General features: G+C 40.3%; 32 protein-coding genes and 1 non-coding gene across 58 annotated transcripts; 23 read left to right on the top strand and 10 right to left on the bottom strand.

The window, feature by feature from the left end:
- Positions 1-18,667: 18,667 nt before the first annotated feature.
- On the top strand, positions 18,668-20,643 carry LOC135642762 (NAC domain-containing protein 35-like). Of its 2 annotated transcripts, none has more exons than XM_065159173.1 (3): positions 18,668-19,043; positions 19,115-19,383; positions 19,910-20,643. In XM_065159173.1, the coding sequence occupies exons 1-3, from the start codon at positions 18,848-18,850 to the stop codon at positions 20,477-20,479; spliced, it is 1,035 nt and encodes a 344-aa protein (XP_065015245.1). In that variant the 5' UTR covers positions 18,668-18,847; the 3' UTR covers positions 20,480-20,643. The 2 variants fall into 2 exon arrangements, with proteins under 2 accessions (XP_065015245.1, XP_065015244.1); XM_065159172.1 differs by having other exon boundaries at positions 18,678-19,043; positions 19,898-20,643.
- Positions 20,644-23,447: 2,804 nt separating this feature from the next.
- Positions 23,448-30,516, top strand: LOC103992653 (MLO-like protein 1). Of its 2 annotated transcripts, none has more exons than XM_009412447.3 (14): positions 23,448-23,791; positions 23,861-23,918; positions 24,015-24,244; positions 25,714-25,830; positions 25,932-25,986; positions 26,103-26,194; positions 27,280-27,354; positions 27,522-27,610; positions 27,756-27,805; positions 28,701-28,741; positions 29,330-29,539; positions 29,711-29,778; positions 29,861-29,921; positions 29,999-30,516. In XM_009412447.3, the coding sequence occupies exons 1-14, from the start codon at positions 23,651-23,653 to the stop codon at positions 30,218-30,220; spliced, it is 1,509 nt and encodes a 502-aa protein (XP_009410722.2). In that variant the 5' UTR covers positions 23,448-23,650; the 3' UTR covers positions 30,221-30,516. The 2 variants fall into 2 exon arrangements, with proteins under 2 accessions (XP_009410722.2, XP_009410721.2); XM_009412446.3 differs by having other exon boundaries at positions 23,449-23,791; positions 26,097-26,194.
- Positions 30,517-30,925: 409 nt separating this feature from the next.
- Positions 30,926-38,377, bottom strand: LOC135643300 (guanosine nucleotide diphosphate dissociation inhibitor 2-like). The gene is made up of 13 exons (XM_065160091.1): positions 38,158-38,377; positions 36,243-36,305; positions 35,780-35,863; positions 35,122-35,229; positions 34,838-35,010; positions 33,355-33,466; positions 32,566-32,646; positions 32,426-32,488; positions 32,174-32,275; positions 31,756-31,880; positions 31,414-31,624; positions 31,264-31,338; positions 30,926-31,184 (listed from the first exon to the last, which is right to left on the bottom strand). The coding sequence occupies exons 1-13, from the start codon at positions 38,242-38,244 to the stop codon at positions 31,134-31,136; spliced, it is 1,335 nt and encodes a 444-aa protein (XP_065016163.1). The 5' UTR covers positions 38,245-38,377; the 3' UTR covers positions 30,926-31,133.
- A 5,166-nt stretch (positions 38,378-43,543) lies between these two features.
- LOC135642961 (uncharacterized) lies at positions 43,544-43,861 on the top strand. Its single transcript, XM_065159441.1, has one exon. It carries the CDS (start codon positions 43,544-43,546, stop codon positions 43,859-43,861), a length of 318 nt encoding a protein of 105 aa, XP_065015513.1.
- Positions 43,862-45,399: 1,538 nt separating this feature from the next.
- Positions 45,400-48,077, top strand: LOC103992649 (ras-related protein RABA2a). The gene is made up of 2 exons (XM_009412443.3): positions 45,400-45,676; positions 47,493-48,077. Exons 1-2 carry the CDS (start codon positions 45,506-45,508, stop codon positions 47,985-47,987), a joined length of 666 nt encoding a protein of 221 aa, XP_009410718.2. The 5' UTR covers positions 45,400-45,505; the 3' UTR covers positions 47,988-48,077.
- Positions 48,078-52,167: 4,090 nt separating this feature from the next.
- On the top strand, positions 52,168-58,267 carry LOC135642620 (leucine--tRNA ligase, cytoplasmic-like). The gene is made up of 3 exons (XM_065158914.1): positions 52,168-52,311; positions 53,426-56,774; positions 57,911-58,267. The coding sequence occupies exon 2, from the start codon at positions 53,430-53,432 to the stop codon at positions 56,730-56,732; it is 3,303 nt and encodes a 1,100-aa protein (XP_065014986.1). The 5' UTR covers positions 52,168-52,311; positions 53,426-53,429; the 3' UTR covers positions 56,733-56,774; positions 57,911-58,267.
- A 2,263-nt stretch (positions 58,268-60,530) lies between these two features.
- Positions 60,531-70,309, bottom strand: LOC135642546 (inorganic pyrophosphatase TTM2-like). The gene is made up of 12 exons (XM_065158783.1): positions 70,129-70,309; positions 69,207-69,568; positions 67,485-67,599; positions 67,161-67,356; positions 66,806-66,919; positions 66,497-66,670; positions 63,990-64,184; positions 62,594-62,716; positions 62,367-62,488; positions 61,743-61,860; positions 61,319-61,582; positions 60,531-60,923 (listed from the first exon to the last, which is right to left on the bottom strand). The coding sequence occupies exons 2-12, from the start codon at positions 69,541-69,543 to the stop codon at positions 60,714-60,716; spliced, it is 1,968 nt and encodes a 655-aa protein (XP_065014855.1). The 5' UTR covers positions 69,544-69,568; positions 70,129-70,309; the 3' UTR covers positions 60,531-60,713.
- Positions 70,310-77,289: 6,980 nt separating this feature from the next.
- Positions 77,290-88,143, top strand: LOC135643378 (protein WVD2-like 7). Of its 8 annotated transcripts, none has more exons than XM_065160234.1 (11): positions 77,290-77,584; positions 79,447-80,202; positions 82,923-83,066; positions 83,421-84,146; positions 84,593-84,931; positions 85,344-85,441; positions 85,507-85,605; positions 85,773-85,863; positions 87,356-87,445; positions 87,660-87,745; positions 87,846-88,143. In XM_065160234.1, the coding sequence occupies exons 3-11, from the start codon at positions 82,995-82,997 to the stop codon at positions 87,871-87,873; spliced, it is 1,629 nt and encodes a 542-aa protein (XP_065016306.1). In that variant the 5' UTR covers positions 77,290-77,584; positions 79,447-80,202; positions 82,923-82,994; the 3' UTR covers positions 87,874-88,143. The 8 variants fall into 8 exon arrangements, with proteins under 8 accessions (XP_065016306.1, XP_065016310.1, XP_065016311.1 ...); XM_065160233.1 differs by lacking the exon at positions 77,290-77,584 and having other exon boundaries at positions 79,233-79,581; positions 79,725-80,202; XM_065160232.1 differs by lacking the exon at positions 77,290-77,584 and having other exon boundaries at positions 79,200-80,202.
- Positions 88,144-88,778: 635 nt separating this feature from the next.
- LOC135643420 (uncharacterized) lies at positions 88,779-91,803 on the top strand. Its single transcript, XM_065160326.1, has 2 exons — positions 88,779-89,155; positions 90,203-91,803. The coding sequence occupies exon 2, from the start codon at positions 90,516-90,518 to the stop codon at positions 91,695-91,697; it is 1,182 nt and encodes a 393-aa protein (XP_065016398.1). The 5' UTR covers positions 88,779-89,155; positions 90,203-90,515; the 3' UTR covers positions 91,698-91,803.
- Positions 91,804-92,714: 911 nt separating this feature from the next.
- LOC135643421 (cytochrome c-like) lies at positions 92,715-94,865 on the top strand. Its single transcript, XM_065160327.1, has 3 exons — positions 92,715-92,935; positions 93,303-93,436; positions 94,577-94,865. The coding sequence occupies exons 1-3, from the start codon at positions 92,824-92,826 to the stop codon at positions 94,667-94,669; spliced, it is 339 nt and encodes a 112-aa protein (XP_065016399.1). The 5' UTR covers positions 92,715-92,823; the 3' UTR covers positions 94,670-94,865.
- A 1,311-nt stretch (positions 94,866-96,176) lies between these two features.
- LOC103992643 (uncharacterized) lies at positions 96,177-98,964 on the top strand. Its single transcript, XM_009412432.3, has 2 exons — positions 96,177-97,129; positions 98,679-98,964. Exons 1-2 carry the CDS (start codon positions 96,353-96,355, stop codon positions 98,808-98,810), a joined length of 909 nt encoding a protein of 302 aa, XP_009410707.2. The 5' UTR covers positions 96,177-96,352; the 3' UTR covers positions 98,811-98,964.
- A 541-nt stretch (positions 98,965-99,505) lies between these two features.
- On the top strand, positions 99,506-99,587 carry TRNAS-AGA (transfer RNA serine (anticodon AGA)). Its single transcript has one exon. It is a non-coding gene; the product is annotated as a tRNA-Ser (tRNA).
- Positions 99,588-100,254: 667 nt separating this feature from the next.
- On the bottom strand, positions 100,255-103,025 carry LOC135642342 (glycosyltransferase BC10-like). The gene is made up of 3 exons (XM_065158420.1): positions 102,884-103,025; positions 101,931-102,534; positions 100,255-101,227 (listed from the first exon to the last, which is right to left on the bottom strand). Exons 2-3 carry the CDS (start codon positions 102,462-102,464, stop codon positions 100,586-100,588), a joined length of 1,176 nt encoding a protein of 391 aa, XP_065014492.1. The 5' UTR covers positions 102,465-102,534; positions 102,884-103,025; the 3' UTR covers positions 100,255-100,585.
- A 10,012-nt stretch (positions 103,026-113,037) lies between these two features.
- On the top strand, positions 113,038-116,245 carry LOC103993002 (serine/threonine-protein kinase-like protein CCR4). Its single transcript, XM_009412933.3, has one exon. The coding sequence runs from the start codon at positions 113,504-113,506 to the stop codon at positions 116,243-116,245; it is 2,742 nt and encodes a 913-aa protein (XP_009411208.3). The 5' UTR covers positions 113,038-113,503.
- Positions 116,246-116,597: 352 nt separating this feature from the next.
- On the bottom strand, positions 116,598-126,214 carry LOC103992640 (uncharacterized). Of its 2 annotated transcripts, none has more exons than XM_009412430.3 (8): positions 126,079-126,214; positions 123,056-123,950; positions 122,870-122,947; positions 121,924-122,155; positions 119,789-119,885; positions 119,105-119,234; positions 117,209-117,571; positions 116,598-117,030 (listed from the first exon to the last, which is right to left on the bottom strand). In XM_009412430.3, the coding sequence occupies exons 2-8, from the start codon at positions 123,908-123,910 to the stop codon at positions 116,845-116,847; spliced, it is 1,941 nt and encodes a 646-aa protein (XP_009410705.2). In that variant the 5' UTR covers positions 123,911-123,950; positions 126,079-126,214; the 3' UTR covers positions 116,598-116,844. The 2 variants fall into 2 exon arrangements, with proteins under 2 accessions (XP_009410705.2, XP_018684819.2); XM_018829274.2 differs by having other exon boundaries at positions 116,788-117,015.
- Positions 126,215-130,433: 4,219 nt separating this feature from the next.
- On the top strand, positions 130,434-134,777 carry LOC103992639 (adenylate kinase, chloroplastic). Its single transcript, XM_009412429.3, has 7 exons — positions 130,434-130,823; positions 131,136-131,234; positions 131,793-131,921; positions 132,008-132,142; positions 132,810-132,956; positions 133,130-133,204; positions 134,472-134,777. The coding sequence occupies exons 1-7, from the start codon at positions 130,449-130,451 to the stop codon at positions 134,589-134,591; spliced, it is 1,080 nt and encodes a 359-aa protein (XP_009410704.2). The 5' UTR covers positions 130,434-130,448; the 3' UTR covers positions 134,592-134,777.
- Positions 134,778-135,486: 709 nt separating this feature from the next.
- LOC103992638 (MICOS complex subunit MIC10) lies at positions 135,487-137,950 on the top strand. Its single transcript, XM_065160288.1, has 3 exons — positions 135,487-135,738; positions 136,437-136,579; positions 137,773-137,950. The coding sequence occupies exons 1-3, from the start codon at positions 135,564-135,566 to the stop codon at positions 137,782-137,784; spliced, it is 330 nt and encodes a 109-aa protein (XP_065016360.1). The 5' UTR covers positions 135,487-135,563; the 3' UTR covers positions 137,785-137,950.
- Positions 137,951-143,133: 5,183 nt separating this feature from the next.
- On the top strand, positions 143,134-151,394 carry LOC135586535 (phospholipase D delta-like). 4 transcript variants are annotated; one of them, XM_065160287.1, is made up of 13 exons: positions 143,134-143,416; positions 143,898-143,928; positions 144,059-144,171; positions 144,260-145,241; positions 145,590-145,706; positions 146,783-146,977; positions 148,144-148,407; positions 148,481-148,549; positions 148,727-148,874; positions 149,629-149,777; positions 149,989-150,159; positions 150,302-150,499; positions 150,905-151,394. In XM_065160287.1, exons 4-13 carry the CDS (start codon positions 144,324-144,326, stop codon positions 151,196-151,198), a joined length of 2,523 nt encoding a protein of 840 aa, XP_065016359.1. In that variant the 5' UTR covers positions 143,134-143,416; positions 143,898-143,928; positions 144,059-144,171; positions 144,260-144,323; the 3' UTR covers positions 151,199-151,394. The 4 variants fall into 4 exon arrangements, with proteins under 4 accessions (XP_065016359.1, XP_065016358.1, XP_065016357.1 ...); XM_065160286.1 differs by having other exon boundaries at positions 143,898-143,960; XM_065160285.1 differs by having other exon boundaries at positions 143,134-143,523.
- A 3,541-nt stretch (positions 151,395-154,935) lies between these two features.
- On the bottom strand, positions 154,936-169,424 carry LOC135643524 (TOM1-like protein 5). 3 transcript variants are annotated; one of them, XM_065160575.1, is made up of 10 exons: positions 169,267-169,424; positions 168,626-168,733; positions 168,425-168,503; positions 168,218-168,316; positions 168,000-168,113; positions 161,773-161,927; positions 159,304-159,379; positions 158,942-159,027; positions 156,283-156,444; positions 154,936-155,592 (listed from the first exon to the last, which is right to left on the bottom strand). In XM_065160575.1, the coding sequence occupies exons 1-10, from the start codon at positions 169,281-169,283 to the stop codon at positions 155,217-155,219; spliced, it is 1,272 nt and encodes a 423-aa protein (XP_065016647.1). In that variant the 5' UTR covers positions 169,284-169,424; the 3' UTR covers positions 154,936-155,216. The 3 variants fall into 3 exon arrangements, with proteins under 3 accessions (XP_065016647.1, XP_065016648.1, XP_065016649.1); XM_065160576.1 differs by lacking the exon at positions 169,267-169,424 and adding an exon at positions 169,118-169,260; XM_065160577.1 differs by lacking the exon at positions 169,267-169,424 and adding an exon at positions 169,055-169,195.
- Positions 169,425-170,722: 1,298 nt separating this feature from the next.
- LOC103993001 (LRR receptor-like serine/threonine-protein kinase RGI2) lies at positions 170,723-174,489 on the top strand. 2 transcript variants are annotated; one of them, XM_065159115.1, is made up of 3 exons: positions 170,723-171,196; positions 171,293-173,733; positions 173,846-174,489. In XM_065159115.1, exons 1-3 carry the CDS (start codon positions 170,919-170,921, stop codon positions 174,304-174,306), a joined length of 3,180 nt encoding a protein of 1,059 aa, XP_065015187.1. In that variant the 5' UTR covers positions 170,723-170,918; the 3' UTR covers positions 174,307-174,489. The 2 variants fall into 2 exon arrangements, with proteins under 2 accessions (XP_065015187.1, XP_065015186.1); XM_065159114.1 differs by having other exon boundaries at positions 170,724-173,733.
- Positions 174,490-177,323: 2,834 nt separating this feature from the next.
- Positions 177,324-183,536, bottom strand: LOC103992627 (chitinase 2). Of its 3 annotated transcripts, none has more exons than XM_018828962.2 (6): positions 181,258-181,401; positions 180,117-180,577; positions 179,526-179,833; positions 178,703-179,032; positions 178,199-178,609; positions 177,324-178,080 (listed from the first exon to the last, which is right to left on the bottom strand). In XM_018828962.2, the coding sequence occupies exons 2-6, from the start codon at positions 180,271-180,273 to the stop codon at positions 178,042-178,044; spliced, it is 1,245 nt and encodes a 414-aa protein (XP_018684507.2). In that variant the 5' UTR covers positions 180,274-180,577; positions 181,258-181,401; the 3' UTR covers positions 177,324-178,041. The 3 variants fall into 3 exon arrangements, with proteins under 3 accessions (XP_018684507.2, XP_009410688.2, XP_065016176.1); XM_009412413.3 differs by having other exon boundaries at positions 179,556-179,833; XM_065160104.1 differs by lacking the exons at positions 177,324-178,080; positions 178,199-178,609; positions 178,703-179,032; positions 179,526-179,833 and adding an exon at positions 182,737-183,536 and having other exon boundaries at positions 180,200-180,577; positions 181,258-182,558.
- A 9-nt stretch (positions 183,537-183,545) lies between these two features.
- LOC135643304 (pentatricopeptide repeat-containing protein At3g29230-like) lies at positions 183,546-186,306 on the bottom strand. The gene is made up of 2 exons (XM_065160100.1): positions 184,043-186,306; positions 183,546-183,943 (listed from the first exon to the last, which is right to left on the bottom strand). Exon 1 carries the CDS (start codon positions 186,228-186,230, stop codon positions 184,218-184,220), a length of 2,013 nt encoding a protein of 670 aa, XP_065016172.1. The 5' UTR covers positions 186,231-186,306; the 3' UTR covers positions 183,546-183,943; positions 184,043-184,217.
- Positions 186,157-188,177, top strand: LOC135643305 (pentatricopeptide repeat-containing protein At3g21470-like). Its single transcript, XM_065160101.1, has 2 exons — positions 186,157-187,862; positions 188,046-188,177. The coding sequence occupies exon 1, from the start codon at positions 186,239-186,241 to the stop codon at positions 187,844-187,846; it is 1,608 nt and encodes a 535-aa protein (XP_065016173.1). The 5' UTR covers positions 186,157-186,238; the 3' UTR covers positions 187,847-187,862; positions 188,046-188,177.
- On the top strand, positions 188,068-193,861 carry LOC135643306 (probable glucuronosyltransferase GUT1). Its single transcript, XM_065160102.1, has 8 exons — positions 188,068-188,563; positions 188,760-188,906; positions 189,188-189,252; positions 189,353-189,422; positions 191,338-191,559; positions 192,232-192,375; positions 193,180-193,315; positions 193,393-193,861. Exons 1-8 carry the CDS (start codon positions 188,195-188,197, stop codon positions 193,620-193,622), a joined length of 1,383 nt encoding a protein of 460 aa, XP_065016174.1. The 5' UTR covers positions 188,068-188,194; the 3' UTR covers positions 193,623-193,861.
- A 742-nt stretch (positions 193,862-194,603) lies between these two features.
- LOC135585200 (transcription factor HEC3-like) lies at positions 194,604-201,027 on the top strand. Of its 3 annotated transcripts, XM_065159599.1 has the most exons (5): positions 194,604-194,936; positions 195,014-195,153; positions 196,396-196,467; positions 198,966-199,038; positions 199,697-201,027. In XM_065159599.1, exon 5 carries the CDS (start codon positions 200,154-200,156, stop codon positions 200,694-200,696), a length of 543 nt encoding a protein of 180 aa, XP_065015671.1. In that variant the 5' UTR covers positions 194,604-194,936; positions 195,014-195,153; positions 196,396-196,467; positions 198,966-199,038; positions 199,697-200,153; the 3' UTR covers positions 200,697-201,027. The 3 variants fall into 3 exon arrangements, with proteins under 3 accessions (XP_065015671.1, XP_065015672.1, XP_065015673.1); XM_065159600.1 differs by lacking the exon at positions 196,396-196,467; XM_065159601.1 differs by lacking the exons at positions 194,604-194,936; positions 195,014-195,153; positions 196,396-196,467 and adding an exon at positions 197,403-197,716.
- Positions 201,028-201,468: 441 nt separating this feature from the next.
- LOC135641986 (putative UDP-glucuronate:xylan alpha-glucuronosyltransferase 3) lies at positions 201,469-204,906 on the bottom strand. The gene is made up of 5 exons (XM_065157715.1): positions 204,836-204,906; positions 204,537-204,664; positions 203,614-203,814; positions 202,907-203,547; positions 201,469-202,805 (listed from the first exon to the last, which is right to left on the bottom strand). The coding sequence occupies exons 2-5, from the start codon at positions 204,662-204,664 to the stop codon at positions 201,805-201,807; spliced, it is 1,971 nt and encodes a 656-aa protein (XP_065013787.1). The 5' UTR covers positions 204,836-204,906; the 3' UTR covers positions 201,469-201,804.
- Positions 204,907-213,488: 8,582 nt separating this feature from the next.
- LOC103992635 (dirigent protein 1-like) lies at positions 213,489-214,265 on the top strand. Its single transcript, XM_009412419.3, has one exon. The coding sequence runs from the start codon at positions 213,514-213,516 to the stop codon at positions 214,042-214,044; it is 531 nt and encodes a 176-aa protein (XP_009410694.2). The 5' UTR covers positions 213,489-213,513; the 3' UTR covers positions 214,045-214,265.
- A 2,752-nt stretch (positions 214,266-217,017) lies between these two features.
- On the bottom strand, positions 217,018-220,234 carry LOC103992999 (U-box domain-containing protein 26). Its single transcript, XM_009412930.3, has 3 exons — positions 219,051-220,234; positions 218,444-218,893; positions 217,018-218,270 (listed from the first exon to the last, which is right to left on the bottom strand). The coding sequence occupies exon 3, from the start codon at positions 218,258-218,260 to the stop codon at positions 217,064-217,066; it is 1,197 nt and encodes a 398-aa protein (XP_009411205.3). The 5' UTR covers positions 218,261-218,270; positions 218,444-218,893; positions 219,051-220,234; the 3' UTR covers positions 217,018-217,063.
- A 146-nt stretch (positions 220,235-220,380) lies between these two features.
- On the bottom strand, positions 220,381-222,506 carry LOC135643209 (pentatricopeptide repeat-containing protein At1g52640, mitochondrial-like). Its single transcript, XM_065159910.1, has one exon. The coding sequence runs from the start codon at positions 222,351-222,353 to the stop codon at positions 220,842-220,844; it is 1,512 nt and encodes a 503-aa protein (XP_065015982.1). The 5' UTR covers positions 222,354-222,506; the 3' UTR covers positions 220,381-220,841.
- Positions 222,507-222,519: 13 nt separating this feature from the next.
- LOC135643210 (protein DMP3-like) lies at positions 222,520-223,405 on the top strand. Its single transcript, XM_065159911.1, has one exon. The coding sequence runs from the start codon at positions 222,640-222,642 to the stop codon at positions 223,294-223,296; it is 657 nt and encodes a 218-aa protein (XP_065015983.1). The 5' UTR covers positions 222,520-222,639; the 3' UTR covers positions 223,297-223,405.
- A 3,931-nt stretch (positions 223,406-227,336) lies between these two features.
- LOC103992622 (protein kinase STUNTED) lies at positions 227,337-231,212 on the top strand. Its single transcript, XM_009412409.3, has 10 exons — positions 227,337-227,957; positions 228,032-228,153; positions 228,240-228,346; positions 228,499-229,122; positions 229,204-229,452; positions 229,554-229,720; positions 229,809-229,885; positions 229,974-230,121; positions 230,268-230,417; positions 230,665-231,212. Exons 1-10 carry the CDS (start codon positions 227,592-227,594, stop codon positions 230,923-230,925), a joined length of 2,271 nt encoding a protein of 756 aa, XP_009410684.2. The 5' UTR covers positions 227,337-227,591; the 3' UTR covers positions 230,926-231,212.
- A 2,039-nt stretch (positions 231,213-233,251) lies between these two features.
- Positions 233,252-238,204, top strand: LOC103992621 (F-box protein At5g39450). Of its 5 annotated transcripts, XR_010498321.1 has the most exons (3): positions 233,256-235,478; positions 236,057-236,830; positions 236,933-237,437. XR_010498321.1 is itself a non-coding variant. In XM_065160799.1 (2 exons), exons 1-2 carry the CDS (start codon positions 233,651-233,653, stop codon positions 235,888-235,890), a joined length of 1,920 nt encoding a protein of 639 aa, XP_065016871.1. In that variant the 5' UTR covers positions 233,252-233,650; the 3' UTR covers positions 235,891-235,984. The 5 variants fall into 5 exon arrangements, 4 of the variants coding, with proteins under 4 accessions (XP_065016871.1, XP_065016872.1, XP_065016875.1 ...); XM_065160799.1 differs by lacking the exons at positions 236,057-236,830; positions 236,933-237,437 and adding an exon at positions 235,799-235,984 and having other exon boundaries at positions 233,252-235,478; XM_065160800.1 differs by lacking the exons at positions 236,057-236,830; positions 236,933-237,437 and adding an exon at positions 237,707-238,204 and having other exon boundaries at positions 233,255-235,478.
- Positions 238,205-238,707: 503 nt separating this feature from the next.
- On the top strand, positions 238,708-250,327 carry LOC103992620 (SNF2 domain-containing protein ENL1). 2 transcript variants are annotated; one of them, XM_009412405.3, is made up of 20 exons: positions 238,710-238,930; positions 239,008-239,714; positions 240,793-240,923; positions 241,029-241,083; positions 241,301-241,537; positions 241,642-241,697; positions 241,782-241,872; positions 242,193-242,330; positions 242,464-242,541; positions 243,487-243,696; positions 243,782-243,853; positions 245,205-245,285; positions 245,371-245,489; positions 247,075-247,186; positions 247,627-247,695; positions 247,827-247,921; positions 248,160-248,288; positions 249,503-249,553; positions 249,625-249,766; positions 249,845-250,327. In XM_009412405.3, exons 1-20 carry the CDS (start codon positions 238,846-238,848, stop codon positions 250,013-250,015), a joined length of 2,829 nt encoding a protein of 942 aa, XP_009410680.2. In that variant the 5' UTR covers positions 238,710-238,845; the 3' UTR covers positions 250,016-250,327. The 2 variants fall into 2 exon arrangements, 1 of the variants encoding a protein (XP_009410680.2); XR_010498320.1 differs by lacking the exons at positions 249,503-249,553; positions 249,625-249,766; positions 249,845-250,327 and having other exon boundaries at positions 238,708-238,930; positions 247,799-247,921.
- Positions 250,328-251,066: the final 739 nt, after the last annotated feature.

Below are 251,066 nucleotides of genomic sequence, written 5' to 3'. Positions count from 1 at the left end.
TGTATTTGGTCCTTAGACTTGAGACACCAAGGATGTCCTGTATGAGTGCTCCACTCTTTGATACCAGACTTATAGGTTTGACTGTTCTCAGATCTAGTACAGCTGGTCATTGGGAGTGGTAGTCGACCTTACGAGGGCTATTGAGTGTCGACAGAGGATCATCCACTCTCGGCGTCATGAGAGGAATATCCTATGTGTTCTTGCTCAGACAAATCCCTGGCCAGGGTCATTCGGGTTGAGAGAGAAAGAGTTCTCCGGGAGAATCCGATTAGAGCGAGACTCGAGTAGAAACCGTATGAGTCTGACAGCACCATGCTCGATATACGGTCTCTGGGATATTAGATGGATGAGGAACTATAGGTACATGGTAACTGAGGACAAACAGGTCCAATGGATTGGATTCCCCTGTATCGTCTGGGGACTACGGCGTAGTGGCCTAGTACTTCCGTAGTCGATGAGTCGAGTGAATTATTACAGAGATAATAATTCACTAAGTTAGAAGGAGTTCTGACAGGTATGACTCACGGCCAGCTCGATATTGGGCCTAGAGGGTCACACACATATGGTAGGCATTGCGATGAGTAGAGGTTCGGATATGAGATATCCGACGGAGCCCTTGTCTTATTGGATGCAGATCCAATACCCACTAGGGAAAGGACCCATTAGGGTTTTGACACGGGATCTCTATAAATAGGAGGGATTCACAGCCTCATAGGCTAGAGTCTTTGCTTGCCCTTCCTATTCTCCTCTCCCTCTCCACCTCAGAGTAGGCCTGGAGTTTTGAGGAGCGTCGTCGCAACCCTGCTGTGTGGATCACCGCTAGAGAGGAGGACGCTTAACCTCCTTCACCCTCTCCTAAGGATCTGCAAGGAAACAGGGATATACGATCTCCCTAGGTAACACAATCTCTATACGCAGTTTTGTGTTTTTGCGGATTTTTGCGCACCAATCTTCGCACGACGACGAACATCTTTTTGGAGAATCGGGGATTTTTGTTTTCTTGTTCTTCCGCTCCGCATATGATGTCGCCCCCAATGATTTCCCAACAGTGGTATCAGAGCCAGGTTGTTCGTGCGAATGATTGGTTTTGAACTGCGTGTATTGTGTTTAGGAAGAATATTGACGTCAAAATCGTTGACGCAAAAGCGAGGAAGGGCAGCAACAGTTGCTGCCCTCGATCTGCATGCCTGCAGCCACCTGCAGCGGCAGCCGCAGTCGCAGCCAGGCAGCACAGCGCCGGCGCATGCGCAAGCGCTGTGCCTGCAGCAGCCGGCCGGCGGCCTGCTTGCAGCAGGCTTGCGGCCGGCGGGGCTGGCAGCGAGGGCTGAGGCACCGCAGGGCAGCGGCGCCTGTGGCCGCTGCTCCCACGGGCAAAAACCCCGTAAGGGGCGGCCGCCAGCGAGGCAGCACCGCCTGCGGGCGCTGCCTCGCCGGCAGAACTGCCCGCGGAGGCGGCGACGCCCGCAGGCGAGGGCAGCGCCCCGCCCCTCGCCGCACAGGCCGCCGCCGGCTGGGTGGCGGCGGCGGCAGCAGCGAAAAGGGGAAAGGGCATTAGGGTTTTCTGGGAAAAAGACAGTTTTGCCCCTCGGAATTTGAGAAATTCCAGTTTCTGTCTTTTGTCCAAATTACGAAAATACCCTTAGGAATTGAGAAATTCCCTACATGTCCCTGATTTCAGAAAAATATTAATTAATTAAAAGGTTTAGTTGATTATTATTTTTTATTATCTAGTAGTCCTACATGATGATGATTATTTATACATGTGATGTATGATGTGTGGACGGATGATCATGGACCGTGTGATGTGTGTACTTGTGATTATTATTATTGAGGTCTGCGAACCTCCATTATATTTCTCGTTTATTGTCGGGCCTGCGTGCCCATGATTAAGTTGTAATCACATGAGGAGGCGCAGCGGGAGCGTGGATGCGACAGCAGGACCCACGAGACGGACGATCATGATGCATGGAGATGCATCAAGATGTCGACGAAACCGACGAGGACGAGATGGACGATCACAGGGCATGGAGATGCACCGTTGCACACATAGATCTTGATGTGAGTGATTAGGCCTACTGGCTCGGGCCTAATCATATTAGGTTGTGGTCCATGATCATCTGATGTGATTGCTTATACACATACTAGATAAGTATATATATTTGCATGCGATGTAGATATATATTAAATATGTATATGTGTGACATGTCATATTAGGAGACCAAATTATAGAAACATCTCTCGATAATATTAAGTCGGTAAACGTGAGGCAATTAGATTGACCCACGTGGCCTTCCATCGTTATGAGTAGGAACCGAATCCCGGTGTAGGTTGAGTTGGTCGAGTCCCTCGAGACTCACCTATATCGCGATTCGCTATCTTGCTTACGACATAGAGATGTCACCGGTGACCTGAGGACATGGTATGCTTGGTCGAGTCCCTCGAGGGTATATCATCAAATCAGACTCATCTTGTAACGAAGGTGTTGACTTAACCGAGCATCATGGTTGGTCGAGTCCCTCGAGGCCATGGTGATTCGGAGGCCGAACAGGACGGGAATCACAAGGAGTTGTGATCGGTAAGAGTTGCCTACCTTTTAGGCTTAGTGTGATTGGTCGAGTCCCTCGAGGTTACACTAAGACGCTGATTGGATCCTGATCCCCACTAGAAGTCTGCCAGAGATTTCCGTTTCACGTGCTGAGGGTGTCGCGTGACTCGTTAGTAAAATAGTGGGAGCATATTAAGATAGAAGTCCATATCTTGATAGTTTATTTCTTGCAAAATCTGCATGTTATTCATTTTGCTACATCTTTATTTTCAGAAAATGTCGCTTTCAAATCCCTTACGTGGCATACTTGATGTCAACCGCCTCACTGGTCCAAATTATACGGATTGGCTCCGTAACTTGAGAATTGTTCTCACAGCGGAAAAAATCGTGTACGTCCTTGATACAGTGATGCCTACGCCCGAAGAAGGGGCAAGCGAGGATGAGATCGCTCGCTACGTGAAGTACATTGATGACTCCACTCTTGCTCAGTGCTATATGTTGGGCTCTATGACTCCAGAGTTACAGAGACAACATGAAAAGATGGATGCCAGATCCATTCTCCTACATGTCCGTAAATTGTTTGAGGAACAGGGAAGGACTCAACGATATGAGATATCCAAGAGCCTTTTCCGCGCTAGGATGACTGAGGGGACACCGGTTCAGAACCATGTCCTAAAGATGATTGAGTGGATAGAGAAACTCACAGGTCTAGGAATGGTCCTAGAGGATAACTTGTGTGTGGACATTGTGCTTCAGTCCCTACCAGATTCCTTTTCACAGTTCATAATGAATTTTAATATGAACAAGCTTGAGGTGACTCTCCCAGAGCTCCTCAATATGTTGAGGGAGGCAGAGAGTACTATTAAGAAAGAGAAGCCAGTTCTCTATACTGGTGAGACCAGAAAGAAAAGGAAAGCAGAAAGGTCCCTTAAGAAGGGAAAGGGCAAGGGCAAACAAGGTAAAGCAAAGGTTGCTAAGAAAGACCCAACAAAGGACAAAGGCCAGTGCTTCCACTGTGGTAAAGATGGGCACTGGAAGAGAAACTGCAAAGAGTACCTTGCAGTGAGGGCGAAACAAAAGCTTGATGAAGCTTCAGGTACATTCATGATCAGTCTCCATTTGTCAGACTCTTATGATAACACATGGGTATTAGATACCGGTAGTGCTTATCATATATGCAATTCATTGCAGGTTCTGGCAAGGCCTAGGAGACTAGAGAGAGGCGAGATGGACCTAAAGATGGGTAATGGAGCAAAAGTTGCTGTATTAGCTGTTGGCGAGGTCGCTCTACATCTGCCTAGTGGAGCTTTTATTGCATTAGATGCATGTTATTTTGTTCCTTCTATTATCAAAAACATTATTTCCATTTCATGTTTAACAGTTAGTGGATATAAATTTGTTTTTGAGAACAATGGTTGTTCGATATTATTAGATGATAAGATCATCACGAAAGGAACATTGCATAATGGTTTATTTATGTTAGACACCACTCCACATATCATGAATGTAAATGTGTCTAAGAGGAAACGAGATGAGGTGAACAATGCATACCTGTGGCATTGTAGGCTAGGTCACATCCATGGAAAAAGGATTCAAAAGTTGCTAAATGATGGATATTTAGATCCATTCGACTATGTGTCATATGCAACTTGTGAGCCTTGCATTCGTGGAAAACTGACCAACTCTCCATTTAGTGGAACTGGAGAGAGAGCCACTGAGTTGTTGGAACTCATACATAGTGATGTATGTGGACCCATGTCAACTCATGCCATTGGAGGTTACTCCTACTTCATTACATTTACTGATGATTTCTCAAGGTATGGATATGTGTACTTAATGAAGTACAAGTCCGAGGCCTTTGAGAAATTCAGAGAGTATAAGAATGAGGTGGAGAACCAGACTGGAAAGAGTATCAAAACTCTTCGATCAGATCGAGGAGGTGAGTACTTAAGTACAGAGTTTACTCACTTCCTCAAGGACCATGGGATATTATCCCAATGGACACCTCCTTATACACCTCAGCTCAATGGTGTCTCTGAAAGGAGAAATCGTACATTATTAGATATGGTACGGTCCATGATGAGTTTCGCTGACCTACCCATCTCATTCTGGGGATATGCCCTAGAAACCGCAGCTTACCTTCTGAACAGAGTTCCAACTAAGTCGGTAGTGTCTACACCATATGAGATATGGAAAGGGAAGAAGCCTGATCTTAAGGTTGTTAAGATTTGGGGCTGTTCTGCCCATGTTAAAAGACACAACCCCGATAAGTTAGAATCAAGGACACAGCGATGCAAATTTGTGGGATACCCTAAGGAAACTTGTGGGTATTATTTCTATCATCTCGAGGACCAAAAGGTCTTTGTAGCTAAGAGAGCAGTGTTTCTTGAGAAGGAACACATTCTTGGCGGAGACAGTGGGAGAATGATAGAGTTGAGCGAAGTTAGGGAACCAAGCTCAAGCACCACTCTACAGCCCGAGTCTGTTCAGGTACCTAATACACAAGTATCAACTTTACGCAGGTCTGATAGAGTATCCCATCCTCCTGAGAGATATGTGGGACATATTAGAGCAGAGGATGTAGAGGATATTGATCCTCAGACCTACGAGGAGGCTATTATGAGTATAGACTCCGGGAAGTGGAAAGAAGCCATGAATTCTGAGATGGATTCTATGTACTCCAATAAGGTTTGGAACCTAGTTGATGCACCCGAAGGTATTGTACCCATCGGTTGCAAGTGGATCTTTAAGAAAAAGATCGGAGTAGATGGAAAGGTAGAGACCTATAAAGCAAGGCTAGTGGCTAAGGGGTATCGTCAAAGGCAAGATGTTGACTACGACGAAACTTTCTCACCCGTAGCAATGCTAAAATCCATCAGAATTCTATTGGCTATTGCAGCACACTATGATTATGAGATCTGGCAGATGGATGTGAAAACCACATTCCTCAACGGGAACCTGGAGGAGGAGGTGTATATGATGCAACCTGAGGGATTCGTGTCCAAGAACTGCCCAGATAAGGTGTGTAGGTTGCTTAGATCCATTTATGGACTAAAGCAAGCTTCCCGAAGTTGGAACATAAGATTTGATGAGGCAATCAGATCTTATGACTTCGTTAAGAACGAAGATGAGCCTTGTGTATACAGAAAGGTAAGAGGGAGCGCTATTAGCTTTTTGGTGTTATATGTGGATGACATCCTCATCATTGGGAATGATGTAGAAATGCAATCCACAGTAAAGACTTGGTTATCTAGACACTTCTCCATAAATGACTTAGGGGAAGCATCCTATATCTTGGGGATTAGAATCTATAGAGATAGATCCAAAAGGATGCTTGGCTTGTCCCAGTCCAGGTACATAGAAACCATTGTCAAAAGGTTTGGCATGGAAAATTCCAAAGGGCAAACATGAATATGATACCTTATGCCTCAGCAATAGGGTCTATCATGTATGCCATGCTATGTACTAGGCCTGATATAGCGCATGCTCTGAGTGTCACGAGCAGGTATCAGGCGGATCCAGGCTTAGAGCACTGGAAAGCAGTAAAGTGTATCCTTAAGTACTTGAGAAGGACTAAGGATCTTTTACTAGTATATGGAGGTAATAGCCTTAAGGTTGAAGGCTACACTGACTCAAGTTTTCAGTCTGATGTCGATGATAGCAAGTCGAATTCAGGGTATGTGTACACCTTGAATGGAGGAGCAGTGTAGAGTTCCAAGCAAGATACCACTGCTGACTCGACCACAGAGGCGGAGTATATTGCTGCATCGGATGCAGTAAAGGAGGGAGTCTGGATGAAGAAGTTCATCATAGATTTGGGAGTCGTGCCGAGTAACGAGGAGCCGACTTCCTTATATTGCGACAACTACGGGGCGATTACTCAAATAAGGGAACCCGGGTCTCATCAGAAGTGTTCTGAGGAGGTTCCACCTTATCAGAGAGATCGTGACCCGAGGAGATGTAGCAGTGGAAAGAGTTCCATCCGAAGATAACATTGCAGATCCACTGACAAAGCCGTTGTCTCAGATTGTCTTTGAGCGTCACAGGGGTCTGATGGGGATCAGACACATAGGTGATTGGCTTTAGGTCAAGTGGGAGATTGCTAGTCATAGGTGCCCAGCAAGCCAATCACGTGAGTGATGGCACGTGTGACTTGATACAGAATCTTTTTGCTTATTATATTTTGGCGTATATCACTTTATAACTATTGCATAAATGCATATATATTGTGATGTCCTTGGATTTGTGCAATGGGAATCGGATCGTGATGAGATCACGATAATGAGATCGATTCACCTTTAAATACATATCCTAAATAATCCCGGTCATAGGTTACTCGAGAGGGACATCGTGATAACCGGATAGACTGGTGTGCTGTATACCCGTCCATATGATGGATGTAGCTGGTCTCATAGCTGCTCGTGTAGGGACACTAGGGATACAGTACAGGTGCTCATTGGAGAATGAGTTCACTGATTGATCCGCTTACGGAATGCTGGATGGTTGATGATGCCTTATTGTCAGACAGCGATTCCATAGTCCTAGTGGTGTATCTGGTCCTTAGACTTGAGACACCAAGGATGTCCTGTATGAGTGCTCCACTCTTTGATACCAGACTTATAGGTTTGACTGTTCTCAGATCTAGTACAGCTGGTCATTGGGAGTGGTAGTCGACCTTACGAGGGCTATTGAGTGTCGACAGAGGATCATCCACTCTCGGCGTCATGAGAGGAATATCCTATGTGTTCTTGCTCAGACAAATCCCTGGCCAGGGTCATTCGGGTTGAGAGAGAAAGAGTTCTCCGGGAGAATCCGATTAGAGCGAGACTCGAGTAGAAACCGTATGAGTCTGACAGCACCATGCTCGATATACGGTCTCTGGGATATTAGATGGATGAGGAACTATAGGTACATGGTAACTGAGGACAAACAGGTCCAATGGATTGGATTCCCCTGTATCGTCTGGGGACTACGGCGTAGTGGCCTAGTACTTCCGTAGTCGATGAGTCGAGTGAATTATTACAGAGATAATAATTCACTAAGTTAGAAGGAGTTCTGACAGGTATGACTCACGGCCAGCTCGATATTGGGCCTAGAGGGTCACACACATATGGTAGGCATTGCGATGAGTAGAGGTTCGGATATGAGATATCCGACGGAGCCCTTGTCTTATTGGATGCAGATCCAATACCCACTAGGGAAAGGACCCATTAGGGTTTTGACACGGGATCTCTATAAATAGGAGGGATTCACAGCCTCATAGGCTAGAGTCTTTGCTTGCCCTTCCTATTCTCCTCTCCCTCTCCACCTCAGAGTAGGCCTGGAGTTTTGAGGAGCGTCGTCGCAACCCTGCTGTGTGGATCACCGCTAGAGAGGAGGACGCTTGACCTCCTTCACCCTCTCCTAAGGATCTGCAAGGAAACAGGGATATACGATCTCCCTAGGTAACACAATCTCTATACGCAGTTTTGTGTTTTTGCGGATTTTTGCGCACCAATCTTCGCACGACGACGAACATCTTTTTGGGGAATCGGGGATTTTTGTTTTCTTGTTCTTCCGCTGCGCATATGATGTCGCCCCCAATGATTTCCCAACAGAGCTCCACCGGCGCCTCGTTCGTGCCGATGCCCGGGCCGGTCAGACGCCGCGGGGATGTGGCCAACCAAGTATGCCCTTCGCGCACAGCTGTGAGGTTCACCATTTCTGCACGAAAACACCGACCTCGGTTAGAACACCAAAAAACAGGAAGGCCTGCCGCTACCTTCTTTAAGGCATACCTCGAGGTACCGGGCTCAGACCCGCTTCGACCAACCATGCCTCGGTCATCTTCTGGATGACTCGAGAGGCCGGGAGGATCTCCTTCAATCTTCGAAGGGCCTGGAGCTCCTCCTCATCCAGAATCGGGGCAGTATTATCGACGGCGCGCGCCGCCCATCGGAGCCCAAAAATCCAACCTTCCGGATGGCATATGTAGAAGAAATGCTCCTTCCACCCCTTGTTGCTGGAAGGAGCCCCGCTGACCTGGAAGCCCGGTCGGGCGAACAGTTAATAACCCCCCGACCCCCTGGATAGACGGAAGCAGAAGAGGAAAAGAGACCGGCTCGGGGGAATTTTAGCATAGTAGCATTCCCCTAGGAACGCCACCAGATAGCGCCAGGAATTTGGCGCCATCTGAGACGGGGAGATACGCCACCACGAGAAACCGGAGTTTATGACTAGATGGAGTGGGACGCGCAACCCGGCCTCGAAGGCGTCCAAGGTTAGGGCGAAACCCCTAGGTATAGGATCATACGCCCGCTGCCCCGGCTCGGGGGCAATGAGCGTGAATTCCGCCGGGATACCGTAACGATCCCGAAGGGAGCCAAGCAACGACTCGCTCACAGTTGAGTCGAGGTCATGTGGCCACATTAGCGATTCAAGGGCCTTGACAGCCCTTTCCTCGAACGACGAGCGAGGACTCGCCAGCAATGCCCCCTCTCCAACGATACCGGAAGCGGGAGGTGAGGAAGAAGAGGGCAGAGAAAGAGAAGCCATCCTTACCAAGTCTTGGAAAGGAGGGTAGGGCAACCGATGGGTATGAAACAAGGTCGCCCAAAGAGAGAGTTGAGCGAATGCAGGTACCAACGCGTGCAGGAAGCCGACGGTGCGCTATTTAAACAGCGACCCTTCCTCTCCGGAAGTACGCTGTGAGGACGCAAATGTCACCTCGCCATAAATATCGCCTGACGTGGTAGCTAACGGCAGCGCGGTGCAAAGTACGGAGGCGCTAATCATGTCAGCCTCGAAAGCTGGCGACTCCCAAAAGAGGCGGCCCTTTGACCTTCCCCAGGATAAAAGCAACCTAGCCGCCCGCGCCCACGCACGGTTGAACAATCAATCCCTGGCCAAAACAAAGTCGTTCCTCGGTCGCATAATACCCGAGGCCACATCCTCAGTCGCATAACGCCCGAGGCCACATCCTCGGCCGCATTACGCCCGAGGCCACCTCCTCGGCCGCATAACGCCCGAGGCCACATCCTCGGTCGCGTTACGCCTGAGGCCACCTCCTCGGCCGCATTACGCTCGAGGCCACATCCTCAGCCGTGTAACACACCTGCGCGGTCTGTCCGCCTGCGTCGCGCTCCTCGGCCACGTGATGTCCAAGGCCACACCTACGCGGTCTGTCTGCCTGCGTCATGCTACTCGGCCGCATGGCCCTCGCGACCACGCTTGCGCGGTCTGCCCACCTGCGTCGTGCTCCTCGGCCACATAATGCCCGAGAACACACCTGAGCGGCCAGCCCGCCTGCGCCATGCTCCTTGGCCCCGTGTTCCCGAGACACACCTGCGCGGCCAGCCCGCCTGCGTCGCGCTCCTTGGCCTCATGTTCCCGAGACACACCTGCGCGGCCAGCCCGCCTGCGTCGTCCCCCTCGGCTCTATACTCCTGCTTGCCCGCTCGAGATGAGCTCCACCTCATGTCGCCTGAGACTATTGCAAACACCAAGGGACAAAGCCATGCCTCGGACTCCCCCCAATGGCAAAAACCGACGCATAGCTTCTTCCGGGGGGGGAATATGATAGGGGTAATAATGGCGACATGACGTGTCACGACGTCGGCCTCACCTGGGCGCCACTCTATTCGAGGAGGGCAATAATGCTGACTCGACATGCGCTGACGTCACCCGCTCTTAGACAACGACTTCATCGTTGTCTGACCCCGCGCGCTTGACCGAGGCAAAGGAGGACTACGACCGACCCTCGCCCATACCCTGCGACACTTCGGTTCTCCATGCAACGTCAATAGCAATGTTAGACGACATCAGATGTACGATCCTGCCTCCCGCAGGCAGGCACATCAAGTAACGCTAAACTACTCTATAAATACCCCCGAGTTCTAAACGAAAAGAGGGGACACTTCTTCACTAGAAAAACTCCCTTCCACATCACGTGACTTGATCGTCGGAGGGGTCGGGCCGAGCTTCCGACCCGACCTGCGTGCAGGAACGAAGGCGAGGTCGCACCTCCCCGACGCCACATTCCATCCGAGCCACCGCGACCAGCCACCCCGGCTGCCCCGAGGAGCGTCGCGCCGAATCCCCGCGTATTCGGACCCGAACCAAACCGCGTCGGCCCCGAGGCCACGGCTTACAATTGTTTCCCGCAACAATGCTAACTTCTTAATCAAGAAGTCAATAAACTGAGAGAAAGTATATCATGAATTTAGGATTATTTTTTCTTGAATAATTAAATTTTAGATTATGGTAAAATTTGTTACTATAATAATAATATTTATTATTATTAGAAAAAACATGAACATATGTTTTTTTTTTTTGGCAAATTCTTAGTTCTTTTTGAAATATTTTTTTTTACTTAATACTAGTTGATGAGGGTAATAATGGCGATAAGACTCGAGTTGACGTCAGTTGCCCCAGATGACGCATCGGTTGACCTAACACCACCTAGTCAAACGGACCGGAACGCCGACCGAGGCGCATTAAACATCCTGCTCAAGCTCGGTCCTTCACGCCACGCCAACACCAATGTCAGACGCTACCAGGAGTACGAGCCTGCCCCCTGCAAGCAGGCACATCAGGAAACAGTAAGCTTCCCTATAAATACCCTCGCATTCTAGGGGGGGGAGGACAACACGTAAACACGAACAAACTCCCTGCGACCCTCAACTAACTTGATCGTCGAAGGGGTCGGGTCAAGCACCCCGACCCGACCCGTGTGTAGGAACGAAGACGAGGCGACTCTCATCGGATGCACCAGACGAGGAGCCCCTTCCCGGAGGAAACGGCGACCCACCTTCACGACCGAACCGATCGAGCCGGCGACCTCAGCAGTCCCGAGGAACCCCCTCATCCGGTGTTTACACTAACACTACCCCGAGCCGCGTCATCCGGACCCGAACCGAGCCGCGTCACCCCGAGGCGACGGCTTAAAGTTATTTACACTAACACTAGTAATTTCATATCATAAGGTTCTGAAATTGAATCATGCATTTACTGTTTACACTTTGTAAAAAATAATCTTATATCATTGATTTTTTTTTTTTGATTTGTTATTACTTCTCATTAAGATCAGTGGTGAAGGTACGATTGATCGTAATATTTTACTGTTCTAAACTAATTAAGATATCCTTCTTATAAATATATTATCAGAATCTAAGATTTCATTAGAATTTTGTAGAATTAGATGCAAACATCACTCCACTAAGTTATATGATGCATGCACACACATTGAGTCATTCATATTGAGCCGGACCGGACTGGGCCGGGCCGGGCCTTATTATTTATGGGTCGGACGGTCTTAATAGGAAGAGTTGACCAACAACTCATTTCTGCGAGTCAAAGACGGTCAACGGTGTCAAGGTTCTGTTTGGGTGGTGCTGTAGTCAACGTCCAGCTTGCTCGACCAGACAACCCCCAAACACACCAACCCACCCCCCCCCCCCCCCCCCCCCCCCCCCCCCCCAACCCCCTCTCTCTCTCTCTCTCTGTCTCTCTGAACCATTACGATGGGCGGCAGCCGCACCAACCCGACCGCCGGCTATAACTGCCGCCGCTGCTTCTGCTGCTGTTGCTACTGCCACGGTCACCTGGGTGGTAATGCAGACAGCGCGAAGCAAACCATCCCACCGCAGGCATTGAATGCCTCCAAGTAGTCCTACTACTTGCTTTCAATTCTCTCTCTCTCTCTCTCTCTCTCTCTCTCTCTTCTCATGAGGTCGGATTATTGATTGCAGACCTTGTGGTGTTGTACTACCACTTCAGACAATGCATTGATAAGCTCACAACCAAGCGTACGTCAACACATACGTGTATCTGCATGTAAATGTGAGATTACATGTAGAAAAGACTTTTAGGGTTACATTCTGTAGGCTGCAAAGTGAAGAACTGCACACTGGAGATATTTAATGAGTATTGCTCCTTGTTCTTATCAGGGACTGCATGCATATGTACATGAACTGACAAGAAGGAAAACAAATCAATGTGATTGCCAACACTGTAAACCATAAAAATCTTTCACCAACACCGATCGACAACCATCTTGATAAAAGTATACAACGGTCCTAATGGCGTGCCGTCCACGAAGTCCGAACGCGTTCTCGGAACACATTATATGAACATGTCATGTCGAAAACAACCTAATAGCGAGCGAAAGAATCCAATTAATTGATGATAGCTATCGGTGTACGACCCAAGTTTTGAGCCATTCACTGCATTATTCAACACTATTAACTCGAAAGAGAATTTTTGGTGCAATTATAGTGATACCACTTGATACAAGTCTGTCATGATTCTGAACGAAGAAAAAAAAAGAGAAGGTGTGCATCGATCACCAGCTAAGTGCATAACATGCATGGTAAATGATGTTATCTTGTGGATGCTGGACCAGTGCAAGCACACAGGCATGAACTGAGAGAGAGAGGGAGGGGGGGGAGAGAGAAGAGGGTTGGATGTTTGTGTGAAGTCCAAGCACACGAAAACAAATAAATGATCCATATGTATGTGAAGAAGACAGTGAGGAAACATGTATATGGCTCCTGGAGGCACAAGACTCCAGCGGAGTATGTGTCATTGACCTGTCAGTCTATTGATTGCTTGGCTTGGCTTCTCACTCAGCACAAAACGCGTGGGGTTTTGGTCCATTATTTCCAGTGGCTGAGCACTCAAAGGACTATGCCATCTTAAATATCTTAGAGAAGATGGTAGTCTCTCAGCTAGGGTTTGTTATATCACTCTCAGGTTCAGTGCACTCTACACCTTCACATGAGTGTTCTTCACATAGATGATCTTTTGTTTCTTATTGCAATGCTCCATCAGCAGACTGTTGAACTGAGATACAGCAAGTGAAAGAAAGAAAAGCCATGTCTGAAGGAAGTAACTTAATAGTGTTAAATCTTTGGCTACAGAACTTAGGATGGGTTGTTCATCCTCTGAACCCTGGCTTTTGGGAGTCTCTTTCCTAATCTTGTTTGACATCTGCATCCATCACTTGTTTTATCTGAATGACAAGTTAAAATGAAATGACATAGCTATAGTAGCTATTGTTTTCTTTGGAGCAAGTGGACATGAGATGTATGCTTTTTTCTTTTCTTCTTTCTGAGTAGACAGTTCAACAGATTTCAACTACAATGAATGCAATGGACAAAATGATGGGATAGAAATGAGAACTTACACTGTAGAAGGCACTACTGATCCAAAGTCCTCATCTTCTGCACTTACCCTCCAAAGACTGCTTGCTTATAGTTTGTGAAAGAGAGAGAGAGAGAGAAGCAAGACACAAACATAACATGGTAACATAACTTTGTGTTGCTCTAATTGAGGATCCTTAATTTGTTCTTTCTTTTAGCCTCTGTATGAGTGTTGATGCAACTATTTACACTTAGTGTTTCTTGTCCTGTTCATGAATTGCTTGTACAAAAATGCCTTCCTAAGGCCACCATGGCAATATCCAACTAGTTAAAATCTGATCAATAGCATGTGCATAGAAATTTCTACCAAGAGTGATGGTGACACCACTTGAAAAGCTAAAGAAATCAGGACTTTGGGTGGAGAGATCTAACTTGTCCTTCACCTAGGACAGATTCTTAGATAAGCCTTTAGTAGTTCTTATTAATTGCATCATGAGTCCAAGTAAAGACTATACATACATACATACATACATACATACATACATACATACATACATACATATATATATATATATATATATATATATATATATATATATCTACAGAGGTTACATATGAGTAATTATACAGTGGATTCATTGTTCTTTTCTACAGAAGCTAACATTTGACCAAAAAATGATTACATTTTAATCATGAGAGGATCTTAAAAGCTTGCCTTATGTGCATGTAGTTGTTCTATATACATAACCTGTTGAGCTGCCTTTTGCTGAAATCTTCCTCTTCTGTTTATTAAGCTAAAAATGCACCAAATATGTACGAGCAGTTCAATCGATTCTGATGTAGATATTACAGTACATGAATAGGAAAAGATCATTCCTATCGAAAATGGCCACATTTCAATCAATGGGACGATGCTAATCCGCATTGAATCCATCTTGCATTTCTCTTCATTTATGTTTCTGTCCACTGCATGAATCTGAAAGATGAATGACACCAAACCAACGGAAGAATAAAAGGAAGTGTGTCATAAGTCTACTGTTGCTTGACATTGCCTTCCTCTCCACGAATTATTCTCTCCCTCTAGAAAGGAAGAGAAGAGGCGAGGCTTTTGCGGTGGTCACCTCTGCACAAAAGAGAGATGCATGGACCTTGAGAGGACCACTGCTTCTCGAGAGCATTCAATGGTGGTGACCTCTCAATCCTTCATCTTTTGTCTCCCTCTTCCTCTTTACCCACTTAATGACACTGATATGGTGCACGCGCCGAAGCCACCGAAGTCACTAAATTAGCTTCTTCAACGTCTGTCATTCACCACCACTTCCATCTGTTCATTGCTCTGCCATAAATCATGCAGCAAACTTGATGAATGCAAAGGTTGTACACAAGTGGAATAGGAAAAGTGATCTCGTATTGCATGGAATCCAATGTAATTTGAAAGAAGCTGTCTTTGTGTTACATACAGGCCATAGATTAGTTTTGTGATCAATTGCCTCTTCCTGTAGGTGCTGACTTCTCCTATGTCCTATATGCTTACTTTGATCTAGGTCAAATTGACTGGTGTCCATATGAATCTTTGGTACCCAAAGAAAAAAGTCTTTCAGTCATTTTCGGTCGATGATGTTGGAGCAAAAACAATCCCTACAAGATCTTGTTCCTCTTTTGGAGTCAAATTGACTGATACCAACTACAAGCAATGAAGCTTTATGATCCTTAGTGAAGTATGTTCAAACTTCACAAAAGTTGTAGGGCCATATTGATTTGTGGTCTGTAAAGCTAGCTTTGCATCCATTATGGATCGAACCACCTAATACGAAAGCTCCAAGCTACCAAACATTTCAGGCCACAATCTCACTATCATTTGTCTTCATCTCAATGCTCCAAAAGTTGTAAAATCTTTTGCGAGAATCTTCTAACATTAGCACCACTATCACTCTAAATTGTGTTGCTTGTGACAGTATGAAGCACCATTTATGGCTGTTTGTGTTACAATTCAATGAGATTGTATTATCTTAATCCAGTGTGCACATCCCTTGATTAATCTCCACAATATGATGAAAGAAACCCACCCATCTGTTGTGCTTTGGCCACTTTTTTCCTAATAAAAAAGCCTGCCTTCACTTGGTTTATTTTCTTATTATTTTTGTGTCTTGAATAGGAAAGAAGAGAGAAGTTGGACAATCAAAATGAACACAGAGAGAGAGAGAGAGAGAGGATACAAGACAAGTATGCTTGTTGACAAAAGTGGGGTTTGACTTGGCATTATGTAATTATTACAGCATCTGCATTTTTCCAACAATATAAGGTTGAGGATACTAAAAGAAAAGAAGATGAATTTGCATTATTATTATTATCATCATCATCATCATCATGGTCCCATGACATGGGTTCTTGAAATCATGCTGCACAAGAATGGTATCTTTGTCTGCATGCTTTGATTATTTTCGGTCATGTGGCCGACATGAATGTCAATTAATGTCGAGGAGCTGAGCCATTGGGAAAATGATAAGAACCGAATCACTGCCTAATGTTTTGACTGCTTATTATCTTCATCTCTTACTACTAAATCATAGGCATATTCAAGGTTTTTTGTAGTCTAAATCTGCCACTTTATGCTTTCAGTGAACTTTAAGCTTTAAAAAGCAAGTCTTTGGATTTGATAGAGAGCAAACACTCAGAGGAAGTGATGAAAACTCATTTTTATTCCACATGATAGATATTGCATGATGATGAGACCAAATTACTTTAATTCCTTATGTGCAGTCACAAGACTCAAGTCTTTGGAGCATTGCCAGATAAAAGATTTATGATCACAAGGAACTTTGACTTACGGATTGCCAAAGTCTTGGAATGCAAATGACTCCTTTCAATATCTTCTTCTCCCAAATGCACACCAAGTCCTTTTCGTTGGAAAATCTTGTGAATTATGATGGCTATCCATTCTATGTTTGTGGAGAAGATTTGTGGAATTCTTGTTGCTTCTTCCCATTTCCTTCATTGAAAGGCCCAATCCAGCATGCTGTGACCTAGAAAAGACATCATCTCCTATATCATCACTAGAGTTCCTACTCCAAGGATAGAGTTCTCATGATGAGAACATATGATATGAGTTGGGATACCCCCATGGCTTGTTGTAGACCACATTTGCAGCTGCAGATCCTCTAAAAATTCCAAGATGCTTAGCCATCAAGTGATGGATGCATGTGTGGTGGCAGTAGAAGAAGGTAAGAAGAACATTCAAGGGAAAGCAATGCCTTGTGGTCATCTTCTATCAACTTGTTGGACCCATTTAATGCAAAAAGGGTTATTTGAGACCTCAGTGAATTTTTTTTCTTAGTCTTTTTTCTTGTATTATTTCATCATTCATGCTCACACCCACGTCATGAGATCAAATAAAGGGAGAAAAATTAGGACTTAATTTTTCTTTATTTAAAGAAAAATCCGGTTTGATAAGAACAAAAGGTTTCGATAGATTGTTAAGAGGCAAAATATAGTAGTAAAGAATTGAGCGAATTCTTAAAAGAAAAATCTCTCTTTTAATTTTTTTTCTCATTTTCATAATTTTATAATTGCTTCTTTTTTTTTTCATAATATCCGAAATCTCCTCGACCACTATTTCTTTTCTTTTTTATTGGTTATAGAAGAATCCATTGGTCCAATTACAATATGTTCACACTGTATTTAGTATTTTTAGCAATACTAAAAAAATATTATAATGTAGTTATAGTGTTTTTTTTAGTATCGCTTAAAATATTATAATATTATTTTTATAAAATTTGTATAAAATATTATGTTATAGTGTTTTCTTGAAAACAACATAATTATACCACTTTAGAGAGGAAAAAAAAGATGGCTGACTGATTGTTAAGTTAGTCTGTATACAACTGAATACTGTGAATCAAAGAGAATTGTAACACATATTATGATTCAACATATATACATTCAATATAGTGACTCTTTTCATGGATGTGCCTCATCGTCAGCAAGGTCAAGAGGTTATCGACACTCTTTATGCCTTTATACCTCATCGTCACTCTTTTCATGGATGTGCTAGAATTGATATTGTTGCTTGGGGCCACTGCACTCTGATCCTTGATTCTCGTTGGTATTGTACCCAACAAGGTTCAAGAGGTTATCGACCTTAGTGAATAATGAGAGCACTATGATAGAAGTGAAGATATAGTGACGGGGCAACTATCATCAGCCAAGGTAGGGATGATGGGGCGACGGGAGAGTAGTGCAGGTATGGGGGTCGAGTAGTGTAGGAGCGACAACAATCAAGTGGGTCTAGTGTGACTGTGGCTAGCAATGCAGGAAGGGCAGTGACCAGGTGGTGCAAGAGCGACGATAATCAAGTGATGTAGGAGCGGTGGCAGTTGAGTGGTGCAGGAGCGGTGATGATTGAGTGGTTCGGTGTGACAGGATTGAGTAGTGCAGGAGTGACAATGGCAAGCCGTGTAGGTACAATGACAACGAATGTTGCAGGTGTGACGGCAGTCGAGCGATTCAAGAGCAGTGGCAATCGAGCAAATTTGATGGGTGAGCGGTGAGTAAGTAGGTCAGAAAGAGGAGAGGGAGAGAAATCGATCAAGGTGAGAAGTAGATATAATTATCCTTTTTATTTGTTTTTTTTTTTCACATGACACCACGTGCGATTATTTTCATCAACTAAGTTAATGACATGAGAAGAATCAGGATTAAATGTTTCACTTTGATAAGTATAGGGACCCTAATACTATTTTTTAAAGTATAAGAATCGATATGCTTTCTCAGATAATCCTAAAAAGAGAAGCTTTTCTCGATAATTCGCCCTAAAAAAATGCATAGTAGTAAAGAGAATGAATCTGTAAAAGTCCAATGAAGAATGGTGCGTACATGCAGCTGCGAAAGGGTTACTTCTCTCACGAGTCCTGTGATGAGAGACAGAGACAAGACTGGTGATCTCGAAGACCAGGAAGGCATAACAGTGGGCGTGACATTAACCAGGCAGCAGTTTTCCCACTCCACAATCAGTAACACTGTTATACTATCCATTTGTGTTGTGAGAGTTCTGCCTGTTGTTATCGTCTTCCTCCCACTTGCACCGCGGCGAGGGTACGATTCACTTGTAACCACGTATTTATAGGATAGAGGATAGAGACGACGGGGGAGGTCAAGGCATGTATCACAACAGGTTCACCGGTGCATGGTAATCGTTGCATCGGCCATGGGCGCAGGCGACGGTCACGAGCACGACCTTCTCATGCCTGGATTCCGCTTCCACCCGACCGAGGAGGAGCTGATCGAGTTCTATCTCCGCCGGAAGGTGGAAGGCAAACGCTTCAATGTGGAGCTCATAACGTTCCTCGATCTCTACCGCTACGATCCCTGGGAGCTTCCAGGTTTGAGACCTCCGACCCGATCTGCATGGCTGTGTCTCGAACTGCAGCTCGCTGATGGATTCTGGACACAGCGTACGCGGCGATCGGGGAGAAGGAGTGGTTCTTCTATGTTCCTAGAGATCGGAAGTACAGGAACGGTGATCGGCCCAACCGCGTGACCACCTCGGGCTACTGGAAGGCCACGGGAGCCGACCGTGTGATCCGGAACGAGAACAACCGGTCGATCGGGCTGAAGAAGACCCTCGTCTTCTACTCCGGCAAAGCTCCCAAAGGCCTCCGAACCAGTTGGATCATGAACGAGTACCGGTTGCCGCAGAGCGAGACGGATCAGTACCGCAAGGTAATTAGGGGAAGAACAGAGGTCACTGCTCTCGGGAACATTCACGCATGGCTTTGCTTCATGTTCGCTGCAACACAACTGAATTAGGGTTTCCTTCGTTCCACTGCTTCCATCAATTGTCAACTGCTACTCTCTCTCTCTCTCTCTCTCTCTCTCTCTCTCTCTCTCTCTCTCTCTCTCTCTCTCTCGTTCTTCATGCTTCCCCCTTAAGCTACGACTTCTTGTTGATCAAAGAAAGCAAATTGAATGTGGACTATGCAGTAATTCTTGTCCTGTTCAATTCTCCTGCATAGGAAAGAAGAAGAACAACAATCTCCTGCACTCATATCAAACCTAATAATTCCTCCTCATGTGGACTAGCCTTCTGTTTCCTTCATTCTTCTCACCAATATCACAAGTATGCAATAAGGTTGTATGCTACTATCTTTTCCTTCTACGATTTGTCGTGAACTGTCTTGTGTTCTCCAACCATTGTTCTTTCACAGAAGAAAGGAACTGAAGGATAAAAGATCAGATTTTTTTGCAGGTCGAGATCTCAATCTGCCGCGTCTACAAAAGGCCCGGAGTTGAAGACCGTCCCCGACTCCCCGGCACGCTTGGTTCGAAGCCGTCATCGTCTCGAGGGACTGGAATGAACAGGAAGCACAACACTTCTCATCATCAGATTGGAGGAGACTCGCAAGAAGTTCGAGATGGAAGCAGCACTAGTCTGCCGTCATCCTCCTTACAACCTAAACCTACCGTCCATGGTTCCACGACAGCTTCGGTGGCTTCACTGAGCTCAACCACGTCCACCGAAGAAGATGGAACTTCGTTCCTCCAATCCAACAACATGAGTGGTGTAACCCCGACATGCTCACTCCTTCCTCACACCAGTCCGTCCATGGCCACTCAGATGATCGATGAACTCAACAGGTTAGTAGGTTTCAACCAGAATCGCATGAACAACCCCAGCCAGTTCCTCCATCCGCCTTCCCAAACCCAACTCCAGCTTCCCTTCAATGCTTTGCCTATGTCACTGACAACCGCCTCAGACAAGCTTTGGGAGTGGAGTGCCCTTCAAGAGACTGGTAGGGAATACACCGACTTCGAGTGATCATTCGTGACAGGCCAAAATTATTCGCATTATAGATCGATTTCTATACCAATATATGTGAAACTGTAGCATGTACTATTGTGGGTGAGACCTTACTGTAGGAGGTTAGACATGTAACTGAACCAAACCTTTGTAAGCTCATAAAGCTATGTGGTGTGTTTTAAGTTTCTTCTTCTTTTGGATCTTCCATAATGTCTGTCTGTCACAGCTTCCGGAGGAAGAAGAGTAAGATGGGATTCGATGAATGAGCTCAAATCTAGATCACCAATGTTTGTGTTTTGCCCATGAAATAATGATGCCATGGTTGGTACAAGACTTGCAGAGAGTTGTCCTCAGAGCGGGACATGCAACTGCAGGCATGTGATTGCAGCATTGTCTTCTTGGTTTCAGAAAATGGACGCGACCTACTGACATGCTAAGTGGTGGTAGCCAAAGTTGTGGGGATGAGACAATGCATGCAGCTTAATTCAGGTAGCTGCAGGTGTCTCAACCCTAACGCAATGCTAGTTCATATATACTACTGTATATTATTCTCAGTTTGGAACCTCTTGCTTTCAGGGATTGAGTATAGGGTTTTGTGATGGTTTGGTTTGTTCATACCGATCATTTGTTCTTAAAACTTTCCTTAAGCTGTCTTAGAAATACATCTGCATATTTAGAGCTTATCATTATCTTCTGCTGGAAAGCATTTTAGAAAGAACAATAATGAAACAAAACTAGAGGGGATGAAGTAGGAAATTATTTTGTTGAGACTTTGCTTGCCTGACATTAGAAGCAGGAGAAAGAAATGCCGAAGGATAGAACTCATTGTGCTTTGATGTTTTTATAGATTTTGGAAACATGAATTGTATCATATGCTGTGTACTTGTTGTTGGAATTTATCTATATTTGAAGAACAGAAGACATATCTGAAGAGCTTGTTTCTAGGAACTTTAGTCTGAGACTCTATCATTCCTGATCACAAAAAAAGATAGGAAGTAATGATGCTAGGAGACGAAAGATGAGGAATGCCAGGGCTGAGGGTCATGGATTCTTGAAACATCCAACTCACAAGTATATTATGTACACTGATCTCTGACAGGTCTTTCACTGACTGCAGTTTGGAACTTCTCCAATGTCAGCACAAGGCAACAAGGCCAGGTGGTTGGACCAACTCAGGTTCCCACCTGGCACTTCCTGCCAGGTCAGACTCAATCTGAGAGTGTCAGATCCCCTGTCTGAAACTTCAATTCCCAGGATCAGATCTTCCTGCATGGTCCAAATGTCCTTTATTAGCAAACTCAATCTTCTTTGGATCTCCATATACTTCCTTCCTTCTTTTATCGCTATTGAACTACGTAAAAAGTTAATAAAAAATTTTATTTATAGTTTCTAGTAAAATATTTTGAGGTTTTTTTCTATATCTTTTATTTCATATCGTATGTCTCCTTAACTTATCTTTATATCATCATAAATGATTTTTTCTTATCTTATTTTGAACGTCGACACATTGAACCGCAACATACCAAATCTCCAAAGATTGGCCCGAGATGGGACAAGAACAGGCCTAAGCCCAAGAGGACATGTTGATGCATTGATGACGCGGGCTTGCCATGTCTGCCTACTTGAGGTTCAACGTTAGGTTCGATTCAATTGGCAACATTATGATGCCAATTGTGGTGGTGAAACTTAAAATATTGTTTCATCTCTGTGATCGACTTAGATAATTTGGCTAGTCAATCAAAAGAAAAGATGGTTGGATGAGTTGCATTTGGATTACCGTATCTCATTGAATTTGGTGTTTGGCACATCAGCCATCGCGGAGGTCGCCATTGCTTTGAGATCCACGAATGGCGTTGATGATCACTAAAACCATATCTGACCACTAAAATTTCGCCTTTTTGAGCTATTAGCAGTCTCAAGATGCGGGTGACGTCACTGTGCGTGGCGTAGCGTAGCGTATACTCGTTATAACGATCGAGGACGACATATACGACACGTTACGTTGCGTCGAGTAGCGTGTACTCATTGTAACGGGTATCGTTTCGGGCACGGGAAACCCCGCGCCGTGGGATTGAGGGGGCCCCCCACCCCGCCCGGCGGGACCCACTCGGACGTCATGGTCGGCGTGAAGGGGTCATCGCCCCCGTACGCTCACGGAACGAACCCGCGTCGCGTCTCCTCACGTCTTGTCTTCGTACGCTTACTCAAATCAAACAGCGACGGTCACGGGATCCACGCTTTCGATCGAAACAGGACTCGTCGTGTCCTTCACGTGTTACCCCCCGGTATACACGGCCGACGATTACGTTCCCGGTGGAGGGACCCACATCACGCGTCGTGCGTACGCGTTAGGTGCGTAGGCGCAGGATATGGTGGACAGCTGGGTGCGCCGAACCAACGTTCTAGAGAAGTGGGTTTGTCTCTCAAACGAATTATTGCACAATTAAATCGATATTTTTATTCGTTAAATTATATTTATATCAGTCACCTTCTATTTTATTTTTTTGACTTAGTGCTTTGAATTTAAGAAATATTTAAATTATTCCTAAAATTGTTTAAATAATCTAAACAAACTTTTAACCTCAACTAAACTAATTATGTATAAAAATATAACATTATAATGATAAGTAATAACAATAAAATAGGTGTGATATAATATCATTTATAATATTTATTGTGTTTTCAATCTATCAACAAAATATTACAAATATTATTAAAAATATCATAAATGAGTTAAATAAAAATACTATAACATTTAAAAATGATAAACGAAAGGGTGAAAAAAATTTCAGTGATATTTTGAATATTTTTTGAATTAGGGATATTAAAAGAAAGCATCTTTTGAAAAATATGCAGAATATAAATATTTTCTTTAAAAAGTTACCATATATATATATATATATATATATATATATATATATATATATATATATATATATATATAAGTAGAGCATTTTTAAGTAAATTAATTTGCGAGTTCTTTTCGCTGCTTTTCGGCGAGAAAATGAAAGGCGAGTTCTTTTCCCAACCAAATAATAAACCCCAACGTCTCTTCTCGCTCCGTCGCTGATTCGGGTAGCGTTTGGCTTCGTAAATTTTGGTCTCTTGTCAAGATCATCTCTGGAAACAGCTTTGGATCCTCTCGTCCAACTTGCTTCGATCGAGTGAGGAGTCTCAGGAAGCGTGGGAATGGCGGAGGAAGGTGCAGCAGCAGCTGCGGGGGTCGAGATGAAACTGGAGTTCACTCCCACGTGGATTGTGGCCGCCGTTTGCTCCCTCATCGTCGTCATCTCCCTCGTCGCCGAGCGCCTCCTCCATCGCCTCGGAAAGGTCCTTCCTTTCTCTCGACTCTGACCGCTTCTTGAACTCCCTGCATTGCTTAATTGGCTGATCTCTCAGGTTCTCAAGAGGAAAAACCAGAAGCCGCTCTTCGACGCTCTCCAGAAGGTGAAAGAAGGTGCCTCTCGCCTCCATCTCCCTTCGTTTCTCCCTCTTTTGTCGATTTATGGGTTGTCGTTTATGAAAGCTGGGATCTTGGGGGTTACATGAGCAGAATTAATGCTTTTGGGGTTCATTTCGCTGCTGCTGACGGTGTTCCAAGGAGTCATTCAAGGGATCTGCATCCCCGAAGGGTGGAGCCTTCACATGCTCCCCTGCAAGAAAGAAGAAAGGATCACCAAGGCCCACTTCCAGACCGCCTTTTCTGCTGGCCATTTTGGAGGCGTCGGTCGGCGGCTGCTCGCAGGAGGTGGTTCTGGCGCCGCCGCTCATTGCTTGAGCAAGGTTTGTTTGAAGCAATCCACGTTTATTCCTGTACATACTGTTTCGCTGCTCTGCATAATTATATTTCAGATATGGGATAAAGAAAATTTAATGAGTTCTTGAACAAATTCACAAAAGCCCCGCAATGGGGGCTTTGTTATTTCTCGAAAGATTGATCAAGGTTCTTGGTATTAAACTTAAGCTAGTTTCAGTGTCTCCTAATGTTGTTTTTGTGCAAAATCATAGTTTGTGAAGTCAATTGTGAAAGTCGGTTCTTTTTGCATCAGTAATGGTAATTTCATAAATAGTGACATGAAAAGACATGAAGATGTGGTTTAAAGAGATGGTTAATATATTTCGTTGTGAGAAAATGACGTTATGGTATCTTTAGATCTGTGATCAGGATGAAGGAATGTTGGGGACGGCTCATAGTATGATGTTTGGCAGGCAACTTTTATGTACCACAGGATGCTTGGTTATGCTTGTGTTGAATTTGGGGAAAACATATATAATAACTTGGAGAAACCATATTGACTGGGAACCTAATGTTGATATAAAGTTAGGGTAATCTGTGCATGCATTTGTCAAATTTTAAGATAGCAGATGTTAGAGTAAAATGAGTAACTCAATTTGTAGTGCTTTGGTCGTATTCAGAAAAGATATGTTTGTACAACAAATCATTTCAGACTAGAAGTCTCATGGCATGTAAAAGAAAATTAAAACAAAATGTTTTGGTTAGGAAGAGCAAGAAAGGCTATAGAAGTTATAATGTGGTAATATTTGCCTCAATGGACCAGCCTCATATTGTTGGGATTTACAGCTTAAATGCTGCCACCGTCGAAGCTTAAGACTTTGTGGAACACGTGATCCTACCGTTTGATGTGCTTTCTCTAAAAAAAACAAATGCTAGAAGCAACCTGAGGCAAGTTACATACAGGTATATGATGTACAATAAAGCTTTTTGTGTGTTTTTCATGAAACCTATACTAAGAAATTTTGAGTATGTGAATGGCAAAAGAAATTGTAATTCTTAGCCCTTGGTTCATGAGTAGAGGGTCTAGAGAAAAGAAACTAAGAAAGAACACTCACCTTCATATTCAGGTGAAGATTATATGCACCCATTTTATCTGTAACAGTTATGAAACATTCTTATTGATGAAAAAGAACTCCACTAGTGTTGTATGGTAGTGAATTGGATGCATGGATAACTCAATAGAAGTATATGCACCACTCTCCCTTTTAAAGATAGTAATTGTACTATGCCAAAAAGAATAAACGAAAACCTTTTAGGTTCTTCACTGGTACATATAACCAGATACTGAACATACTTTGGTGGTGGCTGACATAGCCTACCATTCAGATTATTCTATAATCACAAATTGCATGACATATCTTACTTCATATTATCCTTCTCCACCTTCAAAGTGACTCTTCAATTATGAACTATTTTGCAGTAGCACGTTTTTCCTGATCTCTTCTTTCTTTTTCAGGGAAAAGTCCCACTCTTGTCTCTTGAGGCAATTCATCAATTGCATATCTTTATTTTCGTCCTCGCGGTCACTCATGTTGCTTTTAGTGCCCTAACTATGCTTTTAGGAGGAGCAAAGGTATATTCTTTCATCAATTTACTTGTCAGTTATTTTATGGATATGCTATGAAGATTTAAATTGAAGTATGCTAAGTATTAAGCCTTCTGTTTGTTTATCAGATACGTCAGTGGAAACAGTGGGAGGATTCAATCCAGAAAGAAATCACGGGAGATGGTATGGTTGGACTTTTTAGCTCAATGTTGGATTATTGAAGTATTTTACCTAGTGATCTTGGATTGGTATCTGAGACCAAACTTTAGTCGCTGACATTAGTAAGCTACTAGGTGCAGCTCCCAAACAGGTCACCCATGTAAATCAGTTTCAATTTATCAGAGACCGCTTCAATGGCATTGGTGCAGATTCAGTGTTCACAAGTTGGTTGGTAAGTAATACATGATATATACAAGTGTTGACTCATCATAACTGTCTTGATACTGGTTCATCATGCTTAAAATATTTTCCTAAATTTGGACTAACTTTATTATTTCTCCATGGTCAAATAAGAAAAAAATGAATTTGGAACGCGAATGTTGCATATTAACAAATGTGAAACAGTCTTGTCTATGATTTTAAGTACTCAGCTTGAATGCCTGTTTGAGGTATCAAATTATGTATGTCATAAATAAAATGTATCATTGACCCAACTAACTTCACCGAACCTCTGGCTTTGTGCATTCTATTATATTCCCTGTTCACAGGAGCAATACATATTTGGTAGAAATTTATGAGACTGACGAAAAGTTTATCCATCTTTGAGTTACACTCATACAGTCACCAAACAAGAACAGGCAAGCCATCAAATTGTCTTTAAGACATAATTAATGCATCTTTTCTTGTTTTCAAGTCTCTGACACTTTTGTCAGAGTTCTACATGTATACTAGGAGTTAAATTTTCGTATCATCTTTGAACAGTACATCCATGTTAACCTTCCTCACTCCATCATCCTTATAAATCTCCTTGCACATTGAAGCCGTCTTTCATTCCTTTATGAGGCTTTGAAATTTTACAAGTATCTTCTAGAACAAGTGAGTGTCATACTCTCAGAATAAACTGCAACAACTTGAAGCTGGTGTTCACCAAAGTTTTCAATTTATTTATCTTTTCATGAATCATCGCTAAATTTAGAAATACCAAGATCTCTTTCTGTATAGAGATTTAGTTTTTTGGTGCATTTTTACATGTAGTTATCATCAATTTTCAGGAAAATTTACAAAAGTTACAATTCAGAATGATGCTATTTAGTCAGGTCCAATGCCCCAAATTTCTGCAGCAATTTTTTGTTTTCTGATATTAAATTCTATTTATGCATATAAGCTAATTTATTCTTGTCAAAGATCCAGCTTACAACTACAATATTGCTTGGATGAAGTTGTTCTTGATGTATTTGTTAATCATAAGATTTGTTCCAATTAACTGGACAAGAGACTCGAGAATAACCTTACTAATATATTTTGTTTTGCTTTCAGCATTCTTTTGTCAAACAGTTCTATGGATCTGTGACTAAATCAGATTACACCACAATGAGACTTGGCTTCATCATGGTAAGAAATTGTCTTGAATGCCAAAATATATTATCTACCCTTTTTTTTTTATGGTCCTTAAATTCACATTAAGTTGAATTGCTAACTGAAACTTTTCAAGTACATGCAAAGCTAATTTTGAAGTCTTGTATATCTTTTACTTAAACTTGAAATCCTTCTGCTCTTAGACTCATTGCCAAGGAAATCCAAAATTTAACTTCCACAAGTACATGATCCGGACACTTGAAGCTGATTTCAAGAAAGTTGTTGGTATAAGGTAATTATAATTATAGAATACTTGTTCTTGCTTAAACCTGTAATGCTGATTAGATTGAATTAAATCATTAGCATTTTAAATGACAATCTGATGCTGTTCAAGAATTTTTATCATCCTGGTTCTTATGTTTTTCCTTTCATTTCAGTTGGTATCTGTGGGTGTTTGTCTTCATTTTCTTGTTGCTGAATGTCAATGGTAAGTTACCACCATCTCATACCTTTCTTTCTGCTGGCCATTGCAGTACATAGTTCCTTCTTGTTTCCCGCTTTATTAAACTTGTAAATTGAATTCAAGATCATACAAATTCATATAATTTTTGTTTCTTACAATTATAAACTTCAGGTCCTCTCTAATTAATCAATGTTATTTGGTATAGATAAGAGAAAGAGGTTGGCTTTCTTTGTGCCAAAATGATATTGTCTTGTTTACATATTCTTTTTCTTTTCCAACATGAACATTTTTGTTCTGTTAAATAAGCATGTGATGATATATAGGACTAACGGAATCGCTGTCTGAATCAGCTTAACCATAAGAAATAGATAACGTGTTTTTTCAATTTCCAGATAAAAGAAATGGGTTTTCTTACTGCATTTTGATCTGTCTAATTCCGTATGTAATTTTTTGACTTTCTACTTTTCAGAAGTCTTGTGCAAGAGATATCAAGCATTTGTTGCATTTTTTTTAGCATAAATTTGTCTTTGTCTTATTGTAGCTAAAGAGAGAAATGATTTGATGCTCGTTATGATTGAATGGATCAACTTCATTGGAAGTACAATTGCATCTACTCTTTGACCTTCCAAAGAATATCAAATGATTAGTTGTCTGCATTTGCTGATCAAGTCAAGTCTATTATAAGATAGATTCCATGTAGGAAGCCTAATAGTAGGTATTTTGTTGTTTTGCAAACCGAGGACACCCTGTTGCCTTTATTGCTCTAGGCTAGGAAGTCAAAGATATTTATGTAGTGCTGCTCGAAGGGGATTTCAATTCAACTGGCGATTTGTCTTTTGCCTATTATGTTCATGAAAACGATTTTACTTCTGATTAATGCACATAAATGGCATCTAATGCATCTGTTTTGCCTGTGCAGGTTGGCACACATATTTTTGGATATCATTTATTCCTTTGATTGTAAGTATTCTTTTACAATAGCTTATAGATGTGGTATGCTCCATGTGATTAGTTTTACTCTGAATATGTGGAGTTTGGATATTCTTCAGAACAAGGTTTTAGATGCCACTAGGAGAACCATGTTGGTTGGTGCTGTATGGTATGATATTTAAAAGCATGTTTTAATAGTATGAGTTGCCTTGATAGAACTTGAGGCATTGAAATCATTAATTAAGGAACGTTCAGGATCATGTGCCTGTAGAGCACCAAACACAATGCCCTTTTCGATGAACATCTCATGCGTCGATTGGTACTGGAAATAATAGTAATCACTGGAAGCAGAGTTGTCTACTATTTCTAGGCAGCATGTATAAACTATATTTTTTAGCACAACTTCAGGTTTGATCTGATTTTCATTACTTATTTGTTCTGAGGAAATTGTATGAATAATCTGATCTGACAATTGGCTTTGAGAGCCGTTATGAGGCTTTCTTGATAATGCTTTATAATCGAGAGCCGCCCACCATGATTAGAGGTTGCTTGTTGGTGTTCTCACCAAATATTGCTAAGCAACTTATTAATCTCGTCTTGTTTGCTTGACTTTTGCAGCTTCTGCTTGCTGTTGGGACTAAATTGGAGCATATCATCACTCAGTTGGCTCATGAGGTTGCTGAAAAACATTCTGCAATTCAAGGCGATTTGGTGGTTAAGCCCTCAGATGATCACTTCTGGTTCCGCCGGCCCCGAATTGTCCTTAACTTGATTCACTTTATCCTGTTTCAGAATGCCTTTGAGATCGCATTTTTCTTCTGGATATTAGTAAGCAGCTTAGAAACGATTCACTTTTCTTTAAGCAAATCAGTATCATACTTCTCATCATAGATGATCAAATCCTCTATGAATTTGCACTGTGGTTTAGCATTTGGCTTCTGTACTTCTCTCTGCAATAATTAGAAAGAAAGAAACTAATGGATTCCTCTTTCTGTGCAGACCACATTTGGCTTTGATTCCTGCATCATGGATCAAATTAGTTTTATCGTCCCCAGGCTTGTGATCGGGTAGCTTGCAGCTTCTCACCTTCTTGCTTTGAATATACTGGCTCTGTTATTGTTCTAAACCACATCTTTCCGTCCTTTGTAGGGTTGTGATTCAGCTCCTCTGCAGCTACAGCACTCTGCCGCTCTATGCTATCGTCACCCAGGTAACAACACCACCAGTTAGCTGTTACTTTAATCGCCTCGAATGATGCCGGCGCTGATCTTTTTCTTTGTAACAAAGATGGGGAGTTACTTCAAGAAAGCTATATTTGATGAGCATGTGCAAGAGGGGCTAATGGACTGGGCTCAAAAGGTAAAGAGGCGAAAGGGCAACGGGCTCGTCAGATCGAGCCAAGGACAGGATGAACCTTCGAGGAAGATTGAGCTGCAGAAGCTGGTTCAGCAGACAGAATCCGACTTGGAAGAGGGAAGATCTGCGACCACCAGTGCAAATGTGTCCTGAACCGTTCCCTCTCTAGCTAGCAAGTTGCCTGGAGTTACATGCCCAGATATCATACTTGTACTCTTGTATATTTGTCATGACACAACATATGAGAGAAGTCATATATATCATGAGTTAGATTTCCAAGTTTGAGAAAGTTATACATGGGCATCACTTTTGTGATGGAGGTGATGGGAGGATGCCTCAAGTTGTTGCCCAACTCTTTTTGTCAAAGAACCAAAGAAGATGCTTATAAATGCAAGTACAGGAGATATGCCTATGTGAATATTCCAGTTGGAGCTGTTCTATTAGTATCAGTACCAAAATCCCTTTTTCTTCCAATTGCATCTTATGCCATGCTTGTAAATGCAGCAAAGACTGCATTGACTTTTTCTTCTCTTGTATTTCTTCGAGTTTGACAATCTTTTGTGTGTTTTCTGAACAGACGCTAGAGTTTGCGTACATCATACACATACATATATACATACACGTACACATGTTCGAAGAGTCTTGGAAGACTTATTTTGAAATGACTTTCTTATGATCCATCACCATCCAAGAAGTTGCTCAAATACATGCCGAACTTGATGATAATTTTATCAGCTTGCTCCTCAAATTTCAGATAGGAAAAGAGAATGTTTGGCATATACCATAGTAACTGGAGACGAGAAGAATATGTTCTCAAAAGGGCATGGAATCAGAGCACCACAGGAACATGAATCAATATGAGATGGTAGCAAAGGTCCATTGTTAAGTACTTCAAATGATTCAACATATCACTATTTAGAAAAGCATTTGTAAGTCCCCATGATAAAATGATTCAACATATCGCTTGTTTTTACTTTTTTTGAGTGCCACAGGTCGTCAAATTGTCTTGTGAAATAACATAGTGAGAGCTCGATCAAGAAAAATTATCATGCACAAGTTGCGGCCCTCATTCCTCGGCAGCACTAGCAGCACTCAGATCCACGCTGAGATCAACAGTCTGTGGCGAAATGAAGGGCGTAAGAACTTGTTCAAATTCAATAGAAATTTAAATCAATAGAACCTTGCAAAAGTGGTACCTTTCCAGTGATCATCGTATACATTGAAAGGACGTCGGTGACAGTTGATTCAAAGTGGGTTGTTGCATCATAACTCTGCATTATTAGACTTGTTAAACCGTCACCAATTTAAATTAAAAAATGTAACAAAGAAATATCATGGGAACTTACGGCTGAGATGAAGCAATGATCCAGTGAAGGTTCATTGACAGGTTCATATCGATCATAAGTCTCAAAAAATAACTCATCTACTGGTCCAAGTAGGTCAATCCCGGGCTTCAGCTCCACCTCTGGCCTATCAGTCTCAGCTTCTGTGGAGACAAAGGCAATAAACTTCCCTTTGGGGGCAACATTATGAGAGTAAGAACAACAGAATAGATACCTGTCAAACCAAAAGAAATGGAATCATGAAATATAATGAACTGAAAAATTAAATAATAAAAAGGAAGATGTATCGCAGAAAGAATTTGATTGCATATAAAAAGAGAAATGATTTGCTCTGGGAAGGCTCACATGTCAGACTTGCGTCCAAGTTGCTTCTGTGGCAATATAACCTGCACTGAATGAGACTCATCTGTATTTGGGATCGGATGGCTCATAATGGCGATTGCCCTTGCAACCTTTCCCACCTTCCTAACCTATCAATCAAAAGCCGCTTAGCAATATGTTTAACAACTTTGAATCTTATATTAGCAAATTTGACATCACACTAGTCCGTTACAGCAGTCTCAGTAGCAATTATTCACCAAAGCAGGTACTTTGCAACTATACCACAATTATCCTCCTACCACCAACTATTAAACTACATTTCAATATAAACTGAAGATGATTTACCTTGTTTGTACCTTGCAACTATACCACCGCTATCCCAGTGGATCTACCACCTACTATTAAACTAACTTCATTTAAATGTAAACTGAAGATGCTTTACCTTGTTTGGTAAGTAGGAAGGATCACATACAACTTTCTTGCATCGAGCTGTTTCCCCTTCTGATGTCACACCACAAGCTTTTCCTTCCATATCAAATTCAACCTGGATTGGTCAAAAAAATATTAGCTATGACAATGCAAAAACTAAATTAACCAGAGCATGGGTACTGTAGCAATAAAGATGACAATCTGGTGCTTTTTGCCTCCATAATATGTGAAGCAATGATAAGCATAAAGTGACACCAACAGATACCTTGCATTCTGGCTTGTTCAACATGTATGTCCCACCATAAACAGCACTAAGGCGAGCAAAAGCCTGTAAGTCCAGTGAGAACACAAGAAAATCAGAAGAATATTTTCTCATAATGCAGATTGTGAAATTGAATGACAAACCTGCGGTAACTCTCCTAGTCCATATAAAGGATATATGTACGGTGAGCCTCCTTGAAAACGAGCTAAGGATTCTGAATAGAGCTATTACATGTAGCGATACCAACATTAGTACCAGCAACACACCACAACGAGCAACAAATCAAGTCAGTCTCATTAAGAATTATCAGCAGTTCTCACTTAGAAAAACAACACGAAATATGCAGATGTGCATTAATTTGAATATAAAGCAGATAACTACAAAACAAACTAATAGACATACAGACACCAGACAAGAAGGACAAATCACTGAGTGCAAATGAAATTGACAAGGAAAAAATCTAAATAAGCACATAGTAACAGCTACAGAGCAATTTTTATGCATATCTGTGTAGTACCATAAGAAGGACTGTTTTCAAGTAAACAAAGAATCAGAACAGGATTTACATTGTTTAAGCTACTTGGAGTATTCAACTCTCTTACCAAAATTATGTATATAGCTATTGTTAATTGTTGGTGATGCTTGTACATTTTCCAACCCACTTAGCAGTCTCATCTGTGAGTTAAGATAATGCCACTTTCTGTTGACTGGTTTGTGTTTGAATCCGAATAATGAAAGGAATCAAGATTGGTAGCACAAAGATTTTGACAAATATAGTGTACTTCTTTTACTAATACATTCAGTATTTTTTTCTAAATGTTTGAAAAACAAATAAGTAATGAACCCATTGTTCAACAGAAATTGACAGGAACGATGATATGATAGTAATTGAATCCTAAATAACTTTGTATCATGGACTTGGCAATAAGTACCTTCATCCTTTTCACAGTATCAAGTGCAGGTTCATACAGATATCTATCATCTCTATGAAGGGCCAAGGCGTGTCCAATGAAATCAATTGTGTTGTCATCCAAACCATATTTTCTGGCCAACAAAGAAACGTCACATTTAGTTGCTAGCGCAAGGAACTAGGTACATTGTTATGACAGAAATGGTTAAGTGAACTGATGATTTCTAATGAAACAGATCAACAGTATACAAGTGATAATTCTCTGTCAAAAAGCAATGAAGAAAAAATTTTCAACAATCAAAAACCATAATCGATATAGCAAATCTCAATTTATTGCTGCAAAGATAGAGAATCTCATTTTAATTTAAGGTTCTGAAAAATTAAAAAAATGTCCCAAACCAAGGAGATTTTTAAATCCTAGACCCAAGTTGCAAGTATATAGAATTATTAAAAAAATATTATTGTTATTTATCATCCTTTCTGACGAAAAATTCAACATGCAAGGAAACCACTGATCAACTAAAATGTAACAGAAATTTCACAATGATAAACTAAATAGCAGTTACTGAAAGGATTAAGTGAATGGTAACAGATTTAACTACTATCACGTAGACAGTACAAACTGTCCTTGCCAAGAAATTGACAACTACACAAAATTAACTCCTGGAGGAAGATTTAGTCATTAGTAGTAACCACATAATTTTTTCTTGTATTTCTTTTCATATTAAAAGTCATCTTCATAGTCTAACATTACGTAGAAAAAGATATTGCTAAGAATCTAAATAGCGGACAACCAACTTCAGAGTGTTTACCTCCCAAAGTCACTAAAGGGACAAACCCCCTCTGATTAAACAAAACTCTTAGTATCAAATCGAGAAAAAGAAGATATTCTATTTGCTGTATGGCAAAACCCAACATCCAATTCCTTCTTTAGTAAAAGTGATCCATCAAGTTATGAGCAAAGCCTAAGAAGCTTATGATTTTATAATGTTAAATGTTATCTTCTTCTCCATTACTAGCAAGCTTCTTTCCTCACAAAAAACACTCCCACTTATGGTGTCTGATACTGTACAATCTATCATTCATTTAGAAGAAAATTTATCCTAAAGAATTACTCTCCATATGAGTTTAATTTGCCCTTTGCCAAATCATTTGAGAGCATAATAGGTTATATACATTACTCTTTGCTTCTTTTTTCTGGCATGTATATGCATTGTTTAAAAAAGATCTTTGTCAATATCAAAGACTTATCCGAAACAAACAGAAAACCTCTTACATTTCTACTTGTTCGCTAGAGGTGTCTTATAATTACAACTCTTTTGATAAAACAATTATACCTTATATAGGAAGGTAAAACATAAAGGATGTTGAAGAATAAAACAGCATGTGAAGCTGCAGATAAACTTTCATTTACCAGAACTGCATCAATTAATCCTATTTATGCAAAGACAAGAACTTCCTGCGATTGTACTAATAAATGCAATCAATGATTAAAGGATACCCACGAGATAAGTTCTTTTGTTGTCACTCTTGTAAGGTCCAAACCTTCATGTGTCTTAGGGTCATTTTCATCATAATCTTGGACATAGATGAAGAATTTTCGAGCTCGACGCTTCTCAAACAAGCCCATTAAAGGAGATCTCAATGCCTCCATGTCAGTGGCAGGAACCTTGTGGATCTATACCAATAGAAAAAGGAGCAGATATTATATGTAAGCATTTTGAGAAGCCAGCAAGTGTGACAAATAACAACTTAATGATGACAGAAAAAGAACAAAGATCAATAATACCTTTCCTTTATTGAAGACGTAGCTACCATCCACAGCTTTGAAAGATAGATATTTTGTGACATCAGTATGTATAAGTGTGCGAACCAAAATACCATTGGCCATCATAAACTAGCAACAGAATGATTAATATGTTACTTTCAAAATCACAATTCACAACAGAACATGCAGACATGAAAAAACATAGTATAAGCCCCAAAATTGATTTCATTGCTTCAATTGATTATTTCCACTAACTGTGAGAAAAAACTGTAGAGTTTAAAGACTGAACCAAACAGTGACATCAAGAGGCACTCCAGCACTTCGCCTAGGTGTTCAAACAAGTGAGGGACGTAAGGCAAGGCCCAAGCACCTCATATGGCCCTGAGGGAGGCACCTTCGGCTAGCCCTGGTGGAGCCACCCTCAATTGAGGCTCTAGACATCCCAGGCACCCACTTGAAGTAGCCCAAGCAACCCAAATCACCAAACCCAATCCAAACACAATTCCCTCACCTAGCCCCCAATCCAATCAAAACCGAGACCAATTCCCACACCCTCCCCCAACCAAATCCAAATCTACTCTAACACCTCATTTTGATGTAATATTTTACCAAAGAGCATGTAAGACAATGTTAATCTATGTGATAATCATGCTTAGAGAAATGAAACAAAGGAACAAACCTTTGGAATCATATCAACATTGTAATCTCTACTAGATCCCAGATGTGCTGGAGGCTTATCACTACCTCTGAACCTTTTCCAGAGCTGCCAAAGAAAGGAACAGTATAGGAAGTTCAGAAAAATGTAAGATAATTAATAATCAATTGATTGTCACTTCAAGTGTAACTCTAGATGAAAACAATATTGTAGAGAATAATTACGTAATCCAATCTCCTTTTCTTAATGATCTCAGTACAAACAACTACTAACTCATAGTAATCCCTTTTCTTCTTTAAAAGCACTGGAGAACCACCATCCTTTTTCATCTTAGGGTGAAATGGCTTCTCTTTTTATCAATTAAAAAATTCGATCTAGCATAGTTATGTAAGATCAGAGTGTTTGACATTGACATCTAGGCAGGTCCAATCATTGCACATGTATATGATCAATAACATCCAATGAGATCCAGAATTAAGTTGCATGCCTGGACAAGATTGAGTGAGGTTGACTCTCCTCCATAGTAATCATTTCTATCCATGTGTAGAACCTGTAACACATGCAAGTAAATATGTTTTAGCAAATTAAAAAAGAAACTGCTAAGAAGAAGAATATGCACATTTAAGATAATTCTCGTGATTTCTCAGCAGAATATCTACATGTTTTTCCCCATACAAAAGTAACCAGCATGCCTTAATAGTATGATATAAATCCAGTAAATAGAAGTTCAATAACAACATATATCCTCCTTTTTTTATCTTAAACACTAGGAAAGCTGCTCTTCTTACTGGAAGATGAGGGCAAAAAGTATATCTTACATCAGTTAAGAGCCAACAAAATAGCAAAATATTAAGAACAAAGTTAGAACTAATAATTTCCTCATGACAAACTTTCTGTACCTATATCATACTTTGACAAGGAAAAGGATGCTATACAGCTGCGATCTTATAATAGCAAAAGATCACCAGATTTGGAGTAAAAGATTCCACAGAAACCAAGAAAGCATTTACACCTATTTGCATACTGGCATCAAAAGTTCATCATTCATGATATGAAATGCAACCAGCAAAAGGAATTAGAAGTTTGCAAGTATTTGATTGAATTAAAGAGTAGTTACTGGAACTTGAAATAAAAGCATACTTCCTTTGAGGCAGAACCTAAAACAATGGATACTAATTTTGACTCTGCAGCATGAAGTTGGATTGTTTGTATGTATGTATGTATGCAGAAAATTTATATTCTATATGTTTGCAGAAAATGTCAAAAAAAAAAGTTTGCAGAAAATGTCAAAAAAAAAAGTTCAACAACCTTTTTGTCAATATGTTTGGAAGTTCAGCAAATTTATATTCTATAAACAACAAGAACAATAAAAATGGACCCAGAAACAATTCAATATACTAAGAAAATAATAAGACAGCTTGGTTAACAATTTAAGACCAAGCAAGGGTAAGATGTTAACTCATATTTAAGAGTACAGCAAATCTGCTGCAGTAGCTTCAAAAATAAATTAAAAAATGGAAACTAAATAGAAACTGCAAATGCCTAATTGTTGGTGAAGCCATGGAATCTTTTCAGTGGGGGTAACAATTGAGTTGACTGTAAGTTCAAATGAAAACAAGTTGCGATAAAATGTAAGTTTTATGAAGTCTACATAAAAATCAAACAAGCACCAAACTAAAGGAACATATTAATTGAAACAACACGACGAGCAGTTCTGTTCCTACTTCTCAAGCTTAACGATGACTGCCATTGTTGAAGCTGCACCAAACAGAAGGATCGATACAATCATAATTGCATTTATAATGCATAACAATCAACTTCGGGTTGAAATCAACTCAAGTGATCAAGCACTTGTCAGAAGCAGCCATAAAGAACATCGTACTTCCACAGCTTTTGCTATAAATTTCTCGCCAGATCGATCCAACAACGCATTTCTAAACCCTTGCATCTAAAGGACATGTTGACCCCAAGTATCGCCTAGAATCCCGCTTCAAAATGAAGTCAAACAAGCAACATGAAGTCCAGATGAAGCAGAGAAGAGGCCCGCTTGGCAGAACATATCAAGATCCAATCATTCGAGGTAAATTCAGCGACGTAACATCAAGATCCGATCTGTGAAGGTAACTTCAGCGGCTTAACATCAAGATCCGATCTTCCAAGGTGAATTCAGCGACTCAACGAAACAACACCGGAACAAGCAGAAAGTGCCACCAACTATCTGTGAGAAACAAACAATTCCAGAACACGACACCTAGACCAACACCAAGAAAACAGGGAACCCAGGAAAGAATCTTGGTCGTTGAAAAGGGGTCCTAGCCGGCGGACGAGCGTGACCATGGCCGAATCCAAACAACAGATTGAAACCCTAAAGAAAAGAAATCAGATCAAGAGAGGGGCGGGACCTTGAGGCCATCGACGGAGAGGAGGCCGCTGAGGATGCACTCCTTGAGCCCGGTCCCGAGGACGATCACGTCGTACTCCTCATCCATGGCGAGAACGAGAGAGCGATTCACACGGCAAGGAGATCTCTCTGCTAGAGACTAAACGGAGAAGACGAAGGGGAGGCGACAGAACACAAGATGCCTGCTTTGCTCCGAGAGCAGGAATGACGACTCCTCCACGAAGGAAGAGACTCTTCTTCTTTATTACGGGCCCCTTTTGGGCTAAATTACGCATATATCCCCACCATATATTTCCGTATTATCTCTTTAGTTGAAACTCTAATTGATATAAATATGATGAAAAAATAAAAAATAGTTCATTCATTTTAATTATCTTACATTAAAATTAATTTTTTATATTAATGATTAGTAGTGACTGATGTGAGTATAGATCTTAATATTTGAAGAGAATATATGATATATCCCTATGTTCTAAGGGTAAATAGGTCATTTTGGAGACGAGTAAGGAGACAGGAAAAAAGGAAGGAAGCGAAGGAAGCGGCGTTTAAAAGGATGGGAATGGGGAAACGGATTGGCCTAAAGAGAGGTGACAGGGAAACGGATTCCAATAGCCCATTAGGCAAATGGGTTGGGCTGGGCCTTTTTAAGTCTTTTAACATATCATTTAATAATAACTTAAATTCTGATGTAGTTAATACAACCTAAAATATATTGAGGTAAATATGATCTCTGTAAAATAAAATATTAATTTACCCTCCAAAATTTGAACTTGGCAATATTTTTGGATGGTGTGGCATATATATTGAAAATAAGTTTTCATGGTTGAATCATCCCCTACTATGTACCATTCATTATTATATTTAATTTAAATCTAATTCATCATAATTTTATATCTAAAAAAATCAACTTCTATCTATGTGAGAGTATATCTTTCATATAAAAATATGTATATTGTCATTCAAAATGATTTATGCAAACTTATTCCGTTATAACCTAACCGGATAATTGACTTATTAATTTGTTATATTTAAATTATTAATTTAAAATATTTAAATCTAGATATTATACTCATCAAATTCTTATGAACTTATTTTAGACCAGTAATATCAGGTTTTATCTCTATCTTAATAGAGTATACCTTTTCATGTAAAAATATATATACTATCTTTCAAGATGATTCAAATCTATCACAATCCGAATTGATGGGATAATCAACTCATTAATTTGTTAAAAATAAATTAATTCAATTCTTCTTTCATTTTTTATATTGGATTAAATTGGGATGTTAAACCAGGAAAGACTTGTCCCCCCATCTTGATCATTTTCTTTTGATGAAGATAAGTAGAAATAGTTCATGCCAAACTGAGGAACAGTGGAAACACCCAACCTGATTCTTTCCTCTTGATGCCTAATTCCTCCTTGCGGGGACATTAGGTTGCATGCAGTGGACCAATTTGGGATGGATGGTGGGTTTGGGGCATTGGATACATATAGGAGAACTATTCCAGCTGAGAACAAGGACCTTTTTGATCTGAGAGGTGGAGTGGCACCACTTCATAGAATTCTGACACTAATAGTCAAATGATTCTTTTCCCTTCAAAAATATAATTATATGAATTCAGTAAATACTTCATTCATCATACAAACTCATGATAGAGTCCAATCTTCCTTGAATGCTATGTTCATGATGTCAACAAAGAAGACTTCTGGTTGATCCCCTTGACATCTCCATGACACTCAAAAAGTTTGCCTTCCCTGATGCAGGTCAAGTCAGGACCACTAATTGTTGAGGAGAGAGAGGCTGAGATTGGTGAAGTGCATGACAGAGGCATGCTATCAGCACTATGACTTCTTCCTTTTGCAGACATCAAAATGTGCTTGAGGTGATTTCTGAGGGCATAATTATGTGGAAAGTGTCACAGTGTGGTAGGATGTCTCTGTTCTTCTCACACACCTAGAATCATTGTACAACAATCATCAGCTGGCAATACTGAGATGACAAACCATACTGTAATGGTCTTGTAAGAAATCACAAATGTCAACTTTGTCATCATCATAAATCTTGATTAGCCTCATACATACTATACAGAGAAACACAAATTACAATCTGAGACAAGATCTATGACTTGTCCATAATAATTAAGAATTACTAAGAAGAATAAACTCGTCAAGGTCTTCACTTGTCTGAGAAAGCCATTGCAGAAGGTTCATTGCCTACACATGCACCAGAGCCTGAAGCTTCCAACCATTGTCGACAATGGAAGGACCGATCACATGCATCTACAAAGCAATCAGGAGATCAAGGAGGACCTACTGGTGCTTGAAATTCATCCCCTTCAAGTGCCACGCATTGGTTCAGCAGAAACAACAGCTTCAAGATCATGCGACCACCACCGATCAAGGTTGGAAGCTTCAAGGGAGATCACAAGAGCCACCGGAGTCGCAACTCGTCAGAAGACATCTCCCTGGAGCTCTACTCGCCGCAGGCCAAGGCCGGAAAGTATGGAAACCCCCGTTTCGTTGCATGCATTAATGGTACTCGGTGATCTGCATTGTGCTGCTGCCTGCCATTTGTGTCATAAGTTTATCTCCTCTTTCAGCACCAAGAAAAAAGAAAGATAGGCTGCATATCAAATCTTCCACTTGTTTTCTTGTTCTTTTTTGTGCAGGAAAGAAGTTATTCTTTTCTCAACTGCAAAAGAAGAAGCCTTTTCCTGTTACTAAATCCAATTGTTTCATGGTCTTTACAGTGATACACATGGCTTTCATTTTGATTTTACAACAGCATACAATATTTGTGATCATATATGCATGATTTGTCCTGATCCTTGACAACAAGCCTGTGAATTCATGAATGACTGTAACTCGTGAGAAAGTTCTGTGTCTATTAGTAGCAATATACTTCGTTATTAAAAATTAAAAAGCAATAAACATGTAAATACACACTTGATTTCCATAATCTTTTGCTTAATTTTATCGTTGGAGAGAATTTGGGAACTTTGCAAGATCAGGTAGAAGAAAATGGAAAACACAAAATTAGCTGACTCGGAAATGTAAACAACTGTATTATGTTAAATAAAAGGAATCCAAGAAGTTGTGTGTCACTAAGATTTGTCAGAGTTTTATCAAAGAAGAGAAGATTTATCAGAGTTGTTTAACAGTGAAAGAGTGGCAACAGTTGGGAGACTTTGGAACGTGAAGGCATTTCAGATAAACACTAATGAAGGGTTGAGGGAAAAAAGACAATTGCACATGACAAGAGCAAAAAAACTTTAGCATATAACAAACTCTTAATTGGAGGATAATGGTTGAGGAAGAAAAGACAATTGTAAATTAGCCAAATAATTCTCAAATGGGCATCCATTATCTGTGGCATTTTACGAGTTCTTAATCGGAGGGTCACAGGAACATACATTTCTGAGAGATAGAATCAATTTATCAGATTGCCATCTAAATACATAGTAGTCTTTAGTGTGTCTTCGTGTTTGTGTGTATTATATATATCTTCGCATGTATAATATCAGTGCACAATCAGTACTTGTGAATGCCAAAAAGGAAAAATTGTTCTGAACTTCATGGCAATATGGCAATCACAACATGATGTGATAAGATTTCGAACTCACCTTTAACATGGAAAAATTCCAGAATTGATCTGACTATAAAAGTATCTCATATTTTTTTGTTTTTTTAGGTGCAGATGCAGATCTTTGTTCTCCAAGAATCAGTTTGATGTTGAGTACACCAGTCAATAACATATTTAAATGGACAAGAAAAGGAAGAACAATCAACTCCTACAAATTTCTCACTAACAACCATATGCAATGACTTAAATTTCACAAATCTTTTAAAGGATAAATTAATTAAAGGTAACTATAGAAAGGAGTAGAGGTCTTAAAAGGGCTTATATCTACTGAAGCACTGAGACTTAACAATAGACAGGAAGGTGTGATTGCATGAAGAGGTTGAACTGAAGGTCATAGACTAAGCAGGGAGAGATTTGAAGGGAACTAATACTAAGTAACCTCTTTGGTGTCAATGAGGATGGAGGAAGACCACCAGAGCTGGTATGTTGCCCTCTAAGTTGTGTTTCTTCCCTAAGATTCAGAGACTGGTGTGCATCCACCAATCAATTTAGTTCACAATCACTTCTCATCCAAACTCCATCCTAATTCTTCCTTCTTTATCAGATAAATTGCATGTCCAGTCCATTCTATCCAGCATGGAATGGGGTCCCAATGACTCATCCAGCATGCTTCATTGATGAAACAACAACATCCGCAGGACAAAGCAGGATCCTTTCAGGCATTTGCTACGTAAAAGGACATGTCAAACAGTTCCAGTTCTAGATTTCTTCTACTTACTTTCCACCGACCATGGAGTCTGCTTGCGTCTCGTCAACATCATCGAGTTTCTTTCTTGTTTCCTTTGTATGTTTTCCTTCTGTGCACATTCTCCCTTTGGTTCTTCAGTAAATCTTTGACTGGGTTAATTCGTCCCCACCTTTCAGTCGACGAATCTCTGATCCTTGCACACCCCATCCTAGTCCGTCCTCCTTCATACATTCCCTAGCCAGATCGATCCGTTGAACATCGACTCTTTTGAAGCATGCCATGGTTCTCAGGCTATATATACAGCACCCGGAAAGCCACACCAAACCTTGCGCCAAAGGAAGCCTTCCCCTGTAGCGAAGTTGTCGAGATGATCTTGAGAGAGCTCTCAGGAATCTCGCCGATGGCGAACAATGGCTGGGGTTGGGGCTGTGCTCCGTGGCAATAAAGAAGGGAAAGTGTCCACTATAACGTTCAGCTCTGCAGAGTTAGTACAACGCATGGTGACACCGACCATTAGGACAATCCCTTGCCGTCGGATAGGACACGCGTCGAGCGCGTAGTCCATCTGGGTCGAGCTCCAGCCAGTCCTGGATCACGGCTAAAGCCTTCTTCTCTTGCAGGCAAGCTTGCAGAAACCCCACCTTTTCGCCAAAAGCCGCTCATTTCCCCTCTTCTTTGCCTCTGAAATCCGGATATTGCTACCGAATCTCCATTGAAGGGTCTTAGGGATTGATTTGGCGAGGGTTGCAGTGGGGTTACGGTAGTTCTTTGGAGTTCGAGGAGCTCAGTTTGAGCTCCAAAGAAGCCAAAAAGGAAAAAAGATCTCGTTTTGCCAACAGGTTTCTTTTCAATCTTCCTCAAAATCCAGAATTCGTTTTGTCGCCTTTACCAGGCCTTGTTTGCGCCGGGAATCTGTTCAAAGTCTGATTTTTTTCGGCCTATTTGGATCAAGATACCATTTTTTTTGTGGTTTGCCAATCCAAAGATCCGTTCTTTTTGTGCCATTACACTACGTGGCTGCGAAAGATCGAGTTTTCAGGGTTCTTTTTCTTCGGATGTCGCTCCCATTCCAGCAGTTGCAGCCGCCTCCGCCGCCGCTGTACGTGGAGACCTACAGATCCCACGGCGGGTCCGTTGGGCCGGTGATCGCCGTGCTGGCGGTGATCATGGTGCTGGGGGTGATCGCGGGGATCGTGGGGCGGCTGTGCTCCGGCCGGACCATCATGGGGTACGGGCACTACGACCTGGAGGGGTGGTTCGAGCGGAGATGCGCCCCTTGCATCGACGGTAGGCTGGAGGCGCCCACGCCGCGGCCGAGGGCTCCCGGGACCGGTGGCGGTGCAGCAGCCGAAGCAGGCGGAGCGGCGGCCTGAGACCCCAGCTGAGGGCCGTGGAATCGTGAACTAAGACAGTGGCAGTCTACTAAAGCTTTCCATGTTCAAAAAAGTCACCTTTTCCCCCTTTTTTTTCTCTTTACTATTTTTTTTCTGTGCTATTTTCTTCAGTATTCTTATCAATAGTTTCTCTCTCTCTCTCTCTCTCTCTCTCTCTCTCTCTCTCTCTCAGTATGGAAATCATGGAATGAAAAACCAAAAAATTGAGTTCTTTTAATGGATGTTTAGTTGGAAACTTAGAACAGTGATCTTTTTTCTACTCAACTCACTCATCAATCTCACTCTTATCATTTTTTTTCTTTCAATTTACTCCTTTAATTCAAATAATACATAATACTTGCATTCTTTTGTGGTTGTGAACCATATAAATTCTTGGTGTCAATGTATACAGCTAAACAATATTTCCTTGTTTGTGGTGTTTCTTTTATCAGCTCTGCTATATTTAAATGAAAGAAGCATTTACCATTACAGTACTATTAATTATGTTGCATTATTCTCTCTCTCTCTCTCTCTCTCTCTCTCCTCTTTTCCAATGTGTAAACTTTTTGTACTTTGATGCCTTGTTTTGCTTCCATTCAAGTTTAGTTTGAAAAATAACCTCATGAAAGAATGATATTAAAAAATTAGTGAGACTTTCTTTTTTTCTTTATTTTGCCCTAATTTTGAGATCATTAATCTGAAAAAATTTTGCACACTCATTTATATCTTATGGGCTCATAATCTGCCAACTTATCTCTCAACACTTGTCTTATTTATTTATGATAGGAAAGAAATAAATTCTTTGTCTTACAAATTTGTATGGGAGATTGCCAATTTCATCCTCATTTTCTCAATCATTTCATGTAAGACTTTGTATTATATCTCTATTACATAAATAGATTTTGATCAATTTAAACTCAACATTTAATCATAGTTGTCATATAAATATATAAGAATGCATTTCAAAATATTTTTATTTATTAAACATTCTCTTCATCACCTATATAATTTTTTTAAGATATTCATCTTACTTATTAACAAATTAATTTTTAATAAAAATAAATGATGAAGATAAGATTTGAATTCAAAATATTATCAAAATTTTTACCAATTAAATTAATTAGTATCTTCATCTTATTATTTTGCCATACTAATTTAATGGAAATCACATAATTCAGTGTTTTCCAAACAAATTACAGCTCAGTAACAAACTTATCTATTTGTTCATTGAACTCTTAACAGCAAATTGATGCAAAAAATATATATCCTCAAACTGATGGCAACAAACAAACAATAAAAAGACAAAAATAGGCTCATGCACGTCCTAGACTTCTAAACTTAACCGCTTTGGTATCCGAGACATGACTGGCGGAGTAGTTCGGGACCCGCATGGGTCCCAATGGACAATCCAATCATCACGCGTGTAAGGCGAATGCTTGGAAGGCAGCGAGTGGGGACGGATATTTTTGGAGCTCCATGCGAACTCGTTGATGCCATTGTCGGCGATGTATTTATCGGAGGAAGATGGCAATGGGGGGATACGATTTCGAACACGAGGCCTCTCTCATCCGACCCGAACCGATCCGAGTCTCGCGACCTTGACGACGAGGAGGAGCGATACGGAGGAGGAGAGACGGGAGAGCGATGGCGACGCGAGGGGAATCGGAGGATGAGTTCGATTACCTGTTCAAGGTGGTGTTGATTGGCGACTCCGGCGTCGGCAAATCCAACCTCCTCTACCGCTTCACTCGCAACCACTTCTCCCTCGACTCCAAGTCCACCATCGGCGTCGAATTCGCCACTCGCACCCTCCAGGTCGGATCCCTCCCCCCCCCTAATTTCGTCTACCAGCTTCTCAATGCGGTTCCTATTTGATCTCTCGTAGCATTTCGTGCTTCTCTCGTTTAATTCCTATGCGTTTTTTCGAGCCTAATCGAGTTTCCATATCAATGTCGATATAAAGATTGGTTCTTTATATGATTTTACTGATTCTTGAATCCAGAAACTCGTTTTTTGATAGGTATCTCTAGTAGATGTGATTGAATTTGAAGTTTTTTCGTTTGATTTGTTACCTGACTATCCTGTCTTCTTTCTTTCTTATCGAATGGAGCTTCATGGATAAGATTTGTGGCATCATAATTGAGTAACGAAACATGAGCCCTAGATTTTTGTAAACCAAAAGGCCACAGGATGGTATGTCTCAAACATGAAATTTACCTTTTTTGTCAACAAACATAATACTTGGTTCAGTGTTTTGCTTCCTTCGGGATGTTGCCTTCAAAGAATAATTGCTGTGGAATTTATCTCTAGCAACTCTTCTGAGGCCTTACAAACTAAGATGTCCAAACAAGTGGCTGGGGCTGTGTCCACAATATAAATGCATTACTTCTCCTTTTTTTCTTGGCCAATTATTGTGTTGCTTACACAGAGTCATTCTGTTGTTGCACATACTTTATGTACTGAATGTTGCCTATTAGTTTGTTCAGACCCAAGACCAAAAGAACCTTTACCTTCCATGAGTGTTTGGCTGAAATGTATAGTGTGATTCTAGAAATGTCCTGGAGTTCAGATTATCTACCTAGAAAATACAACTGTATCAAGAAATGAATTAAAAGGTGTAATGGTCATTCAAAATCTACAGATACAAGTGACATTCTTCGATGGTATGTGTTTGGGGGATGAGATCCAGGAGAAACATCAAGAATAACAATGCTAGAGCTAATAAGGAATCAAAACGATATTGGTCCATATATGCATACTAAACTCTGAGCCATGATGGTTTAAGTTTTATGTATCTATATCAAGCTGAATCACAATAAAAAAAATGAAATTTGATTGACATTATCTTTCTTATTCTGTAAACATGTTAGATGTTTGACCCATATGCATACTGAGAATACTGTTGCATGTAATGGAGGTTGCGGAACTGATTAGACAGTTTATCAAATTCTTGTTTCTTCATCTAGCTTTTTGTACTTAAATTTGGAAAATGGAACTGTCGGCATAAAGCTTGTAACTTCTTTTTCTGCAGGGCATGTATCTGTGTATAAGCATATTGCTTGCTTTTTCCCTCAGAATGTGCTACGTTCAAGACAGCAAAAATTTCTTTTTAATTTATAACATTAACCAGCAAAAAGAAAATTCATGAGCATCACATATAATTAATTGTTGAAGAGAATCCACTAGGAAATATGACACAAATTCACCATCTTGTGCACTTGCTTTATTTAAGGCCATAGTGAACATATGAATCTCCTTTGAATCTAATATCTAAATGCTAAGAAAAGCTTTTCTAATTCTAACATTTGTTTGGTTATATTCATGGAGGTGTTTATTGTGGCTCAGTTGGTTGTATGTATCTTCTTGAACTGCTAGATTGTCATTTTTATGCCCATTGTAGAAATATTTTTTCTCCAAATACTCCTGCTCTCTTGCCTCCTACACCTTCCAAATGCCCTCACTGGACTTTGCATGCGCAGTTTATTTCATCAAATAAGTAAAAATTAATACTATTAGCTGCTTTGTTGTGTTTGCATGTTGAAGGTTTCATAATTACTATTAGCAGTTTTGTTGTATTTGCATGTGAAATTTAATACTATTAGCAACATATCTGTATTCGTGTCTTTCTCAGGTGGAAGGCAGGATGGTGAAAGCACAAATATGGGACACAACAGGCCAAGAACGATATCGAGCAATTACTAGTGCTTACTATCGTGGTGCCCTTGGGGCACTCCTCGTCTATGATGTAACCAAACCCAAGTCCTTTGAGAATGTCAATCAGTGGCTCAAGGAGCTACGTGATCATGCAGACTCCAACATCGTCATCATGCTTATCGGTAACAAAACTGATCTCAAGCACCTTCGTGCGATCGCCTCAGAGGATGCACAAAGCTTTGCTGAGAAGGAAGGCATCTCCTTCCTCGAGACCTCTGCCCTCGAGGCCATAAATGTGGAGAAGGCTTTTCAGATCATTCTTGCAGAGATATATCGAATCATCAGTAAGAAGCCCTTGTCCTCTTCTACAAACCTCAGGCCACGATCTATTGAAAGCATCAAAGAGGGTAACACGATTGTGGTTTCAGGGTCTAATGTTAACAATTCACAATCTCGATGTTGCTCCATATAGATGCACTACATCTTATGACTCAAAAATCAAATCTAACAGACAAATCTAAGAATGATGCTAAAGAGTCTCTCTTTTATCTTCTAATTTCTCATGAGTTGTAGAGATGTCAATGTAAGCATAAAACTATAATCATATTATAGTTATGCAAAAAAAAAATTAATATCAAAAGTCTGAAAGTAAATAATAATATATTAAATTTAGAATACATATCTCTTGATGGCATTCAGAATATATTTTTTCTGTGTAAATGTGTTATTGTGTTCTAATGTTTCATTTATGGGTAATTTTATATTTACCAATATTTTTTTATTACAAAATTGATATCTAATTTAGTATATACTTAAGCATATAATAGACTTTTAATTATATATAAAATATTAGGGCATTGACTTTGATTAAAATTTTTATCTATAGTAATAGGTGTATTATTAATTAAATAAAAATTATATATTAAATCTTTCAATGACTTATTCATATTGAGATGCTCTTAACAATCTTTGAAATCTATTCATAAATATCTTAATACTAATGACTTTCAATATAATACACTTATTCTCACCGACTTTCAAATATAAATATTGATCAATAGTATTTTCTTTAAATATGAAGAAAGTAATAATATCATATAATTTTATATACCAGAAGTTTGTTTAAATTCATAATTAAAATTTTTAATTTTATAAATTAAGATTTTCTTTTATATTTGCTTATCTTTTAGATTATTTAATATAAATTTTCTCATCTACATCTTCATTCATAAAATTTATTTTTACATCTATATAAAATAACTTAAAATCATAATAAGTTACTAATATCATGATGATTTTTAATAAGTCCATTTTAAAACTAAAAAAATATCTTTGATATCTTTTTTATTAGTAAAATCTTTAACTATAAATCTAACTTTATTATTCAATATTATTCTTTACTTTTTTTAAAGATCAATTGATAATTGACTCTTTTATAATTTTAACTCTTCTTTTATTACATCACTTTTTAAAATCTTCATTTTTCATAACTTACTAAAATAATTAGATAAACTTTTGATTCTTGATTTACTAATATTTTATATCAGAAAAATATAAAATAAATTTATATTTTATATTTTTTTAATACTATATAGAATCCTAAATTAGGTTAATTAACCATATTTAATTGAACAAACTCATGATTGACTTATCGAAATTGGTCTTATAGATTTATGCCAAACATCAACCCAATTAAGCTAATCAAGATTAGAGATAAATAAGATCAAAATTAGGGTTTAATTAAAAAAAAAAGTTGATCAAGATCAAAATTAGTCAAAAACTTAAATTATAACCAAATTAAGTCTAAATCAGGCTATAGTTATAATAACAAATTCAGTCATAAATTAGGATTGACCATGGTCAAAATTTAAATTTCTAACTTATGTCACAATTAGGGTTGATCAAGTCAAAATCCATATGATTGATTAATTAGGGTTGATCAAGTCAAAATCCATATGATTGATTTGAGGTTCAAACTAAATTTTGACTAAGTCAAAATTAAGATAAGGTCAAAATCAAATTTTAGGTAAGATTTGGTTAAAATTGATCTTAACCATAATCCCGTAGGTAGCCTAGTTCCCAACGACTAATTCTTCTGCACGGCTTCTCCGTGGCATAGATTGCATCATCATCCATCAAATAGCGAACCATCCAAATATTATCTCATCCATCGCAATACAATAATCCATTGTCTATCCTATGTGTTGGTGCCAGTCATAGATGTCCTGTAAGTCAATTACGTGAATGATGACACATGTGACATGAAACGTACTCTTATTATTATTATTATTATTATTATTATTTATTTTATGTTGCTTATTGTATATATTATGATGTTCATGAATCTGTACAATATGAATCAAATCATGATGAGATCATGATAATAAGACCAATTCACCTTTAAATATAAATCCTAAATAATCTCGATCATAGGTTACTCAATAGGGACATCGAGATAATTGGATAAACTAATGTGTTGTATACTCGTCCATATGATGGAGGCAACTAGTCTTATAGCTACTTATATTGGGATACTAGGGATATAGTATATGTGCTTATTGTATAATGAGTTCATTGATTGAGTCACTCATGGAATGTTGGATGGTTGATGATACCTCATTATTAGACAATAATTTTATCGTTCCAATTATGTATATGGTCCTTAGACTTGAGACACCAAGAATGTCTTATATGAGTACTTCACTCTTTAATATCGAACTTATATGTTTGAAAGTTTCAATTCTAGCATAATCGAATATCAAGAAAATACAATCAACCTTACGAGGACAATTGAGTATCAATAAAAGATCATCCATTATTTGTGTCATGAGAAAAATATTATATGTGTTCTTACTCAAGCAAATCCTTAGCCAAGGTTATTCGGATTAAGAAATAAAGAATTATTCGGGAGAATCCAAGTAGAGCAATACTTGAGTAGAAACTATATATGCTTGATAGCATCATGCCCGGTCTATGATCTTTTGGATATTAGATGGATGAGGGAGACTATATATATAGTAATTGATGATAGACAAGTTCAATGAATTGGATTCTCCTGTATCATTTGGGGATTACAACGTAGTGGCATAGTACGTTCGTAATCGATAAGTCGAGTGAATTATTATAAAGATAATAATTCATTAAGCCAGAAGGAGTTCTAATAAGTATGACTCATAGCCAGCTCAATATTGGGTCTAGAGAGTCACACATGTATGATATTATTACAATAAGTAGAGATACGAATATTAAATATCTACTAAAGTCCCATTTTTATTGGATATCCAATATGTTTTTGAATTAATGGATCCTATGGATGAGATCCAATAAGAGTCAATAAGATCCACTAATCCAAGAGGCTTGGGTATTAGATGGAGATCCAAAGAGTAGAATCCATTAGAGTTATGTTGACATGAGACCTTTATAAATAGGAGGGAACCAAATGGCCATAGGCTAGACCCTTTTTGGCTGCTACCTCCTGTACTCCTCTCTCCCTCTTCTTCTTAGTTGATAACTCCAATTAGAGGGCGTGTGTATAGTAAGAAGGGTCAACCCTTTCTCGATCATATAGTATACGTGGAAAGGAGGATTGTATAGTAATTTGAGGAGCAACTTCACAGCGCCTATCGTGTGGATCGCCACTAAGAGGACAATTAACCTCCTTCATTCTCTCTCACAGATCTGCAAGTTTTCATAGATATACGATCTACCTAGTAATGCATCTTATATATGTATATATATATATATATATATGTATATATATATATACATATATATATATACCTCTCGATATTATTCATAAAATTTTTCTTTTGATATGTAAACATATCATCATCACACGAAATAACTCGTATTCGCTTTCTTTTCTATCAAAGATCGTTATCTATTCTTTATAGAATCATTATAAGAGATGGAGTAGGAACTAAGAAAAAATAAAAATAATTTATAATTTCTATTATGCATATAATCCTATCGATTTACAACCAAGAGCAAATGATCTATTATAAATAATTAAAAGAGTTTCTTCCATTAAAATGATTCTAAATCGATAACATTCTTTTTATTTATCGACAATCCTTGTCAAAATTCAACCAAATTTTAATATATCTTATTCAATTAAATAGATGACTACGTAATCTAATAATAAATCATTACATATATTGTTAATATCTTGTGAGTTTTTACTATGATTCATTGTTAACTCGTTGGATTCTGTCTCATTGACGAGAGTACATCATCTACAGCAACAAGAAGGTCGTAAAATCTAAATTATACATCATCTATCATGTCCATCTATTACGTCCCGATTAGATAAAGAAGAATGATATTTTAACCATTGTTAGATTAGATGTTTCTCTTTCTACTTTATTAGGGTTGGGAAATGAAGTCAATTTAGCTTATTTTCATACCTTATTTTAATTCCACGGCGGTGACTCGATGTCACGATCAAATCTGACCTCATCGGATAACACTATTGGTTACTGTCTTGTCGAAGAGAACAGATTTAAGATCCAATTGCGGGCTTTGGTTACAGATCGATTCGGTTTGGATCGAGCGAAAGCCCCAGATCGGCCCGGTCCGAGACTTGATATTAAACGGTTCGGTTCGATAAGCCGAGTCAAGCTCCGGTCCAACCGCTCTCCGTTCGCTGGGCCGGAAACGCTCGTCATATCCCCTCCGCAAACCCTAAGTCAAAACGCCACCCCACTCGTCTCTCTCCTGGCGCCGTCTCACCTCCGCTGGGGAATCCTCCGGAGACCCGTCGCTTTGCTCAGATTCTCGAATCGGATTCATTCTCGGTGCGAAAATTGTTCTCCTCTCTGTCTTTGGATTCTCTTCGCGTTAGTCGGTCGCCTCGCGTAGCATAACTGAGATGTTTTTTTTACTTTGATTTATGCTGTGATGTTAGATCTTCCTGCTTATTTTGTCGTTCTGCTCTTCTTCTAGCTGTTGTTGGTGAGAAGGGAAAGCAAGTACGTGCTGTTGTGCAATCGGTTGCAATATATGTGATGATATTATGTACTTTTATGACTACGGTGTTGTTTGTGTGGAAAACCTGTCTGAGTTCGTGTTGGTTTTAAGTGTTGTTTCCAATTGTGGATTGGATCGAGTCATACGCATAGTTGGTGAGCAAACACAGTTTCCGGATCATTCTTGGTTTGTGTTGCCGTTTTGCTTATAAATGAGATAGAATAGCACTGCGGCCTAAAAGCCAAATGAAACTAGCAATAATTGAGTGGACGAATTTTTATTGACCATCCATTTCTTTGAGGTTGGTTTCATCCAATTTACTTTGTTGATGTTATTGCTGCCATTTCCTGTACTCTGATTTTGCAACCCGGTGATTAGAACTTATATTCTTTAAGATGATGAGAAACAACCCAAACTTATCGTTTGCTTGTACTTGTTATCCGTCTGTGGAGATATTGCAATTGAGCATTGCTTGATGAAACAAAAGTTGTCTGAAGAAAAATTTTTTCTTCACTATAGTTTAGATCTTTTTTGTTTGTTGGAGATCAGAAGTAGACCCTAACAATAGCTTTTTTTTTTTTTTGCACTGTTATTGGAATTGTAGTTATTATGATCTTGTGTCTTTAATAGGTTAGGTTTCTTAAACAAAGCGGTTCACTTTCATTCTGTTACCTTTCCTCTTGTAACAGAGCTGCTTATTGGAGTTTTAAATTGGATGTTCTTGGTAGAAACTAGAAAGTGTGAACAAAGTTGGAAGAGATTTATATAGCCTTAGTTGTCTTGATCTTTCACATTTTGTGGTTTTTTTCTCTGTGGCGCTTTGTTACTTGTTTCTCTCAGAAAGGTCCTGTGTTTTACGTTGAGTTGAGAAAGACCTTTAGAGTGATAATTATTATGTATCTCCACATGCTAATTTGTCTAAACTCACACCGTTGTATTTAGAGAAATGACCTCGAATGCTGAGGAAGGTAGGAGCTATGCCAGGAGAGACCAACTGCTTAAGATACAGTCAGAGGTCCAAAAAAGATGGGAAGCCCACAAGATTTTTGAGGCTGATGCTGGAAGTAAGCCTCCCAAGAAGGGTGAGAAGTTCTTTGGGAACTTCCCATACCCTTACATGAATGGCCTGCTGCATCTGGGACATGCCTTTACTGTTTCCAAGCTTGAATTTGGTGCTGCCTACCACAGGCTACGTGGTTGTAATGTACTCTTGCCTTTTGCTTTCCATTGCACTGGAATGCCTATCAAGGCATCTGCTGACAAGCTTGCACGAGAGGTTGAATTATATGGGAATCCTCCTTTGTTTCCTTCTGTAGAGGAGGATTCTAAAACGGAAGGTCCTGATGGGAACAAATCTGAAGAGGGTAACGTGGTTGCCCCTGATAAATTCAAAAGCAAGAGGTCTAAGGCTGCTGCAAAATCTGGTGGATACAAGTCTCAGTGGGATATTATGAGGAGTTTTGGTCTTTCAGATGATGAGATTGCTAAATTCCAAGATCCATGTCACTGGCTAAGCTATTTTCCACCTCTAGCAAAAGAAGATCTTAAGGATTTTGGATTGGGCTGTGATTGGAGGCGTTCTTTCATAACTACAGACATGAACCCATTTTATGATTCCTTTGTTAGATGGCAGATGAAGAAGCTAAAAGACATGGGAAAGATTGTGAAGGATATGAGATACACAATATACTCTCCATTGGATGGCCAACCATGTGCAGATCATGACCGAGCTTCGGGTGAGGGTGTTCAACCGCAGGATTATGTTCTGATCAAGATGGAAGTACTCCCTCCTTTCAGAACAAAGTTGAAAGTTTTGGAAGGTAGAAGAGTATACTTAGCAGCTGCAACATTAAGACCTGAGACGATGTATGGGCAAACAAATGCATGGGTACTGCCAGATGGTGAGTATGGTGCCTTTGAGATCAATGAAACCGATGTTTTTATTGTAACATACCGAGCTGCTTTGAACCTTGCATATCAGAATCTGTCACGGATTCCGGAGAAGCCAACTTGTCTGCTCGAGCTGTCTGGTCATGATCTTATTGGTTTGCCCTTGAGGTCTCCTCTCGCCTTTAATGAAGTCATTTACTCACTTCCGATGCTTACAATTTTGACAGATAAGGGTACGGGCATTGTCACCAGTGTGCCCAGTGATTCACCGGATGATTACATGGCATTGAATGATTTGAAACTGAAACCTGCTCTGAGATCAAAGTTTGGAGTCAAAGATGAGTGGGTTCTTCCATTTGAGGTTATACCAATCATTAATATTCCAGAATTTGGAGACAAATCTGCAGAGAAGGTGTGTGTTGATCTTAAGATCAAGAGTCAGAACGACAAAGAGAAGCTAGCAGAGGCAAAAAAGCTAACCTACTTGAAAGGATTTACTGATGGTACAATGCTGGTAGGGGATTTTAAAGGAGTGAAAGTTCAGGAAGCAAAGCCATTGATAAGGAACAAACTTTTAGAAACAGGAGATGGAGTGATGTACAGCGAGCCCGAAAAGAAAGTTATGTCTAGGTCAGGTGATGAGTGTGTTGTGGCTCTAACGGATCAGTGGTACATTACTTATGGTGAGGCTGAGTGGAAGAAGGAGGCAGAGGATTGTTTAGCCCACATGAATCTCTACTGTAAAGAAACAAGAAACGGTTTTGAGCATACACTAAGCTGGCTGAATCAGTGGGCATGTTCACGGTCTTTTGGACTTGGTACCCGTCTTCCCTGGGACGAGCAATTCCTAGTTGAATCACTTTCTGATTCAACTCTCTACATGGCCTTCTATACCATTGCTCATCTTTTGCAAGGTCCTGATATGTATGGCTCTGATCATTCTTCTGTGAAGCCTGAGCAAATGACTGATGATGTCTGGGATTATGTCTTTTGTGGTGGTCCGCTTCCAAAAACTGACATCCCTGTGTCTCTTCTTAACAAGATGAAGCTAGAATTTGAGTATTGGTACCCATTTGATTTACGTGTATCTGGTAAAGATCTTATACAAAACCACCTCACTTTTTGCATTTATAACCATACAGCACTTTTGCCGGAACATCATTGGCCTCGTGGTTTCCGGTGCAATGGTCACCTTATGCTGAATTCTGAGAAGATGTCAAAATCAACTGGAAATTTCAGGACCCTTCGTCAGGCCATAGAGGAATTCTCCTCTGATGCCACTAGATTTTCCCTTGCAGATGCTGGTGATGGAATGGATGATGCAAATTTTGTTTTTGAAACAGCGAATGCTGCAATTTTGAGGCTCACTAAGGAAATTGCCTGGATGGAAGAAGTGTTGGCTGCTGAGTCAACTTTGCGAGTTGAACCCCCTACTACTTATGCTGATTTTGTATTTGCCAATGAAATAAATATTGCAGTCAAGTCAACTGAACAACACTACAATGATTTCATGTTCAGGGATGCTTTGAAGTCAGGTTTTTACGACCTTCAGGCTGCCAGAGATGAATACAGGTTCTCTTGTGGAGCAGGAGGTATGAACCATGACCTGTTATGGCGGTTCATGGATGTTCAGACTAGGCTCATTACTCCAATTTGTCCACACTATTCTGAGCATGTTTGGATGAATATTCTGAAAAAGGATGGCTTTGTAGTAAATGCTGGTTGGCCCCTGTATGATGCTCCTGATCTTACCCTTAAGATTGCTAACAAGTATTTGCAGGATTCAATAGTGTTAATGAGGAAGTTGCTCCAGAAGCAAGCATCCGGTCCTAAGAAGGCTAAAAAAGGGATTGCAGTTCCTATAGCAGAAGAAAACAAATTGACAATAGGCCTTATATATGTAAACGAGCAATTTGATGGTTGGAAAGAAGAATGCTTGAGGATACTTCAAAGCAAGTTTGATGGAGATCGACGTGCATTTGCACCTGATCAGGAAATACTGGAAGCATTAAAACAGAGTGCTGTTGGACAGGCTGCAAACTTTAAGCAGATCCAGAAACTCTGCATGCCTTTTCTAAAGTTCAAGAAGGATGAAGCATTGTCTGTTGGTCCACAGGCCCTGGAATTGAAACTGCCTTTTGGTGAAATACAGGTTCTTCAGGAGAATTCTGACTTGATAAAGAGGCAACTGGGTCTTGAACAGGTTGAAATCCTGTCTGCATCAGACGAGGTTGCACGAAGCAAAGCAGGTCCACATGTATCATTGCTGACTCAGAATCCCCCTTCACCTGGCAACCCTATTGCCATATATATGAGCAAGTTGGAGTATTCTACGGCGGAACTTCACATTGTCTCCTAAAGAAGCATTCCGGGAAATTTTTGCTACGAAAGACTGCTAGAGGTTTGCATATCATTTCTGTATTTGTTTTCCAGATTGAAATTCATGGCTTTTATAGTCTGGAGCTTTCATGTTATGACTACTGATATTGTTTGTTTTCTCATATTAATAACATGGTTGCTGAATTTTTATGTGTATCTTTTATTGTAAAAGTACATTATAGATGCTGTCTTATGGTATGAATATCATCTACATTTCAGCAACACTTGTTATGATTACTTAACCACAAATGTGGAAGCATATGCCCAATTACTCTCTGCTGTTTCTGATTTGTACAAGCTAAATATACTGCATATTTGGATTATATTTCGTAACTTATTCTTATTCCTGTTATTGTTTACTGTTACATTTATAGAAATGCTACATTGGTATTTCTAATCAGTATCCATCTCTTATCGAGTATCACTTCAGTAGGTTCTTAAATGATTATAAACATTTTGTCATACTTGATAAAACTCTGAATATGGCCAAAGCTTAATTGAACCTCTTTTAATTCTAAATGCTTTTTGCTTTTAGATGATAGGCTATTGTGTGAATGTCTCATTATGAATGACTACTTTATGGCCGGTACCTGTACCATTCATTACAATTACTTTCTGGAACATTATTAATGACACTTGATTTTGAAGTACACCATTCTCAAAATATTACCTAGATTCAAGCCAACTTTAGCAGACACTGTGACTAAAAATATAAAATGTTAGTTTCACGATTTTGGAAATATTTGTACTCGGATAAATTAGTCATACTAAGAGGTATAAACTTCCAAAATTAGTTTTTCGATTTTGGAAATAACACGAGCTGCCAACCAAAATTAGTCATATTAAGAGCTATCTTGTTTACATTTCTATGCATATAATCAAATTGTACCGCACTAACATTTTGAACAGACTTAAAAACATCAGCTATAATGAACCTTAGGCACTAGGAAACTCTGCTGGTATCATTAATAGAGTAGTTCCTCCAATCCTTGATTCACTCTACTCAATCACTGTATGATGATGCATTGTGCCAATAAAGAATGCAAAAGAAAGCTATTATGGTGATGCATCTCTACCTGCATCTAGTTCTAAAGATTGTAATTTAACTTCCCGAATTGTAGTCCTATGTTAATTCTCTGCTTATGTCTTTTTTATCAGTGCATGAAAAAGAATTTTGATCAATCCAGAATTGGATGGATTGTTGGTAATACCTGCGTGAAATTTGGTTCCTGCATGCTGGCTTCACCTATTTATCCCTACACCCGACCAGCCATATCCATGTTCTCTGGATCTATTAAAATGCACAATGGATTTGTTTTGATCTTTGCAACTATGGAGCTTTGGGGTATGTTTTTGTGTTGGCAGCGTAAGTATTGGTTAAAGATTGGCTCTTGTAAATTAGAGCTTACTGCAGTGGGTGTGTATTTAGGGCTAACAATTAAGCTTTTATAAGTTCGGAGTTTTTTTTATAAATATAATTGTGTTATGGATCCAAATAAAATCCTTTTTGTGTTATTATCCGATTTATGAGTTGTAAAGTTTCTTGCATTCAAATGCTTGTGATGCAGAACATAACCTACGTTTTTACGCGTAACCGACTGATATTATCATTATTATGTGATCCGATGATTATGTTAACCTTCACTAGAAAAATCGGAACATTTTCGAGGGAGATTAACTCTTTCTCCTTACTAAATCCATTATATATGCATACATTTTGAAAAGAAAGAAGTGTGTATATGTACTGGATTTTTTTTAGAGTGATAAATGTGTATCATTATATATGTATGAATGTTCCATCGAGTTTGGAACTCTGAACAGATTATTGGTGATAAAGCTGGAGAAAGATAACGATGACATCAAGTTATCATGCCCCCTTATGACTTGGGCGACACACGTGTTATGATTACAGGTTGGTCTAAACCCAACAATTCATCCTCGGTTTGGATTAGAGGTTGCAACTTGCCTGTGTGAAATCGGAATTGTTAATAATCATCGATCAATCATACGATGATATCTTTTATTAGAAAGATTTTTAATATTTTTTTCTCAAACAACGCTCTAATTTAAAAAGTATTTAAATTCTCTTAAAAAATTATTTATACTTTGGTGCCCATTATAATATATTTTACTTGTAATATTGTTTCAATCATCATGAGAAAAATCTAATTAAAAATATTATAAATAAATCAAATAAAATTAAAACACACCAAACAAATATTTGATATTAAGATTTAAATAGATATTTATAATAATTTAAAAATAATATTTAATGTTTGAGTCACATATATTGAATTACAACTAATATGTCAATAAAAGTATAAATAATATGTATATGTTACCCTCACTTCATAATTTGTGATGTCTATGATTTACGAATATGATAAATTACATGTTTATGTTTTCGATTTTTAAGATTGAAATATTTTTTTAAAATATTATTATATAAAAATATAATAATTATGATGAAAATAGCTTATATACATGCATACGATGATGTGCGATGTAGAAGTACACATGCATAGATATATTATTATGTGAAATGCACGTATATTTTACGATGATATAAGAGTACACATTCTATTCTATGTGGAGAGCATATACATATTATGACATGTAATATAAGAGTGCACATATATATTATGACATGTAATATAATAGTACATCTATATTTCATAACGTGAAGTATAAGTGTGCATATATGACACGTTATGACGTACAATATGAAATTATTTATTATGACGTAAGATATGAGAATGCACATATATATGCTATGATATAAGATGTAAAAATTCATAAATTTGTTATATTTTCTACATGTATATATAAATATTTTAAATTATTTTAATATTAAATTATACACTTATTTTACATATATATTGTGTTATAGAATTACACTTACTAAAGTTATAAAATAAAGTGTTGATTATTAATTATTTTATAATAATAATTTTAAAATATATTATACATGACATAATGCATGCTCAAATGAATAAAATCATAAAAGCTAATACTTACTAAGTAATTACTCAATATAAACCATATTTTATAGGTATAGATATTAATACCTCATTCAAGTAATTTGATAAAAAATTAAACACATAAAAGCCCATGCCAATATAGATATAAACAATGACATAACATTAGGTGTGCATGTTATGTTTATATTTTTCTTTTGGTTAAATGATACAAATATGTATATGTATCAAAAACACTACATACAAAAAAAAAAAAAAAAAAAAAAACCTAATCATTTTATTTAATAATTAAAATATATTAATTTTAAGATTATCTATTTTTTATTATATTTAATAATATCAACAAAAAATATAACATCCTTTGTCATGATTGAAACTAAAGACTAAGACTGTGTTACACAACATCACTAGACTTGCAGGAAACAAGAAATCTGTAAACATTATGGTCCGATGTGAGATCCCAATACAACCGATGAAGAATCATAGGTTGTGAAAAATCATTCAATCCATGGAAGCTGATTACCAGTGCATTTATTAAAAATTTAACAGCAGTAAGCTCCATTCTCAGCTCAGGAAACTACTACGGTGCTCAAGAATATGCTCAGGAAACTAATATGGTGCTCAAGAATATGCATGGAAGAGAAAAGGAACAGTAGTCAGCATAGGATCCTTTATCAAATGTATAGCAGTAATTGTCCCTGCAGACTTTCTTAACCATCAGTCATATATATATATATATATATATATATATATATATATATGTGAGTGAGAGAGAGGAAAATATACTTCTACATCCGAAATGTACAAATTGTAGTTGAAGCTCTTCATAAAAGAAAATAACTCCTACAAAATTTTATCATCTGTTTGTTCACTCTGGACCTTCAAGCTGAGATATTATACCTTATAAAAGTAATGAATTAAGACTTCAATGGGAAATTCTCAAGAGTATCTGGTGAGACTGAAGTGGTGCTTGAGGCTCCAATTTAATTCCTGTTCAGATTTTTGAACAGGAAAATGCCAATGCCACCGATTGCCAGTATGAGAACGGGAGTCCCAATCTTCATATCAAGCAATCTATTTCCATTATCAGTTCTGCCTTGCAGGGTTAGTACAGCCAAACGGTCATGAACTAAGTTAGAGAGGTTATCCAACTGATGCATAATTTGACGTTGTCCTCGGGTGATGAGCATTAGCTGCAAATGGCAAGAAATGACAACATCAGGTCAAATATTGATAGCATATCCAATCAACAAACAAAAATTTTAACACAGCATGATTACTTCAAGTCTCTACCCCATAAATTCGGTTACTATTATGGTTACTGTAATTCTGCAACCATATGCCCCATTGCAAACACAGGATTGGTGAATGTGTAGGATTCAGTTGTTCTCTTCAAGACAAAGCAATTCCATTTTATCTAAGGGTGTCCAAAATGGGTTAACAAACACCATCAAATGTCAAGATTTGGGTAATCTTGGAATTAAGTACAATACTTGTAACGTAGCCTAAAAGAGGATTATTATCAAATACCAGAGTGCAGCTATGGCAATTCATTTCTGAAGCAAAAACTGATCAAACTTGTCCTTACCTCCTCCATGAGGGGAGAATCCTTATTCAGTTGGGTGTAAGATGATGAACTGGGCAAAAGGGTACCATTGCCCAGGTTAGACACAAACAACGATGTTGGGCCAGAGCCATTACAAGCTTCAGTTTGGAGCGCCAGGTTCTGTTGGCTCATGGAATTACTTTGTGAACTAACTATTGTATTAAAATCTTCAATTTGTGAGCTCAAATCATCCATCCTTTCATTTAAAGTTGATAACTGCTCTGAGAGTTGGTTAACGGCAGCATCCTGCATAGGATTGATTGGTAAAAATACAAGAAGCACAATACATCATTAAAGAATTTGCAGTATTAAGTATAAACTGTTGCAAAATAATCCAAATTTAACTTGTATCAGTAAAGTTGGAATTTTGAATCTCTCCTAGATGCCTGATCAAGGACAAGCGCACCTGGTTGATTGCAGGTGAATCTGGAGTTTGTCTATCAAACCTTCTACTGTTGACTGCAAGTCTAGTGAGTTTGGCAATATCCTTGTCCCTTTGCGTTGAATAGGAGTGGGACATTCCACTGAAAACATCACAAATGTTAAAATAATGACAAGCATTACAACTACGAGAATTTTGACACAATCATAGAAACAATCATGACTAGTGACACCAGATATGGAAGAAATATCTAACGGAATTTTAATTTGGTCAGATCTCTTCTGCAGCATCATTCTATCAAGATGTTTCTTGTACTATGTCCACAATGACCAGACCATACAATAATTTTGGCAAGACTAAATGCATGATTAATCCCAGACATTGTAAGAGATATTAATATACAGGGCCAGATGAGACTATTACCAACATGCACTTAAGTATTCAAAGTCCATGTTATTAGATCATAGGTCTAGACTATATCAAGAATTATTTGATCTGGAAGTTACTTGAAGTATAATTCTACAGAACATATGAATTCAGAATTATTTTCAAGTGTACATCTTAATAAGTAAGGTAGTGCTTTGATCAAGTTACTTGTATTCGAAGCTAGGTAATGCTTTAATCAAGTTAACTAAAATTGAAATGAACCTTTTAAGATGTTTAGTTCTCATAGCAACCCTATCAGCAGATGCCCGCGAAAGTGCTTCTCTTGGACTGGAAACCAGATCATCATCTATACTGAGCTTTGTCCTCAAATCATCTGGCAATGCCTGCACATTAAGAAAAAACCAATATGTGCATAACTAGAATTAAAAAAAAAACTAAAATATCATTGAAACTTAATCCAGAATGAACTTTACTGAAAGAAATAATACCATGACTTCATTCACAAGCTTTTCTAATTGAATCTGCTCTATGTAAGTACGTGGAATGTAAGCGCCTTCCAAACCCAGTTGCTCTGCTACTTGCCCAACTAACAGACGCTCTTTTCCTTGCACCTTCTCATAAATATAACAAAGTTATAATTGAAAGAATAACTAGTTTATGACAAACAAAATGGATGTTAAGCTAAAAAATATTAGTCGATAGGTAATGTAATTGGGCCAAAATGCTAGTAGAAAGGCTATGTAAATTAGAAAATATAAATGATATTAATAACAACATATAAACAAGGTAAGTCTTCTTTTCTTCAGAAAGATGAACCTGACCATGAAAAATGGTCATGAAAAACATAAGACATGCTCTGCAATACTTCGGATTGGTGGATCATGAAAAATGGCTAAAATTCATATGAAGCACCAAATTCTTGCATGAGGCATCACAGGGTATAGAATTCCTTTGCTATAATGCAACAGAAAATATAAGACATGCTCTGCAATTCTCTATAAATAATTTATGTAAAATACTTTTAAAAAGCAATCAAGTTATAACAAAAGACCGAGCAACAATTTCTCCAAGAACTGGAGCTTAACCCACAAAACAATTATACAATGAATGTCATAAATGAAAAGAAGTTCAATTTAAACATAAACTACATTTTTTAAAATAAATATTGCAAGACTTATACTATTGCAGGATACTGCTTTAAATGTCACATATATTTAAAAAGGTTTCCTTCAAATGATGAAATATCTCACTACTTTCCTTCACATGATCAAAAAATTTTAGGCATCCACAGGTAATATTTCAAGCTGTCTTAATTTCTTCTCGAGCTGAATAGGATATATTTGTCCACTTCATCATCTAGAACAAAGGATTACAATAATTTATTATTTTACTTATAAAAATGATTGGATATGTTCTTAAAGACATGATGTGACACTTGGCTGATTATGGCATCTGCCAAAAGTTCCATGAAATAACAAGAGTCCATTATTTTCACCAAGTCCAATTAACAGAGATTTGTTTTCATCAAATATTGCTGAAATTTGCATTAATACTTAGATTAATATAGGCTCGTTCTATAATGATGTCATCACTTAATATTGAAACTGAAGAATACAATACAGTTTGACACACAGAGGTTCCTACTATAAGATCACATCAAGAAATTATTGAATAGCGAATTAGTAAAAGTTACATCATGGTCAGTAAACTAAACTACAGAATGGTAGATTTGGTAAATACCAATTACTAGAACATATTAATGCATCTTCCGTTTATATCATAGTCAATGCATCTTATATACACAAAAACAAGTTATGCATGAGCATGATTTTAAGTGGCTCAAAAAATATAGCATAATTCACAATAAATGCAAGATCTAGTTACCTGTATGTAAGTACGTTTAAGTTGTTCTAACCAATCAATTTTCACGATCACCCTGTCGTCAGAGAACACATGGCTGCTTCTTTTCAGAATGGCTGCAATGGTATAGCCTAGTGCCATTAACCCACCAAGAAGTCGCACACTTACTTCAAAAGTGATTCTTGGTGATATAATGAAGGGCCTGTCCGTTACCCATTCCTGAAAAAGGTCCAAGAGTCAAATTAATTAACTGATTTTATCAGAATGGATACAGTGAAAAGGTCTAGTGATCAATCAAAACACATACAAATAACAGGCATGTGAAATGTATAAATTTCCTAAAATGTGACACTGCTATATATAAAATCATTCATCAAGGCCAGAATCCAGATGATATCCCATCGGGCATCAGCACATGGGAATGCCGAATACATGTTGATTGAATAAAAAAGCAATAAGTAATTATTTCTAGACAACATGAATTTACATGATTCACAGTGGCTTCTCTTAGAAATTAGGAGCTGCTATTAATAAAACTTCAAAAAGAACCAAACACACTGAACAAAAAGGTGTAATATGAAGTCTAAGGCATGACAAAGGGGATCAAGATAATCTTAATGTCTTGCAGTAACCTTTACGGAGTGTTACCCTTCAAATATCAAGAGACGAGATAAGCATGATCAACAAGAATACAAACCTGAAAGCTGCCATTTTTAAGAATATTGGCTCAAAAGGCATGTATGGCATACTAAACCTGCTGGATTGCAGGTGGTATCACTGAACCTTGGGGCAATCAGCATATTTTCTCACCATCTTAAACCATGTGTGTTATCTAGAGTCATCAGCAGATCTTTCTCAATGCACATCAGTAGGGCAGGCATATCAAACAATTTTTATGTCAAAACAAACAAAATAATAAATAGATACTCAGATTATAAAGAACACTGATATGGATTGTCACAACTCACAAGAGTATTTCAAACTAAATGCTTATTATTCAATCAATTAAGAGGAGAAAATCTTGGGAACAGGGATCTGGAACATATGTTGTCTGTGCAGTTTGTCAAACTTGAAAAACAAAATTGATCTAAACCGGACTGAAGGATGGCCTTTGGTGCAGTTATAAGCATGATAGCCAGCAACACCAACAATGTTACTCTGAAGAAAATTATGGAATTTATATGATTTAAATTCAACCTAGATGAAAGAATTACAAAAATTATTCACCCAATAATTAACATAGCTCATGTGCCCCTAGGAAATTAGAGTAAATGATAATTCAACTTCATTCTTGTGCATTAAAATTCCACCACAATCCTCGAGATACAATCTTTCCAGCTATGTGGAGGACAAAACAGGTTGACTGTGAGCAGCTCACAGAAGATGCCAATCTTACAGGATCATAAACTGATTGATAAATTTGTCATCTCATCAATGGAATACATATTTTGGTGAAAGTTTCGATCAATTTACAATATTTTTCAAAAGAAAAAATTGTTACAGCACAAAATTACATTACATGCCTACAGTACATCAGATAAAACTCATGCAAAAACACAATTGAGTTTTGTTGGTTGCGTATCAGATTGAACTACAGTCAATAACTAATTTTCAAGACCCCAACGGCACATACTAGTATCAGGCTTCAAATGCTGCCAAGCATTTGTGGACTCTATATTTCAAAATCAAGCATACAATCTCTTCCCACATTAGTTGCAAGTGTTTATTTTCGTGTGAAGAAATGATAGAAATCCACATCTTATATCATGTAATATGCTGCAATTGCAGCCTACAACTAGAACAGTCAGTCCTCTAAAACAGGAGGGAAATTGCATCCTATGAAAAGTAACTAGAGATGCACACACTCAATTCTGTTGAAATATAATTTTAATTTGTAGTAAATCACAAAAGTAACCACAAGATTTCCATGATATATGTGTATCTCAAGTGCATGCATAAAGTATTATTCATATGAGATTCCCATAATTGCAGCATTACACCATTAGTTGTTATCCGTAGGAGACCAAGAACCCAACCATGAATGCACCAAGTTTTACATGAAGCTGAGAGCCGATATATGACCTCATGGATGATCACAGAGATGTAATTTTCACGGTTACCTAATTAATTAAAATAGAGGTTAGAAAGGAAAAGTGGAAGAGTGTGATCCATGTGATCCATTCACTTCTTGATGAAGCTATTGCACCTATCTCCAAGCTGAACTCCATTTGGTGAAGCAGGACCAAGTTTATCTAACAACTATTGCAACTACAACTTGAGACCATCTTAGGGTCGACAGTTCTAGAAGCTTACAAAGTTGAACAAAACAAGACACAAACAGCTCGAATATCTAGGTTAGTCAGAATTAGTAAAAATGCACAAAAAATTCAAGTCCACCTAAAAATCACAGAATTTTGATATCCATGATCAAAAGCAAATTTAAATTTATAGATATTCTAAAACAATGACATTATTTCAGGTCTCAAATTTAAACTCAGCATAGGAAATAATATATCAATTAAACAACAAACCTCAAACATAAGATTGTACTTCCCATCCCTGTTTCTCATTCTGAGATAAGATTGGCATGCTTCAGGATCTTCGCCTGGTGGCAATAGATACATGTCGTATGTTTCCTCTGTACCTTCATTGTGTTCTTTGGAAAGCACAGCCTTGATCTGGTCCACCGAAACAGTCCTTGATGACTACAATAATAGAAACCAGAAAGCACTTAGTGCTACAAGAAAAAATAAAAAAATACATCAGTATAATGCACAGTTTATTAATTCATTTGTAACATTAGCAACCAAATTTGCAACAAAACAAAAATAAAAAATAACCTTTAAAATATAAGTTGGGTTCTGGAAGCCTGTGAAAGGATTGAACTTGTTGGAGATTTTTATATGCGCTGTTCGCAAGTCTGGCTCAATGAATGCCTTGTACATTGGATAAACCTGCATAAATTATAAAGTAATCAAGATACTAGATATGGGTAACTTCAATACTTAATTAAAGATAGAACAGAAACAAAGAAGATTTAGCAATAAACTAGGAATTCCATTGAAATTAATGCTCCAAGAATAAGGGATTCAAGAACATGCAATTCTATCAGTGTCATAGCTACTTCGTTCCAGCAGAAGCATCAGCTATAATTTAAATTTTATATTAATGAAAACAAAAATGAAGATAAATAACCGTTTCTGAAATTTGATGAATTATTTCTTCGGGTTCTTGTCCAGCTCGCTGTATGTCCCTCAGAACCCTTTTAACAAGATCAAAATGTACACCACCAGTCACGGAAACACGCAGATCAAGCAAAGGGCGCAACTTCTCACTCAGAGCATAGATACCTTCGAGAATGACAATTCGAGAGCTAGGGACATCAACGGTCCTGTCAGGAAGACAATCAAAGGCCACATACATTTATCCCAAGAAGAGATATCTGACAGCCCTGATGTACTAAAAGATTCACTATGATGATTTAATAAAAAGGAGCAACTGACTGTCTAAAATGGTTACCTGTATCCAATGCGACTGCTCAACTTGAAATCATATATTGGCACCTGAACAGATTTCCCCTCTTTTAGTCCATGAATGTTTTCCAGTAAAGTGTCATAATCTGTGAGCCGCGGGTCTGCTCAAAAATTACATGTATTAGAATTTTTTATTACTTAAATATAAATTATTTGATAAACCTAACAGGTGCAAAATGAATATCAATTTTAAGGATATTTTAAATGTCTTCACATACGGTTAACGTCAGGTTATTAAACAAATAAATAATGCATAAAAGTCTCCCATGAACTGATAAAACAAGAAGAATAAATCATTAATTAATTAACACACAAGAAATTATGTACAAAACTGAATGAGTGTTCAGTTAAAAAAAACTCAATAAACTAGCCATAAGTACCGAATTCAGATGATTGCATGTAATATTCAAGGTCTACAGGCAACAGATGGGGCATTCGTAAGGTACAACTCCCATCTTGTATGCAATATATCAATAAGTAAATAGATTTGACATCAGAAACCAAAATAAAACCACATTTAAACAGCAGATATTATCCCCATAACCTGTGCGCAAGTTCCAATTTCCACCACCTTAGTTGTCCATCGACATCATGTACAATTAGACAAAATTAGAATTCAAATTCATTTTTTTTACAAGTTCTTGATAATATAAACTTCAACGGACTACTTCAGAACTTCTTAAGCAACCAGATTTTGCCAAATGTCACCAGTTAAAGACTATACAGCTTTCAACCTCTTAAAGATCAAGATACATAAAAAGATGAACATCAGCAAGCATTTTGTTGCTTAAGCATTCAGTGCAAGGAACACTTAACTGAATAGAAGTGAAAAACTTTTTTTTTTTAAATCTGCTCCTACCCTCAAAAGTACATAGGTTGCACCATTTTTCGTATTGTTAAAAAAAAAACACCTATGCTTGTTAACTACTTTCAAATATCCTGCCTAGCTCGAGCATCAAAGGAAACTGAGACTGCACTCTCAAGTCTATTGCGTTCCTTGCATTTAATTACCATGGTGTACTGAACTCTTTTTCTCAATGTCCAATAAACTAAGAAGGAGCTGCACAACTTCCTCCTAAATGAGCAACACTTTTTTCCATACTTACAAAGATGTTTTAACCCCTACAACTACATTACTTTTGTAATATGTGTCTGCCAAACGAAGCATCAGAGTCAAACTGCCACTGAGTAGAACTCACTAATGTCCACATCTAGTCCCTAATAAAAACATAATAAACATGATATGACAGTTAAATTCCCTATTCAAAAGGTACAGCATATTAGAGAAGTTCTAAAGCGATCAACATGGAATATATGCTTTACTTAAAGAATAGCCACAAAAATTTAGGTCAAAGCATCAGAATAGAACATCTTATATAATCATGATTTACAATAATTTTAAAGTAAAAGACAGCAAATTATGAAACTTCCATTCTTCTAATCAAGCCTGTGACCAGAAAATAGCTACATGAGTGTCTAATTTACATAATTGGATCAAAAATCAATAAGAATGCATCAGTAAATAATCGACGACAATCAATCAAATTTCCATGTTTAAAGAATTAAGCAATAGATATCCAAAAATATGGTGGTCCATATCATCAAGAGAATTCAATATGTTCAACTGGTATATAGGAAAAAAAAAATGTAATATAGCAAAATGCAAAATGATCCAAAGAAATATGATTTCTTAGAGAGCAGGAGTCACCATCAAAATTTCCATCAATGATACGACTTGAGTCATTGTAGTTGTCCATGGATATGATAGCAATGTTTGGCATGAAATTGAGAACCTTCTCTGTGAAAACAGTCTTTCCAGCCCCAGAAGGGCCAGCTATGCCCACAAAAATGATTCCATCATTTTTCTGGGCCAACAACTGGCACGCACGAATTACAATAAAGAAACCTTTTTCGAAAGATAATGGCTCTTGAATCGGAACGATTTCATAACGACCAGAGTCCTTTCTCTTTACCAACTGAACTTGGTCCCGTAAGAGACCTTGCCTTCGCCGAGGTGAATCAATGGAAGCATCGCCATCAGCCATTTACAGAAACAAATGTGGAATATTTCTGCAATGAAAATAAACCAAGCATCAACATAAGTAAAATGTAATGAAACAGCCGTATGGAAAACTAATTATAGAATATGAACAGCATTCCATAACCCACCACTACTATATACCAATCTCAGTAAAAGCCATTAACAGATGGCAATCTGATCGTATAAAGGCCACGGTTGATTCCACACATGAATGAAATATTACCCAAAAAAAAACATTTCTCTGTCTATGCAATTATCTATTCGAAATACAAGAACTACAAACCGTTAAAAGGGGAAAATAGACATAGAAATATATACACACATCGCCCATCAAATCCATAAGACCGAGGAGGGGTGCACAGACAAATAAAAGGTTTGAGCACGCGAGAATCCACCGAATAGAACGAACACGTCTCTCGAATCAGAGACCGCCGCCAATGATTATCGCACGGAAATCATATAAGCGATAAAACCAACAAAAGACCTTCGTAACCTAATTTAACGGACGATCCGACTGCTGCGAAAATTCTCCCCCATTGTCCAAAAAATCAGGAACAGATAATTGATCAAACACGAGTAATCATCTTACAGCCGCTGATACGAGGATCGCCACCGGAACCCGGAGAAGTTACTCTACACCGTTCCCTAGAAGCGGCGCAAGCGACGAGGCGAAGGCGGTGGGCAGGATATTTTAGGGGCGGGCGTAGGCGGAGGCGGCGGTCGGGTGGGATCGGCACAGCAGTAAAGAGCGGGGGGATCGCGAGGAGATTCCGAACCCTCTCAATCGCTTGGCGTTACGAACCCATGGTGGCCCTTTAAAGAGCCCTTCTTGGTCAAAAAGTTCGTTTTCGTACCCACTTACTTACCCGCTTAATGGGGTATGCGTAATGATTGCATAGCAAGATGGGACCCCGCTTAGTAGACGTACAAGCATGGACCGTGGGTCCGATTCTTCAAATACTCCCGAACTAACGGGATAAGTGATCAAAATATACACTGGTGCATTTATTGCCCCAATGTCCATACCAAGAAGTTTCGCGCCCCACGTGGCGCTAGCATCGAGCTGGATTGTGGGACCCTTAAGTTGGATTTGTGAGAGCCGAGAAAGTTCGTGGGAGGAATCATTGGTGGGTAAGGTGGCTCGAGAATAGGAGTTGGGTCGGATCAAACCGGAAAGACGCGGTCCGGTTTGGACTCGCACAAAGGTGACTAACTCCCAAAATATCTTACGTCCAAAAAAAGTAATGCCAATTATAATATGAAATTGACCTCCTTTGTTTTTGTTCCTCGGACGCCACGCGATACACGCCATCCAAGAAGTCAAGTCAACCTGACCATCGTCTATCATTAAAGCCGCAGCTTATCGATGTTGATTTGACTGGAAATTTCAACCATATTAGGTGGGGCTTTGTCATAATTATCATATCACATGGAAGACGATGTATCAACATCAACCGACTACCATGGTAGACATACTGTTATTTCTCAATTATCCATGTTTATATCATATTTATCTTAGACATAGGAAGAACTTCACGAGAAGTGTCTTCGATGTAATTTTATATAGTTCTTTTTGGATCTATTAGTCTAACATCACTTGATTCAAAAGCAAACACATAGTAATATATGACGATATGATCGATAGGTCAATCACCCAAGGCCAAGATGATTATGTATGTTCAACAAATAGCAATCGAACTCAGAGACATATTGTCACCATGTTATCACGAACGTTCGTCGCGCACCCGTAACAACTCCGTTCAACGAACCGTTCGTCGCTATCATCTATATGTATAGTTAATTAACAGCCTGTTTTGCCTTGGTTTTGAGTCATTTTGCTTGTAAAAATATAAGTTCGAACAAGCTGTAGCGTTACAAAGCGACTGCTCACCGAACCGAGCAAAACAATTCCAAAACAACTCCGTTTTCGTGTGCCGCAGGCTGATTTCTGGAATCTGCCTCCGCTCACCAAAACGTCAACCATCTCAGTCCCTTGGAACCCCTCGGGTGGCACAGGGTTGGATGGGGCTTCGGTATAGTACCGGGCTGTCACGGACAAACTTCTAAACAAGGTGTTTGATGTAATGCTTATGTATGTCCGTGTCGTTTGGCATGTTCATGCCTTGTACAGAATGTAAAGGGGCAGCCGAAGGCTTATAAGTCCCATTTTAGTTGGGTTGGTGGCCTCTTTAGGCTTGTAAATAAAGGTTGTGTCATGTGGACACGTGCGAGAGCTTTTCGGTCTGTAATGGACCATTTTACCCTTTGTTGTGCCACTGTTCAGAGCTTGTAAAGTCTGTTTGTAATTTGCTTTGTCTATGAAGTGTTTTTCGGACATGTTTGCTTGTGGATCCCGTTTGAGGCGTTCTCTTTAACCCGTTCTCTCTTTTGTTGGTCCTAAGGGACAATGGGAGGCTTCGGGGAGGCTGACCTTTGCGGACGGACGCGCAAGGGTGCCGCACGACTTAGGCAAAACCAGCTAAGTCCGTGTCATATGGTATCAGAGCGGGACAAGCACTCATAGAAACACTTGACATGCAAACGTGGGGGACCTAGCGGGGCTGCGTTGAGGGCAGTCAGCAACGCGCGACCGTTTGAGGGAAAACGGGCATGGAGATGTAGGGAAAAGAGTCGCTCAGAGGAGCGGGCATCTGAAATTGGCATTCAGAGGAATGACCAACCCTTCGCGCAAGAGGCACCACGAGAACAGGCAAGCTTGGAAGAATTTGGAGCGCACAAAGGTTGGGATGGCTGAGTTTGAGCTACGGCTCAACGTTGACAACTATACTTGATGGTGCTCTAGGCAAGCGAGGCGCTTGGCAAGAATGAGACCATGCAAGGTGGAATGAGTTGCGCAACGACCAAAAGAGTTATGCAAAGCTCACAGAGGTGAGGGGAATTGCTAACTCGAAGAATTTGGTACTCATGCATGGGCTTGTATGCGGACGACGGAATGTTCGTGGCCATCCCAAGGCGACCGAGACTCGGCGCCATGGAGCATTGAAACTTTCTCTTTGGCAAGCGTAGGATACGTCCGTAGGAGGCTGAAGTGTGCAATGAGTTCAGCATGTTGCTAGGCCTTGAGGGGTGCAGTGGGGGCTGTATTGACGTGGAGTCGCAATCTAGCAAGTGCGTTTGCAGGAGGCAGAACAATGCACAGTTTGTTCAGCAGATCGGAGTAGTCCAAGGGGATGGTGGTCTCCGAAATGAAGAGAGCTGTTGCTCCAACGGGATAGTTATCCAGGAGGGATAAGTCCCGGCTCTCCAGAGGGAGAATCATGTGAGACGGACCTCACATGTTGAGGAGGAGTACCTCACAAACAACAACTCCACGAAGCTCGATGGACTGAGCAAGCGGCGAGGAGTTGTCGCATGATCTCGCTCGAGAGAATGCATTGGTGGATGCATTGCGAGATCAAGTGGGGGAGCGACCTGAAGCAACTTAAATGAAGGCACACTTAGAGTCGATGTGGAGATCGGACTCAAGGGAGGGCTGACCTGTGGAATGGTGGGCACGAGGGCCACCATCGACTCAATGCGAAAACGAGGAGTGGAGCAACTTGGGCGTAACTTGGTGAAGTACCCAAGCCGCATGAAGGGAGCCAGCAGAGAAGTTGGAACATGGAGCAGAAGCATAGTGCTTTCCTTAGACAGAGGTCAAAGACATGAACTCTTGCAGAGGCAAGAGTAGGATCATGTTGTTCCATGGGTCCTTTATTCTGACGGAGCGGACTCATCTTGCATGGTGCCAAAGACGAAGGGAGCTTCGGGGCACATGCACCTAATCTCGGAGGAGCATTTGATGGAGAAACTAAGGCGACTCAATTTGCAGAGGCGAAGTTGAGTTCAGAAGGCCTTAGCACGGGGCAAGAGGACGTAGAGGCGTGTACTCTTGAAGAATATGCCATAGTGTTGTCATTCAAGTTGCCATGAAGGAAGCGGTGCGCAGCGGAGATTGTGCTGGTAGGGGCAGAGGCCCAGGATCCAGACAATGGTGCACAAATTACAGTGAAGTCGGTGGACTTCGGGAGCTACTAGGCGACGGACTGTCCTAGAGCGGTGCTTCATCTAGGTGTGACCCAAGAGTGGGTGGATGAAGGTCGATTGCCAAAGGAGCGAACAAAATCGAAGGTGGAGGAGACCCTGCGATGTATTGGCAGAGGCCACACATGGAGGGTTCACAATTCGAGTTTATTCCACAAGGATCAGAATGCAATGGAGATGTCACCAGGAGGCGACATGGTGCAGCAGATCGTGGTGGGACAGTTCGTGGCAATGCGATACACACGACAGAGTCCCGGGAGGGACTAGATCATATGGAGGTATGATCGGGAGCTACTGGGAGCTCCACTTCGGTGAACAACACGACGGCAAGAAGGGCTATGGATTCAAGGAGTGAAGGCCATGGTACCGCAGAGGCGGGTCTTCCGTGCGTGCATCGAATTTTGCATCGGACGAAAACCTTGGTCATCAGCATATGGGGGCTGTGTTCCACTAAGGGAAAAGTTCGAATGCAAGTACCAGTGAGTTCCATGGGAGGGACTTGATCATGCAGAGGTATGATCGAAGCAGCTGGAGAGTTGGACTGCTCCAGAGCTCATATTCGCTTAAGGGAGCCCGACAAGTCAGAGGACAAGGTCGAGTAAGCGAACGTTGCTACCAAGGAAGCTAAGGAGAACAGAATCGGTGCAAACTCTACAACGTGATGGCAGAGGCCATGCATGGGAGTTGCAGTCTGTCTTTCCATCGACAAAACGGACTGCTTGGAAAACACAGAGGTGTTGAAGCAGGGGGTCGAAAGGGGCGAGGAAGCGACGACGAGTCCAGAGGGACTTAGCTACCCAAAATCAAGCATCAGTTAGAATGGAGGTGGACTCAGATGAGTGTCACAGAGACATATCTACTGATTGTGAAGAACAGGGATTCAGAGGCGAGGCGACGGATAGTAGCGCTATGGGAATGGCAGCGCCATAGTACCGCAGAGGCGGGACTTTCGTGAAAGTCATTGATCCCTTGCTCTCACGGAGGGAGAGCGCTTGGTCGTGAAAGGGGCCGAGGAGGTGGAGCATGCAGAGGCAATCTCCAAGTACCGAGACAAGGCTGAAGGGCAGAGGCCAAGAAACTTCATAAGACCGGTGTCAACAAGTTTCTCATCAAGATAGCCGTATGTGAAGGACTTCGGGTCATGCAAGAGTGCACGACCAAGGAACGAAGCAAGCAGTACGCGGTGCTGTACCTTTGCTACTCAGTGTAGTAGGCGGCAGGGTTGATGGAGAAGACGGTACAATCCCAGAGGCGACCTCATCTATCAGAGAATTACTCCAAGTTGGGGTGAAAACTTCCTGCATTCCAGAAGTTCAATGGTATTGAGAAGGTGAATCACAGTAGCTAACTCAACGCAAGGAGTGCAAACACTTCAAGTGCTTCAGAAGTGTGAGCAAAGAGCAGGCGAAGACTAGTAACCAGCTCGATGCATGAAGTACAACCTCGAGGAGGCGGGCGAAGTCAAGTAACCTTTGCCTTCTCAACTCTTAAGAGAATGGGCGAAATCGAGTACCCCAGTTCTCTTATCTATCTAACAGAGGAGCTCTGCACAAGTTCAAAGACCCTTCGAAGATAATGGAAGACAATAGTTGTCAAATCCTCACCAACGGTGATCAGTGCTACTAAGAGTAGATTGTCCGCCTCATTTCCCAACGAAATACCAATCGAAAGCGGAAGTGATGCGAACCTACTTGGATGTGACAACTAACTGAAAGAAGAGTCAATGAGCAGATTTTGTGGAGGAAGGACCCAAAACTTCAGAAGTTTGCGAGGCGATGCTCGTTAAAGCTCCAACAAGCATCCACCCAGTTCAAGCAGCATGTGGAAATTTTGAGAGACTGGCGCAGTAAGGATGGTCTTTTTCCTTCATTTGGGGGATCCGTAATAATCAACAATGATCAACACAACTCAGCCAACCCCACACCAGAGTCAAGAGTCATTGGTGAGTTGAAGCAGTATGGCGGATCAAAGGTTCGACTACTCAGAAACAGCAGCGGAGAGCAGCTGGGAGCCAGGAGGCGCATTGCAGCTAGAGCAGAAGATTGAAGACTCAGCAAAGGTGAAGAGTTGCAGTGTTCACAAAGGCTTCGACGAGGACGTCGAAGGGGTAAGTGGGGGAGAATGTCACGGACAAACTTCTAAACAAGGTGTTTGATGTAATGCTTATGTATGTCCGTGTCGTTTGGCATGTTCATGCCTTGTACAGAATGTAAAGGGGCAGCCGAAGGCTTATAAGTCCCATTTTAGTTGGGTTGGTGGCCTCTTTAGGCTTGTAAATAAAGGTTGTGTCATGTGGACACGTGCGAGAGCTTTTCGGTCTGTAATGGACCATTTTACCCTTTGTTGTGCCACTGTTCAGAGCTTGTAAAGTCTGTTTGTAATTTGCTTTGTCTATGAAGTGTTTTTCGGACATGTTTGCTTGTGGATCCCGTTTGAGGCGTTCTCTTTAACCCGTTCTCTCTTTTGTTGGTCCTAAGGGACAATGGGAGGCTTCGGGGAGGCTGACCTTTGCGGACGGATGCGCAAGGGTGCCGCACGACTTAGGCAAAACCAGCTAAGTCCGTGTCAGGGCGTTGAACACTCATTCACAAGTTCGTACGTTGCCTTGACGGGAACTTGTTGTCGCGCCCGGGACTTGGTGAACAGTTGTTTGTGGGCTTGCAGCTATTCGTTCAACCTTCTAAAGCCCTTGTTTTCCCCCTCTCCCTCTTTTCTCTTGTGCGCGCAAGGTGCTCGATGAATTATTTGTAAAGCTTCTTCTCTTTTCGCGAGACGTCGGGACTTATTCGTCGCTCGTTCTTTCGAACTAATCAACTTTCTCTTTTACAGGTCCTTCGGGACCTGTGAGAGGTTGCAAGTGGGCTGATTTTTGCGGAGCAATATCACAAGAGCGAAGCGTGATTTAGGCAACGCAAGCTAAGTTCGCGTTTTGGCTGCAAGGATACCTCATGCCTTAGGCAATTCCAACTAAGGCCGTGATAATGTGATGATATATGATTGGCCCGTCAACCTTTCGAATCTCATGATTAATGCATAAGACTTTAAGAATACGTCCACAATTTAGGTTGGACCAATTATTATGAGCATCGAATGCGATGAACACATCATCATGATTAAACTCAAAAATACTATATGTTTCCTTCTAACTACTAACAATCCTAAACATAATGATTTCTGGAATCACATATATAAAATGGGCCTAAAATGATGTCAAACATAGTATAGATCAATAATGATTTATTGAGTGGGATCCTTTTTTATTACTTTAGACATCTCAATCGACGATCATAGGATATTTTTCTATATCGGGCCGATTAGATGAACATCTTTCATTATGATTTGATGGTAACATGACAAGCGAGTTGGTCAACGTTCAACAGTATTTGATTGAGGTCAAACACTCCTTTATTCAACTTTGATACCAAAGTCAAATTATATGTTTCAATTTGATCGTGGAAGGTGAGGAACGGTTCTTAGAAGATGAACCGAACCGGACAATTACGCCGGTTCATAGAAGAACTGGTTCGGTTCATCAAAAGCAACGATTGTATGAAGTGTGATTCTTCTGAATTAATCGTCATACAAATCTACTAATTAATGTATAATTATTTTAATGTTATCTTTATTTAAGAAAAGAACTATCTAATTGTGCACGAGAGGAGTGGAAAGGACGGCTGTGCCCTCCCGCTGAGAGAGGCTCCTGGAACCCTGTGGAAGAGGCCTTCGCCGGTTTCTACTCTCTCCGCCTCCGTTTCCTGTTCCTCAATGTGTCCACAGCCTAATCTTCACGCTCTCGACGTCTTCCTCGGCTTCGAAAACCACATATTTTCTCTTTCCCAGGCTCATCTCCTCCTAGTCCGCTGCCAATCTTCTCACCAACGCCCGTTGCATACCCGAAAGCTGGAGCAAGAACATACCTCTAGTTCGGGACCTCCTCCAATCTGTGCCTGCCCTCCCTGGCTGGCTCTGCAAAGACGCGATTTTTTTTCTACAAAATAAAGGTGAGTACTCGTCTGTTCTGCGAGCTTGCGAGCTAGACGGGTGATTTGGGTTAGGATGGGTGAAATCATGCTTTTTATATATGCGCGCCGAATTGCACTTCGATTTGTATGTTTGGATTTCTTGGGTGAAGTTTCACGAGGACGGTGTTTGATGGAATGCCGGTGAGAGATGAGGTTGGTGAATTTGCAGGCCCAGGAGCAGAGGAAGGGTGGGGACAACGATGAGGACTTGGGGGGGGGTCAGGAAAGCGCCCAGTTTGGCTTGGGCTGACTTGGGCAATGGATTTCGTCCGTTCCTAGTGGGGGATATGAGTGTGTCGAACGTACGTATTGGCACCTGAGATCTAGAAATGTGGATTTACTTTTAGGATCTGATGGTAGGAGAGAAACAAGGCTGAGATGAATTCTTGGTTCCCAGCTTCTTCAAATGGTGTCTCTGGAGAATGTGATTGAAGAATATTCTTAGACCATCTTTTGCTGAAAATTTTAGACGCATGCATGTCGAGCTTGATTTGGATTGTCAACAGAGGCATTATACTACGTGGAGATTTCCACATGGAGCCAAATTAATACATTTGTTAGTATTATTCATCTGCATACTGATGACTGATGCATCGTCTACTGTGTTCTTCAGGAGTCGTGTGTTGCAGATTCACAAGCAGTGCAACGAAAATGACTACTGCCTCATTGTGATTGAGTAGATTGATCTTCTTTTTTTAGAGAAAGCAGCTGGGCACTGTTTAGTGGCTGATCTGAGAGTCTTTATGGTGGGGATACAACAATAGTTACTCCCTCATACACTGATTCTAGTGCTGTAAAAAAGAAAAAGCAAATGGACAATGTTTGTAGGACCTATGGTGACCATGCCCTATTTTAGAAAAGATGATGACAATATTCCATGAACTTAAGGAATTATGATCAGTATGTGGATCTAGATGCCCAATTGATACTGCTATGACCAATGCTTGCACCCCAGACTTGGGAAGTAGCAAACAAGAAGATGATAGATGAAGTCACTGCTTTGTTTATATCTGAGAATAGGACACAATCCAACCACTCCATAGTTTAAGTGGGTTATGAATCTTTTACAATATTCCAGTAGATGCTGATATTTTTATGTGGATAATAAAATTAAAAGCATCTCAGATATTAATTACTTGAGATGTTCCTCTCTCAAGCAGAGGCAAGCATTGATTTGAAGACTGTACTGCTGTCTATAAATCTAAAATGCAAGTGCTCTCACTCTGGATCATCATGTGATTACTTGTTTTATTAGTTGTACTTCTAATTGATCAAGTTGTTTAATGCAGTCTCAAATCCTCATCTATAGGTTCCTCATTCATTTTTCAATGTAGCAAGATTCTTACATCTCAACTGAAGCATATTATTCAAGATTGTCTTATGTTCCACACTGTAACTTCAAGCACTTGAAAAATCCTCCTCTTGCTATGATTAGATTAAGCATGGATATTAACTGTATGTTTTTGGGAATTGCATGATTGTGTGTGCATTTGGAACTTGGTCAAAATCACTCATTAAGAATAGAATGTGCATCATCTTACAGATCCAACTTATGAGCCACACATGAACTGATGTCATGTTTACCAAAGTTGGTGGTTAAACTGGTTTTCTGCAGTAATTAGATGTCTTACCTGAGAAATATATTTCCCTTGCAGCAACAAGTTCCAAAAGCTCAGGTAGGTTATTCTTAACTCAAGATGTTTTATATTTAGAACATGAGTTGGATATGTAATTTCATGTTTCCAGTCATTCTGCCTGGTTGCAAAACAGTATACATTCAGGTGAATCCTACCAATCATGGTGGTGGCTTAAAAGGTTGCTGTTGTGATGGGCCATGACAGGAAACGACAGTTGTTGATGAGAAGATTGCTGCATTGGCCTAACATGAAGATTTCAAGCCAAGTAAGCTTCCATGTCAATTCAACCATTTCATAACTTGAGCTCAAATCAATGTACAGTCCTGAATCCCAACTAAGGTAAGTAACAATCAATTTCTCAATCATAGGGTGCTTTGCCTGTCTGGGACACATAATTTTATCTTTCACATAGGTGGGGAAGACTATAATTCTCTTGTCATAATTAATGAAGAAATTACTTCTGATTTTTCATGCTTTTTAAGATCCAGAACAAAGCAGTGGATAGCAGAGGATGTTGCAGAGTACATCACAATAAATAAGTCACAGGGCACATGGGTTCAACCAGGGTGAGCTCTCGGGCATCTCGGGTCAAAGAAATGTGGTCCCCGATGCGCCTGTTCACAAGCAACGCGAGAAGTACCCCCCTCGGATCCGACGACGCAGCGCGACCCACCCCTCGAGATCCGCTGCATCGACGGTCAGATCTCTACCGTCTCTCCTTCCTCCCGCCTTTGATCTCCGTCTCCCCCATCTATATATCGATAGCTCTCTCTCAAGTCCATCGCTGAGATCACACAGCTCTCCCCATTCCACTTGGGTCTCCCCCCTCCCTCTCCCTCTCTCTTTCTTTCTCTCTGCTCGAAGACTGACTTCGAGGTTTTAAGTTCTTCTTTCTCCTCCCTGGGCTCGGATGCCGGATGCAAGTGCTCTTCGTCGGATCACATCTCTTTCTCCAAGAAGGTACGCGATCTCCGGATCTCTCATCATTCTTGTTTTTAGTTGCGGTTGGAATTGCACATATTTCTTTCTCTGGTCTTGGATCAAACTACCTGATTTCTTGCTCTTATCTCCAAAGAATTGAACTGGTTGGAGGACGATTTAGATAGTAGTGGGAAAGACGCTGGAGGGCCATCGTTGAGGGGAAATGCATCTGAATCGAGGTAGGAATAGAACTCAAGAATTCGATTTATCTGATACTTCTAAGCGGATGTTCCGATCTGGTAGACGGGCTCGATCCCGTGAGCTCGTCAGCGACGGTAACTCGTTCTTCTCTGGGAAACGACGTAAGCTGCTTCGTCGTCTTCCTCGGGCGAAACGTTTTCGTAGCGGGGAAACGCGGTGTGATGCGTTATCCCGTGCGCGCCGGAAGGCCTTGGGCTGATGGACTCTGCTTGGGCGCTTGATGGCTAAACCCCAACAACTAGTGCCGGGGTGGTGATTTGGCGGCTCCGTAGCCGTCCGTCGTAAATTCGACGGATAGGGACGGAGAATTGACCCATGGCTTTCCCTCTCTCTTTTCCTCTTCTTTATCGTGTGTCTTTAGAGTGAAGGTGAAGAGGGGAGACACCGGAAGTAGAAGCCTGTGAAACTTTGGGTGTTAGCTTTTTCGCTTGGTTGGATGCACCGAGAAAGGTATGATGAAAGCGAGGTAGATTAATGATGAGTTAATGATATGTGGGGCTTTAGACATGTCGGGCGAACGAGAAAGAGGGTAAAAGCATGTTAAGAGGGAAAATATTTGCTTCATATTTGATTGTTTACAAATATTTGCATTAGACCATTTTGGTGCCCACTAAATGGGTATTTGCAATTACACCCTTTTCTTTATCTCGCTATGTGGTGCCCACTAGTATTTGAATTCAGCACGGCACGAACCACAACCACAAGGACGACGCCAATCGTCAAAAAGACGTGGACTAAACACCTTTTTTCCTTTTAGAAATCAAGGTGATATATAATTTTAGTTGACTGGACGAACGCACATGGAGTCGAGCTACTAATCTTAGTTGAATGGAAGTCGATCGAACAAGAAACTTCCACCCGTAGAGGCACGGACATCACGAGGTTGGAAATAAAGCAAAAGGTTTGGCGATGCTAATTTTGCATGGCAACAGATTTGTACTGCTATGCTACACCATGAATGCGAGACCTTTACATTGGGTAGATAAGCTGTTACTGTCTATTATAGCTGTTTTCTGTTGTCGTTCTTATCCATTATTATAGCGAGTTCTCTGTTCGGCTTACACATCTTTCGGGATCCGAATCGTCTAGGCGTCGTAGTAAAAGCCCTGCACTGTGCCGCAGAGAGATAAGGTGGTGACAAGGTGGGCCTCCGGCCAGCTAAGCGATGCTTTAATCTGAGCAACAACTCCAAACAATGCCCTTCGATGCCACGCATGACCCCGTCTGCCTACATCACTCCACATAAGAACAAAAAACCACACTAGGGAATGAACTGGAAGAGATCAAAAGACGGTCACGGCAAGAAAGAAAGTGAAACAACGGAACACGGGCGGTCCCAAGGGGTTGACAGATCCGACAACCCATTTACCCGATCCAAATTGGATCAGAGAACATGGGCGTTCGATATCCGTTGATACTTGCTCTGTGGACCTATCGCAAGCATAGTATCTGATCCGACCTTATAACTATCCCGAATCCGTTTCTTATCTGGCTCTACATCTCATCCAAAAAATTATCACCATCGCAATATGTCAATGGGTTCCGGAGTTAACATACCGTACAATCATCGCACTCGTACTTACTGGCTTCTTGTTGTTGGCTTTCGTCGAGAACTAAGAGCGTACAACAAGAGATTAATGCGGTCAGAGACTTGTCATAGTCACAACTGTCCCTTTGTCTCCTGTCTTTTTTATTCCCTCGGATCCCTTGATCGGGAGTGAAAGTTCGAAGTTATGATTTATTTTGCGTTTTTGGATATATATAGTGCTCTTTTTGGTGCTTTCTTCTCGATAGGGAGGAGTAACCATTCAGGGAATTGATATCCTCCACAATAATTTTTCTCTTTTAAGTCGCGATATATAAATTTATCTTGGAGTTGGTGGTCTTCATCGAACATTGTTCTGGGGAAGATATTGTCCTATTCTTGAATAAAAAAAGTTCCCTGATACATAATTTCATTTCGAAATGCCGGTGGCACACGAACAGACCTCTAAAGGTTATCTTTGATCGCAGATATGAGCCCACATCCTTCAGCCCACGGACTGGGTTCATCCAACCCTGATAGTGGGTGAATTGTGCAGTTTCTGCAAGATTTAACTGAAGTTCCACTAGGGGAGACACTGTGCCATCAAAGACAACGAATGGTGGCTTCAAAACGACCATTCTCATAAGACTCTTCATGCTCTTAGTTAAATGTGTTGCACCTAGTGGAAATGGCGTTTGGACTTCTGACTAGTTGTACATACCTGCTCAGGGACGTGGGAGTGGCATTATTAGATTCCTGACATTAGAAGTAAAGGGGTCTAACGTTGTATATATATATGCAATTATACAATTTCTTAAAAAGCTAACAAGAACTGCATTATTTCATATTGTTATTTTCGTTAACGATTTCTAGCTTATTTTGTTTTATTATTCTGATGCTGCAGTTTTCTTAAAATTTATTGTTCTTATATGCTCCATGACTGATTGCGCTGACTTTCTTGACCATTATGTAGAATGACACTCAGAAAGCGGCGGTTTTGCTTCCATGATTAGTTTTGCAACTTTTTTCCACTTAAAATAATTAAATGGCAACCGATGTTGATCAAGCTTATCAAGGATGGTCACAGGGGGAATTGTCTGATGGAGATACATCTCAAGTAATTTTCTCTGTTATCTAGTTTCTCTGTTATTAGTTTTTCCTTTAGTTCCTGTTCTAGTGGCCTTGGTCTACTCCAGCATGTCGTGTATTAGCTCTTTGTCTTTATCCATTTGGTTCTCAGTGTTATCTGATTCATTCGAACCATAACAAAAACCAACAATGCTTAACATAATAAATCTTCGGATGATATGATAATATTTATGATAAATGTTTCTAAAAAGGATCAACAAAAAGAATGCCGTAATCTTGTTGATGAAGTTTTCTCTACTCTATTAGAAAAAATATGTGCTTCCATTCCGTAGAGAGTTACAGATAACATTATAAGATAATTGTGGTTGACTGGTCCTTTCAGGAAATCCCAGTTTCTCAAATGCTTGATCATGGTTCCATTTCTTTTGGAAGATTTCCAATTGAGTCATTGTCATGGGAGAGGCGGTCAGTTTTTACTCACAATAGATGTCAAGAGGAACTGGAGAAGTTCAATGGTCTAGTTGCCAAGAAGAAGGCATATTTTGAGGAGCGCTATAGAAGAATTCGAGCTATGAAAGCTAAACAGAATCAACATACGGAGCTCACATTGGATTATGGTGGTGATGGTAGTATGTCTAGCCAAAGCGGTGAAGAAGATGGAGCAGCTTCACAGCATGAAAGATTCAGAGATGGGGCATCAAACAATGTTCATTCTATCCCAGAAGAGACTAAACCTGGAGTAACCCTTGTGCAGGAAATTAACTGCAATGAACCTCCTCAAGAAAGGTGCTTTAATCCAGACTCCACATTGCCAAATCCTGATTCTTCAAGAGGAATTCCAGAGAACACTGAGCAAGATAAAAACACTTTAGTCACTACTATGCTGGTACAACCAATGGAAGCAGAGTCCTCATTGCCCCTTACAGGAGATTTGAAGGAGACTAAATCAAATTCTAGCAGCAAACTTGACAATAAAGAGATCTTGCTGAACCCTAAGAGCCTTGAATCAAACATTGAGCCTAGAAGAGTTGCACCGGATACTAAGAAAATTAAGTCTGAACAATTGCAGTCAATTAGAAAACCTTTGCACCATAAATCACTTTCTAAGGTATGTCAGCGGAGACTCTCCTGCATTTCTTTTCTTTGGCCTTTTTTGTCTGCATTAATAAAACTGGGTATTTTCTCTTCAATAATTAGCACAAGAAACTCTAGAAAATGCCAAGAAGCTTATGATTGAATCCTAAGTACATATTTTGCATTGTATCTTGGATTTGTTGAGTACTTTGTACTTGTTACCGGACACTAGAAATTTTGTTGGAGCATTTCTGAGTCTAACGTGGATTGTGTTGGACAGATTCATCTAAATATTAATTGTTGTTGTCGGCTTATGATGTTCTGGTTATAATTTTCTACCCTTGTTTTGATTAATGGATAGCATTTGAATATTAAAGGTAAATGTCAAACTAATAAATAACAGACAATTTGTTCAAATAATAGTGCTTAAACTTCTCTGTATTTTATATGATTGGATTCCTTCATTTTTTTCATGTTCAGGATCCTGCCGCAGTTAGAAATGGTTTAAATATGAAACAAGAAACTAAGTCGAATGGGGTTCACTCATCAAAGGGACTAAAAACTCCATCACAAAAGATGGCCAGTCAGACTTTGAGCAAGACCATAGCTAGTAGAGTCAAAAGCAATGCTATGTCCACCTTGGTTGATCTAAATCAACCGCTTACAAAAGCACGCTCTATTAGCACCACATTGGGTCCATTTACTCTTGTAATGGAAAGAAGAACAAGAAATAGAGGAAATTCAACAAAGCTGGACTCTGGAAGCTCAAACATGCTAGCATCATCACAAATTCAAGCAAAGGGCGGATCAAGTGTGCAGGTGAAATTTGTCAAGTGCTTAGTGCTAATGACTACTAAATGTGGTGCTTATTAAAATAGTCTTATTCAGTGCTCAACACTTATAACTACTAGGTATGGTGAACTTCCAATATGATGTTTTCCTAATTAAGTTTGGGCTTTTTTTCATGGTCAAATTGATGAATTCTTTAAAGAATCTCAGGCAACATAATGCTGAACTACAGGTCTTGGAGAGAGAGAGAGGAGAGAGAGCAAATTTTCATTAGCCACTATTCCATGAGCATAAATAACATTAGCCATTATTCCACATATTTTCTGTCTGAGCAGTATTTGGACTGATTTTGTCATGTTTGTATCTGATTTTTCTTTAACCTAACTTTTTTTTTTTCCAATTGATTCCTGGTCTGCCTATGCTTATTCTGCAATTTTCACAGGACATGAAGAAAACAGCTTCATCTAGTGGAATGACAAGTAGAAGAGGACCTGAAACTAAAAGGTTGATTAAAAAAAGGATATTGTTGACATCTTTCAAGTAAGATGGCTTCTGCTCTTTATATGACAAGAATATTGTTCCTTATTATTTTGCTTTCACTTTAGAAACTTAAAAGAAGTAAAGAAGAAGCCTTTAGCAGTGGACAGCCACTATGCAAACTTAAAGATAATTGAGGCACATGTTCTTGGGCCACCCAAGTCCAGGTGATAGTTGTTAAGAGAGTTTATATTTTGTCTTGCTGAGTTAACTTTTTGGCATATAAGATTGCCTCTTATAAACATACAACTTCATCTGAATGTCTTTGAATTTCAATTTCACTAGTTAATTGGACTCTTTAGAATCTGAAACCTCCTTTGATCTGAATATCCAGGTCTAGTGAGCTTCCTGCTAGGAACAAGTCCATATGTAATGTTGGAACTGAGCCCCATATTGCAACTGCCGAAGGAATGAAACGAAAAGAGGTAAAGAAAATTGGATTATTTTTTAATCGTTCTTCTCGTTTTTCAGCTTGCATCACTTTCATGTATTTGGAACAAGTTAATCGCCATACGAGTGTTACATGGATATTATTTTATATTCTCCTTACAGTTTGAACAAAATTACTAATTTTATGACACATTTATTTTGTCAAATCATTTTGAAGGTTTTATCATACATGAGCAGAGAGAAGGAACTTTAACTCCTCTTACATATATTCTTTAAATATCATAGTTGTAGACAAAATTATAAATAGCACTTTCCTCTCTGGCCATGTTACAGAAGACACCATGAGGTTGTTGAAAGTTGCATATTTATTGAAAGTATATGCTTGAAGATACAAGAAGCACATATGAAAAGGGTTCTTTTGTTTTTTCTCCTTTTTGTAGTTCAGTCAACTTCTAGCTCAAAGTGTTTTCTTTTTGGGATTAGGCATGGTGTCTACCATAATATCAATAAAGTGGGTGCTAAATATGATTTTCTCATCGCTCTATTTTAGAATTATTTCTAGCTTCCAAGAAATGAAAAGATAGAGCTTTGCCATGATCAACTTGCTTGTTTGTGAATACCATAAAAACTTCTTCACTGTTGGTTTTAGTTTGACTTCAATTCATTGGGAAACTGTATCTGTCGACTTCCACTATCTTTATTCAAGATCGTGAATTATAAGGTCTGCCTGTCACTGTCACATAGTTTTACTTGGTCTAGGTGCATCTGAACCTTCTATTAGATTTTTTGTTATTTTTCATGTGGGAATCTTGGCCTTTTTGTTCTGACTGCTGCCTTTAAGTGACTTGTTCTTACCAAAGACTGAAAATGACTGCACGGATTACAATTGCAGGCAAAAATTCACATATTCTAGTTCTTATTATGGAGATTTAATTTTTGCTGTAAATCCGGTTGACAGAGTCTACTGATCTTTTGCATATACAAACATTTTATATATTCAAGTGTTTGATAAATGCATCTAGAAGTAGAGAATATTTCATCATGTTTTTCCAGGAATCACAGAAGTAGAAAATAGTTGGGAATCTATGGTTGTTTCTTCTTCTTATTGTCATTGTTTATATGTGTCCATGTGTTTCTCATTACGGAACCTACATGCTGCAATTGATATTATTGTGGTCTCCCATTGGTATAAGCAACACATTAACTATTTAAAATTATTTTTTTTCACTTAAAACAATTCATCAATTATGACTTCAAACATGAAGTTAAGAAAAGCTTTTGATGCATGAAAAGCATGTCTAGAACTAATAGAATCACATTCTTTGTAAACCTAGATTGCTGTGCTGTGCTTAGTATGCCAGCCATGGCAACACATGGTTAGGCCAATTTTATCTATGCCAACTGGCACAGCACTGTCATATGCCGTGAAAAGAAGTGTGAGCATGTTATAATAATAGCAGAACGTGCACTTTCTTTTACTGACTCTGAAAATTGTTCATAATGAATCTCACTGAAATGTCCAAGCAGGGAAATGCTAGAATGAGGGAGTTCCAAAGAGGTACTATAAAGACAACTGGCCCTTCTAAGTCTGGGAATATGCCGATGGATACTAAGCAGGTCATCACTTGCATAATCCAGCAATATCTATATAAATTCTCTTTCAGTCCTTGTTATTGTGTTGCTAAGATTAATAGATCCATGTATAATTCGGCTCTTGGACTGATGTTATTTCATATCTTACTTGAATCAGATGAACAGATCCTTGCTTTTCACACCATGTTTGCACTACTGGTATCTCCCTGTACTCACTCTTTACTCCTGAAAAATGCAGGCACTTGCAGGCCGAGGAGCTGATGTATCTCGTGGCGGGAGCAAATCAAAGCTTGATGATCCATCACTGGATGGGAGGAAGACAAGGTGCATCATCTTCCTATCGCACCGACCCAACTCCTTAGATCTTAAATTTTCCTGCTCATGTGTATCGAATCAAAATGCTTTAACCTATGTGTAACAACAGCAGGAGAGAGACACCGCACTGGCGATGAGTCCTCGCAACTTGAACGCGTATACTGGCACCTTGCTTGCTTCCGCTGCTTTCCTTCACTTGCCGCTCGCGGTACGGATCTCGTCACCTCTGCTGTCTCTTGTGAGTGTGATTTGGATCTATCAGTATGTACCATATACATCGTTTGGTCATTGTAAATTTGCCTAATCCGAACCTCTCACCCTTGTCGATTTCTGTATCTAGATATTCGCAAAGCCATATGTTTCGTGAGATCACATATATGGTGAAATATACTTCTCGTGCTGGTTAAGTTTCGGTACGTTGTAAAATTGCAGGTGGTCTGATAATTATGCATTTCAAGTTTAGTCGGGAATATATATATATATATATATATATATGTATATATATAATATTATGGAAGCCAAATAGATCTCAGCATCATGTGGAAAGAGCAATAAATAAAGAATAATGTTAGTGTACACGCAACGATGACTATTTTTAACTCCACTGGCAATACAAAAAGCGCAATCATAGGAACAGATTGGTTGTCGCGACTGACGGTGGAACCATGCAACGTTCCCTGGTTGGTCGATGTTAGTGTCATCCTTGTCAAAGATGACATACTTAATATTTGTTTGTTTGCGCACTTTGTTCTTATAATTGGTTGCCTTTAAACTAATTAACAAAATAATCATTTTACAAAATAGAGGGGTTTGAAAGAATAGACTTCTATGATTAAAAACGGTTGGTTTGAAAGAATAGAATTTATTTTTTTTCAAAAATGAATAAAAAATAAATTATATGTTTTTATATATGAAATAAAATGAGCTCTATGTCATATATTTTCTACAAATAAATTCGATCGTATATTCTATGATCGGGGGGAAGGAAATGGTCATCTGACAAACGACGGCCCGAGCGCCCGGGGCGGTACGTTGTCCGTGCCACCTCGGTTCGGCGTTCCAACCGAACCACCACTTGCGGACACCGAGCCGCCTGACAGCTGGAAACAGCCTGTCCGCGACCCGCGGCCAACAAACCCATCTCTCTCTCATCTCTTGCCACCTCAGACTTGCTGTCGCTCGAACTCTTTCTCCTCCTCTTCGGCCTCCTCCTCTTCGTCCTCCCTTCTGGGCTTTGGCACTCGCCCCTCCGTAATCCCTTCTGCCGCTCGCCAGATCGGGCTTCTCCTTCCCGCAAGCTCTCTTTCGAACCCTGCGTCGTTAGATTTGGCCCAGTCTTTGCGTCCCGGAGAGCTCGAGGTTTAGGGTTCTTCCCCTTCCCCCCGTGGATCGTTTCATGTTCCTCTGATCTCGGCCAAGGTTCGTCCTTTTTCATCTCTTTTTTGTCTCTTAGTGTTCTTCCAGTACTCATTGACTTTTAGCGGTTCGATTTAGATATATCGTTCGGGTTAACTGTTGCAGATGAACCCTTTTTCTTTTTCGCTAGATTACGTTGTTTCTTTCTTCGCGAGCGACGAGCTTTGTGTCTTGCCTACGTTGTGAGGGTTCTATTTTTCGCTTCTATAGGTTGAGAAATGAGCCAAAGTCTTGGATCATAACTAGTTCTGAAGCTGTTAATGAAGTTTCTGCTGTAGCTTTATGATCTATTGAGCTTCTTAAATGTAGGTGGTTGAGTTAGGAGGTTCCGAAGTGTTCTATTTCGTTAGTGCTCTTGAAATGAAAGCTATCTCAGTACGTTGCCCCATCTTAGAAGTTTTTGTGTTTGAGCGAGTTAAGCAAAACATAAATGTCAGGAGTTCCTTCTTTTAATCGAGGTAATGTTGTTTACTTTCCTGATGCGGAAGGAGTTTAATGCTATAGGTGATTGCAGGCTGTAGCTTCATCCTTATTATCGTCAAATGAATCAACTTTCTGATACTTGTGATGAGATTCCACCTACGTTTGGGTTAACAGCTTGATATCTTCGAACACGGAGAGCTATAGCTATCTTGTTACCTTGAGATTAGGCAATTAGGGTTGCGATTGTTCATTTAGCTATCATGCTAGACCTCTATGATTCTACTTTGTCGGAGAAATGGTAGCTTCGTTTTGTGCATATAGAATTATTTGACACTGCGATTCTGTTCGTTTCACTGAGCAGATGCATGCTGCTTTCATGTCATGATTTGCTCCCGGATTTTCGTCTGGTTGATCAATGCTTATGTGATCATGCACCTAAATCTGCATGACCTCCAGTCAGTTTTTTGAGTGTCTAGAGTTCTTGCTAGTGCGTGAGCCCATTATTTGATTGTTACTGATAGGATTGGTTCTATCAGGATAAATGCTCAATTTTCTATTTATGTTTTTGTTGTGATTATATTAGATTTTTGGAGTATCTGCTTACCCAAAAGCTTAAACTTTGCTTAGGTACCATGAATCTGAAGGTGCATGTTATGGATTGGCTGACTGGACTCCCCTGACTGGTTCATATGTTCAAGTTACAGTTGTTGGTGTGGTTTCTTGTTGTGCAATGAAAGATCTTCTCTGGCCCAAGTCATACACCATTGATGAGGTTTTTGCAAAAGCTCAGGCTTTTCTATAATAGACCTCAGATTGGTTGTTACTGTCTCGAGGAGTGCAGTGCATCAGCAGCACCAAAAGGTATCAACTTTTGTTGGACTTGTGGGCTCTTAAGTATCGATGCTAGGGGAGAGTATGCGTGGAATTTGTGTTTCGTGTGATGCCCCTGACCAGATTCAGTGCCGATGCATTTGGTGTGGTGACCATTTCTCTTGTCATTCTGTTTGATATCCTTGCTATACGATGCATATACCAAGTTGCCTTATTGCGGGTGCGGATCCAGCGACGAGATTTTCACCGGCTTGGTTACTTTAATGGGCCCTGGGTTATACGCATTTTTCTGGCCCTAGTAGCAATTTTGTGGAGCTCGAGTGAACTAGCTAGATTAAGTTTTTTAAAAGGGAGGCTTTTTTCCAGCATAACATGGCAGAGGAATATGTGCAAGCTCTACATCATCTTCAACCTTGGTTTCTCAGAACCTACAGTCTTCCTCACACTTGTGTTCCTCTTACGTGCCTCTTTGCAGAGGAGGGAGTCGGGTACTCTAAGCCAAGGATGGAACAAGAAGACCATTGGTTATGTGTTCCTTTTCTGCCTACCGATCTTCATCATGCAAGTTATCCTGGTTTTTGTTGGACCCAAGGGCTTCAACGAGGACAGGAGTGATGGGAGAGCAAAGAAGTTCAACTACTTCACAAGAGCTAGTGTCTTGATTGGAGATGAGTGTGTCTGCACTTATCCTCTGTTTAGCACTATTCTTCTTGGGCTTTTTCATGCTGCTCTGATCAGCTATGCCGTATACATTGGACTGCATATATTGTCTTCAGCAATCAACAAACGGTTACTCCGAAGGCTCTATTGGCTGGTATCCTCAATTATTTTTTCTCTTCCAGTGAGGGTGCTCCTCCTTGGTCTCTCTGTCCTACCTCATCCGGGCAACTTGGCTTATGAGGTGATTGTTTTCTTAGCCTTTCTGGTCATGTTGTTTTGCGCTGTGATTGGCATCGTTATACTGGTCTACTTCCCAGCGGAAGATTCAGTGGCCCTGAGAGACCTAGAGGAAAGAGAGACGGAAGAGGTACCCTATGATGACTATTACTATGACAGTGCTTCACTTATAGTAAGCCAGAACTGCCACGACACCAGGAGAAACTCTGATGCCTCTACAAAGCGAGGCTCCATATCTTTTCGCACGATGATCAGGGATGATCCCCCTGCTTTGGATGGCTTTGATGGGACCAGCATGTCCTTTCAAGGCGCTCTTCAAGTTGGTTCACCCTCAGGTTCTTCTCCAACACCTGCAAAGCCCATGCTGCCGCTTAGAGAAGTCCCTAGATACTAGGAAGAAACTCCCAAGTGCAGCTACCCCCTTTACATTTGTGGTTTCATTTTGAAATTAATGAAATTAGTTTTATGGTAATGAAGTAAGTTGTTTAAAATTTTGATCAGTGGTGATATGTTGATGGGGACGGACCTTCATAGGGTCTTCTTGCATAGTATCATAATGGTAAAAAATCATCATGTGAGCTTTTATGCAGGCTTGATTGGATTGTGAAACTAGTAGGGCTTGTGGCGATGGCATATGCTGAGAATGCACCAGAAACTGAAGACTTTTCCAACCCCTTGACTCATCTGATGACAGAAGATTTCATATATCATTCTGGAATGGTAATTTCATGTTCATTAGTTTGTCTCTTCGTTTACTTCAAGTGAAGGATTCCATTTCAGTTCGAGGTAGTAATCCTTTGTTCGAGTTGGTGATATTTTTAGGTTTGGTTCTTAGTTTGTTGAGGCAATTTTACATTGTTCATTACACATTTATTTCTCATCTTTGCCTTTAGTTTCCGAATTGTATGGAGCCAATTTCTTATTATCATATTTCTTTTAAGTATCTCAACTCATCAGTATCTTCTCCTCCAATCTCACCTCACTACAGAATCAGACGCAAAACTATGTTCATAAACTTCATTCCGATTGACTCCAAATATGCTTTATGTCAGAATATATCGTCTAATTTTGCTCCGATGGCCATTACTGTGAGCATGAAGACGTCGAGTTCGAATCGAAGATTGTCTAATTTGAACGTTTAACCCTAATTGAAATATCATCACGTACTTAATTAAGGAGAAAGAATTTGTGGACTGAGCCGTAATTTAAGTAAATGAAGAGGGCTTTTGTGTTGGTTCGTGAGATTACCGTGGCCTTCGGCACCACGCTTCCGTACACGTGGCGCCTGGTCAAAGTTCTCGAAATATCTTTTATGACTATTATACCCTTCGGTTAGTTTCATTATCTCCGTTAATTCATGGTTAGTTTCGACAACTCGTTGCCCGCGGGTCACTATAAATAGTCGTCCGCAAGCGGAGAATTCGGCTTTGCCTGTTGGAAATTGCTCGGAAGCTACAGGGGGAAATAGAGAGACCCTAACCCTAGGTTTAGATCGAGAGATCTCGTTTGGACGGCGTTCGATGGCGTCGTTCGCGGAAGCTCCGCCGGGCGATCCCAAGGCCGGGGAGAAGATCTTCAAGACCAAGTGCGCGCAGTGCCACACCGTCGACCAGGGCGCCGGCCACAAGCAAGGTAGATCAGACCTCTCTTTGATCCTTTTCCCCTGTCTTTCTTCTAGATAGATTGTTTTCTAGAATCCTTGACGAGTTGTCGTTCGCGTGGTCGCTGGTCGATCTACCGTTGTTTCCTTTGATGGATCGGTGCCTGGCTATCGTAGATCTGGGTTTTAATTATGAATGATATCTAGGGTTTAGACTTGTTTTATTGATGTTGCTTTGATTAGATCTTTTGGGAATCTTTCTTGTTCTGGAGAACCTCTTGTTGAGCGTTGTTTGATACCAAATCCGTCTTTTTCTTTGTCGACTTTTCTCTCTAGTCTGTGTGTGAATAACCTTAGTCTTACTTAATCTTGAGACGATTGTCTTTTTTTTGCACACAGGACCTAATTTGAACGGCCTTTTTGGAAGACAATCTGGTACGGCATCGGGTTATTCTTACTCTGCCGCAAACAAGAATAAGGCTGTTGTATGGGAGGAGCCAACTTTGTATGATTACTTGCTTAACCCTAAGAAGGTATGGATTTTTGTCTCTTCTTGTAGCTAGCTGTGTAACATTTATACCTTGATAGCATTCGTTCTGCCACCCAAGACCATTCTCCACATGTTCTACTCGTTGACTAAGGTGTCAGTATCAGCATTTTTTTACAATGACTTTGATTAAGGTTGCATCTGATACTTACACTTATGATTTGAGTTTGTCTTCTAATGCTAAAATTCATAAAATGCTTGTTTTTGGGATCGAGAAAAGGGGAAAATTAAACGTAATTATGCTGGTATATTGAGCGTTTCTATCTCCAACTTAATTCGTTCTTGATAAAATATTCATTGAACTTCATTGAAGACCAGCTGTCAAGTGTTGTTGGTTTCTCTAAAGACAGTAGTAGTAATTGGCTTTCTTTCAGAGGTTAAAATAAACTAAATTTTAAATTAATATTCTGAAAAAGATGAAGTAGCAGGAGTAGAGGGGGAAAAGAAAAGGAGAATAGATCAATAGTTTGTAAAAATCACTCTTTTGTATGTTGTTAATTTAAATAAACTCTTTAATTAATATAACATTTGTTTTAAAAATATTTTTAACCTAATGTTTAAATTCTTTTGTATATCATTAATTGTAAAATACATAAAAGAGTTTATATTTTAGAATTTATATCTTTGAAAAATTAAATATTTGTTTCAATATGTTTAGTCGGATCATGTATTCTCAGTCTTGTATTATAAGTTCTGAATTGCACACAGGAAATACTGTCTTTGGGGGCTGTTTGTACTGATAATGGTAGGTTTTGGAAGCTATTATCAAAATGGTTATTGTCAACTATCAGCCAACATTTGTTCATGGATGTCAAAACATAATGCATTTCCATTCTACTGTCTTTAATTTGAATTTCCAATATGTATTCTTAGATGATTCATAGCAACTGGGGTGCTGTAATGATGTGTCATATAATAAAATAGTTTTAGGGATTACTTAAATCCCTAAGCATAATTCATGTACAAGTTTATCCGATGGTTCTTGATTTGCAAAATGGGACATCTAATAGAAACTAAGAAGGATTGTTACGCTTGTACTTAGATGAATCAACATTTCCACATATATGCTACCACTATGATGTCTCATATGTTCTTTTCCTAAAAAGCATTTTACTTGTTTATGCAGTATATTCCCGGTACTAAGATGGTATTTCCTGGTTTGAAGAAGCCACAAGAGCGTGCTGATCTTATCGCCTATCTCAAACAGTCGACGGCTTGAGTGTTCCGTTATCATGGCTAAAACAATTTTTGTTCACCAATAAGACCTTTTGTTGCCATGCTTATGACAAGCATTTGAGCTACAAAACATTCTTTGCAAATTCTTCAATCAATTGCCCATATGTTTAATTTTGTCTGCAATAGCTGACAGCTAAATTTTCTTTAAATATAAACAGGAGATTATTATGTGACAGTAAGTACATTATGCTATATATTTCTTCATGTGGTACAATTGGGTATGATAATTGTGATGGTTCTGGTTTCTTATGGGACAGTTATCTTTGCTCAAGGATTGCAACATATGATGATTTGTTCCACATGTTCTTTCTAATGTTTAGGTGTCAAGACTGAATGTCTTAATTTGGGGCAGATACTCTTGATGGAAATATCAGGCTTACATCAAACACAAGTGTTTAATAGTGTTTGGTGCTCTTACATTGACCGACAACCACACCATATGGGTTGTTACTCGGTTCTTTTGCTATTTTCTTGGTGATGTCGATGATATAGGTTGGAATACCAGATGCGAAATTAGTATTTGACTTGTGACTTTTGACTCCAAGGGTGATCATATGTTTCCTATTTGTGTTTTTCTGCTTTTACTAATTATGTGAGGTTATCTCAATTGGTTTGCAATTTTCCTGTCAATTTGTAGGTTCTGGTTCCTTCTTTTGATTCCCGCACACTGCTTTTTCGTGCGTCGAGACCGGTTTGAATCTGAGCTACCTGGCTGGGCCATGATAAGAGTAATATCTAAAGATTGATGGTACAACGTATCAGATCTTTGATGAACTGCTTGTGTTTGTTTTTTTTGTCATTCTCACCATCTACTGTTTGTTTGTTCGATTTCTTTTACAACGTGATGTTACACAAAGGTGAACTAATAGCCAAATAGCCGGAGGTACCCGACTGCCGACAACATCAAGGTGTAAAAACTAAGCTGAAAGTAACAGTCAAATGATGATTCACCACGTTAAATAGCTCGGTTTTGGTGGCGCCGCAGATTAAACCCGATCCAATGGCGTAGCTTTCGTCTCTTGCACGCCGACCAGTTCCGTGCGGCTATCGACTTAGGAGGTGGTGTTCTCAGTGAGAGTTTGGTTGCAATATGCACCAACATTCATTCATCCAACCTCTCGCGCTTTCTTGGTGATGCCGAAAGCCAGCAGTGCACACAACACGTTAAGCATATTGTTGAGCTACACTGGACTTTTGGACCGCCAACTTTAGTCCTCTTTGCAGCTATCTCCTATATATATATATATATATATATATATATATATTTGGCAATTTAGGCGGGACCCGCAGTTGCCGCCAATTGCAGGTGTCGCTTGGTCGAGACCTGGACCCCAGTATATAGCGGTCCTCACATCAGAGCCGTTCATTGACATGGATCTCATGATCGCTAGTACTACTCCCTGCTTGTCCAGTCGGAATCATCGAGATGCGTGCAGACCCGTGATGAGTGGCTCTCCTGCGAGGAACCGCTTCTGTTTGGATGCCCCTTTTTATCTTTTCTTCTCACCGGCTCAACAGGACGAAGAAAGGAAGCGCGAGAAGAAGATGACGGCCATGTCTGTCCTTCTCTGATGCCCTTCTCGACCCCTCACTTGATCGCGCGCTTAGTTTAAGGGCTTCTCATCTCCTCCTTCGCTCTCTCCACCGCACGTTCAGTTTCGCCGCCATGGAAGGGCACACCGACTTCCGCGACTGGGAGATCCTTCTCGCCCCCGAGGCTGGAGAGGGTTTCGAGCCCTTGGACGGCGCCATCAAGTACGACTATTTTTCCCTTGATTCTCAGAACCCGTACCGGAAAGTAGCTTCCTTCGACGGAAATACCCACGAGAAGGAGATGGAGGAAGCACGCGCCGGTTCTGATTACGCTAGCTTGGTCGATCAGGAATCCGTCTTCTCGTTTCACGACCGGCCGAGGAAGGAGGTGGGTTATCCCGGAATGGAATTGCCTAACAATGATTTGGGCGGGTTTCGGTCGGATGAGTCGACGGACGGGCAAATATCGCGTCTTGACGGGGAAAAGGGGGAACTTGGTGATGCCGGATGTTTGGAGATCGGAGAACAAGCTGATAATAACGACGATGAGAAAGGAGTGGATCTTCAGGGGACTGGGGGGGACGAGAGGAGAGAGATGGAACATGAGAACCCTGGCGACGAGGAGCTAGGTGAACCTGTGAAGACTGGTGAGTGCTACGGTTCTGCAGTGGAAATGAGCGAAAAGAACAATGGCTCGGAGAAAGCTTTGACTGAGGGAGGGGAGAAGAGACGGTTGGTCTGGTGGAAGCTCCCTTTTGAGCTTCTAAAATTCTGTGCTTTCAGGGTGAAGCCAGTTTGGTCCATCTCCATCGCTGCAGCAATCTTGGGGATTCTGATGCTTCGAAAGCGATTGTATAGGATGAAACCCAAGACTAGAAGGATTCCTCTGAAGGTCAGCCTGGATGAAAAGGTAAAGTCTTGCTTTGTTAACGTTGCCTCATGTTTCCTCTTGAATATTAACTTTTTTCAGGGAGAAAATTTGGGGCTCAAACCACCAATTTTCTTCATCATCATCATTTACTCTGTGGTCAATAAGCACATGAAGGCACATTCTTGAGTGTTTGATGCAATGCTGTCATTCCTGGAAGTTAATTGCTTTGATTTTATGATTCTCCGTAATATATCACTTGTCTGAACCTTTATAATTTGATGATGGCTATTTGTTTTTGCCACTGTTTTAGAGTTCACCTGTCCTCTTTAGTTGATTTAACATGTTTAAAATTATTACTTGCTAGCATTGAATATTTTATAACTTAATTATTTATGTGCATCTATTCTGAATTATAATAAACGGCATACTACTTTTTTTTTTCAATTAATATTATCTGCTGAGTGAGAGTGTATAAACCTAGATTGTGAGGTAATATTCTGATGATTATGCACCTTAAATGAAGTGAAACATTTTCATCTTTAAGGGCCAGGCCAGGATGGTTTTTTTTCTTCTTTGGTTTCCTTGCCTATTATTACCATTCGTACATTCCCCTCAAACAAACAGAAAATTTTGGGAGCTTGTATTTTTTTTTCTTTTAGATTCTTTTTTAAGTTCCCTCAAAGGTAGTGAACTAGCATGTAAGTGACATTTCAAATCATGTAAGCAGTATTTATTTTATCTGTCTTAACTGCACTCAAGTGTGGTAAACTATGGTCTAGTAGCATTCTTACATCAGACTGGTCACTTGCTATCTGTAGTTAGCATTCAAAATGCAAAAATTCTGTAGCAGTCATTTGTTAATTGACCATCTGGTTCCAAGTAGAGAATGAACAAAGATGAAAGATGGTTGACGATGGAGAGTTCTTGGTGATCCCAACACTAGTGAGATGTGCAGCATTTAAGCATATTGATGGAAACTTTTCATCTATTGGAAGGATGAGCAGAATATACTTCTATTGGCACCTTGATGTCGAATCCTACATTTTCTTATATTTTTCCTGCTTTTTAGCTTTTCTGCAACAAGCCTCTGGTTGCTCTCTCTTTCTAGCTATGGATATAGGCCGACATTTGGCATTCACTCCATTTAACAGATCTATTGCTTGTTGACTCTAGTTTTGTTTTGAATCATCTTATGTAAACAAAGTCAACCTGCTAAATTACTAGCAGTATTTGATGTTTGGGATAATTCATGTTCCAAAGCCTAAACACATGTTCTTAAATCATTAATAAAATGATGCATGGCCTTGTGCTAAATCCGTTGGATTCTTGGCTCAATATTATCTTTGGGTAGGTAAGGAGTTCCTGCTTTACAACTTGCTCTCCATTAAATACTCTTCTCCTCTGAAATGACTAGCTTGCTTTGTGGTTTTTGGTTGCTACTGCTACTTGTCTGGCATATATATAGAATGGCATGCTATTCCAGAAGATAGCAATTGCTAAGTGAAGCTGGTATAGGGTGATTTATAGGAAAGTAAATGTTATTAATGAAAAAAGGAGTCTCCTCTTCCTGACAATCCTTGTGTTGCAGAGGGCATCCCAGGTCAAAATCAATGCAGCCCGTCTCAACGAAGCTTTCTCAGTTGTGAGGCGCGTTCCGATCATAAGAGCTTCACTACCTACCGGTGGCTCGACCCAATGGACCGTGGTGGGTGTTCGGTGAGGTGCATCACTGTTCCACCGGCGGAGGTGTTCCAAATTAGTTGTTCCCCTTACTGTTATCCATGCAGATATAGTATAGTATTCATGGAAGCGTGGAAACTATCAGTTACCACTAAAAACATAATCATGTAATATAAGCTCATGTTCTGTGTTTCCATGGATCTCATGTGGCTTGTTTTCTCCCTTCTACAGTAATCATCATCTTCCACATGCTAATGGCGGCATCTGTTCGAGGTCAGTAACTAAGTTATTGATGTTTAGTCTAAGCCATAGTATTTATACAGACTGGAAGTAGGCTGCATATATACCAGAATTTTGCTAGTTAATTGCATCTGCACAAAAATGAGATATAGTGATGCTTAGCTGCTCCTATTTCTTTCTCATCTACAGAGAGCTCTTTCCGGTCGTTATCTTTACAGCTTAGATATTAGTTGTACGAGCATGGTATGGTATTTTTTGTCTGCTATGTATCTGTGATGAGATGGTAGGAATTCAGTGAGCTTCTAAAGATAGATGATTTGGCCGATTCCATGTAACCTTCTACGGAATCCAATTATAAGACTCATCCTTTCTAGTAGATGAGAAAGAGGGCCATCTCAACAATCTCTTCATCCGAAACCAATTCGTCTCAATCTAGTAGAGATGAGCAATTATTCTCTCTATAAATAGAATAAAAGTGGGCAAGTATTCACCCAAGTGGTCGTGCCGGAGTGGTTATCGGGCATGACTAGAAATCATGTGGGCTTTGCCCGCGCAGGTTCGAATCCTGCCGACCACGAGTTTTGTTGTTGCTTCGGTCTCCTAATTGATTTGGCATAGTTGTGCTTATTATGAAGCAACAAAAAGGATCCTTTGTCTTCATCGATTTTTGACCTACATATCCTTGTCATGAAGGATTAAGGACTGAGTCCTTCTTGAACTAGGCATGCTCAAGCTGTCATAGCATGGGGTGGAGGCGTATGATGAGTTATGTGAATCTTGATGTCATCATGTGTCTTCATCAAGGCAATTTTTTTTGCTAAAAAGATTAAATTAATCTTGCATAATAAAATGATTCATCACTAAACAACAGCATCTTTGGTTGTCACCATGTGCTATACATGAGTTAGGAGATGCTTGAGGTGTATCTCTATCTTAGCCAAAGAATCAACAGGAAGCATGTTTGTGCTTACCTGTATGTATCCTGGCTGAAGCTTGTAGATTGGTTCTACAATTACATTAATGTAGCCAAGTTTGACATTGCTACACAATTAGTATTGAACATCCTATCATTAAGCAGTTAGTATAAACACCATCTGAATGTTAACCTAATCTCATCCGGTTCTGTAAAGATGCATTGAAATGGATACTCTGACAGCAATCAACCACTCCTAATCAAAATGAATGTTCTTCTAGCTTGGCATACAGTCTCATCAACCACTCCTAATCTAATAGTTACACCAAAATTGTGGAGTTTGAATCCCGCTTGCTTTCTTTTATTTACAATGATAAAGTGAATGATGAGTTGGTATTCACAGAATTCAATGTCTAAACAAATCAATTGAAAAATGCATTATACCGAACCTCAGTGAGGTTGAATATGACACTGGAGGCCCCTAGCTAGCTTCTCATGATGTTCTGTAAACAATTGAAGGAGTTGGAATTAAGCTCATCCTGGATCATGAACCATCAGCCGCTAAGGATACTCCATAAGCCATCTCACTAACTAGAGGAGAAGTCGCCTCACGGTACCGATGATTATCTCTGAAGATCGAGGGGAATACGACCGGTATGATCTCAGAATCCCATTACCGTGGAGGTAAGGTTGAGTAAGGGAGCCAAAGCACTAGGAGCAAACTTCCTTGCAAAGAGGAAGCATATGGAAGTTGGCACTGAGTTGTACAAACAGAAGGTCCCATTGTTTCTGATGGACTGGATGAATTCCACTGTGATATTTGGAGCACCATATCTAGCTGGGTGAGATCCTCCCCTGGACCAATCGACCCAAGTCAGACTCCGATTCGCATTCAAAGCCCCATGGAACATGTTCAAATATGTCGGTATGTAGTGCTCGTCAGGGTAGCAAGAGGGCTTGCAATATTTTCGGAAGAGCGGATAATACTTGTGTTCTGCAACTATATTTGTTGCCAATTCACGGTTGAGCTCGAACCACTCAGAGCCTTTCCTCCACTGATACAGCATGATCTTGGGGGCCATGCGCCAGCTATAGCGACCGCGACCTTGTCGGGTGTTCTCATCGTACGACTCGACGAAGCTGTGGGCAGAATTTATGAGGTACTCGTAGACCGTTGGGAAATTATACACTGGAATGCAGCTTTCAGAGAGTAGAACAAAGCGCTCATTCGAGAAATCCAACAAAGCATTGGCCAAGAGACGCTTCTCAGCATCTACCAATGTTATTGACCCCCACGATACCTCCTGCAAATAGATGACAAAGCACAAGGATATTAGATGCAAATGAGTAAAAAAAATGCCTTGCCGAAAAGATGTTTCAAGTTGACCACAACTTCATGATTGGTTTACACAATTCTCAAGTTGCTGTTATGCTATTATTTTGTACGTACCCTAAGCTCATTCCTTCCATTTTTTTTTCCCCTTCCTTAATCATTTGACACATACAAGAGGATCTGTTCGAGTAAATATAAGCAAATCAATCTGCCTACAGTGGTAATTAGTTTATCCATCTTGCCCATATCTACCTTTTTAACATGGTGTATTGATACTCAATTCCCAAAGTGCTTCTCTTGAAGAACATCAAGATGATGGCATTAATCTTCTTGCAAAGAGCAAGCTATCACAATTGGCAGCCATGCGGTTGGCTCTAAAATTAAATTACTCCGCAGCACCAAAAGCACTAATATTTTTGTCAGGCAAACCAACCGTATATAGCATAAGAAAAAATAATTTGCACCATAACACATTAAAACTTTAACACCATTGGAATTGGATTTACTATGTGTGCCAGACAAAGACCAACAATTTCAATGTGATGATCTCATGACCTAGAAACCGCTGTAATAACAAAGATCAAGGCTGCTATCTTATCAAGTATTCCCTATTCCTAACACAATGACCGATAAGGAAGAATTGTGAGAATGAGCAGAGTTTAAGCATCTCTCACCTCGCTCGGGATCTGCCGGCCATAGAAAGCAGAAGTCCCTGAGACATTGAGCTTGTAATCTGGAAGCGTATGCACGTAAATGGAATACAGCCCTTTGTGGCCTTTGAAGAACCTGTCCCACAGCGGCACAAAAGGCAAAGGGCCCCTTGTCATGAACAAAAAGGCCACCTTTGGCACCCTCTGAAATGGATACTCATCCATCTTCGGTACCATTGACGCCCTCCAATTGAGCTCATCATCCGTCATACTGTGAATCAAATTGGTCGGCTGCGCGAAGCTCTTGAAGCTCGAACCCTCCTTGTCACAATTCGCTTCGTACATCGTCCTCGGGAAGAATAGCTCGGTCTGGGAGTTGAAGTAGCGAGAGTAGTGTGCGCTCACCGACAAGCCCAAGACAATGCCCCCCGTGAATACGACCAGAAACGAGACGAACCTCACCAGTCGCCCGATCGACCGGTCTTTCTGTGGTGACCAGGAGAAGTAGTCCACCTCCTCATGATCTGCCTTGGATTTCAATTTCATCTCGTTCCACATGTTTGCCCCTTCTCACCAGATCAAATATAATGAACGACTAGTCCAGCAACGATCGAAGTTGCAGAGTTGCCTGTCAGAAAAGGGAGCTCTTTTGGGGTCAGTTGGAAGATGAAGTCTTGATCCAAGAAACCAAGTCTCCAAACAAGCAACAAAAATCGGACACTACGACAAGATCTCACAAGAAGAATGCGGCAAATAGAATGAATCAGAGGTAACAACAAGGTGCCGAAGCAGAAGCGCTAGCAAACATCAGCCAGAACCCTAACTCAACACCAAAACCTACTCCAAACCGACCCCAATCTCCAACAAAATCAAAATTTTCCGTCGATTTCCAGGCGAAAACCAAAGAACCTCCCCGGAAAGCCAGAAACCCCACGGAAAGAGGTTGAATCAAGAAACAGGGAGAAAGGAAGCCTTACCTCCAGAATAATCCACGCAATCACCCCCGGAGCTCTCAGATCGATCGAGCCCAACGAGCGAGGATCCAATCGGAAACCACGGCAGGAACTTATAAGGGATTCCGACCTCGTCTCTTGACTTCGTCGCTCCCGATCGCCCCAAAGTCTCTCCGCCGGCTTGTCGGACCCGAGTCCTTTTTAACATACTGACGAAGCCAAACGGTCGGCGCCCACCAAGAGTCGAGACGCGCTTCCTACGTACCCACGAATCGCGCGGATTGTTTCATTGGTTGGAGCCCGTAGGACCCGAAGAAAAGGCCGGTGGGTATTATCGTGGGTGGAAATCGGAACTCTGCTCAGAGAAAGACTAATTCGAGCGCGGATGACGCGGACACGTGACGCGTTGTCGCTTCGAGGGAGCGAGCAGTAAACGGAGAAAGAACGTCAAGCCAAACGTAATACAAGTAAAGGCTTTACGTTCTATTTCTTTTACGTGTGTTTGAAGGTGGAATCGTTGATCGGACGTCGTTGTGCCTCCGATGGCTGCCGGTCATTCCAGGAACCATCTTCTCTCATCAATGGTTCCATGGACTTTACTCGGTTTACTTTATATATATATATAATATTTATAATATATATATATATATATATATATAATCTAAGTGATTAATATTTAAGTTATAAAATAATTTGTTTTCTTTGAACGAGACAGTGTTGAATATATAAACTATCATATCATTCATTTTAACTTATACACTTATGTATCTTTGATATTGTTAGTGAACCTTTACGTCGTGATCGATGTGTCAGCACGGCTCAGTCCAGTCCCGAATGTACAAGGTTACCCACGTGGATGCTCGGGTGGTGAGGGCGAGCATCGAGTCGGGTCGGGTCGGGTTCGAGCCTCGTCCCTCGAGTGTGGTCTTCTCTCTTGGTGAGTGGCCTACTTCTCCGTTGCTGGATTCCTATACACAGGTCGAGGTCGGAAGAGGGACTTCCTGACTCGACTCATCCGAAGCTTAAGTTAGCTTTTGGTAAAATGAGATAGAGTTGAGTATTTGAAGTCCCCCCTTCCTGATTAAGGAGGGTTAGCTTTTATACCTACGAGGATGAGTTGGTCGTACGAGGTTAATTAACTATGGTCGATTTTAGCTTTTGTATGAGTGTCGACTAACCTACACGGATCGATGCCGCGTGGCGTCGTCCCGAGCTTTCCGGGACGATTGTACCGTGATGATGTCGTTCGTACGGAGGAGGCAGCAAGCGGCTGCCCGCCATGTGTGTGCTGCACACCATATCGTACTTGAGGTTCCACGTCTGCATCATCATATTTTCTTGCCTGGGTCCACGCGGGCAATGTCAAAATGCATCATATCAAATATATATATTTCTACATCCGTATAAATATGTTTGTGCAAACATCATACAATCTAATTGTTAAAGAATTATATAAGGAAATCGTAAAACGTGATTTGTATATCGATAGCTAATGATCACTTGAAAGGGAGATTCCAAAATGTCATGTGATTTGCATATTGACGACTGTGAACTACCTTGGCGTGTGACCACTGATTATGTTGATGGCATAGCTCCTCTATAAATAATTCAACGGTGCTATGTTGAGTGACTTAATCAAGAAGTTCCTCAATTCAGTTTGATGTTAGTGTCTTTTCCATGCCTTTTGTTCTCAAGATCTTTCTTTGGTTCGAGGATTTGACGTGAGATTTAGCCACAATGGTGTATGTAGCTTTGCTTTCTTATGATTTTTCCCTTTTCCTCTTAAATGTGCCCTCCTCTCCTCTATGGTCATGATATCCGATAGTGAACAAAAGTATCATGACTGATGAGTCAGCACAGTTAGGCCGGTGGGTCGATGTCGGGAGCTTTTTGCTGGGTGAGTAGGACGATAAGGTGGCCACGCCCTCGGGTAGGAATATTGGCCGATGTTGGTCGGGATCTGGACCGGCTCATTGCTCTCCTTTGCACGACGGAAGATGTCTCCTGGGTCGAGTTGTCCACCGGTTGGGAGTGGCCATTTGGAAGCAACTCAGACAAGTGTTGGGCTGGCGGAGGCGGCTGGACCCTTGTCTGAGGATGTTGATCCGAGTTTCTCAATTTGTCGTTTCGGGCATTGTTTGCGATGGGATGCATCTCTCTGACTCCGAGATGAATGGCAGTGCATCCTTATGTACTGGGTGACAATCCCCGGATTGAGACGCTCGCCGCTTGGGGGTGTCCGACTTCCTACAAAATGGCCTTCGTCGGGAGCTTCCCGACTTTGGCCCCTCCGACAAGCAAGTTAATCGAGTATTCCATATTTCGTTTTTTCTCCTCCCCCCCCTCAGCCGGGCGTCGGCCAGGGGCTTTTATACCTGCGTGCGAAGGTTGGTTTTGGCCTCGGATCGACGTGGCCGCTAACTTTCCTGGGGGTGGGACGACTTCTCTCACGAGATGGCATCTTTGGGGGTGCGTGAGTGGCGTCAGACGGCTCTGCCCCAGGAGGAGCAGACGACATTGCCCCGAACTCTCGGGGTGGTCAAGTCGCACCGTGTATTGATACCGAACTTGACGTGGCGTGCACCCCGTGGTTTTGACGGCGTGTGGTGTTGCGTCGGTGGCTTACGATACGTGGTGTTGTCGATGATTCATCTAGAGCCAAAATATGCCCAATCAATATCCATTGATCTTTCTTTGTTCCGAGGATTTTGGTGCAAGATTAGGTTTATTTTCTTATGATTTTCCCATTTTTCTTTTTGAATATGTCCTCCTTCATGCTTAAGATATTAATCAATCTTTCTTTAATCCTACTTCTACTCCACCTCCTCTCCTTCCTTCACCTTCTCTCCCTCCTTACCCTTAATCACTCACTTACTCCACCTCCCCCTCTCCTTGGTCATTCTCTGCCTCCGTTGTGTCCTCTTTGCGCTCCTACTCCTTCGTCTTCATCTCCTTCCCTCGTTTATGGTTACAATATATAAAGGAATTAGATATTTATCTATCATAAATTCATCATATAATTAAAAAACCTAGTATACTCTTTGTTACAATAATGCTTTAATATAATTGTGAAAGTTCAAGATGACCTGATCGAAATTGGATTGGATTATACTCATCTCATAGAACCTATTAAAGAATATATCAAATTCGTAAGTAATTATCCTAAAGTTATAAAACAATCACTAAAATCTTTAAATCACGTTCTATTGGAATTGTGAAAGTTTAAGGTCGTTCGATGGAAGTTGATTCATTACATTCAAAAATAAATTGAAAGACACTCTATTCATAAAAAAAAATTGGTACATCAACAATAAATTCTATCTTAGTTTTAGTAAGATTTAGCATAAAGAGTGGGGATTTTTTGGCAAAATAAAAAAAAGATATTTTTAACAAAAAAATAATCATGAGGGAGCATCATCCTATAAAAAACCAATAGTAATAAAGGATATTTTAGTGTTACCCCATGATGACGACAACCGATGGCCATCTCGAAACCAACGTGGCATTTTTGAATCGACATAACACAGGCATATAAAAGTAATACAATCGATTGTATCTTTAAACAACATAATAGACTTAGAAACAATAATAATCATGTTGCTTAGGACTATACAAAGTGGCACCCAAAATTGAGCAAGACACCCCTGATGACATGGAACTAGAATAGTTGGCCCATGCCATTCGGAGCGGACAAATCAACCACTTAGAATGTCGATAGTCGTTAACAACTTATGTATGATTAACCTTCGATGAGAGGTATAAAATGTCACCCCCAAGCATACGCTAAGGACATTGATCATTACTCCCAAAAAAGTTGACTTAGGCTTCGAAGGGGTCAAGTCGGGAATCCCCCTTCCCGGCATTGACCTGTTATACAGGAACTCGACGTCAGAGGTAACCTTAGCTCCATTTTGAGTCGACCAGGAGACACCAATGTCGATCCTCTGTTTCTCTCCATTCAATCCTCCGAGTGACCACGTGAATGCCTTTACGTGATCGGGACCGAAACAAGCCATGCCGATTCTTGGGCCACGACATAAAGGACTATAATAAATAGTGAAGACTTTTTTTTTTTTGATAAATTACCTCAAACATATTTCAAAATTCAGAAGCTCCAGAAATTAGTTAGTTTCGAAAGCATTATTCAGGAATAATAGGTCATAACATTGGAAGTATATATAATTATTTGTATAAAAAATTTAATAAATAACTCATATTTTCACTTCATGTGTTTAACCTTATCGTTCTTCTATTTCTTATTTATGTCTTTGTCTATCAATAGAATAATTATATTTGAGCTCATCAATTATATTTAATAAATAACACATGCATGGATGTCAATCAAGTTTAGTCCACTGTTAAGTTTACATGTAATATAAGAATAACCTTTTCTTTTCATTTTGTAAAGCTAATATGATTGACGAAGTTAAAACACACAGTACGTTTACAAATTTCCACAAACAATTAAAAATTTTCAAAGCCTCCTCGAGATCACAAGAAGCAAAATAAAAAAAATAAAAAAAAACTCTACGAGTACGACATATTGAAATTTCTATACTTACGAAAACGAAACATTTAATCTATTGTTTTCGTAAGTATAGAAATTTGAATGTAATTTTTGAAAATGTAAAAACTAATATACTAAAGATAACTAATTATAATGGATAATATATAATTAATTTATTTCTTGAGTATAACTAATTATAAAGATAACTGTGAGTATAGAAATGTTTCGAACGAATAAAAATTAATATATATTGAGTCAGGCATCAATTAAATTAAAATTAAAATTATTAAATTATAAATTAAATTAAAATATATATCATCAAAATGTATGACTATTTTGTTTTACTCCTCATTTTCGATCTCTCTCTTACAGATAAATATTTTCTAACAATAAACATCGTGCCAGAGATCAATAGAAGACAGATGAATTATTCTGAAAGGATGACACCATTAGAATCCAAAGAACCTCTTGCAAGCCCGTAGCAACTTGCCTTTCTTCCTGGAACACCTCATCTGCTGTTGCTGCTCCATTAACTGATCCCCATCGCCGGTGTCATGGATTCTCCAGTAGCCTTCTCTAGCCGAGGATGACTTCCTCATGGAGAAGGCCCTCCTGATCCCTGCCTCGAGGGTGGTGGAGCTACTACCCCTGATGACTTCAGCCCTGAACCTTTGGGAGGAAGAGGAGCAGGTCCTGTTAAGTATCTCTCCGAACCTCTGCCCACACTCCTCCTGCTGCCATGACAAGTGGCCATGAGGCTTTGGATCAGCTCCCTTTTGTCGAACTCTTTGTTCAGGCTCTGGACCTTCTTTTGGTGGGGGAGACGAGGCAGTAGGGTCTGAGAAATCCATGGAGCTTGACTTGGCGGTGGCGTTTGAGCTCACTCCACTGAGGTTACATAGACAAGTCACAGATGTGGAAATTGCAGTGCTGGTTGTGGTGGTGGTGGAAGCGAAGGGATGAGCAATGATGAGAAGATTGTGAGTGAGAGTGTGGTGGGTTGTTGGAGATGAATATTACTGCCATTGGAATTGAATTCACCATATATATATATATATCTATATATATATATATATATATATATATATATATATATATATATATATATATATATATATATATATATATATATATATATATATATATATGAAATGCATGATATTTTTATTATTGTTGTTCTCTTTGGTGATTGGGAGTTACTGTCCTAAATAACATTTAGTGAGAAGGAATTTTGAAAAACAACATATCATTTTTTTTAAATTTAAAGATAAATTATAAAATTAAGATTCGAATTTCGAATTTTTACAATTATCTATCAAAAAATTTATCTCAAAATAAATCAAATTCTTTGCCTTGTCTTTGAAGGTATGTGCTGGCAATTAATTGCGTGGACCACTGTATTGACGATTAGGTGAGACGTGAAGTATGAATGCGTGATTAGCATTTGGTATTGGAGTATACGTGATGTGTGATATACCTTTCAACGTTGACATTTCCATGCATCCATTGGAGAAGCATATTTCAAAAAGTGTTGGGTCCATCTCATAATTGGGCTCGGAGATGATTTAGACATTATGTTCAAATCTCTGATTTATTATATAAAAATAAAAAGAGGAAGGGGAGACGTTAATTGCAATAAGCTCTACAATTATAACGGTGTCGATATGTAATTTGTCTTCTCTAAGATGCCTTTCTGATATGTAAGACCTAAATTTTTTATTTGATGAAATCTATCCTGATTATGATATGTTACTATTGAATCAAGATTTGTATTTTTAATATTACTATGATCATCTAGTTATTTAGAGAATGCTCATTATAAATCTATTATCATTATTAATGATAGTGGAGGTTTGAAATGAACTATGATCTTGTGGTTTCTCTCGTAGCGTAAAAAAATTTTAGTGTTGTACACTTTATTATTAATTTGTTATTCTACTGTTTATGCTACTCTAGTTAATATTTATTTTTGATAATAAGTTGATATTACGATGAAGAACTCATTTTGATAGGAAAAAAATTATTTCACCATAATATTTTTTTTCAAATCAAAGTCATACATAATTTCTTCCTCTTTTCCAATTTTTTTCTCTCTTCACACCTTCTCAATTTAAATGTATTTAAAGCTTATAGTCATATTGAATTCTTTCTAAACTTTATTTTTTTTTCAGTTATTGGACATTCAATTAAATCAAGTCTTTCTTCTGTCCCTCTTTTTCCATTGTCTAATTAAAAATATTTATATCGTGATGGGAAATGTTGAAGCTATTTTGGATTCTTTTCTAACAACTTAAAGCTCATTTGTTAAGATGCATAATTTCTTTAGCTTTTCTAACACCTCTTTATAGAATTGATGATTATTTTGATCACAAAACTCATACTAATAAATATATGTTTAGAAAAATTCAATGTGTATAGTCTTACTTCTATAAGTAAAATAAATTATTTTATCATGCTAACGAAGCTTAGACTCAACCTTATATGGTCTAATTTTTTTTTAGATGAGGAGTAAAAGACTTATAAAGATAAATATGAAACGAGTGGTATCTACCGATCCAATTCGAATGTAGAAAAAGAAAAGTAACAAGTCATGTGCTTCATTGCACATCGCCACCATGCATGCACAGTCGCCTATAGAGATATCTTTTTCTCCTCCTTCCTCATTTTTTCTCTAACTCTTTCCTTCGTTCTTCTTCGTTGTCTTCTTTCTTTCCTTCTTCATTCGTCACTCATTCCTAATTTTCTTTTCTTTCTTTCTCTTTGAAATAACGACACATGGTATATCGATGTTAACCCAAATGATCGAAATAGATTGATACCCAAAACAACTATCCTCGATTTATAGATATTTGAGGTATTCTCGTATTCTACAAAGATTTGAGTTATGTATATGGGTTCTTTATATGTGGGTCCCTCCAATTCCACGTATTTCCAGGTTGATCCATGTCTAATCGCTACTAACATCATCACACCAACATTTCCGTCTAGTGATGTATTGATGCTATTGCTTCATGTTATTTTGCAGCTGAGAATTAGGAATTGTACGTATCTACATATATATATATACGTAAATGATCCAAAAATAACGATGATAGGATCTTCAAAACGCTGATATGGACGTGTATTAATGTTTGCTTGGTATGAACAGAGAGATCGATTCGAAGACTGCTAAGACTGGTGGAAATCTCGAGAGGTCGTTCCTTTTCCATGCCAATTCTTGGTCCCAAAAGTAGAGCTGCCTCATTTCCAATGTCCGTGATCACACACCAATGAAAAGGTTGCCCCTTTGACTCAAGACTTTTGGAATCCCATTCTTACTTTGGCTCGGTAGGGTTCACACGGAAGACATATGTTACCTTCGATTTTGGATATTTTATGGATTTTAAGTCAATCGAGATCTTTTTTTTTTTTCTTGTTGATCTCACCAGACAGTGATATCGAGAGATCATATATCCGATAAAATCCTTTCGATACTTAAGTTAATTTATTGCTCAGCTGAATCTACGTATATACGTGTCATTATATCGCAATAGGTCTAATGATTCAAAGTGTACCTTAGTGAATTTTGTTATAGTGCGGTATGTGACTCTTATATTGAGATCATGGTTAAATGTTATGAATGATTATATGTATCATCTGATCATAAAACCCGATAATTACATAGTAACAACTTGTTGAGTCAACTCCGATATGTGTAATGTTATCGACGTCACATGACTCGTGAAGTAGGAGGTAATGACATGTTAACCAAGTGCTCACGATTTTGACATCATGTGAGTTAGAAAGTTTATATTAAATATAACTATCGATTAATCGTAAGAAGTGTTTAAAATATTTATACAAAGTCTCCTTCAAATTGGAGCAGTAAATCAATGAACATTTTGTTGTTTATGGGGCACGAAATAAAACAGGAACAAAGAAAATTAATCTGAGAGTAAATTTCATGCCATGAAACATTTTGAATTTTTTGCTCATCCAAATTCTTTTGTTGAATGGAAGCAAATGGATAGATGAATTAAGTTGCATCGAGATCTGAGTTGACCAAACTAATAATAACAAGATTGAGCTAATCGAAAGCTGTGAATACAATGCTAATGTTTCTCTTTCTAGCTCGGATTTGACCTGTGCTTGGAGTCATTGTGTTGGACGAGGAGTCGTCGTTCACATGCATAATTGCGAAGTCGCCTTCTCCTTTGAGGTGTGAATCGCTTCAGCTTTTTACTTAACCATGTCGGAGAGAGGATCTCCACATCCAAAAAGATAATGTTTGGTGGAATTAGGTGAGTATGAAACCAAAGGCATGACGCTGACATTGGTGACATATCTATCACAATTTTGTTCTTCTTTTTTCACCTTTAACTTTCTCGTAATTGGAGGGTTAAAAGATATTTTGTTTAACATCATCGATGATAAACCATCTTATTATATAGACACGTATATGTCTTGTTAAGTCCGACGTGGATATTATGGTTAGATAACGCAAGATAATTTGTTATAATGATTTTTGAGGTGCTGAAAGATCCTAAAATATTTTGTTATAAATTATAAATAAAAATTTTAATATTCTTGATTTTAATGAAAATATTATCGTGGTCCGATAATAAAGATATATATATATATATATCATATTTCCTCAATATATCATCTTCACTTTGGTCGATAATCTTACTCATTCTATCAATATGTCGTATAAGGTCTAAACCTACAAGGCACCAACAAAGGGATCGATTCGACTCCATACGACCGATCATATGGGAAAAGTTTTCTCAATATGTCATTACTACTTATGATCCTATAGTTGGTTGAATAATGCGAATAATTGTTCCCTGTATTAAATACGACCTCAATCCAACAATCGTATGTCGTACTATAAAAGATTCCCTAGATATATTCACAAGGAACCTCTCTATGATCAATTACATTTTTGAACTATACATTTGATCCAACTCTTCAAATTCATACTAACTTTCACGAAGACATTATCGAGCATTCCCTGATAGAGTTTTATAGGGTTTCAATCTGAATCATCTAGACTCCTGATGCCACGATTCAAATAACCAAAATATATCACGTAGAAATCTCAATCACAGAATATAATATGTTTCATTCATACATCATCTTCGCTTCGACCGACTTGTTATATAAGATCCAAACCTATAGGGCACCAACAAGAGGATCGATTCGACTCCATAAGGTTGACAATATAGAAAAAGTGTTCTCGACGAGCCGTTATTGTTTACGATCCTATTAATGGTTGAACAGTATGAATAATCATTCCATGTATTAACTATAACCTTAATTTAATAATCGCATACCGTATTATAAAAGATCCCCTTGATATGTTCAAAGGGATCTCTCTACGATCAATTACATCTTTTGAACTATGTATTTGATCAACTCTTCAAATCCATACTAACTTAAGCATCGTAAAAGACATTATCGAGCACGCCCTAACATAGTCTTATAGGGTCTCAACTCGAATCATATATATCAACCTATGTCGAGCGTGAAAATAGCTCTGAGTTGGCTCCGAACCACTGCCATGATTCAGACAACCAAAATGTCATGTAGAAATCTCGATCACAAAATAAAAATAATCCATGTCGTTGACTCAAAGCAACTAATGTTAATAAAACATAGCATTAAACATTAGAACCTATCAAATGTACGCTTTCCCATTCTCTGTCAACGGAAAGAGACCACTTTTCCTTTCGAAATCAAATAACCAAACCACAGTCTTAGTTGATGCAAATATAATCAACCTTATCAAACAGGAAGTCACTGCAGCAGATGCATACCGAGCAATTAAGAACAGTCCTGCGACATCATGTTCTTCCTCGCCATGACCTCGCGCTGCGCAGATCTAATTAGAAGAATGGAGGTTTCTTTCTTTAGCTCACACCTGTGATAGCAAAAGCTCGACAAAGGTAACCCAAACTGCTGCGGCCGTAGAGACCAACATGTTGGAGAAGCAGCTGAGCTGAGGCTTTCGACCACAGAGAAGGAACGGTTTCTGAGAGATCGAACTGCAACCTAAATAATGAGAACAATAAGAGCCTTTTGGAGAGTAAAGTCAATTAAGGTTCACGATTAATCTTCAGATGTCACTGTTGATGGGACGATAGAAGCCAAATTTAATGTCCTTTGATGTTCACAGTCACTGCACAACCTGCAATCTCTGCTGGAACAGTCTTGGCACTCAGATTCTGACCCTTTCTGCCGGGGGAAGCCTTCCTAGAATCTCGAATCCGTCCGGTGATTCTGACACCGCCGATGGACTCGACAATAGAGGTTCGAATGGGTTGTGGGGCGGGGAGGGGTGCTTTGTGTGTGTACGTGTGCGAGGAAGGGTGCGCCAAATCCACGTTGGGGAGCGCAAAAAGGTCTCATTCCTTCCTCATTGCAGTCTGCAAAACCGCGTCCGCAGCCTCTCTCTCTCTCTCTCTTCCCTTCTCAAACCGAAGAAGCTTCGGCTGCTACAAAACTTCCTCCCTCCTCCGTGTCTCTCCATCCTTTCCAGTTACGATGAGATTCTCCACCAGCATCACCAACACCCCACCATCCCAATGTCGCCTTGGCTACTCCTGATCTTCCTGCACATCCTTTGCCTCTCCACCACTCCATCCGTGCTATCCTCCGCGTTCTCCACCGTCGCCATCGCCCACTTCTCCGACGTCACCTTGGTCTGCGCGTTGGTGCCGTCGCTGATCGCGGACCGGCGGTACGAGCTCAACTGCACTAGCGCCTCCAGCCGGCGCCAGTGGACGTACCCCGCCCGTCGCATGGCCTACTCCGCGGTGGCCGCCGGCGACGGCTTCCTCTGCGGCCTCACCGTCCCTCCCGACGGCTCCTACGCCACCATGAGGTGGTGGGAGTTCCCTGGCCATGGATCCGAGAGGTACGGGAAGAGAGTCTACCGAGGGCCGGCGATCACGGCGCTGGCCTCCGGCGACAAGCACGTCTGCGGCTTAATTGGCGGTGCGCACCGGCCGCAGTGCTGGAGGTGGACCGAGCTAGCCATCCCCGCCGGGATGAGCTTCTCCGAGATCGCCGTGGGGCGGGGCTTCGTCTGCGGCCTGCTGGGCTGCGGCGCCATCCGATGCTTTGGGAAGGACGCGGCGGTTGTCGGGAAGGAGCCGACCGGGAACTTCAGCATGGTGGCCGCAGGGACACGGCACGTGTGCGGAGTCTCCGACAGCGGTAAACTGAGCTGCTGGGGTGCGGGTGCGCCGGAATGGGATCCGACCCCATTCGACATCGTCTCCATGGCGCTGGGGGAGAACAAGACCTGCGTGCTGCGGTCCAATGGAACAGTCCTCTGCTGGGGGAAGGGCTCTCAACCGCCGGACCACCTCGCCAGCGAGCAATTCATCGTGATTCAGGCGAAGGGCGACGCTATCTGCGGCGTTAGGTTGATCGATTACTCGCTGGTGTGCTGGGGAAACGAATTGTTCCGGAAGAACCACACCGTCTACGACCGCGTCCTGCCGGGGACCTGCTCGCCCATCGCGAACTGCGGCTGCGGTGTGCTGCCGGATTCCGGCACCATGTGTCCTTCCGATGACGAAGGGATCTGCCAATCCTGCAAGCTCCAACTCAGCCCCAATCCTCCCAGCAATCCACCATCGTCTCAACAGGCAAGCAGCAGCAGCAACAGGGGGAGGGTGTTGCTGATGGTTCTTGGATCAGTCGGATTTGGCCTGGGGTTATGCACCTTGTTGGTGTGTCTTGCATTCAAGAACCGGAGCAATGGCCGACGCAGGCGGCCTCCGCTGGCGGCACCATCATCGCAGGTGGAGCCTACTCTCGGCGGTCTGTTAGACGGCGCCAACATCGAAGAGGTCTCGATCCAATTCCTCCTCAAGGTCACCGACAACTTCTCGGAGGCGCACAAGATTGGCTCCGGCAGCTTCGGTGCGGTCTACCGCGCGACGCTGCCGGGAGGATGCGACGTCGCAATCAAGCGCGCAGAAGTGCCGGCAGCCGCGGCGACGTCCATGTCGCGGCGGAACGAGCAGCAGCGCCTGCGCGACGCGGAACAGCGTGAGCGCGCCTTCAGCTCCGAGCTGGCCTTGCTCTCGCGCATCAACCACAAGAACTTGGTCCGCCTGCTGGGCTTCTGCCGGGAGCGCGGAGAGCGAGTGCTGGTGTACGAGCACATGGCCAACGGCACCCTGCACGACAATCTCCACCGGAAGCCGATCGCCCCGCCGTCGCCGCTGAGCTCGTGGCCAGCGCGGCTGAGGTTGGCCCTCGACGCGGCGAGGGGAATTGAGTACCTGCACGCGTACGCGGTGCCGGCCATCATCCACCGCGACATCAAGTCCTCCAACATCCTGCTCGACGAGGAGTGGACGGCGAAGGTAGCGGACTTCGGGCTATCGGTGACGAGCCCGGACGACGAGGAAAGCGTCGCCGCCGGCACGGTGGGCTACATGGACCCGGAGTACTACCGGCTGCGGCGGCTCACGGAGAAGAGCGACGTGTACAGCTTCGGGGTGGTGCTGCTGGAGCTGGTGACGGGTTGCAAAGCCATACACCGGAGCCAGGAGGCGGAGGGGACGGAGGAGGGGGAAGGCAGCGCGACGCCGCGGAACGTGGTGGAGATGGCGGTGCCGTGGATCGAGGCGGAAGACATCGGGCGGGTGATGGACCGAAGGGTGGTGCCGGCGTCGGCGGAGGAGGTGGCGGCGGTGGCGTACGTGGGGTACGTGGCGGCGGAGTGCGTGCGGGCGGTGGGGTGCGATCGGCCCACCATGGGGCAGGTTGTCGGGGCCCTGCAGCGGGCTGTCGCGACTTGCGGCGAGGAGAAGCGACCGGATCGGGCCGACCCAAGCCAGGCACGCAGGCAGCTATCACGTGCGCACAATTCTATGTGATGAAGTGCATCCGTATATATATATATAAATATATACACAAACCCAAGCCTCAACCTTTGGATGATTTAACATTCTGCATCAACCTTCGTGTTATCCGGGCTTGCTCGGATTGATTATATGATTCATCAGCATCTCCCCTCATCCACAGCATCAAACTCGATAATGCAACAAATAAAGTATAGGGATCAGAACTACACCACAGGTACCGATTGATTATGATTGAATTAGCTGCAGCAATACCATTGTCTTGATGAATCACGTTGCACGAGCACCATTGTCTTCTCCAAGTCTACTGGAGCAGTTGATAAGCAAACACCATCTGCAACAGTATATTCTGCAGATTAATACCAAATAACGCCAGGAATAACCTTATTCTAACACATCAAACTCAGCTTTACTACATTGTTGACAGATCCTTTTGTCATGAAAATTTATGGTTATGACAAGGAAATCTGAGTCATTATATACAGTTTTAGGACTCTTCTATTAGATCTACTAATAATATCCCAGCATGCATACCTGTGATACATACACTAGGACAGTTATCGGTTCACAGGACATGCTCTTGAATTGGAGAGGAAAAGAAAGGAACACACGAATTATTGTTTCATGAATGCTTCAACGGCAGAATGAATGGGGCCGTTTCGAAAAGAAACATTATGCCGACTCAAAGAATGGGGGCCGTTCCAGACAGACTTAAGGTTGCTTGGGAAGAGGCTATTGCATAGCCGCAGAACCAGATGGTTCTCTTGCATCTTATTCAGCTGATCCTGTTCAGGTGATTCCTGCAGTCAAATCATCAATATGAAAAAGGAGGCATCAATCATCAAAAGCAAGCACGCATCACCACTACTGCCTTCACTGATAGAAGACTCTTACGACTCATCATCGAGGAACAAACACTCAACATCAATCATTTATGATGATGCATTTAAATATCAAGCAAACGCAATCAAAAATTACCTCTTGTTTTTCTGTCATCTGCAAATAATGATGTGCAGATGTTTCCTTGCTCTGGGTAACTTTCTGCTCTTCAGGTTGTGTTGCTTCTGTGTACTGTCCTTTCAACTGTGATTTAGAGTCCTCAGTTCCATTCTCAAGAGACTGGTGGCAAGATTGATTATTCCCACCATTTTTATCATGGTCAAACTCGTTTTCAGTGTCCATTTCCTGCTTCTCCAGCTGCACAGAGTCTAGTTGCTCAGAAGTCTCGAACTTTTCTTCATCATCAGCTTCATCTGCATCGGCATTTGGATCAGTCTCTGGGGAATGACCCAAACTAGAGGTAGCATCCTCACTGCAAGGGTTATCTAAAGGAGAGCTTTCCTGAAATGCAAAATCAATTCAAACAAGTTTACTAAATGGAAATTTGAATTAATGTCTAGAAGCTGTGAGAACAGGAAAAAAAAAGACTAGAATTTAGAATGAAAATAAAGGGGGAGATAACCTCAAGATCCATTGAATAGTGCGAGTAGTGTGAGCAAAAAAGACTTGGTACATAACAGCAATGTATGTTAGGTTCAACTTGGTCCTTTGATGTAGACCAATGATTTGAAATTAAGTGCTCATAAGAAGAATGGCTATTAAGCATCTACAGAGTACTGTGTCACACATCAGAGTTCAAAACATTGTATGTTAAGTTTTTTTACACCAAAGGATAGACAATCAGACATCGGAATAGAACAGTTGTGGGATGCAACTATCGACAGGAATGCAAATCATGATTCTTCAGTTCAAAAATCAAAATCTAAATCACAACTCAGGTAAGGCAAATGAAATTATGAATAAACATAAGAATTTTATCGCCTACATTTTCAGCATGAGATATCCTTCAAGAGTTTCGAACTTAAAGTTGTGAGACAAGTTTGTTTGTCTCGATTATACCCAATATATTAGGATTCGTAATTTCCTACAAAGACAGACCAAAAACCATTATAAGAAGCTAAAAGGCTACTGCAACCATGCAAACCAATGTGAGTTGACATGTTTAAAACTAGAAAGGGCCTTCTAAAAATGAACTGATACCATATAGTATACAAGACCTTCATGAACTGATACCATATAGCATACAAAACCTTCGTAACATTTAGAATTACCAACTAGGTGATTAAGAAGGTGACACCATCAGGTTTCATTCTGTGCAAGATAATAACACAATGCAATCAATCAAAAAAACATCGATTCTGCCCAATGAGCACCCCGACTTTGAACTTATCAGCATGGAAAACAGACCAGGACATGTCAATATAGAATACATATGCAAGAAAAGAACACACAAGAATAAAGTCTGACATGATTAAAACTCATGAAAATGAAAGATAAGCACCATGCAGTGTCGACTAGACTGCCACTCGACCATATCACATCCAAACTAATTTGATCCTATTTAACTTCGTATGGACTAAACTTTTGATTTGATGACCAGCCTTTCAAATCTGTAAGATGCTTATCACTGGCTATTGTTTGAATAATGTGTTGATGTGAAATCCTCAGTGGACTATATCCTCTTTCAACTGTGGTGAGATTCTTTCTTATAAAGTTTCCTATGGTTATTATGGGAGGATGGTCAAAACGACAAGCTAATATCTCTTTTAACTCTCGTACATGTTCTTGTGAAGGCCAGAACCATTGATGACTTCCAACATTCTACAAATATTATCAATATAATCCAACACAATGTAAAGGTGAAGCCAATCTAAAGTTTGATTATACAATCAGGTGTTTCAGCACATAGAATTAACTACAGAATGTTGCAAACTTCAAAATAAAACTTCATTCACATGTCGAATAAAACTGTATATAACTAAATACCATGCAGAGTAATAGGGATAACATAGCATTAGCAATCTTGCTACCCACCTCTAGCTTTAACTCTCCAGATATATTAGGATCACTTGCATAAGCTTGACTTTCAACAGCTTCTCGTTCCTTTCTGCGACGCCTAACAACACAAACAGCACAAAGACAATCGCTTTTGTGCTGATCGATTCTGTGATATAATACACCAAACTTAGTTCAAGTATGTTGATAGACAAGATCAAAGGATTTATAAATGACCTAAAGAACTATATGCAATATCCATCTGGTCCTCAATAATAAAAAAACACATTAATATGTTTACTGCATTCATTGATCGTCATTAAAGAAAAAATATGTTTGTAATCCAATATATGCAACAAGGTAGTTGCAAAGATGAAGCAGATAAATCACAATATGCATTTTTCAGAGCAAGGAAATGCCAACACTAAAATGTTCCTTTTCCATTTCTTCCTCTCCTCATTCTTCAACTTATTATAGTATTCTAACCTTATTTTGCATGTATTTACCTAATAAAATATCTTTTTCTTCTCACCTTCCACTTCATCTCTCACAACAACAGACCAGACCACCCACAAGAAACTGATCTTTCATTCGTCTACGGAGCTTCTCCTACCATCAGATTGATTGAACAGCCGATATCTCAACTTGAAATCAGACTAAAAGCATAACAGCAAATAAAGAGATAATAGAGAACTTAGTTTCTCTTGTTTAAAAATGACTTACCCATAACGTCGGCGTTTATGCTTTGACTTGCTTTTGGGATACAGCTTATCCTGACCTGATTGTGAAGCATCCTCAATTTGAGTGCTCTCAGAGACACCTATAGAGATGTTCACATCTTTTAATATTCAAATGAATGGTATGACTTCCAAGAAAAAATAGTCATACATTGATGCAGAAAAAGGGATAAATATCCCCGTGATAAAAATTCAGCAGTTCATTGTCAACCATAAATGTTTTACACATGAAATGATCTCAAATCTAGGAACTAGAGAACTACTATACTGCACGTAATAGAATTTACCAACATAAACATAACAGGAAAATCATAAACGAATTAAACATACATGACCAAAGTTAGTAATCCAACGAGTCACATCTGCAACAAAGATAACATTGAATAGAAGAACAGAAATAAGCTATGAATATTACATAAGCACATGAACCAAGGAATTCTCAACCAAAGGTATGGCCTGAATAAACTGCTATCAGCTGGCCTCATGAGAAGCGAGAAAAAAGAAATTGCTTAATTGAACAATCAAAGGAACCATTCAACAAAAGCTTAAATAGAACATTAAGGAGGAGTTCTAGTATCAAGAAGCCAGCATTATTCAGACTAAAGTTAATCACATCATCACCATTCGACAATTATTTTTTGCCTCCATTACATAACTATTATTGCCCTGTTGTTGATGATTTCACTATCCAAATTTATCTTAAACTTGCATTCTGGTAGACAGAATTACCTACCAGATATTTACGGTTCCCCTTTGAACTTAAGACTTCTTTTCTATATATGCTTACCGATTTTGAACATGTAGTGAAAATCACATACTATTCATGTAAAACTAACTAAACAAGTGACAAACTTATCATTAACACATCAAAAATGTGAATGATTAGATTATCAGAATACGTTGTGCATTAATTACTACCAGAAAATCTTACAACACTAATATAGTTTAAAACATCAAATCATGGAAAATAAAATTTGGGTGATCAGTATAATGATCTTTCATATTCTTACGCCAGCCTATGAATGCTCTTTGTACCTCTTTTGCATCTTAACTTTGAACTTATAAAATAGAATAAAGTACAACCTACAAAGAAATCAGACTGAAGCAAACCCTTCATCTCTGATACTAGCTACATTTACAATGAACTTTGAGCTCCAGTGCTCCACTATGACTCTAAAAAGTATGCCTCCAACTTCAACATACTAAAACCTCATGTTCAGATTTCAGGATTTCATGTTTTGGATGTATTAAAATTTATATGTAGCTATTGAAGTTAATTTTGTGCATGCAAAAAACATATTTATATGTCAAATAAATCATTGAAAGAACATTTATGAATCCTCTATGGTGTTATCAGCACATTATATGCTTGCGAAAACACTGGTATCTTGTATCTCTTGTGTCTGACACAGTGACACTCGAACACACTTGTTCTATTTGAAACAGTACAAACATCAATTACTTCATCGGCTGTAAACATTTCCAGAGTTTTCATTTAATCCATCCTTTAGGATTCAGAGCTTCTTCAACCATGAACAGTACACCTGACAAGCATCCACGGGCCCAACCAAGTTACTGGTACCACACCACTAAGCATACAGCTCATTTTCCTTCTTTAATTAATTTTTATCAAATGATACCAGGTGGTACAGGTATACCACCCAGTATATTTGGTATCATACCAGCCCAAAAAGCTGTCAAAACCATTGTCCAACAAGTATTTAAAACTTTGTCTTGACAAAAATATTTAAACTGGTTTGCCCATCCCTGAACTTACCACAATTTCTTTTTCCGAATTAGGAAATTGAACATAAAAAGTGATGTGCACTGAAAGCTTTAAAAACTATAGCTGGTCACAAACTATGCACAAACATTTAACCAATATTTTTTCTTTCTGAAGGATGCAGGCACAGTCAATCTTCTGTAGCAATAAAGGAGTTCAATAAGATAGGATAACATAAGTGAAACAAAAGTCAGGCACAACCAATTGTTAACCTAATGGTTTTCTGGAGCCCATGAAATTGATTCAACTTAGTCTGGAAATACAGCTGTCTGCCATACTATCCAAGATGAGAAATCAAAAAAAGAAAAAATTGTAGCCAGAAAAAAAATGACCAATACCTGCTGTATCAGAATACAACCCAGCGGCCAGCCAATACTTTGTGAAATTCTTTTTCACCCGTTTCATAAGGTCCACAACATAATCACCCTTATTGTTGTATTTAAAACAATTGTCCCAGATATACTGCACATCCTTGAAAACATCTTCTGAATTCATGTATTTAAGACCATGTTCTAGGTTGTGAGCTATAGTGCCGAAGTCCATAGGAGTGTCAATAATGTCAAAATAATCCTGGAAATGATGATCCAAATGTTGGTAAAAAACACATTGTATGAGTACAGATATGTTTCATTGCAAACACCAAATACATTCTACCATGAATGATATGTTTAAGGATCCAGCAGTGTCAATGGACTTACCTGACCCAAATCGGACCTAATAAAATGGACATGCATGAATCCATTAGGTTATTTTCTTGGGTATGGATTAGTTCAAACATGATGGTGGGTACAAAATATGTCTTACACTCTTACTCAAATATAATAATTATTGAACTTGGATTAAATGTGTGGTTCGTGTTCTACATGGATACAGATACAACAAGACGTAATGTCCAAACTGTTTGGAGTCGGTGAGTCCTACATATATCTCTCCCAATAAAACCCTAGATGTAAATCTAGCATGCAATTATAAGTTAAAAGCTAAGTCTAGCATGTTAAAATTTCCAATCAAGCACTAAAAGAGAACTTATGAGAGAAACATTGTCAAAAGAGGTTAATCAGATTTATTTATGAACTTGCATGCTCATGGATAATAAAAAAATCTGGCCAAGTTGATATGTGAGCATTCCTTGGGTAAGGAAGGGGGAATGATTTTGAACTGCTAAGTATGATCTTAATTCTTGAAGTATCCATAAGACAACAGACATAAGATAAATGAATGATTTTGAACTGCCTTATATATACTAAATAACTGTGTGGTGGTTATTACTTATGTGATACTCACAGGTATTCCCAAAGCTACAGGATCAACTGGGGTGTTGAAGGGAACCGCCGCATCCATTTTCATCACTTTCTTTATCACCTGAACCGTAAAAAATTAAGAGAATTTTCTTCCAATATCACCAGGTAGCAAACTAAGAAGACAGGATTGTGCTGACATACTGATCATTTAAACAATAGTCCGACTTACCACCAGGGCAGCACTCAACTCTTTCTCATTATGACGAGCATCATTGTAGGGCTGTGTTCTTTCCTTTTGTCTTGAGTTCCTGGGCACTGGTAAGTCCTGCGTTCTTGCAGGATCTGCAACAACTGAATTCTTCTTGCTCAGCATCTGTGGAGGAATAACAAGCTTACCAAGATTCCTGTCTTGCATGATTTCACTTGAAATACCTAAACCTCTTGAAGATTTAATCCTAATGCTCCCTGCTTTTCTTGGCAATTTCTCCGAAACAGCATTGTGCATCTCTGATGTCTGTCCATCTGAATAAGTACTCTCCTCCTTTCCAGAAGCTGCTTCGATAATATTTAGTGTAACTTGTGGGTTGCTCTTTTCTGTTTCACTTGGTGTTTGTGCATCCGAACTACTTCTGTGGGGTTCAGATATTCTGGAAGACTTAAGTTTCACTTTAACACGACTGTGCCCTGCTTTTTCAGATGGTCTATCATTGGGCATCTCAGTATCAATATTTGACATTACACTAGGTGTATTAGACCCATTGGGTGGTTCAGGATCAATTTCAGATCCAAGCTGATCATCATCAACCTGTTCCAAGTTATCTTCTTTATTTACAGAAACAAGGTCAGGTGATGGATCTTTGACCAATTTAACCTTCTTCCCTTTCTTGTGGTATGCTTTGTGACCACGCTTCCTTTTCATGTCTTTCCAATTACTTAGAGGAGTATATTCTTCAGATGATGACGTTATGCCAGTGGCTGCATTGTCCTCAAACAGAAGAACAGCATTGTCTCTGTCTGGAGGATTATTGGTGCATATTCCAGTTCCCGGAACTTTAAGCTTGATTTTCAGTATGCACTTCTCCATAACCCAGCATCTATATATGATGGCCCCATGACAATCAAACCTTCTCAAAAAACAAGAACAAGAGAGTTATAAAGTACCATAAATAGACAATGAAAGAAAGTGAATACAAAGAGTTTCTGGTGTAGTGGCAGCACGCTCATGAGTCATGACAGCATTCTTCAAGAGCATAAAAGGAATACATACAAAAGATTCTTTTTTTAGAAGCACAGCATCCAACAATGAAGCCCACCAAAATGGTGACATCGGACAAGCATTTAACCATTAAGTATTTCATCCTCAGTTCAATAGTTAAAAAGCCACAATTCACTCACTGAATTTCCATCATAGTCAGATTGTTAAACCAGCAACCTGAAGGAATTATTTTTTACTAACTGATTTGGCAACATGGAATCTAGACTGAATGTTCTTTAACGTACAGATACTCTAGCAAACTTCCCTTATCGGTGTCTACGACACTCTAATATAATCGCGCTAATACTTTCTATTCAGAATCAATTATGTAACAGTTGGATGGGAGATCAGGATACTGAGCTTTATCTAATGGACCAAAAGCACATAGAAACAAAACCTAATGATTGTATACAGATACGTAAACACACAGAATTATATATTTACATGCACACACAACCACACATATATATACACAGATACATATGTATGAAGGGCATCCATTATAATATACCTATACCACATAATTACTAGCATGGAAAAGCATGGTTGACTAAATAATGGCATTGGTAAACATGGTCGTTACATGAATTCCTTGATATGCATGCATTTTGTTCAAATAGAATCCATCCTATTGCCCCAATAGTAAGATTGATCACATAAAGTTACAAGTTGTACTTTTATGCACAGATAATAGCAATTGTTTAAAACATCATAGAGAAAATGACTATATGTTTTTGCATTGTCAATACAACTAATCCACAAATCATTCCAACAACTTGTGGCCAAATTCCAAAATGTTCACATAATTGATGGACAAACAGAGGAAATTCTTTCCTTTAATGTAACAGAAAAGTAGCCACATCCAATCAAATGTATTAAACAACAAATTTGTCTCTCCATAGCCAGAGAATGCTTTCCATAGAGCTGCCACATTAGGCTTTAAACAATTAATGGTTGCTGAGTGAAAAAAATGGATTGAGCACAAAATGAGAGTAGTATCTAAGAAAAAAAACTTTCCCCAGCTAAAACATTTAATTGATGGCCAGCATGCTGGCCTTGTTTATACATGCAACATTCAAGGTAGTGAAAAAGCAATAGACCTACCACGAAGATTCTTAAAAAAAAACATGATATACTTTGAAGAAATCAATATGATTCTTTCACTCACTTTGTGTTCCTACCATGTTATTTTTTTTTCTAACCAATATTCTGTAAGAAGAAAATACTTATGATGAACAATGCAAGCATCTTGAAACGGTTGTTGCAATGCCCAATACATGAACATAACATTATTATTACCAACAAATAAGATAATAACAAGATTAATAAGTTAGAAAAACACTGCCTAGAATTGATACTAAAGAAATGGTCATAAAAGGCAACATAATTCCAAAATTAACATAGAATAGTGGAAGAAATATAAGAAGAATTTACTCTTTAAGTTCTTGAAAGTAAAGGATAACACCAAGAATTTTCTTTTGCTATACAAGACTTAGTTCTCCGTGAACCAATTCCACAGCAGAATGATATTCGTGCTGTTTTCATCATGAAAGACGATACTAATATATATTTATAGCTTAAATCTTTGGGACATTTGAATTGCGGCATGTTATAAGATTTGTTGCTGGAGTTGCGGAACTATTTACTGGGAAGGAACACCAGCCCACAAAAGCGACGTTTTCTTACTAGCATGAGAAATCTTTCATGAGTTCTTTGAACACAAATACCCACAGGGGTGTTCGTTATTCGGATTCTTTTAAAACGAACAGAAACTCTAGGTTAAGAGACTCGACGAAAGAAAGGTTGTCGATTAAGGAACCAAGGACCTTCCCCGTTGACGGTTGTGGCACTCTCAGGAGCTGCTCCGACTTGTTGGGCGGCTAAAAGCCGGGGCCAGGCGGACAAGAGAGGAGCCAATAACCGCGTGTCCGCCGGACCACTCATCCGTGCGAGGGAAAGAAAGATATAGAGAAAGATAGGTAAAGTGGAATCTTTACCTGAAGGACGGAGGCGGCGTGCGGCGGCGGTATATCGACGGCACGAGATCCCGACGGCGGCCACGAAATAATCGCTAGTCCGCGCGACTTAGGGCTTCAAAGCGGAAAAGGGGAATATTGAAACGAATTGGGCGACCTGAGCGAACCGGTCTGGAGATAAATTTTATTATAAACCTGACCGAACCGGCAAATAAAAATCGGTTTATTTTTTGTTTAAGTGAATTCGTTTTCAATTCTGTAAAACTACATATGATTGAATTCTTTTGATTGGCTCGAAATATTACTTGTTACGACTTAAATATTACGGACATTTAGACAAATGAGTATTTTATTAATATTTGATTGTGAGTACACCGTCACTTAATCATTATCCGATACATGATCATCACGTGGTATCTAATCTAAGGTAGAAGAAGATGATGAAGATCATATTTCTAGTCTATCTATATACACAAGGGTCCAAGACAGATAGTTTTGACTATCCTTCCCTTGTCGTATCCTATACAATCAAATATAGGATAGAGAGATGATCACCTTCTTGACCACTCGCATTCACACTCATATGTCTTGGGGTTTACAAACTTGGGTGTCAAGAAAGATCAGGTTAGAAAACATATATCGACCTTGATCTTCGTGTAGGTGGCACCTTGGAGCTTGACATTTTTACCTCACAAGTGCCTTGAATAACCCTATATATATGAGTCCATACCACGTTGAGCTACTCAACGATATCTTCCTGTAATATTTTGGCATTAGAAGGAGGACCTGATGTCATAGAAACGTCCAACCGTCGATCATCTCAACAAATGCTTAAGAGAGGAGGCTTTGCCCTCGACCCGTAGTACTTTCACCTAAGGGGTGCAACACCCACCCTTTCCACATATAGATGCATCTATCTTGATGCAAAAATCGATGCGATACTAATGTCTATTCAATGATTCGAGTCTCTCATCCCTAGGGATGAGATGTCTATTCAATAATCGAGTCTCTCACCCTCAATGATTACTTAGAGACATGTCAGGAATCAACCATAATGTAGCTCAACATCAAATGAACATTTCTCTTGAGGTACAACCGGTAAAGCAATAGCCTCGCAAGTTTGCGCATGACCATTAACAAATAATTAATGATGAGATAGGCAAGCTATTAGGAGTAGAATTTATTCCCAAGTTATAGTACCCCAAATGGCTCACCACTATTGTACTTCTAAAAAAGTCTAATGAAAATTGGAGAATGTGTATTGACTATACTGATCTCAACAAGGCATGCTCGAAGGACAACTATCCCTTTCTTGGATTGATCAGTTGGTTGATGCTACCTCAGGTCACGAACTCCTCACTATCACTTATGCATTCTCGATGTATAACTAAATCAGAATGACATTGGGGGATCAGGAACACACTTCTTTTATCACTGACTAAGGTATATATTGCTACCGAGCCATCAGAGATGTGCCCACCTCAATCAGAGAAGTCCAATAGTTAACGAGTCGGATAGTAGCACTCAGTTGATTCTTATCCTAATCTAGTGATATGTGTCTGTCTTTCTTTCGGGTATTAAAGAACCTAAAAGTTTTCCTATAGACTAAGGAGTGTCAGGAGGCTTTCGAAAGGTTGAAGGACCACCTCGCTTAGTTGTCACAGCTCACCTCCTCTATCTCAAGTGAAACTCTAAGCCTACCTCATTGCCACCAACCTAGCTATTAACTTGGTGTTAGTATGGGATGTCTCAGGTGCTTAGAAGTCTATCTACTATATTAGTCATATTTTGAGCGGACCCGAAGAACAATACCCCCTATCGAGAGGTTCGTATTTTTTTGTTAGTCTTGGTAACAAGAAAGCTCGACCCCTATTTTCAAGCTCTATCGTCCATATGATGGATGCAGCTGGTCTCATAGTTGCTCGTGTAGGGACACTAGGGATACAATACAAGTGATCATTGGAGAATAAGTTCACTGATTGATCCGCTTATGGAATGTTGGATGGTTGATGATGCCTTATTATCAGACAGCGATTCCGTAGTCCTAGTGGTGTATCTGGTCCTTAGACTTGAGACACCAAGGATGTCCTGTATGAGTGCTCCACTCTTTGATACCAGACTTATAGGTTTGGCTATCCCAGATCTAGTACAGTTGGTCATTGGGAGTGGTAGTCGACCTTACAAGGACTATTGAGTGTCGATAGAGGATCATCCACTCTTGGCGTCATGAGAGGAATATCCTATGTGTTCTTCCTCAGACAAATCCCTGGCCAGGGTCATTCGGGTTGAGAGAGAAAGAGTTCTCTGGGAGAATCCGATTAGAGCGAAACTCGAGTAGAAACAGTATGGGTCCGACAGCATCATACTCGATATACGGTCTCTGGGATATTAGATGGATGAGGGACTATAGGTACACGGTAACTAAGGACAGACAGGTCCAATGGATTGGATTCCCCTGTATCGTCTAGGGACTACGGCGTAGTGGCCTAGTACGTCCGTAGTCGATGAGTCGAGTGAATTATTACAGAGATAATAATTCACTGAGTTAGAAGGAGTTCTGACAGGTATGACTCACGGCCAGCTCCATATTGGGCCTAGAGGGTCACACACATATGATAGGCATTGCGATGAGTAGAGGTTTGGATATGAGATATCCGACTGAGCCCTTGTCTTATTGGATGCAGATCCAATACCCACTAGGGGGGACCCATTAGGGTTTGACAGGGGACCTCTATAAATAGGAGGGATTCAGAGCCTCATAGGCTAGAGTCTTTGCTTGCCTTTCCTATTCTCCTCTCCCTCTCCACCTTAGAGTAGGCTTGGAGTTTTGAGGAGCGTCGTCGCAACCCTGCTGTGTGGATCACCGCTAGAGAGGAGGACGCTTGACCTCCTTCACCCTCTCTTAAGGATCTGCAAGGAAACATGGATATACGATCTCCCTAGGTAACACAATCTACTCAATACGCAGTTTTAAGTTTCGCGGATTTTGCGCACCAATCTTCGCATGACGACGAACATCTCTTTGAGAATCGGGGATTTTGTTTTCTTGTTCTTCCGCTGCGCATGTGATATCGCCCCCAAGATTTCCCAACATATCAAGTATGATATTGCATAACTAATGATCGCCTATATCATAGGTCTTTTAGTCAATCATTCCTCAAATGTCTAATATCATAATAGGCCAAGAGGGTGCTTGTCGAGGTGCAGAAGAGTATTTATGAGGAGCATATTAGTGGATGAACCATCGCCTTCAAAGTACTTCGACAATAGTTCTAATGGTCGATCATACTAGTGGATGAACCATCGCCTTCAAAGTACTTCGACAATAGTTCTAATGGTCGATCCTACACAATGATGCAATAGGCTATGCCCAAAGATGTGATTGTTGCTAAAAGTTTGCACAGAAACAATATTAATCGATAATCTTTTTAAGTTCGATCAATTGCAGATGACCCTTCACCCAATGTAGTATGAACCAAGGTTCGCAATACCGTATCGTACCAGTGTTTCAACCTGGGCTCGGTACCGGTACGGTACGGTATACCGAGCGATATACTTAGGTGTGCCGAGTACTATAGCTCTGCTACAGTGCTGCAGTGCACTCGGACCGGTAACAGGAGGTCCGTGTACCGGCAACCTGTCGGACCGATACGTACCGCCCGTACCGGGCGGTATAGTTCAATACTGCAGACCACTATGAACATCTTTGGACCATTTCCACCCGCCTCGAGCAAACAAAGATTTCTTGTCATTGGAGTTGACTATCTTATAAAATGGGTGGAGGCTAAGCTAATGGCATCAATCACCAAGAAATAAGTTAGAGGGATTTGTGTGGAAGAATATCATTACTTGTTTTAGAATTCTGAGAATCATCATCAGATAATAAAATTTAATTCAATAATATGAAATTCAAAGAGTTTTGTCAATCCTATGGAGTTCAACTAAGGTTTAGTTTGGTAGCTCATCTTCATACTAATATCTCGTTAAGGACACCAACCGAGTCATTCTCAAAATGTTAAAGAAGCATGTCGTTGGAGCAATTGATTTTTTAAAATTCACTCTATTTTATTTTTTATAAAAATAAATCTATGATCTTATTAATTGATGAGACAATTCAATTAATAATTATTTCATCAATTATTTTTTTAAAACATTTTTAAAAATATTTATCTGACTAAGTTGTCAGATAAATAGATTCGGCAACTTAATCAGATAAATATTTTTTTAAAAAAATATTTTTTTTAATTATATTAAATAATATATATGGTGTTCAAACGTGACTTCGAACATGAAATCTATTACTTTGTACAATAAACTAATTTCAATCATATCAACTGCGTTACTGCGGCATCGATGGGAAAGAATCAACACCATCAATATTTTCATCAAAGATGTCAATATTTTGCACAAATCTCCTGTTCAAATTGTACGGTGAGATTCGTCACGGTGAAGTCCGGGCAGCAATTTATGGTGAGCAGCAGCACTTCACCGTCGGCATCCCCCCGATTCGTCTCCTGTGCGCCGAAGAGGAGGGCGGAGAGACCATGGCTTCTTTGGCACTCCCCTCCGTGACGGCTACACAAGCTGCAAAGCCCGGTCCTCCCCCGGCTCTCTCACCTCCCACGCCCAATTCGGTCAGAGCCGTCATCTTCTCCCAGTCCTTGGAGACATCGAGAACAGCTCTCCGTTGCCGAATCAACAAGGGTCGCCAATTTTCCTCACGGCCACTGCGGAATCCGTCAGCCGTCGCGGAGCAGTCAGCCACGGTCTGTACTCGAGATTTGAATTTGTTTGATCCTGAATGTTTCGGACTGGTTTTGACGTCAACAGTGCGTTCTTTAGGATTTGGCATCAAATTTCGATTTCATTTTTACTCCGTTGGATGTGCATGATTTGTCAGGGACAAAAAACATGGGGTATCTAATTAAAAATTAGGGATAATTATTCCACTCCGGATCCATATGCGTCGTCTCTGAGGGAAAAAGATAGGATCTTCATATGATTTTTTTTGGGGTCGATCGAAGATATTTCTTTTCCTGATAATATGCTCTCCTATATTTTGTTAAATTTGTGTTCAGATTGTAGCGGCCGTGAAAACTGAGGAGCCCTTGAAGGTTATGATATCCGGAGCTCCTGCATCTGGGAAGGGAACACAATGCGAGCTCATCAAGAAGAAGGTAGGTGCAAGATTCTAGCTTTCAGTACCGCTGATTTCTCTTTACAGCTTACTACTTGTCTACGCAGAACTTAGTTTCCGCTCGAATGCATAGTAGTAGAAACATACGCTGGAATCATGCAACAAGTATGACAAATTAAAGGCTGGCAGCGTCCATCTTACAGATATTTGTTGTTATAAGTAGATTATGACGTCTCATTCATGGCTTTGCGTAGCATATTGTTTTAAGAACTGTTGCTTGTGTAGTTTTTTTTGAGTCCATGTCTGTTTTGATTACTTTTCTTCAGTTATCGTTATTTCTATTTCGCAATATAGATGTTATGCTGTTTAAAATCCATTTGTTCATTTGTTTCTAAAGGTCATCTTTCAATTGCTTTGCTTATAACTTTCCCTAAAATTAAGCAATCTTCTTAAACACTATTTTTTTTTTTTTGAATACTCTTGAACTAGATTTTATTAAATACTTCGTGGCCCCTTTCTCCAATGCATGTCTAGCCCTATGCTTTTGAACTGCATGCAAAGAGAAGTAGATTGATTCAGGTAATGCTTGCATATGCAGTATGGGTTGGTTCATATAGCTGCAGGGGATTTGCTTAGGGCAGAAATTGCATCTGGGACTGAAAAGGGGAAGATTGCCAAAGAGTACATGGAGAAAGGGATGTTAGTCCCTGATGAAATTGTTGTCATGGTATGCAACTGGTCACTGGATCCTGTGCCATTTTTTTTCTAGTAATGTGACTCTTAAGGTCACTGTTGTGGTACTGTTGATAACAGATGGTGAAAGAACGCCTTCTCCAACCAGATGCTCAAGAAAATGGTTGGCTTTTAGATGGATACCCAAGAAGTTTCTCACAAGCAAAAGCTTTAGAAGATCTTGGAATCCGGCCTGACATTTTTATTCTTTTGGAAGTGAGAATTCCTCCTTACTGATGTATATTTTTTACTTTGTTAACTGCATATAGATTTCTACTGTATATCCCTCCTTGTTGACATCTTACCTGCAACAGAGCACCAAAAAACAAAGAATCCTCATTCCTAGGAAAGAGTGTTCTATTGTTATCCCATGAAGTTTCGAATGCTCCATATTCATGCTTCTTTTGATTAAATATTAAAATACTGAGGATTGTTAGGGTTGCATGAGAGTTAATTTTCTTTGTCTTGCCTAGGTTGCTTCTGAATTGAACCTGGTTTTCAAGGACATTCTAACATGAGGTTCTATCCATCTAAAATTTATTCATTTTAAGTTTGTTTAGATTAGGTAATGCTAAAAAATTTCAAGATTGTTTACATAAATGATGTGAGATTGATGGAGCCTTATTCACTTTGGTTATGTCATAGGAAAAAATTCCAAGGTTTATATGAAATACTTTTGCTGACCTACGTTTTGATATTCACTCCTGCAGTTTGGATTCAGGAGAGAGTAAGAAAAAGAAAATTCCAAACGTATCCTTTCAAATGAGAAATATATCTGAGTGTCTCATCTTTTCTATCAGCCCCTAATACAGTTTTCTTATTATAACTTTAAGTTTCATTGGTCAATCAGAGGGATAAAATGCATAACATCTACTTAACACAGGTTTCTGAAGAAGACCTTGTCGAGCGAGTGGTTGGCAGAAGGCTTGATCCTGTTACTGGAAAAATATACCACCTAAAGTACTCTCCACCTGAGAATGAAGAAATTGCTGCAAGGCTTACACAGCGTTTTGATGATACTGAAGAGAAGGTATTTTACTGAGAATATCTTTGGTTGGATTCCTGGAGCTTCTTCTGAAGTTCAAAATTTTCATCTCTCATCAGTACTTACATTAGTTCATGTGATTTCAGTTGTCAAATAATTCAATTTTGGGACGGATCTCTAATCCATAGCATTTTTTATAATCCTTTTTGTAAATATAGGTAAAGTTGAGATTGCAGACTCATCACCAGAATGTTGAAGCTGTACTTGCAACGTATGAAGACATTACAGTCAGGGTATGTCACTTTCTTGATTCATCATTTATTCAATCAAGTAGGCACAGTGGACACTTGAATTTGTATGCACATGCCCTCCTGCTTTGCTCTCTTACTCAGTTACGATTTATTATCTGTAATTTGTATGGAGCCAACTCTAATCAGTTACGATTTATTATCTGTTGCTGTTGAAATAAAGCAAGTCATACATTCAACTGGGCAACCAATTCTAAAGGGATGATTGTAATACGATCAAACAATTTAGACATGATGTTCAAATTGATTCCTGTCTCTTACACTATATTTATTTGCTTTATTGATCAAATAGATGATAAACTAATATAGTCACGCCACCTTTTGAAAAGAGAAAAAGCAAAAGGGTAGTTAATAAGTGAAATTTCTAATTTCAAGAAACATTTTATGCAGGAAGCATGGTATCCATGGCTGGTTTAATAAATACACTACCTATTCTCTGGTCTATTATTCCTAGTTGGTGTATTAAAAGGTCTCTGAAATTGGTTGCCCAAGGCTCCATATCTTGCTATATTTGGTGTGAGATGTGTCAATAATTGAAAAGTGGCCAAATATATGGGATTACCCCTTCGACATGTCTGGAGGTGCTTTAAGCACAGTGATAACTGATATGTTGCTGCACCAAGGCATCTTAATGATCGGATGTGTATATTGTCTTAAACTACCTCAGTTCTAGATGTATGTGGTCTCCATTCTGGCTAGGCTGGAGAATAATGATTGCGATTCATGCAACTCTGAAACATGACTTCCATGGCAAAAGTGGATTTAATATGTAAACCAATCTGCTTCAGTAAATTAGCAGGGCCAGTGCCTCATGTTACCCTATTAAGATGTATTTACTGCCTTGAGCTTCTGCTTGAGCTCAGTTTAAATTTATTGAACAAAATTGTAGAACCGCTTGTTGGGGGCCTTGGGGCTACTTTAATGTTTTTTGAAACCGGTTTTTTCATAGTCACTTTAAACACTTGCATTTATGTAATTGTTTATCTTGCCTTTTTACACTGACCTTTTGCATAATTTTGGAGGCCATAAATGGCATTATCTTAACTCTTTCGGTTGCCAGTGTTCCCAATTGAAGTGCAAGATATGCTGCTTTGTCATATATTTTGGTGGATGTGAATTACTTTTCAAACTCAGAGCAAGTCAATTTAGATAGATCTTTACTGTGCCTAAGCACGATATGTGGCATCAATTGGTTGCTATTGTGTTTGATGAATGCAGCATACTTGACATCAGGTTTTGGGTGTTACTGCAGATAAATGGAAGTGTTGTCAAGGAAGATGTGTTTGCTGAAATAGACAAGGCATTGTCTTCAGTGATCGAGAAGAAACCAACAAGTAGTTCTGCATCCATGGCTGCTGGTGTAACCCATTAGATATGCAAACAAACAGTTGAGGAAAGAGGCATTACTGTTTACTGTTGTAAGTCTGTATTAAACTCGTGTATCCTCTAAAAGAAAGCTTTTGCAGAATTCTTTTGTATTTTTCGACTCATCCGATATCTTTTTGAATTGAAACACAATGAGATCATTCATGTGCATTGGCATCTTTGAAGCAAACAAGTCTTTCTGTCGAGGCTTCCTCTTACTAATGTTATCTTTTCGTAAACATTGACTGTGAAATCTTTTGTCAACCATGTATCGAGGGAGTAGGAACAGCGGTGGAGATCAGCTTCCTCCGATCGGATCAGCTTCCTCGCGTCATCTGAATGTCAATGCTATATTATTCACATGACAGTGATGTGTCGATGTATGTTGTTCATGTGACGTTGAAGTGTCGATCATGTCTCTTACCGGTGAGCTATTGATTGGTTTTCTTGGATTTGTTTACTAGTCCATCTACTTGTAAACGTTTGACTGTCATATCTTTTGTTGTTGGCTATGTATCTATGGAGCAGGAACGGTGGCGGAGGCCGGCTTCAGCAAGATTTGTCGACTCGAGCTTTGAGGACAACTAATATTGATGAGGATGGGTTAAATGACAAAGCTGTTCATTGCTTCTCTTCGCTCTCCTCATGTTGGATCCGACCCGATAAGAAAAGCCTTGGAGCTCTCTCTGGTCTCACTTTGTCCCAACCCGATCTCTACACTTTTCTTCTTCCCTTCTATTGGATCCACATTCGGAACCTTTCGTTCTTTGTTGAGCTCGGACTCGGGTCGTATGTTGATCTTACCCGAATTCTACGATGGGATCCATGTTCCGGACCTCTTATTTCCATATTGGATTCGGATTCGGATTCGGATTGTATTGACCCCACCCGATACCTCTTTGCTTTCTCGTCTCCTTATTTTGATCCTCACCGATCTGTAAACCCTACTTTCCCCCTTTTCTTTGCTCTGGCATCAGCGATGGCTGAAGAGGCCGCAGGAGGAGGCGGCAGTGTCAGCGTCAGTGAGAAGAAGGATGCGGCTTCGCTTCGGCGCTACGACTTGGATCCGAAGTTGGACGCCTGCCTCGACCTCTCCATCCGCCGCCTCGTCTACTCCTCCGTCGCTGGTGCCTCGGCCGCCCTTCTCTTCTTCCGTGAGCCTTCGCACCTCGCTCTCTCTCCCTGTCGCTGAGCCCTATATGATCTTTTTGGTTTAAAGTGGTGCTTTGATCATCTTTTGGATGCAGATGTTAGATTTGGTTAAATGTTATTGCTTTCAGTTGACCTGTGTTCTCTTAATCTATACTTTGGCACTGAATTTATTGGCCAGATCCTTTCTTGGTTCTGTTTTAGAATCTCTTGGTTCATCCATTTGTTCAGGTCTTTCGTGTATGCGTTCATTTGAGATTAGGATTTGTTGAATAGAACCTTCCTTTGATATTTCTATAATACACGTGATTATGATGGATAGGGGTTCCATAACAAAATATTGTGGTTTCTTGTGACATTTGCAGCATTGATTGGAATTTGATGGGCGAGGGCTACTTCTTTTGATCATTTATTTCTCATTGAGAAAATTCGGCTATGCTATGTGATAGGATAGGTGTTCAACTGTTTACAAATTCTTAGAAGGTTTAAGAATTCTGTAGAAAATTAAACGAAATATTTTGTCAGTATTCATATCAGCAAGCTATCTAGTAATTCTAAGGGAAATAACTAAATAAGAGAAATTAAATTAGGTGCTAACAACTATTGAGTATATTACATATTCTGGTTTATTGTTTGACTTTCTTTAATTCGTCTGATATTTTTGCTTAATGATGTTTTCTTTCTTGCAATATTACCACCTTAGGGAGTCGAACTACACGATGGTCATCTGTAGCTTTTGGTGCTGGTGTTGGAATTGGAGCTGCATATACTGAATGCTCTTACATTCTCAATGGTTCTTCACCAAAGCGGCCACAGAGGATTTCGCCTTTCCCTTCTCTTTCTCAAGTATGTTGTATTTTATTCCTTGTGCATTTGTAATATTAGCCTGTGGCTGAATCTGCCATAACCTACTTTAGTTAGTTATTTTCTTAATATCTCTGGTTAATTTTATGGATGAAGGATGGTACCACCCATTAGTTGAATAGTGAACATTTGCTTTTTTGATGTAACCCTATCTTCTATTAGTTGCATATGGTTACCATGAAGCTACACTTCATGTTGCAGAAAGGAACTAAGTTTATATTATTAAAACATAATTCTTACATGATAAGAGCTTTCTTATGACTTACAGATGGCGATGTGAACTTGATTTCTTCCCCACTTTTACAGTCCAGTCATATGTACCCACATCAAGTACTATTACCTTTTGGTAGATCACATAAATTTGGGATTAACACTGGAACTGTGATTGGAATCAGTTTTCAAGATTTGGTAGATCATATAATCAATTGGGGATTGACGATGAAAAATTGAGATTGAGATCAGATTATTGGTACAACTAAATAAACTGTTAGAGTAGAGTTGGTTGAAATTGGTCTTGCTGACTTTGATCAAGTTTGGTGTATGTTAATTTGTATCATTCAGAATTGACCAAAAACTACTAGGTCTGTTGAGTCAATCAAAACTCACTAGAATATACTAGAATCAACGTAAATCTCCTAAAAGAGGTCTAAATCAGCTTGCTCTTAGTTAGAAGTGGGCTATGATCAAACAAGAATCATTACGAGTTGGTCTCATGAGAAAACTGATCCATTGACTCGTAGATTTGAACCATGTGAACCAAAAAGTTATTAAGCCCAAGTTAATAACAGTAGGTCTATCTAGCCTTAGGCTAAATCGGTGTATCACCGTATTCCCCACTCAAAGGCTTGATGGCCGGCCTGCTTGAAGTCCGAATATAATGTGTGACCATGTTATAAATTGTCATGACCATGCTAACAAGGACCTACTGGTGTCCTGTTGAATAAGTTCCTGGCATGTTATGATGCATTTATTATGTTGTTCGCTTGGTCATTCACAAGGTAGCATCCTCCACAATGTAGTCGTAAATTTTAACCATACAAAATGTTTGCTTGTATGCTCTTTCCTGTCATTTGATCAACATCATTATCTGAATCTTTCTGCAGTGTGTAAACTATTGATACATTTTTCAATCTAGCATGCTAATGCTCTGGTACTTAATTTATTTTTCTTGACAGGAGGAGAAGTAAAGAACATTATGGTTGAGGAATTCTTCGATGTTACCTGGAAAGACCTTTTGTCTTGCGTTAAGGCTTTCTTGTGGCTTTGGTTGTTGCTTTTGGTTTGATCTTTGATACCAAATAAAACAAGCCCCTTTAAACTGTTTACTTTCAATATATAATGTGTTTTAGAGAAGTTCCTCTGATGATTGCACCCGAAGAAAACAAAGAAGAAATCCTCCAGTAGTGTGATCAGAACTGGAGCATAGTAGATCAGTGCCCAGAGTTGTTCAGTGTGGCGACTTTGTAACTTCGTATTTTCTTGAATTTGTCTTGGATTTTAACCCTAGGATAAATTCGACAGGCTCCAAGTCTCTGGTTACTACGTGAGCCATCAACGGCACATGGTCGAGCTCCGATCCCTTAGTGTTGATAGGATCTTACATTAAAGTTTGTTACCCGATCCACCAAGGGTGTTTTGGGGTCCAAAATTAGGATCCTGCCCAATAATTTCAATTTGATTCAGGTTTGTTATCTGAACTTATATATTAACGGCTGATTTTAAATGAAAATTTGAATATAAAGTGCCGCTCCCATTTCTTGTTGGCGGCGTTCAAAAGAGCGGGGGTTTCTTTCAAAAATATGCTATATCTCGGTAGCAAGCTTAAATCTGGACCGTTAGTAATAGGTTCGTCGGGAAATAGAACTCTTCTGGATCGTTAGATTTTCGGTTCCTGATCCGCGTGGCGGTTACAAGCGAGGAGGATCCGAACCCGTTTGGAAGCAGGACCCCAAGTATAAAGCCCGATTCCTCTCGACGCATCCTCTCGTTCAAGCCATGACCTGGCTATGGTCTCTGCTTCTTCCTCCCTCAGCTTCCTCGATAGAAGAGGGGCTGGCGGAGGAGCTGCGGTTTCATGAGGATGGTGGAGGCGTCCCTTCCGTCATCGGCGCCTCGATCTTTGTTTCCGCCCTCGTTGGTCCAATCACCTGGGTTCTCGATTTCAAAGCCTCGGCCCTCGACGCAGTCCAGGTTCGTCTCCCTCTCTGACCAATTAACGCAGGTCCCTTTGTGCGATTTTGTTACAATTCGAGGATCTTGCAGTTCGAAATGATCTTGACGGGAGATCTTGAGCAAGAGCGCTCGTAAGGTGGGTTTCGTGTTCATGGATTTCTTTGTTGGATTCCATAGGTTCTACTGAAAATATCGCATGCCTCGTTTTAGATTACTTGAGATTAAGGATCTTAAGGCGACCATTCTCTTTAGTTGTGACGGTTGTTGATGGTGCGTACGTGGTGATTGCAGGATAGTCTGGGCTTTGATGATGACGATGATTTTTTTTTTTTTTTTTGCAAAGGATAAGTTACGAAGGCGACAATTGAGCACTAAGACTTTGTGATAAGCTGTAAAAGTCCTTATCAGCTAAGCTAGCTAGTACTTTCAAGATATCTCGGATGAGGTTTCGAGTAAGTGAATCTGGTATATCACTATCAGATTAAATATTTAAGGTATAAAATATATCAGATGAGGCTTCAAACCTTTAACCTTTGGTAAGTAGATTTGGTGCACCACCACTAAACCAATGTTTTAGGTGTAGACTTTGATGATTCACCATGGTGTTTATGGGGGCTTTGGAACAAGAGCTCTTGTTCAGTGGATGTTTCATTATGGTTTTCTTTGTTCTTTTGATTAATTCTTTAGCCGATACCGACGACATCGAAAGAGTGTTAGTTTTGATGAGTTTATAGTTCCTACATGTCGAGAATTGAGGCTGGCCTTCTTTTTCTTGGTGATTGCTGAGATGATATATCTGTTGTGATGGCAGTGACGGCGTCTATGGGGTGATTGCGGTATATTTTGATGTTGGTTCACCATGCTGTGTATGGGTGATTTTTGGCAAGAACTCCAGTAAGATGGATGTTTTATCACAGGATTCTTAAGTTGTCTATTTATTGAGATCACATATCTCAAGTCAGATGTGTTGTTGAGTTTTTTAGGCCATATCTTTTAATTTGTTGTGAAAATTTCGCTATTAGCGTGTCCTTTAGAAGACATCCTTGCTAGTACATCAAATGGTATCTTTTATCATAATCGCATCAGAATTCTGCTTTTCTCTATTGCTTCCTACAAAAATATTCATATCCTAATTGTAGCCTTTCTGCTTTGTTTAATTAATTAGTTTCATTCGTAGAAACTTAATTAATTAATTTTTTTGTTTCATTCAGAGAAGAAGGAAAAAAGAAGGGCATTCTTGATGATATTCTACTGATGTCCAACCAGGACGACTGTAACTCCTATAAACATCCAATGGTACAGACTGTGAAGAAGTGATATGTTAGTCTACTAATTCTTTAACCTCGCTTCTCCTTTTATCACAGTCCCTATACAGACAATTGTAACTTCCCCTTTTATTTGTCTTTAATGTAAGTCTACCTAGCAAAAACATGTTCATTGGGGCATCCAGGTTAATCATCATGTCTAGCCAAAAAATTCACAGTATGAAAATGAAAAGTCACTTGGATTCTTCATTGATACTAACAGGAAAACTAACCTTGCAAACCTCAATGTGGCTCTTCATTAACTTCATGAGGTGTTCATTCCATCTTTTCACCGATGATTTTGAGATAGAAAATTCACAAGTTATAGATGCATATTTAGTTATCCAGAAAGAAGAAATAGTTATTTATTAGCTCATATATGGGCCGTGCATTATGTACCACTCATGTAATGACCATGCATTCTGTATCAGCTACATGAAGACAGCAGGACTGGAACCAGATGCTGTAGTTCGTGATTGAGCTTTGAAAAAAATAGTATAGTGGAAAGAATTATAAAGCAAGAGCAGCTAGGTATAATTTTTGTGGTCTTCTAAGCTCAATGTCAGCAAAACAATAATGTTGCCGACCCAAATAGTTGGACATTATGGTTTGTTGTTGTTGTTCTTGTAGTTAGGTATCTTTTTTGGAGTAATTATGATGGTCACTTCTGAACATGAAGATTCTGTCATGATTACAGAAGATGAAAGTACATGGGTTGCATACGAAATGCTGTTCATGTGGCTGCATATGTGGTTATGACAACCTTGGATAAGGTAAATGAGACTTGAAAACTTGATACATCTGTTACTGGAAGAGCATATATAGCTGCATATGGAAAGATGATTTTATAAGTGAATTGTGTAACTTATATGTAGCTTATGTGTATCTCTTAATTCTTAAACCTTGATCCATTTTCTAGGAGTATCATTCCATACTAGTCTAAATCCTCAAATTGACAACAACGTATTATTATTTGTTGCTTAAACTTGATAATTCCTTATGGATTATGTGCTAGTTTAGCTGCATCTGCACATCAATTACTTCATAGAAACTGTGATTGAAGTAGGAGAAAATTTGAGGGAAAAGGGTTTAGAAGAGTACTACTATCTGGACAAGAATGGCAAGCAAGGGCTTCTCTGCCTTCAGAGAAACAGGTCTTTATGGCACATCTTGTGGCATGTTGTGCAGGTCACTTGCTTTGACACCCATGCATGTTGCTGAGAAATTTCCAACGTAGTGTGACATGAGAGATTAGAGAGCCTTTGCATCCAGATTTGCAGGCAGGGTGCATGTCCTTGAGAGAAAGTTGCAGGCTAGTATTATGGAGAGGGCTTCAGATTAATCAAGTTTGGCATTGTTATTATGGTTAGGATATTTTTTTTTCCAACTCCTCTAAGCTCTATTAATTCTTGGTGTTTAATGTCCTTTCAAATTACTTCCATAAATATATTAATTCAGGTGGTTTGCTCACCTAGAAGCCGCATATCTGATACGAATCTTCAGCATGTATTCTCACTTAGAAGAGAGTTCCAGGCTAGTGAGAAGCATTTTTTTGTGCTTTTGATGTGGTCTAGTATTATGGACCGGGATTCACTTCAATCAAGTTTGTCATTGTTATGATGGTTAGGGTATTTTCTTTTCAACTCCCCGAAGCTCTATTACTAGTTGATGTTTAATGCCCTTTCAAATTAATTTGATAAATATATAATTTAGGTGGTCTATTCACTTAGAAGCTGCATATCTGATATGAATCTTCAGCATGTACTCTCTAGTTTGTATACACACTTGTATTCAGCATGCTTCCCACTATCCTATATACACGCTTGTATTCTCAAGGTCCGTGTAACAGATTATGTACAGGATCTAATCCATATACCCATACCTTTATTTGCTTCTTTTTCTTTCTTATTGCACCTCCACAGTGCAGCTTTTAGAACTGAGTACATAGGATTGTGTTGTCCAATTTTAATTCTATTGCATACCTATAGTTCTTAGGCCCCTTTATTTGGATGAAAATTTTCTTGTAGGATTGTGTTATATATCTGCCAACACCATGACAAATCAGCAGCCGAGCAGCATACTGAAGAAACAGTGGATCATGGTGTTACTCAGTGGTAGATGCTTGGTTCGAACTCTACAGGCTCACAATTGTACCAAGAACAAGTGCCAAACAAAGAACTGCCTGAGGTAATGCTCTACTTTAAGCTCCGACATGTACTAATTCTTGTAATGTAAGCATCTTAATTGATTCGCGCTGCGTCTCTATTTTTGTACCTAATTGGAAATTGTGACTTGATCCGATTTGTAATTTTTCTCTTTGTCCTAAATCCTTGCGACAAAGAATCACTGCTATCCTACTCGAATTTTCTCCCTGACGGTGCATATTTGTTGTGTTCAAGTGGATATAACGAGTTCCTATCATATTGCCGGTACCTTTTGTGGTAGCTAACCATTGCTTTTATATGTAAGCAGAGGCTCCCAAAAGTTATCATCAAGGTAGTCGAGAAGATTGTCGAGCTGCCACCAATGCAAATGGCTGCGGAGGTACCATGAAACAAATGTTACTTTAATCTCTAATAATAGCCAATAAAATGAGATAAGAGTCTAACCAGTGTGTTCGTCTTCACGTGGTTCGGTTCGTGCATAGGATGTTAGTGCGTGAATCTTAAAGGCGTCGTCAAGTGTCGGACGCATCATTAAGCGTGATACATGCAGATTACACCTTCAGATGGAAGTGCTTGATACTGGTGGGTCCGAACTTATCTTCACCGATGTCCTGATTCTCTCCAATTCTTGTCATGTCTCAATCGGTGAATAAATACCAATCTTTAGGAGATAGAGATAGAGAATCCAATTCTCGTCGAGTGTTGGAGAGATACATCCTAACTTTCATTATCATGATGTTTATTAACAACTTAACTTAAAATTATTTTTATAAATTAAGAATTATAATTAAAATCAAGCATTTCATGATCGCGGTGTTCCTCGGGAACTGTTCTGCGATTTGGTTGGGAAGAGAACCTTTTCGTGGGCCGCTCGCGATGGCGAACGAACATCTGCTTTGCCCGCCTCCTACCTTTCGTTTGATTGGAGGAGCAGTGGGGCCCACGATGGCGTGTTGCAGGTAGGTGAGCTGGTCCGACGTGACCGGGTAAGTAAGTGGTCTATGCATAAGGGATCGATTTGAGCGATGGGGATTCCCGCCTCCCTTGTAGCCGAAGTAACCGCTCCACCAACGGCAAAGCGGCCTCGTCACCGTCGTGAAACACCGGTCTTTATTTAGTCTCTCTCTCTCTCTCTCTCTCAAATTCTTTGCTGGCCAGCTCCGGTGTCGATTACTCAGGTATTCTCTCCCCGCGCCATGCTGATTTACTTACGAAACGTGCAGATCTTGGCGACACCATAAGCTGCCAAGCCGGGAAAAATACAACCTTCTTACCGACCAAGCAGGTTCACGTTCAATTGTGATGTTGTTGAGCTTCATCTGCTTTGATCCCTCGATGTTCTTTACAGTTTCCTTCTTGAAATCTATTTATGCTTCATTTTCCGTTCAGTTTGTGACCAATTTCATCTTATTTAGTTGTTAATGGTTCATCTTTCCGTAATTTTCTTTGGTTAATGGCACAATTTTTGAAGTTGGTTTTAAACGGTATGAACGGTGGATGATTCCTTATGGTCTCAGTTGTTCTGAATTATCGTAATGCACTTTGTATTTGAGCAATGTTGTTTCTCATCAATGTAAATTGATTCGTTGCACCAACTTGGATCTTGAATGATATACTGACCTTCCTTTCTTTGTATCTGGGCAATGCTGTTTCTCTCAGCTGCTGGCATTGGCGTTGCTGGTCATGCAAAGTTGGGTCACCTCTACATTGATTTTTGTCCTTGTATGAAAAGACAACTTTTTAAAAATTGTTTAACATAATTTTCAAGCCCTGTTCCTGTGGATGCTTAATGTGTGAAGATTTTTATTTGCATTGATCAGATTTGAGTCAGCGGAGCGTGGACTGGTAACGAAGGTTGCAAAGAAGAATATAATTCTTCATATGCATGCCTGGTTCTTAAAACCTGCTGCATTTGAGGATTGAAAACTACAAGGTACTTGGTAAAGCATCAACATATACACAACTATGGTTTATTCATCCATCTTGTGGTTCGTTTTCAGTAAAAAGTGAAGTATGTGCAGGTGGTGGTGGCTTACCGTGAAATCACTCTCAATGACTAGTGATTGAATTGATGATTTGGACCGAATGGGAAAAGGATCTTCTGCACCTGGGATCACCAAGTTCTTGCATGGGGACTTGGACATCTGGATTTTAGAAGCCAGATCACTTCCAAACATGGATTTAATGACAGAGAGGATGAGAAAATGTTTCACTGTGTATGGAGCTTGTGGTGTACCCTGTGGGAAACCTGATAATCACAGAGGCGTGAGCAAAATCATAACCAGTGATCCCTATGTTTCTGTTTGTGTATCCGGAGCAACAATAGCTCAAACTCGAGTAATTCCAAACAGTGAAAATCCAAAATGGGAAGAACACTTCCGTGTGCCAGTCGCCCACCCTGCATCAAAGATTGAGTTTCAAGTGAAAGACAATGATGTTTTTGGAGCACAACTTATTGGAGTAGCTGTGATTCCAGTAGATAAAATACTCTCGGGAGAAACAGTCAGTGGTTGGTTTCCAGTGGTTGATCCTAGTGGGAACTCAACGAAACCATATCCAGAACTGCATTTTTCCTTGCAATTCAGAAATATAGAGCAAAATCCTTTGTATAAAGATGGAGTTGGTGCCGGTCCAAATTATTCTGGTGTGCCTAATGCATACTTCCCTCTTCATAATCAAGGAAGTGTTACCCTTTACCAGGATGCCCATGTTCCAGATAACATGCTGCCTAATATTGCACTAGATGAGGGGAAGACTTATGAGCAAAACAAATGTTGGGAGGACATCTGCCATGCAATCGTGGAAGCTCATCACCTTATCTACATAATTGGATGGTCAGTCTATCACCGAGTGAAGCTTATAAGGGAACCAACAAAGCCAGTGCCAAATGGCGGGGAATTATCACTTGGGGAGCTTTTGAAGTACAAGACACAGGAAGGAGTTCGTGTGGTTATGTTGATTTGGGATGACAAAACATCACATGACAAGTTTCTTTTGAAAACGGTAACTAATTTCTAGTTTGATGTCTTTTCATTTTGTGGTTTAGACTTTTGTTTTACGGATATAACAATTACCAGAGTGGTTTCCTGAATCATAAGCTTTTCATAATCCACTTATCTGATGGTGAGAAGAAAGAGAAAATATGTTTTTTTTGGCCTCTGATCATAACATTTTGTTATTGTTCTTGCTGTTTGCTGTGTGCACGTCATAGATAAAACAAGACATGTCGAATTTAGTTTTTGTGCCTAGGACCTCAATCTACAAAGCGGCTCAGCTTGCAATACTTTCAACCTTTAAAATCCTCCAAACGGAATTTGATGTGACTTAATTAAGTCCCAAAGTTGAATGCAGGATGGTGTCATGCATACGCATGATGAAGAAACTCGCAAGTTTTTTAAGCATTCAAGTGTACATTGTGTACTGGCCCCTCGTTATGCCAGCAACAAGCTCAGCATATTCAAGCAGCAGGTGAGGCTTTTTTCTTTTTTCTTTTAATTGTTTGCTTCCTATGAAACCCCATTAGCATAGAAAGTTCTTTCTACTTCTAATAGGTTGATCAAATATCATCATAGATAATCTTGTTTTTTCTTTTGCAAGTCTAATTGTTGCTTCCCTTCATCCTATTCCTCTAGTCTTAACATGCAATTTTTTTTGAAGTTTTTTCTTTGTTTTACGATATTCAAATACAATGTATAAATTACATTTTTGTCATTGCTGCAACCAAATGATTCAACTTTGCAGACATATCAGATTATCTGTCAGAAACAAAAAGTAAGATGCATATTTACCTACATCTCTAGCAGCAACAAAATCCACGATCTCTTGAAACACTTAACTCCAGTTATTCATAAAAGGGCAAAGTTGGCACTTGGCAGTAGATGCGGAGGCTCATGGTGGGAGCCCTATGTAATGCTACCAGCTGTCACATATATGCAGTTAATAAGCTATATGGATCCTTAGAATGTTCAACTGAATGCATCTGAGCTTTTAGGTATAATAAGAGATAAACACACACTCTTACAATGTATTTAATGGGAGGAATAATCTGTTACACACTTCAAAAGTTTTGATAGGGCAAGTTAAATGTTGAATTTCATTTCGCATTTTGTTGTTGCTTCCTGTTGTAGATTTAGAGAAAAATTCTTTGTACCGTCTGACAGTATTCAGTTGCATGAACTTCATGCATGTTTGGCTCTTCAAGGAAGCATTTGCAGGATCATAATTGAAAAAAAGTTGCATGAATTTTAGGAGGATATCTCGTATTTTATATACCAAGTAAAATAATTATTATTTGGAAGAGAAAAAATAAATTTTCTCATAAACTAAAAACATATAGGAGAATGTAATTTTTATAAATTGATACTTGTCTATCAGCATGCAAAATTCTACCAACTGTCAGAAACTTGCAGCGATCCATTTTTTTAATCTGAATGTTTGGTCTGTTTTTGCTTGATTGATGGTAAAAAAGATGTCGCCTTTTGCTTTTTCAACTTATGGACTACATAACTGATTATGAAGCTATCGACATGATCTTCTCATGACAGGTTGTAGGAACTCTATTTACACACCATCAAAAGTGTGTCATTGTTGACACTCAAGCAGGTGGAAACAATCGGAAAATAACAGCCTTTATTGGTGGACTTGATTTATGTGATGGAAGATATGACACACCTGAACACAGGCTCTTCCGTGATCTGGATACTGTTTTTGGAAAAGACTTCCACAACCCCACATTCCCAGTAAGTACTGAATGTCAGTAATTGCAAAATGGTTCTATCCGTTATGGAATCCAACTCCATAGTTTTTAGTCATGTGATATTAACAGAACTTATTTGTTTTTGTGCTTATACAAGAACTTCACATAGAAACAGAAAAAATCTGCTGCACAAATGTAATTTGATTCTACATATTTCAGTTAGCTTTCTACATAGAATTGCAAATATGACAAGCTTCATATTTGGTTGACATAACTGATGTGCTATATCATAGTTTCAATAGTTCTTTATGTAGGTATTATCAAATGTAAATGATGCTTTAAAAATAAGTAATCTAGATGATGACATTTTGAAAGATGGCAGGCAATAATAATTGTACTTTAACTTTTTTCTCAAAAGAAAAGCAAAGTTTCTTTCACAAAAGATGCTTAATTAATCAGGATAACTCTAGGTTTTCTTTGCACTAACATTGCCCTTAGTTCATTCATTCCTTTTCCTTCTCCCAAAAGTATTACTGGTAGCGGGCGGTCCGTGTGCTGGTCTGCTGGTGCACTAGTACATACTACCTGGTATGGGCGGAATGGTATGAAATTAAAAACATTGCTTTCGACAAATTATCATCTCAACATTTCATTCTAATGTTGTTTCCTGTTGTTTTGTTTCATATTAGCATGTCACCTGCATATTGGTTATTTATCGGTTTTCCATGGAATTAAGATTAAAGTTTACAGGATAAATATGCAACAGTAATTTGTGTCGATGCAAGGAATGCCACCTTTTTTTATAATGTTCTTAGGATGCTTGTTGAAAAAGTGGGTTTATATTTGTTAGGTTCATATTGGAATATTATCATGGCTTTTTGTTTGCTTGGGTCCCATTGAAATATTATCTCTAAAAGAAGTCCAATCTTGAACTGCAATAAGCCACAACTTCACTAATAGCATCCACATATGTTTGTCATCTCTTTGTTATTTTCAACTTTGATAAATTTAGGATCAAATTGTCTTCTTTCATGACTTTCCAAAATATTTAACTTCTTGTTTTGAGAAGTACTTGCAATATGGATCTTTGCAATATGGATCTTTGCTATATGAATTTCTTCTAATCCTTCATTAAGTTGGCAAAATTTAGTTGTTTCTTATTCACCTGTATGCAATTGAGCTTCTATGTTATGTTGAATAAATAAATAGGGTACCAACCAAGGCCCAAGGCAGCCATGGCATGATTTACATTGCAAAATTGAGGGTCCTGCTGCACACGACATCCTGACAAATTTTGAACAACGATGGAGGAAAGCTACAAAATGGAGAGATTTCAAGCTTAGAAAGGTCACACATTGGCATGATGATGCCTTGATTAAGATTGAACGAATCTCATGGATTCTCTCCCCTTCTGCCTACAAATCTGACACTGAGACTTCTGATGAAAAGGATCTTGAAAATTGGCATGTGCAGGTCAGCTACAATATAAGCTTGTTTTTTGGTTTAGTTCTGGCTTGATATTGATGTAACTGTAACCTGCTTCCAGATTTTTCGATCAATTGATTCAGGATCAGTAAAAGGATTCCCAAAACACGTACATGAAGCAGAGGGAAAGGTTAGAATGTAGGACCCTCGTGATTTTCTAAAATTCGATTACTTGTAGTAACTTGTTGCCTGTCACCTCTACTAAAAGTTGCTCTGTTCTCATTCACAACAAACTCTTCTTGATTTTGATTGCATTTCTTTTTGTTCATGCAGATCAATCATGCTAAAATAGTATTTCCTTTTGCAGAATCTTGTCTGTGCAAAGAACTTGAAGATAGATAAGAGCATACACAGTGCATATGTGAAGGCAATAAGATCAGCACAGCACTTTATATATATAGAGAATCAGTATTTTGTTGGATCTTCTTACCATTGGCCATCATACAAAAATGCAGGTATGTACCATCTGTGTTTGTGTGATATTAAGCGAGCATGTGTTATGTAACTTCTTGAGGGAGACAAAATAAACCATGTAGAAGAGAGAAATGATGGCTGTAGGATGATGATTTTATTTGGATCATACATATCTTGATGTTAGATTTACCAAAAAAAAATTATCTTGATGTTAGTGCTTTGAACCACATTTCAACATTGAAAATTCCATGTTAACTACAATATTTTTCATTATCCATTGTTTTTCTCGACCATCACATGCTGATCTGCCTAGCAGTTGAAACTGGAAGGAAAGTGAAAATAAAACCTTTAACGACATTGGGTACTAACAAAGTCTAGGGACATTCTGTGATCATACTAAACTCTTTATGGTTGGATACTTGGATTACTATCTACCATAACCATTTTTTTTATATGAGAAGCTCCTTAGATGTATTTTAACTTTTTAATTAAGAATTTGAAGTAGTGGTAGCAGAGTTTCTTTCTTGGAGATATACATTTAAGATACTTCTGAAACTCAGACTGCCTTTTATGCAAGAATTTTGACCGTTATTTATATATTATACTATTTCATGCAAGATTGACTTGCATATTCACCAATATGGTAAAATGTTAAATTTACTAATTGATGGTTGCACTAGGCTTCTATCTTGCTATTATGACAATCTCTTCTGATGGTCCAAATTCAGTGTGCAAACATTTAGTGATGGAAAATATGAGGAAATCATGTCATTTCTGGTTTTACATTTGAAGCAGGTGCTGATAATCTGATACCTATGGAGTTGGCTCTGAAAATTGTCAGCAAAATCAAGGCAAAAGAAAGATTTGCAGTGTATGTTGTGGTACCATTGTGGCCTGAAGGAATTCCTTCTAGTGCTGCTGTTCAAGAAATACTCTTCTGGCAGGTTGGTTCGTTCTTATAAATTCTGCCACGTATCATGTTTTCACGAATTTTCTTCGTTTTCTTTTTCACAAACTCGATATATGATTCAGCTATAGCATGAGTTATCATTTTCCGGCAAGGATTAGAGCTTGTCTTAGTTATCTTCTCCATTATAAGTGATGATATTTTTCTCTGTGCAATTGGCCATGGATTCTCAAATTTCACTTTGACAGGGGCAAACAATGTCTATGATGTATAAAGTTGTTGGAGATGCTCTCAAAGAGGAAGGACTTTCTGAAAGTCATCATCCTCAAGACTATTTGAACTTCTATTGTCTTGGCAAGTGTGAACCTGTTCTAAAGGAAAAATTACCAGCTAACCAATCTCCAGAAAATTCCACACAGGTACATGCAAGAGTAACAGTTAATTGGTGTGCGTCTCGTGTTGGCTGAGGCTTCCGTACCTATTTAAGACTGCTATAGCGTAGAAAAATGATTATATACTTCTTTTTTAACTGAACTAAGAAGTCATATTTCTATGTCGCAGCGCTTGTCTCAAAAATTCCGCAGATTTATGATATACGTGCATTCAAAAGGGATGATTGTTGATGATGAATATGTAGTCATTGGATCTGCAAACATTAACCAAAGATCTATGGAGGGTTCAAGGGACACAGAAATTGCAATGGGTGCCTATCAGCCACATTACCGGTGGGCCGAAAAGCACACCCATCCTCGTGGACAGGTCGGTAGTATCCATTATTTCTATGTACTGTCCTTTCAAAAAAGAGTTTTTAGTGCTTTTGTGTTGTTGTGATCTCTTATCCCCATGTATGATCTAAAATTCGAGGTAATCAAGTAGTTGTGTATCGGAAAGGGAAGGAAAAGATCATACTGCTCTTTTATCATGCATGATTTGTTTAAGTCGAGTCGAATATTAACGAGAAAGTTGACATATATGGCAACCAAGGTCAACAGGTGGAAGAATACTAGGTTGCTGCAAGCATGCCTTCAACAAACATTCAAGTTTGACATATTTTGCCTGCTTGATAAGTGATACTGCCATCGACTTTTAAGATACAATAGCATTTGGATACCCCTAGCTTGCAATCAAACTCTTGTGTAATAATATATTCGATCGTCTTGACAGGTTTATGGATATCGAATGTCGCTATGGGCGGAGCACTTGGGCATGCTGGATGACCTCTTCCGTGAACCGCAGACCATGGAATGCGTCAGACATGTGAATAAAGTAGCAGAATTCAATTGGCAGTCCTATGCGTCCCCTGAGATCAAGGAGATGAACGGCCACCTGATGCGGTACCCGGTGAAGGTGGAGCGAGATGGGAGAGTCGGTCCCTTGCCGGGGCATGAGAACTTCCCTGATGTGGGCGGTAAGATTCTGGGAGCACACTCCACTCTTCCTGATGTGCTAACGACGTAGCTGTTGCATGGATGGGACGGGGGAGTCAAATCGCTAACATGTATCAATCACCAAGACTTTAAGTGGTGTTACTTAGCATTTAGAAGCTTGCCTTTTACCACACCAGCTCATACTTTGACCTGGAAATATGTGTATCTTTACCGGTGGAGGAAGCAGTATACTTAAATCTTAGATAACGACGCTATATGAATGCCCAGTTGTATGTGCATTATTAGCACGTGGATGACCGTGTGACGCTGCTGGCTGGGAAAATGTCTATACCTCACTGATTGATATCTCATCATCGTGTGAACGATATTTTATCGTCACGTAATTAATATCTCATCGTCATTTTAATGAAATAGTAACCAGCAATCTTGCAGAGTTATTTATGCAAAAAAACCAAAGTTCATATTATAGGTCTCTTATTCTATTGGAGTGAACTCATTGTATATGGTGCCTAAGTGGAAGGAAGCTTCGAGGCATATGTACCTTAAGATAAAGATGACAAAATATTTGATAGAAGAACTAAGCAACTTAACTTATAGAGATGACGGAGTTGGGATCAAAAGGTCATAGTACAGGATAAGAGGACGTGAAGTATTCTTGAAGAATATATTGATACCATTCAAGTTGCTATAAAGGATTGATGCACAACAAATATTATGCTAGGGGATAGAAACCCAGGATCCAGATAATGACGTGCCAATTTCAATAAAGTTAGTGGACTTTGAGAGTTGCAAGGTGACGGGCTACCTTAGAATGGTGCTTTGTCCGAGTGTGACCTGAGAACGAGTGGACAAAGGTTGATTACCAAAAAAGTAAATACAATCAAATGTGGTGGAGGCCTTACGATGTGCTGGTAATTGTCATATATAAAGAGATTGTAGTTTGAGTTCATTTCACAAAAATCAGGATGCAATAGAGATGTCACTAAGAGGTACTATGGTGTAGCAGATCATGGTGGAATAGTTCAAAATAATATGATACACACTAGAGAAGTCCTACGAGGGACTTGATCATACAGAGGTATGATCGGAAGCTACTTGGAGCTCTACTTCATTGAATAATATGACAACAAGAAAGACTATAGATTCAAAGAGAGAATGCTATGGTATGACAGAAGTGGGTTTTTCATGCGTGCATCAAATTTTATATAGAATAAAAGCCTTGATAATCAGCATATTAGGGCTATGTACCACCGAAGGAGATTTCCAAGTGCAAGTACTAGTAAGCCCTGTGGGAGGGACTTGATCCTACAGAAGTATGATCAGAATGGATGGAGAGTTGGACTACTCTAGAAGTCATATTCGATTAAGCTTGATAAGTCAAAGGACAAGGCTGAGTAAATGAACGTTGCTACTAAGGAAGCAAAAGAGAATAAAATCGATGCGAGCCCCATAACATGATGGTGGAGGCTATGTGTGAGAGTTGTAGTATGTCTTTCCATCGACTAAGGATAACTACTCAAAGAATATAAAAGTGTTGAAGCAGGTAGTTGAAATGGGTGAGAAAGTGACGATGGGTCTAAAGGTGCCTAACTATCCAAAACCAAGCATCGGTTAGAATGAAGGTAGATTCAGAGAAGTGTATAGTGCCGTAGAGGCTAATACACTAATCACGAAGAAATAGACATGAATGTGAGGTGACATATAGTAGAGCTATAGACATAACAGCGACATGACACCGTAGAGGCGGGACTTCCATAGAGTCATCAATCCTTTGCTCTCATGGAGGGAGAGCGCTTAGTCATGAAAGGAGTCGAGGAGGTGGAGAATATAGAGGCAAACACCAAGTACTAAGACAAGGTTAAAGGACAAAGACTTAAGAACTTCGTAAGACCAATGTCAATGGGCTTCTCATCAAAATAGTCGGAAGTGAGTGACTTTAGGTCAATGTAGGAGGGCTTGACCAAGGAATGGAGTAGGCAGTATGCGGTGTTGTATCTTTTCTACTCATAGAAGTAGACAACAAAAATCATGAAAAATATGATGCAATCCTAAAGATGGCCAAAACTGTTGGAGTTTGTTCTAAGTCAAGGCAAACTTTTACTCTTTTGAGGTAAAATTTCTAAGTTCGATGAGAGTAAGAAGATGAATTATAATAGCTAACTCAAAACAAAGAGGGAAAATACTTCAAGTACTTTAGAATTGTGAGTAAATAGTAGGCGAACGTTAGTAACCAGCTCGATGGATAAAGTACAACCCTCGAAGAGGTGTGCGAAGTTAAATAATATTGACTTTTCTAACCCTTAAGAGAATGGATGAAATCGAGTACCTTAATTTTCTTATTTATTTAGCACAAGAGCTATGTACATGTTCAATGACCCTTTGAAGAAAGAGGAAGATAATAGTTTTTAAATTTTCACCAATGGTGATCGGTATCACTAAGAGTAGATTGTCCACTTTATTTTTTAATAAAATATCAATCAAAAGTGAAAATGATATGAATATACTTGGATGTGACAATTAAATGAAAGAGGAATCGATGGACAAATTTTGTGAAGGAAAGACTTCAAAAACTTTAAAGTTTGCAAGACGATACTTGTTAAAGCTCCAATAGACATTCACCCAATTCAAACAATACGAGACGTTTAAGAGACTCGCACATAACAAGGAAAGTCATTTCCTTAATCTAAAGGATTTGTAGGAACCAACAAAGATCAACATTACTTGACCAGCCCCACATTAGAATCAAAATTATTGGTGAGTTGAAGCATTGTGATTGAATCAAAGTTCGATTACTCAACAATAGTAGTTGGGAGCCAAGAGGCACATTACAACTAGAGCAGAAGATTGAAGATTTTGCAAAGGCGATGGGATGTAGCTTCCGCAAAGGCTTCGACGAGGACATCGAAGGAATATGTGGGAGAGAATGTTACTAATAAAGTTGTAGATAAGGTGTTCGATGTAATGCTCATGCATGTCCAAATCTTTTAATTTTGTTCATACTTTACACAATATATAAAAGGTTTACAGTAGACTTGGCAGCCCATTTTATTAAACGTTTATTATCATTTAAAGCTTGTAAACTCATATTGTGTGTAATCACCATGCAGAGGCAAAACTATCTAGAAATATACCATCCATATAACTATTTTGAGGATTCTCTAGCTTCGTAGAGTGGTACGAAATCTCAACCAAACACAACATCCAAGAGTGACTCGGGTGGTATGGAATCTCAACGAACCACAACATCCAAGAATAACTCAGGTGGCACATGATTGGATGATCTAGAGTTAGAGGGTTGGTTCGTTACTTAATTATATAGTAATTTTATGTACAGACTTAACCGTAGCAAACTATCTTGAACACGATTGTTCAAAGCTAATTTAATTTATATTTATAATTTACATTATTTACCGAAATGACTTTTTATGAAACGATTTATTTAACTCAATCTTTTCTTTTAGGTATACCCATTTCACACGTTTAACCACAACCCCGAAATACAATATCTTAGACCTCATTATACATCCTCTAACATGTAAGATTTTACTTAGCACGATATTTGACCGAATCCCATAAATCTTTTACTGACTTAAACATCGAAATATTGAATAGACTTTATCGGGTACACCCGACAGTTTTTTTGCAGCATCTCTTACCGAGCTCACTCGACTCCTGACATCAAGTTTATGACCAATCTGCACTCGAATAAAAGTACCTTGCTGTAACCTTGACATGAAGCTTTAGCATCGAAAATGTTGCTTGAGCATCAAAACTGATGTTTAAATCACCTGCAAGATCAGATTCATCTACAAATCAACATGCAACTCTGATGATCTATTCTAAACATCATGAATGTTTGAGTTTGGTTTACACACTACAACAAAGCCTGCAACAACCCTCTGGAATGCTCAAGAGTTAATTGGTAACTTTCGTCCATAACCATTGTTTCTCTTGCCCTCTTATATACAAAACACCATCATTTCCCAAACAAGCAAGCGCAGATGAATTGCAATAAATGGTCAGCACAGATAGATCTGGCGTTAGAACTTTGAAGCAGATGGCCTCTCCACAGAAGTTCCTATCTGTCATCAATCCCGAAAACCAAATACATCTCGTTCACTACAGTCAGTGCTGCAACTCCCAGAGCTACTAGCATTGCGGCTGTGCAGTGATAGGTCCCTGATGTGACCTTCCAGATCTGAACCGTCCATCCTTTTATTATCAAGAAATTTGTCACCCTCCATGTTTTTGTTCAACTGAGGTGATAAATGGGCTGGTGGATGCTGTTTAATCCCTGGATCAGATGACTGCCTGCATGTCGGACTTGGTCTACTATCTGAATTAGATGGCTGTATGCGCAGCGGTCTAATTATTGGTCTGCTCATATTTTCCTCAGGAATGGGTCTGAAATAAATTACAGAACTTTCTGAATGATCTTTGGCACATGCTTTTCCTTTCCGTATTCTGTAAAATTTCCAAGGAAGAACAGCATAATAAGATGAGGTCAAAGCATAAACCTTGGTTATATTACTGGATTACCTACTACACCTCCACAAGATACTATTAAATTGCGAAAAGAACATTTGCATTTTCAAGAGATGTAACAAGACCAATGACCTGTCACATGGTTTTGTCATTTGAGAAATTAATTTGGTCTTATTTCATAATGCTTCAATTCTGCAGCAATAGCGAGGATAAAACTGTATAAAAAATGGGCGGGCTTTTAATATATGATAAAAGTGTTCGGGAGACACAAACTGGCCAAGACTTGAGAGGTATAGATTGCTAAAATTTGGTTGCTGATTTTTGTATTAGTAAGCATCGTATGATCTCTATCACCTAGGAACCCCCAGTGTCGAAGACAATTTGAACAAGGTCATAGATTTAGACTTAGATATATGTGCAGAAGTTGCAAATTTCTACAACCATTTCAAATCATGACAATAGAATGACAGGATTATGCTCTACACTAAAAGATGATTCATTCTTAAGCTGGTTGAAGAACTTGGTTCAGCATAATTATGAACCTCAGTATGTCAGCAGTTTAAACAAGCACATACAGCATGATAGAACTAATCATTCCCAAGGTACTTTATAATAAGAAGTTGTTGCCACAATCTCAGACACAAAAAACATGAAGTTGAATGGTGTTACCTTCGATAAAGACTTTCTGCATCTTCTTCCTCTTCTCCTTCCTCGTTGACACAAGAAGTTGGAGTAGCTGTATCACAAACTGAAAGGAGGCTATCATGGTGAGTTAGCACCTGATGTAGCTGCTCATTCAACTCAATGGCTTGAGTAACCAGTTTCTCATCCCTGAAGGTATCAAGAACATGAAGCTTAAATTTGTGGTAGCACCAAATAAATTTTTACATAGAAGAAAGATCCAAAACAAGATTATGAGCTTCACCCAGTGGATAAAAGGCCATAAAGGATTCTGATCCTAAACTTGGATTGGCTCCATGGGGTCATAACAAATAGCTTGTGTCATGGAGCAAACAATGTTTTAGATGGTAAGATCCAACTGATATTTTTTTAAATCAACAATTGTGATTGATAAAATCTTCCCCTGTTGCAAAACAAGTTATTTATGGTAGTAAGTCTTGAATGCATTAAAAATATGATTATGTTATTTAACGTTTAAGTAAAGAGAAGATCAAAATTTAATAATTTTGAAGTTAAGATTATGCATTCGTGAAAATGTAATCTTAATTATAGTGGGCAGTGGGCACCAATGACAACATCATCGCATGATGAATATTTACTGACACCTGACACCACTTCACAATGATTAAATATCTTAAACCAAGATTTAAGTTACTGGATAGATCTATTTGCAGATCACATACTTTAGTTCAATTTCATATGCTATTAACTTGCAAGTAAACTCCATCATCCAGATCAGCAGACTACATGTGAGTTACAATATTCAATATCAATAAACATCGTCTCTCAGATCTTTCCATTGACACAAAGTAAAATGCATTCTTTATAAGATCTTGCATTATTTACTCCCATCCAAGCCTTAAAAGATGGTTCTTTTGTGCAAAGAAAATTTCAAGCAACTATTCACTATTCATTGGATGAAGTGCAAATATGAATTTGTTAACAAGCTAGAATACTCCTTTAAGAACGATATCTAATCCATGGAACATTGTGTCTAACATTTCCCATCCTCTAGCCGTTCTAGACCACTGACATAAACTATTAATTCTAAGCTTTTACTCATTTACACACATAATAATAAGAACGATGTTCACAGAGAAAAATTAGATAGAACTTTCTAATAACAAACAGGTGTAATGATAAATAACATACTGATGGCTGCTTTATCAGAAGATGATTTATGAAATATATTCTAATATTGCTACTTTAAGCAGACAGCAATCTTGTCATCAGGTTAGTTTATGACCAAAGAATGCCCAGCTCGCAGATTTATATGATACATTAGAGTCAATTGAGACTTCAGGCATCCAACACTGGGTGAAATACCACAACAAATGAATAAAATAAGTAAAAGGACAGAAAAGAGAAATTTTTAAAGGAAAGGGAGGAAAGTGTGACTTCTTAATCTCTTCAATCTCCTCATCTTGTTGTACCTTTAACAGACAGGAGTTGAAAATAAAGATCACCTCCTTCCTCAAAGTCAAGATTCAAAAAGAGTATAAACACAACCCTTTTGACTAACATAAGCTTTGGGCCTGAACCAGGTCTCTACCAGTGAATCTGATAAATGACTAGTTTTCGGTCAATGCTAATTGAAGACAACAATATATAGTGGTTCGACTTAAATAATTTCACCTGAAATCAGGTAGAGCCTGTACACATGAAATTCCAGAAGGCAAAATTCTTTCTTCGGAGTAACCCATCAGTCTAACAATCAAGGACATTTCACCTGAAATCAAAGGATTTTAATTTCGAATGATACCGCCCGTATTGGGCGGTAACAGTTGATATTTCGATCGTTATCGCCCGAAATAGGTCGGTAATGGTCGATTTCGACCATCGCCGCCCGCTACTGGGCAATATCAACCTAGTTGTGGCCTGGCTACAGCGAGGGAAGAAGAATCATCGAGGGAGAAGAGGGAGAAGGCGCTCGAAGAAGAGGGAGAATCGGGAGAACCTTGACACTTCCCGATCCAACACCGCCCTCCCTCGACGATCCCAATCCAGGGGTAACAGAGAGGCGATGGCTCGACTTCTTCTTCGTCGCGTTCTTCACCGAAGGCCGGAGACGTTTATGGCCTTCAACGTCTTTGCCAAACGCCGTAGATGAGGAGAAGAAAAGGAGGCAGCGTACGCCTTTTTTTTTCTATTTTTATATTTTTCTATATTGATTTTTATATTTTTTATATTATACATACAGAGCGATATCAAGCAAAGCTCGATACGTCGGTACAATACAAAATTACAAACTTTGCTTGAAATCAGGCAAAACCTATACAAATGAAATTCCAAAAGGCAAAATTTAGTCCTAGGAGTAATCCACCAGTGCAACCAGGAAGAATTCCTTCCAAGGAGTAACCCATAAGTGTAACCATCAAGGACGATTAATCAACCACATAATAAATTCTGTTAAACAACAAGCCAAATCTAACGAAATGAATGCATGAGAAACTAATATGGAAGAAAACATATTGCTTTGCTGGACCTTGCATATCAAATATGTCTAAAATCCTGCATAAAGAAAGAGGTTGAGAATTCACTACAAGATGTGATGCAATAAAAAGACCCAACTTACAGCTAAATGAAATCAGAGGAGGCCTAAGTAAAGCATTGATGCACATAGGGTGACAAGATTAGAACGTCTCACCGTGAGGTCATCACTAGGTGCATGATTCGCTGCTTCTGAAATGAACATTGTTCCACTAGATCTAAGGTAAATTCATCAGTTGCTCCCTGCAACAATATCTGTACTTATAAATGTCTATCTTCAAGATGCAAAAGCAAATTTGGTCCTCATTTTTCACAAAGCAACAAATCAGTTGAACTCCTAAATTCTAGCCTGCTGAACATGATGGAAACATAATACTCCTAGTGGAAAAATTACTGTTATGAATATTAACTTTGAACAAAGTACTTACTTTAACCAGTTTGACTGTTATATTAGGAAATGTGAACATACTCATCGTGTATAGATAATGAAAAAACAGACAAAGGTAATCTAATCAATACCTGTGGAATCTTAGGATCTAAAGTATTCAGCACATCCCGTAAGACTTCCAAGACGCTGGAGGCTCTATGAATTATACTGGAAAAAGAAAAGCATGACAAATAAGAGACACTCAAAGTAACTTGGATGAGGATTATACACCTTTGTGCAAATAACAAGATTCAGCAGAACAAGAAACTAGGCATTTTGTAATTATTTCAGTGGAAGAAATAAGCTCTTTAAGGATCTGAACAAAAAAATAGCTGCCACATATTACATACCTGTCATGCTTCCTCTGTATACACAGAAAAATCTCATGCTTTAACACTTGAATTAGATGCAATTATTCATTTTCCAACACACTATTATTACCTCAACTATTTACAATAAACATTAGATTCCAATTTAGCAATAGTTTGAACAATTTAGTGACAAATGGTTACGATATAATCCTATTCTGTTTTAGTCATTTGTGATTGCTAGATTTGCTTACATGATGAATGTAATGTTGGTTAAATGATAAATGTTACGTTGGCTAAATGATGAATGTGATGTCAACTCTCATATACTGACGTCTTCATATTACATACTGTCATACTATAGTGTCAAACGCAAGACATCACTTCAGAAAAGGTATGATCCATGATACTTCATTTTATTGGATAGAGTCAAGGACTATTGTACCACCCGAAATGGTACAGTACAGGTGATACGTATCGGTCCAGGCGTGGACCGATACACAGACCACCTCCGTTTCGGGTGGTCCAATTACAATAATAAAAGATTCAAGAAAGTGTTGGGGACCCATCCAACTCAGTATAAAAAAAGGAAAAAAAAAGGGCTCACGAACGTGAGCCCTGTTCTTGCATAAGATGTCGCTGCCTATACACGAGCCCTCTTTTCGCATAAGATGTCACTGCCTCATCGCCACCGCTTCGACGCTCCTTGCTGCTGCCGCCGCTGCTTCAACACTTCCTCACTGTTGCCACTACCGCTTCAACACTAGTGTTGCTCGCTGCTACTGCTGCTCTTCTCCTCTTCTTTCTTCTTCTTCCTCTTCCTCCACTGCTTCCTTTTTCCTTTCTCTACCACCCCTTCTCTTCTCCCTCTACACTGATACATACTGGCGTACCATGTGTCAGTACATCGATACAAACCAATACATACCAGTCCGATAGATTGCTGAAACGGTACATATGCCCGAAAAGGCAATCCTTGGATGGATTATCATTGAACTGAATTATTCAACAGTGTATTGGCAGTTAAATCTAGCAACCACTTTAAGCATTGCAAATGTTGACATTTCAAGTAGAACAACATCGTATGATATATATTACTTTGTTTAAAGTAGACACCATGCACCTGCATTTTCTTTCTTGTCCAGCAATGGTGTCAAGCATGACTTCAAAACCAATTATTTCTTTTTGGATGCCAACCAGCACAGTGCAACATGGGTCCAATGCTAACTGGTACAAGTTAAGCATGATGGAACACATGCTGACACACCCTTCCCAAAGCAGAGCCTTTATTTTAGCACAGTATGGTACACATACACTTTAAAACAAACATAAATTTTGCATGATGAATTTGAAATTCAACCAGCATAACAACATTTACTTTGTGAAGTCTTCCATTGCTGCATTCATAATGCCTTTACTAAAGTATGAAATAAATTGTTTTTTTTATTATCATGTTTATGTTTATTTTATTGGAGGATCAGACATCCTCACTAGTGGAGTGTTATAATGAGATCACTGGGCATGTATTTTGACATCCATACCCTTATACTGTCATAGACGAGTAGTCCTACAGGTAGGCATATGTGTATAGCCAACACTTCAAAGTGGAAATATATTTTTCCAGGTAGGATGTAGTTTCGAAGTTCCTATGGTTAATTTTGACCAACCAGGGCATTAGGACATTCAAGACATATTAAAGACTCCTGTTACAAGATATTAGAAAATATGATATGTATCGATAATCAATTAACACTCAACCTATAGTCTCTGGCATCAAGCAGCTGACATAATATCAAACCACAGGGCGAAGTTGTATGCTCTATCTTTTTTGTTTTTTTGGATGCTCTATCTTAGTGAGAGAGCCAAGTACAGTGAAAAGTCTATGGATGTGCATCCATCCAGAGTTTAGAAAGTCTTAAAAGTTAGAATCATTTAGTTAGGGATCTTGGAGCTAGTGCTTAAATAGCTCCTGTTTCCAAAGCTTGTATCAATAAAAAAGCAAGCAATAAACTGTATACAACAACCACATAATCAGGTCCCGGTTCTTGACAAATTTGAAACCTTGCTTCCATGGTTTGATGTTAGACCGAGGTAAGTAGCATGTGAATATTTCTAATACCTCAGGCAGGATAACCTATGAAATCTTTAGATTATCCACTTCAATCCATGCAAGCAATGAACATTTTATTCTCTATCTGTTAGCAAAATACTAAGATAACTATGACAAAAGAAAAAATTACCAGCTCACTGTACCTAGAGTCAGGCACCAACTGAGTGGTCACTTGCTTTTCAATATTTTCACAATTATGAAAATGAGATTCTTGAGGAGAACACTTTGCTTGATTCTGAGGAGTAGATTCTTCAGGTAGCATAACATGTGGGTGTTGAGGAAACTGTACTCCAGAGGACTAGATAACAGAAAGAGAAAAAGTTAAGAAACATGTGGGCGTTGAAGAAACTGTACCCTAGAGGACTAGATAACAGAAAGAGAAAAAGTTAAAGAAACTATCTCCAATGATCCTGCTGGACAAAAGGTTAATTTAAGAAGTAGAATACTTATCAATGAAGCAACTACCACAGCAAGACAACAAGATATCCAACTACAGTCAGTTCATCTGTCTTCCTCCAATTCAAGATACAGAAATTTGATGGTCATTCAAGCCATGAATGGTCTATTTAGTGGACTAAGAAACATGGCTGAGGCATAGATGGAAGTACCAAAGTAGATTATGCCACTGAAGAAGACATGCATGTCTAGTACAAATTTAGTAAATCAACTTTGGATGCCACAATGGAAACTGACTCTCTATATTTAGAGGTAAGGGCTGGTCCTCCAACCCCCACATTGGTGGGAGCATCGTGGCACCAGGTATGCCCTTTTTTTCTTTGACTTTGGATGCCACAGCCTATCAAACATGAGACGGCTGAACCTTGCCTTTATCACAAATTTTATATATACACCAGAACTCGGCAAGTCTCAGTACAACAAGATCATGCATAAAACATATTAAAATAATAAAATGAATGTGAAAGACAAATTACAAAACAAAACAAGAAAAAAGAAACAAGATGCTACTTATGATTTCAAATGCACATTACTCAAACTATCACATTTAAATTAATATGCATAGCAAGCTTGTTCCTAGGTCACATGAGAAATTAATTCAGAGTAATCAAACAATTGAAATGAATCTTCTATCATCAAATGAAAGACAAAAAAAAAACAGGAAGAAGCGAAACCAAGGGTAAGTCCGATCATCATGAGTTCAATTATAAAAAGCAGCAAATTATCATTTCAAGTGTTGCTTCCCAAAATTTATTTAGTAGTGGAACAACAAATCCCCAGTTTTGGTCAGAACAAATTTCTGCTATTTGGCATCTTGCCAAAAGACTATATGAGTATAAAAAAGTATTCCTACATGCAGAATGCATTTTAGTCATGCCTCAAGATCCCTAGGTAATTTTAGGACTTGCAAATTATACACAATAATAATTATGCTTATTCATAGTTCTTATTTTGTTTCTCATCCTCATACTATTCGCCTTGGTTTCTTTAATACTTGTGACAAAACAAGGGAATATCAAACTTTCATACAAAATGCAAAAGGCATTTGAATGATTGACAATTTAAAGCTGGGGTCAGAGTTAGGATAAGCATGACGTCTTTTGACAATTCAGGCATCTGACTAACCTTCATTCATCAAGATCTCGAGGGAATATGCCTTCTGTCCATTAACATAAAATATTTTCTTTCTCCTCTACTTACAAAGTGAAAACAGGAGTTTGGTAAACTTTCAGTCTTGATAAAAGGGTAAAAAACAATAAGATTGAAAATGAGAGATGCATAACTACAGGCCTTTCCAACAACTCTGGACTTTTTTAAGGTCATTTAATCTAAGATCTCATTTTCAGTAACGGATACTACAGGACAAATGCTTGTCCTAAGAATCCCATATGATTTCCAAACCATGAAACTGTAGCAACAACACCAAGATTCTTTCTGGCCGTAAAAATCTAGAATGCCATGACTAGTATTCCTAATCAATCCATCCGAAGGTTACAAAGTCATATTTAGTGCAACACTATCTCGCATTGATTGAATCTTAGCAGCTATCAATCTAACAAAATAAAAAAAATGCTGGAGCCACAAAGGGAAACTCAACGACGAACACCACCTAGCCATTATATTGGAAATAAAAAAGCACAGAACTTATGGCATGCAACTCAGGATACTGTACATTCACTGTGAGCACTTCCTTGTCTCTCCAGCACTTTTTTAGAGAGAGACGCTATGGGTTTTTTCTGCTGGGGGCGATGAGTCATAGGGCTCCTCCTAGCCCCCCTGAGCAACTAGACAAGGTCGGTGCAACAGGTTCCAACTTTGGACGCTCAAGGTCCACCGCAGCCCACTCTTCCAGGAACTCTAAAGCAGTCATCTTCGACGGTGCTACCCTCCCCTGCGCTATCATGGGCGAAGGTACTCTCTGGAGGCAAACCTAGACCTCCATCTGGTATGTTCTTAACTCAAAAGTACTTTTGATAAGACTAAAGCTTCCTCGTTTAAGGTTGTGGTTTTCAACAAAGATCAACTGGTTGAATGGCGAAAGGAATGGGCTTATAGCCTTGTTGGATACTTCCTTGGTCGGCATCTACCTCTGGCTCTGGAAGTCATTAGAGCTTTTGTTGCCAAGTTTTGGCTTGTTTCACCTTCTCCCCTTGTTATGGATTTTGAGAATGGTTTCTTTCTATTCTAGTTTTCTAATCCCCATGACAGCCTAACTATCTTTCAACCCTTGATTGAATCGGTTAAGACAATTCCTGTTTGGGTTCGTATTCCAAGACTCCTGATTGAGTTCTAGAATAAAGAAGACCTGTTTTCTATTGCTTCGGTGCTTAGACGCTGAACGTTTTTTACGGGCATGTTTGTTCGCACTTGTATAAAAATCAAACCTTTCTCTCTTCCTTTGCAATAAGGTGTCTGCATAGGCAACCCTCCTAAGGGTTTTTTCCAAGTGGTTTTTCGTGTGGTCATGCTAGACATTAGCTCGCCGATTGCACTTCTCACCTCCACCTCCCCCTCCCCCTTGCAGCGTGGTAGCAGCATCATCAAATGGTGCCGTTCGGAGCGTTGTAGCACTAGCCATGGATGTTGCTGCTTGCAGCGATGTGGCTCCTTTGACGACGAAGGTTGCCACTCAAGGGCATAGGCAAATGGATCAGGCACCTGGCACAAAAGGGCACCAAGGTGAGATCCCTGTACTTGGTGTTCTTAGGTGTGGCGGACCTTCCTGGCGGCAAAAGTATCCGCACGTCGATGCCGGAGAAGAAAGGAGAGAAGGTCTTGCGGGCAGGGACACGTGTCCAGTTTATGGCTGTCAACGGGGAAAGGAGTATGATAATTAAGGGGTTCTAGTTGAATCCCTAACATCTAAGGTGGGGGGGAGCGGTGCCTTGTTTCGAGGCAACCCACCGCACGAGGTGGGCAGTGTGCGGATGGCTCGAGGAACAGAGGGATACAAGATTTCCGAAATCTTGGCATTAATGACCCTTCACGTTGTATTTGTAAGGGAGTGGATGTCTGCAGCTGTGTGATGGCTTCACAGCTCATCAGCCTCTACCACCTCCCTCTCGTAATTCATCAATACTCTTCCCAAATGGGAGTCCTAACACTTTTCCCCAACTCGAACTCCTGTTGGGACCTCCTCGCTTCCAAATTCATCTATATTTTCTTCGCAGATGGTCGGTCAAGAAGGTAATCAGGAAGGCTGTTGCTATTAAGGCGAAGGCAGAGCCTGCAAATGAGGAGGTGGATGACGTTCAGTAGGAGCTAGATGATGCTACCTTAGTCAAGGATCTACCTCCGACGAGTGTGGTTGCACGTGCCAAGGCTAAGGAACAGGGTGGCTGTGATTCTTAAGCCCAAGAAGTGTAAGATCCAGAAAACTGGACAATCTTGGTTTTTCGGGTACTCGTTTTACTATATGGGTTCGCTTAGACAAGGCTTTTGCTAATGTTCGTTGTCTCGATATGCTTGGTAATTCTTCGGTTGTGCATTGCCCGCGTTCGGTCTCTGATCACAGTCCCCTTATTTTCTCGATCATGGATTCGATTTTCAATGGCAGAAAGCTTTTTTTCATTTTCACAACTTTTGGACCGAATATCTATCTTGAGGAAGTCAAAAGGCTTATTAGTTAGGGACAATTGGGATGGTAGTAGGTGGTACAATGACCCTCTCCATAGCGTCTCTTATAATCTTTGTAATCTGTGTGGGATTCTTTCCCATTGGAAATGTGAACTATAGGATCCTTGCCAAGCTGCCTCTACCATACTGCCTTGTTGCTTCAGACTACACCAAGACTCATATTGTTTTCATTCCTAAGTGCAGCAATTCGTGCCAGGTTAGGGATTTTAGGCCTGTCTCTCTCTCTCTCTCTCTCTCTCTCTCTCTCTCTGTGAAATGTGAACTATAGGATCCTTACCAAGCTTCTTGCTAATTGAATGAAACCTTTTCTTGACTCCCTAAATTCTAAGGTACAATTTGCCTTCTTACCTAAATGTAGAATACATGACCATATTATGGTCGTGCAAGAGATTATACATTCAATGTAAAAATCCTTATGTATTGATTCATCATCTAGAAAAAGTTATGAACGTCTCTCGTGGGATACCATTTAGCATATTCTACAACTTGCAAACTTTCCTAACCAATTCATTCCACGGATTATTGTTTGTGTTTTTTCTCCCTCTTATGCTTGTTTAATCAATGGCAAAACCTCTTTAACTTCTTTAAAGGGCATAGGGGCATCAGACAAGGAGACCACCCGCTATCTCCTTATATGTTTATCCTTGTTTTCCAACTTTAATCCTACCTATTGAAACGAGCTTGTAGTAGTGATCATACAAGTTGTGTCATCTCCTCCTATATGCTGTAGACATCCTTTTGTGCTTTAAAGATAACAAAATCTCCTGCGAAAAAAGTGTTCAAAAAGTTAAGAAGTTTGCAACAGTTTAATATCCTGGAAGGCAGTTTTCCTTTCAAGTATCTTGGAATTGTAGTAGCTCCTAGAAGGGTGCCTTCTCATGTTCATGAGCAAACAGTAACCAAGATGACCAATAGAATTGGGGCTTGGCGAGGATCCTTTCTCTCTCAAGCTAGCATGTCATTCTTATTAATTTAGTCCTGAACACTATATCCTCACACTCTTTTAAGTGTAACTTGGATACCTCAATCTGTCCTAAATGACAAACAAGCATATTAGAAACCCTAAAACGCATGGGTGCATGTATTAAGAGCCAAGTATAGTAATATCAATCCCTGGACTAATAAGTTGATTTGTACCATGAGCTAGAGCTAGAGAATGGTTCCCCTATTGATGTCTTTGGATTTTTCATTCTCCAATCGATTTTAAACCAACATTTGTGAATGTTTCCTTGTGGTCTTCTTACAGCAAGTTAAATGGGGTTTTGACTTATGATGATTGGAAAATTGGCAAGCTTGAGAATGTAATTGGTAAGGTTTTGGCAGATAAGATGGATAGGTTTAATTTACCTCGAGTCCTAATGATGACTATTGGATATGGTGGTTTGATGTGCATGGTAGAGCCTCAACCAAATCTGCATTCATATTTCTGGGATGGCTGACAATATTTATGGAAGCTTCCATTGGTTCCTAGGATTAAAGTTTTTGGTTAGAAGCTCCTACATTGCAGCCTCCCAACTTCTGATAGATTGTTGGCTTTTGGGATTCATACTTCTTCTGAGTTCTGACTCTGTGTTCTGTAACACACACCACTGAGATTTCTGCTCATCTTTTCTTTCACTACAACTTTGCAAGGGCTGCGGGGGATTTTTTATTTGAACCAAACTTGGTGTCACTTTGCTCTACTTTCATACCTGGGATTCTGGTGATTGGCTTAATTCCCAAGATGCCTCAAATTACTATGTCTACTCGAGCCCTTAATTCACTTTGCTCTACTCAGTAGAGCTCCCTCACCATACTCAATTATTACTAGATCGACTTTCAACTTGATTGAACCTAAATAATTAATTAAAATATTTAAACTAAAATTAATAATAGTATACTTATCAAATCCTTAAAAGTCAATCACAATCTAATCCTCTTCCCGATGCTGCCCTCCAAGGAGAATCCATAGTTTGATTCAAGATAGTTGCTATCTTCTAAAAACCTCCTTCTTGGAATTTAAAATCTCACATGTATTAAGGGAGGGGAAAAGGTCAGCCAATTGTTGGTTGGCAAATTTGGCTCGAGAAACTGCTTCTAATGTTTTCTGGGAAGGAAGTTTACCTCCCGATTAGGGTTTTTTTGGTTCGCTGTGATGCGAACATGCTGGGTTGTATTCGTTCTGCTTAGCTTTCTAATATAATTTTCTTTTCTTTGGGAAAAAAAACTCAGGAGACTATACTAGTACTTGGGAACAAGGTCAAATTATAAGCATATGTAGGACTAAGTGAATACCTACCACCAGGTCGTAGTATGCAGTATAGTACTGTGGGTATCTTCCAGAAACTCCACCAAGAGCTGTCTGGGCAGCATCAAGAAGAAGAAATATTCTTTCTCCAACAGGCAAATCTGTCTGCAGTCATAAAACATCATGCTTAAGATTAAAAAAACAGAAATCGAAAGTATAATCAGCATTTGTTAGGAGATATCAACATTTCTAAAAGATTAAGATACGACCTTTTTCTTCACAATCTTCACTAAGATCGGTAGCAGTTTATTATCCATCACTTGTTTGTGAATATGATCTCCACAGTTATTTATTAGCATTTCTAGCAACTGCAATGGCAATTCAGGACCAGAAAAGTAGAAAATTGTTGATCATCTTTCATAGTTTGATGCAATATTTGGATGAAAATAAGATATGAATCAAACACGAAGACGTACCATAACAGAGAAAAATTGAGTATTGACATTTTTATTCTTCAGCTGCTTTTTTATGGATTTGATGACACACTTGGATTGCCTGATGAACGATTCATAAGCAGTAATGTTGAGTCATAATGCAAGACTGAAGAGAAGGTACTGTTAAAATACACGAGCAAATGGATAGGGAAAACACAAGCCGCAACCACAATGGCATATTACCCTGGATCACGTGTAACAAGCTCACAGATCTCGATGTTTCTCGTCCAATCCATCTCCTTCAATCTCTCACTTGTGGCCAAAATTACCATCTCGGCGGCCATTGGCCCCCTGCGAGAAACAAACCATAAGGGGAACGCCAAATGGACATCAATTAATTCTCAAGATAAGACCCACAACTTCCTGTCTCCATCCGGAAGCAGGAAGCCCTAAAAGCAAGAGATTGGCTACCATTAGAAATTTAGGACAGAAAAGAGCGAAACAATCTGACTAGAGAAACCCCAATCTTTTCTATACGAGACAACGAAAACAGAGAACAACTTTCTTTCCACTGCAAGTTCCGGAGACGATCACAGAAACTGGACGTTTCGTAACAAAATTAGGCAATTTAAAGAGCAATCACAAGAACAAAAGAGGGAAAAAGAACGGAACTCTGAGGAAGAAGTCGAAGATTAAACTCCGGGGCAACCAAAAGATGCCCAACCATCAACGAACCTAAATCAACTCGAAATGCAAGACCTCGAAAATGGCAGGTCATACAGGAGAACAAGATCGCAACCACATAAGAAATTTGCAGCAGGCAAAGATCGTCAACAGAGAAAACAGGAACCCTCGCAAGTATTAGAGCGAAGGCCAGAAATAACCCCAAGAATCCACGCATTTCCACGCCACTGATGCGCGATCTCAGTTAGTCCCCAAGGCTCTTTTGTTTCCGATCGATGATTGGGGGGATTTCGGCACCAAGCGACTGTGAGAGGGAGCTCACGGCGTGAGGAAGAGACGAGTGAGACTTAGGAACGCGACGACAGCTATAAGACGGTGTTCTTGGAGAAGACGAGGGACCGGCCCAACGGTGGTCCTCCTTCCCTGGCCGTCTGATTCACGAGCGGGGCATCCATCCGACCCGCCCGATGGAGGGGCGCGAGGCTCCGAGGTACCAAACAGGGAAAGACGAGTTCCGATTCACCATGGCTAAACGGGACCCACGGATTACGACCAATGGAAAGATATCTGCAACCTGATTGGTGTATGTACAAGGGACAGGTGATTCGGAGTTTTAGTTGGCGGGCTCCTCCTTTCGGGCCCGACATCGGTGGTGGCGAGCACATGGATTGGCGGCCAGAGTGGGGCCCGCCCCCAGTTGGACAGCGCCGTCCTGTGGGGCCGGGGAGCCTCAAAGTTCGATGTAGCTTGTATTTTTGTTATCATTTTTATTATTTATGGTGGTTTTAGTTGGCAGCTTCTGGGCGGAGATGATTGCAATCGATATCTGCAAATATTGCAATCGATTTCTTCTAGTAATTTCATTATTTAGAGGCAATTTCATGGGTTTGATGCATGTGGACTTGCTCATGAATAATCTCTTTCTCCTGAGCTACGATACTTGAGTGGATCTAGTGATTCTTGTACTGATGACTGTAAGCTGATACTGACTTCTTATGAATCCTGTAGCTTGCTAATGATCTAGCATGGATTTTAATGATCTAAAATGGTGGTGTAATCCATTTGGACTCAATTCAGCATCTGCTGCCTTTTCTTTTTAGGATCACTCCACAATCCAGACCAACTCACATTACACTGAGGTGGAAAGATGGCTATCTACCAAGCTCATTCTGTTCATTGCACCTTTATGAGGATCCCAAAAGTCCCTTCGCTGTAAAAAGGAGTCCCTACCTCCTGCAACTTTTCATGTGGTCCTCTTTGGTCAGTGAGAGCATTGAGCTTGAGGATAATGGCATGATCAAGATCTCAGTGCCATATGGACTAGTTCTTTTGAGTGATTTGGCTGTCTTTAGCTATGAGAACACTTGTATCGGTGGAAGAAACAAAAATGGTGATGGTGAAAGACACTATGACAGTTCAGGGAGGGTGACTTGCTTCCACAACTCCAAAGAAGAAGAGATTGCATCCGTCCACCTTCACTGTGAAGACCATGCAACGGGAAATGGCACCATCACCTAACACAGGACTTATTCCCTGCATCATAAGTATCCAAAGAGTAGCAGACAATTTCGATACTTCCATTTCATCCTCCATTACAAGTCTGGAGTGCAAGTAGTAGACAGATCTTCCGACGACACAAAAGTAGCGGCCAGATTCTTTCATGTGCTTCCTTCATCTCGGTTCTTCCCACCAGAGATTTCTGAGGACCATAGAAAGACATGGACCACAATATCAAGAATGAATTCTTCACTGTTGAGATTGCTCTTCACCACCATGTCCAATAACTCTGGTTCCGACCTATAAATGCTTGAGCAGTAGCTGAAGCAGGAGGGAGAGACTGCTTTGTTTCAGTATGCCGACTGCAATTTTCCGGGCCATCTCATTCTTATCGGTGGCGCTCCTGCTTCTTCCTGTTTCTGGCCTGAACCATGAAGGCACCGCCCTCCTCGCGTGGCTGTCGTCCTTCAACTCTTCTCTCTCCTCCGCTCTGTTTTCCTCGTGGGATCCAACCCACAGCAATCCATGCAGATGGGCTTTCGTTTCTTGCTCCAGCAGCGGTCTGGTTTCAGAGATTTGCATCAGATCCATCAGCCTCCACACCACCTTTCCCTCCCAGATTCTTTCCTTCAGGTCCCTCGCCAATCTCGTCCTGTATGACACAAACATCACCGGAGAGATCCCACGGATGATTGCTAATCTGACTTCTCTGCTCACGCTGGACCTCAGATTCAATGCCCTCAGCGGGAAGATCCCACCGGGGATGGGAAACCTTTCGTCGTTGCGGTCTCTCTACCTCAGTTCCAACTCACTGAAGGGTCCGATACCGCGGGAGATCTGCAACTGCTCGGAGCTCAGAGTGCTCGAGCTTGTCGACAACCAGCTCACCGGGACGATTCCAGCAGAGATCGGACGGCTTTCTTCTCTGGAAATCTTCCGTGCAGGAGGAAACTCCGGTATATCCGGAGAGATCCCACCGAGCATTTCGAACTGCAAAGGACTAGTTCTTCTGGGACTCGCAGACACCGCAGTCTCTGGCCGCATTCCATCCGGCATCGGGGAATTGAGAAATCTAAGAACTCTCTCTATATATACCTCCAATCTGTCAGGATCCATACCACCAGAAATAGCCAACTGTTCGGCCATGGAGTATCTGTTCCTCTACGAGAACCAGCTTAGCCAGGGGATTCCATCCGAGTTGGGCCTGCTGAAGAATCTCAAAGTGATCTTGCTTTGGAAGAACAAATTCACTGGTGATGTGCCGGAATCAATCGGCAACTGCACTGGTTTGACGGTCATGGATCTGTCCTTGAATTATCTGACGGGTGAAGTTCCAAGCTCGTTCGCCAAGCTGATGTCTCTGGAGGTGTTTCTGCTGTCTTACAACAACATCTCAGGAAGAATCCCAGGTTTCGTGGGGAACCTTTCGAGACTGTCACAGTTAGAGCTAGATAATAACAGGTTCTCCGGTGAATTGCCAACAGGAATCGGACAGCTGAAAGAGCTGACTCAGTTCTTCGCATGGCAGAATCAGCTCCATGGAAATGTACCTTCCGAACTAGGTGGCTGTGGAAAGCTCGAATCTTTGGATCTTTCCTACAACTTCCTCACCGGTTTCCTGCCGGTTTCTCTGTTCAGGATCAAGAGCTTGACGGAGCTCATGCTCATCTCTAACGGCTTCTTCGGTGATCTACCTCCGGATATCGGAAACTGCACCAAATTGGTCCGGCTGAGGCTCGGATTCAACAGGTTCTCAGGCAGAATGCCAGCGGAAATCGGGCACCTGCGCAATCTGAGCTTCCTCGAACTGTCCGAGAATATGATCTCCGGTGAGATACCGTCCGAGCTCGGAAACTGCACTCGACTCGAAATGATCGATCTGCATGAGAATCGGATTCAAGGTACCATCCCTTCCTCGCTCGAGCACCTTCAGCAGCTTAATGTGATCGATTTGTCGAGGAACAGGATCGCCGGACCGGTTCCTGAGGTGCTGGGTAAGCTCAGAACTCTGAGCAAGCTCATGCTGGGTGGGAACTACCTAAGTGGTTCGATCCCGAAGACCTTGGGCCTTTGCGGGGACTTGGAGTTCCTCGACATGAGCAGCAACAGGATCGCCGGTCCGATCCCGGAGGAGATCGGTTACCTGCAAGGGTTAGATATAGTGCTCAACCTGAGCTGGAACTATCTCTCCGGTCCTCTTCCTCGAGGACTCTCGAATCTGTCGAAGCTGACCAGCCTCGATGTCTCGCACAACATGCTGACGGGATCGTTGGATGTGCTCGGCGGGCTCGACAACCTCGTATTTCTCGATGTCTCTTACAACAATTTCTCGGGGTATCTCCCTGAAACGACGTTCTTCCGGCAGCTGCCGGCTGCTTCCTTCGCCGGCAACCAGCAGCTGTGTGCCAACCGAAGTGACTGCCTCCTGCAGCTCAAGACGAGAAGCAATCCTTCAAGACGAGCCATCCTGAGCTGTGGGATTGCACTAACAGTTGGCCTGGCAATAATGATAGTTTGGCTACTGATGTGGACTCGCAAACTAGCCGAGAGGAGAAGGAAGGAAGGCCATGGAGACTGGCAATGGGACTTCACAGTCTTCCAAAAGGTGTCTTTCTCGGTCGATGACGTAGTGCAGGGGCTGTCGGAGACTAACGTCATCGGAAGAGGTTCTTCAGGAGTAGTCTACAGAGTTGAGACCGGAGCTGGCCTCACCATCGCCGTGAAGAAGCTGCGGGCGGAGAAGAAGAACGAGCAGCTTCAGGAGAGGGATTGTTTCACCACCGAGGTGAAGATTCATGGCTCCATCAAGCACAAGAACATAGTGAGGCTTCTGGGTTGCTGCGTGAACAGACACGACGACACTCGCCTGCTCATATTCGATCATATCAGCAACGGGAGTTTGGACGATTTGCTTCACGGAAGCACTAAGATGACGGTGGCGTGGGAGTCGAGGTACAAGATCGCACTCGGTGCAGCTCAGGGCTTGGCTTACCTCCACCACGACTGCAATCCTCCCATCATTCACCGCGACATCAAAGCTCGGAATATCTTAGTCGGCCTCGAATTCGAACCCTATCTTGCGGATTTCGGACTCGCGAAGCCTGTCGATCGTTCCGGGAGGACGATGCCCTGCGGCGTCGTCGCTGGCTCTTACGGCTACATCGCTCCGGGTAGGGAAGACGATTCCGACTCCCAAATCTTCAATCGCAACGCAAAGATTTAAGCCCTTATATCTTGTTCTTAGACGTTGAGCTCGATTGCGATTCCATGGTTGTGACACAGAGTACAGCTACAGCCCAAGGATCACCGAGAAGAGCGACGTGTATAGCTACGGCGTTGTTCTCCTGGAGATCTTAACCGGCCTGCAACCGAGCGATGCGAGGATCCAGGGAGCGCATATCGTGGACTGGGTGCGGAGAGAACTCAGGGCAGCTAATTCTCCGGCGGCCGCCGTCCTGGACGGAAGTTTGAGGAATCAAACGGACGTGGAGGTGCAGGAGATGGTCCAGGTGCTCGGCGTGGCGCTGCTGTGCGTGAATCCGGCGCCAGAGGAGCGGCCTTCCATGAGGGACGTCGCAGCTTTGCTCAGGGAGATCAGAATAGTGAGCCGACATCTGCAGGGAGCCGGTGATCACCCGGAGAAAGGCTTTGAAAACTGTGCCAATGCCGCAGCATGCAGTAGCTTCTCCCGAGCCTCAGTGCCCATGATAAGCTCATCATCTTCGACGTCATCTTCCCTGTAGTCGTGGATCACGGGTGGCTTCATTCAACTGCATCATCTCAAGATGTTTCATGAACTTGGCTTTGTAATTTATTGATTCTTTTTCTCGTGGTTTTATTTTTTGGTAATCCGTGCTAAAGATCTCGTAACATTAAGCCACCGGATCATGCAATTTGAGTTCAAGTCTTCCAAATTTGCCACTTTAGATCATGTACTGCTTACATCTGCACATCAGAATGCTGTACTCGAACACTTCTTCCTGACAAAAGAATTCTCAGCAGCAGGGTCTGCTGCCTAACAACTGCACCAGCACCTGGCAGTGTCCACAGAGATGGAACAGCAGGGGATGGATGATGGTGCTTGGCCCATTAAATTCTGGTTGTCTTGGGTGCAAAGTGAGGAAGGACCTTGACAGAGAGGAATTGTGGACACCTTCCACTCCACATTGCCGAAGAACATTGCATGACTGAAACTGAGCTCATGTGGTTTCATGTGCTGTGTTCGGTAAACTGGTGGTCACCTTCTGTGGTCCAAGTCCAGTGAAGCAGCACCCCCACAGCCTTTACAGTTGGCTGCCCTGAGCAAGCCACCACCTTGCCTGCCACCTTACCAAAGTGACTAAGTTGAAGCATGGACAGCCATCTGAGATGATTGGGTGCAGCACATAGCAACTCCTGCTGCAAGGTTGAGCACAACTTGAATGATCATTTGAGCTTAAGGTGACATTCATGGCCTCACACCATCAAGGCTCATACATGGATTAGGCACACAGGCCTAGAATGCCATCTTGCTCAATCCACATCAGTTAGTATGTTTGCACCCACACAAGTGCTTGGGTGTGGGTGCAAACATTTCTTGGAGGTCAGCTTGGTTCTTCAGATTCACAAAGAACAACAATTCACTGCAGGAGAAACATCTCTGTTTCAGGTATTAGATGTGGTTCATATTATTTGATTAGGCAATGTTTTACTGATACATCATGGCAGAGAGGATTCAATTTTTTAGTTAAACAAATAGATTTATTCCACAAACTTGGGAGTTGTTTTTACTGATATCTGTCAGACAAGCACGAGACTGACAACTTCTTTTGAGCTCTGTTGAAGCTCCATTGAAGTTGGTACTAAGGCCAAACATGATCTGGCTATTTAGGTCTTGGGAAGAGAGAGAGGGAAGACCACTTTTCCATCGTAGAAAATTGGAGACGTAGGATATTACATTAGATTAGGTTTGGGTGTTGTGCATGTGGATATGTACTATATATATGACAGATTGAACATTGGATATTACAAAAAGTCATTCCTGTATGTCAACGAGGAACTGTTGACATACAGGAACTGCATTGATGATTACTCTGCTCCCAGCTGGGACTGTTGGTGATCGATCTTTTCTTCTTGAGGGCTACAAGAAGAAGGAACAGGAAGGGGCGAGAGAGAACCATGTAGTGGGAGGACACCAACTCCACTCAGATAATATTTTGACCCACGGAGAAGATACTGCCAGCCGGCGGAAGAAGTGATGATAAGGTTGCATCATTTGCTTTAGTTTAAGGTATTTTCTTTCAGCGTGAATCAGGGGATCGGGGTTGGGCCCCAGAACTGGTCAGAGGCACGGCATCAAAGATTGTATCTTTCCACCGTTTTTTTTTGACCGGTGGTTGGAGGAGTCAAACTCACACAACTATGACGGCATCCATGCCGATTTCTCTTCCGAAAAAATAAATGTCAGTTGGCTCGAAAAAGCAATCTCACGTTTGCCGCGGCTGCAACGTTCTTAGTTACTTCTCAGCGTTTGGATTGTTACAATTTTTTTAATTATATTGATATTTTTATAATTATAACAGTAAAATATCTAGATTTATTTATCATAATAATATCAGTTTTATCGATAAAAATATAAAAATAAAAAAATAAAAAATAAAAAAATAATTTTAACGTTTAATGACGAACGATAACGTAGTTGGCATCAATGTTGGTGTAGTTTCCTGATCGCCTTTGATGACGATAAGGTTTGCTTTCATCGTGACACAACTTGCCTTTACGAGAAGCATGTCATCAGTCTTATTGTTGTCCACCCTGTTGTCACGGACAAACTTCGAAACAGGATGTTTGATGTAATGCTTCGGGGAGGCTGACCTTTGCGGACGGACACGTAAGGGTGCCGCACGACTTAGGCAAAACCAGCTAAGTTCGTGACACTGTGTTACTTTGCATCTGCATTGACACGAACATAATTGTCGAGTAAAAATTACATTAGCGTCTACATTAGCATCGATGGTGGTGGCTATCGCTACGTCTATAGCGAAGATAGTGGTCGCTTCGTTGCTGACTCGTTGAGTGGATCCTAGTCTTTACCTAAAGCTGGGGTCATCGGAGCTCCTATCGCATCAATTGCGACACCATCACTTGTTGCTCCTTATTTGTGTCGATATTGACGTAGTTGTCGAGTAACATAAGGGCCGCTTAACGTTTACATCAGCATTGACGTAGATGCAACACATCATCACTCAACAATTGTATTGATATCAACGTAGATGTAAAGAGATGGAAGGGCCACTCGACGAGAGGTGGTGATGCAACAACGGAGGGAGCGCTAAGAGCTTCGAGTTGAGGTTTGAATCCACCCAATAGGTCAACAGTGAAGAGAGCACCATCTTTAATGTAAACATCGTGACGGCCACTACCATCAAGTAACTATATCGGCGTCGACACAGCTGCAAAGTAGCATGAGACGAGCGATGATGAGGTTAACGATATGCCATCAAACGCAACCAAGCAACGTCGCCGTCTGCCATCACTCGTGTCGTCTCTTAAATGTCACTATATACATTTTTTAAAATATAAAAACCAAAACGATAAATGTAACTAAGTACAATTAGCCCGAGTTGGTAACTTCAGCACCGCGATGCTGAGCAAATTGTGAATGCAAAGGTTTCCGCTCTTCTCGCTGAGCTGCATACTGGTAGTGTCCCATCAGATACATTCACCCAACCAAAGATGTCAAATTCAATTCAGATATCATATCACCAAGAAGACAAAAGTGTCGACTTAAATGTTCTACAATAGACGTCATTTATTATCAAGTAGTAGTTCAGGACACAAACCAGGACTATAATTATTGGCCCCCTCCCTTTGCCAAACGTTGCATCATTAAACATCGAATAAGTACATAAACTAGATGTAGCATGTGACTTCCCATTAACATCCATTCTGAAATAAATGCTGCTGCAGGCAGACAACCGTCCCCCATGAAGTTTGAATGTCAGCTTTTGGTGCAAAGAGGTAAACACCATGAGAAGCCGAAAGAGAATAGAGGCGGCTTTCGTGGAAGAGAAGGATGATAGACTGCCTGATTGGAACAGTAGCTGTGTTGTCTATAGCCATGAGAAGCTCTGAGTGACACTCACTTTTGGTAAATCTGGTGAACACCGAAATAGATACCACGAAATAAATTGCAGTGTTTCAACTTCCACCAGATTCCAGAGAGAGACTAGTAAGAAATAAGTTGTACTTTGGTCGAAGAACCAAAACAAATCAGCGAAGCGCTGCAAAATTTACTGATGAGCATCTCTTCTAAGGCAGAACTCACAAGTAGTGTGAATCCATTTTCTTTTCTTGACATCGTCCTTTCAGTAAATATTGGCCCATAGCTATAACAAACACTTGGCTTTTGATGCTTGAAACCCATATATACAAAAGGGGCCACAGGAATTTAGCTGGAGAGTGTTCTTGCAAGTGATGATAAATACTCAGAAAGAGGATCATTCAAGTGGGGGCACAAATTCACCAAAATCTCCAATCTGATCGATAATTCCAGAACCAAAAAACTTTAATTACAACTACTTAAAAAAAACCTAAAAATATTAATTATAGAAAAACAATTGCATCAGAAAAAGAAAATAGAAAGAAAAAATATACCTGCATGCCCGGTGACCAATGTTGACTTGTTGTATCAGGTCCTGTATGAGGAAGACCTCGCATACCACCATAAACATCATTATCAAAGTAAGGGATTGGATCAATGATGTGATTCAGATTCTCCAAATTGGGCCAATGACCAGATGGGTTTGGGGCAAATGGAGTACTTGGCTCGACAGACACATAGGGATTTCCATCCCCAATAAGATCATTCAGCTCAACATACTGTTTACTATCAAGTTCTTGTAGCGTAGGACACAAGGCAGTTTCATTGAGAATGTTTTCAATTAGATCGATATTGCCAGAAATCAATTCCCCAATAGAGAGATCGTCTAATTCATTATATACTCCTTCAGGGTCCATAGCTGCAGCTTCATTAACATTCATGCTAGGAATGGTTAAATCAGGCATCTGCAAAGGAGACCACCAAAGACGCATCACATACAACGTAACTAATCATGCATTTGCATCAAAAAGTTCAGAAGAGATGTGAACCATGAGTACCTTGCCATCAGCATTCTCTACGAGTGGAGGGCTATTAAGAAACTCTGCCAACTCCTCCAGAAATATTCCATCAACATCAAGAAGATCATGATCGGAAAGTAACTCAACAGCACTGGAAGCTATAGGCTGTTTGCTAACTGGATCCGCCTGTATAGCTTGGTTATCTAATGGTTCTGCACTCAGGCAAGAAGATACACAAGGAAGAGGAAAGGAACTCTCAATAGCCGTGTCATCCTCCCAGTCCTCTTCGTTAAATGGCGCACCATATTGCTCCCCAATTCTAGGACCCAGACCACTCTTTTGGAATACTTTGCAGAGTAAGTAAGCGTCCTGTATTGTATAACAAGGAAAGTCTAGTAAGTAAATTGTAAACTAATTAAGTACAACAAGATCAATAGCTTTTGCAAAAGAAAAGGTCAAATTGAATGCAGCATCCTTGCAGTGATATCGAACAAGAAGTAATTGTAAGAAAAGAAAAACATCCCCATAAATTAGCATAGCTATGGTGACTTCCAATTGAACGGCATACTGTTTGATAGTGGCTCCTTCAACCTACTTTTAGTTTTTACAAGGCTACTTTGAAAAAATCTTTCATGGAATGCAGACTCATGACAGGCCAAGCAGTCCCGGTGGATAGTTATGCCCTATGCTCTATAGGTGCCAAGCCAAAAGAATTAAGTGCCCAGGTGATTAACAGGAAGAAGGAACAATAAAGCAGGTAAAAATATAACTAAGCAACCAATACAATAAAGACACTGTATGCATAAAATACTATCCCCCGAGGACATTTTAGAAATGCAGTAACAAAGATCATACATGACACCTTTAAATAAGTATCGGAAGCAAGCTTAACCTGTGCGAATCCAGCATCAACCAATTCCCTGCTCTCTAGTCGGTACTCATACATCACCCAGTTAGTCCTTGTCCCCTTTGGTGGTTTCCCCTCGTGAAAAACTAGAGTCCTTCTCATACCAACCGTACAAGAGTTGTGAATGACAGATTTGTCTTTTCCAGTAGCCTTCCAATAACCACCATCAGTTGCTCGATTTGATCGAGAGCCATTTGAATATTTTTTATCACGATGGCAAAAGAAGTACCACTCAAGATCCCTTGTGCGCAACCGAGATTTTTCTGTGCAAGGCAGAAAGGCTGATAAGAATCAATGCCAACCTAAGAGAGAAAATGATACAACAAAGAAGAACTTCATGGAACAGTTATCTATGTTGGAGGGTGGTGGCTCCCTCGTGATCATTGCACTTGCCAAGAAACAATCCATAATATATTATTTTATCCATGTAGCACTATTTTATACATTGGCAAAATTCTAGGTATTTTGAAGTTTACAAGCAACCGAGAGTAAGATGACATCTTTACCATCCAAAAAGGATCAGATACGAAAGTGACATAAGATTACCTGGGAGTTCCCAAGGGGCGAATTTGTATAGCTCAACTTCAGAAATAGCCTCAGACCGGAAAGGCTTTCCCATTACTTTCCTCTTCAAGTAGTACCAAACAAGCTCAACATCAGTGGGGTGAAAACGGAAGCCCGGTGGGAGGTTGGTCTTAGCCATCACGATCTCTTGTCTATAATACTATAATGAGACTTAAAATTTGATATAGCCAAACAACAATAACAGTATAACTGTGCTTCTCAAAAGTATCCTCAGCAGCGAAAACCTTTGTTGGCTCAGAAATGGAAACCTTTGGATTAAGTTCAGCTCCGAGCCAAAATCTCTGAATTATCAAGTCCAGTGCCGAAATAATGCTCTACGACAACAAAACAACAGACTACGGCATATGAACCGAAAGTCGCACCAAATAAAACTAGGATAGTCCGTTCTGATGTCAAAAGACATTTGATATGCAAGCAGAACCCTGTCAGCAGCAATTACATGTTACAAACCAGATTATTTACTGAATAAGCATCAAGTGATAAAAATGGAAAAGGCAAAAACTCAGGCTAAAGTAAATACGGCGGCGGCAGCAGCATCATCATCATCATCAGGTGATGAAACCAAAACCAGAGACACAAAATCTTACAGTATGAGATAAACATGATTGATGCTCCAAAGAAACAAGATGCTCAAACAGGAGAAGGGACCAAAACCTATATATAGAAAAGGGCTTCCAGAGATTACAAAGAATATAGATAGATCTACACCCGAATTTTCAGAGTCGGTCTGATCTGACTCGGAAAAACATCACAAGGATCATAAACTCTGCATATGCATACAGACCTACGCTACTAGTGATCGGAACAAGTACATAGCAGATCCGTTGACTTTGATCAACCGGATCGGTTGACCGAACTACTCAGCACAACCCACCTCAATCAACAGATCTACAGAGAACCAAAACTCTAGCATGGAAAAACACAAGATCTAATCGAAGCAAAAGACGCCGATCATCTCAGACACGGACCGATGCAGCGGACAAACAAAGAACTCAAGCTCGACACCAACTCATCCAAAAAGAACACAGATCGAAGACGGAAGATCGATCGTCGAAACAAAGAAGCGATTACGAGATCGAAGGTTTAGGGATGGCAAACGTACGCCTGGGGAGCTCTATCAAAGCGTAGATCAGTGCGCCGCCCTTGACCCTGTGGGTAACGAAGAAGGAAAGGGGGGGAGGGGAGGAAGCGAGGTTTATATAGGCACGTGATCGACTCGTGCCGTTAGTCGTGTCGCGTTTCGTACATAGCTTCCCACGCACTCCTCCTCTTCCCATTGGCCAAACAGAAAACCTAATGATTCGAATCAAATACGGATCCGGATTTGACCCGAATCCCCGATTGCATGGTACTTACGATGAGCTTCCGACGCACTCCTCCTCTTCCCATTGGCCAATTAGAAACCGTACCGAGTCCATGAATCGAATGTGACCTGAAGCCACGATTGGCACTTCTCTGCTTCCCATTGGCCAATTAGAAATCGTAACAGGTCTCGATAAGGATAAGAGTCGGATTTGACCCGATGCAATCATGATTGCCTCGTGGTGGTCGAGTACACTTGGAGACATCAGAGCCGAGCATCACAATTGGTGCTGTTGTCGAGCAAGAAGGCTTGAGATTTCCTCTCGTAGTAGTACCCGTTGGACGAGGAAGCATCCGCCGAGAACACCATCACCCCGTTCACCTCGAATCCCTTGCACTCGAGCAGCCGTAGGGCGTCGAAGAACGAGTCGCCCTGAATCCCTCTTCCGTTCACCTCGTAACTGGGCAGCAGCTTCGTCGCGTCGAACTGCTTCGCCCGCAGCGCAAATGCCTCCTGGTATCCGCTCGGCCGGCTCACACGCTCGGTGTAGAACTGGTAGTTCACGTAGTCGATGACGCCGCCGTAACGCCGGAAGAGCTCGGCGTAGCGCCAGGCGATGTCGTGGTAGGGCGCGATGGTGGCCACGGTGATCACGCCCTGCTCCTTGAGCTGGGTGAGCAGCTCCCCGATGCAGAAGGTAAAGGTTGTGTCATTCTTCGGGAACACCTCGTAGTCGATGTCGATGCCGTCGAGGTGGTACTCGGCCGCGAGTGACTTGAGAGAGGCGAAGGCGTTGGAGATCCACGACGAGGGGTCGGTCGGGTTGTACCACCGGAGGACCTTGTCGCCGAGGGACCAACCGGAGAGGCTCGCGAGGAACTTGGCGTTGGGGTGGTCGGCTTTCATGGCTCGGACAGCAGTTGGGGTGAGGGTGGAGACCCAGTAGGGGGAGAAGACGCCGTTCTGAGGGGCGCCGGAGGGGTCGGCGTCGATGGCAAAACTCAGAATGAAGTGGAAGTCGATGTTGGGATCGACCGGTACGTCGGAGAGCCTCACTGGATTCCCGGTGGCTCCTATATATTCCATCATCACCTTCCCATCTGCGAAGATTAGTTTACACAGCATCAAATCATTGATCATCCAGACAAGATGAAGCTGCAAGTAAAACAGCGGTGGATCACGATGTGTCGAGCATGCAAGGATCAAAGAAAGGTTTAAATTTCTCATCTATGTGCAAACAAATCTTACTGCGAGCCGAGGGAGAAGAAGAGAATTTACCGCAGGATTGGCAACCGAAGAGGAGAACTGCTGCTAGAGAAAGATGCAGGAGCTTGATGCTGACCATGGCTTCAACCTTGAGCACGGCGAGAACCAGATAGCAAGAGTTATATACTATTATTTCTGTCTGCAGCCGGCTTCGTTGAGCTTCACCTGTGCTCATCAAATATATGGCAGGACATATGATATTATTTCTTCCAGTGTCTTGTGCTTTGATGGAGCTGAGGATGCGAGGCAGGTTCTTCTAACCTTTTCCTCCATAGAGTCCTCTGAGACTTGCCTCTTGTTTTGATAGCTTTGGAACTATATGGCCTGCATATAGTCTCAAAGTTCTAGTTGAATAGTAATTATGTGTACTACTGTTCGTCTGTTCTTTCTACATAGAAGACTGCTTTTCTAGAACATCAATATTTGAGAATTAATCATGCTAATAAACCACTACAACATGAAGTACAGTTTGATGTAAATTATTGGGAACTGTTTGGGCCCGAACAAACAGAACTAATAATATTTTCAAGAGCATCAGGAATCATTGTCGAGACGAAGAAAAAGGAAAAAAAGGAGGTTAAATCGGCTGTTGGAGCATAGAAAACAACATAATCCAAGAAAATAGATTAGGATGAACAAAGGGAATTGAAATTTGATGTATACTGTTGATCTGAAAGGAAGTGAAAGTGAGATACCTTTGATCATTGTATTATCAAAGACTCTGCAGTTTGCATTCATAAAAGCAAAGCTGTGAACATCCATATATCAAATTCAAAATTTTGAGACTGCATTTATGGCCTAATGTTTGGTACCATATCTGATTCAGGAAACAAGTAGGAGATTTATGACAAATATTGATTGTTCTACAAAGGAAAGGACTAATGTCCTCAGCTGAGAAGCTCTAAAGAACTTAGCTACAATATATTTTATTTTTTCTATGGTATTAAGGGAAAATTTGGATCTAGAATTTAGAAAGAACGGTGCAGAACTATACAAAAATTACCTGAAAGTTAAGATTATATAAATAGAAACACTTCTTCTGAAAGTTTCAGATACCAAACATGTACCGATAAACATCCAGTGTGGCAGGTAATCCAAATGACTGCTTGAGGTTGCACACCAATCAAAGAACTAACTCCTTGACTTGAGCAGAGAATAAGCAGCTGACAGGCAGGTGCACGGTTGATCTTTGTATCAGCACAGTTAAACAGATCGGCCTCTGCAAACCACCATACACCCCACCAAGATGAGAAGGAAACACCAGATCATTCAACAATGAGTAACTACTGCAGATATGATTGCATAGACTTCTTAATACCATGGTGTTAGAAATCTGATGAATATGCATCCGATTATGTTGTTGATGGACACTCTGTTTTGCATATATATATATATATATATATATATATATATATATATATGCTGTTTGTCAATTTCGGCACAAAACTTCTCATGCACAAACAGATGATACTTTCTCCTCGGCATATCAACAGCTACAAGTCTGCATTAGCATACAATAAGCCAAGTTGGCCTCTGAAAGGCGTGTAGCCTAATTGTCTCATTAGCTCTGTTAATCCATCCAAGGCATCATAGATCTCCTTCCTCCTCTTGTGCCTTGTATCCTTGACCAGGAACTCATGGACCTCTCCACCCACTTGGATTGAACTACAACCAGGCACTTTTTTTATTCCCTCCTTTCGCATCATTGCACGAACATTCACAACACTGTCCCACTTTCCTTCTACTGCACCGGAGTTTGAAACCAGAACCTGATAGCAAGAACTCAGTGGCTCTAAATCAACAATTTTTTGACTGACAAACTCTACCAACTCTTGAGCTCCATGAGAAACGCAAGAACTGAGCAAAGTTGCCCATAAAACAGCATTGGGCTCCATGGGCATGTTCTGAATAAATTTGAGTGCTTTTTCCAACTTCCCTGCACGGCCAAGGAGGTCTACCATGCATCCATAATGCTCCATTCTTGGCCGAATGCCATATTTTTCCACCATTTGTTTATATATGATCTGACCTTCTTCAACAAAGCCTCCATGAGTGCATGCAGATAAAACAGCAATGAAGATAACATCATCAACTTCCATTCCTTTCATGCTCATTCTCTCGAAAAGGGCCAAAGCATCTCTACATTGCCCATTGTAAGCTAAGCCTGAGATCATCGTTGTCCATGTTATGATGCATTTTCTTGGCATCTGTTTAAACACAGACTCAGAATACTTGATGTCCCCACACTTTGCAAACATATCAATAAGAGCATTTCCCAGTGCAATTGTTAGGTGAATGTTGTTCTTCTTTATGTAGGAGTGGATCCAATTTCCATGCTCAAGACTTCCCAAATGAGCACAGGCTGAGATGACACTGGTGAGGGTAGCCTCATCTGGCGGAAACCTCCTCTCTAGCAACATCAATTGAAACATGCTCAGTGCCTCGTTAAATCGACAGTTCTCATTGTATCCCGCTATCATTGCATTCCATGAAACCACATTTTTCACTGGCATTTCATCGAAGACCTTCCTTGCACATTCTAAATCACCAATTTTGGTATAAGCCGATATCATAGTTGTCCAAGAAACCACATCTTTGTCTTCCATCTGATCAAAAATCGATTTTGCAGCCGAAACATCACCGCTCATCACATATCCTGAGATCAAGGTATTCCACGAAATAGTGTTCCTCGTTGGCATCTGGTCAAACACCGATCGAGCTGAGGCCATGTCTCCAATCCGAGAAAGACCCGTGATAACTGAATTCCAAGAAACAACATTCCTCTCAGGCATCAACTCAAAAATAGCCATAGCCCGTGCCATGTCCCTACGTTCCATGTACGCCCCAATGATCGAATTCCATGAAACCACATCCCTTTCAGACATATCATCAAATAATTGACGGGCCAAGTCAATATCCTTGGTACATCTCGCGTAAGTACCTAAGAGGGCATTCTGAACAAAGATATAGCACCCAAATCCAAATCTTAGAATTAGGCAATGAACTCCTTTACTCCACTTCAAAGACTCCAAGGATTCGCAGGCTTTCAGGAGGAAAGAGAAGGTGAAGTTGTTCGGTGGAATTCCCAAAGCCCTCATCTTGTTGCAAGCGGAGAAGGCTTCATTCTGGCATCCTTTCTCGACAAAGCATTTGATCATGGTATTATGCACAACGACATTCCGGCTTCGAGCATTCTGGAAGATCCGCATGGCATAGTTTAGGGAGTGGAAAGCTGAAGAGAGATCCATGAGCTTGGCAAGGATAAAACTGTTTTCTCCCAGAGAATGTACAATAATCTGGAGATGAATCTGCTTCAGCTCCCTCAAACTTTTGACCTTCTGGATTATTTGGAGCATCTTCTGCTCCATCTTCCCCGGAAATGAAGCTTGCATGACAGTTATTATAGTTGAGAAGGGTACCTGGGTAAACTGGAGAATGCGTGCACCTGCTGCTCTATATAAGCTCGAGAAGACGGTAAGAGTAGCTTTACCATAATGCCCTAACATTGGTTGTAATGCCGCCAGGCCACCTCTACGTGAGGCAGCTCCATGTCTCTCTTCTATCCAAAGCAACACAGGATCCACTGCTGTGGACTCAGCTGTTTAGAGATTACCTCTCTCATGGCTTTCCAAAGGAAGCTCTCCTCATATACACCCGAAATCTACCAAACAGAGCCCATCAACGTATCCTGCCTTTGGTCCTCAAGGCATGCACCTCACTCTCTTTCGTCGCGCTTGGACAATCTCTGCATGCGGAGTCGGTGAAGTATGGGATAGACCATGAGCTCCTGGTCGGGACCTCCTTGGTTTCCATGTACTGTAAATGCCATCGAACGACAGACGCTAGAAGGATGTTTGAGGAAATGCCGGAAAAGAATGCGGTGACCTTTAATGCGATGATGAGCGGATACTCCATGGTTGGTGAGATGGGCTCAGCTTTGGACCTCCTCGATCGGATGCCCGGAAAGACTCCGGTGACCTGGGTTGTTTTGATTGAAGGTTTCGCGAGAATCGGTGATACCGTTGCCGCGAGGCGCTTGTTCGACCAGATCACGGACCAGCTGAGGACGGTCCCGGCATGGACTGTTATGGTCCATGGCTATATTATTAACGGTGAGACGGATGCAGCGAGGACGTTGTTCGACCAAATGCCGTGCAGGAATGCCTTCGTGTGGTCATCGATGATCACAGGGTACTTCAAGAAGGGCGACGCTGCGGAGGCCCAGAGACTGTTCGATCAAATTCCCGTGCGGAACTTGGTGAATTGGAATGCGCTGATCGCGGGTTACACCCAGATTGGATGCTGCGAGAAGGCATTGGAAGCGTTCAGGCGGATGCGGAGGGATGGTTTCGAACCTGATGAGTTCACAATGGCTAGCTTGCTGTCAGCTTGCGGGCAGCTGGGTTCTCTGCAACATGGTAGAGAGATCCACGAGCTGATCAATGGGCGGAGAATCAAGATGAATTATTTCGTGCTGAATGGGCTGGTTGATATGTACGCAAAGTGCGGGGATGTCGAGCGAGCAAGGAGCATATTCAATGGGATGACCAAAAGGAACGCCTCGTGCTGGAACTCCATGATTTCGGGCCTCGCTAGCCATGGTCAAAGCAGAGAAGCTCTCCGGCTTTTCGCGGCGATGGAGGAGTCGGAAGAGAAGCCCGACGCGATCACATTCCTCGTTCTTCTTTCCGCTTGCACGCACGCAGGATTTGTGAAGGAAGGGCTAGAGATCTTCGCGAAGATGGACAAGTACGGATTGGCCGCGGGAGTAGAGCACTACGGGTGTTTGATCGATCTGTTGGGGCGAGCGGGAAGGGTAGCGGAAGCTTATGACGTGATCCAGAAGATGCCGATGGCGCCGAACGAGGTGGTGTGGGGGGCATTGCTCGGAGCTTGCAAGCTGCATCTGGAGACCGAGGTGGCCGATAAGGTGATCCGCCATGTGGGTCGCTTGAACTCGGTTGCCGGATGCGATGCGCAGTACGTGATTCTATCGAACATTTATGCTGCTTCAGAGAAATGGCAAGAAGCAGAGAAGATAAGGAGGGCAATGCAGGAGCACGGAATCCAGAAGATGCCTGGTTGCAGTTCTGTTGTTGGCGGGGAAGACAAGAGGGGTTGAAAACCCATTTTATTAGGTTTATCAAATTAATTAATTAGCTTACCATTAATTACGTCTTATGTCACTCTAATGAGATCATGAAAACCGATGTGATTAATCATTAAGTTCTTATAATTAGGCCAAAAAAGGCATTTATCGGTTAAGTATTAAAGTATCTTAATTTTCTCAGTTATATTTGCGGTTCTTTTATTCTTCGCAGATAGAGGTCTGTACCGATTTGAATTCGAGCTCTAATCGGTGGGAGTTGAGCTCGAGCTCGAGTTGGTCTTCGATCGAGTTCTGAGTCGATTAGTTTGTTGAGCTCCACTTAACCACTTCGATTCGCTCCACTCCGCTCGATCTGCCCCAATGGGAAGCATCAGCCGCGGCCGCAACCTCGGGCCGGGCGCCGGCGCCGGAGCACTACAGGTGCCGTGCGGACGGGTCCACCAGATCGGCGCGCTCGCCCTCATCGCCGCCACGTTTCTCCTCACCCGCGCCTTCGACCGTCTCTCCTGCGGCCTCTCCTATGGCGGTCTGGCCTCCGTGGCTTCCTCCGCGGCCCTCTTCGATCGGGCCGGCTCCCTCTTCTGGCCCGACCGGGGTTACGGCTCCCGCCTCGACCTCAAGATCTACGTCTACGAGGAGAAGGAGATCGATGGCCTCCGCGAGCTGATGCGCGGGAGGGACGGCCGGATCTCCCCCGACGCCTGCGTCAAGGGCCAGTGGGGAACGCAAGTCTGCCGTTTAACCCTCTCTCATATATCAAGATTCGAATTAATCTTTCCTCGCATTCTTTGTCACTAACAGAATAATATGTTGTTATCTGAAATCTCTGATACCAATTTCCTAAAAGGAGAAGCCCTAAATGTATGCCCATATGCTTCTGATTGTTCGAGTTTGAAGTTGATTTGGTTTGATTGATGTTATATAGGTCAAGATCCACCAACTGCTTCTCAAGTCAAGATTCCGGACAATTCACAAGCAGGAAGCCGATTTCTTCTTTGTTCCGTCGTATGTCAAATGTGTGAGAATGATGGGTGGTTTGAACGATAAAGAAATCAACAAGACATATGTAAAGGTAGATTAATTTTGATTTTCTTTCTTTCTTTCTACAATTTCGAGTGCAATTACAGTTTCAGAATCTTGTACTTGCATACCGTTTTTGTTCATTGGTTGTCAAGAGAGGGGATTTTGTTTATACTTATTCCTTGCTCTTATTTGGAGTCCATGCAATTTTAGTTTATTTGTGTAAGTTGCATTCAACTTAGGTAGTAGATCCATTGGTTTATCTAAAGATTTATGTTTTTCCCTAGACTTCTTTATGATGAAATTGCTCATTGCTTTGTGTTTGATGTTAAGATTCTCAGTCAAATGCCATATTTTCGATACTCAGGAGGCCGCGATCACATATTTGTCTTTCCTAGGTATTATATTTTCTGCTTTTATTTCAAATACAGCTAAGCGTCTCTTTATTTTTAACATACTGTGTTGTGCTTAATCACAATTGTTTCACAAGAAGTGCAGTGGGGCTGGTGCTCACCTGTTTCGCTCTTGGGCAACATTCTTGAATAGGTCAATAATTCTAACTCCAGAGGTATTATTTCTTGTCCTATGTGGGTTTCATATGCATAAACAAATAGAAGAAAAAAGATGATGAGGTGAATAGTTTTTTAAGATCTTTTGTCCATGTTAGTTGTCAAAAAGATTGTTACTACTATTGGTGGTATATAGTGATTATCTTAATCTCATTCACAAGTCTTCCTACATGTTTCAGATTTATAATTTTTGTTGCTGAAGTGTCGTGGTTAAATTTTTATTAAGCACCTTCCCTCGAAAGCAAACCATTTATTTGATTGCGGAGGCGGTTTAATTGCTTACATTAGTTCATTTGGTTCGAATCGATAGTAGTTAAGACAAGGTTGGATTGGAATGTCTGGTAAGGGTTTCAAAAGGTAGCAGATTGCAAATAACACTAAGATAAGACAAGTTGTCTTAAATGCCAGTGAATACCTGTTAGTGTGTTTGTAAGAAGGGCTGAAGGGGTGACTTAGTTCAAATTCATGGCATCATCAGGTGGAGAATAAAAACTACATGTATGGGACCTAAACAAAGGAGAAAGATTGATGCATTCAACATAAATGGTTTGGAACTTAAAAACTTTGTTGCTTCCAGTGACGTTGTTAGTGTTGTTTAAAATTAATCACCAAAAACTATTGGGAGTACGCAAACACGATTAAACTAGCTCTTTCAAATGGACAACTAAGCTTCCTTATTTCTCTTTTGTGTTTGATGGAAAATAGGGGTTTGGAACCACTGAACCAGATAACTAGTAAGCACTTCAAGATCTATCATGGTATCTTTATTAATCCCTACATCGTAAGAATAATTTCTGTTTCTTGTAAGTGAGATAGAAAGTTTCATTCGGAGGGGTTTATTTTGTTTGTGGAACGAAAAGATAGGAAGAACTGCTTAAACTTTTGCCTTTGATATTTAATCTCTTTTCTTAAATGGGTAGAGAATTTGAGAGAAGATCCCAATGCTAGGAAATGAAACCAGGCTATAGAATAACAACTTTCTACATCTTTGCATATTTTTTAGTTCAAGAAAATGAGTTATATACTCAATTTACTTTTCTATCCTTCAGAAATTTATGTTTTTTCCTCCACCAGTGTGCTTCCTTTTTTCTCAACCATTGTCTTGGTGTAATTACATTAGCATAGTTGACTGGATGATATGCAGGTTTTGGTAAAAATATTAAACTGGCCATATTTTTAAATTCATATGTAAATTAAGCTTTTTTACATTTGTGTCTATATCCTTCATCAAGGCTAAAAGAGATGTATGTCAGAAAGTCTGCAATTCCTTATCTAAAATCTAAGTTAGTGTTTGATTTTCAGAATGACAAGCAAGATGTTTCCTTTTTTTATCGATAATATCTTATTCAATGCTTTTCTTTCCTTTTTATACTTATCCTTTTGTTCTTCTCTTATCTCTTTTTCTCGTTTCTCGTTTTCTCCTCTTCTTTTTGTTTCTTCTCTTCTCTTTAATGTTAAATATCACCTCATAGCAACCCCATTAGCTGTGAGCCAAACAATATCAGATTAAGGTCGCTATGTGTATCAGCGTGATTCTAGTGTTTTATGTTTGTGTTGGAATTTTTAGTTATTGTCCCTTAGCTTAGAGAAATCATGCTACATTGTTATTTTAGGACTGCAAGCTCATTGTGATGCTCCTGAGTATATTTAAACTTGTATGTGTACAAAAAAAATAAAGTATAAGTAGCTTATGTTTCTAGTGAAGTCTTTTCTGATTATTGCTTGGTTCTAAGGTTTCCCCACTATCTTTTTATGGTGATTCCACTAAAAATATTAGTCATTTGTGTTGCATGTTGTAGAATATTAATTTTGGTGTATCTTAGTTTTACATTCATCTATTTTAGTATTCATATTTCATTATTTTATTGACCGTGCATATGTACTTGTTGAAATGATGGTTATCTATTTTTTTAGGGTGATCGCACCGATAAGCGTGACATTAGTGCTTTTAATTCTTGGAAGGATATTATCATTCCTGGAAATGTTGATGACGGAATGACCAAATTTTATGGCTCCAATGTGGTCCAACCTATTCCATTATCAAAGAGGAAGCACTTGGCGAACTTTTTAGGACGTGCCCAGGGTAAGGTTGGTCGCCTTCGATTGGTGGAACTTGCTAAACAATATCCTGATAAGGTTAGTCTATTATTATGATATATTTAATCTTCATACATAAATTTTGTTTTCCTAACTTGAAATCCCATGCTGCTTATTAGGTTGACTGATATTTAATATTAAATGAAAAAAGTCAGCTATGAGAGATATATCAAGATAGCCCAACAGCAATGGTAGCATGGTATATTTGAATCCAAGCTTGTTTACACATATAAGCACAAGTCACCGTGAGCTACATGTGACCTTAAAGCTGGTAATACATGGAAATCATCCATAAACAAAAGCCTTATTCTTGGAAGAAGGGATTTCAAGTTTTCTAGCCATATATATTTGGATATATGCACAATATAGATTATGATACAAGATGTTCTGCTCAAGGATAGGCTGGAATACACTAAATTTTTCTCTTGGGTAGAAGCCATAAACATTATCGCACAAGTTGAACTCTGATAGATCAGAAAAGCTTTTGGTATGTTGGGCTTTTGGAAATATAGAAACTTGAGGTGTCTGGTGCTTATGTTTTTATGAAGATTTTGTTCTTCTATCTGCAAACAAAAGAGGCAAGATAAGAGCAAAGAAGATAATTTAACTAAAGTAAATGGGAAAATGTGCTATTGAATTAAAGAGTGTTTTGATTTCATTCTCAGTATTATTTGATTTCCTGAACATCAAGCATATTGATTTCATTTGCAGCTGGAATCTCCAGAGTTGCAACTCACAGGGCCTAACAAGTTGGGAAGGACTGACTACTTCAATCACTTGAAGAATGCTAAGTTTTGCTTAGCTCCACGTGGCGAGTCATCATGGACACTTCGCTTTTACGAGTCATTCTTTGTGGTCTCTCTCTCTCCTCTCTCTCTCTCTCTCTCTCGTCTCTCTGTGTTGTGTGTGTGTGTGCAATCGTGGAGAGATGCAAACAGAAAAACATGCAAATGATTACACACTCACATAGGCACAATCATGTATGAACACAAGCACATGCATGATACCAATGTTTCTGTAAGTTCAGCCTAGTGGTTGCTGTTAAGACTCACAAAACACAAGCTTGTACATGATAGACATCAAATTGTTATTCCACAACCAAGGTTTATAATACTGTACCGTACCATACCGGTGTTTCGATCTGGGCTCGGTACCGGTACGGTACGGTATATCGAGCGGTACACCCAGGTGTGTTGAGTACTGTAGCACTGCTACAGTGCTACAGTACACTTGGACCGGTAACAGGCGGTCCGCGTACCGACAATCTGTCGGACTGGTATGTACCGCTCGTACCGGGCGGTACAGGTTGGTACTGCAGACCATGTCCACAACATACTTGTCACTGCACACTTTTTCTGGTATTAAGATCTTTTAACTAAAGATTGGTACTCTTTTATCTAAGTATTACCAAATTTGTGTTCATACGTCATACGGATGAATGATTATGATTGTTTAGAGTGATAAATGTAACATAAAGTTATTCATGATATCCAAATAACTGGAGGATAGTAACAATCTTGCCACTTCTATTGTTGGTTCGGATCATCTTATTAAATCTTAAAAGGCATGCACTTTTAAACCTTGCATTTATATTATCGTAACAGAGGTTTGTGGATACATATTTCTGCTGAGTCTCTAATTCGATGAGCTGTAATACAGGAATGTGTCCCTGTCATCTTATCAGATCAAGTTGAGCTGCCTTTCCAAAATGTGATCGACTATACTCAGATATCCATCAAGTGGCCATCTACTCGGATTAGCACACAACTCTTGGAATACCTAGAGACGATACCAGGTTAATTTTTCTTGGGTGCTTTCTTTCTGCTGACTCCCCAACTGTGTCCGATCATCCTGAATGTTTCACACTACCAGATGAAGTGATTGAAGCCATGATAGCTCGTGGGAGACAGGTGAGATGCCTATGGGTATATGCCCCAGAAACCGAGCCATGCTCCGCCATGGTAGGTATCATGTGGGAGCTTCAAAGAAAGGTGAGGCGTTTTCACCAGTCCGGAGAAACATTTTGGCTTCACAATGGCTCCGTCGTTAACAGAGACCTTGTTGAGTTCCATGATTGGAGGCCACCTGTTCCCCTCCCTTGATCATCACATAGTAGCTCTGGAGATTTTGTTTGGAGTTGCTTCATTTCTATATTTCCATCATTTTTGCTCGAATATATGTATATGGACATTTACACCAAACCTGGAACTTGTTTTATATGGTTCCACTCTACCATTACTTTCACAAGAGAGTCTGTCAAACCCATGTGGTATTCTCTCTTTTTTGGATGATGTGATCTTGAAGCTTAACTTTTGAGCATATTATATTTTTCTTGCCTCAATATTCAAGATTATATATCATAAATCATGCCATCTGTGTACCGAATCAGCCAATACTTTTGACTAAACCCTACAAGTGGTCACAACTGTTCTAGTATTAATACCTTGGCTAGCTAGCAGCTACACTGGACATCCAACACTTAGCTGAACTTATAGCTGCAGGGTAGAAATGCAATCAAATGAAGTAATCGGATGCAGCCATTACATTATGAACGTAGTGTATGCCCTAATAGTAAAGTAGGGCATGCTTATAACAAGGAATTGGACCCAACAATTGGCAACCTAATAAATATATATATATAATTTTACTATTTATTGTCTCTCAATTATCAATTTTTTTTTTCTGATTTTTTATTTCATCCATCAAAATCCTATATACGTTTAAGTCACTCATTGCCACTCAATCATCCAGCATCGCTTGACGCCACGATTCATCTGCAACATCAAACACCACTCGACAAAGAGGAAAACTCTATTTCGACGTTGCTCGGTGACGATGCTATTTCGTCGTGAAATGTCGCTTGACGCCGCCTCTACAACGGTGGATGATGATGTAACTCTGTCTTTCGACGTCTCTCGATAATGAAATATATATATATATATATATATATATATATATATATAATTTATAAAATATTATTTATATATATATATATAATTTATAAAAAGATATTGAAGAATATTAAAAATTCTTTAAAATAAATGCAGAAATAATCAATACCCCAAAAGACCGTATGACCGTCCCTTCCTCTTCTCGACTCTTCGTTTTCCGCGTGAAATTTTGAGCCTGTTGCGGAAATCGGCGTCGACGATCGTACGTTGATTCTTCGGGTTCGAAGCTCTCCCACGGTAGAAGTTCGTTTCTTGCTGCCCTCTGGAATTGGATTGGGATCATGAACCGGTAGTTTCGTCGCCTGCCATTCGTTCTTGGATGGAAGTGGCTGATCCGCTTCGATCATCGAGGTCGATTTTGATCTGCGCTGGACGACAGGATGGTCGATTTCGATCTAGGGTTTCAGCTCATCGGAAATGGCGGGCGGCGCTGCGCGAGGACCAACCGTCGGCAGTCTGGCAGGGGTTGGTTGATTTAAACTAGTCTCGAATGATCAACTTTATGTGGGTATCTAACCTCTCTTCCCTTCTTCGATGTGCAGGGTGAAAAACATGTAGTCAGATAACATTCTGGAATGGCGATGTTTCCTTCTTCACATGTCATACTTCTGTTTGGGTTCTTCTGGCAGGCGCTGCTGAAGACCAGAGTTGAGTTGTCCATAAAATGAAGCAGCTTGTTAGGGTAAACCATTCATTCCTTTTTAACTCATTCGTTCTGTATGTTGTTTGGAGTTGAGTGTTTCCAGTAAATCCACAATGTTATTATTGATCAACGTTTACAAATATGAAAACCAACTTTTTCCCTTGGGAAAAAAGATCGCAGCTAACTAGTTGCTTTGATCTTTCAGATATATTCCCTTATTTGATGTTACAGAAGTGAGCTCTCACTTTTACAAATGATTCATTTGATTAAAAAAAGATAATTGTTAAATATTCTTATGGGAAACTTGATGCTGCATCCAATGCCATTTGTCAATCATCATCTCTAAATATTATAGTTATGTTGTAATTTTAGATGTGAGCTCTACTAGAATCAAAAATATTCTGTCAACCACTGCTATCTTACATTTGCTGCTGCCATGAAGTTCCCAGGATTTTAGGAGAAATTGCGTGTTATATCATCTCACTGTTATTAATATTGTTGATACTATTTCTACTGTTATTATAAGACAAAACATCGTAACCATGTACAAAAGAACTCCTTCCAGCTTATTGAAGTAAAAGTCAATAAGTAATTAGAAAATATAGGTACAACAGTCAGCACCTCATCTGTGAATACTACAGACTAGTGTACTCAGCTCTCTCCAGTTTTGAGGTCTGGGAAACATCAATGTATCCAACCTTATATTTAAGAGCAGAAAAATATTTCTACAATTCAAATCCTGATCACCTTAATTACAAAGGAGCAATCTTATCATGACATCAAAGTCTACCTCTAATAAGGTCATTAGAAATCCTTTTATAGTATTGAATACATAGCTGGGAAGTAGGATCAAGTGGCATAACTGTTACGGTCCAAAACCTGAGAGGAATCAGTCCATTGAATGCCATGAGATTGACTAGTTGAAGTCTAATGATGTGTCCTTGAACCAGCTCGGTCCATAGTCCTCTGAGGTAAAATACATACATGTATGTCATGTGATTTTTTGTCATATACACTATAACCAAAATTAAAGCCACTAATAATAACATAGAAGCAATCACATTATAATAATCAAATAAATCTAAATGATCACAGTACCACAGTACCTTCATAAGCCTCAGAGCACCCTTATCCAAGGAAGTCACCAGTCTCAATTTTTTATGGTCTCTCTTGTGCAATAAGTCTTTTAGAAATACCTTTTCAGAGAAGATAAGTAGTTTCAGAACCATCTGTAGCTCATAAATTATACTGACACTAATAAAATATTCCTGTCATCACCAGCTTCTACTGAAGACACAGCTGAGTTGCTCTGTGCCCCATCAGAGGATCCCTCTGGACTTTATGAAGCACATTGTATGTTCTCTCTCTTCCCCCACCCCCCACCCCCCCCCTCCTCCTCCTCTTTTCTCTTTACAATTCAGCTTGGAGTCAAATGAAGGTAATATAAATTACATTGGTCCATAAGTAATTCAAATAACTTATAATATTCAAGGCTATTTCTCCATCACATGGATTGCCATAGTTAAACCCAGGAGTCTTTCATACTTCAAATAACTTAGGAAAATGTTATTAATACTTCCAAGCCAGCAAGTTTCTAGCTACCATAAACACTTGTTGATTTCCTCTGAAATAGACTTCTAGGACACAACCTACCTCATGTCCAAGAAGATCTCAAGTAACTTTCTGTAGTACCTCTACCTTAGCATTGACTTCTTGCATCTCACTGTTTTTCCTCGAGTTGTTTCAGCACATCCTTATCCTTAACTGAGTTGTGTATGGGTCTCCCTCCTCCATCAATTCTTGCCATTAATATGTCAGTGGCTGATATTGTAGATGTCATCGTGTTTCCATACATGTTTATTAACATTAAAAATAATGTTGAATTTGTTACGATTAGAATATTAGAATATTGGTTTGGAGTTTAAGTTTGGTTAAATATTAAGTTATAAATAATTGAGACTCTTTAGAGTTTAGCTCTATAAGAAAAGGTAGAACCTTCTTTCATATGTGTGGCCAAATTATATGAATAAGCAACAGTAGAGGGGGATACAGAGCTCTTCATCTTCTTTAGTTGATAAAGTTTTTCTGTATTCGTTGCTCAGTTCTTTTATATTATTGGTATTTGGATTTCTCTCTTCTCTTTTGTTATTCGATCCATATTATTAATAATATACATATATGTGAGTCGTTTATACTCAGTTATAGTATAAAAAACGTTTGGTTATAAGTGTACAACAATACTAGCATTGCATATTAGTACACCAGCATAACTCTATAGGTAGAAAGCAAGTGACACTGTTAAAAACTTGGGTAAATGAATGTTCTGCACAAACTTGAAGTACTAGGAATTAGTCAAGTTCTACCAGTACATGTACATCTCAAGTGCATGCAAGTATGTCTATGTGGCATTCTCGTGGCATCCATGTATTGTTTAATACGTGTACTTTAATGCCAAAGCATCAATGACTTATAGATGACAGCCTAATGCTCGGTGCCATTTAGGGGGATAGGCTGGGGTCTGGCAATGGAGCCTGCGGCATGGGTTATTTATCCACAGAAACTTTCAGAGAATGATGCAGTCCTGTACTAAAAGATTGAAAAGGTTGGGAGGATACCAGCCATCTTTGCATCATTTATCATATAGAAGACATTTATGTAATTCTCAGCCCTGAAACAAAATAAAACAAATGAAAACTTTTACTATGTATCAGCATAAGAAAATGATGGCCTTCTTTGCATTGACTTCTTTCGAGGCATATATATTCTACTGGTGAGGAACTTTGCTGATTTACTTAATAATCATAGCATTTGGTGTTCAGCTTAACTTGATGTCTGTAATTTATTCAGCAACAACTAAATTCCTTTTCTTTTTCCCTTCTGGTCTTGATACATTTAGGTACAAGAAAGTGAAAATACTAGAGAGAGCAAGCAACTAGAAACTTTACTCGTTCTAAGGATTCTTATTTTCTTTCTTTCAACCATCAATGACACCATCTTGTTCTCCTCTTCAATTTGGTGAGTTGATAGCTACATGCATCAAATTTCATGTCCTTTGGAAGCTCGAAGGGAGCATTAAATTCAAAGCCGGTGTGTGTTCCTCCCCCTCTCCGAATACTGTCAGAAACTTGCTTTGTACTTCTCTTTTCCACTCACGTGCAGAAAGTGAATGCGGTGAGATTTTGTCCAATTCATCTTGGAACTTGTCTTTCCTTTACTAGGCTCTAATAAAGTGAACGACTTGAGGCAGCCCCTCTTTGTCCACATATTTCTCTCTTTCATTTGATTCTGTTCCTCTTTCGATCATGCTCTTCAGTGCTGATGATACTGAAACGATCATGTGACATGTGAGAGTACACCATGCTGAACAACCACCAAAACAACAACTGGTGGCTTTTCTTTCAGGAACTCATACTCTGTAAACATCCATGTAGATTACGGATGGACCAGTTTATAGAAATCCATAGTCACATTGACAGTAGATATGAGATGTCAATATCATCAGAGATTATTGCATGATATTATTCTATCTGCCACAAGTTTTGGAAACCTTATCAAACCTAAGCTTCATTTTATCTAGGTATTCAACAACAACGAATACTATATGTTACTTACCTGGTTTCTACAGTACTACTTAGTTGGAATTCTGTCTGATTCATATTAAGAAATTAGAATAGCAGTCTGACTCTGTTGTCTCTTCTGCATTTTATAGATTTAATCATTTCTGTCACAATGGCTTTCTTAAATTGCATGTCAACAGTAATCTATATATGCTACTCTTCCTTCCCTGCCATCTTACACTACTGTCTCCATTCAAATCAATTCCTGACTTTAACTGTACTTTCCATGTGCAGTAAAAATCCTATTGATGGTTGATTAAATGAGGGACTTTTTCTTTGGCAGAATTACTGCATTCAATCGACTCAGGTACTTCTCAACACTTACTACTTCTCTTCATTGACATCTAGTAAAACATAAATAGGTACTCCTGTGATGAATGAGATTCTATTTTTGTCTCAAGCTTTCTCTAAAAGGAAAAAGAAAGAATAATAGCTTTAAGGAGAAAATGTTGTTACAAAGAAAAAGGTGTATGTAGCAGTGCGGCTCAGATTTTGCACTGTAGAATGTAGGATCGGACCAACTTGTCCTTCAAAAACAATTATATCTGCTCCCAAGAGATCACTCACTATTTTGTAGCCCTCCATATCTCTCATTAGTTATTGTAGGCAGTTTACATCATATCAATGTTGGTCTCAAGTGATCTTTATGTAGTAAAAAATGGAGGGTTACCTCAGATCATTCACAGTCGGTATAAAAATGTACAGATCTTACGAATAATGATTTTTTTTTTTTTTTTGGTAGAGCTCAATGATCTTTATGTAACTGATTTTAAATAGTTGAAAATTGTTCCATCTATCCATCTTTAGCATTTACAATTGCATATTGCTATCTCTAATTTTGTTAGGACAAAGTTGAGTGTCTCTCCAATTTTGTTAGGACAAAGTTGATGAGGCAGTATCCACTATTTATAGCATATCGAACATTTTGTTGTGATCTGAACCAGTGAATTAACCATTCGTTGCAGCCTTCACTACTTGGAAGCACTCTTAGCAGTTGCTTGGCATTTGAGCTCCCAATGGATCTTCGCCCACTAGCCTTCCTTTGGACTTTAGGGAAGAGAGAGAGAGAGAAAGAGTGTGTGTGTGTGTGTGTGGGCGCAAAAAGCCTGCAATCATCCTTCACGAGGAGCAGCAGCGCTATCATGGGATCATTTGGTGGCTTCCTTATTCTTCTCCACAACGCCATTATTCTATTGCCCTCACCATATCTCAACTCAGAAACCAAATGTAAAAGCATGTTACACATCCTATGTGACTGTCAAAAGAGTTCCACCTCTGTCTCACTGTAATAAAAGCCTCCCCTTATCTTCCACCCAATTCTCCCAATTACTTCTTGGATTCATCGGCTTATATATACTCTTCATCTTTGCCATCACTCTTGGATCCACCGCAGTGTCCTCTATCTCTCTTCCTTTGCACTTCATGGATAACATCAGCAACTACTCCGGTAGCAGCTCTTGGGATCTCGAGATGATGCGCATGGCGACTCAGTTCCAACCCCACATCAATTCTCCATGCTTCGCTTACGCGCGCACGGAGGCGGAAGGGAAGCAGGAAGAGGAAGAAGAAGAAGCTCTGGGCGCCGTGAAGGAGATGATGTACCGGATCGCCGCCATGCAGCCGGTGGACGTCGACCCCGCCACCATCAGGAAGCCCAGGCGCCGCAACGTGCGCATCAGCGACGACCCGCAGAGCGTGGCCGCCCGGCACCGGCGCGAGCGGATCAGCGAGCGCTTCCGCATCCTGCAGCGCCTCGTCCCCGGCGGCACCAAGATGGACACCGCCACCATGCTCGACGAGGCCATTCGCTACGTCAAGTTCCTCAAGCGGCAGGTGCAGCAGCTGCAGCCCACGACGGCCGAGGCTCGCGCTTCCTCCTCGTCGCCCTCCTCCTCCGCCATGGGACCTCCTCCGGGATTAGGATTTGGCGCCCATGTCCAGGGCGGCCACCGCCCCATGCACTAAGCTGCAAGCGGCCAGTAAGCAGCAATGGCCGGAGATGATCTCTATATAGCCAAGTCATAAGGTGCAACGAGGATAGTGTACGAGCTACGCATTAAAGATGTAATGCTTGGGGTGCAATAGGAAGGTGCACACAGGGCTACCACTGCGTTCTTGCCTCATTCTTGTGTTCAGTTACCTAAATATGATTGCTCATGTCCAGGAAGAAAGATCAGAAGAAAAGAACAAGACTTTCATCTAATTAACAGCTCAAGTGATGAGTCTCTCCACCACAAACATTTTAAGATATGCATTGACAGTTCATTTTCTTTGTTTGGGAAATGATATTATTCTCTATCAAGACTCACACATCAAAATCACACCATTGCATAATATATTCCTAATTGTAAGGCCCTCTTCCAACAATAGTTTAAATGATATCTTGGGATTAGCTTAAGCATTTAGGTTGTAGAATTTTATGATGGTACCTCTAAATTTTTCTCTGAGATAATAGGAAAATTAATTTCTAAGGGGGATAATACATTTTTTATATCAATTATTTTATCCTTGTATCATACTGTACAACAGAGGAGGTGATGTATGTTTCTTGTGTCAGTGGTAGAAGATAGATAGATAGATAGATAGATAGATAGATAGATCTACATTCTTTGACATGTGACTGGCACATGGCCTCACAAACATCTCTTCAATGTGTGTTCATGGGACCAAATATTATATGAATGAGATGGCATTCAGCTTTTTGCTTGCCAACTTGAGGAAATATACACCCATGTCGTCACAGTCAAGAATTTACTCGCATGTTGATACTGTTCTTTAGCTTATTACATGATTACTGCTCCAAATTCTATCATCCTCCATGCAGAAGACACTACGACGCATCAAATGATCACTCAAATCTTCCATGCAGAGTGGAGAAATCTTGTGAAATTTATGGCAGGAATTAGAACAAAATATGAGTCTGAGATTTGCTTGGTGAATTCTTGCTGATGGCACAGAGTGTGAGCTACGCAGGCGCTCTTCCATGGCCGTCCTAAATCGAGCAGGCTCAGTAGAATGCAAGATGAAGCAAGAACATGTGTCAGATCGTCTTCCTCTGTTTCTACCCTGATTGCTATGAGCTAGGCGGAGCTGCAGCAGAATCATGGGGCGAGTTGGCCTCACCCCAATGCAGCAGCATGCTCTCCCAAGAGCAGAACTCCTCGGCGCAAACACCCAATCTTGGATCGGTGATGTTCTGCTTCCAGTGCCCGTCGGGGTACTTCGCCTTCTCCGCCTGCCTCCGGATGTGCTCCAAGTACGCCTTCGTCTTCGTCGGCAGAAGACAGAACCCCCGAAGGTTTTCCGGCAACGCGTCGTGCACTCTCCACCACGTCGCATGGGCCGCGTCGCTGGCGAAATCCCGGTACGACTGCAGGTTCCAGTTGCAATCGTAGTCCCGGAAGCACAGCCACGGCTTCAGCCCCAGGTAGTGCAGCACGTACAGAGCCGGTGGATCCGCCCCCATCAAGCCGTTCTTCTTCGCCTTCCTCCTCTCCGTGTCGCCGACCCAGAAGTGCTTCAGGAAGTTCGTGTTCCTCGGCACGCGGTGCCACCACGTGAAGATCTCGTTCAGGTAGCCCTGGTCGCCGCCGTTGTAGGAGGTGATCTCGTCCACGTGATCCATCAGCATCCGGAACGTGCAGTCGGAGGGCTCCACCACCATGACGCCGGAGTTGAAGAGGGTGGCGTTGTTCCCCACCGCGCTCACCTCCGGCATCGCGAAGAGGAAGTCGATGTTCCTCAGCACCAGCAGGTCGGCGTCGATGAACACCACCTTGTCGTAGTCGGTGAGCTGCCACAGCCGGAACTTGCTGTAGTTCCACTCGTTGTAGGCGTCGCGCTTGGCCTTGGGGTTGCGTATCCTCTCGATGGTTCTCAGCTTCCACCCTGCAGCTTCCAGGCCGCCTCGATCGCGTCGGCTGATCGTTTCATCCACGAGGATGACGAGATCCCTCGCAGATCCCGACGAGCGAAGGCTTTGGGCTGCGGCGATCGCTCCGCACACGTAGTGCTCTGCCGAGTGCAGTATCGTAGCATATGCTTCTCGTTTCCCGGCCTCCGTGTAGATCCGCACTGCGAGCACGCAGCGGAGAGCAACTCGTGAATCGTCCTGAGAGTTCGTTAATGGCCGTGCATCCACAAAGCTCTCAGAGACATGTAGTCGAACGACCGACCTTTCTCTTCATATGGGATTGCAAGTTCGCATGACCCAACCGGAAGCCGAAGCTTCTCCTCCAGTGTCGCTGGATCAGGCTTGTACAGCCAAAGACTCCCTTCGTGCCTCACGAGATCTCTGCAGGTGAAGAGGTTGGGAAGAGGGAGGCAATCGGTGAGAAGGACACGGAGTGCCGCAGAGGCAGCAGCCAGTTTGGCTGCTACAAGCTGCAGGTGCAACCTGGCGACATCCCTGGACCAGCGCCCTGACCTGTCACAGGGCAGCTTGACGGCGACAAGTTGGAAACTTTCTGACCCTCTCTTGACGCGAGGCTGAGGAAGAGAGGGACAAGCGGGCGCTACTCCACTCTCCTCTTCCTCGTCGATCCACTCGGGGTAGAGAAGCTCCCAGGTGAGGTTTGTGTCAGCGTGATCCAGATGCACCGAGGAAAGCTCTGCATGTGGCGGCAGTGTTTGCTGCCAAGATCTGACCTCGGACAAGTTGAAATTTAGCAAGCCAATTCTGAGATTTCCATCTCCGGCACAGTCGATATCCTCGAGAGTGCTTGATACTTGGCCCCAATCAACATCCAAACGCGAGATATATCGAGGATCTGCGAGCGTCGTTTGCCAAATCCGTGCTACGTCTCCAAACCGAGACCTGTTTGAAGAAATGAAGGTGTCACCAAAGCATGAGGCAACTCAATTAGACCAGAGAAAACTGTACCCTGAACTTGAGTGCAGTAGTTGATCTTTGCGAGTTATGGGGGAGAAGGCAAGCGTTAGAACCATGCAACAGGCGAGGACGAACAGAGCAAGCTTCAAAGACGAAAGCTTGCGACCGGAGCTGCTCTCTGGAAATAGGAACTTGCGGTCGTCTCCTCCGACAACTTTCAGCTTTTGGGCTTTAGTTTTGCCTGTGTCATCCCTGAAACAACAAGAGAACTCACGAGACTGTTCAGAAAAGGCTTCACCGAGAAAGGGGAATTGAAATCCATATGCCAATATGCAGAAGACAGAGTTTGCACGATGAAATTGTTGAAACAGCAATGAGGAGAAAGCTTGAAATCTTTCAACTTTAAAGCTTCCATAAGATCTGTAAGCCGAGCCAATGGTTTAAGATGTTGGCTTATAGTCTCACATCAGGAAAATCAAGCTTTCATCTCCTATTACAACTATAAATAAGGGTCTGGACTTTGAAGTCAGATGCATCATAAGAAAATCTAATTATTTGTTTTAGGCTTTTCGTTTAGTAACATCTTCCTAAGACATTTGTAATAGTCTCTTTTTATAGTAATGTTTTGCTCCTAATTCGTCCGTGGATGTAGGTCAATTGATCGAATCACGTAAATCTGATGTTCTTATCTTTTTTTATTTTTTTTATTTTTTTATCTTTGTTAGGTTATCAAAATTATCCATTGATAAATTTTCTGGAGCTGGTTCTAACAATATAACTACCGATCAAACACAACTTCTTACGTAGAGAAGTCACAGCTTTGAATCCCCATGAGAAGATGTTGCTCTCTCCATCTCTTCCATAGCACATAAATCATTAGTGAGCCATGATGAACTTAGAACAGTCACACTTCTCAAGACAAAATGGAATCCAACTTGTGAAGATACAAAGAGAGAGAGAGTAGAACTACTTACTCTGTGGATGCCAACCGATGCCGGGAGTCGGTGGAAATGGGAGACGAAGAAAGAGGGCCTTTCATGGGTGTTGAAGTTGGCAACACAGGTTTCATCTGGCATCCATGTGGGAGAAACATCACTCTCATCTGTGGATACACAGACACACACACACAGAGTTGAATCAAAATTACATAGATGCATCTGTATACCAAACTGAATTCATGGAGGAAATGATCCGATTATTATGTTTAATCCAATGGAAGAATGAGCGATTACAATGTCCAACAGGAAATCTGATGGCAGAAAGAGAGACATACCGAGAAGCAGAATCAACCCGAAGAAATGATCCTGAAGTCAGACCAGCTCAAATGCTCTAGTTTCAAGGAAGAAGAAGAAGAAGAAGAAGAGAGAGAGATATTGGTGGGGGATTATGATCCCTTTATTGCTGTTCGTTTACCCTGCCCAGGAAGGCAGGGGAATGCCTTTCACCTTCACCAAGATTTTGGAGGTTGGCTTCATGGCAATTATGAACATGGTGATCATTCAGGAAATAGAGTAAGTTTGAGCCATGTAAAGTGACACACATTTTAGCTAGTTTTGTAAGGTGTAATAAGATGGACTGTATTTGGAGGTGAAATTGGCCTTTTGATTTGCTTTCTCTTTTGAGTTTCTGATGAGCAAAGATTAGGTTATTATACACTTCTTTCTTAATATATAATATTTATTTTTTAAAAATTATATGATGATTTCATACCTCAGCAATTTATCAATTTACGGATAATCATTTTTTACTATGATATCATTTATTACGATCCGACTTGATGAAGTAGCTAACTCATTAATCTTGATCTTGTTGAATTTATGATCTTAAGATGATATATATATATATATATATATATATATATATATATATATATATATATATATATATATATATATATATATATATATATGTGCAGGATTATTTATCTTATATTCTTTGTTTAGATCGATATGTACAATATGAAGTGATATCCACACACTGACACTTCCTTGAATGATTAAAATACTCATTACATCCGAAAGCTGCCATCATTAAATTAATACTTTTACAAAGAATTATTAGTGCAGTGAAATGATTCTAATTTTAGTGGCCAATTAGTTTTTGTTTCTTTTCTTGTAACTTTTACATATTATCATAAATTATTTTTTTGCCTTTTGATTTTTGGATTGTAGTCATTCTAGTCTTAATCTAATATCCACCTTAACTTTTTTTTTTCTTTAATTGGTTCGATTGGATTTATTACTTTAAAGATACCATTCTTCCCTAAATTCAACGAAAATAATTTTGAGAATAAAGTTTTCTCTATTATTTATTGAAAGCTCTCTACTTACTCTCATCTCATGTTTTGTGTAGACTTCTTTCTCGTACCCTTAAAATATATGATCGATGAAAATATTAGGAAAAAATATATTATGATTAAGTCTTAGAAAGAGAAAAAAAGTATTTTAAAAATATATTCATGAAATATTAAATAAGTGATCCGATGCATAAAACTCTTATCTAACGCGAGATATACAAAAGACGGCTCAATGTATATAATCTTATTTTTTATAAATAATCTTCATAGTAAAATATATATATATTTTATAAAAAAAATGGTCATCTTTTTCCAAAGCAGAAAAGATACTGACTTCCCAAGAATCATTTTAATATGATAAATAAGATTGCTTAAAACTTGCTCACCACTATCTAAATTTCATTGCTTTTTCCCATTGAAGCATAGGAGATGAACCCAAAGTGCACTTCAACATTCTGAAACCTGCCATTTGATGACACCAATTGACAAAAAGAGAGAGTTAGTGTGGCTTGCCCACAAGTCTCTGAGCACCTCTCTTTTGGATCACAACAAGTGTTGAGATGGTTCTTTCTTTGTTTCCAGGAAAGAGTAATTATGGCAGGAGGGTTGCCTCAGCTGCAATGAAAGCAATTAATAGCTGTTCTTCTTTTCATTGCATCAGAACTTGGCAATTGATCACTCACTATAAATAAATGTGGCCAGTTGTCCATTTCAGAGTACATAACTGGAGAGATGCATCTGCCTATGGAGAACTGATGCAATCAATTGCAAATGTTACAGGAGATGGCTTTCAGCTCCACAGAGCCCACTCTTATTCCATTGTACATAAAACAACAATGTCAAATCAGCAGTGCATCATCTTGGCATTGGTTTCTGGTACTTGATTGAACAGTTGATATGACACCTTCAGGTAATCAGTTGGAATTGATTACATGTGAAAGGCAGAAAAATTACTGATGGATTGATGATCATAAGAAGTATTAAATTTAGATTTGGTTTGGATTCGAGATCATTTTCATCATCACAATAATGATGTTACTAAAGAATGCTGAGTCAGATAATTTGACCTATGAAACTAAGGTCGGAGAAGTAACGCATCTGCGAATATTTTTAGTTATAAAGTAATGATAGGGTATATTCTGATACCACTCTTGTGGCAATAGTCAGCAACTATGTTGGCGTCAATGTAGAGCCTTAGGATTGATATGATGCACTGCGTCGATATGATACCTCGGACTGAAATAGAACGGTCGTCTCTTCCCACATTATCCAAGGTCGTATAAGATAATGCCACATAGTATAAAACTGCTCTGGAAAGCTCAGAATAACGTTACACAATACCAATCTATGTAGGTCGATCGATGGTTACATGAAAGGTATGAGCCGATTGCTCGAGGAGTTGGCGGCCATTAACAAATTATATATGATCGATCTTTGTTCAAAGATATAAAAGCCAATCTCTCATTGTCAAACTTCGAATACTCAAACTCCCTTTAACACCACTTAACACTGACTTAAGCTTCGAAGGGATCGAGACGAGAAATCTCCCTTCCGACTTCGACTCGTGTGCAGGAAATTGGTGAGGAAGGAGTGGTAACCCGGCAGGAGAGGAAGAGACACTCCTTACTCTACCTTAGATTGATTATGGAGATGAAGCCTGGACTAGACTTGACACTGATCACCTTAGTTCGAGCAATCACGTGGGCAGCTCTACGCATTCGGGATCAGACCAAGCCATACTAACCCATCGGCCATGACACAAAATTGCTCAACAAGTAAGTAGTATTAGTTTCGAATTAAATTTTTTGTAGTTATCAAATCTTTGCAATTATGTTAGTCATACGTTTTATTTATTTTTAGCAATTCATATGATATCATCAAGGCTTGTATTAAGAACGGTTTACTAGAGAATCTGAGTGAATGCATCATGAGGTCTTTTATAGTTCTCATTTAGCGAGTAGTTATTTCACCGTCGATGATTTCGTCAAAACATCGAATGCTATTCGAACGTGGAGAGTTGCACGAACAATCGAACATCAATATCATCATATGCTGACCAGTTATAAGCATGATTAGGTGTCTAAATTGATGTCAGATAAACATCAATTGTAGCACTTGTGTTGTTTCCCCTTTATCAAGGAAGAATAGAGGTATCCATGAACACAAGGGAATCACAGGTGAGTGTTACTCCTCACAGCAAACAAAATGTAGCCATGTTTCTGAAGAGGCATGCCAAGTTGAAATGGACTGAGGGTTCTCCCCTTTCTCATTTCAGATGATGTCAATGTCATGTCCTTGTGGGGAGAGGTGACTATTCATTGCCCTCTCCACGGAGACTTTTCCTTCTATCTCACACACAAATGTTCAACCCTTTCCCACGGCATGCAGAGACATACAAATGGGGATAGATTGATGCAGTGGTAATTTGCTGCTTGGCAATGAATCCCTCATGCAGTGTAAACTTCTAAATCAGTTCCAAGATGATGAAAGCTTACCGTCACACAAGCATTGACTGTAGGAGTCAACAAAAGATCATTGATTCTTCTTCCAAAGTTAGCCAACCAAATGAGAAGGCCGGCCACAAAATATGGGAACAGCGACAGTCCGACAAGAAGAACTCGATTGAACACATCCACACTGTGAAGGTTTTAGAGTATATTTTTATGAATTAGATAAGAAAACGATTGAAATAAGATAAAAATAATCTTAATAAGTGTAAGAGTTTTCAAGTCCAATGTATTATTAGATGTCATGTCAAGAATTCAATACTAATATTGTCAAGTGATGACTTTACGTCCAATCCCATATATGAATAACACCTTTCTACTAAATCACTTTTGTGATGACTGCTTCCATTATTTCATGTTCACAAACATTTCCCTATGCCAAGTAAAAATATCATGTCGTTCTTTACAGTGAGAGAGAGAGAGAGAGAGAGAGAGAGAGAGAGAGAGAGAGAGAGGGAGAGGGAGAGAAAGAGAGAAGCATCAGCAGCAGCAGAAATAGGAGACACAGCTGATGGCACATATAGTTTACGATCATGTGAGACACAACACAGCCACAGATGGGATCTATTTGGTCCTTACGTTGCTTAGCCAATCAATATCGATTCATCGTAAAAGGAAGGAAGACAAGCAAATTTACGCATAGTACTACAGCTTTGTTGCACTCTAAACCGTTAGTAGGTGTAAAAGAGACTTTTGCATGCAGCTTTCCCAATTGTCCTTTCGAGAACGAAGCAAGTGAACAGTGAAAGGAGGAGAAGATTTCACTCGTAGTAAACAAAACAATGATCATCATCAATATTATTGTTATTATTAAGCATTAAGTACGTGATTGCGAGTTCTTCCAACGTAGTTTTATGAGATTGTCTCCAAATCAAGCCTTCCAAGTCCTCTAAACATATATAATAATGATCTGCATGCTATGCAAGTGTTGGATTTCTTTTATAGACTTTGTGAACTCTAGCAGTCCATATAGTAAACGTAGTGTGTTGCATTCAAAGATGATCTAAGATTGTTCTCAAGAAACAAATAATAAGTCGATAATTATAACAAATTCGCTCACATGTTTTCCTTGAAACCGATATTCTTTGTAGATCGCAAAAGGCACATCTGAGGGTAAAGGTGACTCGTTCATCATTCCTTTAATCAAACTCAAGGAGTTGGAGGATCACTACATCATCAAATTCTTTGTCTGATTCGCCTCAAAGATTGACTAGTTAAGGATGAATTAGTTCTCTAGTATGTGAAGCTTTTCCTGTCACATCATGTGCTTATCTCACCAACCTACCTACCAACATCTTATCGTGTTCTTTCTCAGCAGCCTACTTCCCTTCCATGGGTGATGGCTTGGAGAAATAGAACGAGTCGTGTGGAAGGACACCTTCAAAGCAAAGTGTGATCTTTCCAAGACTTTGGTAATGTTCGGGAGATGAAAATATATGTATTAGTTGAGGTGTCATTGTCCTACTTGTCATTCACGTTACGGTACGTGGCTCCCACACGTAGAGAGAGAGAGAGAGAGAGAGAGAGAGAGAGGGAGAGAGAGGTGTGGATCCATTCAACAAGCTTCGTTTACCCATGCAACAAGTCGAAATATGTTATAGGGTCGGCTTGACCCACTTTGATTGATTACCGTAATCTTGTACCAACAATGCCGGTTTATTAGCGGCACTGTCTTCTACGCAAAGCCCACGCTGATGCCTCCAAATACCATATTGGCATCACCTCTTCATCTTGTCAAGTTCGCATCTCTGGCAATCATGTTGGAGTTCCACGTTGATCTGACGTTGTGTTACGATCAGCGAAGACTAGTCGATGCATGACATCGACCTGCCTTTGCCAAGCAAAACGATGTCACTGCGCTGAATGCTACTCCACAACTCATGACAACGTTGAGTTCCTTCTTGTCATCGCTTGAATAGTCAAAAGTCATCGCGCGCCCGTCTGTGTGGCTTCGTCAGCATCTACTACTCTTTTGGACTTCTATTCTATTTAGTCAAATCTAAGTAATATCCACCGGTCAAACGAAAGAAAAGATATTGTGGTCTGTGATGGCTATTACATGAAAACTACACCACGGGAGATGAATCTCTCGGTCAAGCACACCATCTTTGAAGCTTGAAGGCCAAGGAAAAGGATAGATAGTTGACCAACACAACGCATATGCTTTAGATGGGAGATAGAATAATAACGTAGATCACACTTACTCCATGATCATGTAAATATCTTTAAATTATTATGAGTAATTATGACATCATCGTATTTGATTTTGACTAGGGTCCCTTTTTTAAAAAACACTAATAATACCCGAGTCGATCATTTTTATTGAATCGAGCGACCTGACTCAAACCTGACTGATTGAAGGATTAGTTCGGTCTGATTGAGTATCGATACTAATCTATTCTGAGTCGGCTTTGAGCAAACGACAAAGGAGATTATACGAGGGTTACACTGAACGAGTATAGCCCAGTGTAGGTGCAACGATCAACACTCCTCTCCTATCCTAATCTCTACTCTCCATGAATGATGGTAGCATCCTCCTCTTTCTAGCGTTAGCTTCAATAGTGGCATCATCGAGCGACGACAACCTCATCTCCTTTTCGACTAAGAACAATAATGTATTCATCGATGACATTACATCATCAAGCGTCGAGCTGATCCTCTCTTCTCCGACTTGTTGAATGCAACACCAACTTCACTAGTAGCATCATCGAGCATCGAGCCATCGACATTACCTTACCTCGGTAGTCGCTGTAAATTTGTGTTAGGATTAATCGAGTCAACTATGCTGCTATAGTTTGTAAGTTTTTGTATCAGATCATGATAGATGATCAATTGCTCAATGAAACGAAACAACTAATTCAAATAAATTTCGGATGTCCAAAGCATAAAATCAGTGATCCATGATAATTACTTAAACTTTAGCCATAACACTTGTCAAATGTCACATCAAAGGATCGATCAAACAAGGTGTTAGGTAGCATCAATTGCTCAAAAGAATTAAGAAGTCAGTGTCTCTTGCCCACTTGTATTTTCTCCCATTTCTATCATTCTCCTTCCTCCTCCTCTCAACTACAAATAATTGACATCATTATATAGGCTGTAAGTGACATTGTTCTCAGCAATTCTGCATGTTATTAGATTCTTCAAACTTGACTAATATTATTAGTTGATGCAACCTGACCAACATAACGAGTATATCTAATTGTGCTTGACATTATTAGTTTCTTAACCTTAATCGACACCTTCAGTTTTAAATTGTCAAATAGTAAACTAATTTTGATCAACATTATTAGATATGCTTTAAGAAATATACTAAATTTCTTAGAAAGCCTTTCTTGTTCTTTTATATATTATAAAAACCTAACTTTCATATACATTTATACATGTTTTAAAAGTGTTTTGATGACTGAAAATTAGCCATTTATGTAATTTATTGATGAAATGATTCTTAAGAAAGATTTACTTTTAATTTTATATAAATTATTTATTTTGGTTATTTGTCTAATATTTTTACATTGAATCTATAATTGAGTGTAACTCGAGTTTAACTCTAGTATAACTAAAGTATAAATCATTAAACTATTTGCAAACATATCCAACTTCTTTAAAACTATTATAACACAATTGTGCAACATCACTTTTTTATTTTTTAAAATTTAAGAATATTGATTATCAAAATAGACATTGATTATCGAAATATAAGATTTTTACATTGAATCGATCATATGATCGAGTGTAACTCGAGTATAAATCATTAAATTATCTTTAAACATATCCAAACTTCTACAAAACCATCATGATCTTAATATGTTTAGTATCATCTTTTTTTTTATTTTAGGGTGTTAAATTATCTAAATAGAGGATATGTAGGATTGAATATACGATGGACTGTAATGCAAGTATAACCTAAGTGTAATGCAAGTGTAATATTTTTTTTTTATTTTTTTCAAACCTATCGAAACTTCTTTATAACAATTATAACATAATTGTTTAGTAATAATTATTTTATCTAATTTATTTTTATTTTAAAATTTATTTTTTTAAAAAATATATTGTAGTTCTAGATAGCACTATCATTTGGTCTGAGGTGATACCATCACCTTAGGTCAGTAGAGCACTACGTATAGGTAATACTATCACTAGTTTAGTGATACTACTATCACCGGATATTGTTACACTAGAGGTTTGGAGTGAAATTGTGATCACTTACACTCTAGTTACAATAAACATAATCGATTAAAGCTTATCATAAACTACTATGACATGATTGTAAGTTGATTAGTTGGATTTTTCTCTAAATGCTAGGTTAGACTAGGACGAAGATTAGGTGATAATGTTGGAGATTGCAATGATGGCGACCATCACCAGTAAGAAGGTTGGTAGATGATATTATTGTATTGGTCAAATGGGGGTAACACGAGGTAATTTGAGGAAAAGAAAGAAAATATAAATAGTAAAAAATTAAATATTTATGTTTTTATTGTACTGATTTATTCTCATTCAAGTCAAACAAATCAAATCAACCCAAAAAATCAAAGACAAATGAGGTGAATGGATATGAACTATTATTTTATTTTATAAAAGATATTTGATCATGGTATGAAAAAAGATGCTCCTAATAAAAATTAAATATAGGGATATCAACTGATAAAACTTTATTATTGAGGGCTTTTCTAGGTAAATTACTCAATTATCGTATCATCATTTTCGCATGGATGAACAATACCTCAACCAAAATAATAATATTCTTTCAAGTGTTAATTTCTTGAAAGTAAAAGTATTTACTTTATTGCAATGCAAGATTTATTACATGGCTACCTAACCAAGTTAAGACTATGATTTATAGACACGTGATGAAGAATTCCTACTTGTTGGAAAAGTCAAATTTTGGTTTGACTGGTTACTTTGTTTGAGTAGAGACATAACAATTTGCATCATTTGTTATTTAAAATAAAGAAAATTCATAATTTGTATTTTAGATGCAAAATCCTCAAATGTCACTTTACAAAAAGAATATAATAATAATAATAATAATAATAATAATAATAATAATAATAATTGGTCAACAATTGACATATATTTCTCATAAATAAGGCACTATATAATGAGCCTACAAGCCATCACCCGCTTCCATCCCCACTGACTACAATGGCTCTCTCAGCTCAGGCCACCTTCCCCGTCTTCCTGCTATTGCTCCTCTCGGCAGCCATCGCCTTCGTGGACGGCTCCTCCGTGGATCCCTCCGGCGAGAAGTTCACCCACGTGCACTTCTACTTCCACGAGACGAGGAGCGGCCCCAACACGACGGTGGCCAACTACAAGAATTTGACGTCCACCCCCTCCTTCGCCTACATCGGCGTGTTCGACAACTACCTGAGGGAGGGGACCGACCCGAGCTCGACGCTGCTGGGCAGGGCGCAGGGGGTGGGCGTCTTCGCGATGCCCGACGGCCGGAGCGGCCTGCTCACCGCCACCGAATTCGTGTTCACGGCCGGGAAGTACAACGGGAGCACGCTCACCATGATGGGCATGTACGCGGCCGCCGGCGAGGTGGATCGCTCCATCATCGGAGGCAGCGGCCGGTTCCGGATGGCGAGGGGATACTCCCTCAGCAAGGTCATCAGCATCGATGACTTGCGGTTGGTGGCCAAGTTTGACCTTTACGTCAAGCATTATTGAGTTGGCTGTGCTACCAAGTCTTCCATGGCCGACTCCACACAGAGTCAAGATCAAGATTACTTGGAATATATGTATGGAGTAACGATTGATGTGCGTGTGTTTCCAATAAACAGCAACCCTTCTATCTTATCTGTCATTTTCAACTGGTGTAAGAAATGAACATTTTTATGTCAATCTGTACGTCTGTGGATTTTGTTCATGAATTCATGGAATTAAACTCATCACCAAACTGTCTGATTTGTTCTTCTTTTAGTTCTGGTGCTGAGCTGTTAGAGAATAGAGTGCAAGAGTTCATGATTTGATAGTCTCTTTCTTAGTTGATCATCATGCATACTCACCAAAGGGTGATCATATTATTTTGACTTTGATATAGATTTTGTTGTCCTTTGACTTTCATAATAAACTAGAAACTGCATCTTTGAAGCATTGGAGCTGTTCTTCCATTAGTGTGCCGGCCACAGGAAGTAAACCTTGCTAAATGCACAAGAACATCTCCTCAAAAGCTTTTCAGGGACTTAAAAGAGTCATGCCATGGACTGCATTCTCAGTAGCCAGCTCTTGTTTTCTGGTTTTTCACAACCTCTCAAACTGCAATCTATTGTTGTTCTTCATTGTCAGTGTTGGATGTAGGCCAGTAGTTCATGGTGAGAATTGGGTTCTGCTTCAAGAACTATGGAATTATGAACTCTGTTTCTGGACAACTAGTTAGAAGATTTATAGAAGTTCTGTAAACCATCACATAGAATTTTCTGGCATACAATTTAGAACTTCTAATCGTATGCACTTGCTAGGAGATTTATAGAAGTTCTAAGACATCCTTGTTGTATTCCTTGAAGAAGATCAAACCCTGGAGCTTGGCTATTGTGATGACCTTTCATAGGGTGCTCTTTGATTGTTGAACGAGTCTCTGCACCATCTCAATTGTTATTCTGGTGACATGTGATGGTTGAATTCATATTTTTCTGCAAGGTTGCTGATTGCAAGTTGGATGCTGGGAGGCATAAACCCCACTGCAAAGTATATTTCTTTGTTATGTTTGATATCCTGGTCAGTATTTGTAGAAAACTTCATAGTCATATTAGCTGTTGAATACAATGAACACAACAGCAAAGTTGCTGCAAGAAGACATATTAGCCATCAGAAACTCTCATCACATTTGTGCTGCCAAGAAAGAAAGACTCTGGAAATCCTAGAACAATTCAACTTTGAAAACATCTCTTAGTAAGTAAAGTACCCTTTTCAGAGCTTTTACTAGGATTCACCGTAAAATGTATTTTCATGCATCAGTCGCTTAATCATGCTGATTGCTTATGGACATTGACTTTCTAGATTGATAATTTTCCAAAGCTCTACTTTGTCCAAAATCTATCGGTCATCATCCATCTTATCGGAGAACTGCTACAACCATAACAACAACCTCTATGCCTCGCGGAATAAGATTGAAATGAAGGATATTACTTGCACCATATTTCTTTATAAAAAAAATTATTAACATTAGGATTAGTAAAGATATGCAGAAATTTAATTTAGACAAGTTAACAATCACTAAATCAAACTGAAAATTGCATATTTAACATGACAATTGAGGTAGCATGAAGTTGAATTATCTTGTAAACAACAAAAGATGTTATATAATAGGCAGAACCTGTGAATGAACTTAAAGTATACAACAGAATAATCTTTAAAGTATACAATTCCTATCCTTTCTCAAAGACTTGTGGAATTTATTAAAGTTTCTTGGAATTGTACAAAATAAGACACGAGCATGCACAAACATTTCTTACGCCATTAGACTGTCATTGTAATTTTCTTTTGTTCATGAATATGTCGATCGTCCGATACGAAACAAAAGATTACATCCCATATGAGCCATGGGAAGATTATACCACAGAAGATTACCTCTACATAGTATAAAGGGTTGCATATCTTAAACAAGAACAAAAATTACCATCTCAAACTAGCATAGAAAAGGGCAAGCTTACCACCATGCATATTTTTGATTGATTGACAGACAGTGTCAAAAGGCAAGCTCAAACCTCTTGAGTACTCTAGAAATCCTTTTAAGATATCTGAGTAAACCACATCCAAATCCTGATTTCTGCATCAAAAATTAAGAAGAACTTAATACAAGAGGTATTAATGCGATACACAAAACAAAACAAAACAAAAAAAAATCAAATCCGAGTGTGGAATCGTATCCGGAGTAAACCTGAAGGCAGTTCTTGATTCTTGGGTTGGGTAAACTTGGTAAAACCCTATCTACACAGGACGAGGTACCGACGGCAATCGATTCGCGTTGCTTTCTTCCCAAGAAAATGATCGAATTGGACGACCAGCTTTACAAACCATGAGACCTAGTCACAGATGAACCTGAATTCGATTCTTCAATCTTGAGTTGGGTAAACACCGTAAAACCCTAGACAGGCAGTGCTTCAGCAATTAGAATAGATGATGGATCTAAATGCGAATCCGGAATCTTGAGTTGCGAAAAGACCATATAAACCCTAGATGGACAGTGTATTTGGATCCAGAAGAAGAAGAAAGAAGTTGGGATTCAGCAATTAGAATAGATGATGACGGGCGGAGAAGGTTGCTTACACTCCGGATCAACGATGCCAGTGCTTCTTGAGGCGGACGATCGCCATCGGCCCGCGTGCTGCACCGAAGCCCTTCGGCATCTTCCTTCGTCGCCGCCTCTAAATTTATATCCTCCTCCCGAATCCCGCGCAGGCTCGCGTTCGTTTGAATTTGAGTAGTGGAGAAATAGGCTTTGAGATCCGTGAAAGGATCTCATCAGCGCTTTAAGATATGTGCGTAGCCCACACGAAGCCGAGTTGGGCCGCATGCACCAATTGGGCTGGTGCGACAATTACTCCAAGCGTGCTTGGAGTAACTCATCAAGGAACTAATTAGACAACGTGAAGACAAATCTCTGCTTGGAGTGGCCAAGATGGAGGCAGAGGCTTCATCGACTGCAGGAGAACTCGTGATTCCATTTCACAAGAAGTATGCACAGAGATCACAGGACTTGTTTTTTGATTACAGGTATAAGCAGCTTCAACAGAGCTCTGGCCTTCGTCTTGGCCTGGGCGCTGCTCTGGCTCTGCAGCAGCAGCAGTAGCTTCGTCAAAACCCCGGCGTCGATGGCTTCTCTCCGCACCGTCGCGGAGTCGCAGCACACCAGCAGCAACGACCCGACGGCGTGCTCACTGCCTCGTTGGTCGGAGGGAACTCGGAACACCATCTTCACCAGGGTCGCGATTGCGTCTGGGTTCTTGTTCATCTTCCTTTTGCCGATCTCGAGGCCCAGAAGAAGCTCCAGTGTGGCCAACGCGCGCGCGGCGCTTCGGTTCCTCGACCTCGGAGCACATCCCGTGCCCGCGAGGTAAGCGATGAGGCTGTCCACAGCGCCTTCTCTGATCGCAGTGGCTCTGTTGGCTTCCGATGAGCACAGGCTGCAGACTGCTCTCACAGCGGCTTCGGAAGCCTGGGCGTCCGATTTTTGCTGCAGAAGCGAGACTAGGATCTGCAGAACCCGTTGCCGCCGTCCTAACATGAGGCACAGCTCCTGCGTCGCAGAACACGCAGCGATCGTCTCCAACAAGCAGCACAAGGCGGTCTTGATCTTAACATTGCTTTGGTCCAAGAGGAACACTAGCTGAGTCAAGCTGCTCTCCTTCCTCAGCATGTTTAGCGACTCCAAATCCGCCGAAGGCAACAGATTCAGAACGCCATCAAGAGCTAGCTCTGTGACCTCGGCATTGTGGGCGACCGGAGCTTGGAACAGCACATGGAGCAGCAACTGGAAGAAGCCTGCCTGAACTAGGCTGGCCTGCCTTACGCTCGACTCCGACGACAGTACCTTGATTATTCTGAGTGTCTCGAGCTTTGTCGTGAGGGTAGAGGTCGGCAATCGGAGGTTTCGTTTGAGCTCAGACAGCGAGATATCCATGCTGTTGATTGGATCCATCAACACCGAACCGTCACCGTGGATAGAGGCAGTGAGAAACCACTGTTCGATCAAATGCCGGAGGGTGTGGTTGGGAACGAGCGACTTGTCGTGAAGCCTCTGCATTGTCACCGGGCATGTTGAATTCCCATAGCCGAGCCATTTCTCGATGCTAGCTCGGTCGTATGTCTGCCCCGTGCTGAGAGTGACTGGATCGGCAAACAAGTCTAGGCTAATCGGACACCTGAACAGTTCAGGGATGCTCATCCTGGTACTCCTGTAGCAATCACAGCATCAGAACAAGCAGCAGCAAGTGCATGTTTCTGCAATTAGAATGTTCTTACTTGGACAGAGATGAAGTTTTCATGTACTGTTCTATAAGGCTGACAGAAAATGAACGAGGAAAGCAAAAGATGAGGTTGATATCAAGATCAAGTACAGAGGACTTACACTCTGGTGGAGGGAGCAGCTCTGATAGGATAAAAGCTGTCAAGTTGTTTCTGAATCAGATCCCAGGTTGCACTCTTTTAACTCAGCAGGGATGCCTCGGTAGGACACAGCTTGGAAGGGAAGGGAAATCCTGATAGCAGTGTACAGCTGCTTGAACAGGGTTTGGATGAGGGATGCAAAGAAGACAACCACAGGAACAAATAAGAGGAGACGAGGAGTTTTGTCCTGGTGGGGAAGAATCGGATAGCAACTACAGATGCAACAAAGACTGGGGGTGGCAATTGCTTGTCATTATCCTGCGCAGCGTAATCAATTGAGGTGTTGGACAAAATAATTGGACGATCAATCTGAATTAGCCCAGTCAAAGTTGGACTAATTCAAAGGGGCTTTGGACTTATCTGCTCCTTTGAGAAGAATCACAGTAGGCACAGTGTTCTTGAGACTGACAACCTGCGTGTGGAACACCATACAGTGAACCGACAAACATATAATTACTTTGGCACAGCTACCATAGCATAAACTTGAAAGCTGTCAAAGAAAAATACTGTCTGAAGAAGTAAAAGAATATGATAGTGTGGTAATTAATAAGGTTGCATAATGGACAAACCTTTGTGTTGGATGTTGAATGTTGTGGCCGAAAATGGTGAGACCTATTGAATGATTATTCTGCAAGGTCTTGATGCTCTTGATAGCTCAATATAATATCAGACCAATTAAGCCTTGCAGCATGGAAAAGGTTAGCTAGGAGGATTCTTTAGGATCTCATTGTTGGATTGGATGTGATTGTGAGGAGCAGGAAGAGGAAGGAAGTCATTGGTGCTGCAACCGAGTCTAATTTCATGGATTCTGCTGGCTCTCAAGTTGTACTCTGGCATAATCTGATCACACGATTTTGGAGTGTGCTCAGATTGTACTAAAATCATAGAGGATAGGTAAATTGATATTGGCCCTGTCATGGTACGTTCATGATGAATCCACTGCAACTGCTAACCCATCCAAAAGCATGAAGTGGTGGGTTTGACGAGAGTTATCATCATTATGCTCTTCCATATGGCAGACAAGACTGTGCCCAAAAGTATCTTGATAGCCATGAATCTCTCCTCCCACCAATCATGCAACTTATTATTGGAATTCCTTCAACCCTGTGCTGATGAGTAAAGGAACTGTGAGCGGGCTACAGCTGTGGAATTAGGATAAAGCAGGATAGAAACAACTTGCACAAAGTGTTCTCCCTTCCCAGGCCACCCATTTCTCACACGGAAGAGGACAATGGCTACGAGATGACAGAATGGTTGGCCCTCGTCAAAGTAATGTGTACAGCAGGCTTTTGCTTTCACTCGTGCAGATCTTTCTTTGATGTCCATCTTTGGTCAGTCACATTGGACACTGGAATATGTATGTGGGATTTACTACAAAGACTAGCAATCAAACATTAGCACCCAAAAGTGTAGTTATCAGAGATACCTGCAAGTGTAGCCCGCCCCTCAATCATAATAATAAGACTTTGACCATGCTGATGGGAAAACAGGAATTTGGAACAGGATAAGTGCACCACAGCAGCTTCATCACCATGAACATGACACTCCTAGAGTGATCCATGTTGCTCTACATATTTCTGGTTATAGCATTCTTTGGGCTCTGGTTCTGTTCATTTGATGATACTCTTAGTTCAAAGTGATTGGATAGATGATACTTCAGACAGAAGCAACATTCAACAGCCTTCTTTGCAGGAGCAAAACAAGCATGTAGACTTTGCAGTTCAAGCACCACCAAGGGTTTCTTGTAAGCCAAATCCAAAGCTTCTTACACCCCTGCAATTGATAGATTGTCAACTCAGTGCCAAGAGCTTCCCGGCTACTTGTGCCCTCCTTGATATTTGCATACTACAATAAGAAAAACCAAGATTCCTCAAATTCATTCATGCACAAAGATCAATCCAGACATGTAAGATACCGTCCACTTTATTAAAATGAATAAATAAATTTCTTCTCTTCTTGATGTCAATGAATTGTCAATTTGTTGAAACCCTTATGGCACACTGCTACTCCGCTACAAAGTCATCCTCCATTAGTTTAGAGGGAAAAGAAAACACCGCAAAAAATTGTTTAGCTTCCTTTGAAACCACACCATCAGGGTGTCCATCTGATTATAACTAAATCTCCATCAATCAATCCGACAATATGAGTTATTACATACACAGAAAAGCCTCTGCCGCATGGAACTTTCATCTTCTTCTGATCTTCTTGATAAGGAGCACCTCAAATTGCCAATCAATAAGGGTCTCCAATAGAAAACTGATCAGCCACAAAAAGGTTTGACTTTCACTGAAACAGCTACTTTGACTGCAATGAGTGACCTTTCAGAACAAGCCTTGCAACGATGACCAAAGAATTGACCCTTATTCTTCTCGAGTATGGCCAATTTGTTTCCTTCCCTCCATTGCAATCACGAGCTCCTGTATCGTGCAGGAAGTGCTTCGTCTCATCTTATCTGCAAGCACCCCAACTTGTTCTCTCAATCCGATATCAAACAATTTATCCCTTAGCATCTCACAAGTACTAAGATATGGAGGAATTCCCTCATCAACCATCATCTCAAAGTACCGGAATGCTTCCTCGACCTTCCCCTTCTTCTTACACAATCCATGGATCATTACCGCATATGATGAGGCCGCAGGGTAAAACCCTCTCCTCTGCATCCCATCCCAAACTTCCATTGCTCGGTCTATTCTTCCGACACCAATTAACATCTTCAACAACATATTATAGGTGTGTCGGTCAGGTGAGCAGGCATCCTTGTCCATCCTTGCTAGCAGTCTTAGCGACTTATTGACCTCATGCAACCTACAATGAATTGCCAGTATCGAGTTATAGCTCCAAGCATCAGGCTTCGCACCTCGCTCGATCATTTCATCTAGCAACTCATAAGCTTCGTCCACCATCTCATTTCCACAGAAAAGCCGAATAATGCAGTTGTAGGTGAAAACATTCGGCACAAGGTTATGCCTTCGAATTCTGTCGAGCACCCCTATGGCGGCATGCACATCATTGGCCTTGCATGCAGCTCGGACGAAAGCAGCATAGGTGCCCGCATCTGGCTTGAGCCTGTGAGTCTTTTGCATCTCCTGCAACTGGACGTGCGCCTCACCGAGCTCACCTCCTTGGCAGAGGGCTAAGATCAGGGAGTTGTAAGCGGCCACATCCACCAAGCATCTTCTCTGAAGCATTTCGTCGAACAGCCTAAGGGCTTCTTTCGGACCCCCACCATCGCCCCAGCCGTTGATCAAAATGTTAAACGTCTTGTGATTCACATTAAAGAGGGACTTTGACTGATCGAAGAATGACTGAGCGGCCGCAACGAGACCGTTTCGACAGAGCGAGGAGAGGAGATGATGGAAGTCCTCGAGGCCCGGCTGGATGCCGAAGTCGGGCATCCTTCTGAAAGCACGGATGGCGTCGTCGGGGAGGCGGGCGCGCGCGTAAAAGCGGAAGAGGAGCCAGAATGTCTCGGGTCGGGCAACGTCGCTGCCACGACCAGCGTCGCGGAGCTCGGAAAGCAGGGACCAGAGGAGGGGGAACTGGCGGACGGCGCCGAGGGCATGAACGAGAGCGAGGTGGGCGGCTGGGGAGTGGTGGAAGCCAGGGATGGCGGCGGACCAGAGGAAGAAGCGGTGGGCGGGGGAAGGGAGGTGACGGCAACGTATAAGAACCCCCTCGGCGACGCCAGGGGTGAGGGCGGGGGCGAAGGGGCGGAGCGCCGCGGCGAGGTCGTGGTGGGGCGCACGGTGGTCGCTGAGGATACGGCAAATGTCGTCGACGAGGGCGTCCGAGGTGGAGAAGGTGGACCGGCGGCAGCTCAGGTGGAGGACGGCGCGGCATTTGGGTCGCCAAGCGATTCCTCCGACGGCCATGGAAGGCTTGGGCAACTCGATTGGCTTTAAATCCTTGGTGGATTCGTTTCCACCAACGTTTGGGTGTCGGGTTAAACCCGGACCCGTTAACCCAAACTGCTATAGTTGACCAAGTCAATATCTTCGCTTTCAAGGCAACCCGGTCCAACATCACACCCAATAGTAATCTACCACCGAAACCTGCCGCAGACCGATAAGGCCTAGAAGAAACCACGAGCGTGCAAGACCGGGAAACCCCTCTCTCTCTCCTTCTCTCTCTCTCTCTCTCTCTCGCTCTCGGATCGAGATGTCGCTGAGAGCCACATCTAAAAGATCCAAGGAACCACCAGCAGAAAGCAAGGCTCCAAGGCATGAGGAAGAGGCAGCGCCACCTCCACCACCCGCTTCCTCGTCTCAACAAGCCATAACGCAGGCGCTGGCGAGCACAGCTCACCTGGCCAACCTCCTCCCCACCGGCACCCTCCTCGCTTTCCAGCTCCTCACCCCGGTGTTCACCAACAACGGCTCCTGCGACACGGCCACCCGGCTGATGACGCAGGCGCTCCTCCTCCTCCTGGCCGCCTCCTGCTTCCTCGCCTGCTTCACCGACAGCATCCGGAGCGCCGCCGACGGGCGGGTCTACTACGGCTTCGCCACCCGACGCGGCATGTGGCTCTTCAACTACGACTACGTCGCCTCCCCCTCCGCGGCCCTTCCCGACCTGTCCAAGTACAGGGTGCGGGCGGTGGACTGGGTGCACGCGGTGCTGTCGGTGCTGGTGTTCGCGTCGGTGGCTCTCCGGGACCGGAACGCGGTGAGCTGCCTCTACCCGCGGCCGAGCCGGGAGACGGAGGAGGCGCTGAGCGTCCTGCCGCTGGGAGTGGGAGTCATCTCCAGCCTGTTGTTTGTGGTCTTCCCCACTCGAAGGCATGGAATCGGATACCCCGTCACGAACGGGAGCTGATGGATCGGATTGGTGTAATTTCTGTTCTTTGATCTTTGATATGGTGTTTCGAGGACGAATCCATTTCTCTCCTCAGACGATTGGAGTTGAATCCCATTCATTGTTTTGATGCTTGACGTATCAAAACGTGAATAGATTGGGAGTATGCATTGGTTCTTTCAAGTGCCAACCACCACCACATGATTCCATGCAAAGAAATGCCACATGATGGACTATTATTAGATCAATAATTCCAATTATTTTATTCATTTTTTTCTCGATAAATATCTCAATTATTAGAATTATCTAATAATTTACATATTTTTTTTCTCTATAAACTGATCATAGGATGAATCAATTATATATATATTTTATATTACTGAAAATATTATAACATGGTGTAAAAACCCTAAAACAAGACTAGTTTATCGGTTTATAGAAAAATCTAAAAATGGATTATAATTTTCAAAAAATATTTTATTTTTGAAAATATATTTTATTCTTTTATTGGTTTTTGATGGGAATGAGAATAGAAATGACGTGTAGAGTTAGAAAAATGTGTGGAGGTGTTTCTGATCCAACAAGTATAGTCCTAATTATTGCAATTTAGCAATAAGTAGCAAAATTACAACATGAAGAATTCCTACTTACACGCAATTGCAATAAGAGAGAAAGTTGCATCCATCTACTTAGGAGACTTAGAATTTGAGAGAGGAAAACTTGGAATTTTCTTGCTCGGTCTCACTTTCCCTCTTTATTTTTGCTTCTCTTTGTAGGTTGAGTATGTTTGTGTTCTCTCTTTAGATCTTTCAGGATGGAGGAAAAGAAGAAAACATGAGCAAGGAAGTCTTTTTGGTTTTGATATTAAGTGACTACCATATTAACATTACATGGTAATACATCAATGTTACGTGGTTATCACCTCAGTACCATCTAATTATTGGCACATGAGTAATATGTGATCGACACATAATCGACAGATGATCAATATCTCAATAATTATCGTTCATAATCGACGTCGATCACTTGAGCAACAGTCCAAAGATACCTTTTTGTTCTTCAAGTTATTAGTCAAATCCTCTAAACCTAAAACTAATTTTAGCATCGAAAAGATATTTGTTAGGAATGCCCTCAACTTAGTTCAATAAGGTTCAACCTCTTCGAAGTTGATAGGGTTCAATCTCCTCGAAATCGGATGAGTTCGATCAAAATTGAATCGTAACAAATATGAAAGGATTATGTCTAAATCTATATCTAAATCGGATAATCAAATTATACACTAATAAGTTTAATATATTTTTTTATTTTAAATATAATTACTTTTCACATGCATCAAATTTTTTTTAATTTTATAATTATTTAATGGATAGATAGTAGGAAAATTAATTTCTTAGCCAATTTTGTCATGATAGTAGGAAAATTAATTTATGTGGATAGGAAAATGATCGATTATTTTTTTTTTGAAACAGATGAACACAATCAAATTTTCTTTAGCCGATTTAACCAAAATAATGATGTAATGTGTTATATATATATATATATATATATATATATTTTTATTTATATATATATATATATATACATATACATATATACATATATTGAAGTATATACAGTCCAACTAAGTATATACAGTCCAACTAAGTTTTTTTATGATATCCGAACATGTAATGAGTATAAATTTTATATTCTTTCCTCTATATTTTATTATTTTTTAATTAAGCATATTTAGACAATAAGCTTGCATATGAGAGGAGATGTTAATACTTATAAATATATTAGTATATTTTTCAACTACTACACATATATTCAAAATTTTAATCAAAAGATTTGTTCTTCTTGTGTTATTCCAAAACCTTTTGTCATCTTCCATCAAGAACTCAGCTTTTGGCATGATGATATGCTCCACAGACAACTTCCACTTTGGTTGCAGGTGCATTGATGAGCAATGATTAGCATTTTCATTCCAGTTTCTTTTGAATGTTGATCAAGCTTTAAATCTTCTCTCTCTCTCTCTCTCTATCTTGCCAAACCACCATCTCAAAGTGGTCTCTCCATCTCTCTCTATCTAAGAGCAATGCAAGGAACACCTCAAAAGGATTTGTTCTACTGTAGAAAATGTGTCTTAAAAGTGAGGTTTCACAATCAAATAAAACTGATAGAAATTTCAGACTGAGTTATCTGCAATTGATATATCAGATACTGTCTCCAAGCTGTCTCTCTTTTGATGAGCTGCTCTCTTCTTTCATCTCCCTGATCATATTCCCAGCAGTAACATGTTCCCAGGTTATCATTCTCACTACAGTATTCATGTCCAAACCAATAAGAACAAACACTCCACACATTTCTAACTTCAAAAATAAAAAAAGTATAATTTTCATGCAAGTCTTTCTCCTCATACCTAAATGTTCATCATCTCTCTGACCATTTCTGTTCTCAAAACATGAGCAATGTGCAATCACAGGAACAAAATTGACACACACAGTGCTTCAATCCTTGCAACAAGCCATCATCTCTGACCATTTCTGTTCTCAAAACATGAGCAATGTGCAATCACAGGAACAAAATTGACACACACACAGTGCTTCAATCCTTGCAACAAGCCATCAAACCCAGGTTAAAAGTTAGGATCCACATGACAAGCATTTCAGCAGATGCTTCTTGCAGCTTTTTAAAGAGCAGGACCCCATGTGGTGCCATTGATGAGACACTTGTTTAATTCTCTTAGGACTTAATGCATCAAGCCTCCACTACCTACTCATCTTGATGAAGACATCACTCTGTCTGACCTGCAAGAAAAATAATAATAATACATGAAGCTTACACATGGATAACATTTTATCTGATGTCTTCACTGTTGTCTCATTTTGCCACAGACATTTATCTACAAGCTAAAATCTTTCTACCATCATCATGAATCCCTCTATTTGTCATGTGCAGTCAACATTTGAGTGGGTACTGTTAGCTATTGATGGATGGTTGGGACTTAGTAGTCTTTGCAAGCAATCCCAAGGAAGACTGATTCATGTGCTCATTCAAAGAATTCCACCTTCCTCATTTATATATTTTTCATAATGTGTAAGTTGTTAATGTAGCTAATGAAGAACCTAACTATTGTAATCATCATGAATAATTTTTTTTTATTCTAAATTTTGACCTTACTAATAAAATCTTACAATTTAAAAATATTAGTATGGATAAGAATATTGTTTTTTTTTTTGAGTTAACATCTAAACTTCATTTGTTATTGGGATTTGCAATTCTTTAAATAGATCATAAAGCAAATGATAAAGACATATTCCTACTTCCAACTGAATGGAAGGTTAGTAATGAAATAAAATATTGACCAAGAATTAATAAAAGATGGGAGAGGAAAAAGTAATCAAGAAACATAAGTTCACATGCAATAGTTTGAGAGCTACCTCTCACCTTCAACCTTAAGCTAATCTCTATTAGCAGTGATGCCAATCAAAATGTATATATGCATGTTGGGGTTATATATATTGTTTGTGATTATTGCTTTAGAAGTAATTATGGTGGGTGTATTCTTAATTTTATGGCACATTATTATATTAATATCAATAGATTTATTATTTTTCTCTTATATTTTCCAAATGAAAATAGGATTTGTAAAAGTTTACTTGGATCCTCCTAATAAATAAATAAAAAAGTATATTAAGTTTAAATATACTTTATCATTTGACCATGTCAATTACCCATTAGAAGATAGAAAGGGTTGACTAACTTAATGACTTGTAACACAAGCAAATCTTACGTTACTTATATCCCTTTCACTTCTTAGTGGTTACCATTACAACATAAAGCTTAGTAGAAAAGAAAACGCCTCCTAATAACAAACCCAATATTGCTATAAACTCTTATCTATTAAGCTTTTAATAATATAATTTATTTTCATAATTATTCTATCATGAGAGTGAAAAATGTCTTGAATTGATTTAATCATATATATATATATATATATATATAATTTTCAGCACTTCCATGTGAATTTATTTGAATTTTTCTTTGCATAAAATATTTGTGGGAAGGAGATTATATGAATAATTTCCATTATGGCAACAAAAAGAAGCTGCAATTAAATCCGGCCATTTTCTAGCTTTTTGTGTGTTCACCGCCTGCTTGAACGGAGAAGGACAAGCCACGAACAAAGCGAGAGAATTGCATGGAAGACTGCAGGTGATGGGGAATTGAAGGTTTGCCATCTCATTCTGGTTCCCCCCACTCCACACTGGGAAGAAGGAGAGGAGGAGGCGGATAGAGATCACCGGAGGCCGCAGCGGCAGAAGACACAAGGCATGAAGATGGCGAAAGAAGAAGCTGCTGAGAAGAAGAAGAGGAGCGAGAAAGATGAGACCTTTGTGGAGGAGGAGCAGGAGGAGAAGGCACCGGAGAGAGGAGGAGGAGGAGGAGGAGGAGGAGGGAAGACTGTTGTGGTTGGCGTTAGAATGGACTCGCAGAGCCGAGAACTTCTCACTTGGGCGCTGGTCAAGGCCGCCGCCTCCGGGGACCTTGTCGTCGCCCTTCACGTCCTATCATCCTCCGGCGGTGGTAGTGCCGCAGCGGCCAAGGATCCTGGTGGCCAGCCCGTCGCCGTGCTCTCTGTCGCCAAGGAACTCGACGCTATGCTCGCCGTCTACGAGGGCTTCTGCAACCTAAAGCAGGTCGCTTCCCCTCGACCTCATAATCCGACCTTTCCCCCCATTTGCATTCTGCTCCTCATCGATTGCTTTGGCAGATCGACCTAAAGCTGAAAATTTGCAAGGGCTCGTCCATACGCAAGGTTCTGGTGAGAGAGGCCAAAGCCTTCGCTGCGTCACTGCTCATCCTCGGGGTCACCAAGAACAGCCGCGCCATCGGGTGTGTCTGTGCCTCCTTTGAGTTCTTTGCTTGCTTCTCCTCGTGCCCAAAAACTCTCTTTTGAGACTCTTTTTGTCCTCTGTTAGGTCTTCTTGGGTCTCCATAGCTAAGCACTGCGCCAAGAAGCTACCAAACGACTGTTCGGTGGTGGCATTGAGCGACGGGAAGATCGTCTTCCAGAGAGAAGCAGCAGGTTGGTTTGTTGCCGGTGTCCATTAGGTTCTGTGTTATGTTCTTAGAGCTTAGTACTGTTAACAGATAACAACATATCTCAGAAGAAGTCAAGTAATGATCCAACTGAGGTTGACGAGAACAACGATTTGTTCTGCTTGTTCCCCATTGTAGGCCCGAAGAAGCTGAACGATACAGCCTCCGATCCTTCGTTTCCACCAGAAGCTGAGCTGAATGGTTGTATCATTTCCCACGCCGCGAATGGCTTATCTGCCGGCAATGGCTCACCAAGAAGCAATTGTTCAATCTGTGCACCTGAATCCGATCCTTCTTCCCTGAACGAGCTGAAGGAGGAAGAGTCATTGGACTTGGTCCCAGTGGAGAAAACTGAAGCTCCCACGAGCAGCACTGCACTTACCATCGTCAAGGATTTACCTGAAGCCAGACCTGGTTGGCCTTCTCTTAGAAGGCTGGTCTTCACCAACAGGAAGAGCCTCTGTTCGGAGAAGCACAAGGCCTCTGTGGTTCAATGGGCAAAGTGGCTACCGAGCCGATACTCGTCTGTGCATCCCGATCGCAAGTCCAAGAAGTCGGAAGGAAATACGACACTCGACCTAGACCAAGAGAGCGGAGCCATTGTGCCAGTTGGGGCCGATCTGCCACCAACCCCTTTTCTTCTCAGTGATGCAGAAGGGAGGCTGCCCGAGGAGTTGGAGTCTTTTCGAAAGAAGTTTTCATCTGTTTGCAGATTATTCAGCTACGAGGAACTCGAGCAAGCAACGTCCAACTTTCTGCATGGTTGTTTCCTAAAATTTGTCATGCATATAATTTATCGTCAATTCATGAACATTTCTAATGTTAGTCGAATTTGCAATGCAGAGAATTTGATTGGAAAGGGCGGGAGTAGCAGTGTTTATAAGGGCTGCCTTTCCGATGGCAAGGAATTGGCTGTGAAAATATTGAAGCCATCTGAAGATGCAGTGAAAGACTTTGTTTCAGAGATTGAGATTATCACCACCTTGCATCACAAAAACATTATTGCATTGCTTGGATTTTGCTTTCAGAATAATAGTCTAATGTTGGTCTATGACTATCTATCACGAGGTAGCTTAGAAGAAATCCTCCATGGTATGCATTTGACACCCATTAATTGCTTATTTTCATCCTTGATTTGCTTCACTTTCTCTAAATCACATATCTTATTCCTTTTTCCGATTTCTTTTTGTTAGGTGAGGAAGTGAACAAGCATGTTCTCGGTTGGGCTGAAAGATATAAGGTGGCAATAGGTGTTGCGGAGGCACTTGATTATTTACAAGGGGGTGGTACTACTGAGCCCGTGATTCACAGGGATGTGAAGTCCTCAAACATCCTTCTCTCCGACGATTTTGAGCCACAGGTGTTGTATTTTTTCACAATGCATTTCTTATATAGTATTTAGTATTTTGTGTATGCACATGACATTTTTCATCTTTTGCGAGTTTCAGTTGTCTGACTTTGGATTGGCGAAATGGGCATCAGCATCATCTCAACTGATTTGCAGCGATGTTGCAGGGACTTTCGGGTCGGTGTTCTTTCTGTAGAAAGTAGACAAATTTATTTTCTGAATGTTAGATCATAACATTTTTCTAAGATAGCACACCCGATGACAGGTACTTAGCTCCCGAATACATTTTGTATGGAAAAGTTAATGAGAAGGTTGATGTCTATGCCTTTGGCGTTGTGCTTCTCGAGCTCCTCTCAGGAAGGAAGCCCATCAGTTCTGGTTGTCCCAAGGGCCAAGAGAGCCTCCTCATGTGGGTAAGTTCTCCATCGGTTTTGCTTTCCTAAATAAATGAATGAGGTTTAAAAATTTTGGATGTGCATTTACATTGTAGGATTGCTTGATCTTTTGTGACACTAGTCCAACACCCTTTTTCTTATTCTTATACCCCATGTAATTGCAGGCTAAGCCAATCTTACAAGATGGAGACACAAAGCAGCTGATTGATCCACGCTTAAAGAATGAATTTAGTAGCGATCAAGTAGAAAGGATGATCCTAGCTGCTTCACTTTGTGCAAGGAGGCTTCATCATGCACGACCTCATATAACCCTTGTAAGATCTTATTTTCTGCTCAATATACAAATCTTCTTGATAAGTTCTATCATACCGTCTCAAGTAGCACAAAACTGGGGGCTTCGAGAGGTACTGCAACTAGTCATCTTCATAAACCTACATGGAGAAAGAGTAGAGGGTTTTAGTCATGGACTTGAAGCCAATTCCGAATAGGATATTGAAGCTCCTTAACATTCCGACCGCCTTTGCCTTTTTACCTTTTGTCATGAACCATCTTCAACCACAGGTTTTGAAGCTACTCCAAGGAGACGATGATACTGTTGGATGGGCACGGTCAGAAGTTAACGCTCGGGCTGACATGTTAGATGATGAAATGCCAAACCAAGAATCGGACATCCAATCCCATCTCAATCTTGCATTACTGGATGTGAAGGACGACTTGAACTCGATCAGCAGCACCGATCACACATCCGATTCTCTAACCTCGAGCGCCTCTGCGGAGAACTACTTGCAGTGGAGATGTAGCCATTCATCAAGCTTCGACTAATTGGTTCTGAGTGCATCGCCCACGTAATCTGTATAGGGTTTTATTTCTCTAATCTCCTTGGGTTTTATGTGATTACAAAATCATACAGAAAAATACTTGTTGGTGCCTCATTGCATCTTCCATTCCAAGTCCCTCGAGAGTCATCTTCTTTTCTTTCAAGAAATGTCGACAACCTCTCCATTGTTCTCGAACAGAGATGGAGGAACTAATAACAGAGTTTGATTGTTTTATGTAGTATCTAACAAGGATGTGAACACCACTTTCTAAGATCTTGTGTTTAGTTGGCATGTCTATCAGCACTGAACTTGCCACAACTCTTAGTGATCAAGCACAATTGAAATGCTATAACTGGAATGAGACAGAGAGATATTTGCATCAAGACCAGACAAAAGAGACTACATGAATTAGATTGATGCTCGACTGTTAGTTTGTGATATTCTGGCACTGATCAAAGCCTGCCAGCTGGTCGATCGTCACGAAGTAGCTGATGTGGTGGATGAAGGACAAGTCATCACCTTGTCTGGTAGCAGGGTGACAGTCTGTCGGATACGGGTCGACCATAGCGGCCACAGGGGGCAGTGGTCCCCGGGCAGCTGAACAGATCGGCACCCGTCCTATCGGCCTCTACGGACGACAACCTATAGGTAGTCGCTCGAATCGACCTTATTGGTCACCAGGGTTGACAAGCGGCCCCTCTCCTTTTGTTAGTCTCCGTGGACAATAGGCCATAAGGGATCGTACGAACTAGCCATCCACATAAATGAACAACAAAGGAAAGGACGTTTGGACAATCATGGGTGAACCCCCTTGATTGCCCAAGTAACGCCGGCTCCTTTTATGAAGAACTAATTTGATCGTCGGAAGGATCAGAAGAGATCCTCATTTTTAATATTAACTTTTGATCCCCAAGGAGACCGGAGCCCATATCAGATGCACAAAGATCACCTCAGATCCACTTCGGCCACCTTATTCCCCATAGCGATCGTATCGCTCACTCATCACGAGGGTTACCGAACGACTTCACACCTTCGGGTCAAGATCGAGCTGTGCCAACTTTTAATTGAGGGCGTCGAGACAGCAACAGTTTGGCACCCCATCAGTCTCTTGAATGGCCATCGGTGCCGATAACTCTTCCCCAACTGCAGAGAAAGCTCAGTCCAAAGCCATCAGCTTCATACTCTCTCTCAAAGGCAAACCACACGGCCACGAGATACTCGGCGCTTGCTTGTTCGGCCCACTGTAACCTACCCCACCACATGAAGCAGAAAACAAAGAAAACGAGATCCCGAGATGAATAACGTCAAACAGATGGTGCGCAAGTTTGCATCTCTCGCGTCACCATCAAAGAGCAGTCAGTTGTTGGGAAACGTACATACACTGTATTGTGGTGTCTTTTAATCACGTCACAACAGCTGAGTTTTCTCTATCACTCCATGGTTTAGTGAGACTACCGAGTCGTAGACGTGTAAGAAAAGCTTTTCCTCTCTCTTTTGGAATATGCTACCGTAGTTTCCCCACTTCTTCGGCGAGGCCTCTTCATGGGCCGGAAAGGCATGTAATTGAATCGGCATGCAATAAATATCTCCACCTGAAGAAGAAGAAGAAGAAGAAGAAACAGCATCAAGTTATTTGTGTACAGTAGTCAATGCAATAACTTGGTTTAAATGGATGCCATTTCGGGAACGGGGAAGATGAAGTAACCGCAGTTCATGGTGGTACCATGTCAAGCTTATCCAAATAGTCGAACCCCATATGTCGGAGACGGCGGCAATATTTGCTGGCTACTGTTGAACGAGAAGGAAGTGATCAACAACCCATTAGTTTCTTGGACTTCGAGGTTTCTTCCTCCTCTCTCTCACCTCCCTCACCATGTTCCAGCTGACAAGAATCTCCCTTTTTTTCGGCAGTTGAACAGTTGATATGTGCGATTTCATGTTACCTCAGTTTCATCATCATTGTTGACCTGTGCATCCGATTCCGGTGTGCCAATTCTTCTCTGTTAGCTGGAAATGGACCGTAGTGGGGAGCTGAAACGATGGGCGGATTGAGATAGACGATGCAAATGGCACTGGTGTGGACGCACACTTGGAATCTGGCCTGCGAACCATCTCCAGCTAGTGTGAAGGAGGAGCTCCGTGTCATTGATATGACTCGCCACTGCATCGAGAAAGCAGAGCATAAAGATCATTTAGATTTTGCAGTTAACTGCCATTGCACGCCGCTGATTGACTAATAGCTCTTTTATTCTTCGGCCTCTTTACCGCTACAGTGTCCGTCACTGTCTGACGCTTGAAGTTTTACTTTGTGAGCCGTTCCCCCACGCCAACGCCACTCCTCTACTGGACATCAGAGAATAACCTCAGAGATTAGTCCGCAAGCGTCCGCCCGAAATGTTCACACCCATGGATTCATTATTAGGCACTGCTTGATGTAGAGCGCTCCTCTTGTGAGCGTCTGCTTTGATTTGTTATCGAGACAAGCGAAGAAAGGTGCCGTCTTGGGCTCTTCCTTGGCTTCGATCGACAAGAGAGGAGAGGAGAGGAGTCACCTTCGCGTGCTTCTTCTCTGGTTTTTTTATCGGGACGAGCGGAGAAAGGTGCTGTCTTTATGGCTCCACGGTGAGATAAGGGAAGAAAAGAGCCACCTTGGGCTCTTCCGTGGCCTCTGTTGTAGTTTCCGATAGAGAAGAGAGAAGAAAGGAGTCAGCTTTGGTGTCTCGGGAGCTATGTCCGGCGAGGCGGAGAATTGTGGCTCCGTTCTTTTCCTGGGGCTGCCGGACGACGTACTGGCGCTCATCTCCGCCCGCCTCCGCCCCCGCGACCTCTGCGCGCTCGGCCTATGCTGCCGTGGCCTCCACGTCGCCGTCGCGGCCTCCGAGAAGGCCTGGCTCGCGCAGTGCCTTCGCCTCGGCCCCCCGCCCCACCTCCTTCCCCGGTGGCGCAGGGGCGTCCGCTCCTACGGCGCCCTCTGCCGCTTCGTCGCAGCCGTTGCGCCGCTCCTCGGCATATGGGTGCACCAGAATCCGGAGCTCGGCAACGTCGTCTGCGTCGTGTGGGGCTTCCTCTCCGTCGTCGGCGTCCGCGTCATCCCCCAGGAGCTCGGGTATCTGGGCCTAGACGCCGGGCCTCTCCTCTGGGCGCCGGTTTTCGAGATCCTCGCCGACGCCAATGGCTCGCCCTCTCGCTTCTTCCTCCATGGCCGAGACTGCGGCGAGGACTGCCTCCACCCGGGCTCCGTTCGATCCATCGACTCCTCTTGCAACGTCCTCTTCCTGGAGGCCGATTCCCGTCCCCAAGATTCCGCCTTTCCTCCAAGACCGCTCCATTTGCCCCCTGCCCGGAGCTTCTCTTCCGTTTCTGGATCGAAGGATCCAGATTTGGCAAGAAAATATTCCCGGTCTCGCACCAGTGTCGCCTCCCGTTCCTCGGTCGCGCCGCCTCCGCCTTCTTCTTCCCCATCCTTCAGCCGATTGCCGTTCAGCGACCGCCGCCGGCTTCTAGAACTGGTGGCGGCCAGAATCCGCCTCAAGGTCCCCCGGGATCTGGCCGCTGCTCCTCTCTTTGAACGTTCTTCCTTCTGCGATGATGCCAATCTCTTGGCTAATCGAAGGTTGGAGCTCATCGAAATGCTCAAACTTAGCGGAGGGTGGATCGATCGGATGGCGGCAGAGTTAGCATTGAGCTTGACGGAGCATCGGAACGCTGCAAGCAGCAACGCCGTCGACCACCGGACGAGAACTGCCACTGACAAAAGAAGAGCCTTCTCCTCCGTGGCCGGGTACTTGAAACAATTCATGGGCAGGTCTCCTAACGTTCCCTGTTCGATTTCAAGAAACGGGAATCCTGTGGGCGGCGGCAAGAACAAGCACGCGCAGCTCCACGAGTTCTTGAGGTCAGGCGACGTGATCGGGCTGAGCTTAAGAGCAACCCACATGAGGGTAACCACGTACAGGGCGTGGCCAAACATGCACGACAGCAGGTTTGCGCTGTACAAGCTCCCATTGCAGGCCCCAATGGCGTGCCAGGAGCACGCAGGCCTGTGGGGCGGCACCTTTGGCTGGCCACCGGGACAGCCCTCCGAGGGCAAATCAGGGAAGGCCTTGTTCTTCTTGTTGCTTTCTTATGAGGAGGTCAACGGCCACCCCCTTCTCATTGCCACCAAGATACTGGAAGGAACTCACTATGTCCTCCATCCCAATGGCTCCGCAATGTTCATTGTGAAAATGGATGAGACCACATCAGAGCCATTCCCATGGGAGACCAACGGCGAATCTCTTCAGGTGGAAGTGAAAGCTAGTCACTCAGGGGAGGGGATCGCGAATGGTTACGGTTTCCGATACCCAGGATCCAAGCCTGGCTCACTGTTTGTGCTACAGAATGGACTGTTGGCATTTGTGTGGAAGGAGTCCCAGTCCATCTTGACCTTGCAGAGGGTGGACTTGCAGGAGCTGCTAAAGAAAGGAGAAAGAGTGCCGGTGCTGCCACCAATCGCAAACTTTGTCTATCTTACAAAGTCTTACTCTAACGTTTTCACAGGCTTCCCTATCAACTCAGGTCATTCATCCTCTCCAAACTATGATTAGTCCTGTTTATTGTGCCTATCCCTGTATTTGATTGAGATTACGAGATGATCGGCAGCTACCAAAGTTTTTATGATCTCGAGTTTCCTATGAATCTGTTTGCAGCTATAATCACTTAATTTTGAGTGTATTAGCTTATTGCACTCTAAAAAATAGTGTAGTTTATTATCCTATTTGTCCATGTTTTCATTGGTCTCTAAGCCACTCCATGATTCTGAACCATAGAAAGCTTTACTAGGTTTTCAATATGCTACTTGATGTCCTGCCTGATTTATGTGGTCTTTTGATTTATAGCATTTTGTTCGGCCATGTGGCTACAGAAACAAAAAATTAAACATGCTACTGGACGACTGGACTTTTTTTGGAGAAGAAAGCACCGGAGATAGCTGTTCGATAAATTTTTCATGAAATCTTTGTGTGATAAACCATGTAATATCCAAAAGTTTATATGAGATATCATCCTGTGTTACACAAGTGAAATCCTTGAAAGCGAAAGACTTGTGAGTATTCTCAAGAATTAATCAGTATATGGATGATGGACATTGTTTTCAGAATTATGAGGCCTGAAAGAGTCAAAGTGGCATGTGGCGGAAATAGCTTGGTATGCTTGTGACAGAACGACAAGTCATGGACACTTTGGAAGATGTGGGAATTAAATAGGCAGAAGTTGAGAACGACGGCAAACAAAATGAGGCATAAGAAGAGGCCTAAATGGAAATCTGTAAATTTCCTTGTGAAAAGCAAGTCTACTTAACAATTTCAGCATAGGATGTTGTCATCAGTATATATAGATGATACAGCTGATACCTGTTTTAGAATTATGATGATGCTTGAAAGAGTCAAACTACCATGTTGTGAGATTAGCTTGTTATCCTTGTGGAAGGATAGTCTGATGAAATTCTAAAGATGCAGTATCGTTGCGAAAAATGACAAAGAAAGTACTATTGTTTGAAACCTAAGAAGCAGCCTCACAGCTTGAAGTGTCTGCACTCTTTATTGATCTGTTTGTAAAAGTTACACTTCACAATTCTATACTTCTTTGAGATGACTTAGTGCGAGCATCTGGTGACGCCGGGAGAATCTCATGGTACAACAAGTGGGGAAGCTGGTAATATTTGCACATGAATAATATTTCATGCACATGAGAAGCAACAAGTAGAAGGAGAAACATATTATGAGAAGAATTCTGTACTCTGAAAGAGAATTTCCAACGTGAACTCCAATAACTAATCCAGCAAGACCTCCAGGTTTGGACAATAGAAGACGTAAGAGCTTTGGATCGAAACTTCGGAGTTATGAGGGTCAATTAATAGCTAGTATGATCAGGTAGAAATATCGTACTAGGAGTCCAGAAATTAGATTGAAACTTCTTGTAAAGAGTTATAACTGTGAGACGTAACATAGCTTGTTTTTCTGTTGTGGGTTTAGGTGAATATTCATATTGATGTTATTGTCCTAATTGTCATGGAACTGGCATGCATAAGCATCTACGGCTGCAGCTGCAGAGTCAAGGGTTGGATGTGTTTGGGAGAATAACAGAGCCAAGGATGCATAGAGCACGAAGACCATATAAAGAACTTAGTCTGACAGAAACTATCTATAAGTTGGATGCAGGTAAGTCATATGGAGGATGCTTAAATAAAAGAAGCTTGAATGTTTTGGGAAGTATCAACTTTCACATACATGAGATCCAGTTTCGGTAGCAACCAACATCTCTCAGAGCTAGTTTAGCCAGAATGTGTTATATTGTGCTGCTATGCTTAGCGTTGTTACTAAATACCATGTTTGGAGCTATAGAATGTAGTGTTATTACAAACCTTTTTTGTCGGCTACTCGAAACTTCACAGCTTATGCCAATGTTGCCTGAGCTACAACAAGGTTTAAGCGTGCAGGACGAGAATAAAATCAGATCATCTTTCATGCTAGAAATGAAGTCCGACATTGTCCGCCATTTTGTTGCTGGTGTTGATTTCATAACCTTGTAATTGTTTTTGAGAGGCACCGTACATAGCATAGATATGCATGGACAAGATGACAAGGTAACGAATACAAGTAGCCTTCTTTGATCAGTGCTTAAATATTCTGTTCAACTGGAAAAACTCTTTCAGTCATGTGACATTATGTTGGTAGCACTTTTATTTCAGTCTGTTCTCCTACATGATTTTGCAGTTCATGAGTCATTTAGTGTTCTTCCTGTGGCAGCACATTTCGGTATGCCGTTGATACAGTACAAGTAGAACACATGAGAAGTCAGGAAAAAGGCCAACTGCTATAATCTTGTTCAGGTTTCTGATGTGAAGCAAGGAATGACAATGATTCTGCTTCTTGATACAGATTCTGTTCCACAAATCTGATGTTTCTGTTCCGTAAATTATTTGATAAAACCTTGATTTCTCGGCAAATGATTTGGTTCTTTCCAGTGATCCTGCACTGATCCACCATATTGCAGTAAGTGTTCAGTGTAGCTGTAGGTGGCTCCCTTCTCCGGAATCAATGTGGAGGATGAAACTGCAACTAGTGTTCAGTATCATTCTAGCAGAGCTTTTTGTTGGCACTGCTGCTTCTGTGGATGTCCAGTTTTCACTGGCTAGCTATGGTTAAAGAAAGCAACTTCTTCAGCTCCAGCTTAAGGGAGCATGACTTGTGATCACCAGTGAAGTTTTTTCTGGAAATGCTAAGGAATGGATCATCTTACATTCATCTCCTGCAAATGTGTTTTCATGTCTTGGGATCAATATATATTTATGGTTTTGGATTGACCAGAAATCTTTCAGTAATACCGTAATAGTTATCTTTTACATCTCTCTTTTACGTCTCGGTCTCTATCCTTTCAAAAATTATATTGGGATCTTAATATACTTATAATTTTTTTAATTTTTAATTTTATATAAATTATTTTTAATTAAATTTTAATATTTTATTTTTATAAATATATAAATTTTAATATAATTTATTAAAAATATATGAATCGAGATATTAAAGATAATTAATTATAGAAGATAATATGTAATTAATAATCTTGTTCATTCTTATTGTTCTCATGGAGAGGATAACATGATACCACAATTTCATTGTATATTAAGATATGTATATTAAGCTATGATATTAATCCTCAAAGTCTTTTGCTAATATCGGATTTTAAGATAATTAATAAGGAGGAACGGATTGGAACTTTGAATTTGCAGCGAGCGGCAAACTGATGTCTCGACGCCGTCGATACCCCATAAAACTACTTATATGCGCTCCCCTCGTCGCTCTTTAAACGCCAACGTCTCCTCCTCGGAGGCCAAGAAATCGATTGCAGCGCGAAGGGGAGAACAGAAACCCCTCTTCTTGTTCTAATGGCGGAGGAGAGGAAACCCCTTAGCCTCAACGAGCGCAACGCGCGCCTCGTCCACGACCTCTCGCGCTCTCGCCCTCGCTCAGGTAACGATTTCTCGCAATCCCACGTCTTCCGATGGCATCTTCCGCGGATGGTCATTTCTTTTGGGGATCTTGATCAGAAATTAGGGTTCGTAAGATCAAGATCGAAGGCCGGCGGCGGCTTTGCAAGATCTCCTCCTCTGCAGACGCCGAGAGCCCGGATGGGAAATGGTTGGATTCGCCTCCCGGGGAGAACGATGACGGCGAGAGTATTCGCGATATCCTTGATGATCTCACTTCCCGGCTGGATTGCCTCTCCGTGGAGAAGCCGAAGCCGAGGTCGAAGCCGATGGTCCGCGAGCCAGAGCCGGAGCCGTCCGTGGAGTATGAGAGCGCCACCTCCTCGTTGTCGCCTTCATCGGTTCATTCCAGCCCCGGTGTCGAGAAAGAGGTTATCGAGAAGGGAAAAGAGGTTAAAGATGAAGCGGCGAGAGTTTTTTCTTTGGATGATGATGTGGAAGGGAGAGAGGAAGAGGAGGACGACTGTGTGGTTTTAGGAAGCGGTGGAAAGAAGCAGGCGCCGAAGGGGGAAGAGAACGAGGGTGAATCGGGTGACTTTTGGAGTGATGACGATGTGGAGGATTCGGGTCGTGATGGTAAAGATGGGGATGACTTCACAATGGCTGGCAGTGGCACCGGTAAGTCGAGGACGTACAGGCTTCCCGAGAGGATTTTCAAGATATTATACCCGCATCAACGGGACGGTTTGAAATGGCTGTGGACGCTTCACTGTGGTGACACAGGTGGGATTCTTGGGGATGACATGGGGCTTGGCAAGACTATGCAGGTGAAATGTTGGATCTTCATTTTCTTGGTTCTACTTCTATGAGCTTCTTGAGAAAGGTTTACATTTCCTTGTTTTCCACACTTGTTCAATTTGTCATGCTACCTTTGTCTTATAATTGTTGAGACTTTACGGCTTTGTTGTTGTACTTCTGTCTTATGACTTGCCTTTGCAGGTGATGTGTGCTCCATGTCATACTTGGCCTTCATAGTGTCATACCTTATTGCTTGACTTGTTCTTAGCTGCTAGTCGTCTAGGTCTTGCATTCGGCTTGCTTATTGCTGGAGTTGCCATGAGTAGGAGATTGACATTTTCTTGAAATGAGCAACTATCGTTTGTGAGTTAATGTAAATAATTGATTCTTTAAGAAATCACACAGTTCAGATGCCTTTTGTTAATTATTTTCTTGTTGCTATGTCCGAAACAGGACATGATTGACGTCCTTATGATTAGACCTAAGGATGACCACTATCTGTGTTAAACTGTGGGCATGTGTTCTATTTTCAAAAGATTTTCTGGCTTAAATGCATTGTCAGGCTGTGCATTGACCCACTTCGGACCTGGGGTTGGCAAGATCCTCATGCGCTTGGCGTCCCTTCTGCATTTAAATTATTTGCTGTAGTTTTATGTATATATTAGGATCAAACGTTCTGTTTAAGCTATTTAAGGGGATTTAAATAGCTTTTTGGACCATAGGCATATGACAATCGTTATGGAGCATTTCAGGTTCTCCGGAATAGGTATAGCTATGCTGGTTGGCTGTGTGGAGTTTAGTCCACGTTCTTTTCCATGTTGAAGCATTCTTTTGGTGCTACCTTTTTATCTTCGTATACTTTTTAAAATTTATATCCATCATTTCCCTATCCTTTGATATTGAAATCATTAACTGCATCTTTTTACCGCTATATGATTGTTCAAGTTGGAGCTATATGTGTATAGACACATAATTAAAGGTCTTCAAAGTAGACCGAACTTTGAAAGATAAAAGTTTGACTTAGATGTGCAAATGTGATATATTATGCATTTTTATTTAAAATGCACCTTGTGAAATGCTCAGGTTATGATTTGAAACATTGTTCAGGTTTCTGCTTTCTTGGCTGGACTATTTCACTCTCGCTTAATAAAGAGGGCATTGATCGTTGCTCCAAAGACACTTCTTGCTCATTGGATGAAGGAACTATCTGTTGTTGGTCTTAGCGAGAAGATTAGGGAGTGAGAAACTGTATATCTGGTTTCTTTTAACATTTAGTTTTACATATATTGTTAATACTCAGTACATTCTTTTCCCCTTGTTTGTTTAAATTTCTTCTAATGTAGCTACTCTGGAACTAATGCAACAAGTCGCCGCTATGAACTTGAACATGTGCTTAAGGTATTGATATAAATTATAATTTTCTTCTAAATTTGCACTGAAATTCTTATCTTTATTCTTTATTTGGAATATTTGCTCGAATGATCATCCTTGCTTGTCTATAGATGTCATATTCATGATCTACAAATATAGGAATGTATTCTAGGTCCTGCAGAAATCTCTTTAGGCCTATCATAGACCCTTTGTTAAAATTTGATGACTCTTCTGCGTTTTGCAGGAAGGTGGTGTACTTCTCACGACATACGACATCGTACGAAATAACTCAAAAGCTATAAGAGGCGATTGGTTTATTGATGGAGATGAAAGCGAGGAAGACAACTTGTGGGATTACACTGTGCTTGATGAGGGACATATCATAAAGAATCCTAAGACACAAAGATCGAAGAGCATATCTGACATACAAAGTTCTCATCGCATCATAATTAGTGGAACCCCAATTCAGAACAATCTAAAGGTAATACTTATTTGGTTTACTCCTTATGCTTGTCTGTTTTCAAAGTTCTTTTTTAATATCTTGAGTTACGGGCTTCCTGATAGCTGAATTTTGCTTTTTGATAGGAACTATGGGCATTATTCAATTTTTGCTGCCCAGATATCTTGGGTGACAAGGATACGTAATGAACTATACTTACTGCTTAATGACTTTTCTTTTTTCTTTGCAGCATTGATAAAATCTGACTGCTGTTTGTTTTCTTTAGGTTCAAAATAAGATATGAAAACCCTATCCTTCGTGGAAATGACAAAAACGCTTCTGACAGGGAAAAACATATTGGTTCCACCGTAGCTAAGGTAGGATTTTCCACGTTGGGAATGGGATCTCCATCTTATCTTTAGTAATCTATTTCATTCTCGGAGAATCATTTCCTGAGAATACTCAACCTGTAACTTTCAGACACCCGAGTCAAAAAACATTTTCTGTTCTGGTTTAGATGATCTTACACAAATTGTGTTTTAAAATTAAGCTCTATCATACTGATATTGCTTTTGTATAAATACATAAACACCTGAAATATTTTCATTGTGAACATGGGCCTCATTATGACTTTTATTACATGCTGTTTTGTTTATGATTCTGTGACTACGATATATATGATTTTTCTCATGTATAGGAGCTAAGAGAGCGAATAAAGCCTTACTTTCTCCGTCGCTTGAAGAGTGAAGTATTTTGTGAAGATGATGGAGCTAAAAGTGTAAAGCTCTCCAAGAAAAGTGAGATAATTGTTTGGTTAAAACTAACAGCTTGTCAGGTACTTCTATTATTTTCTTCATCTCTTTGTTTTTAGTTCTTTTTTTCCCTAACTTTACCTAGCCCCGCCGCAACCCCACACCCCCCACCGCACCCCCACCCACAACCCTAAAAAAAAGTTCTTGTGGATGCAGAGGCAACTTTATGAAGCTTTTTTGAATAGTGAGCTGGTTCATGCGTCAATGGAGGGTTCACCCTTAGCTGCTTTGACAGTAACTATCACCACTTTTGTGTCTCGTCTAAGCTAGTGTTTTGCTAGAAAACTTATTTTCTGCTGTTCAATTAAATTAACGTTCTCGAGCTTCTTTTTCTTTTACATGTATGTTCTGCACAATTTTTTACCTATCCTTTTTCCCTTTATCGTTACAAAATTTTTATTGAAAGAATCATCCTTCAGAAAATTTTGGGTGTTCAGTTATCTTCTCCATATGGGTTTTTTTTTTTTTTACAGTTCTGGTGTTGTTTTCCTGAACCCATGGAAGAATGACTATGAATTGTATTAAAAACAACTTCTTTATTTGATATTTTCTAAAAAGCAAAAAGCAAACATTCAATATCTTAAATGTCAATGGAACTAAATACTAATTAGCACTTGTTCGTAATATGCATTGATATTTGTAGACTATAGTTTATTTGAAGCTTTGGTGCCTGGCTTCCATTCAATTTCTTTTAACCTTGTTCTCGCTAGATATGGAGTATATAGTGTATTACTGTATCTTCATGCAGGAACCACCTCGATATGGAGTATATGTCCACCTTCAAAGTGGAAATCTTGTGGGTTGAACATAAGGAAACAAAACAACTTGTAAAGAGTGTGCAAGAGTAGATGCTAGGTCTTAACAGAGTGAAATTGAATTAATTCAAACTTGCTGATTGGGCCTTTGCCATTGCCAGTTTGCCACTAAGATGAGAGTTCTCATAACCTAATAATAAATTCTCTCAGCTACTTTTCTGTAGAAAATGATCTCTTGTGGTTTGCCTTTTCCCATTACTTTATATGCTACATGTTTGGATTTTCTTTCTTGTATTTAAAATAGTAAATGCATAGAAGTGATGCTAGGTGAATACTTGGGACTTTTTTTTATTCTTTGATATTTGTTTTATTGCTGCAATATCTTTTTTAAAATCTGACCAAGTATTGTTGTCTTTGGAAATAGATATTGAAGAAAATATGTGATCATCCATTTCTTTTGACCAAGAAAGGTGCTGAAGGTGTACTTGAAGGGATGGATTCAATGTTAAACCGTGAAGAAGTCAGCATTGTTGAAGCTATGGCTATGAGTTTGGCAAATATGACTGACCAAGATAGTATTTTACAAATAGATCATAACATGTCATGCAAGATATCTTTCATAATGTCTTTACTGGTTAGAACATTGTCATTATTGTTAGTATATTATGGCACACCAAGCATGCTTTTAGATTATCATATCCTTATTTCTTACCTTGCAGGAAAATTTAGTTCAGGAGGGACATGTAGTACTCATCTTCTCACAGACTCGTAAAATGTTGAATCTTATTCAGGTTGTTTTTCATAATCTGCTACTCATTTTTGCTTGTTGAGATTGATGCTCTGTATGATTAGGCTACTTTTCCAGGCCTATTAGATTCTTGGTAAGGATGGTTTTAGTTGTTGCACTAAGGACTTAAATCTCAGTCCCTTACCGATTCCTTAATCTGTCTATGATATGATACTGGTGCATCAGCCAGTATACCAACATGTATCATTCGCTCGGTACCATTTTATGAAATAATAGAAAAACTGACTGAATGTATGGTATTGATATCGAGCTTTATGTTCCAATGTTGGTCAGACTAGTAAATACTGTTTCATGCCATCAGTAGGTCCAGATTTGGAAGTTTGGTTGTGATTAGCTTCAGTAGCACCTATTAAATGTCAATTTGTGGAACCTTACTATCCAGATTGAACATCGTTGTGTATGTCATATTGTTGGATGTTTAATCATCTATTTTGTAGAGTGTTCTGCTTTTTAGCAGTTTGTTGAGATCTTCACTAGCTTCTTATTGTGACATCATGAAAATACATTAACATGTATGAGTCAATTTCTGGGTGGTTTTTAGCTAATGATAGATAAGGATAGCTGTTAGTACTATGTCTTATCTATTTATCAATTCGACAGACAATTAGACGCAAATTGAATGATTTTGTCTGGGATGTTTTGCACTGCCTGATATCCTAATTGTACTGGGTTTACCAGATGGTAAGCCTACCAAATGGTATAACTTTGATTTTTTTTTTTTTTAGAAAAATTGATAGCTATGACAACTATCTTTTTTTGTCACTCTTCCTCGTCCAGACTCTCTCTCTCTCTCTCTCTATCCCTCGTGTTCCTCCTCCCTGTCTTATCATTCCTCCTCCTCCCCTCTTTTCTTCTTTCTCTACAGTCTGGTACTAACCCAGAATGAGTCAGTATGCTGATTCACACTGATACCATTTACGTATGGTCATCCTCCAGTATCAGCACCATATGAGATTTTAAACCTTGGGTCAAAGTGACTTTTTATAAGGCTTTTATAGGTTTGGTGTTTTTAGGTGGCATAGGCAAAATATAGAACTATTGATGTCAAATTTGTCCAATAAAAAAATTCTAATAGCATTTGATTTGAATTTGTTTTAGATTTTTCTTGTTTTGGTTATAGTTGACAGGCATAAAGGGTCTTCTAAGTTAGTAATTTTAGTCTGTCATGATGTAGCTTCTCTCCCATTTAATAGCAGGGAGAAGAATTTCCCACAGCATAAGAATATGTATCATAATCCAAATGTTGGAAAGCTCTTGTCGAACAGTGGACTTTAGATTGTAATTTTACCGGCAATTCGTTACAGCACTTCTTTTATTAGTTTTGTTCTATGCAGGAAGCAATTACATGTGAGGGTTACAAGTTTTTGCGAATTGATGGTACTACAAAAATTCATGAGAGGGAGAGAATAGTCAAGGTTGATTCATCTTTTTTGAACAAATGTATCATCTTTCATGGTTTCTTTTCTGCATTATGTCACTAGTACTGTTTCTTGTTTTTAGGATTTTCAAGAAGGTCCAGGAGCTCCAATTTTTTTATTGACATCACAAGTTGGTGGACTTGGTCTTACACTTACTAAAGCAGATCGTGTTATTGTTGTCGATCCAGCATGGAATCCAAGGTCAGTTGGACAGTTTATATTTGGATAATAGTTCTTTGCGTAAACATATCGATTGTTGATCTTGTCATCGTATATTTGTTTTTTATTTGAACTTATTAGTGTGATGACCCTTTGTAACTTAATGGGTGAGCTTTGGTATCATGGTAAGGTTGTCCTTTGTGATGTAAGGCTATGTAGGTTATCCCTCCTCAAACCACACATTAGCGGAATGTCTTGTGCACTGGCGACCTTTAGCATACTGGTCTGTTTAGTTAGGTTCTTGTTTCATATTTAAATAATTGATAGTGGTCAAGTTCCAAATGTTGCATGATGATGTTGTAGCTAAGTTTTCTGAATTCATAATAAAGTATAATATGCATTTGTTTTCTTAAATGGATTATGTGATTAACATCCTTATTTTAAATGCTATAAATAAGTTGTAATTTAAATGCATGATTTGGAAGATGTCAATTTGCAAGGTCTTGAGATTAATCCTGTCATCATCTCTTACCATTTGCAAACATAAAAAAGGAAGGAAAAAATGGAATTTGTGCATATATGCTTTTGCATATTGCCACTATGTGTCATGCCTTGTGAGAACCTCCCTCTGGAACCTTTATGTGAAGGGTTAATTGGCTATTATAATGCTGCCATTGGGATATCATTAGTTCTGAGGAATAGCAAATAATTATACTCTTGCAAGGTTTTCTTGGGTTGAATAAAATCAAATAATTCAGAAAGATAGAGTGACATATAAATGAAGTCTTCGGAGATTTTTGTTTTTATTAGGTTTGTTCAACTTCACAATAATAAAAATTGTAGAGAGGTTCTTGTGAATACTTCTTATTGCCCTTTAACAGCCATGTAGAGTTATGTAGTTGTGAAGTTCTGGAATGTGTTGGTATTCGTAGAACTGATGTGTGTTGTGTTCTTTTCTAGTGTGTTTCACTTAAAACTTTATCATGAAAAGGGGAGATTCATTATGCATGAATTCATGTACCATTCTGAAACAATAAACAAATACTGTAAAACTGGTTTTTTGCCTTACAAGTGTTAGTCATCTGTTGTTAATGTTTTTAGTTCTGCCAAATATTCATAAGATAGCCTTTAAACATGGTTGTTTGTTGTTCCATTTGCGAGCTAGATGTTCTCTGTGCAAATTTTCCACTTTTTTATTTTATTTTTACATCTTACGGAGTTGTTAGTAATTGAACTATGTAACTAATATCTTAGAATAGAAATATTTTTCATGTATAGGTTCTTGGGAATTTTGCTAGTTATATATGTATCGGTTAGATCAACCACAAAAATTTCTTACATTTGTGAATTATTAGTTCCAGTTCTTACATTGGCTTCATGAAAGGAGGAAACAAATTCTTAGTGAAATTTTCATTGTGCTACTGTTTAATTTGCCTGTAGCCACCATGTGCCATGTCAATGTTTTTATGGGATTTCTAATATGCATTTTATTTTATTTCAATTTTTTTCCAATGAATAATAATTTTTTGCCTCGTTTCTATCAGAGTGGGTGGAAGGTAGCAATTATTTGATTTTTTTTTTCTTGGTTTTTTTGTTTAAGTTTTGGCTTTCTTTGGCTATTGTGCAGTATGGATAATCAAAGTGTTGACCGTGCATATCGAATAGGGCAAAAGAATGATGTCCTTGTCTATAGATTGATGACTTGTGGAACAATTGAAGAGAAGATTTATAAAATGCAGGTCAGACCTTGGAATCTTGTTTCCTTTTACTGTTTTGAATGTGTTAATTAGCTATTCTTTGTCTTATGATCACTCTTGTTTCTTGGATAATATCCCATACAATTTTCAGTGATTATAACAAATTGTTTCGTTATGTTTCAAGATTAGTTTATCGATCATAACAGTTACCTTTTTCACTACTTAATCTTCTTTCAATTTTCTTTTCATTGTCTTGTTCATATAAAATTTTCATGCAACCCACTGTTGTGTCTGAAGAGTTCTAACTGTATTGTTATATTCAAATTTGTAGTAATAACTCGATCAAAATGGTTCTGACGATGCCTGTTTTCAGCCACTTTTTGTTTGAGATATAAGTTCAAAAGTGCCAAACCTATGCTGACAAATAATTTGTTAGTCTTGTTGCTGATTTTGTACTTTATTAAAGTCAATAAATATTGCAGGTCTTCAAGGGTGGCTTATTTAAGACGGCTACAGAGCACAAAGAACAGACTCGATATTTCAGCCAGAAGGTATTTTCTGAAAATTTTGTTAATTTTTTTTCTTTTGATATGAAACTATTAATGTCGTACTGCAGTCCCTCTATAAATGAATACTTATTTCATTTTGTAACAGCATGTTGATTACTGTATATGGTATATAGGATATTCAAGAGCTTTTTAGACTCCCAGAACAAGGATTTGATGTTTCACTCACTCAAAAACAGCTACAAGAGGAGCATGATCAGCAACATAATATGTACTGATTCTTTTCAGCTTCACAGTTTGACGAGCATGTTGTGCATTAAAGATTATAGTACAATGTTGTTGCAAGATTATTTTTTGTTATATCTTCAAAAAGAGCAAGGGTCCATAATGTTTATGCTGTCATCAACTAGTGATCATATTTTGATAAATCTTCAAATTTTGGTTTTTAAAATTTTACAGACACATGGATTGGTCGCAATTTAATAGTTCTCATGTTTCACATTTGTCAGGAATGCATATTTGATGAAGCATATAGAGTTTCTACAGAGACTAGGTATTGCTGGTGTTAGTCACCATAGTTTGTTATTCTCTAAGACTGCAGTGGTGCCAACTGTTCATGAGAATGACAAAATACAAAGGTCAGTATTCACCTTACTTGTCATAGCACTAGCTTACTTTGTCTTGATATACAATTTCATGCATATTTGTTCCATGCTTGAGTTTTCTTGGCATAAAACTTTTAATATACTGATATTTTTTTCTGATATCGTTACAATGCCATTTCATATCTGTGCCATGCTTGAGCTCACTTTCCTATGGTTATTCATTATTAATTCATTTTCATGATGATATATTTTAATGTGCTTAGCTTTGTCCTTGCTGATTGGTGGCGCTTCTGATCACTTATGAATAAGGATAACTATAATTACAAATAATTATATTTTTGAAAATTATGACATACAAAGTTCCTTTTAATGTTATAGGAAAGTGTATTATCTCATTGTTTAACATAGATTTAGTTTGAAATGAGTCGCTATCTCATATTTGTGACCGGAGTTCAAGAAGTATATTTTTGTTGGTAATCTTATATTTTAAACTAGTATTATGTAGAAAATTATAACACACCAGTTTAGTCATGCATAAAAAATGAGAAAAGAATTAGATTGGTTTATAAAAATTGCTTAACTTGGTCCTAAACATTTTGGTTTAGTATTTCTGGATCAGTGATTCAAACTCAACAAGTTGAGTGGTGAGAAACAATATTGTAATAAAGATCAATAACCATATGGTCCACGACCTGTTGCATTCTTTGGTAGTACTGTTGCTCATTTATGATGCCCTTGTTCTTTGTCATAATTTTTAATATGACATATATGCATATCAAGGACCAAATAGCTGACGATGATGTTCCTAAGCTGTTGATTTTAAGATTCTTCCAAACATGATGTACTGGGCCATTGCACAAAGTCATCAATACCATCAGGCACAAATCTACCATCCTATGTAAGGGAATGTCAAATGACAACTTCTAAATATATAATCGATTATTTTTTCATATTTCATAAAATATCTAGACATGAATGGGGATAATAGATGTTTCTACAAACGGAAACAGAAATATTTTTTTTCCCTTTTCATATTTCATTAAATCCATTTTTGATAATTGGTCTGCTATAATTTGCAGTACAGAGACGCTAGTTATACATAATATTTCATCTTCATGATACGTGCCTTATTTGTTTAATGCAGTTATGATGACCCTTAGCATTGAACATATTTGAGAATGTAGTTGTGGAATTCATCAGTACTTTTTCTTCTAAGGTTGACTGTATTAACCTGTTACTGTGTGCAGTGTTATGGGGAACAAAATCGTGAGAAATTCACAGTCTGGCTGGTCCAATGGGTATTATGCTCAACTACAAAGTTATGGAGAACATGTCTTACAGACATGCTAAAGTATTTCTTTGTTTACAGGGCTGAGCATGCGTTCAATCCAAACGATAAGGAGTTCATTTCTAGGAGATACACTCCTAAAATTTTGACAAATTCATCAACAGCCAGTCCAGAAGATATAGAGTCAAAAATTAAACGCCTCTCTCAAACTCTAGGAGACAAGGTACAAGTAATTTTTGGTAATTCGGGGTAGCAATATATGACTAGTTACTCATAATCTGGTTAAAAAATTGGGTCATAGGCTTTGGTCGCGAAACTACCAGATAGTGGGGATAAGATCCGGAAACAGATTTCTGAACTCAGACAACGGCTTCAGACAGTTAACAATGGCTCTTCAACACGAAGGAAGGAACCAGAAGTAATTAGCATAGATGATGTCACCGAGGAGTTGAACAAAGTCATTTTGATGTGATTGTGTTTTCCTCATAATTTTATGAAATATTTAAGTGATGTACTGCATCACTTTATTGCCAAAAAGTTTTGATTATGTACCATATTTAAGTGATGTACTGCATCACTTTATAAGGCCAATTTGCTTGGTGGCTCTTTCTGTAATCAGATCTTGTGTCACGGATTGAAAGTTGGATGTTTGGCCTCATGTTATCCTCCTCAATTCTAGTTAGTGAAATTTTATTATTTGACATTAGAGGTGTACTTTCTGTATGGCTGACATGTATGAATATGATATGCTTTTCTGTTAAGAACATGATCAGATTCGAGGGTCTTTCTTTTGCAGGTATGTGTCTTTTTTTTTTTTTTTCCTTTTCCCTTCAATTTCATATTGGATTATTAATCCTCTTTGGTGGAAAGGTTGTATAAATGGCTTTTAATATATATGTTTTACCTTTTTCTGTTGAAGATAAAAATCGCTTCGGGATCACAGTGTGTTTGTCTGGTTGATATCACACTTATGTTATACTATCGAAATACCTCGAGACTTTGATATGGATACAATCTAATAGTTGAAACCAAATCAAAGCTTGGCATTTATCTCTTTTAATTTCTATTGTTTATAGGTGTATTATCTAGGGCATCGAAGAGGTATGTTTCTAATATATAATCAGTCAATCATGTAAAGCTCATGGGAAAAAGGTTCAATTAAGTTACCAAACAATCTTTCTTATGGAATATTTCTTTGAGTTTAGAAGGTAACTCAGTTCGATAACTCTTTTTTTTATAAAATATTTATAAAAATATTTTCGATAGTCTAGAAGACGGTTCAAGTCGGTTACTAACAACCTCCCTCGTAGAATATTCATAGAAATATTTTCAAATATCCACGCGGCAACTCGGATCGGTTACGAACTCTCTCTCCTGTCAAATATTTATATAAATATTCCTTGAACTCTCTCTTGTATCAAATATTTATATGAATATTCTTGTAACTCCAAAAGTTAGCTAAGGTCGTATTCCTTGAACTCTCTCTCGTATCAAATATTTATATGAATATTCTTGTAACTCCA

This window comes from Musa acuminata, chromosome BXJ3-7 (genome assembly GCF_036884655.1).
Source record: "Musa acuminata AAA Group cultivar baxijiao chromosome BXJ3-7, Cavendish_Baxijiao_AAA, whole genome shotgun sequence".
In the NCBI taxonomy this organism is placed as follows: Eukaryota; Viridiplantae; Streptophyta; class Magnoliopsida; order Zingiberales; family Musaceae; genus Musa; species Musa acuminata.
This window is presented reverse-complemented; position numbering and strand designations above follow the sequence as displayed.

Coding starts and splice junctions, on each gene's coding strand:
- LOC135642762 (XM_065159172.1), top strand. CDS start 18,848: ATGGTAATCGTTGCATCGGCCATGGGCGCAGGCGACGGTCACGAGCAC. Junction 19,044..19,114: donor CGATCCCTGGGAGCTTCCAG/GTTTGAGACCTC, acceptor TTCTGGACACAG/CGTACGCGGCGATCGGGGAG. Junction 19,384..19,897: donor AGACGGATCAGTACCGCAAG/GTAATTAGGGGA, acceptor ATAAAAGATCAG/ATTTTTTTGCAGGTCGAGAT.
- LOC103992653 (XM_009412446.3), top strand. CDS start 23,651: ATGGCGGAGGAAGGTGCAGCAGCAGCTGCGGGGGTCGAGATGAAACTG. Junction 27,355..27,521: donor TGAGACTTGGCTTCATCATG/GTAAGAAATTGT, acceptor TTCTGCTCTTAG/ACTCATTGCCAAGGAAATCC. Junction 29,922..29,998: donor TCTATGCTATCGTCACCCAG/GTAACAACACCA, acceptor TTTGTAACAAAG/ATGGGGAGTTACTTCAAGAA.
- LOC135643300 (XM_065160091.1), bottom strand. CDS start 38,244: ATGGATGAGGAGTACGACGTGATCGTCCTCGGGACCGGGCTCAAGGAG. Junction 33,467..34,837: donor ACAACAAAAGAACTTATCTC/GTGGGTATCCTT, acceptor TTTGTTGGCCAG/AAAATATGGTTTGGATGACA. Junction 32,276..32,425: donor TGAACAAGCCAGAATGCAAG/GTATCTGTTGGT, acceptor TGACCAATCCAG/GTTGAATTTGATATGGAAGG.
- LOC135642961 (XM_065159441.1), top strand. CDS start 43,544: ATGTCGCTCCCATTCCAGCAGTTGCAGCCGCCTCCGCCGCCGCTGTAC.
- LOC103992649 (XM_009412443.3), top strand. CDS start 45,506: ATGGCGACGCGAGGGGAATCGGAGGATGAGTTCGATTACCTGTTCAAG. Junction 45,677..47,492: donor TCGCCACTCGCACCCTCCAG/GTCGGATCCCTC, acceptor TGTCTTTCTCAG/GTGGAAGGCAGGATGGTGAA.
- LOC135642620 (XM_065158914.1), top strand. CDS start 53,430: ATGACCTCGAATGCTGAGGAAGGTAGGAGCTATGCCAGGAGAGACCAA.
- LOC135642546 (XM_065158783.1), bottom strand. CDS start 69,543: ATGGCTGATGGCGATGCTTCCATTGATTCACCTCGGCGAAGGCAAGGT. Junction 67,357..67,484: donor AGCAGTCGCATTGGATACAG/GTAACCATTTTA, acceptor TCTTCCTGACAG/GACCGTTGATGTCCCTAGCT. Junction 66,920..67,160: donor TTCATCAAATTTCAGAAACG/GTTATTTATCTT, acceptor TAATTTATGCAG/GTTTATCCAATGTACAAGGC.
- LOC135643378 (XM_065160234.1), top strand. CDS start 82,995: ATGGCAACCGATGTTGATCAAGCTTATCAAGGATGGTCACAGGGGGAA. Junction 84,147..84,592: donor ACCATAAATCACTTTCTAAG/GTATGTCAGCGG, acceptor TTTCATGTTCAG/GATCCTGCCGCAGTTAGAAA. Junction 87,746..87,845: donor CTGGATGGGAGGAAGACAAG/GTGCATCATCTT, acceptor GTGTAACAACAG/CAGGAGAGAGACACCGCACT.
- LOC135643420 (XM_065160326.1), top strand. CDS start 90,516: ATGCCCCTGACCAGATTCAGTGCCGATGCATTTGGTGTGGTGACCATT.
- LOC135643421 (XM_065160327.1), top strand. CDS start 92,824: ATGGCGTCGTTCGCGGAAGCTCCGCCGGGCGATCCCAAGGCCGGGGAG. Junction 92,936..93,302: donor GGGCGCCGGCCACAAGCAAG/GTAGATCAGACC, acceptor TTTTGCACACAG/GACCTAATTTGAACGGCCTT. Junction 93,437..94,576: donor ACTTGCTTAACCCTAAGAAG/GTATGGATTTTT, acceptor TTGTTTATGCAG/TATATTCCCGGTACTAAGAT.
- LOC103992643 (XM_009412432.3), top strand. CDS start 96,353: ATGGAAGGGCACACCGACTTCCGCGACTGGGAGATCCTTCTCGCCCCC. Junction 97,130..98,678: donor AGGTCAGCCTGGATGAAAAG/GTAAAGTCTTGC, acceptor CTTGTGTTGCAG/AGGGCATCCCAGGTCAAAAT.
- LOC135642342 (XM_065158420.1), bottom strand. CDS start 102,464: ATGTGGAACGAGATGAAATTGAAATCCAAGGCAGATCATGAGGAGGTG. Junction 101,228..101,930: donor GCCGGCAGATCCCGAGCGAG/GTGAGAGATGCT, acceptor ATCTATTTGCAG/GAGGTATCGTGGGGGTCAAT.
- LOC103993002 (XM_009412933.3), top strand. CDS start 113,504: ATGTCCTTTGATGTTCACAGTCACTGCACAACCTGCAATCTCTGCTGG.
- LOC103992640 (XM_009412430.3), bottom strand. CDS start 123,910: ATGGAGAAGTGCATACTGAAAATCAAGCTTAAAGTTCCGGGAACTGGA. Junction 122,948..123,055: donor AGTTGAGTGCTGCCCTGGTG/GTAAGTCGGACT, acceptor TTTACGGTTCAG/GTGATAAAGAAAGTGATGAA. Junction 117,031..117,208: donor AGATGACAGAAAAACAAGAG/GTAATTTTTGAT, acceptor ATTTGACTGCAG/GAATCACCTGAACAGGATCA.
- LOC103992639 (XM_009412429.3), top strand. CDS start 130,449: ATGTCAATATTTTGCACAAATCTCCTGTTCAAATTGTACGGTGAGATT. Junction 130,824..131,135: donor TCGCGGAGCAGTCAGCCACG/GTCTGTACTCGA, acceptor ATTTGTGTTCAG/ATTGTAGCGGCCGTGAAAAC. Junction 131,235..131,792: donor GCGAGCTCATCAAGAAGAAG/GTAGGTGCAAGA, acceptor TTGCATATGCAG/TATGGGTTGGTTCATATAGC.
- LOC103992638 (XM_065160288.1), top strand. CDS start 135,564: ATGGCTGAAGAGGCCGCAGGAGGAGGCGGCAGTGTCAGCGTCAGTGAG. Junction 135,739..136,436: donor GGCCGCCCTTCTCTTCTTCC/GTGAGCCTTCGC, acceptor TTACCACCTTAG/GGAGTCGAACTACACGATGG.
- LOC135586535 (XM_065160287.1), top strand. CDS start 144,324: ATGGGAAAAGGATCTTCTGCACCTGGGATCACCAAGTTCTTGCATGGG. Junction 148,550..148,726: donor TACATGAAGCAGAGGGAAAG/GTTAGAATGTAG, acceptor TTCCTTTTGCAG/AATCTTGTCTGTGCAAAGAA. Junction 150,500..150,904: donor ACACCCATCCTCGTGGACAG/GTCGGTAGTATC, acceptor TCGTCTTGACAG/GTTTATGGATATCGAATGTC.
- LOC135643524 (XM_065160575.1), bottom strand. Junction 156,445..158,941: donor CACCTAGTGATGACCTCACG/GTGAGACGTTCT, acceptor TGATACCTTCAG/GGATGAGAAACTGGTTACTC. Junction 155,593..156,282: donor GCAGAAAGTCTTTATCGAAG/GTAACACCATTC, acceptor GAAATTTTACAG/AATACGGAAAGGAAAAGCAT.
- LOC103993001 (XM_065159114.1), top strand. CDS start 170,919: ATGCCGACTGCAATTTTCCGGGCCATCTCATTCTTATCGGTGGCGCTC. Junction 173,734..173,845: donor TTACGGCTACATCGCTCCGG/GTAGGGAAGACG, acceptor GTTGTGACACAG/AGTACAGCTACAGCCCAAGG.
- LOC103992627 (XM_018828962.2), bottom strand. CDS start 180,273: ATGGCTAAGACCAACCTCCCACCGGGCTTCCGTTTTCACCCCACTGAT. Junction 179,834..180,116: donor CGCCCCTTGGGAACTCCCAG/GTAATCTTATGT, acceptor TGCCTTGCACAG/AAAAATCTCGGTTGCGCACA. Junction 178,081..178,198: donor ATTGGTCACCGGGCATGCAG/GTATATTTTTTC, acceptor ATTATCGATCAG/ATTGGAGATTTTGGTGAATT.
- LOC135643304 (XM_065160100.1), bottom strand. CDS start 186,230: ATGTTAGGGCATTATGGTAAAGCTACTCTTACCGTCTTCTCGAGCTTA.
- LOC135643305 (XM_065160101.1), top strand. CDS start 186,239: ATGCCGCCAGGCCACCTCTACGTGAGGCAGCTCCATGTCTCTCTTCTA.
- LOC135643306 (XM_065160102.1), top strand. CDS start 188,195: ATGGGAAGCATCAGCCGCGGCCGCAACCTCGGGCCGGGCGCCGGCGCC. Junction 188,907..189,187: donor TCAACAAGACATATGTAAAG/GTAGATTAATTT, acceptor TTTGATGTTAAG/ATTCTCAGTCAAATGCCATA. Junction 191,560..192,231: donor CTAAACAATATCCTGATAAG/GTTAGTCTATTA, acceptor TTTCATTTGCAG/CTGGAATCTCCAGAGTTGCA.
- LOC135585200 (XM_065159600.1), top strand. CDS start 200,154: ATGGATAACATCAGCAACTACTCCGGTAGCAGCTCTTGGGATCTCGAG.
- LOC135641986 (XM_065157715.1), bottom strand. CDS start 204,664: ATGAGAGTGATGTTTCTCCCACATGGATGCCAGATGAAACCTGTGTTG. Junction 203,815..204,536: donor CATCGGTTGGCATCCACAGA/GTAAGTAGTTCT, acceptor TTGTTGTTTCAG/GGATGACACAGGCAAAACTA. Junction 202,806..202,906: donor AATCCCATATGAAGAGAAAG/GTCGGTCGTTCG, acceptor GCGTGCTCGCAG/TGCGGATCTACACGGAGGCC.
- LOC103992635 (XM_009412419.3), top strand. CDS start 213,514: ATGGCTCTCTCAGCTCAGGCCACCTTCCCCGTCTTCCTGCTATTGCTC.
- LOC103992999 (XM_009412930.3), bottom strand. CDS start 218,260: ATGAGCATCCCTGAACTGTTCAGGTGTCCGATTAGCCTAGACTTGTTT.
- LOC135643209 (XM_065159910.1), bottom strand. CDS start 222,353: ATGGCCGTCGGAGGAATCGCTTGGCGACCCAAATGCCGCGCCGTCCTC.
- LOC135643210 (XM_065159911.1), top strand. CDS start 222,640: ATGTCGCTGAGAGCCACATCTAAAAGATCCAAGGAACCACCAGCAGAA.
- LOC103992622 (XM_009412409.3), top strand. CDS start 227,592: ATGAAGATGGCGAAAGAAGAAGCTGCTGAGAAGAAGAAGAGGAGCGAG. Junction 229,721..229,808: donor CCGACGATTTTGAGCCACAG/GTGTTGTATTTT, acceptor TGCGAGTTTCAG/TTGTCTGACTTTGGATTGGC. Junction 230,418..230,664: donor CACGACCTCATATAACCCTT/GTAAGATCTTAT, acceptor CTTCAACCACAG/GTTTTGAAGCTACTCCAAGG.
- LOC103992621 (XM_065160799.1), top strand. CDS start 233,651: ATGTCCGGCGAGGCGGAGAATTGTGGCTCCGTTCTTTTCCTGGGGCTG. Junction 235,479..235,798: donor AGGCTTCCCTATCAACTCAG/GTCATTCATCCT, acceptor TTTGATTTATAG/CATTTTGTTCGGCCATGTGG.
- LOC103992620 (XM_009412405.3), top strand. CDS start 238,846: ATGGCGGAGGAGAGGAAACCCCTTAGCCTCAACGAGCGCAACGCGCGC. Junction 239,715..240,792: donor GGCTTGGCAAGACTATGCAG/GTGAAATGTTGG, acceptor AACATTGTTCAG/GTTTCTGCTTTCTTGGCTGG. Junction 248,289..249,502: donor GAGAATGACAAAATACAAAG/GTCAGTATTCAC, acceptor TACTGTGTGCAG/TGTTATGGGGAACAAAATCG.